Source organism: Lampris incognitus, chromosome 2 (genome assembly GCF_029633865.1).
Source record: "Lampris incognitus isolate fLamInc1 chromosome 2, fLamInc1.hap2, whole genome shotgun sequence".
NCBI lineage: Eukaryota > Metazoa > Chordata > Actinopteri > Lampriformes > Lampridae > Lampris > Lampris incognitus.
In genome coordinates this window covers 10,331,672-10,620,029 of record NC_079212.1, presented here as the reverse complement: position 1 = coordinate 10,620,029, position 288,358 = coordinate 10,331,672, and the positions used below count along the sequence as shown (strand labels likewise).

The following is a 288,358-nucleotide window of genomic DNA, read 5'->3' as shown; positions in this document are numbered from 1 at the left end:
TACTGTAGCCTGGGTGTTGTTCAATTTCTCCTTGAGAGCGACAAAGGCCGCTTTAAAATCGACAGAGAGATTATCTCTGTGCTCTTCTAGCAGGCTAGCTATGCTAGCCATTACTTGGGCTATCAAATAGTGTTGTCGAAACTTCGTCTTCCCTCTTAGATGACTTTGCTGATTTTGACATTATGTTGGTATGTACTTTATATAACAGTTTCTGTTCACAGATATACTTTTTGATGGTCAGGGGTTATGAAAAAGCACTGTTTTAAAGTAAACTCACGGGAGAGCGAGACCAACACGTCTTCTACATTCCGATGTCATCAGAGGTCCAATCCAGTGTATTATTATCCCTGGTGGGACAATTAATATCTACTCCTGTATTTTCACAATGTGTGTCTGGTGTGTGGTGTGTGTCTGTGTGAGAGTCTATAAACGGCCAAACTAAAGCACTTGGGGCCTTGATTCTTTTTGGAGGTTATTGGGGATGATAAGGGGCACCTATAAAAAATAGCAGAACATTAAATTAAAATGATGCATAATTGTGCATAAATATGCAAAATATGCATTTTTCTAAAAATGGATAAAAACCACTTTTCTCGGCATTTCAGATGATTCTGAGCATCTTTGATTTTTTTCACCTATATAAAAAAAATTCTGGGATTTAGAAATGTTTTGGCATTATGCATTTTTGCAAAAATGCACTTATGATCCTAATTTTTTGGGAGGTGGTAGGTATTGTTCCAGAGAAATTAAAATAATTATAATAATTATGCATAATTATGCAAAATATGCATTTTCTACAAATGGCTAAAAACCACTTTTCTCAGCATTTCAGATGATTCTGAGCATTTGGGGGGAGGGAGTTGGAGTGGGGGGGGTTTAGGGGCAGGGGGAAGGCGGTTAGCTGGCAGGATGAAGAGGAGGGAGATTTACACGGGTGGATAATCAAACCGCTACATTGTAGCGGGGTTCTTCTAGTGCTGTCTGTATTTTGGTAGTTCATGGTTTAATTTTTCTGTGAAAAGTCCCCAAGGATTATGAAAATTGAGTCTGTATGTTTTAGTTCCAAGCTGGTAATCTGGTCGGCCAGGGTTTCCAGTGTGCCATTCACGCTGGCCTGGGGTGGGATGTAAACACCAACCAGGATGATGGATGAAAACTACCACAGTGAATAAAATGGCTTGCAATGTATGAACAATAATCCAAGTTTGGGCTGCAGTAGTTACTTAACACTGTGACATCCATACACCAACCTTAATTAATACAGACACAAATTCCTCTGCCCTTCGCTTTCCCACCGAAGCCTGCCAGATGTAATCTGCTGCCAGGGGTGGATTTCCTGAGCCAGGTTTCGGTGAAACAAAGGGCAGCAGAACGTGCCAAGTCCTTTTTCGTCCCATTGGAGAAAAGCAGCTTGTCCATTTTGTTGGGCATGGAGCGGAGATTCACCAGGTAAATCACTGGGAGTGCAGATCAAAATCCCCGCTGTCAGGGTCTCACCAGCATGCCAGCCCGATTCCCCTGTCTGCATCGCCTCCATGTCCCACAGAGAGCTGCTGTTCCTCCTCCTCCTACTACTACTACTTTCGACTGCTCCCGTTAGGGGTTGCCACAGCGGATCAGCTGTTTCAATTTCTTCCTGTCTTCTGCATCTTCCTCTGTCACACCAGCCACCTGCATGTCTTCCCTCACCACATCCATAAACCTCCTCATTGGCCTTCCTCTTTTCCTCTTCCCTGGCAACTCCATATTCAGCATCCTTTCCCAATATACCCAGCATCTCTCCTCAAAACATGTCCAAGCCATCTCAATCTTGTCTGTCTTGCTTTGTCTCCAAACCGTCCAACCTGAGCTGTCCCTCCAATATAATCGCTCCGAATCCTGTCCTTCGTCACTCCCAATGAAAATCTTAGCATCTTCAACTCTGCCACCTCCAGCTCCACCTCCTGTCTTTTCGTCAGTGCCACTGTCTCCAAACCATATAACATAGCTGGTCTCACAACCATCTTGTAAACCTTCCCTTTAACTCTTGCTGGTACCCTTCTGTCACAAATCACTCCTGACACTCTTCTCCACCCACTCCACCCTGCCTGCACTCTCTTCTTCACCTCTCTTCTGCACTGCCCGTTACTTTGGATAGTTGACCCCAAGTATTTAAACTCATATGCCTTCGTCATCTCTACTCCTTGCATCCTCACCATTCCACTGTCCTCCCTCTCATTCATGCATAGATATTCCATCTTGCTCCTACCAACTTTCATTCCTTTTCTCTCCAGTGCATACCTCCACCCCTCCAGGCTCTCCTCAACCTGCACCCTACTCTCACTACAGATCACAATCTCATCCGCAAACATCATAGTCCACGGAGACTCCTGCCTGATCTCATCCATCAACCTGTCCATCACCATTGCGAACAAGAAAGGGCTCAGAGCCGATCCTTGATGTAATCCCACCTCCACCTTGAACCCGTCTGTCATTCCAACCACACACCTCACCATCGTCACACTTCCCTCATACATATCCTGCAGCACTCCTACATACTTCTCTGCAACTCCTGACTTCCTCATACAATACCACACCTCCTCTCTCGGCACCCTGTCGTATGTTTTCTCTAAATCTACAAAGACACAATGTAACTCCTTCTGACCTTCTCTATACTTCTCAATCAACATTCTCAAAGCAAACATCGCAAGATCTCCAAAAAAACTTTCCGGGTTTGTGAAAACTGGTGGAGAACTATCTGAAGTTAACTGCCTAATGTTAAGCAGCTCTTCACTAGTGAAAGTAATCGGGTTTGGATAACCGGGCACATAGAGAATAAACAAAAACAAGAAGTCCTAAAGAGCGCTGTACCGAGCCTGCCAGCCTCGGCGCCATCTTGATAACGTTGTTATACACCCTATGCATAACAACAATAAAAGTAGGAGGAAAACGATAACAGGCTACAGAAAAGCACGATACAGACTAAGAAGAATAATAATGATAATGTCATAACAACAATAAAGAGAGCCAACATTTAAAAAGTTAAATCAAATCAAATCAAAGACTTATCTTTAGTAAGTGCTCAACCAAAACCAAATGAGATCAAGTTCAAGTACTTTATTTGTCACATGCGCAGACATACAAAGTAAAACATGCAGTGAAATGAAGAGGGGTACTCTGTCTATTATTATGTGAAAAAAGACATAGGCCTAGATAAAAGACAAAAGATCAGTGCATTTTTCCTTTTTTTAAGTCAAAATAAACAATAAATAAAAAACAATAAATAATACTTTAAAAAAAAACCTAGCTGTCTCAAGTATGTGAAAGGTCGTATATGTTGAGAATTCTTACGGCCTGTGGGTAGACGTTTTTCTTTAGTCTCTCTGTTTCGGCCCTAAGACTACAGAGGCGTCTACCAGACCCCAATAGCCTGAACAGTCCGTTGTTAGGGTGAGAAGTGTCGCTCAAGAGTCCTACTAGTGAAACTTCGAAGTGACTGATAGGAATATTCAACCTTGACATCACTCTATCCTCATTTAAATGCACCAAACTTCAGATTTAAAGTGACGTGACTTGGGTTGTGACTGACTGAGCAGTATCTATGTGTCAAAGAATTTCAAACCTTTCAGCTTCAAAGGCCTCCATTAGAAGTTGGCTTCAAATATTTATAAATGCAGTCAGCCAGCTCCTACTTTAATCAATACCTCTGACTCACACACATCAGGATAACTCACCCTACCGCATAGCAATAACAACCACACACATCACTCTAAAGCAGCGGCGGCTAACCATGTGCCATGGAGAGCCATGTGTATGCAGGTTTTCATTCCAACCCGACGCCACACCTGGGGCCTCATGTATCAACCGTTACTATGGGCAAATTTGTGCGTACACACCCATGGAACTTTTTAGCCCTCAAGTTTGTCTGATAGACAGCTACAAAGCATGATGGTTAGTTGTTATTCCTTCCTCCTAACATCTATTGTCTACCTCTCGCAACGAGCAACCACCCAGGCCTGCAAAGACATCAGTGTTAGCCAATCGGTGCTTAAATTCAGGGATAACCCAGGTTCTACACTGGTCTCTGAGACAAAGAGCTAAAAAATCCCACAGGTGTGTATGCACAAATTTGCCCATAGTAACGATTGATACACGAGGTCCCAGGTGATTTCACTGATACATTCTTCCTCTTTGGTTGAAGGGTTGCTAATTAGTGAAATCACCTAGTGTGGAGTCCGGCTGGAATGAAAACCTGCATACACATGGCTCTCCATGGCACATGGTTAGCCACCCCTGCTCTAAAGCATCACCTACAGCGCACACACCTTTACATAGCACCACAGACAACCAATACAGCTACACAACTAAGCAAAACACACATCCACAAAGCGACACACAATGACAGCACAACACGCATCAACGTATAACACACATCACCATATCGCAACACACAACATCAGTGCTGCACACACCAATACAGAATATACCCTGACCTAGCTACACACACGAATACAACACACAGCTAGAGCAAAATACACCAAAGTTGCTATTATTACCCACTAGAACCGGTTTACTGTTGTTGACATCAGTGAATTAACCAGTTACAGCAAAAATCTTCTTGGGCATTATGTTAGGGGTGGCATGGCTCAGGAGGTAGAGTGGGTCGTCTAGTAATCGGAAGGTCACTGGTTCAATCCCCGGCTCCTCCAGAGAGCGTGTTGAAGTGTCGTTGAGCAAGACTCTGAACCCCTAACTGCTCCTGATGAGCAGGTTGGCACCTTGCATGGTCGCCTCCGCCATCAGTATATGAACGTGTGTGTGTATGGGTGAACGTGAGACGTACACTGTAAAGTGCTTTGAGTGGTCGGTAGACTAGAAAAGTGCTTTAAAAATGCAATCCAAATGTGTTTTCATAAAATAGAAAGCAACGTATCTATTGAAACACTTACTATAACATAGAGAAGTTAAGGACAATAAAACAGAAAACAAAAGAAGAAAAACTACTTGGCTCATGAATTACTAAAACAGCTGTAGCTGATTGAGTCAAGCCTTATCTGACCATTTTAGTTCTAGCAACTTGAAGTAATGGTAAGCACAACTGGGAGGTGTGGTTTGGCTAGTTAGACTGCCATTAAACTGCTACATTAACATACACCATTACATTGCTATAAACACCACTCAACAGCAATACAAACTGTTGTCCCGCTTGCTTTTAACTTTTTAACTTTCACTTTAAACTTTTAACTTGAATAACAAACAACTTAACAACCCCTTGGTGGATTTTATTCAATCATCGGCTCCTGCACTTGTTGCAGATAAGAACTTAAAAATAATTTAATTTTTCAGAAAACATAATTCCATTCCTTTCAGAGTTATGCAATTGCACTCCTCGTATTCCATTTTCATAACTCTCTGGACATGCCTTCGCCCATCTCCTTCTCCTTTAACCAACAGTAGCATAGTTTCCACTGGCACCCTGCTGGCCAACAGTACCGGTGGTGGTCATTCGTAATCCGGGCCTCAACCGAGCCAGTATGGAAATCTAATTTATGATTAGAGGTGCACATAACTGGTGTGCAGGTGCACATGCGTGGTCAAAATAAATGATGTGCAGCAGATAATATGAAAAGAGGCGTTTCTTGTGCAGCAACATTTTGGGACACAATTACTGAAACAACAGTATTTCCCCATATAGCACTGGTAAGAAAGTCATTATAACAAATGTGTCAATTTTAATAATCAGTTGTTAATCGTGCAACTTTTAGCCTTCGTTTTTGATTAAGTGCATGCAGTCCCCCCCCCCCCCAAGTTAGCAAGGTTAACTGTTAAACCTTGAGCTCCAGCAAATAGTTAGCGTACGTTACAACTAGCTTAATGTTACATTTTTTTTCTCTGGTTTTAGGTTTTCATCCATTCATCAAAATGATAGAAACACGCTATATTAAGTAATTACTTCGGTGTTGAACCACCCCAAAAGAAATACCAGACTGAAACTGTACATAAAAAACGTGTATTCGTGGAAAAGTGGCTACAGGAAGTAGCCTGGCTCCAAACAGATGACTGCACAGAGATGTGGTGCAAAATATGCCGTGAAAATCCCAATCTCGCAGATAAAAGCAGCGCTTTTTATACAGGGACAAAAAATTTTGGTCATCCAGGTTGAGAAAAGCACGAGAAGAGTAAAGAGCACATGAACATAGTGCAAACTATTGATAACAGGTGCAGCCGGAATCAGAAATCCACCTGCCCTCTTGACACGTGGCAGGACAAACTGAATGAAGAACAGCATCAAGCTCTGTGTAATATTTTTCTGTTGGTCTTTCACAAAGTGAAACATGCACGCCTGGTGCGTTCATATGGGGAGGATTTTGCACTTTTCAAGAGGCTTGGAATTAATGTCAGGAGTGCATATTGTAACGATCACGGACCCTTTAGTCGACTGGTTAACGTTCTTGTCCGCGGTGTGGACTACACGAGTTCGCGTCCCGGCTGTGACGGTCCGGCCGGGCTGCCCCCCGAATTCGCTAGCTACAGAGCCTATTCATCCGTGATTGTTACAATATCATTCACAAGAAGGGGGACCCACATCATGCAGAGCATCACATAGACAATCAGTTTAGAAATGAGTGAAAAATTGAAGGCAACTGAATTTTGAGGCGTGCTCTTTGATGGATCAGAAGCTATAACACAAGTGGAGTAGGAAATTGTGTATACTGTGTCTATCTACGAAGAGTTTACCTCAGATTTCCTTGGATTAATTAACTTGGATGTGAACCGGGTGGCACAGGACATAATGAATGGACTGGAGCAGCAGTGTGTACAGACGGAGCAGCAGTCAACGTTGGAGTTTACAATGGGGTTGTTCCCAAATTGCGTCAGATGGTGGCGACCGGGGATTCCCTTGTGCATATTCTGCGTACTGCCCAGTTCCCACACCCCTGAAGACTGCACAAAGTCAACTGATCGCATGGTACCATACTGTGAGACATTTAATCGCTCCATTGTCAATTTGCTGAGCTTTTATTTACAGAGAGGGGGCGCAAAAAGAACAGAACAACTAAAGAAGATATGTGATGAGAATGGCATTACCTTTGTGAAAACTAGGAAAGTTTCACAGCATCAGATGGTCTGCGTGGAGGCAAGATGGAAGCTATTACCTGCCATTCAAATTCAAGTGGCTACAGACAGTCACCTAAAACATATCTGCACAGATTGTTCTCAGTGTTTCCTAGCCAACATGCTTGACCCTGGAAACATTTTACAGTTCACCTCCCTCTGGTTCCAGCAAGATCTATTGAGCATTGGTGAATGCAAAGATGAGCTCATGGTCGCTGCTGGAAAGCTGACACTATTGCGCTACAGTGAAGACAAGTACAAGAAAGAGACTGTTTCACATGCTGATGCTGACAGGGACAAGGCTGGTGTATTGAGAGGTCTAATTCATGAGTCTGAAATCACATAAGAATCCCTTAATTCATGTGATCAATTTTTTATTTTTTACCCTTCAACTTGGCCTCAAGAAACGCAAGACCTCCACAGTTTGGGCAACACAACACTTACTAACATCCTCCAGAAATATGAGGCTAGCTGGTCTGTTGACAGTCACTCCACTGTAAGAGAATGGATGCATTTAAAGCAAGCAGGAAAACGTTTGGCAGACTCCTCCATGTATGACTTGGTCAACAAAGTGAAAATAAGTAATCCAGATAGTTACTCCAACATTCATAGTCCTTCTGTTGTCCCTTACACTGCCTTTGAGCAGTGATGCACATGAGAGGGAATTTTAACATCTCAATATAATAAAAAGCAAGTACAGATCCCACCTGTCAGATGCTCACTTCTCATCCCTGATGCACAGCCACTTGTCTAAGATGACAACAGAGACTTTTGACCTGAAGCTAGCTGTTGACTTATGGACACAAACAGCTAATTGCAGACTTCAACCAGGGAGAAAGGAATAGGCCTACATCTTCATCTGCGATGTTTGAAAAAGAGGAAGACAGTGAGGAGAGCAGTCAGGAGGGTAGTGAGGACAACAGCTTGTAGGATAACCGTGCTGCGTAACGACTGAGTACCAAGCAACATCTCCAGGTGCTCCCTTGAGAACCAGACCAAAAAAGATATCTGCACCCCTGTTTATGAGCCACATATTTGATGTGGCAAAGGTTTTACGCTGGATGCCCTTCCTGATGCAACCCTACCCACTTATCCAGGTTTGAGACCGGCACTAAGAATGCACTGGCTTGTGCATCCTCAGTGGCTGAGTTACATGTCAATATCTATTGTACTGTTATAAAGCCATCTGGTTGTTTGGATAACTACAAGTTAACTACATGCTTCACCTCTCGGAGAAGGTGAAAAAACACAACGCATTGAAGACACATATGGACAGTTACCTTAAACTTGCAGCTTTCGGGAGGGTAAACATTACCACACAGTTGGATGAGAATTACAGGATAGCTACACATCATCACAATGATGAGGTGAGCAAGAACCGCCACATTCTAGCCCATCTTATTGACTGTGTGAAGTTTTGTGGAGCGTTATCTAATGACGACTGAATCAGATTATTTTGCAAGTGAAGACCTTACTCAATTTTATTTGATTAATGGTAGTCTCTCTCTCTTTTCACATCAAAAGTATTTGTGAGGGCAAACTGATAGATGACAATTTATCTGTTGATGACCACAGTGGATTATTCAGTCATTGAACAGTAAAAATAATGTTATTCAAGACATTTACAATGAACTCCTGGATGTAGCTGTCCAAAAATACTGTACATTATGTAGCCTAAGGAACAATCCTTGTCTTATGTTGCTATCTAGTGGTTATTGGTGGTATTGCTATGTGAGGTGACCAGAAAAAACAAACTGTTCAATGCAATGTCAAGTTAGCTAGCTGACTTAATTTGCCAGTTGAATGGATCACCTTAGCTATCATCACAACAACGATCGGGTCCTCAAGCACAAACAGTAATATAGTGTATGCTGTTGAGTGCCGGGAGGATTGCCAGGAATTTTACATCGCGGTAACCAGACTGGCAAAGTGGATGGCACAACACAAAAGAGCTATCTCGTCAGGCCAGGACTCTGCGAGCGGTCTACACCCATCTACAGGCCAGTGGCCACTCTTTCAAGGATGAGGATGTGCACATCCTTGATTTGGAGGAACACTGGTTTGAACGGGGAGTCAAAGAGGCCCTTTCTGTGAAGAGAGGAGGGGGGGCTAAGAGTACATCTGTTGCCATCTTACAATGCTGTGATTGCAACTATTCCCCAATCCTATGTGAATAGCAGAGGTGGCCATTTTAACTCTAATGGTCATGGCAATTCGCATATGAAACCGATTCCTGGTTTCGGTTGTGATGCAACTGTGCCGGTTTCGATCATTATGCAACTGTACTGCTCATAAGGTTGAGGATACCTGCAGTCAGCTGAGACTGACAAAGTCATTTAGCTGAGTGATGACAAGAAGCATGTGGCAGTTGTTGTATAACGGGTTAACCAAAGTTAAGTGCGGTACCCAATTATATATAAGGTCAAGGGTTACACAGAAGTGTGTGGTTTTGTTGGGAAGTAAACATGTTAACGGCTACCTCAGTCTCTGCCTCGTTACTATCGAGAATAACATAACATGGTGTCAGAATGAAGCTGGAAAGTTATTTGAAGTCACACGAGGGGAGGAGATAGATGCTCCTCCATAAGAGTTGGGGGAAAAAAAACAAAACGCCACCCTGCACATCCTCCCGTGTGAAGAGTTTCTAAACGAGCCGAACCAGTTAGCGGTGTCACCGAGGCAAGGCAGAAAAGATGAGCCAGCCGGGACAAGCAGCAGCAGCTCCAACGAGCAGCGTGCAGTTGACTCCACCAGATAAGTTTGATTGTAATAATGCAAGCGTATGGCCAAAGTGGATATGACGTTTCGAGTGCTTCAGAACAGCATCATCAAGTAAATACATTGATGTACACTCTATGCGACGAAGCTGAGGACATACTGAATGCCTTGCCCAGAAGTCATGATCAGAAAAACATCTTATGGAGATGACACAAACGCAGGTCGTGTCGACAAAACGGCAGGCGATCCAGACACCACATATGGTACAACATCAAGCAGTTCTGGAGTCCCTGGAGACACGAGGCAAGAAAAAAACCAGAGCAACTCTATAACAAACGTCACAGAGCAGCCTACTTACCTGACTTGCACCCGGGCCAGAGTGTATGGATCACCACAGCGAACACTCACGGGACTGAAATGTAAAGCACTTTGAGTGGCTGTTGCAGCTAGAAAAGTGCTATATATAAAATGCAACTTGATTGATTGATTGACTGTTATACAACAGACAGCAGTCCCGGGGTCCTACCTTGTCAGAACAGAGAGAATGGACTGTTGAGGAGAAACCGCACACATCTGCGTGTAACTCATCATGCAACACCTGATGTAAAGGTGCATGTTAGTGAGAAACACACGTGTTACATGTGCTGCTGTTCAGTTAAAGCAGTTTTAGTTCAAAAGGAATGAATGGGATTATTGAGGTGAAAAAAAATAAGGCTGAGCATTTCTGTTATTGTTCAATGCTAGAGAGAGAGAAAACATGTTTCTTATTAAAAGGGGGAGATGTTGTGTAACGGGTTAACCACAGTTAAATGCAGTAGCCAAGGTCAAGGTTATACGGAAGCGTGTGGTTTTGTTGGGAAGTAAACGTGTTAACAGCAACCTCAGTCTCTGCCTCATCATTATCGAGAATAGCATAACAGTAGTCTGCAGCCCTCCCCGGATCGGCAGAGGAGGTGGAGCAGAAACCAGGACGGCTTGGAAGAGTGAGGTAACTAGCCACGTACAATTGGGGAGGAAAAAAAAAGGGAGGGGGGGGAATCCAAAAAAATAAAAATTGCAAGTGTATATGACAGGCATATTGTTTTTCTCAAAGTCAATCGAATTGGTGTCAGTATGCCAGGCTACGATTGGCTTGTGAAAGCTGGGGGCAGAAGGCAGGGGAGGGGGGTGGCTGCAGGTGCAGCATGATTGACATATTCCTCAGCATTTTTTTTTTTTGGTTACAGAATGCATAGCCTAGCGAGCTTGCAGTTACTACTATAGTCAGGGGCGTTTCCAGGATTTGAGAACATTCAGGGCTTAGCCCAGACTTCTGTAGGGGGTCCAGGATCCTCCCTCGGGATTTATTTTTTTTTGATAAACAAACTCTATTTTTTTATGCACTTTGGCACCTTATTTACATTCAAAGTACATGCCTTAATTATTGAAAATTTGAAATGTGTACCTCAAAAGTGTTGTTCACTCTGGTAGGAATTTTCATGTACCTTGTGATACACATTACAATGAAGTCACCACAAACGAGTTATAGTTTTCATTTTTCAGTAAGTCAAAATAATGCGATTTCAATAATTTTTTTTACTTTTTTGACATAAATTGTCAAAATGGTGTATGGCATAATAAAATAAGCTAAAATGAAAACATTTTGTTATTTCAGTGTAACACACCATGACACTGACCCGTCTATACTGACATTTGCAATTGACAAAATTCATCCCAACGTACAGGCATGACTGGCATTAGCATTGTAGCTAACCAAAATTGCTTCACTCTTTGACTCCCTCTGACACACAATCACACAACGTAACACCAAACTGTTGTTACCAGTTTCCACGCCTGATTCTGACTCAGCTGCTGCTGCTGCTCTTCAGTCTGGAGCTCGTCTTTGCTACCCTCTGCAAAACCATGAAATCAACTTAAATGAAACTCATAATTGGATTCATAATTGGATTGGATTGCATTCTAATTACATTACACGATCTAACTGTCGTAGTTTCTAAACAATACCCCCAAACATAATGGCGTTAAGTTAATTATTTAGTTACTTGAAGTTCACCCATCCAGCCATCCATTATCCAAGCTGCTTTTCCCTATAGGGGTCGCGGGAAGCAGGAGCCTATCCCAGCAGTCATTGAGCGGCAGGCGGGGACACACCCTGTACAGGCTGCCGGTCCATCACAGGGCCAACACACACAGAAACACAAACAGAATCGGCTTCAACAGTTCACATACAAGCCTACCAAACAGATAAAGCACCCCCAATAATCGATTTGCCTAAATGTAGGGAATAAAAACGATATCTCTACAGACTTCTTAGATGTTTAGCGAAGGGGGTGACTTGAAAAATTGGACTCAATCAGGGTTAACACATGAGTGCTACTGCAAGCTATATTGGCTAAGTGCTACTTCTAAACTTTGTGAAGGGAACCAAGGACCTCTGGGAATTTGTGGGACGTGTGCACTACAAACTAGTGAACTGTATAATTTTTCAAAAACGCTCTTCAACGTTTCATTAATTCCTCGAGGGTCAACAATAGTCTGTCCATTGCTATTTTCAACTGAGGCGCCAGGCCAGTAATTTCCCAGACTTTCCCCCCGATCATAAAGTGTCTGCTTAAGACGCATAAGATTTAAATCAATATGATGGTTAACAATTGTTTGAGCCTATAGTAAAATGAATGAGTCATTACCGCTTTAGTTCGTTTTGTGGAAATTTGATTTATTTGCGAGAAAAACCCTGCTAAAGGACTATTAAAAGTATGCTGTGGGATCAGACGAGTATGGCCCGCGCAAATATCCCCACTCCAAATTTTTTTGTACGGGTGCCCAAAGCTGCCCCTGGCAAGATCCCCACCCTGGGCGGCTGCCCATGTCGCCCATACCTAAATCTGCTTCTGTTTGTATAGCCCGAAATCACAGGGTAGTTCCGAAGGGCTTAACAATCAGTACAATATACAACAATATACGGCAATATTCAATTTATTGTCACACATGTTAAAAATGAAATGAGGGCTGTGGCTTCACCAAACAGTACAAGACAGACACAGACAAACACAGTATAAGATATACAGACATGAAGACCAAAAGCTAAAATAAGTTAAAAAAAGAGCAAGAGTACAAAATATTTAAAAGTATCTACATACATTCAGTGGGTGGCCAGGTTCAGGTGGGCAACAGCTTGTGGAAAGAAGCTGTTTTTGAGCCTGGTAGTGAGGGCTCTGAGGCTCCTGTAGCGCCTCCCAGAGTGCAGGGAGGAGAACAGTCCATGTTGGGGTGGGTGGGCTCTCTGCTGATGCTGAGACCCCTTCGAAGGCAGCATTTGTGATAAATGTGTTTTATGGCTGGGAGCTGGGTACCGGTGATATGCTGGGCCGCCTTGACGACCCGCTGCAGAGCTTTCTGGTCTACTGAGGTGCAGTTGCCGTACCACACTGAGATGCAGCTGGTCAGGATGCTCTCTATGGTGCAATGGTAGAAGTTGGTGAGAATTTTGGGGGATAGACGGGTGCTCCTCAGCCTCCTCAGGAAACGCAGGCGTTGTTGGGCCTTTTTCACAAGGGCCTGGGTGTTTAATGTCCTGGAAAGTTCCTCGCTGATGTGGACTCCAAGGAATTTAAAGCTGGAAACACGCTCCACTTCTACCCCATTGATGTCTATGGGGGAGTGGCTGCAGCTTCTAGACCTTCTGAAGTCCACAATCAGCTCCTTCGTCTTCTGCACATTGAGGACAAGATGTTGGTAGTACACCATGATGTGAGGTGCTGAATCTCGTCCCTGTAGGCCGTCTCGTCATTGTTGGTGACACGGCCAATGACTGTGGTGTCATCTGCAAACTTAACTATAACATTTGAAGGGTGAGTTGGCAGGCAGTCGTGGGTAAAGAGGGAGAACAGTATATGACAATATATGATGTCCTGTCCTCTAACCTAGGCACCTTGCTTAAGCTGACAGATAAACTCCTCCTCAATAACTGCACTGATAAGGTGTTCCAAGCTAACCTTTCTTTAATGCGTGAGCTGGCAGTAGGGTAAAACTGGCAAAAGACAGAAACACAATTCTAAATAATACAATGAGCAACTGGAAGAGTGCACTCAGCACAGTGCTGATCCCCATCAGGCATATTGCCCCTTCTCTGGTGCTTGTGTAACCCGCTATCGTATTACAATAGTTAATTTACATTTATGGGTCTCTTGTGCCTACTTCGGTACTGCATTTGTAAGAGACCGTGATTCTACAGGTCAGGCTTGCTGGGCGGTACTTTTCTGCATTACATTCTATGCAAGCTGGCAGATCGCCAGTCGTTACCCTGATCGCAAGCAAGTGCCTGAACATTTTTATTTCTTATATTAGGTAAGCATGTATAAACCTATCAGTACCATTAAATATTGTTGTATTTGCAACATTGATGTGACTAGCCTACGGTTACTAGCCTTCACCGCACTATGTGTAGCTAGCATTAGCCACGAAACGTGAATGTAATTCTTTGCTATACTGTGGTTTTAACATTGTAGCGAATTCGGGGAGCAACCACAGGGACTGCCGCAGCCGGGACGCGAACTTGTATCTCCCGGACCGCGGGAGACATCGCTAACCGCTCGACTAAAGGGTCCGACCCATTAGGCAAGGGCTAACATGTCTACTTATCCATGCTCGTTACACTACCCCCACCCTTCGGGAAGCGTGTCCGCGCGCATCCCAATTCTGACACCAATGTAGCGAATTCGGGGGGGGGGGCAGCTCGGGAGCCATCGCCACTGCTGGGACGCCAACCCGTATCTCCCGCACCGTGGGCGACAACGTTAACCAGTCAACTAAAGGGTCCGACCCGTTAGCCAAGGGCTACCGAGCCTATTCATCCGTGATCGTTACAATATCTTCTAGAGGTTGACGCATTTCAGAAATTTTTACAAATGTTCACATTAGGTTTGTGAGTAGACAATATTGTATGTGGTAATTTTCTTAATTAATGTTAATTTCAGTCGTAGTATGTATTTTGCAATAGCAGTTAAACTCGTACTTTTCGGCATTACATTCTATGCAAGCTGGCAGATCGCCGATCGTTACCCTGATTGCAAGCAAATGCCTGAACGTTTTTATTTCTTATATTAGCGAACTGGTGTTTTGGACACGGCCCACAACCTAGCCATTAAGGTTGCGTCTTCCTGCCACTCCACTTTGGGGTCGGATGTGGTCAAGCAGATTCATCCTTCCTAAATCGTCCATCATTGACTGCGTAGCGCCTCCTGTTGGCAAACTCGATGAACTGTGAGCCAGGAAACACCACGGATTTATTCAAGTAAGACTGTTCCAGTAGCCTGTCACTTCCTGGATTTATTCCAAGTAAAACTTCCAGTCAAGGGCCCCAACGAGATATCTCCTTTTGTTTATTATTTTGTTTATTTGGGTGTTGTCTACAACAGGGGTATTGCAGCGCTGCAACATATCAGTGTATAATTCATACTTGTATTTTGCATATATATATTTTCGTATTTGCGAACCATCATATGAATATTGGTACATACTGTTATTCACTATCTACAACTATCTACAATATAATTCCATGCAACTCTACTGACCTTGTGCCTCGTCTAGATTATTCACACACAGTCAACTCATACTATACCTGACCTTGAGGTAAAATTCTATCCTTATTAAAGAAAGGTTACACTTGGACTTGATGACAAACCACCCCTTTTTTCACCTACTGAGAGAAGGAAAACTACTGAGGCACTGCCTGTGTATCGCCCCTTCTTGACTTTTAATAAAGTCTTTAGTCTTTAACTCCTTTGTCCTCTGAGAGAAGAAGCAGCACTACTTCGGTGACAAGCCTAAGAAACAGCTTAGCTCCATCTGGCTTGCTGATCTTTACCTGCGCCTTCCAGATTCTTCCATTTCTACTTGGGAACACTTCAGTGATGACACCTAGAGGCCATTGTTCCTTTTAGACTGAGTCCTTTATAGGAATCGCACATCATGGAGGGAGGTTTGGTTTATCAGATTGCCACTTCCTACGTGAGTGCAAAGTACAGAGATACTGCTTACGCCACCTATCCCAGAATTTAGTGGCAAGGTTCTGTACTTAACGCCATTGCTGCTTGTTGAGGTCATTGTCTCCAAAATTTCCTGCTGGAGGAAGTCAAGGGCCAGCTTTCTGAGTCAACAGTGTCGCAGGAGTTAGAATGAATGGTTCTGCAGTCGGCTGTTTACTATTGCTGAGACCTCAGCCATGAAGGTGGTGAGGACCTCATGTGTGAGTCTGGATGGTCTGATCTGGAGAAGCATGGAATCAAGAATTCTACATGTGATGCCACCCCCCACCCCCACCCCCATATGGGAGGAATGTGGTGGATTAAATAGCCAAACACAACTGTGGTTCACCAGGAACCTGTGCACAGCATTCTCATTTAGGTTGGAGGGAATTCCCAGGTCCTTGTAGGCTCCAATGGGATTGGGTCCGCTGTCAAAATAGATGTGCTTGACTGGTCCACGGGTTACCAGAAAACACTTCAGGGAATTTATAAAACTGGAAGAGTCCATGGCCTCATTGACTTTGGTGTGGGATTGCTCTCACACTGAAGCATGTAAACAAGACAGCACATCTTTTAGTCTCAGCATGACCACCTCTTGTACGTCGAGCAGGCTCTGCCCAAGGCTCGAATACATCCAGAGCAACATGCGTGAAAGGAGGTTCTTGGCTTAGTCTGCCTACAGGCAGGTCTTCCATCTTCTGAACTTCACAAATTCCCTGGAGTTTTCAACAGTTGAACGCTTGAAGATGAGATTACTCACACATCTAACGTCAATGAGCCAAAAGCCAGAGGAGCGAACTGCACCCTGTGTAAAATGGCATCAGACAGCCTGTATTGATTGTAACTCTCTGTTAGAAATGTCCGTTTCCTTTCTCTGAACATCATTGTTCTTGGCCCAGCTGTCATTTCAGCTGTGACATGATAGACCTTCATTTGTCCATTGAAAGATAACGTATAACAGAAAGGAGTTCATTTAAAGAATTACGGGGAGTATGTATGGCAAATAGGAAAGAGTTAGGGTTTTGTAAACCTAAAATGTTGGTATTTCCCATGAATCCTTTACATAAGTAGAAGTCCAGGCTGTGTCTGACTGAAAAAGGACACCTAATTACATCAGGTTATTCTCCAATTAACTCACCTTACATTTAGCTGCTTTCCTCTCTTTTTGGTTTTAAGTCTCCAAATCACATTAAACTCCAGAAAAATATCTTCAGAGTATCATCAGAATGGGCTGGTTAACTCTCCAGTCTGTTGTTTTCCCCAATGCCACTGGCAGCCATACCAACATGTACCCTGGCTCTGCTTAATGACAGAAACTAGGCAGGTATGGGCTTGGCTAGTACTTGGATGGGAGACCTCCCGGGAAGACTGAGGTGCTGCTGGAAGTGGTGTTAGTGGGTCAGTTGGGGACAGTCTTCCTTCTAGTCCTAATCAAAACAACAAATCTCAAATCCCAATGCCTCAGTACAGGGACACTGTGCTGTAGGAGATGCCATCCTTCAGATGAGACGTTAAACTGAGGTCATGACTCATTGAGGTCATTAAAGATCCCATGGCACTTATCGCAGAGAGTAGGGGGTCCCCCGGTGTCCTGGCAAAATTCCCAACCTGGCTCTCTCCATCTGGCCACCGAATCATCCTCCCATGTAATTGGTTCAATGACTCCTCCCTCTCCACCTCAAGCTGATGTGTGGGGAGCGTTCTGGTGCAAAATGGCTGCCGTGCATCACCCAGGTGGTGCTACACATTGGTGGTGGTTGAAGTGAGTTACCCCCTTCACTGCGAAGTGCTGTGGGTGTCTAGAAAAGCGCTTTAAAAATGTAATGATTATCATTAATATAATCCAAACGTCTAATGGACTCAACTGTCCACTCAGACAAACAGGTTAATTAACTGCACACACACACACACACACACACACACACACACACACACAGAGCGTATCACGAGCCAATTTAATTTATATTGAACATGCCAGGAGGTGTTTTTACGCACCATCAGTTCAGGAGAAAAATCAATATTTTTCCAGATCCATCTGTTCTCTGTTGGTATCTCAGAGGGTGTGAGATCTTCATGCTGACTGAATAATGATTTATCCACTGGAGCTGCACGCTTTAGTTGCATATAAATTGTAATCAATACCACAACAAAATCAATTTGGATAAAAGTCGACTTTTAACAAAGGACATTGTGGCTATGTGGACATTGTAAAAAAGGACAATGTCTCAAAATCAGGTATTTATTTTATGAGAGAATTGCCTGTGTACAATCATGCTCTTTAGAACATATGTCTACCTTCTGGCAAATGAATTCACCCATAGTAGCCCAAAAATACAACAGGATGTATGTATTTAAAGGCAGATGGACTCAGAGGAAATGGAATCTCAATCCCTGGCATTAATATGTGTGTGTGTGTGTGCAAACTTGGATTTAACACAGATACTCACATTTATAGTAATATCAAATCCTGAGTTGTTTTATAAATGACTACATTTCCTCCAGTGGTTGTCTTGTTCATCAAGACCTTTAAAAAACACACAAGCCTAGACTAAATACAGCCAGATATGTCCCTCTGCAGTTTGCGTATCTTTTACGGTGAATATTTTTTTCATTTTAATTTTAATCCAGTAGAGTGTGTAAAAAGAATTAACAACAGCTGTTAAATGCATCTCATGTACAAACCATCTTGTTAGTTAACCAGCCATTATTAAGAGATGTTTTAATCTTAGAGAGCATGTGTACTGCTGTGTCCCAGCATGCACAAGCCAGTGCATTCTTAGTGCCGGTCCCAAGCCCGGATAAATGGGGACGGTTGCGTCAGGAAGGGCATCGATGTAAAATCTTTGCCAAATCAAATATGTGGATCATAAATCAGATTTCTATATCGGATCGATCGAGGCCCGGGTTATCAACGACCACCACCGGTACTGTTGGCCAGCAGGGTAATGGTGGAAACTATGCTACTGTTGGGTGAAGGAGAAGGAGAGGGGTAAGGCATGTCCAGAGGCAGTGGAAGAGGAGGAAGGGTAAGAGTATTGAGGTACTAGGAAGGTAGGGAGCTAGGAAGGTACTTGGTGTGTCATCAGGACAGAGGAAGGAGGACAAGGAGACTTAGTAGTGGAATGAGCGAGGAAGAGATCGGCGTAAAGTGAAGAGAGGTGGTGAAGGCAAAGGAAAAGGCGTACAGTGAGTTGTATGAGAGGTTAGACACCAAGAAATGAGAAAAGGACTTGTACCGATTGGCTAGACAGAGGGACCGAGCTGGGAAGGATGTGCAGCAGGTTAGGGCGATGAAAGATAGGATGGAATTGCGCTGACAAGCGAGGAGAGTGTGCTGAGAAGGTCGAAGGAGTACTTTGAGGGGCTGATGAATGAAGAAAATGAGAAAGAGAGAAGGTTGGATGATGTGGGGATAGTGAATCATGAAGTGTGGTGGATTAGCAAGGAGGAAGTAAGGGCAGCTATGAAGAGGATGAAGAGTGGAAAGGCGGCTGGTCCAGATGACATACCTGTGGAGGCATGGAGGTGTTTAGGAGAGATGGCAGTGGGGTTTTTAACTAGATTGTTTAACACAATCTTGGAAAGTGAGAGGATGCCTGAGGAGTGGAGAAGAAGCATACTGGTACCGATTTACATGAATAAGGGTGATGTGCAGAGCTGTAGCAACTACAGAGGTATAAAGTTGATCAGCCACAGCATGAAGACATGAGAAAGAGTAATAGAAGCTAGGTTAAGAGGAGAGGTGATGATCAGTGAGCAGCAGTATGGTTTCATGCGAGGAAAGAGCACCACAGATGTGATGTTTGCTTTGAGAATGTTGACTGAGAAGTATAGAGAAGGCCAGAAGGAGTTACATTGTGTCTTTGTGGATTTAGAGAAAGCATATGACAGGGTGCCGAGAGAGGAGGGCTGGAACTGCATGAGGAAGTCAGGAGTTGCAGAGAAGTATGTAGGAGTGGTGCTGGATATGTATGAGGGAGGTGTGACAGTGGTGAGGTGTGCGGTAGGAATGACAGATGGGTTCAAGGTGGAGGTGGGATTACATCAAGGATCGGCTCTGAGCTCTTTCTTGTTCGCAATGTTGATGGACAGGTTGACGGATGAGATCAGGCAGGAGTCTCCGTGGACTATGATGTTTGCAGATGACACTGTGATCTGTAGTGAGAGTAGGGTGCAGGTTGAGCGTGGAGAGGTGGAGGTATGCACTGAAGAGAAGAGGAATGAAAGTCAGTAGGAACAAGATGGAATACATATGTGTGAACAAGAGGGAGGACAGAGGAATGATGAAGATGCAAGGAGTAGAGGTGAAGAAGGCGTATGAGTTCAAATACTTGGGGTCAACTGTTCAAAGCAGCGGGGAGTGTGGAAGAGAGCTGAAGAAGAGAGTGCAGGCAGGGTGGAGCGGCTGGAGAAGAGTGTCAGGAGTGATTTGCAACAGAAGGGTACCAGCAAGAATTAAAGGGAAGATTTAAAGATGGTAGTGAGACCAGCAATATTGTATGGTTTGGAGATGGTGGCAATGATGAAAAGACAGGATGTGGAGCTGGAGGTGGCAGAGTTGAAGATGTTAAGAGTTTCATTGGGAGTGTTAATAACAATAATCGATTAGGAATGAGTATATTAGAGGGACAGCTCAGGCTGTGGTGACCCCTAATGGGAGCAGCCAAAAGTGGTAGTAGTAGTAGTAGTAGTAGTAGCAGTTGTTGTTGTAGTAGTAGTTGTTGTAATAGCAGTGTACTGCTGTATCCTGTGACTGACACACCACTGCGATGTGTGAATTGTTTAAATGCCCTCCTGTATGGCTGGCCATTTTATCATTTATTCATTTTTAGGCACTAGTCACTAAAAATTAAGACACTAGTACTTGTTATTTAAACACCAATTGCTATTCTGACTGTCAATAGTCACATTTGTCAAGTCACTAGCTGCTAAGAATTAGACATCAGGATAAGCACTAGTTTGCTTATAATTTGATTATGACCAATCCCTTTTCTCTATTACAACTAACCATTCAATAGACACTAGCTCTCTTATTTTAGTTATTAGCACTTTATTCAAAGGCAGTGGTCACCATTATATTCCTACTAGGAAAATACCAAGCTGCTTATCCCCTGAACCTTATGAGGCATCACATAGTAGATAGCAACTTTTCATTCACTACGTCACTATTTAAATAGCACTCGTTGTTAATCCAGTTCTACTAGTCTTTATATATTAGTTACTAGTAACTATTTATCAATGACTAGTTGCTATTCTGATTTTCACTTGTCACAATTATATTTTTACAAGATCCAGTATTGACAAGCAGCTTTTTAATGAGACCTAGTTTCTATTTCTATTCTATTTCTAACTAGATGCTGATATCAAAATGTCTGGCTTGAGTAGTCAAAATTAAAAAGTTGATGGTGTCAAACTGAATAGCAACTAATCACTTTTGAAAAGTTACTAGGTTTTATTCAAAAGCAACTAGTAACTTGTATCTTTTTAGCAACTAGTGACTTTTCAGTAGCATCTCATGGCAGTCAGAATAGTAACTAGTGTCTAAAGAATAAGTACTAGTGTTGAATTGTTAGTGACTAGTGCCTTACAACAAATAAACAACAAAATGGACACTCCAGTCCTAGTGACAAGTCAAATGGCCAAAACCTGTCAATCTTCAGACCACCCCCACCTCCAAACCTTCCTACACCATCACACCCTATTGCCACGGTTACCATTCCTTACTGTCAATCACCGAAACAAAAGAGTGATTGGTGAGTTGACAGACAGGTTACCGTGACAACACAAAGAGCCGCTGATCACTCAATAGAGGGGAGCGAGAGACGGAGGCGGAGGAAGGGGAAGAGAAAGAACATGGTGTAATGGGAGTTTGATATCTGCTGCCGACATACGTCTGTGTCTGCTTTAGTCCACTGTCCCGTTTTAAGAGGATTTTACTCCTTTTCAGCAGCTGCTAATAGGACTAATTAGTCCGAGTGTAAAACCTTACTAAGTTTTTACAGCCTGGTCTTGGCAGGCAATGTGTTGGGTATGGGGGAGGAGGAAAAAAAGAGAGGGGGAGAAAGACTGAAGACCCACCTAATTTAAGATGGCGTTTTCTTCCTTTTAGCCCCCCCACCACCCCAACTCTGAACTAAACCACCCCCCTGTACTTTACACTGTCTGCTACGCCTGTCTTTTCACAGGGTGGTCAGCTGTATATCCACATTTTACTTCCTTGTCTAACTTTTATTCTTTTGTTGTCACTATATATATATTATATATCTATATGGATATGTCTGTTGTATGTTTTTCTTTCTTGTCTAATTTAAAATGCAACAGAGTTTTTCCTTTTAATGGAAAATGTGTTATAAATTAAATACATCATTATGTTTGAAGGGAAACAGCAAATGAGTGACGGAGAAGCAATGGAAGTTGGGGGGGGGGGCATCCACCATGCTGAAGTGTACTTGAACAAGAAAGCGAATCCCTGTTAGCTCCAGTGGAATTGATCTAGGGTTAACCCTTGACCTCTGACCCCCTGTGGAGGGGCAGCAGGAAAAGAGAATTTCTTCATGTGGATCAAACGTAAATGTAGCTTTTGCTCAGATGTGTCAGGAAAATAAAATAATTTATTTGATGAAATGTCTTTCTTTCTTTTTTTGTGTCACCTGCTGCAAACTGTACCAAACAACAACGCTTGAAATCAGTGTCATTTCCCATAAACATGAGTTGCTGCAAGGGAAATTCAGTTTATGTGGTTTGACATTGTGGTTCGGCCTACAGTCAACCTGTTATATCAATACTCGATGCCAAAAGCCTTCAGGCTTATACATAAGGTGTGACTATCGTATATACTCATAATTTGCTCTTCATTTTGTAATTTTGTCTTTGTTTGGACACAACACTTCTCTAAGACACACTTGAGAACCACGTGTAAGTGCTCTATTTAATGGACTCATTAATAAGATGTAAGTGAATCTAGACATTTTGCTGGTATGTTATGAGAGAGAGAGAGAGAGAGAGAGAGAGAGAGAGAGAGAGAGAGAGAGAGAGAGAGAGAGAGAGAGAGAGAGAGAGAGAGAGAGAGAGAGAGAGAGAGCATTACAGAAGTTGAATCAGTTCATCTGGACACAAGGTTTTATTGAGAGAAATGTTTCCTCACTCACCTAAGGGACCTCGTCAGTCTCAACTTAGTGCAGGTACCTCCACCCTTATAAACAATACAGTTGCATAACGACCCAAACCAATGATCAGTTTCATATGCAAATTACCATGCACATTAACTGGAGTTACAATGGCCATGTGTACTATTCACAGAGGATTGGGGAATAGTTGCAATCACAGCATTGTAAGCTGGTGACAGATGTACTGTTAGGCCCGCCCTTGGTTCTGGGATGGTCGTTCCCTCTTCACATAGATGGCCTCTTTGAATCCCCGTTCAAGTCAGCGTTCCTCCCTATCAAGGATGTGCACATCCTCATCCTTGAAAGAGTGTAGAAGGTGTAGACTGTGGAGTCCTGGTCTGACATGTTAGCTCTCCTGTGTTAGACCATCCTCTTGGCCAGCGTCTGTTTGGTTTCCCCAATGTACATGTCACGGCAAGCCTCCTGGCACTTAACAGCGTACACTATATTGTTCTGTTTGTGTCGGGGGACCTGATCCTTGCGGTGGACCAATTTCTGGCACAGCGTGTTTTGGGGTTTGAAAGCAACTGAGGTGCAGTGTTTGGAAAATACGCGTCTCAACTGTACCAACACTCCCGCCACATACAAAATCAACACTGGTTTACGATTAGACAGCTGTTGTTCTTCTCCTCTCTTCGATCGGCTGGTGCACTGTTTGGGGTCTTCCTGGCTTTGACAAACAACCAGTTAGGATAACCACACTTAACCAGGGCCTGTGTAATTTGGGATTTCTCCCCTTCCCCGGGCACTGTGTCAGTGGGGACGTTGTCAGCTCGGTGGTGCAGCGTCCCGATGACTCCTAGTTTGTGCTCCAGTGGATGATAGAGAGTCAAACCTTAAGTACTGATCAGTATGTGTTGGTTTACGGTCTACTACTACAACTACTACTACTTTTGACTGCTCCCGTTAGCGGTCGCTACAGCGGATCATCCGTTTCCATTTCTTCCTGTCTCCTGCATCTTCCTCTGTCACACCAGCCACCTCCATGTCCTCCCTCATCACATCCATAAACCTCCTTTGGCCTTCCTCTTCTCCTCTTCACTGGCAGCCCCATATTCAGCATCCTTCTCCCAATATACCCAGCATCTCTCCTCCACACATGTCCAAGCCATCTCAATCTTGCCTCCCTTGCTTTGTCTCCAAACCGTCCAACTTGAGCGGTCCCTCTAATATAATCATTCCTAATCCTGTCCTTCTTCGTCACTCCCAGTGAAAATCTTAGCATCTTCAACTCTGCCACCTCCAGCTCTGCCTCCTGTCTTTTCGTCATTGCCACTGTCTCCAAACCATATGACATAGCTGGTCTCACAACCGTCTTGTAAACCTTCCCTTTAACTCTTGCTGGTACCCTTCTGTCGCAAATCACTCCTGTGTTGGTTTACAGTAAACATCAACAATCAAATGTCTCCCATCACCAACTGCAATTTCACAGTCTAAGAAGGCTAACCTGTCATTTTTCACATCCTCCCTGGTGAAGTTGATGTGGTTGTCCACAGAGTTAATGTGGCCATTGAAATGAGGTACGTCCTGAGATTTAATTTTAACCCAGGTGTCGTTCAATATGAACCAATAGCTAGGTGGTGTCCCTGGATAGGACACCAGAGCCATCTTGTCCACTTCCTCCATATACAAGCTGGCAACTACAGGTGAGACTGGGGATCCCATACCACACCCAAGGCTCTGCCTATAGTACTGCCTCCTGTATGTGAAGTACGTGGACTGAAGACACAGCTTCAGGAGCAGACACACTTGGTCAGTGTTAAGGGCAGTCCTATTGCTAAGGGTGGGGTCGTTTTGTAATTTCATACGGACTACCTCCACTGCTTCATCAACAGGAACACACCTGAAGAGAGACGTAACATCATAAGAGACCATTGTTTCACCCCCCTCCATAATGATGTCCCTCGCCTTATCCACAAAATCCATGGTGTTCTGAATGTGAATGCACCTGTATAATCTGTGGTACGAAATTCTGTCAATAGCATTGTCCTCTTCTAACAGCTTCAGACAATCTATAATTTTCTTCTTGTAACCACTGCCTGGACCTCATTTCAGAGGATCATATCTCACTAAATAACATCTTAACTTTCTCATGATCATCTAACTGGTTTAATACAACAGTGGATCTGCCTTTGTCCACTGGAAGGATGATGATGTTATTTTCCTTACTGAGATTTGTCAGACCATTCCTCTCATCTCTACTGACGTTGAACGGCGGTGGCTTCGCATTGCTGAGGCAGGCTGAAACATTCCATCTGTAGTTGCTCCGCTTCTGGGTCCGGGACGTTGTTGTTATGGATTGCTGATTCCGTGGCTGTGATCAGTTCTTTGTGTTTCCTTGTGGAGTGTCTAGGCCCCTCCACAAGGAAACACAAAGACTGGTTTGATGAAAACTGCACCAAGATAAACCAGCTGTTAGAAGAGAAACGCTGTGCCTACAAACTTCATATTGAAGACCCCCAGTCAACGGCAAAGACAGATGCACTTAGGAACATCCGCAGCTCTATCCAAAGAAAACTACGCCAAATGCAGGATTCATGGCTGAGCAACAAAGCTGACGAGATACAAGGCTTTGCAGACAGAAATTACACTAAAAACTTCTACAATGGCCTGAAAGAAGTCTACAGTCCTACCATCGCTGGCTCATCCTCGCTCCTTAGCGCAGATGGGACAACACTAATCACAGACAAAGGGGAGGTTCTTGAAAGATGGGCTGAACACTTCAGCAATGTTGTTACGGCCACGGGTGTGTCCGTATAGTTTTGTGTTGCCTCCTGTATCACTCTGACCCTACATTCAGGTATCCGCCAGTGCTCCTCATCACCTAATCAACCAGTCAACGAATCATCCAATTTTCATCAGCTGTGTAGTTTCCCATTTAAACCTCCACATGTCTTCAGTTCACCAGCCAGCTAGTTTAGTTTGTGTTATGTAGCTACTTTGTGTTTGTAACGTCTGGCCCGTTTTTGGTTTAGTTTGCATTTTGACTATTTTGAGTTATGTTTAGTTGTTTAGCTCTTTTGGGCAAGGGGATCAAGGTAAGATGCCCATGGGCAAACACCCCATCACGTAGCTTACCTCTGTTAGACACACTAGGTTAGCAGCTGTTGCCACTTTTTGTCTTTAGGTTTGGTGCTTTTCAGCACTTTAAAGGGTGGGTTACTTTTGTTAATAGTTTGTTTTGGCAACCGTTCGGTTCCCTTGTCCTGTCATTGTTAATAAATATATTTATTTTATTATATTTATACGTTTATGTCTCACTGTGTTGCACCCTCACCTCACTGTTACTCAGTACACTAATAGTTGCACCCTCTCCAGACCGAGGGTCGTAACAAACGTATTGAATCGCCCTGCTACCATCAACTCTGAAGCCATCGATCGACTACCCCAAATTCCATCTGATGAGACACTGAGCAGCACCCTTCCAACCATGGAAGAGACGCTTAAGGCAATCGGACAGTTGTCAAGCGGAAAAGCGCCTGGCTCAGACTCCATCCCAGCTGAAATTTATAAAGAAGGAGGGCCTGCGATTGCTAAGAAACTTCAGCAGTTGTTTCATCTCATATGGCAAACTGAAACAGTACCTCAGGACTTTAAAGATGCCTCAATTATCCGCCTCTATAAGCGCAAGGGAAATCACCAATCATGTGATAACCACCGTGGAATTTCCCTGCTGTCCATTGCAGGCAAGCTGCTTGCAAGAGTTTTATTAAATCGCCTCAGCATACACCTCGAGAGAGGACTTGAACCTGAGAGTCAATGTGGATTCCGGAAAGAACGCGGGACCATAGACATGGTGTTTGCTGCCTGCCAGCTTCAAGAAAAATGCCAACAACAAAATGTTGACGTGTACTCCGCTTTTTTTTGTCAGTCTGACCAAGGCCCTTTGATACTGTCTGCAAAATACGGATGTCCAAAAAAGTTCATCACCATCGTACAACAGCTACACGATGGCATGCTAGCCAGAGTCCAAGACAACGGAGTTGCATCTGAGTCATTCCCTGTCTCTAATGGAGTAAAGCAAGGCTGTGTCCTTGCCCCAACCCTGTTCAGCCTTATGTTCTCAGCCATGCTGTCAGATGCCTTCAGACAGGGGGACGCTTGGGGTCCGCGTTGGTGTAGCGGTCTAAGCATCGGCTTTGTGTCGATGTAGTTGCCCATTGGGGACCGGGGTTCATGCCCCGGTCTCGTCAGATCCAACTATGGCTGGACTCAAGGAAGCAGCAATAATTGGCAACGTTGTCTTCGGGAGGGTGGCGGAGTCGGCTTGTGCTCGTCGCATGAATGCGTCTGTGTGTCGGAAAAACAGTGGTTTGGCCTGAATTCGCCTTGTCACGAAAGAGGGGAGGAGTCTCCTTTGAGACTGCTGGCTGGAGAGATGCAGTTGGCGAACGCATGTAGTACGAGGGGGTGTTTGAGCTAAAATAGGGATTGCTTGGCCACTAAATTGGGAGAAAAAAGGGAAAAATCAGAAATAAATTTAGAAAAAAGAAGAGAGGGGGGACGCTGGCATTATCAGTTACCGTTTTGATGGCTCTCTATTCAACCTTCAGCGGCTTAAAGCAAAAATCTTAGTTAAAACAGCAACCATCAACAATCTTCTGTTTGTCGATGACTGCGCCCTCAACGTTACATCCGAAGCCAACCTGCAACAAAGTATCAATAAGTTCTCAGAGGCTTGCAACAACTTCGGCCTCACGATCAACATAAAAAAGACTGAAGTACTTCATCAGCCAGATCCAGGCAAGCCATACAATGTACCAAACATCACCATAAATGGGCATCGATTAAATGCAGCTGATAAATTCACTTACCTGGACAGCTCTCTCTCCAGATATGTCACCACTGATGAAGAGATGACCGCACGACTTTCTAAAGCAAGTACTGTTTTGGCAGACTCCACAAGAATGTGTGGAACAGGAGAGGCATCACCCAGGAGACAAAAATTAAAGTGTATCGGGCCATAGTTCTCACCACAATGCTTTACGGCTGCGAAACACGGACAGTTTACAAACGCCATGCAAAAACACTTAACCACTTTCACACCATATGCCTCAGAAAACTTCTTGGCATAAAGTGGTATGACAAGATCCCTGACACAGAAGTCCTCACTCGCTCAAGACTGCTGAGTATACACACCATCCTCGTGCAATCACAGCTTCGTTGGGTGGGCCACGTAGTTCACATGCCAGACCACCGGCTCCCAATGAAACTGTTATATGGCGAACTCAAGCCAGGCAAGCGCTCCCATGATGGTCAAAACAAGCGTTTCAAAGACACCTTGAAGGTTTCGTTAAAGGCCTTCACCATCAACTACGACACATGGGAACAGAAAGCTTTGAACAGAGGGGAGTGGCGTGCAGTTGTCCGAAATGGTGCAAACACATATGAGGCTGCCAGGATTACTGCAGCAGAGAACCGCAGGCAGGACAGGAAAGACCATGCCAGCAACCCTCCAGCTACCCCCACTATCCCATGCCCACACTGCCAAAGAACATTCAGGGTGCAGATTGGACTAACCAGCCATCTTCGCACCCACAGAATTCGGCCCCTACAGGATGACTAGATGGTCCTCATCGCTGCGACGAATGAACAACACGGATGTTGGATGGCAGTGCCTTCGCATTGCTGAGGCAGGCTGAAACATTCGTCTGCAGTTGCTCTGCTTCCGGGTCCCAAATGTTGTTGTTACGGATCGCTGGTTCTGTGGCTGTGATCAGTTCCACTAGCGGGATTTGCCCCGGCATGACAACAAAAAAATCATTCATCCCTTAGCAAGGATGTCTTTCTCCACCTGGGTGAGTTGTCTGTCGGGCAGATTCCCTTCCCACTTGTCCACATTGCCGGCGTGTGTCTGGCATCCGTCTCTCTGTCTGCCGTTGAGGTCGCTGTCCGTTGTCTGCCGATGTCTCTGTCGTGCAGCAAGAAGGTCAAACTTCTTTTGCTACCTGGTTTTTGACTTTCCATGTTGTGGTAGACGAGTCTTCTCCGTGAACTCAATCCCATGTTGGAAAGTGGTCTCATCTAGACATGACGTGTCTCTGTTGGATCTGGTCCTCTTTGGCTTTCAAAGCGTCGATGGTCAAATTAGTTTGTCTAACCCATTCGTTCAACAGCTGGCTCTGTGCCTTCTGGAGGATCTGGTTAGCTTGGTGGCCCTCCACCGAAGATTCCATTTGCAGGCTCTTAGGTGTTAACCTGCTCTGTCTGCACCTGAGGTTGAATCTCAGGGGGTTCCTGTAGTCTGCCATCTTACACGCGCCGTTCGCTCATACTCACGTACCAGGTTTAAGGCAATCCTCGCCGAAATTAGTCAAAATGTTTTGATGCAAGCTCAATAATCCAGGTACGAAAATCAAAGAAAGTTGAATCAGTTTGTCTGGACACGTGTATTGAGAGAGAAACGTTGCATCACTCATTTCATCACTCATCCATCCTTGGATGAGTGATGAAATGCGTAAAGACATAGCAGTGTGTGTGTGTGTGTGTGTTTGTGTGTGTGTGTGTGTGTGTGTGTGGGGGAGTGAAAGAGAGAGAGAAAGTGAGAGAGGTTAAGGGGTAAATGAGTTGGTTTTGAATAATGAATGAGTTGTTTGCTCTCTAAAGCTCTAGACCACCTCCATGCCACACATACTATCTCTCTCTCTCACACACACACACACACACACACAAACACACAAGATCTCACTTTCCCCTCTTTCCACCGTCTCCCACACTCTCTCTCTGCTCACAGTGGGTTGTGTTTACCCTGACACCGATGGTCATTGAGGCGCTGCAGGATTATTCAAAGTTGTCGAGCTTGTGTTTCCTAATGGGTGAGAGAACACGGTCCCTGTGTGTGTGTGTGTGTGTGTGTGTGTGTGTGTGTGTGTGTGTGTGTGTGTGTGTGTGTGCTTAGCATGGATGTATTTAGGCAGTGTTTGTACCTGGGGTTGGTCAGTGCAGTAACGGAGTGCACGTGTGTAAATGTATCGGAGTCAAATTTCTCGTTAGTTTCCATCCAATTAGCCTCACGGAGCGGTTACAGATTACCAAAACTGGGCGCCCCGGTAGCCAAACGGTTACGGTGCAGGCCATTTAACTGCAATGACCCTGGTTTGATGCCAGCCGTTGACCTTTGTTGAGTGACGTTCCCATCCCCCCCCCCTCCGTGTTTCCTGTCTGCCACTTCACTATCCTCTATCCAATAAGGCCAAAGTTAGAGCCCCATCCACCTACTGCATGTCAAGCGGAATAAGGGAAGGCCTGATCCACAGGACAGAATGTAATAAAAACCTCAAAGCATTTCTTTTTTCCATCTTTTGGACTATACTGGTACAGATCCGTGATGGCCTGGCAGCCTGTCCAGGGTGTCTCCCCACCTGTCGCCCAATGACTGCTGGGATAGGCTCCAGCATCCCCGTGACCCTGAGTAAGGATCAGCAGTTTAGATAATGGATGGATGGATGGATGGATGGATAGAGTTAGCATTTCTCTCTCATATCAGTGAAGTACTACTAAATCCTCTACAGCTAATACTTGTAGTACTACTTGCAAGTACAATGTCCACGGTTTCTACCACCATGAAAACTTCTACTACAGCTAATTCTGTCAATTACCGCTAAATGCATGTTTGCCTGTTGTGCGTCGCAAACATGCCGGTGTGTCTCACTGCAGGAGGCTTTCAGTGAACAGGGTGGAGAATAATGAACTAAATAACCACCACCTACAACCCTCAACCGGTTTCAGCACATCAGATCTGATCCACAATGAACAGCCATGGAACGATGCGCTACACCCCGGCTACAGCACATGGAACTGCAGCTGTTGTGCCACTGAGCAAGGGGCCGTGTGACCAACTTGGTAGAGTTGTGGGTTAATGGTGTCAATAGGTAAGTGTGCATGAAAAAAAACAAAACAAAAAAAAAACATGGCGTCCGGGGAGAAAAGGAGGGAAAATTTTCCAAAACCAAAAAAAAACCAAAAAAAAAAAAACAACATATAAGCTTCTTAAAATGGATGAGTTTCAATCAAACTGAGAAAAAGCCGCTGCTCTTCTTTTAAAACAGGTCAACGCCGGTTCTTTTTGAAGGACGGCAGGAAACACGTGGCGGGCTGAAGCGGAGAGCGGTCTGCAGGTTCCCTAGATAAAGACGGATGAAACCCTTCCTGCTGCGAACCTACGTTTTGCAGATCAGCTCCTCGAACATTCAGCGGTCAACAGATTGAGTCTTCAGCATTTAAGCTGCTTCACTCATTTGCATGTAAAAAAAAAAAAGCCTGAACACACAGAGACACACACACGAAATGTCCACACAACATCATCTGTTTAACTCATTACCATGTTAACTAAGCGCTAGAACATGCACACACATGCACACAACGTGCACACACATGCACACAACGTGCACGTGGACACACAACCAGTTCTGTAGTCATAGCACGCTTCACAACAGGAGGCTTCGGAGTGTTTTTGTGTACATATGTGTGTGTGTGTGTGTGTGTGTGTGTGTGTGTGTGTGTGTGTCGGGGGGGTGAGGGTGAGAGAGAGAGAGAGAGAGAGAGAGAGAGAGAGAGAGAGAGAGAGAGAGAGAGAGAGAGAGAGAGAGAGAGAGAGAGAGGGAGAGAGAGAGGGAGGTTTGATTAAATGGTTCTTTTGTGGTTTTCAGATGCTAATCTTTCCATTATCAGCAGCAGAAAAGGGAGTTTAGCTGCTTAAAGACAAACAAATGACTTCTGGCACACACAAACACCCTACATAGCTAATGACCGCTCTGTCTGCTAAAGCCAGAACATGTGAAACCGTGTGTGTATGTGTGTGTGTGTGTGTGTGTGTGTGTGTGTGTGTGTGTGTCTGGCAGTGAAACATCTAAATCTGTGTCATTATCCTGACACATGACAGGAGCGAGTCTGTTTGGATTTGAAGACATTTATAATGGCTGGACGACATAAGAGCAGCAGAACAGCGACAGGACACGCAGACAGAGGAGATGAATAAAGACACCGCGAGGCAGAGACGAGAAGAGGAGAGGAGAGAAAAGAGATGAGATATGTTTCCTTCCGCTGGGTATCTGGGCTCTCCATTTGCACAACACAAGGGGAAAAGAGAGAGAAATCACTCCATATGTCTGGCATGGCACTTTCTCCCCGTCTGCTGGTGACCCCCCCCCCCACACACACACAAACACACACACGCACACTTTGTGAGCTGTTAGAGAAGATGTGTACATCCCGAGGCTGGTCCGGTGTTTGACTGGTTACTTCTCCTTTGACTCCGTTGTGTCTTCATGTGTGGTGGACGGGACCATCTACTCTTCCTGTTCGGGAGAGCAGACAAGTTTCTTTTTGAGGGTTCGGCAGTCAAAGCCTCGGATTCCGGAGGCTCCACTCTCATTGGCTGTGTGCGGTGTCAATCACGAGACTGTCCACGCGTCTCGCGATGACGCTGTGCTTTGGTTCTTAATCAGCTCATCAGGAAACAAACGTCCTTCAACAAAACCAGAGCACAAAACAACCAGCTTGTTCCAACAGTAAGGACGACGAGCGTCTGGGACCCAGAGTTAATCGCTGGTATGAGACAGTTTGTGAGGTTCCCGTCACCACCTCCCTTTGAGCCCGCTGAGCCGTCTGGCGAAGACTAGTTTCACTGCGACTGTTTTCCTGCCGCGCCATTTCAGAACTGACCGCCCCGAAACATCTGTAATTGGTCGTTTGGAATGTCAGTCAAAAGACCTTTAATCCAGTCAAAGTGGGCGGGCCTTGAACTGGTTAAAGAAAAAAGTGTGACCAGACTTTAAGCCCACAGTCAAAGTTTAAGCTGCTGAGGGGCATCCTGGTAGTGTAGCGGTCTATCCCGTTGCCTACCAACACGGGGATCGCTGGTTCGAATCCCCGTGTTACCTCCGGCTTGGTCGGGCGTCCCTACAGACACAACTGGCCGTGTCTGCGGGTGGGAAGCCGGATGTTGGTAGGTGTCCTGGTTGCTGTACTAGCGCCTCCTCTGGTCAGTCGGGGCGCCTGTTTGGGGGAGAGGGGGAACTGGGGGCAATAGCGTGATCCTCCCATGCGCTACGTCCCCCCGGTGAAACTCCTCACTGTCAGGCGACTCCACATGTATCAGAGGAGTCATGTGGTCCCCGCGAGGATTGGCAGAGGGGGTGGAGCAGTTCCCGGGACGGTCTCGGAAGAGTGGGGTAATTGGCCGAGTACAATTGGGGAGAAAAGGGGGGGGGGTCCAAAAAAAAAAAGGTTAAGCTACTGAGAAAGAAAGTCACTCGACAGCATCACAGAAGACTTTACCCGCCTGCCAAAACAGAGCGGGTGTGAAATTTAAACAGGCAGATGTGTGATATTGGGCTCTACACATAAAACGGACTTGACTTAGTACAAAACACAATATGTCAGAGCCTCCGCGCTCTGCAACACTCCACATCACAAACTACCAACACATGGATTCCTTTCACATTACTATTACTTTGAACCTCTGAGTCAAAGTGAAACCATTTGGCTATAAAGACATTATCTACAGGACGTTTTTCATTTTGCAGGTCCAAAAGCCCGAAGAGAAGCAGCCCAGCCTTGTCCGCCTGTACAGAAACTAACGGCCATAGAACCACTGCAAGACAGAAGACACCGCTTCTGCTTAAAACGCAGATAGAGCAAACTCAAATCAAACGGTGCAAGTTTAAGTTGGCTTTCATACCAACGTCATGTGTACCTGGGGATCTTTCTGTGGAGATCAAGTCCGTCTGAGTCTGGCCCACCTTTCGGTTTATTGAAATGGAGGTCAGCGTTCGTCCCCAAGCGGGGTCAACATGGAGCAGTTTGAATACAGCGAGGAGGGAACGCTGAGCGGGGCTTCGCAGCTAGACGTTTCGATCTTTCTTTTAAACGATGAAGAGTCACTTCTCCTCTTCCTCGCTCCATGCTCACAAGTCATACGAGCAGGCAGACCTGCTGTCTACCTGACAAGGCTTCGTCCTCTGCGGTTAGAAGGAGCTGAAACGTCCCGCTGTCCATCCACCATGCGTTGAGCTCGTTTCAGTTCTTCATTCTAAATCCATTTTTACACCACCCCCCCCCCATCTTTTTCTCCGCAATTGTACATGGCCAACCACCCCGCTCTCTGAGCCATCCCGGTCTCTGCTCCACCCCCTCTGCCGATCCGGGGAGGGCTGCAGACTACCACATGCCTCCTCCAATACATGTGGAGTCGCCAACCAAGCTATTTTCGGTTGATTCTGTGTATAACCAACGCTATGTTTCTAGTCACTAGGAGTTACAGCAAAATACAACGATGGGCACCATATCAAAGTAAGACTATGGTGGGTTATTTGACTGATAGTTTATTGAATATTCAATGTAAACATGTAAGAGGTGATAAGGGGTCATTTAACTCAAGACAGAAGTGTGTTTGCAGTGTATTTACAGGGTACTTACAGTAAGCATCGTTTCGTTTGTTTGCTTTTCAATCTGTTCTCAGTTTCACCCTTTTGCTAATCAATAAACCTGCGGACAACGGGGGAAAACAAAACATGCGGAGTCGCCAGCCGCTTCTTTTCACCTGACAGTGAAGAGTTTCGCCAGTGGGACGTAGCGCGTGGGAGGATCACGCTATTCCCCCCCAGCCGCCCCCCCCCAAACAGGCGCCCCGACCAACCTCATCAACTCTTCCTCTCTGTCGTGTCTTCTTCATGTTGTGTTTCCTCCACCAGGCAGACAGAACGTCTCCAAACACACACACCTGAGCTACACCACGAGAGTCCTGCCTCATCTCTGACCCACGCAGGCAAACGCTGAAGACCACTTCCTTTCTGTTTTGAAAGCTAAAGGTCATGAATGGTGTTTTGATTTCGTATCATATAAATTATTCCTGTCGAAACCACTGAATGACACCCAGTCCCAGTCTGTAACAACAGCTGTCATAGGTTTTTTTTGTTTTTCTCCCGTCATATTTTCTCTGTTGAACTCGGTCATGACAGAACTAAACTATGACCCGAGTGTACATGAGAGTTCATCTGGAGGTCTTCCGTGTATTTTAATAATCTGTCATCCATCCATTGACATGACGCTGTCTGATAAGGACGGCCAGAACAGCTACACTAACTCAAACTTTTGCTTACAATCCTGAAAATGTACATGCAAACAAACTTGCTGTCTCCGGTGTGTTTAAGACAACATCTAACCCGTGAACATCAGATCCTGCAGACTGTAGCAGTATTTGATGTGAATGGTCGGTGTCTGGTAGGACTTTACCAGGGAACAAATGACAGGGTGCATAGTGTTCTCCATCTTCATCATAGCAGCCAGATGAGGAAGAGGGAGGAAGGTTGAATTTGAAGAAGTAAGTTGTGGCGTCTAATAAGCAGATATAACAAAACAAGCTGGTAGAAGACCTTTACCAACAGAATAGAATACAATAGAATAGGATAGAGTATGTAAGCCATGACATCCTTCATTCACCCAGGATTTACATTTCTCTCCACAAGAGGGCGCTGTTTAGAATCTGCAGCTACGGCAACTTTTATATATTTATATGTGAAGCCTTTGCAACTTTAACCAGTTAAACTTTGATTTTTGGGGCATAATTCTCTTTGAAAATTTTGTTTCTTTCTTCTTTACAATGGTGATGGATAGGTTGACAGATAAGATCAGGCAGGAGTCTACGAGGATTATGATGTTTGCAGATGACATTGTGATCTGTAGTGAGAGTAGGGTGCAGGTTGAGGAGAGCCTGGAGAGGTGGAGGTATGCACTGGAGAGAAGAGGAATGAAAGTCAGTAGGAGCAAGACGGAATACATATGCATGAATGAGAGGGAGGACAGTGTAATGGTGAGGATACAAGGAGCAGAGGTAGGGAAGGTGGATGAGTTTAAATACCTGGGATAAGCTGTTCAAAGTAATGCGGAGTGCGAAAGAGAGGTGAAGAAGAAAGTGCAGACAAGGTGGAGTGGGTGGAGAAGAGTGTCAGGAGTGGAGGTGACGAAGGCATATGAGTTGAAATATTTGGGGTCAACTGTCCAAAGTAACGGGGAGTGCAGTGGAAAGGTGAAGAAGAGAGTGCAGGCAGGGTGGAGTGGGTGGAGAAGAGTGTCAGGAGTGATTTGCGACAGAAGGGTACCAGCAAGAGTTAAAGGGAAGGTTTACAAGATGGTTGTGAGACCAGCTATGTTATATGGTTTGGAGACAGTGGCACTGATGAAAAGACAGGAGGTGGAGCTGGAGGTGACAGAGTTGAAGATGCTAAGATTTTCACTGGGAGTGACGAAGAAGGACAGGATTAGGAACGAGTATATTAGAGGGACAGCTCAGGTTGGACGGCTCGGAGACAAAGCAAGAGAGGCAAGATTGAGATGGCTTGGACATGTGTGGAGGAGAGATGCTGGGTATATTGGGAGAAGGATACTGAATATGGAGCTGCCAGGGAAGAGGAAAAGATGAAAGGCCAAAGAGGAGGTTTATGGATGTGGTGAGGGAGGACATGCAGGTGGCTGGTGTGACAGAGGAAGATGCAGAGGACAGGAAGAGATGGAAACAGATGATCCACTGTGGCGGCCGCTAACGGGAGCAGCCAAAAGCAGTAGTAGTAATTCTCTTGTATGATATTCTGACTGATTAAAAAATGTGTGTTGTTGTTAACTGTATCAAACTGATGTAAGTTGAATAAATACACTTGTCTTTTCACAATAAAAAGCTTAAATTAGTGTTCTACGACCGAATTTAATACACCATAGTTTTTTGCATCATGTTGATAACTGCTTTTTCACATTTTTATTTCAGTCCATCTCAGAGGAGAGAGGGATCAGAGGAGGAGAGAAACAGAACGGATGGATGCAGAGGCGTTGTTAGGATCTTGAAGCGTGGGGGGCTTAGCCCAGCCCAGAAATCTTTTTTTTCTTCACCTGGTAATTGTACCATTTTCAAGTTATTCCAGAGTAAAGTGAATATAAGATGTGAGATGCTGTTCTACCAAAAGGGTCTGGTCAGGTGTGAAGGCTGGCTTTCACAACACAAAATCCAAATAAACAAAATGAGTGCAGTCTGAGTTCTCACTCGACTTTGTTATCATTTCTATTTTCAGCAGCAGGAGTAAAACCTCGAGGAAAAATAAGAGCCCTGACGTTGATGAAGCAGTCATGCTATGTTGCCAATACTTTGTTCTGTGTTGACAGTTGACCAACACTGGTCTCTTAGGTCTCAACAAGGTCAAGGTCTCCTTCTGAACTGTGACCAACTTTGTTACCTGTGTCTTATCTGTCTGTCTGAAACTCCTCTTCTTCACCTCTCTAGTAGCTCTTTCTCTGTCTCATCCATCTGTCACACTCCTCATCTCTCTCCTCCTGTTCTCACCTCTTCTGCTCATAATAAGGATGTAATCGGCATATGCCAACCAAATCATTTCAATCTATAATAAATAGTCACCAGTGCTCATTGTTCTATATGGGCTGACAGTCACACAACAAAGCTACCCTGTTGGATGCAGCTACAGGCCAATACCCAATGCAGCAGCAGATGAACATCAGTCAGCATTCTATTGTTATTTATTATGTACTGCAGTGTAATCAGTGGATTCTGTGCTCTCTCCAGAACATCTATCTTCACGACAGCCTCATCCCTTTCTCCGCTGTGCTCTTGTTGCTCTTTCAAGTTCCTCTCTCTTTCTCTCTCTCTAAGCAGAAGCAGCAGTGAGTGGACGGTGTATCAGTGTGTTGCTTCAGTGTGAGTTTCTAAACGCGTTTCTAATGTTGATTATGTTTTATTATTTATGTAACATAACTTTAACTCTCATCTAATTGATTGCTTAAACTGCACAAGTGAAGAAACCAAAACAATGTTTTAACCGTACCTTAGCATCAGTCCCATCACCGAAGAAAGGGCAGACGTGAAGAAAAAACGTCTATTCCATGGCTCCCATCACTCTGAGGCGGCTTCACTTGTTGAATAATGTTCATTGTGGTCTCATTAATGGTTACATCAGTGTCTGGAATTATAACGTTATCATTGGGTTGAAGCTCAGGTAATGGCCCTTCATCAATGCCATAATTGTTATCAACCTCAAAAATGTCATTTATGAATGGATGGATTCCCGGGCAGTTAATGACACCTGTGTGCCACAGCTGAAGAGGTGACTGGCCCCCTTGCGTGCAGAGACCATGGCTGTGCCACATGCTGATGAATTCTCTTACTGCCCTTTCCATTCTTGGTAAATAAACATAATGCAAACAACAGAGACGTAGTTCATTCAATGAATCCAGTACACCCTGTTCCTCCATGAAGTAACTTTAGACCCATCTTCCCGGTGCTCTGTCTCTCTCTGTCTGTCTGTCTGTCTGTCTGTCTGTCTGTCTGTCTGTCTGTCTGTCTGTCTCTCTCTCTCTCTCTCTCTCTCTCTCTCTCTCTCTGTCTGTCTGTCTGTCTGTCTGTCTGTCTGTCTGTCTCTCTCTCTGTCTGTCTCTCTCTCTCTGTCTGTCTGTCTGTCTCTGTCTCTCTCTCTGTCTGTCTGTCTCTGTCTGTCTCTGTCTCTCTGTCTCTCTGTCTCTCTCTCTCTCTGGACGAGGGTAAATAAAAAGGCGGAGTACTCTCTGGTAACGACTCCTCTCTGTCTACGCTTACATAAATGAAGTTTACAGCGAAATGAACAGAAGCTTTCTATTAATGACGTCATTATCAACGGAAAGGCGATGCTGCTGGGCGGCAGTATGATAGTTCATGTTAATTTGAAACTCGGGACTATCAATAATTACCTGTTTCTCCTCGTGCCTGGTGTCCATGTGCCGAAGCACTTCCGCCCTTGATAGCGCGGTGCAGGCCCCTCCCGACAGGGGCAGCAGCAAGCTGGCAAGCTGCGGTGGCGGGGTGGGACTAGCGATGCTAGGTGACCGTCCAGCGTGTCCACACTTGGGATTTGCAACGGTCGGTTGCTGCCCTGTTGTTGTCGCGTTTGACAAGAGGGCTCTGGCGGTCTCCGGCGAGGCCATTAGGAGGGTTTCCGTGCAGGAACAACAGGAAACCCGCCTGTATAGTGTTTAGTGAAGCTGCCGCTTCGGTAGGATCGCTTGCAGGCTGTTGAGCAGACATCCGCGTAGCGAACGAACCAACGCCGCTCAATAGCCCCGATTATGTTCCGCGCTCTTTTCTCAAGCGCCTTCCGGCTCACCTGAAATGCCTTCCGTTTCAACTAAAACGTCTTCCGGTTCACCTGACATGCCTTCCGTTTCAACTGAAACGCCTTCCGGTTCACCTGAAATGCCTTCCGTTTTAACTGAAACGTCTTCCGGTTCACCTGAAATGCCTTCCTTTCCACTGAAACGCCTTCCGGCTTAACTGAAATGACGCTCACCTGAAACGTCTTCCGGTTCACCTGAAATGCCTTCTGGTTTAACTGAGATCCTCTCACACACAATACTAAAATGCATTAATACAAAATATTATCTCCCCCCCCCCAAAGTAGCTGTGAAAGCTTTTCCAGTAGTTTATGTAGGTTTCCACAATAGTGTAACGTGCATGGATAAGTAGACACGCTGGCCGTTGACTGGCGGGTTTAACTTTTTAGTCGAGCGGTTAGCGATGTCTCCTGCGGTGCGGGCGATACGGGTTCGCTTCCCGGCAGCGGCACTTCCTGTGGTTGCGTTGTCCCCCGAATTCGCTACATTACTATATGAACACATTTTACTAGCATGTGTGAAAGCTTTCAGTAGTTTCCATGAGAGCTTTTCAGTTGTGTATGTGAATGTATAATGTTTGAGTTGTTTATGTGAGAGTGTTTCAGTTGTGTATGTAAAAGCGTTCACTTGTGTGTGTGTGTGTGTCTGTGTGTGGTTTTCAGTATAGTATATGAACGAGTTAATTCTGAATAATGTCCCTCACGGCCCCTCATAGCATATTAGTTCGGTAGCGGTGCTACCAGCCCAGCAAGGCAGTATGCCCGCTGTGGGAGGTGGGGGAATGGGGTTCGATGCAGTTCAACTGGCCCCAGTGGTCACGTGCTCGGTGGGGGGGGCTGCTGGGTGGGTAGGTGAACATGTGGGCTATGGAAGCATACAATCTGATCCAGAATGAACAGCGCTGTTGTTATTTTTCTTAATAGTGTTGATAAAGTCAAGCATGTTATGGAAATTGATGTGGTGATTAAAGACAAGCCAAGAGAATCACCATTTCTAATGTTCCCCCGTTCATGAGCAATGCGGCTTTGGAGACGGAGCTTGCAAGACACAGCCAGCTAGTGTTCCTGATAAAAATGGTCTCTTCGGGTTGTAAGTCTCCTCTCTTGAAGCAAGTACTATCTCATAGGAGTCAAGTTTTTACGCTTCTGAAAAATTAATGCGGAGGATTTGGGTCTAGCGCTTAAATTCAGAATCGACGAGTTTGATTATACTGTTGTAACATCCGTTATGATGAACATCCGGTGTGATGGCCATGGCGGCCTGTCCAGGGTATGTCTCTGCCTGCCGCCCAATGACTGCTGGGATAGGCTCCAGCATCCCCGTGACCCTGAGAGCAGGATAAGCGGTTTGGATAATGGATGGATGGATGGGTATGATGAAATGTTTTGGATGTGGCTCAGGGGGGCATTTAATAAGGTCTTGTCCTGAAAGGAGTGAGGGAAGGTCTGATTCTCAAGGGCCACCGCCTTCCCCCGATGCCACCATGAGTAGCCCATCTCCGGCCGGAGACGGCACTGCTGAGCCGGCACAAAGCAGACAGGAGGCGAGGAAGCGAGGGACAGGAGAAAGTGATCAGGCTGTGAAACAGAAAGACACTGAGGCTGGAAAAGATAAGGAACATGGACAAACTGAGTAGGTAGGAGAGGGCGGTGAGCAGGATGAGTAGGTCAAAAAAGGTGATCAAAATGAGAAGGTAACAGAATTTGAACAGGTAGGAGAAGCTGGTGGCCAGGATGAGCACGTAGGGGAGGATGAACAGTAAAAAAAAAAAAAAAGAAAGAAAAATTGAGAAAAAGTATAGCAAATTAGCTGGGCGGGATATGAATAGTGGTCTAAAAGAACAAATAGAGCAGACTGCTACTAGAGTGGCAGAGTCTGTATTGGAGGAAGGGGGAGATATGCTGTTGGACGAAATGATGAAAATGTCCATTAAAAAGAAGCCCACGGAGGGTAGACGGAACAATTCAAACGCAAAGAGGGTTTCAAAAGGAAAAAAGCTTCCCTCCTCTTTAATTGAGGAGAACACAGAGGGAGGCGACTGTGAATCAAGTTCCACACCGCACAGTAAAATGCAGGTGGACACAGAAGGAGGCTACGCTGCCCTGAAGTTTTTACAGGCTACCAAGGGTTTGAGGGCAGCCAAAGTGGAACATTTCTTTCCAGATTTGCAGCTTTTTATTGACTCAGTTAATGTTTTATGAAAACACGGAAGATTTGGAAGAAAACACATTTACTGAACAGGAAATCTCCAGACTGAAAAAACTTGGGCAGAAAGTAAAAATGCAACTCCTTGATGATGATTAAGGCAAGTTTTGATATTCTACTCTTTTTGGTTAGCGTAGGTCTGGTCTTGGCACAGCTCAGCTCCATTCTCCTCACGTGTAATATGAAATTAGGCACTTTAAATCTAAATGGAGCAAGCGATGGCATGAAAAGAAAGAGCTGCTGTGTCTAAACTGGTTGATTTTAAGAAAATAGATGTTTTGCTTTTGCAAGAAACACATTGCACCTTAGATAATGACATTGAATGGAGGAGGGAATGGACTGGAGAAATGATTCTCAGTCATAAATCAAATATTAGCGGTGGGGTTGGGGTTCTTTTTTCAAAAGATTTTATGCCATGTTCCCTTGAAGTAGAGGAAGTAGTCAAAGGTCAATTACTGAGAGTAAGAGCACAATATGAAAATATAAAAACATCTATAAATGTTTATGTTCCAACTCAAAACAAAAGACTAGGTTTTATGGATGCATTACTTGATGTAATCAGTAAATGTGACAGCGAGGAGTATTTATTTCTGGGCGGGGATTTCAACTGTACGAAAAATTTCAAGCTAGACAGAAATCATCAGGAACCACATCCTGCATCTCTTAGTCGGCTCACATGTTTAAATAAATCATGTGTACTAAAAGATGGAAACCAGAGGCTGTATACATGGACATATTCAAAACAATGTGCTATCAATGGCAAGGCTTGATCGTTTTTATTGTTTTAAACATAATTTTAATGTGTTTAAACAATGTAACATAATTCCAGTTGGTTTCTCTGATCATTCCCTTGTACAAGTGTTCGATTTGTATAAGGAGAGTTAAAACAAATAATGCGCTCTGGCATTTTAATACAGCCCTTTTACAGGATAACAATTTTAGAGATGCTTTTTAGCTTTTCTGGGGTCAATACAGAAACAGAAGGTCTGATTTTAGCTCTTTACAGCAATGGTGGGACATTTGCAAGTGCCAGATAAAGCAGTTTTGTTAGCAGTACACTCACCAGAGGCATAGCCAGATCTATGAGAGATCTAGAGATTGAAATGGGGGAACTACAGAAATTAGCAGATTCCACAGGAGATCAAGGCCATATAGGGGCTCTCAAATCCAAAAAGTCTGCTTTGGCTACCCTGCTGGGTATTACAGCACAGGGGGCACTGGTCCGCTCATGGTTTCTGAACGTCACACATATGCTCATTCTCACTTTTTCTTTAGAGCACAAGAATGGGCAGAGAAAGATCATCCGCTCTCTACGCGCTAACACTGGTGTACAGCTTTCAGAGTCTTCAGAGATTCGGAAATATGCAGGAGGGTTTTATGGTGATCTCTGTGAGAGTGGTTTCAAACAGGATGCGCTGAGGTTGAATCATACTATGATGGCCTAAAAATGATTGAGGAGAGACTCAATACAGAGGTCAAGACACAACTGTCCCCTGAAGAACTCCATGATGCCCTGCAAAGTCTGGAGAGTGGCAAGGCCTCCAGCATAGATGGTTTAACTGTTGGCATGGTAAGATATGTCAAGACATGTCAATCCTCTCCAAGCACCGGCCAAAAAGACGTGTCTTTTGGCCGGTGCCGGTGATTTGTTGACTGTTCTGTGGGACAGTGCAACCGAGGGGCGGTTGCCTCAGAGTTGCTGGAGGGCCATCGTTACTCTTGCCACAACAAAAAAAAGGGGGGGGATTTGCAAGACATAAAGAAATGGTGGCCGGTGTCCTTGCTCTGCACTGATTACAATATCTTTTCTAAGGTGCTAGCAAACAGATTGAGAAAATTGATGAAGGAGGTTATCCATGTTGACCCGACCTACTGTGTGCCCGGCAGGCTAATCACTGAAAACTTTACTTTGCTCCACCAATATGTCCTGATCAACAATGGACATGACTTGTGACATAGGACCTACTGTGTCAAAACTGTTCTGTCAGACAAAGTTCATCACATTGGGTCAGCTGGTGGAGCTGGCTGGGCCCAATCTTGACAATGCTGCTGCACTAGCATCTCACCTGGGAGTGAGATCTACACGCGTCATTAGTCGGCTGCTGTGTAATTAGAATGGTCAGCTCACAGAAAAAGAATGTGAACTTTTATCATCATACTGCAGTGGTTTTATTCATCCTGATATTGATGATCCATTTCCTGTTTTAAAATGTTTTCCTGATCTGAAAAATTGCACGGGTCCATTTTTAGATTTGGGAAATGCTTTTAACTTGGGTCTAAATGAACTTACAGGTAAGGCCATGTATAATATGATGGTTAAAATACTGAATAAAGGGGCGCCCGGATGGCATGGCAGTCTATTCTGTTGCCTACCAACATGGGGATCGCTGGTTCGAACCCCCGTGTTACCTCCGGCTTTATCGGGCGTCCCTACAGACACAATTGGCCGTGTCTGCGGGTGGGAAGCCAGATGTGGGTATGTGTCCTGGTCGCTACACTAGTGCCTCCTCTGGTTGGTCAAGGCGCCTATTCAGGGGGGAGGGGGAACTGGGGGGAATAGCGTGACCCTCCCACATGCTACGTCCCCCTGGTGAGACTCCTCACTGTCAGGTGAAAAGAAGTGGCTGGCGACTCCACAGGTATCAGAGGAGGCATGTGGTAGTCTGCAGGCCTCGGCTCGGAAGAGTGGGGTTATTGGCCGGATACAATTGGGGAGAAAAGGGGCAACAACAAAAAAACTGAATAAAGAAAAACTGAGTGGTCGGACTGATTTAACATGGAGAACCCAGCTGGGCTTTGGGAGAGAATGTGAAGCCAGTGTGGAGGGTTTTATGCAAACCACCATTAATGCAAAAAAAAAAAAGGCTGGTGAGCTGTAGTGGGGGGTCTTCCATGGCATAGTGGCTTTCAATACATTTATTTCTGTGTCAAACCCTAACGTGAACGAAAACGGCCCCTAGTGTGCCCAGAGAGAAACAGTCTTCCATTGTTTTTCAGAACATGTTAGACTTCCACCCCTGTTTCTGCTTCTAGGGAAATTATTACGGTCATCTGGAGAAAGTTTTTACAAACAGACTTTTATTCTTGGTTTTAAATTTAGCCAACATTCAAAATATAAACGCCAATGCATTTCAATGCAGGACAAGCAAAAATGGCTATTTATGTTAGCTGGAAAAAAAGGAATTGAAGAATATTTAGACTATGATGTTGAACTCTTGTTTACCAGGCTGGTCAAGGTCAGGATAAGGGCAGAGTTTAATCATACAGAGCAATGAAGGATCTAGAGAAATTCACAACCATCTGGTGTTATAGAGGGGTGCTATGTTCAACCATGGAGGATGAGCTGATTTTTGCTGCAGTGCTCGGTTAAAATGGGTCTTATCCGCTTTCTGTTCGTTGCTTTATTTTTTGATGCTATTCGTGGACCTTAGCTCCGCATTTAACACCGTCATCCCCCACGAACTGGTCAGCAAACTGAAAAACCTGGGCCTTGGTTCCTAACGCCACTCGTGAGACATGGACTTCCTCACAGACCAACCACAGCAAGTCAGGATTGGTAAACACACCTCCTCCACCCTCATCCTAAACACAGGAACCCCACAGGGCTGTGTGCTGAACCTGGTGCTCTTCACACTCTTCACCCACGACTGCACCCCCGTCCACACCTCCAACGCCATAATCAAATTTATGGATGACACCACCATAGTTGGGCGGATCTCAGTAACGAGGAGATGGCCTACAGGCTTTAGGTGGGACATATGCTAAGTGGTGTAAGGACGACAACCTGGTCCTTAACACCTCAAAGACGAAGCAGATGATCATTTACTTCAGAAGAACAAATGAGAGATTCCACCTCCCCCTCCACATACAAGGAGAAGCAGTGGAAAGCACGGGAAACCTAACGTTCCTCGGAATCGCCGCATCAAAACAGCGGACATGAAACTCCCAACACTTCACACAAGATCAAAAAAGGCCCAACAAAGACTCTTCTTCCTCAGGAAGCTGAAGCAGGCCAAGCTCCCACAGAAACTGCTGCGACATTCCTACAGGAGCACCACTGACAGCGTCCTGACTGTGGGGTACGCCAGCCGCACAGCCGCTGAGCGAAAGGATCTGCATCGCGTGAAAGTGGCCCAGCGCATTGTCGGGACGGGGCGCCAAAAACAGGACACCGTCTATATCAGTCGACTGAGGACGAAGAAAGCGAGCAGCAAAATCAGGGACGCCACACGCCGGCCACCCCCTGCTTGAACCGCTGCCGTCTGGTAAACGGTTAAGGATAATAAGGTCTGGCACCAACCGACCGAGGAACAGCTTCTTTCCCGGGGCGGTGACCTCCATCACACCCCTCCCTGCCTAACCACAGAACAGACTACAGGTACTGTGAGCACACAGATATACACATGAAGGACTGTGTTACAGACACACACAAACATATCAAGGACTGTGTTACAGACACACACATTAAGAACTGCGATAGACACACACACACAACCCCACCTCTACTCCCAGATACTGCGACCACACACTTTGTAAACGTCCATCCATCCATCCATCCATTATCTGCACCGCTTATCCTGCTCTCAGGGTCGCGGGGATGCTGGAGCCTATCCCAGCAGTCATTGGTCGGCAGGCGGGGAGACACCCTGGACAGGCCGCCAGGACATCACAGGGCCGACACACACACACACACACACACACACACATTCATACCTAGGGACAATTTAGTATGGCCGATCCACCTGACCTCCATGTCTTTGGACTGTGGGAGGAAACCGGAGCCCCCGGAGGAAACCCACACAGACACAGGGAGAACACACAAACTCCACACAGAGGACGACCCGGGACGACCCACCAAGGTTGGACTACCCCGGGGCTCGAACCCAGGACCTTCTTGCTGTGAGGCGACCGCGCTAACCAGTGCGCCACTGTGTCGCCTTTGTAATGTGTAAATCTAACTAGTGCCACTTTTGTAATGCTCTCATTTATTCATGTATTCGTGTAACTTGGGTGATGTCGTTGGTCACCGCTAGCTGGAACCGTCGTTGGTCACCTGATCCAATGGCCCAGTCGAGTCAGAGTGACCACTCAGTCAGTCAGTCACTCCATGATCAGCCAGCCAGTCAGTCAGTCTTTCAGTGACATTTGCATTTGCAGGGCTGTCCCCGCTGGCTGGTCCAGCGGGGGAAAGAAAAAAAAAAGATCCGGGGTTATTCGTAAAACATTCGGGGCAGTAGCCTCGGCCGGCCAGGCCTCACACCGCCACTGGACGGAGGTGACTGTCAAGTGGCCAGTACATCCTGCATGGAAAATGATGATCCGAGTCTATTAGCGTCCCACAGGAAACCTCTGAAGGGGAATAATTTATGACTTTAGATACTGTATCACACCACAGTTCCTCCCTCGCTGTGTGAGACATCACCCTTCCCTTCATCTCCACCACTCTTTCATCTTCCTCCCTGTCTTCTCCTCCCCCTCGCTCTCTCGCTTTGGTGCTGGAGAGCTCCAGGTCCACTTCAAAGACCGAAACACCATCAATATTCTGACAGACAGGGAAGGTGGTGCTGTTCAGACAAAGAGAGGGAATCAGACGGAAAAGTGGAGGACAAATAGATCGCTGCAAAGAGAAATAAAGTGAAGGGGAGGAAGAAAGGACAGAAGGGGGATGACAGTCAAACATATCACCACAGCTTCTGCCCTGTCTATCTATCTGACCGCCTGTCTATCTGTCTATCTATCTATCTATCTATCTATCTATCTATCTATCTATCTATCTATCTATCTATCTATCTATCTATCTATCTGACCGCCTGTCTATCTGTCTATCTATCTATCTATCTATCTATCTATCTATCTATCTATCTATCTATCTATCTATCTATCTATCTATCTATCTATCTATCTATCTATCTATCTGTCTGTCTATCTATCTATCTATCTATCTGTCTATCTATCTGACCGCCTGTCTATCTATCTATCTATCTATCTATCTATCTATCTATCTATCTATCTATCTATCTATCTATCTATCTATCTATCTATCTATCTGTCTGTCTGTCTGTCTGTCTGTCTATCTATCTATCTATCTATCTATCTATCTATCTATCTGACTGTCTATCTATCTATCTATCTATCTATCTATCTATCTATCTATCTATCTATCTATCTATCTATCTATCTATCTATCTATCTATCTATCTGTCTGTCTGTCTGTCTGTCTGTCTATCTATCTATCTATCTATCTATCTATCTATCTATCTATCTATCTATCTATCTGACTGTCTATCTATCTATCTATCTATCTATCTATCTATCTATCTATCTATCTATCTATCTATCTATCTATCTATCTATCTATCTATCTATCTATGTCTGTCTGTCTGTCTGTCTGTCTGTCTGCCTCATGTTATAGTTGGCCATCAGTGACTTTACTTTCAGTTCAGTTTTAATGAGACCTGTCCAACACACACACACACACACACACACACACACACCACAAGAGCCCTGCTGGTCAACAGTTACACACGATACTCTGTGTGTGTGTGTGTGTGTGTGTGTGTGTGAATACGCCTACTTACTCTTTTACATAATCCGCCATGAATATACATGAGATAATTTATGAATAAACATAGACTAGCCGGCACTGACACACGCACACACGCACACACACACACACCGTTCTGGCAACACATACCATTCAGAGGTCCATGAATATTCATCTACACAACAACTCTGTCTTTCTTTCTCACACTCTGTTTCTGTCTTTCTTTTTCAGTCTCTCCATCTCAGTCACCGTGACAGCTCTATAGAGTGCTGAGGATAGACGCCTGCTCTCCTTCATCGCTCCTCTTCACTCCGACCCCCCCCCACCCCCCCCCCATCTCTCATTATCTGCAGTACACTCTGCCTGCTAAACACCTTAGCATCTCGACCGTAACGCAGTACAGCCCGACATGTTCTACATTGTCCACGGAACTCGCAAATGAACAGCAGACCGGTTCACTCTCCAAGTCACTTTTATTCACATTGTTTCCTCAACACATCCCGGCGCGCCTGCCCAAGTGGAACTCTGCCCCCGTGTGGCCGACATGAGCATTACAGCTTTACATGGCTTCATTTTTACACTTTTCGCTTGTTCAGCTTCCACAACAATATTTTCGTTTTTGCCGGTTTCCGCCCGAGTTGTGAGCGGGTGTACACCCGTGTGTTTGGCTTTGTTTAAGTTGTGTGACCGTGAACAGTCTACGAATCTCTTTGTAACAGTCTTGGAACATGATCAGCAAAGTAAATGTTATTCTGATCTGTCTGGATGAGTAAAGGACAATAAGAGAACAGAGCCGATTTGAGGTCATGTTTAATGAGGCGCGCGCGCGCGCGCGCGCACGCACGCACACACGCACGCACACACACACAGCCTGACAAAAGCTTAACAATAAATTAACATGATGTTGCTAAAAAATAAGAGTAAAAATCAAAGTTATTTGTAGGAACTAAGAGACGACGCATCTCGACGCGTGTCTCGCTACGACTTCCAGCCAAACACAAACCGTCTGCGGGCAACAGTCAACATTTCACACTTAAAAGAATAAGAGATAATCTGAAACACCACATGAACCCTAAAAACGACATATCTCCCTTCCATAAAGAAACCCTTCTGCTCGGTCCGTCTGAACTTCTCTAAACTCTTTTTCTCTCTCTAGATGTCAGAGTGATTCCCACATATTCTTCCTCCTTCCGTCAGGTTTTTTTTTTTTCTCGGAGTGCATCTCGCTCCCTCTCCGGGACTCGGAGAGGGAGCGGTCGAAATGAAGCACAAGGTTTGTGGAAATAATCTTTGAAACAAATGATCTGCTGGGCAGAAGAATCTGAGAGTAAAGACGAACGCAGGGTTCGGATTACAACCACTGACAGATTCACCTTCCTCTCCTCCATCTCCTTCCATCTCCCGACCTCTCTCCCTGTCTCACTGTAGTCTTCATGGCTATGGACTCCGTGGTGCCCCCTGGCAGTATTCAGGTGCGTCTCCTCTTGGCTCCTCCGGGACTTGCGGGGTTTGAGGAGGACAGGAGTTTCTCTGTTGTGCGACTCCTCTTCCTCTTCTCCGCCTCCTTTCCGCCGCCTCCCTCGCTCCCTCCCTTCTCCCTCTCTCTATCCTTGTCCCGGTTCATCCCTCTCTCGGACAGCTTCACTGAAGAGTTACTGCCTGAGAGACAGAATATAGACAGTGAGAGAAATACAGACCAAGAGAAAGCGATAGAGGGCAAATAAAAGTGAGAGGCACAGAGGAAGAGAGAATGAGGAGTTCAGAGAAGACAAGAGGCGATGCATAGAGAAGGAAAGATTGATGGAAAAAGGGCTAAGTTCCATCACTCATCTAAGTGACCTCTTCAGTCTCGACTGACAGCAGGTGTCTCCACCCTTATAAACAACAGTGGCATAACGACCGACACCAATGACCAGTTTCATATGCAAATTACCATGAGCATTAACTAGACTTACAATGGCCATGTGTGCTATTCACAGAGGATTGGGGGATATTTGCAATCACAGCATTGTAAGATGGTGACAGATGTACTCTTAGCCCCCCCCCCCCCTCTGGTTATGGGATGGTCATTCCTTTTCACATAGATGGCCTCTTTGACTCCCTGTTCAAACCAGCGTTCCTCCCTATCAAGGATGTGCACATCCTCATCCTTGAAAGAGTGGCCACTGGCCTGTAGATGGGTGTAGACTGTGGAGTCCTGGCCTGATGTGTTAGCTCTCCTGTGTTGTACCATCCTCTTGGCCAGGGTCTGTTTGGTTTCCCCGATGTACAAGTCACAGCAATCCTCCTGGCACTTAACAGCGTCACTATGTCTTGATGCATGCTCAATAATCCAGGTAAGAAAATCAAAGAGGGTTGAACCAGTTCATCTGGATACAATGTTTGTTGACAGATACATTTCATCACTCATCTAAGTGACCTCTTCAGTCTAAACTGACTGCAGGTATTCGCATAATGATCAAAACCAACGACCAGTTTCATATGCAAATAATGGGTGTGACCATTAAATAGAGTTACAATGACCATGTGTACTATTCACAGAGGATTTGAGAATAGTTGCAATCACAGCATTGTAAGATGGTGACAGATGTTCTCTTAGTCCCCCTCAGTTCAGGGATGGTCACTCCCTCTTAACATAGATGGCTTCTTTGACTCCCCCGTTCAAACCATCCTTCCTCCCTATCAAGCATGTGCACATCCTCATCCCTGAAAGAGTGGCCACTGGCCTGTAGATGGGTATCCAGATGAACTGATTCACCCTTCTTTGAGCGTACACTATATTCAGAGGTGCACATAACTGGTGCGCATGTGTGGTCAAAATAAATAATGCAGAGCAGGTAATACGAAAAGAGGCGCTTTTGCGTACCAACAATTTTGGGACACAATTACTGAAACAACAGGATTTTCTCCATATATCACTGGTAAGAAAGTCATTATGACAAATGTGTTAATGTTTATAATCAGTTGTTAATCTTGCAACTTTTAGCCTTAGTTCTTCATTAAGTGGATGCGGGGTTTTTTTCCAAGTTAGCAAGGTTAACTGTTAAACCTTGAGCTCCAGCAAATAGCTAGCTTATGCTACAACTAGCTTAACATTTTTTCTCTGGTTTTAGGATTTTCGTCCATTCATCAAAATGTCCATTAAGTAATTACTTTGGTGTTGCACCACTTCCAAAGAAGTGCCAGACTGAACCTGTGCATAAAAAACGTGTATTAGTGGAAAAATGGCTGCAGGAAGTAGCCTGGCTCCAAACAGATGCCGACCGCACAGAGATGTGGTGCAAAATATGCCGTGAAAATCCCAACCTCACGGATAAAAGCAGCGCTTTTTATATAGGGACAAAAAAAGTCAGTCATCCAGCTTGTGAAAAGCACGAGAAGAGTAAAGAGCACATGAACATAGTGCAAACTACTGATAACAGGTGCAGCCGGGATCAGAAATCCACTCGCCCTCTTGACACGTGGCAGGACAAACTGAATGAAGAACAGCGTCAAGCACTGAGTGATATTTTTCTGTTGGCCTTTCACAAGGCGAAACATGCACGCCCGGTGCGTTCATATGGGGAGGATATTGCACTTTTCAAGAGGCTTGGAGTTAATGTCGGGAGTGCATACCATTCACGAGAAGGGGGACCCGCATCATGCAGAGCATCGCACAGACAATCAGTTTAGAACTGAGTGAAAAATTGAAGGCAGCTGAATTTCGGGGCGTGCTCTTTGATGGATCAGAAGACACAACACAAGTGGAGCAGGAAATTGTGTACACTGTGCTTGTGTCTAGCTACGGAGAGTTTACCTCAGATGTCCTTGGATTAACTAATTCGGGTGTGAACTGAGCGGCACAGGACATAGTGAACGGACTGGAGCAGCTCTTCCTTACTTGTGGTTTAGGGGATCAGTGGAAGATGAAGTTGGTCTCGGTGTGTACAGACGGAGCAGCAGTCAACGCATGAGTTTACCATGGAGTTGTTCCCAAATTGCATCAGATGGTGGCAATAGGGGATTCCCTTGTGCATATTTTGTGCACTGCCCACACCCTTGAGAACTGTAAAAAGTCAGCTGATCTCATGGTACCATACTGTGAGACATTTAATTGCTCCGTTGTCAAGATGCTGAGCTTTTATTTACAGAGAGGGGGCGCATAAAGAACAGAACAACGAAAGAAGATATGTGATGAGAATGGCGTTGCCTTTGTGAAACTAGGAAAGTTTCACAGCATCAGATGGTCTGCATGGAGGCAAGAGACTGTTGAAAATATGGAGGCTGTTACCTGCCATTCAAATTCAAGTGGCTACAAGTGATGACAGTCACCTAAAACATATCTGCACAGAACGTTCTCAGTGTTTCCTAGCCGACATGCTTGACACTGGAGACATTTTACAGTTCACCTCCCTCAGGTTCCAGCAGCATCAATTGACTATTGGTGAATGCAAAGATGAGCTCATGGTAGCTGCCGGACAGCTGACACTATTGCGTGACAGTGAAGGCAAGTACAGGAAAAAGACTGTTTCACATGCTGATGCCGACAGGGACAAGGCTGGTGTATTGAGAGGTCTAATTCATGAGTCTGAAAGCTGATATGAACCCCTTAAAGTCATGCGATCCATTTCTTATTTTCGATCCTTCAACTTGGCCTCAAGAAACGCAAGACCTCCACAGTTTGGGCAACACAACACTTACTAACATCCTCCAGAAATGTGAGGCCAGTTTGTCTGTTGACAAGACACTCCACTGTAAGAGAATGGATGCGTTTAAAGTAAGCAGGAAAACGTTTGGCAGACTCCTCCATGAATGACTTGGTCAACACAGTGAAGATAAGTGATCCAGATAGTTACTCCAACATTCATAAAGTCCTTCTGTTGTCCCTTACACTGCCCTTGAGCAGTGTTGCATGTGAGAGGGAATTTTAACATCTCAATATATAAAGCAAGTACAGATCCCGCCTATCAGACTCTCGCCTCTCATCCCTGATGCACATCCATTTGTCTAAGATGACAACAGAGACTTTTGACCTGAAGCCAGCTGTTGACTTATGGATGCAAACAGCTAATCGCAGACTCAACCAGGGAGAAAGAAGTACGCCTCCATCTTCATCTGCCATGTTTGAAAGAGAGGAAGACAATGAGGAGAGCAGTCAGGAGGGTAGTGAGGACAACAGCTTGTAGGATAACCATGCAGCGTAAATACTGAGTACCAAGCAACATCTCCAGGTGCTCCCTTGAGAACCAGACCAAACAAGTTATGTGCACCCCTGACTATGTGTGCTGGGGGACCTGATCCATGGGGTGGACCAATTTCTGGCGCAGCGTGTTTTGGGGTTTGAAAGCAACTGAGAAGCGATGTTTGGAAAATACGCGTCTCAGCTCTTCTGACACTCCCGCCACATACGGAATCACCACTGGTTTATGCTTGGACAGCTGTTGTCCTTCTCCTCTCTTCGATTGGCTGGCGCACTGTTTGGGGTCTTCCTGGCTTTGACAAACGCCCAGTTAGGATAACCACACTTAACCAGGGCCTGTTTAATGTGTGATTCCTCTCCTTCCCTGGCCGCTGTGTCGGCGGGGACGTTGTCAGCTCGGTGGTACAGCGTCCTGATGACTCCTAGTTTGTGCTCCAGTGGATGATGAGAGTCAAACCTTAAGTACTGATCATTATGTGTTGGTTTACGGTAAACAACAACAATCAAATGTCCCCCATCACCAACTGCAATTTGACAGTGTAAGAAGGCTAACCTGTCATTTTTCACATCCTCCCTGGTGAACTTGACGTGGTTGTCCACAGAGTTAATGTGGTCAGTGAAATGTGGTACGTCCTGAGATTTAATTTTAACCCAGGGGTCGTCCACAAATCTGAACCAATAGCTAGGGGATGTCCCTGGATAGGACATCAGCGCCCTCTTTTCCACTTCCTCCATATACAAGTTGGCCACTACAGGTGAGACTGGGGAACCCATAGCACACCCATGCCTCTGCTTATAGTAATACACAGTACCACAGGCAGACATCTTACCTGGATTATTGAGCATGCATAAAGACACTGTGAATTCATGTACATGTACACACACACACACACACACACGCAGATAGACACACATGCAGAGAGACACAGCAGAGACAGAGGGATGACGAGAGGAGAATTACTGTGGTACCTTCTTCATGTGTGGCAGGAGGTTCTCTCTCCATCCTGAACTCCTCCTTCAGCTCCTCCTCTGAGCCAAGCTTTCCTACACACACACACACACACACACACACACACACACACCACAGACACACACACACACACACACACACACACACCACAGACACACACACCACACACACGCACGCATCATCATGCTATGCCTTTAATTGTTAGTTCTCTGTATATTCAGTGTTTACAGTGTGTGTATGTGTGTGTGTGTGTGTGTGTGTCCTTGCGTGTGTGTGTGTGTGTGTGTGTGTGTGTGTGCGCTGCCACAAGTCACGCACTAAGAGACTGAGGACTTTTCTTCCCACAGGCTATCAGAGCCTTGAACAATAAACAATAAACTCTGCAGGGATGAAGGACAATATACAAATACTGTTGTCACTTTATTGACTCTGTTCTTTTAACCATGTTTACATTTTTGCATATTCTTGTATATTTTTGCTTACTTTTGTATATTTTTAGCTGGCATATTTTGCTTGTAGCTCAGCTTTTATAATTTCTTGTACTTGCATTGTGCACTTCCTCGGTGTTTGATCCAATAGTATTTCACAATATGTACTTGTAAGTATATTAAATGAAAAATAAAAATCTCTTGAGTCGATTTTGTCCTGGGTAGGGTTGGGTACCGAACGCGGTACTTTTAGAGTACCGACCAAATTATGTCGGTGCTACCGAGTACTGATTCACATTAAATCAATCTGTGCCAAATTTCGTTACCTTGAGAATGAGCTGTGAATAAAAATAAATACAGGTACCGGTATCGGTTCAAATGTGAACGTTACCCAACCCTAGTGCTTGACTATATGGAAGATAATATCATCATGATAACCACTGGGAATTTTACCTAATATTGGTATACATCATGAAATCTGCTTCCATATGTTTAAGAATCCAGCTGAGGTTCGTCACATTGAACTGCTTGGTCATGTAAAGTATAATATCAAACGGAAACTGGCATTCAAATAATACTCCCTCAAATATTACACACTTCATTCTGTGAGAAATTTTAGATCATAGATTCTCATTATCATTAATTCAGACATCAGAATTGTGTACCACTGAAAGATGATAAATGATGATAATATTGATATTATTGTTCTGATCTAACTCAACATGAATCAGAGGTCAGTTAGCATCTGATCTCTCACCTTCTTTAACATCTTGAATGATGTCGTCCGGCAGAGAGAAGCTCTTCTCTGCATTTGGGAATGGCAGGATCTCTGACTCATGCTGTACCAAACACACACACACACGCACAAACCAAATGAGTCAGTGTTGAATTTAAAGGAATCCATACAGTGGTGCACATACAACAATAACAAGCCATGGTTCACAGCCAAACTAAGACAACTTCGGCAGGCCAAGCAGGATTCCTACAGTAGTGGGGATAGAGCCCTGTAGAAGCAGGCCAGAAATTCACCAACAAAGGAGATCAGAGTGGCTAAAAGAAGCTACACTGAAAAGCTAAAAAACAGTTTTCAGCCAACAACCCTGCGTCAGTGTGGAGCGGTCTGCAAGACATCACAAACTACAGAAGACCATCCCTACATGATGAGGCAAACAAAGACTGGGCCAACGTCCTGAATTTCTTCTATCAAAGGTTTTAGAGGGACAAATTCACACCCCTCACCTACCCCAGCCTAATGACAATGGCCCCCATCACACCTCTGGCAACCCCCCTACTCTCCCCCTGATACTCAGGCTGCACTCAAGATATGCCTAAAAGATGCGAGCTGTCTTTTCCAGAGACACAAGACAAGGAAAGCACCGGGTCCAGACAGTGTCTCCCCCTCCTGACTTAAAAGCCTGTGCTGACCAACTGGTTCCAATCTTCACGCAGACCTTCAGATCCCTGGAGCTGTGTGAAGTACCCTCCAGCTTCAAATGCTCCACCATCAACCCGGTACCCAAGAAACCCTCCATCACAGGACTGAATGACTACAGGCCTGTCGCTCTGATGTCTGTGGTCATGAAGTCTTTTGAACAACTGGTATTGGGCCACCTGATGGATATCACAGGACACCTGGTGGACCTCCTTCAGTTTGCCTACTGGGCAAACAGGTCAGTGGATGATGCTGTCAACATGAGACTGCCAAGCGGCAAATGCAAGGATCCTATTTGTGGACTTCAGCTTGGCGTTCAACACCATCATTCCCGAAATCCTCGCCTCCAAACTCTCCCACCTCACCATATCCCATGCTATCTGTCAGTGGATCACCAGCTTCCTGACAGGCAGGAAACAGCAGGTGAGGCTGGGGGAAGTCACTTCTGGTAGATAAACAGTCAGCAGTGGTGCTGCCCAGGGATGTGTCCTCTCCCTACTGCTCTTCTCTCTCTACACCAATGACCGCACCTCCAAGGACCCAGCTGTTAAACTCCTGAAGTTTGCAGATGACAATATGGTCATCGGACTCAACCAGGATGGCGAGGAGTCTGCATATCAGTGGGATGTTGAGTGATTGGTGCTCTGGTGGAATCAGAAGAACTTTGAACTGAACATGCTCAAGACTGTGGCGATGACAGTGGACTTTAGGAGACACCCATCAGCACTGCTCCCCTCACAATATCCAACAGCCTTGTGTCAACTGTGGAGACCTTCAAGTTTCCGGGAACTACCATTTCGAAAGACCTGAAGTGGGAGCCCAACATCAACTCCATCCTCAAAAAGGCCCAGCAGAGGATGTTCTTTCTGCGGCGACTGAGGAAACTTGGTCTGCCACAGGAGCTGTTGTGCCAGTTCTACACCACAGTCATTGAATCTGTCCTGTGCACATCCATCATGGTCTGGTTCGGAGCAGCAACAAAACAGGATAGGAACAGACTGCAGTGAACAGTAAGGACAGCAGAAAAAAATCATTGGTGCTCCCCTGCTATCCTACAGGACTTGTACACCTCTAGAGCTCAGAAACGGGCAGGCAAAATCAGCACAGACCCCCACCCCCCCAAACCCAGGACACAGTCTGTTTGAACTCCTACTTTCTGGCAAACACTACAGTGCACCAAAACCACCAGACACAGGAACAGTTTTTTTTCCCACAGGCCATCTCTCTCATGAACACTTAACAGCATGGTGCAATAATGGACATTTATTATGTAAATATGACCTTTTGTAAAAAGCCCCCTCTGGTCAAGATGTCTCATCTACATATCTACGATGTGCACTACCTCTTTTTAAACGGGATTAGACACACAAATACACAATTGTAGATACACATACAACTCCTGTATTCTGGTTATAAATTATAAATATATAATGTCGTATAGAATTATAAAAGATAAATGTATAGTATATATTTTAGTATATAATACAATATTAGTAAATATATAAGCACAATAAAATAGTTATATTAGTATATATTGTGATATAATATATAAGCATTATGATATATAAACAAGTTATTAATTATTCAACCACAACGAAACTCTTTATATAGTTGTGACATACCTGTTTTGCATACATACTTACCTCCAGTATTTTATTTATTATTCTATTTATTTATTTAGCTTTTCTTTCTTTTTTTTGTATGAGTGATATATCCAAGTACTAGAAGCTGCTGTAAACTACAGATGCAATGGTACACTGTACGTTGTCAACCCTTTTGGTACACCCTCCTACCGTTCAATACTCTGGAGCCTATCAGAACTTCTCTGGAGCCTATCAGAACATCTCTGGAGCCTATCAGAACTTCTCTGGAGCCTATCAGCACTTCTCTGGAGCCTATCAGAACATCTCTGGAGCCTATCAGCGCTTTGTATGCAAATACGGGCTGGAGAAGAGAGGGGAAACTACAGCTCCAACGTGACAATGGTGAGCACTATCGAGACAAAGAAGAAAATTTGAAGAGGCACAGTCGTCTTTCAAATCTGCTGTGTGGGAACATTTTGGATTCAGTGTTCAATACGATGACAAGGGTAAGAAGACCATAAACAGACAAAGTAGTCTGCAAGCATTGCTTTGCCACTGTTGGTTACACTTCTAACATGATGTCTCATCTACATCGCTGTCACCCGGCCGTATCCCTTGCAGGTGGAGCAAGGAGAGTCCACTCATTAGCGAGAACACAACAACCTCTCGCTGCTGCCCTCCAACAACAGTTTGCGACAAATTCAGAAAAAACAAAGAAATAACGACAGGAGTGGGTGTGTTCACAGCCAACGATTTGCAGCTGTATACAATGGTTACTGACTCTGGATTTTGTCACCTGATGAAAAAAAATTGAACCGTGTTACAACGTCCCCCCCGCACACATTTCAGCAGCAAAGTAATTCCCGAACTATATGAAACATCACGGAGAGAAAGTGAAAATTAATTGACACAGACACACTATCTATAACCTCAACATAAAGGAATAGATATCTCATATAGGGTACCAACTTGATGTTGCGTTTTTATATTTAATATTTCCTATACATGTATATACCCTGTTTATTTAGAATATAGAAGGCAAAGCACCTAGGGGTTAAAAGCACTTTTAATTTTAATGTTTTTCTCCCCTTGATTTCACAGAGTATGGACAGAAACTTAGACAGTCATGCTGCCATTTTTCTGTATGGAAAGTTTTATATTTTATATGGCTACAGGGAAAAGAGCTCATTGTTTAAAAGTAATGTGTTTTCATTTTTTTTCTTGAATATAAAGTTACTAAAACTGCACCGTTACCGTGGCCCAAAAACCGTGATACATACCAAACCGTGGGCCCACTATACCATTCCCCATACTGTAAACTGGAGTCAAATTCCTCATATACATAAGCACACTTGGCCAATAAAGATGATTCTGATAGTCTGCTGCACACACACAAACTGTGGTCCTTACCAGAGCCTGCATGTCGTACATGGTTCCCAGGTGGTCCCATATAACAGAGGAGGAGACCTGTCTGCCAATGTTCTGACTGAACTTGTCCCTGATACAAATCATATGAAAATGACGGTTCACTCCTGCAGAGGGACAGAAACACACACATATATATATATATATATATATATACATACATATATGAATGAGAGAGAGAGAGAATGAGTGAGGATACAGAACTATAAGTCATGTGATTGTCCTGCTGCTGTCAGCATGCTTTTGTTTACATTGATCTGGCAAACTAACAGGCTACCCAAGCTGGCATCTAACTGACACCAAGCTGACTGAAAGGTCAAGTTCAGCTAATACATTATTCCCCAGTTATGATACAGTCTCATCTGCTAGCATTCATGTTTCCACTCATCATTTACATTAGGCTTATTGTCTATCCCTGAGTAGTCGCACATCTCCTTTGTAAGTGAATGTGTGTATTTGTGTGTGTGCTAATCGGTTCAGGGTGAGGGTGTCTCAATGCCTTCTGCCCAATATATGCAGGGAAAGTCTCCGACCTTGCGACAGCGAATTGAATTAAGCGGATGTGGATGATGGATGAATGAATCGTGTTCACCAGAGTTTCATTTTATTATTCTGTTATTAACTATAAACATCCATCCGTCCGTCCATCCATCCGTCCATCACCTGAACTGCTTATCCTGCTCTCAGGGTCGCGGGGATGCTGCAAAATCCTTGTTTTGTGTCTGAGAAGGCTGTGTTTTATTTGACTGAGGTCACGGATGAAGGGTTTCACTTTTCCTGTGTGCCTGACAGATGAACTTTGCTCTGACCTGGATGTGAGCTGAGAGACCGACCATCCGGCTAAAGCTAACATGCTAACGCACTGACGAGCGCTCGCGTTAATTTCTTACCGACGGGTTTGTGACCGAGCATGGCGTGGAAAAGACAAACTTCCACTTCATGACTCCAGACTACCGAGTCCTCTCCGGGAACCAAGCCCGAGTCCGGCGGCTTTTCGTCGGTCTGAGTCAACACTACCTCCGCCTCCCCCATGTTTGCCTCGCCGGAATAGATACGCTGCCAAAGGACCGGAAGTTTTAGTGGCGGGTTTCAAAAGAAAAGCTGACGGTGCGAGGCTTCAAAATAAGAGTTTTCCTGTACTACATAAGCCAGTGGTTCTCAACCGGGGGTCCGAGGACCCCTAGTGGTCCGTGGTCTTATTGCAAGGGGTCCGTGAAAATAAAATATCTTTTAAAAAAAAGATCCTATGACATTTATAGAAATAGGATTCTTTTACTCAAATGTGACTGAGACCTTTATCTACCTAAACTATAAAGGGTAACAGGACTTTTTTCTCTAATTACATCTGTTTCACAAGTGTAATTTATTGTATTTTAATAAGAGATCTCGCTCCCGTTTGCATTGTTAAAAGTTACTGCATAAAAATTCTGTTGTTACATATATCTGAAAGTTACTGAATACATATTCTGTTTTGTTACATATATCTGAAAGTTACTGAATACATATTCTGTTGTGTTACATATATCTGAAAGTTACTGAATACATATTCTGTTTTGTTACATATATCTGAAAGTTACTGCATAAGAATTCTGTTGTTACATATATCTGAAAGTTACTGCATAAGAATTCTGTTGTTACATATATCTGAAAGTTACTGCATCAGAATTCTGTTTTGTTAACCATATCTAAGTTACAACTGAAAGCTCTTATTTTTGCCCCAAAGAGTGAATAAATGCTATAATGCAATTTAAAATGCAGTTTCTACTGTTTCTATCAAATTGCAACCCCCCTCCCCCAAGATCAGGTGGCGGGGTCCTCAGGGTAGATCAAAAATACGCAGGGGGTCCAGGACCCCAAAAAGGTTGAGAACCACTGACATAAGCCATCGTGAAAATACGGAATATCGTTCAAGATGAATCTGTCATCTGAGTCGTGCAGAGAGAAGTTCTCAGATGACTCTGCTATTATTGAGTGTATGTGTGTGTGTGTGTGTGTGTGTGTGTGTGTGTGTGTGTGTGTGTGTGTGTGTGTGTGTGTGTGTGTGTGTCTGTGTGTGTGTGTGTGTGTTTGGGGGGGGGGCAGGCAGGGTACAGGGGCCTGGTGGAAAAATTTGTGGACTGGTGCAAGTTGAACCACCTGCAGCTGAACGCCCAACCCCGTCTCCTAAAATTACGCTCCCACACATTTTCAATTTCAGTTTTGGGGGAAACGTGTTTTCTCCCGGATTAGGCTACCGTCACACAATGCGCGAGCGCAGGCGTTTGTCGTGACGTCACAATTTACATCTTGACGCATGCTCAATAAGCCAGGTTAAAAAAAATAAATAAACCAGTTCATCTGGACGCAACGTTTATTGACAGTGTAAACTACTAATAAGACACGTTAGCCCCTAGCTAACGGGTCTGACCCTTCAGCCGAGCGGTTAGTGGCGTCGCCTTGTGGTGCAGTACACCCGGTATCCAATCCCGCACCGGGCAAGAAAATAACCGGTTATAACAGTAAACGTTGCGTCCAGATGAACTGAACCTTCTTTGTATCCCAAGTACGTTTCTAATCAACACATCTCTGCCTTATTGTCCTACTTTTCTACAATACGTTCAATCACGCGCGGGGCTGTTATTAATTCCAACCATCTTGCGCTATTCTTTATTATGTTTCTGTGGATATTTTTTTTTCTTTCTGAGATGTGAGGTAATGCAGAGCAGTAATGTTGGTCACGTTTGCCTAATGTGACCGGTTATTTTCTTGCCCGGTGCGGGATTCGATACGGAGTGTACTGCACCACAAGGCGACATCACTAACCGCTCGGCTAAAGGGTCAGACCCGTTGGTTGGGGGCTAACGCGTCTTATTAGTAGTTTACAGTCGTCACCCTGACCGGAAGCGCGCCCTCGCGCTTTGTTATTCCCGCGCTTCGAAGAGATTTCTGAGGATCTGCACACTTCCGGATCCCACCGCTGCCACCGATGTAACCGGTTATTTTCTTGCCCGGTGCGGGATTCGATACGGGGTGTACTGCACCACAAGGCGACGTCACTAACCGCTCGGCTAAAGGGTCGGACCCGTTAGCTGGGGACTAACGTGTCTTATTAGTAGCTTACACTAGTAACTTCGCTAACAAACCTGGATGTCTTTTTTTCCACATTAATTATTTTAATTAATGTATTAATCTATAGTTCCCGTGTATCTTGTATCTCCACTGACATCTGTTGTTTTGTGCATAATGGCCGCTTTTTGAATAGCCTTCTGCCATTGCTGCAAGGAACTGTTCGTTTATAATCAGAATCAGAAAGGATACTTTATTCGTCCCCCAGGGGAAATAAATCAAAAACAGCCCCGGAAGTTGTCAAGCATTTTGAAGTTTACAGATTTGTACAAGCCATCTCAGTTTGTTTTCCATTTCTACAAATCAGTGCAATTGCTCATAAATAATATGTACTGTTCTCTTTCGCTACACCATGTTTGTGATTATGTTGAGTCACTTTTTAAAATGTTTACAAGTTGTTATATGATGTAGTTGAACTGGACTGGGCTCTAACTGCACACGAGAAGCATTAATGATGGGATACATGTTATTAAATGTTTACCTTCTCACCATTTGTTACCTAATATGCTGATGTCACTTTGTGTCTTATAAGTCTGCTTCTAAACCGTTTTGGGGTAAAAGCATACCCCAAGTGACAAACTGCTATTTTCACATGTATTGCCCAAAAATTAGTGTTTTTAATTGATCTCTAGGTGACCTCAATACATATGAGCTCAACGTTCTGTCACCTCAGCACCCAGTTTATTTGCATGAATTCACTCTCAGTTCTTCTATCAGTCATTTTATTATACATCATAATACACTTTAACGCTCACGTGGGCAGTGATGGAGAAACCTGGAGGGGCTTGATTGTGAGGAACGGCCTCCCCGATCTGAACCCGAGTAGTGTCTTGTTAGCTGACTTCTGTGCTAGTCACGGATTGGCAATAACAAACACCATGTTCGAACATAAGGTAGTTCATAAGTGTACATGGTACCAGAACACCTTAGGCCGAAGATCGATGATAGACTTTGTGATTGTATCATCAGATCTGCAGCCATATGTTTTGGACACTCTGGTGAAGAGAGGAGCAGAGCTGTTAACTGATCACCACCTGGTGGTGAGTTGGATCAGATGACGGGGAAGGCTGCCGGACAGACCTGGCAAACCCAAACGTGTAGTGAGGGTAAACTGGGAACGTCTGGCTGGAGGCTCCTGTTCATGAGGTCTTCAACTCCCACCTCCGGAAGAAGAAGTTCTCGTATATCCCGAGGGAAGCTGAAGACATGGAGTTTGAGTGGGCCATGTTCAAAGTCTCTATTGTAGATATCCAAAGGGGTTGAATCAAGTGCAACTGGACTTGGTATATATCCGTGTCGGAGCAATTGATATGCATGCGTGCATATCAATAGCTCCGAGAGAAGGGATTCAAATAACTACAGACAAATATCCAAATTGTCCCATTTTGCTAAAATTCTAGAGTCACCGATGAACTGTCAACTTGAGGAATTTCTCACTGCTGACTCTGTTCTGAGCCCACATCAGTCTGGATTCAGGCCTTTCCACGGCACAATTTTTGCCATCACTTTGGTTGCGAATGACATTGTCAGTACCTTGTATGAGAAGGACATACTTGATCTGACTGCAGCCATTGATACCATCTCACACAACAACCTCCTTAAGAGATTAGCTTCCATTGGAATACATTGACTGGTTTAGATTATATCTCTCTGGCTGCACTCAGTTTGTCCAACTTAAAAATTTGAGACCAGTCCTTTCCTTTTACTACCGGTGTTCCCCATGGCTCTGTATTGGGACCCCTCCTATTTATTATTTACCTATTACCCCTTGGCCACATTTTCAGCAAATTTGGCATTCAATTTCACTACTACGTGGACACCCAGCTTTACCTATCCACCAAGCGTACCCTTTTGTCCATTTCCCTGCTTGCTAGATATTACATCCTGGTTTTCATACCACTTCCTCAAACTGAATAGTAATAAACCGAGGTCCTCCTAGTAGGTACTAAATCTACTTTGGCTATTGACAATTCTATAGTTCCTCCACTGCCTCAGGTTGAGTCTGGGTGTCATCTTGGACAACACTCTATCTTTTGAAGCTCACATCAACAATGTTACTCGGTCTGCCCACTTCCACCTACGCATTATTAATCGTCTTTTACATGTAACAAACCAAATTTCATGAAAATCGGTTCAGAATTAGTGTAGTCTGCATTGTATTTGCTTACGTGCAGATCTTGACTGCTCCAATTTGGCGGACGCACTGCGGCAACATACACCAGTGGTCAATGAGGTATGGCTGGCTGCCCCGGTTACGTTTGACGAAAACACGAGAGTGCAAGCCCTCCTGGAACCCATCATAGAGATTGCATTGCAGTGCCTGCAGTTAGAAAAAAAATTGACTAAAGATGGAAGTCTATTAGGGCGATCTGGGTGATTTTCAACCAGACTGAAATCGCCCCAAAGGGGCAGTACTCCACGGAACACGACTTGACGCTGACTGGATATATTCAGAGGCCGGACAAACTGTCTAGACCAGTCACAGGCTAGCGTAACATTGGCAGAAGGTGATGGAAAAATTATCTTTTTCTTTGGTGGTGCGTTGCCCAACTGCCCTAAGGAACAAACCACCAATGAGTCCTCCATCTCTCATCAAGAATACCCTCAACCCCTCTTTATCATCCCTGTAGTCAGATGTTGAAACAAAATTAAATCTCCAACAGTTTCATTGTCATAATAGTGATCAATTTATTCATATCAAAAGATTGACAGTACAATAAAATATTTCATCTTATTTGACAAGGAAAAGCAAAAAAATAGCTCATCCAAGAATCCCCTGCATCTCTCAGCCAGATGACCCAGAGAGTGAAAATATTTATTACAATACAAAAATACTGTACAGAGAGCCAATTTAAAAACCAAAAAGAGCTTGCTCTAACCAGAAAGAAAGCACTTAACCTGTGTTCATCTCGTTACCAAGAGTCAAACAAAAACCAAAAGGAATTGGTTGTAGCTCACCTGTAGTTCAGTATCAGTTTCCTTCCAGAATAAAGCGAATATCTCTAAATCTGAAAAATACAGGACAATGTCCTGCACCAATCAATTATGGAAATAAATTTGAAATGGAGCATAGATAGTAACAATGCATGGAAGAACTGAACAAGGAAACGGAGGCCTTTGTTTGTGTGGTTTAACGATATGACACCTCAAATTATTTAACAAAAAAATAAATACAAGTGACAATAACAACCAAAATATACAAAGCGATATCTATTTCCCAGAACTGGCTGCTTTGTTCAATATTATACTCTGTTTTCCACAGTGCTTCGCTGCTCTCTTATCTACATTTTACCCACAATCCCCCTTTCAGTGTGGCCTGGTGGTTAACTTCCTGTTTGACCCTGATGTGTCGGCTGCATGTGAAGATATTGGTTGGTGTTTAACACTGGACTCTGAAGATTAATCTTCATCAACCCAATACCAAATATTACAAATCCCTTTTAGATAAAAGTAAATGCAATTCCTTGTTCATTGGTTATATTAAAAAGAAAAACATCTTATATTTATAGGACATTTATAAATATGCTTAAATTGGCAGAGACCTCCATCTGGAATGTTTTTCCATGTATGACCACATGTGAACCGAGTTGTACAAACACCTTCAAATAAGTTGTCATGTCATCAGGACTGAACACCAGCATTTATCAATACTTCAGCTTTTTCAGTAATTTCCAAACATTTTAAGATAAAGAAATTCCAAATTCCATCCAAATTCAGCTTCCATCCGTTCTCGTGTTTACCCGCAGAGGAAACCTGGACTCTCTAAATCAACGGAATTTGAATTAGCAAAAAATATTATCGTAATTCCAGGAATTTAAATTATTGAAAAGTAAATGAAATGCCCCTTTAACCCCTTAACCCACAAGCCCCGCTCTTGAGGTCCATCACACATTTAGAACAGTGCAGAGACTAACGGACAGCCCTGCTGTCTGCACAAAAACATGGAATTTGTATCCATTGTGTTGCTTTACTTCGGAGACCAGTTTTTCTCTCTCCCACTTTTAACGGTCATTAATATTTCAAGTTTTCCTTATGGCAACAAAATAAAATTTCAGAACATAACAGGATCATTAATTAATGGGTGGCTAAACTGGACACTCAAATGGCCGGCAGAGTGGACAGACATTTAACAGCATTACTAAGGGTCTGTGGAGGTAGACCATACTGGATCGGTCAAGGCCCGGGTTAACAACGACCGCCATCGGTGCTGTGCCCTCACAGGGTACCGATGGAAACTATCAAATCCGCTAAGGTGAAACCCTGGGAAACAGGGAACCAGCCGAAAGAAGAAGAACTACGGGTGTGTGGCGGTCATGTCACACTCACACACACACACACACACACACACACACACACACACACACACACACACACACACACACACACACACACACACGTGCACTCTGATCATCTGTTCTGGCCCCGTGCTCTGTCTGTGGTCAGGTCTCTTATATAGCATGTGGTGGTTCTCAGTGCAACCGGACCCAAACAAGTCCTGATAAAATGACTCTACCGGACGCAACCTGCCCAACGGCTCTGAATGCACTAAACACTGCCATCATCATCCTCAGTCAACCCAAACCACAAAAGAAACCAGAAACTGAGACGCTGATGGTTCATAAGCTTGTTGGCGTCAAATAAATCCAGTCCACACCTTTAAGATTCACTAAACCAAGCAGCAACTTATGGAGGAAACAGAAATGAACAGTGAATTAAACAACAGTCATGCAGCATGTTTCCAAATGATCCCTTTTTTTCTCCCCAATTGTACCTGGCCCATCATCCCGCTCTCTGATCCGTCCCGGTCGCTGCTCCGCCCTCTCTGCCGATCCGGGGAGGGCCGCGGACTACCACATGCCTCCTCCGATACATGTGGAGTCGCCAGCTGCTTCTTTTCACCTGACCGTGAAGAGTTTCGCCAGGGGGATGTAGTGTGTGGGAGGATCATGCTATCCCCCCCGCCCCCCGAATAGGCATCTCAACTGATCACAGGAGGCGCCAGTGCAGCGACCAGGACACACATCCACATCCGGCTTCCCACCCGCAGACACAGCCAATTGTGTCTGTAGGGACGCCCGACCAAGCCGGAGGTGACACGGGGATTCGACCCGGCGATCCCTGTCTTGGTAGGCAACAGAATAGATTGCCACCCTACCCAGATACCCCCAAAATCCTTTCTGAAACACGGCAGTTATTCTAGGAAGCATGCGTGGCGTTCAGATAAACTGAGATTTCCATGTTCCCCTCTCAACGAAAGACGGAAAACGCAGGATGAAGCTGCAGACAGGAATCCTAACCAAAGTTTCAGACTCGTGCACTTGCTCTGCACACACTACCTTCAACAAGGCAGCGACTTATAATTATAAGTGACTTATAACTTTGTAAGATGTGCTTCAGGGAACAGTGTCATGCAAAATCACTAATAGACTAAAATATTATAACACTCGTGTTATAATATTTCTAATCTCCACATTTTTATGCTGTGGACCACCTTAACCCTGCTACGTTCACAACCGTAGTGAGCTGCTCCTGAAACCAGCAATGACAGACTGAGGCTGTCTCAATCTGATTGGCTGCTGGCAGACTATGTTGACCAATCGCTTCGCCGCAGCAAAACCTTCCACACAAACAAACAAATGAAGCCATTTATTCAGAATCTAGACTTCTGGGGAAAAGCGTTTCCAGGAGCTTGTGGTGTAAAGTCATAGTCGGGATTGTTGATGTGAAAGTGGAGGCTGTTAGTGAAGACCTCAGTTGGGAAAAATCAGCATAAGAGTATTGAGTTTTTCTCCTTCCCAGGAGTCTTTGGTCCACCTGACACAGGCTGGTTCATCCCAAACCACAGCTACCATCTTACAGCCAATTAGATGATCAGATTAGAGCCTCCAAACCCATGATGGAGGTGTCAAACAGACTGAGAGAACTGACCTACCAACTACAACTGGTGCTTGGCTGGCTGGCTGGCTAGCTCTAGCTCTCTCTCTCCCTCTCTCTCTCTCTCTCTCTCTCTCTCTCTTTAAGGAGGTGTTTCGGGAGGAGTTGAGGACAGAGTTGTGAGGTTGAGCTCTGCTCTCTCGTTCCTGTCCAACTGACAGAAGTTTCAAGGTTTCCTGGAATAGATAAGTAATGTAAAACAAAATCAAACAGAAATTTGACAAAAAAAAAACAAAAACAAAAAAACAAACAGAAATCCCAAAGGCCTGTTCTTCCTAATGAAGAAAAAGAAAACCAAAAAAAAAAAAAAAAAAAAAAAAAAGAAAAAGTAATTAAGTGTTGAGAAAAAAACCCATTTATTCTGCTCATTCCGTTTCCATGGTGACACAGGAAGCGGCTCCCAGCTCCATGTTGTCGTTTTTGCAGGAAGTGATGTCGTTTGCAGCCTGGACCAGTGAGGCGGAGCTTGTGGAGGGGGGTGGGAGAGTGGGCTTCCTGATCTTGTCTTGCCGGTGGTAGAACAACAGATAAGCAGCGTTGGTCTGAAGGAGAGATAAAGGTTAGCTACGTCATTACACCAGGAGGGAAGGGGAGAGAAAGAGTTGAGCGGTACAGGAAGGGTCAGACGAACAGATCTGGTACTGTGGTTGCAATTAACAATATCCATCACTCGTGTGTGTGTGTGTGTGTGTGTGTGTGTGTGTGTGTGTGTGTGTGTGTGTGTGTGTGTGTGTGTGTGTGTGTGTGTGTGTGTGTGTGTGTGTGTTGGACTAACCACAATCTGTTCCTCTCTGGCGTAGGTCACCTTGCTGTCATCAAAGTAATACCACTGACCATTGTCTTTATTCCGCGCATAACTGGTGTCTGCAGGGACACACACACAGAGTAACAAACGGTCACACATTGAGAACATCAGCCAGTTTTCATTCAGTTTCTGAGCCCCCCCCCAAAAGCAGCTCTGGAACCGAACGCAGTGCAGAGTCTTCACATGTCAAACCAGTGACCTCATAGATGGAGATGGAATAAACTGAGGAAAAGCCTTCTTCCACTGGAAACTGTGTTATTACAGATTTTGATCACAGCCATTTGGTTCACGCCAACCAACATGACAATAACTTTTAATTCCAGTCAACCAACAGACAGGAGGTCAAAGGTCAAAGCCCCAGCAAGCTGACATTATTCCTGTATACACGAATCCTGGGGCGTAACAGAAGTAAACAAGTCGCCATTACTGCGGTGGCACCTCTCCACAATGCGTGCGTCTGAGTGCAAGCTCTCATACAAAGTGTACAATTTTCTATTTTTACTTTTATTTGTTATGTAACGTTACTTGTTGTTATACTTCTCCTGGATCGCCACCTTGCTGTGGTGGAGAAGCTTGCATGTACCAGTGATCACAAGAGCTATGCCGTCCGCAGCTTGGCTCCTGGTAGGGTCACCCAAGGTGGATAGGTCAAGCGGGAGGTTCCAGACGAAGCGCGATCCAACAAAGACCTCAGCAGTGGAACTGGTGGAAGATGTCTCCAGGTCACAACGGCAGTGAAGGCGGATGAAGGATGCAACAGAAGGTGGTCTCCAATTGTCTTGGTTCTCCATGCCGTTAGACTCTGTTCACCCCCTGCCAAGGACCATGTGGTGGCTGCAGGCGCATCAGCCTCCATTTAAAAATCTGTCACGCGCATCCAAAGGAGTTGAATCAAGTGCAACTGGACTTGGTATATACCCGTGAAGACGTTTCACCTCTCATCCAAGGGGCTTCCTCAGTTCGTGCCTTTCTGACTAGACCAAGCTAGTCTGACTGGCTGGTGATGAGTCTCAGCATTTATCCTCTAGGAGTCGTTGTCAGAGCTATAGATGTCCCTGCTTCTTTGTGTGCCGATGTTTACCAACGCCCGTCGCTAACAGAGCCACAGATATGCGTGGCTTGATCACTAACGGCTCCAACGACTCTCATGACCACTGAACAATGAAGTCGAAACTAACACCCCCAACGACCGTCGCTGCTAAACAAATGCAAATCAATAGCACGGATGGCGACGGGCGCGGCTGGACATCGGAGCACAGGAGAACCACGCAAATCAATAGCTCCGATAACGACTCTTAGAGGATAAATTCTGAGTCTCATCACCAGCCAGTCAGACTAGCTTGGTCTAGTCAGAAAGGCACGAGCTGAGGAAGCCTCTTGGATGAGAGGTGAAACGTCTTCACGGATATATACCAAGTCCAGTTGCACTTGATTCAACTCCTTTGGATAACCATGACCTGGACGAATGAGAACATTCACAGACTGTCACGCGCAGGCCTCCTCCCATTATGCAGCTCCAGGATCGACCTCTGTGCAACGGAAGAAGGTGGTCTGGTCTGATGAATCACGTTTTCTTTTCTATTATGAGGACAGCCGGGTGTGTGTCGTTCACCTGAGGAAGAGATGGCACCAGGATGCACTATGGTAAGAAGGCAAGCCAGCGGAGGCAGGGTGATGCTCTGGGCAACGTTCTGCTGGGAGACCTCGCATCCTGGCATTCACGTGGATGTGACTTTGACACGTACCACCTACCTAAACGTTGCTGCAGACCAAGTACAACCCTTTATGGAAACGGTATTTCCTGATGGCAGTGGGCTCTTTCGGCAGGATAATACCTCTTACCACACTGCAGAAATTCTTCAGGAATGTCTTTATGCATACTCAATAACCCAGGTAAGAAAATCAAATAAAGTTGAATTAGTTCATCTAGACACGATGTTTACTGAGAGAAATGTGTCATCACTCATCTAATGACCTCTTCAGTCTCAACTGACTGCAGGTACCCCCACCCTTTATTGTTTATAAGTGGCCAGATGAACTGATCCAACTTCCTTTGAGTGTTCAGAAATGGTTTGAGGAACATGACAAAGAGTTCAAGGTTTTGCCCTGGCCTCCAAATTCTCCAGATCTCAATCCGATCGAGCATCTGTGGGATGTGCTGGAAAAAAAAGGATGATCCATGGAGGCCCCACCTCGCAACTTACAGGACTTAAAGGATCAGCTGCTAACGGTTTGGTGCCAGACGCCAGAGGACACCTTCAGAGGTCTTGTGGAGTCCATGCCTCGATGGGTCGGAGCTTTTTTGGTGGCACGAGGGGGGCCTACACAGTATTACGCAGTTGGTTTAAATATTTTGGCTGATGGGTGTAGAGAGAATAACTGTAGATGTGCATGGAGATGATGTGTGGTAATGACTGTTGTACGCGAGCAGCGGTGTGGAGTTTAGGCATGAAGGTGTTTGAATCATTGATGATATCTGTGGCAGCAGTAACAGTAGAAACAGACAAATGGATGGTCGATAGAAAATAAAGAAAGAAACGAGTGGATTAACGAGTAAATAAATAATTAATAAGGGGAGAAAACTATTTCAATACATCATTAAGCAACAGTAATAATTAAAGCAATAAAAATGATGATGGCGGAAGCAAAAAAAAGTTTCGGTGTTGTGTATGTGTCTGTGTGAGTGTGAGTGTGTTTCCACTTGTACGTTTGCCTCTAAAGTGTTTGCAAGACTGCGCGTGTGTATGATCCTATTTGTGTTTGTCTATGTACATACATGAATGTACAAGAATGTTGTTTGTTTGTGTTTGTTGTGGCACTAGCTCACCGGCAACTTAAGAAGTTTTGAATACTGTTCACCGAATTGTTCAGATTGTGTTTTTGTAAGGCTGAGTTGTGTTGTTCCAGTGTTACCTGTCTGTTAAACAATTTAACCACAGTGAGATGGTGAGTTGTTTTCTGTTTTTCTAATTTAGTAATATAGTTTTCTTGGGGATAGTTAGGGCCACCAACAGAGGGGTTGTGATTTGTTTTGTGGCGTGTCAGTTACACCCAGGTCCCCCGGTACACACAATGACGGGGATAGGGGGATGCTGCACCCAAAGAACAGTGATGATTTAGTGGTTATATCTTTCCAGAAGTATTGTCCTGGTGGACAGAGCCAGAGTGCATGGAAGTAGCGGTCAGCTGTGTTAAGGGTACAATGAGTGCACATGTCTGAGTCCCTTACATGTGCTGCTCCAGTCAGTCCATGATAACTTGTTAAATAATCTAATCGCCTCATTGTGTAGGACAAAACCCACGTTAAGGCATACAAGTCAAACAATGCATTCCTGGGTTTATTTTATTTAAACCTTTCTGGCTTTGCTACACACATGGTATAATTACTTTAACTGCTGGACTACAGTAGGCAAAACATCTTGATTTATAGCTGATTTTCATTGCAGCCATCCAAAATTCTTCTTTACCCAGGGGCTAAAGGGTGAACACTGGCGAAACTAGCCGCCACTGCCCTCTGGATCTCTGTTACTCGATGGGTCCCACTCCCACCAGGCCATCGTGGCTGTGTAGGCTGGCACATGTGCAAACAAAGCAGTGCATGTCATCCTAAAGTGTGTGCAGCATGACAGCTACTGAGAAGAGCTGAAAGGTATTACGTCAAACTGTGGCCTTCCCAAAACCAGCCCTCTTCATAAACTTCAGCCAGTCATTGATAGTGAAGGCATGCTGAGAATAGGTGGATGCATCGACCAGGCACAACTTGAAAGGTGCGATCCCATCCTCTTATTATCCCCATGCCATCACCACATAGTGATTCTGCTTGTCTGCCACCATCATGAATGTGTGAAACAGCCATGCCAGTGGTCTGTGGATAGTGGGAGGAAAACGTCTCATCAGCAGCTGCATTCACAGTTGTGTCACATGCAAAAAGCTGAGAAGAAGAATGGCGCAGCAACAAATGTCTCATCTACCTGTTGAATGCCTGCAAGTAGACTGTCCATTTTCCTTATGAGGGACTTGACGTCTTTGTGCTGTGGGAAATCATCACGCATCATACCAGGGGTGGTCAAGTCAGAGAGAAAAGGTGGGCAGTTTTATTTACACGTATGTCCATGCGTGCCATTCACACTGAGGTAATCCAAACGATGACTCCTCAAGCTTCATAAATGCGCTCAGGAGGTTTATCTCCATCAGAGGCTATGCCAAAAAGCTTCGGTCAGACTGGGACACATTTTATTGGAGAATGTAAAAAGCCACATATGGATTCAAAATGTCCTTTTGATTCGAGCACAGAAGACTACCTCCTTCAACAAATATGCACCCGAGTTTCCAACCCTCCACACTAATCTCATATGGGTGGCGCTTGGGAGCACATGATTGGGGTCACACAATGAAGTCTAGATTCCATGCTCTTCCAGGTTGGTCCTTTGAAACTCACTCATGAATTCCTAATCACCTTGATGGCAGAGGTCAGTGCCATTGCGAACGCCAGGCTGTTAATCCCTGTATTCACCGACCCAGAGGCTCCCCTCATTCTAACCCTTCCATGCAGCTGACACAGAAAAAAGACATCTTTTTCTCCAGCGAGGGAGTTCTTAAAAGGAGATTTGCTCAAGAACCAGTGGAAGAGAGCTCAAGTCTTGGCAGAGACCTTCTGGGCTAGGTGGTGGCAAGAATATGTGAGCACACTACAGGGTCAGCAGAAGTGGCAAGCCCAGAAATCCAATTTCAAAGAAGACATAGTTCTGATGAAGGACAGTCAGACAAAAAGAAATCAGTGGCCAATGGGACTTATTGTGAAGGCCATTCCCAGTAAAGACAGACTGGTAAGAAAGGTGGAAGTCACAGTGACAAGAAATCAAATGGCCAAGATATTCTCCAGACCCATTTCTGAGGTGGTCTTGCTTTTCTCCCAGGATGACAAGGAAACCCCAACAGTCTCTCCTTCAACTCACCAGCCTCTTCAGCATCAAGGTCAATAACAGAGCAGCTGAGTCACGTAACATCATGGCAATGACGTGACACACAGTCCAGTTTACTAAAGGCAAAGCCAGAGATGGGAAACAGTCATTGAGCGACAGCCTGGTCAACTCACTGTAAGACTGAAGTCATAAACCCATGTCAAAATTCAGTGAAGTAGCAGCTATTCTCCTGTACAGACTGGAATGTGGGTTAATATAGTGGCATATTTCTTAATATGCCAGGCGGGGAGTGTATTGGAATCAGTGTCTTGGTTTCTTTTGTATGGTCTTTAGTGCCACCTAGTTGTGATTGCAAATAGCTGCACTGATAAGGAAGTGAGCTAAGAGTAAATATTCAGAATAACAGGAAGTAGCTTTCAGGAAATTCCTTTTTCCCCAAGGGCTCATAGACTGAACATTACAGTGGACCTCTTTTGGCTGCTCCCGTTAGGGGTCGCCACAGCGGATCATCTGTTTCCATCTCTTTCTGTCCTCTGCATCTTCCTCTGTCATGCCAACCACATGCATGTCCTCCCTCACCACATCCATAAACCTCCTCTTTGGCCTTCCTCTTCTCCGCTTGCCTGGCAGCTCCACATTCAGCATCCTTCTCCTAATATATCCAGCATCTCTCCTCCACACATGTCCAAACCATCTCAATCTTGGCTCTCTTGCTTTGTCTCCAAACCGTCCAACCTGAGCTGTCCCTCTAAGATACTCATTCCTAATCCTGTCCTCCTTCGTCACGCCCAAAGAAAATCTTAGCATCTTCACCTCTGTCACCTCCAACTCTACCTCCTGTCTTTTTGTCAGTGCCACCATCTCCAAACCATACACCATCACAATCATCTTATAAACCTTCCCTTTAACTCTCTCTGGTACCCTTCCGTCGCAAATCACTCCTGACACTCTTCTCCACCCACTCCACCTTGTCTGCACTTTCTTCTTCACCTCTCTTTCGCACTCCGCATTACTTTGTACAGCTGATCCCAGGTATTTAAACTCATCCACCTTCTCTACTTCTGCTCCTTGTATCCTCACCATTACACTGTCCTCCCTCTTGTTCATGCATACGTATTCTGTCTTGCTCCTACTGACTTTCATTCCTCTTCTCTCCAGTCCATACCTCCACCTCTCCAGGCTCTCCACAGCCTGCTCCCTACTCTCACTACAGATCACAATATCATCCAGGAACATCATAGTCCATGGAGACTCCTACCTGATCTTGTCCATCAACGTGTCTATAACCATTGCAGTGAACATTATTAGAGTGAACACTACAGTGTAAAATCCTCTTAATCCTTTGCCTTCAAGTCCACAAAAACAGCTACATCTGCAAGTCATCTACTGTTTACAGTTATATTAACATGTTTATATTACTATTTCTTAGGTTTGAGTACAGTATTTCTGAGGGTGGTTAGTTTATTGTCAGCTGCATACAGATGTATTAGTGCGTGGTAGTTACAGCATCGGTGCTTGTGTAAATGATAGTTACTGTCATATTTTCATCTTTTACTACTTACATTGACATACTTACCTGTTCACATTGGTTTATGTCAGTAATTGTTTCTCTACCGATGTACTAGAGATACTATTTAGTACTTACAAAGGTACTTACCTGTTTGTATTCTGTGTTCTTTTTCACATTTTTACAAATGACAAATTTTCCTCCATTAAATCCTGCCAAACACAACAACCTGTCTGTTCCTTGGAGGATGCAATGCTGGAGAATATCATGTTAAGCTAGGTGTACAGCTGAAAATACACTGCCTGCAACAGCAGTTGAGAACAGCATAACTCCTGTTATGACAGAAGAGGTGAAATCTGAGAACAGAGGAACGGTGAAGGGGATATTTTTTGTATGTGTGGCACTCTGCTGTGTTTCTGTTGCCTGTAGTTTGTACTTTGTTATAAATGTCAGGCTGACGTACCTACAGCGAAATGAAGTCAAATGGCCAGGTTGTGTGCTAATATAACAAGAAATGTAAGAGAATGAAAGCCTTGTGACCTTCAAACCTTCACGGTCGTCTCTGAGTTACATAACAGAATGGAAGTATAAAGCAGAGAAGCTCACAGTGTCCATCTCTAAGTCCTCCGTAGTGATTGGACACCGCGATGAGGTCATAGCAACTCGGAGGTTCTCCGCTGTCTAGCTTCTTCTTCAGTAGGCAGCCTGAGAAGTCCAGATCTCTGCAACAACACACATGAACACTGGTTTGGAAACGCACCACTGCTGACAGCTAGTTCACACGTGAACACACTTGTTATGAGTGCTCGTGTTTCTCTGTTTGAACACAGAGAAACAATCGGACATTCAGAACGCAACCCTGGATTAACTATATCAAAAATTAATTCTGAATGCTATTAAACTGTGAGCCAACCAGTGCAAGAAAGACAACACTTTGTTTAAGACAGGAGGCTGTGTGTGTGTGTTTGTATGTGTGTGGTCTACCTGAGAGGAAAGTCCACTATGCTGTCCAGTTTCTCTCTAGAGAACTTGGTGTAGGAAAACCTCTTCAGGTGAATGACCAGGATCTCAGGAAGAGACCACAGATCCAACTTCTTAGTGGCCAGCTGGTGTTTCTTACACACAGGACAGTACCTGGAAGAAAGACAGACAGACTGTTAGTCCCATTTTAAGGAATCGAGGACAGACAGACACAGACATATAGACTTAAGACAGACAGACAGTTATGAGTGTGAACCTTAGGGTGAAGACATGCAGGTACAATCTTTCATGCACTCACACACACAGTAGACAGGATGGATGGTTGGACATACAAACAAACACTGCCATGATCTCATCTCCTAACAACACTCACTCACACACACACACACACACACACACACACACGTCTACCTCTGTATTTAGTGTGTGTCTTACCATGGGTTCTGTGTGTGTGTGTGTGTGTGTGTGTGTGTGTGTGTGTGTTTCACTACCATGGATTCTCCTCCTCCAGTGTTTCCATGGTGGTAAACAGCTCGATACACTCCTGGAGCTGGACTGTGGTCTGCTGCTGGGGAACCTCCATACTGGCATGCTTCACATATTTCTATATGATAAGAACATTATCATTTATTTATTTAAATCAATGTAGACAACACTTAGATCCATAAAAGTATATTTCACAATCTTGTAAAGGAGGTGAAATGTGAAAACAAATGCACACCACGATCAGACCTGTGATCTCACACACACGCACACACACACAAGTTACCTCTGCCTCATTCTCGTTGTAGTATCTCTTCTTCATGTCAGGGTCCCAGTCTATGGCTACATAAGGCTGGGCTGGAGAGAGAGAGACAGATCAGACCTTATCAGATCAGACCCTATCAGATCCCAACACAGACTATCCGTCCACAGAGGAGAATCTCCACACAGAGACCAGACAGAAGGACCAAAGGCAGAGAGACTCTGCTCCCAACATACCAAACCCATTTACACCTCCTCGTGTCCACATTCCTACCACTGGTGGTGATGAAATGTGCAATGAAGCACCTAATAATCTACAGAACCAAACATATAATGTTATTAAAAGTGTGACCCCCATACCGACCAGGGTGTAGGTCTTCAAAATTGCCAACTAATAATACAAGGTGTATAATTCCAACTAATATTTCATCTTGTGGTAGTTCTAAAGTTCTGCCTACTACTGATCACTTCCACAAGATGCTTAAATTTGGTTTCATAAATATCAGTTCACTGTCTACCAAAGCCTTACTAAAAAATGATCTGATTCTTTTTTGGATCCCCCCCCCCCCCCGTTTGTTTCCCCAATTGTATCCAGACAATTACCCCACTCTTCCGAGCCGTCGCGGTCACTGCTCCACCCCCTCTGCCGATCCGGGGAGGCCTGCAGACTACACCACGTCTCCTCCGGTACATGTGGAGTCACCAGCCGCTTCTTTTCACCTGACAGTGAGGAGTTTCACCAGGGGGACGTAGCATGTGGGAGGGTCACGTTATTCCCCCCAGTTCCCCCTCTCCCTGAACAGGTGCCCCGACTGACCAGAGGAGGCGCTGGTGCAACGACCAGGACACATACCCACATCCGGCTTCCCACCCGCAGACATGGCCAATTGTGTCTGTAGGGATGCCCGACCAAGCCGGAGGCAACACGGGGATTTGAACCAGCGACCCCTGTGTTGGTAGTGCTATAAATGTCTTCTCCATGTGAACTAATAAAGGCCTATTGTTAACTGTCAGCTGATAGCAGAGGAATGTGTGGGAAACTCACTCAGTTCTGTTTCCGTCTCCATGAATTTACCAAGCACTGTTCTGCTGAGGAGACGATAGCGTATAGATTATTGACTATTGCAAACTGTTCTCTTCTCTCACATCTTTTCTCTCTCTCTGAATGATGTCTCCTCCTTTCTCTTCTGTGTGTGTGAATGGTGCGATGTGAGTCTCCCTTATGTGCACATGCAGTCTGCGTCCCCCTCATCACATTTTCTTTTTACATGTCTTACAAATCCAGATAATTTCATGATCCTGTTTCAACGTTATATCCTTCTCTCACCCAGACGTGTGACTGTTTTTTTTTTCGGTTTTTGTTTTTGTCTACACGGTAATGGTGGTCGTGTGGCTCGGTTCCTGGGCTGCTCCGGTGGCATCTGGACACTGCCTGGCATCCTCCTCATCAAATTCTTCATAAATGTTATAATTCCATTATAATATCCTCTTTCAGTGTTGTATTGTGTAAATTGTGTAAACACAACATTCATTGCACGTTGTCCGTCTTGGGAGAGAGATCCCCCCTCTGTTGCTCTCCCTGAGGTTTCTTCCTATTTTTTTCTCCCTGTTAAAGGTTTTTTTTAGGGAGCTGTTCCTTATCCAATGAGAGGGTCTAAGGACAGGATGTTGTGTTGCTGTAAAGGCAAATTTGTAATTTGTGACATTGGGCGATACAAGTAAAATTGACTTGACACTCAGCACCGGAGCTCCACAGGGCTGTGTGATGAGTCCTCTTCTCTATTCACTTCACACACATGACTGCATACCAACCCACAGTACAAATACCATAATAACATTTGCAGATGACATTACTGTGGTGGGGCAAATACAGAATGGCAGTAAGTCTGCCTACGGGGATGAGGTCAACAAACTGTCAGTATGGTGTCAAGTAACAACTTGGCACTCAACACCTCCAAAACAAAGGAGATCATCATCAACTTTAGGAAACAGGGAGAGGAACCTGCTCCCTTATACACACTGTGCGAACTATACCATGGCTTTTGGGGAAGCTCACTTTTTTATCATTGGGGGCGCTCGCGTGTGCCTCAAAGAAAGGACTGACTGTGACTCTTGTTGCAAAAACATTTATAGCTGCAAGCATGTAGGCCTACTTGCTTTTAAGTCAGCACATCTGATATATAAGGAATGTGAAGGTACGTCACCCGCGTTGTATGTTGCAATGGGGGCGCCATCTTGTTAGGAATGCGCTCTGTTAGGCATGTAAAAAAATGTAAACAAGAGCCTTCACAAAGCAATCTATGAGCGATCTGTTCACTAAAAACACTCAAAATAAATTTATTTTCACTCGTGTAATGTCGCCTGGCTTTATTGTCTTGTAGTTCCATACTGTCTGCATAAGGTAAACCATGAATTCAACAACAGCAACATAATATAACAGTCAGTTAATGACCCCATCAAACCTCCACACGCGTATCAAAACCAAGCATCACAGTATGCTACAATCCGGCCAACTAAAGCAGGGTACAGTATACTCTGCATAGTTTCTCGGCACAAATAAGACACGGACAGGTCAAATACAAAAACAGCCTATAAACACACCAATGTATGAGCATTAAATCAAAAGCAGCATGCCAGCCTGCCTACAAGGGATTGAGTCCTCATCAACAACAGTTAAAGTTACCAGTCACATACAGTTGAGCACAATAATTTCTCAGTACAATTAAGACATCACATGCGAGGGTCACGTATCAACAAACCAGGCTACAACAACACACACATGCATGGGCATTGTAAATACCAACAGAAATAGGCCAAGCTGCCTACAAATGATCCAGTCCTCATCAACACCCATCACATACAATACAGTGCTAACAGTGAATAATACAGTTAATTGGGAATAGCCCTTACCTTAAAACAGAAAAGACCACAGAGGCCTGGGATCAGCTGCCTTTACTGTTTGTCCAGAAACCCGTGATGTGGACTGGCAAGGACCTGATTTAATCCAAGATGTGATAAAGGGCATTGGGTTGAATCTCTCCAAAGGGAGGTTCATTAAGATCCACAAAAAGGAGCAATGAGAGGCTGTTTTCATGCAACCTACTGTGGATCTTGCTACCAGTATTATCAACTACAGAAAAACCCCTCTCATACTCAGATGAGGTGGGAAGGTATGTCCTGCTCGCTGTGCAAAGCTTTTCCAGTGTTTTGCCTGGTGCTTTAGCTTGTAACTTCCAGTCATGGAACTCCTCAACCACCTCTTTGGCTGGTTTGCCAAGTGTTTCAGCAAGTGCTCGTACCTAATTTTCTCCATACAGGATCAATGCATTGCGGTCCTGTGGCCAAAAGTGCTTATCCAGAGGTTTCAGCATCTGGACAAGGTCGGATTCTGGCGTTCACTTTGTGAGACTGTCAATCACAGATTGAGAAAACTGACTCTGGTTAATCTTGCCCCTGTCCTCAAGGAGTTCAACATCTTTAAACAGGCCCAGGGACATGCGCTGTTTGGCCTTCAGTGTGGCTTTACCTTCATTCGCTTTCATGGCTGTCAGTATATCAACAGTCTGCTGAATGTGGCAACTGGCATCCACTAGAGACATGTCTCTTTGCTGAAGTTTCAGAGAGGCCCTGCAGCTCATGGAGTATGTCTTGCATGCAAGCCAGATCCAGTAAAAACCCAGTTTGTGTAGCCCAAGGAATTTCTTCCTCGTGGTGTCACTGCGAGATGCGTCCTCGCTTGCTGTTTTGAAGCGGTGCGCTAAAGCAGGGTAGTTATTCCAGACTGCTTTTACATTATTGAAACTACTCGCCACCCCCCCTGATGTTGAATATCTGTCCAATTCTCAAAATGTGCACTTTTAGATCTGCAGCTGCTTCCTTGAACAATCTCACGTTCTTTGCGAAACGGTGGTACATGGCGTATAGATTGGAGATAAACTCGAAGTGGATACATCAAGCAACCTCTTTGAGAGAGTCAAGGACTGCAAGTTCAAGGCGGTGGGCCAGGCAATGTATGGACTGAATGTTTGGGAAATCACGTTTAAGCCTTGTAATCACTCCAGTGGTTTTGCCAGTGAGAACTGAAGCCCCATACGTGGTGATGCTGATGAGGTGTTTCCCCCAAAACTCATCATTTAACCCCGTGTAGTAAAAGCTCTGTCTCAAGCTGTTGTAAATTGATTCTCCATCTGTGCCCTGTGTCAGTTCTGCGAGGTCTAAAAATACATTGTCCACATCTCCTTTCCCACTCACATCACATCTCACGTATATAATGAGATAAGCACGTCCGTGTACTGGGCTTTCATTGACGGTGATGCTGATTTTTGAATTGAACTCTTTAATATTTGAAACAAACTTCCTCCGCATTTGCTGTGCAATATGGCCTACAATTTCAGCAGTAGGCCAGTGATCTGACTTGTGTACAGTGCCTACTTTTGTGCCATTGAGCTCCTGAAGCTTCATCAGAAGGAGCGTTTTATAAGCCAGCCTTTCCTTGGCCACCATATGGGCGGATCTGAACGAAGTTGCTGTTTCTTCCATTAACTTGGAATTAATCTCGACCAACTTGTTTGGCAGTATCTCCTTTTGCTTGGTTGCTGCGACTTCAACGGCCATTTTGTGTGCTATGCTATCACGATGTTTGTAGATTTTTTTTTTGTGCATGGCTGCTTACATCCCCGTTAATCCACTCTTCCGATAAGTGCGTGCCAATTACCTTTTCAGAAAGCAGAAGGGTTATTGCATCTCTGCATACTGTTCATCCCAAGCTTCCACCCTTAATGAATAGCCATGTGTTACGAGTCTTCCATTCCCTCCACCGCTGACTGGTCCAGTTAGGTGGGAGAGAGGGGCAGGTGGGGTCAGCATCATCATCGACCTCTCCCTCTTTCGAGCTGTTACCCCCATCTCCAGCTTCGTCTGTCGGCTTGGCCTGCGTTGTCACACCGGGCGTTGTCAGGTTTGTGCTGACAGCAATCTCAGCAGGTGTAGCATCAGCGTCGGTTGTAGAAGACGTCTCTTGCTCTGGTAGCTCTTCGATTGGCTTAGATTTTTTAGTAAATCCAAAATTTGCGACTAAGCGCCCTTGTTTTCTTTTTGACATAGCTATCTGTATGCTGACTACAAAATAGAAATGAATAATGGCGATTCAGCACACAGACTGAGTGGGACTAAGAGGTTTTTTTTTCAGAAAGTTTTTTTTTTTCCTGATTGCGCCGCCATGCTTCGATGGTGATGTCAAGAATTGCATGCATGCTGGTATCTTTATTAAAAGTGAATTAGTGATCCTCATGTACGAGTCATCCATCAATAATAGCCAAATTTTACGCAAGAGCAGTGATGATGAGGACACAGAAAAATAGAAATGCATAGCATATTGTCAATATTTTAGAGACACCCCCCCCCAACCTTCACAAATCATGTTTTCAGGGGAGCTCATGTCTTATTAGGGTGCGAACTACAGCTCCCCCGTAGCTCGCATCCTGCTTATACATCGGAGGAGACATGGTGGAGAGGGTGACCAGCTTCCAATTCCTTTGCACACACATCTCTGTGCTTCTATTACTGTACCCCAGTACAGCCTTTGACACAATTGATCACTGTATACCATTACACAGAATAAATTGTAATTTTTTTTGTCTCTTAACTTAGCTCTCTCTTGGCTTGAGTCCTATTTACCCTACTCTTAGGATGTGGTATGAGTCTGTGGTGGGCAGTGCTCTCCTGTTTGCTGTTGTGTGTTGGGGCAGCAGACTGAGGGTAGGGGATGCAAACAGGCTCAATACAATGATCTGCAAGGCCAGTGACGTTGTGGGGGTGGAGCTGGACTCTCTGGCGGTGGTTTCTGAGAGGAGGATGCAGTTGAAATTTGTGCCACCATGAACAATGTCTCCCACCCACTCCATGATGGGCTGGTCGGGCAAAGGAGTACTTTTAGGGATAGACTCATTCTGCCGATATACACTACAGAGCGCAACAGGTCATTCCTGCCTGTGGCCATCATTTTACCCTGTCGGTAGGGCGATCATAATTATTACATAATTGCCTGGTCGCGATTATTTGACATGACCGCGATCATTTTGCATAATCGTTAGAATCGTTTCCATTCATTTGTATAAAAACCAAGATAGACCAAGCTAGACTAGCTTGGTCTAGTCAGAAAGGCACGAACTGAGGAAGCCTCTCGGATGAGAGGCGAAACGTCTTCACGGATATGTACCAAGTCCAGTTGCATTTGATTCAACTCCTTTGGATAATCATGAACGTAGTTGCAAAGCCAAACACCACAGTGCCGCTGTGGGCACATTTTGGTAGTAAGCCAAATGAAAAAGGAGAGCCCAATAATTTGGAGGAGGCGATTTGTGGGATTTGCAGCAAAAAGGTGGCAGTCAAAAGTGCTAATACCACAAACAAAACAAAAAAACCATCTACAGATCCCCACCCACCCACCCAATTCGCTGAACTTGGAAAGACAGCCGCAGTTCCATCCCGACAATTGGCTGTTCCTGAAGCTTTCAGAACAGCCAAAATATAAACGTGACAGTATTTAACATAGCACCGAAAGTAAGGAAATTTGTGTTTGGTAGATTATTTCTTTGTTGTAACAATGCTTCTTGGCAATAAATCTTACATCAGGCACCTGATTGTCAGCACCCGGGGTACCAGAAGCTCAAAACAAGAGTCAATAGCAACAGCAAAATAAGCTGTTTGGCACTGACAGAGAAGATTTGGTAAATTTTTCATGGGTGCAACCCACATACTCAGCTCTGCTGCTCATCCCACAAATGCATGTTCCTTACAAATGTGGCCTCATTTAAAAGGGAAATAATCAGGCTTTCCATGGGTATAAGATTTATTGCCAAGAAGCATTGTTACAACAACGAAATAGTGTACCAAACACAAATTTCCTTACTTTTTGTGCTAAGTATAGATAGCGCATGTTAACAGACAGTGTAACATGGTTTAAAGCCAAAGAAATGCAACCGTTCAATACGGTTGACAAACCGGCATCTAAAGAAATGCTGCTAGTCTGATAAGCAGTATGACTTACCAGGAAAAACATATATCTCCAAAACTGCAATTCCCAATTTATACAACCAAGTGAAGGATGACATTCTCAAGCATTTAAAAAAAATTGACTTTTACTCAGCCACTACAGACACATGGTCAACCTCAAATATGACCCCATACATGAGCTTGATGGCCAAGTTAGCAAGAAAGTACATGTGCATTTGTGCAACAAGTACTGCCTCTAAGATACTGTTCAGTACGGCTCGCAACACTGTGACCCTGGTGAAATGTTGCCTTAAGCCAGATAAGGTCAACATGTTGGTGTTCCTTGCCCGGACTCTAGCTAATCAGTGAGGAGCATGACTGGCTGGGGTTGTGGTTGACAAGGATATGGCCTGTTTTGGCCATAGTACATTGTTTATTTTGATTATTGGTACCTTCCATTTTCAGTTATTTCTTTGTACATTTCAGTAAAAGGCTTTCTATATTTAAGCTGTTATTTATGTCACTTCTGCCCTGTAAAATTTTTGTTTACAAAGTCTAAAAGGCAAACAGAAATTAAATTTTAATTTATACGTTCCAATGTTCAGTGTCAATAAATGGCTCTTCAGGCATCCGGGTAGCGTAGCAGTCTATACCGTTGCCTTCCAACACAGGGATCTCTGGTTCAAATCCTCATGTTATCTCCGGCTTGGTCGGGCATCCCTACAGACACAATTGGCCTTGCCTGCGGTTAGGAAGCTGGATGTGGGTAGCTGCACTAGCACCTCCTCTGGTCGGTCGGGGCGCCTGTTCAGGGGGAGGGGGAACTGGGGAGAATAGCGTGATCCTCCCACGCGTTATGTCCCCCTGGCGAAACTCCTCACTATCAAGTGAAAAGAAGCAGCTGGCGACTCCACATGTTATCGGAAGAGGCATGTGGTAGTCTGCAGCCCTCCCCGGATAAGCAGAGGCGGTGGAGCAGTGACTGGGATGGCTCGGAAGAATGGGGTAATGGGCTGGATACAATTGGGGAGAATAAGGGGGAAAATACAAAGTAAATAAATAAATGGCTCTTCTTCTTCATAAAGTATATGTGTATTATTAAACTATGATTAGGCTTATACTATAATAGTGCCATAAAATGATCAGAAAAAGACAATTAAAACGTTAATCGCAATTATCTGTATGACAATTAAACATCAACTACAATTTCATGATGGTGACAGCCCTACCTGTCGGGTGTTTGTTTGTGCTGTTTGTTTCATGCTGCAGTAATACAGTATAGTATAGATAGGGTGTTATGTGCTTGATCATGGTGCACATATGTTTACATATTTTATTCTTATTTCCATTTCTTATTTTATCTTCTATTTCTATTTATTTCTGCTACTACTACTTTCGGCTGCTCCCGTTAAGGGTCGCCACAGCGGATCATCCATTTCCATTTCTTCCTGTCTTCTGCGCCTTCCTCTGTCACACCAGCCACCTCCATGTCCTCTCTCACCACATCCATAAACCTCCTCTTTGTCCCTTCCTCTTTTCCTCTTCCCTGGCAGCTCCATATTCAGCATCCTTCCCCCAATATACCCAGCATCTCTCCTCCACACATATCCAAGCCATCTCAATCTTGCCTCTCTTGCTTTGTCTCCAAACCATCCAACTTGAGCGGTCCCTCTAATATAATCATTCCTAATCCTGCGTCAGGAAGGGCATCCGGCATAAAATCTTTGCCAAATCAAATATGCGGATCATAAATAAGATTTCTATTTTTCTTATTTCTATTTATTTCTATTTTCTTTTTATTTTGTTAGTTTTTCTTTACTAGCGCGTGAGTGTCTGTAATAGGACCCAATCTCGGGGATGAATAAAGTATTTCTGATTCTGGTTTATCTGAAAAAAATACAGTGTCTACTATAACAATATTACTTTGAAATTCTCTGATGTTAATATACCTCAGGGCTCTGTTCTTGGCCCACTAATTTTCTCTCTTTATGTTTCACCTCGGCCAAATTATACACAGTCATGAAATAAATTTCTATTGTTATGCAGATGATACTCAGCTGTATGTGCCCATCAGGGCTGATGATCATACTCAAATTACTAATTTAGAGGCCTGCCTGGCTGCTGGGAAAAATTGGACGTCACTAAATTTCCTGCTTTCAAACTCGGATAAAACTGAGATGCTGGTCGTTTGCGCTGCTAAACATGGTCACCAATGTGATCAAGTTGTGGAAGTTGGGAGAAAACATAGACGAACAACTTCTCTCTGACTACATGAACGCGTGTGTTGAATCCCAACCCCATGTTGTTGAGTGGAGTTGGGATTCAACACACACGTTCGTGTAGTCAAAGAAGTTGTTTGTCTGTGTTAGTGAAGAGCTGTCTCTGGAGATGTCCAGCAGACAAACATCAGGGTCACTAGCCTTGTAGAGAGAAGAGCCAGCTGGCCCGCTCAGCATCAGACAGTTCAAAGTTTTCAACAGGTGAGCCTTGAGTGTCTCATATTTATCCTGCTGCGGAAGATTTTTGAGGAGGCTCACCACTCTGGTTGCCGTTGAACCCCCGAGGGCCGACACCACATAATAGTATTTTGTGGCATCCACAGTGATTTTCCGCAACGCGAACTGCGCTTCTGTCTGGGCGAACCAAGCCGAGGCTGACGACTCCCAAAACTCCAGCAGTTTGAGAGAAACTGCATTAGTCGTTGGAGTGTGGAAGTTGGGAGAAAACATAGACAAACAACTTCTCTGTTTGACTACACGAATGCGTGTGTCATTTATTTCCTCATATTCCCAACCCCACCCAAAAAACATAGCACTGCATAACCATGGCTACATCCTGAGCCCTTAAAGTGAGCACCTCAACTTCATACAAACAACAAGCTATGGTGAATTATGTCCACAAGTCCACTACAAAGTAACAATAACGCTCAACAACTCTGATTTCACAAAGTGTGGCAGCCAAAGATCCTGGTGTTATGTTTGGGTCCAGCCTTTCCTTTGATAAGCACTTTAAAGAAATCACCAAGACTGCCTTTCTTCACTGACATAACACCTAAAATTGGGTCTTTCCTATCCATGGCTGATACAGAGACTCTAATACATGCATTTGTTTCATCCGGACTTGATCACTGTAATGTTCTGTTTTCAGGTCTGCCACATTCTAGTACTAAAAGTCTTCAGACGGTTCAGAATGCTGCAGCTAGAATCCTAACTAAATCTAGAACATTTGACCATATTACACCAATTCTTGCCTCCCTTCATTGGCTTCCTATCCATGTTAGATCAGACTTCACAAGGTGCTTCTGCTGACTCATAAAATCCTAAATGGGCTTGCCCCATCTTACCTGCCTGATCTCCTTAAACCGTACAGTCCACCTTGAGCTCTCCACTCTCAAAATACAGGGTTCCTGTGTGTACCCATAGTTAAAAAGAAGTCAGCAGGCATCAGGGCCTTTTCCTATCGGGTCCCGTTCTTGTGGAATAACCTGCCTGCTGCCGTCAGACAGAGTCTGTTGAGTCTTTTAAATCGAAACTTAAAACTCACCTTTTTGCATTAACCGACGATTAGTTGCCTTCAATTTGAATACTTCACGACCTGTACTGCATGGTGGGTTGGTTTCTGTCTCAACGGATTTACCAAGCACGGTCCTGCCCACGAGATTATAGAGTATAGATTATTGCAACTTTTCTCTTCTCTCTCACGTCTTTCTCTCTGAATGATGTCTTTATCGTTTTCTCTCTCCTGTGTGTATAATGATTTTTTTCCTGTCTCTTCTCCTGTGTATGTGAATGGTGTGATGTGTCTCCCCTTTAATGCATGTGTAGTCTATCCTCCTGCCAGGTCTACATGGTGATGGTGGTCACGTGGCTCAGGTCCTAGGCTGTTCCAGTGGCATCTGGATGCTGCTTGGCATCCTCCTCATCACATTCTTTATACATCTTATAAATCCATTATAATTCTGTTATCCTCTTTCAGTGTTGTATTCTGTAAATTGTGTTCTATTCTGTATACACAACATCCATTGCATGTGTGTCCATCCTGGGGGAGGGATCCCTCCTCTGCTGCTCTCCCTGTTAAAGGTTGTTTATTTTTAGGGAATTGTTCCTTATCCAATGTGAGGGTCTAAGGACAGGATGTTGTGTTGCTATAAAGCCCTTGAGGCAAATTTGTAACTTGTGATACTGGGCTATACTAATAAAACTGACTTGACCCCAAAATCCAATTCAAGATTCCGCTTGCCTCAACACACTTCATTACACCATGAATCTGAAAACAAAACAGACCTCCAAAAAATATCCCCATATACCCAGAGAAATGCAAAAATATCAAATTTACCGCAGCTAAATTTATGACAAAATAGACTGTTGACAACCTTCATACTGTCAATCAGCTGATCAGACTACTTTACATTAATATATGTAGGTTACTAATGATAGTGTTTCATTTCCTTTGTCGATACTGTTCATGACTTTCAAGCCAATGAAATGTCGCCGAATTTAAACCGACATGGCTGACAGCACTACAGACAGTTGAACATACACGTGTCTGTGTATGTAGAAGTGTCTCTGTACGTATATGTGTGTGTTGCATGTGTTTTTGTGTGCACGTGTGTTTAGACTTACAGCTAAACGAGAAGGTGCTACTGGCTCCACCCATCCCTTTCTCCGTCGTTCCATTGGAGTTGACGGCCTGGATCGTAAACAGACACTTCCTCCTCTTACGGAAGAACCTCCTCTTCGCTGGCTGCTCATTGGCTGACAGGCTAGGTGTGCATGCTTCTTCCTCTTCTGTTGTCTCACAGGGCTGCTGGTGATGTTCTGCCCCTTGGGGCTCTGCTGGTGGTGCTGCACTGGTATTGGCATTTGCATTCCCAAATGTACTCCCAGAGGCGATCGCATCACTGGTGATACTGCTGGCATTAGTAATAGCGTTGGTTTCCCCACTGGCGCCTGCGTTGTGGTTAGCATTAGTGCTGGTGCTGCATAACGAAGGAGGGTTCATCTCATTCCTGAGAAGCTTACTGGTCGCCCCTTCGCCATGCTGCAGTGAGGGCTGGCTATGATTGAGTTCCGGGTTGGGTTTGATGACAGCGGTTCCATCTGGCTGGCTGTCACTCTTTCCGTCACCACAGCACTCTCGTCTCTGGGAGGGGCCGGCTCTCTCTCCATCCTCCTGCTCTTCATCTGGAAGAGAAGAAGGCAGGAATCATCAGAAGAGGGAAGATAAATGGCCGCTTTTGTGTGTTTGCTGTTCCTACTTTATCAGATGGCTTGGATGTGAGGTGCTGTCCACTGTTCTGTATGTCCGGTTTTTAATTCTAACTTCAGTCAGTGCCTCTGTACAAACGAATAACTAAATTTCAAGAAAAACAAATTTAACAAAACTACCATCACTGATCCCATTGATCTGAGACTTGTACACCTCCTCTTCATCATCCTCTTCCTCCTCCTCCACATCCTCAGAGGGGTCAGGAGGTCGTACATAGCGGCTGGACACACACACGCACACATTTCAGTATCCGGGTAGAGTGTCAGGCAGCTTATTAGTGAGTTACAAAGTCATTCTCAAGCTGACGATGGAAACATTATTTCAGATTTGTTTATGTGTGTGTATGTATGTATGAGTCTGTATGTGCGTTGATCCTCACGCCAGTCTCTGGAGGAAGATGCTGTAGAGCGCCTCCCTGTGGCAGTCTCGCCGTGGGACAGCCAGCAGCAGCGGGTGGCCGAACAGGGAGGTGCCGTAGGAGTTACTCCCAGAGCCGTAGTCCTGATAGTGGGAGCGCTCTCGCAAGTAAAGCGCCAACACAACCTCCTCCCCATCCTCCTCCACACAGCTGCTGTTTAACTCATACCTAGACAGAGACCGAGAGAACGAACGGGAGGGACAGAGGGTGAAAAAAAGCAAGACAGAAGACAGGGACAGACCAACAACCAAGAAAAGTATTAACACAACACAGTAAGACAGACACACACACACACAAAATAAGCCAGTTACAAAGACAGGTACGCCAGACAAGCATGCAGACACACAGAAAGGTAGGTAACACACACAGATAGAGGCTAAGTGCTGAGGCAACAACAACACACACACACACACACACACACACACACACACACACACACACACACACACACACACACACACAGTGTGCTTGAGTGCACCTGCATTTCTACTGTTTGCATCTGATGTGTCTTTGTACATGCTCAATAATCCAGGTAAGAAAATCAAAGAAAGTTGAATAGTTCATCTGGATACAACATCTGGATACAATGTTTACTGACAGAAACAGAGAGGAAGCAGGAGGAGTCAAAGAGATAAAAGCCGTTATGTTTTTGTTACGTACACAAAGATGTCGTCTCTGTCCAATATACAGCTCAAAGACTCGTCAGCGTGGTAGATCTTATAGAAACGATGATTAAATACATCAGCCACGACCATCTGAAACACACACACACACACACACACACACACACACACACACACACACACACACACACACACACACAGGATTAGTGTGGTAGATCTTAACAAGCGCTTTGGGTTTCGAAACAGTGATTAAGTACATTAGCTGAAGCCCAACTGAAACATAGACACACACACACACCTGGATGGCTGGTATGCTGGTCATCTCTGACAGAGCGGCGCAGAGGTCTGACACCTTCCCTACTTTAGGCACCACCACTCTATGCTGGAGGCAGAGAACAGAGATATTAAAACTTCATCCGACCCAAATCATTTTATTCTCCCCCCCCCTTTTCTCCCCAACTGTACCTGGCCAATTACTCCACTATCCCGAGCTGTCCCGGTCGCTGCTCCACCCCCTCTGTCGATCTGGGGAGGGCTGCAGACTACCACATGCCTCCTCCGATACATGTAGAGTCGCCTGCCGCTTCTTTTCACCTGACAGTGAGGAGTTTCACCAGGGGGACGTAGCGCGTGGGAGGATCACGCTATTCCCCCCAGTTCCCCCTCCCCCCTGAACAGCCGCCCCCGACTGACCAGAGGAGGCGCTAGTGCAGCGACCAGGTCACAATTGTGTCTGTAGGGACGCCTGACCAAGCCGGGGGCAACAAGGGGATTCGAACTGGCGATCCCTGTGTTGGTAGGCAACGGAATAGACCGCTACGCTACCCGGATGCCCCCAGAACAACCCAAATTTTACTAAAATATCACACTGAAAATAAAAATATACGTACAGGAAATACCTCTAAACCTTATGAAGAGCCTCAAACAACTTTATACACCATCTGGCTCCAGAAACCCCGACAAGCCTCGTCTCCACGGCGACGCAATATCACTCTGTTGTATGTTTAATGTAATTGATATCACATCACGGTGTCACCTGTACAGGCTTTTCGTTGGGATCCAGGGAGACAAAGAAGACCTCCATGACTCTGTCCTTGCTGACAGGAAGAGGAACGCTCAGGTAGCAGAAAGGGTCGAAGGTGACAGAGACTTTGTGGCACTCGGGGCAGACGAGGGTGGACTTGAAGAGACCGTGGAAGATGTCCACAATCACAGAGTCGTTACGACGACGGTGGTTACGCCAGGCCTCCTCAGCCACTTCCTGTTGGGACAGGATGGCGAATGGTAGAAACAAAAGCAACTACACATGATTAGTTAAGCTGTTTTGAACCGGGGTAGGTGTGTGGTGTGTGTTGTCTGTCTGACCTGGTCGGGTCGTCCGTCTCCGTCCCGCAGCTCGACATATTCTTTGTTTTTGATACGGTTCAGATCCTCGTGGAGCCCGTCCAGCAGAAAGGACAGGAGCTCCTGGCTGTCGTGCTGTTGGTAGCCCAGGAACTGGGACGCAAAGTGACCCACCTTTGTCTGGACACACACACGTTTATACAAAAACATCCAGACACACACACACACACACACACACACACACACACACACACACACACACACACACACACACCTATGAATGTGGGCAGGTGGAGGAGGACCTGACACACACATCTGTTTTTTATAGCATGTCATCATTCTGCTGCCATATGCGGGATTTCAGATCCATCAATGTTTCAGCTGAATAGAAAAATGCACACAAGTGTAAAAAGATCACCACTAACTGCATCTAGCTTTATTATTTAAACAGTCCATCCAGCCACACACACACACACACACACATGCACTCACACACAAACCTTGAAGATGCGTGGGACCACCGAGTAGTGTCTCCCGGACCACATTTGTTTGACAACATCAGCGTAAGCCTCGGCGATCTCTCCCTTCATGCCCAGAGGATTGGTGAAGTTCAGCTCATCCAGATAGGCACTCCTCAAGATATACTCGGTGAGCGGCGGGGTGTTACTCAGACACTGAGGACACACACACACACACACACAAACACACACATACATACACAGAGGAAGTTAATGTGAAATATAAACAGGACTATATAAAGGCTTTCTTTCCTTGTTTCTGACAAGCTTGAATTTTGCAGATACAGTATTTTGTGTACAGCGGCGTGTGTGTGTGTGTGTGTGTGTGTGTGTGTGTATAGAAACATACCTGTAGAGCAGAGTTCATGAAGCAGGTATTTCCCAGGTTGGTGAGACCACAGACTCCTGGCTGACCTCGATAAGAGTCCTGATCGTGCTCCGAGTTCCTCCTGACCACAACACACAGATTTACTGAGTACCTTCTGCTGCTCTGGACCGGGCCAGTCTTCTGCTGCTCTGGACCGGGCCAGTCTTCTGCTGCTCTGGACCGGACCAGTCCAGCCTCGTGCTGCAGACTACAGTCTGGTGTAATGTTGCCTAGAGTAGTCTGTTATATCTTTTTTGGACCCCCCCCCCACTTTTTCTCCCCAATTGTATCTGCCCAATTACCCCACTCTTCTGAGCCGTCCCAGTCGCTGCTCCACCCCCTCTGCCGATCCGGGGAGGGCTGCAGACTACCATGTCTCCTCCAATACATGTGGAGTCACCAGCTGCTTCTTTTCACCTGACAGTGAAGAGTTTCGCCAGGGGGACGTAGCGCGTGGGAGGATCATGCTACCCCCCCCCCCCCCGGAACAGGTGCCTCGAACGACCAGAGGAGGCGCTACTGCAGCGACCAGGACACATACCTACATCCAGCTTCCTACCCGCAGACACGGCCAATTGCGTCTGTAGGGACGCCCGGCCAAGCCGGGGGTAACATGGGGATTCGAACCGGCGGTCCCTGTGTTGGTAGGCAACAGAATAGACCTATACGCCACCGAGACGCCCTAGTCTATTGTATCGTTATGTATCAAGAAGAAGAAATATTTACCAGAGAAACACCCAGAAAACACGTGATGACCAGTCAAATGAAACAGTGCTGATATGTTTGGACATGTGTGGAGGAGAGATGCTGGGTATACTGGGAGAAGGATGCTGAATATGGAGCTGCCAGGGAAGAGGAAAAGAGGAAGGCCAAAGAGGAGGTTTATGGGTGTGGTGAGGGAGGACATGCAGGTGGCTGGTGTGACAGAGGAAGATGCAGTGGACAGGAAGAGATGGAAACAGATGATCCGCTCTGGCGACCCCTAACGGGAGCAGCCGAAAGTATTAGCAGTATTAGTAGTAGTAGTAGTGGTGGTAGTAGAATGGTCTTATGTTTCTGTTCAAGTCTAGTCTAGTTTCACTTAATGTTTTGTTTCGTCTCTCATTGTTTAACCAGCTTTGGTTGTATGCCAACCAATTTCTCCAGATCTTGTTCAATTTCCAAATTTGGCCATAGATCAATGACAGTTTGTCCAAACATCACCAAACTTGGTGGGTGTTTTTAATTAAGCTGTTGAAGCTTTTATTTTTTTGCCCTGTGATGGCCCGGCGGCCTGTCCCGGGTCTCTCCCCGCCTGCCAGCCAGTGACTGCTGGGATACCCTCCAGCATCCCCGTGACCCCGATAGCAGGGTAAGCGGTTCGGATAATGGATGGATGGATGTTGAAGCTTTCAGTGTCGGATGGCCTGTGTTGGCTTGAACCTTGGAATCGCTGCTCGTGGCTTTATTTCTAACTGAACTGCTGCTTCATTTATTGTCAAGTTATTTAAATTCTGACAGGCTCAGAATGCAGACAGGTCTACATTTAATTTTATTTTTTTAAATGTAATTTAATATCCAGTAGCAAGGCTGCTTGTTTTGTTTGATAGTATATCCTTCATAGTCCACCGTAGAATTTCCATGCCAGTTTGCCAGTGTCTTCGCTGGACGCGACTGACAACCATTGAGCCGAAAAGGTGTGCGAGGTGTGTGAGGTTTCCTTTCTGCTGACTTTGTTGTAAATGAAATGCAATTGTTGGGTCATTGCGTGTTGTTTTTTATTGTTATTTGAATGTGTTACAGGTCTATTTAACACATCCAGTTTTCTAATTGGCCGGAATTCTGGAGTTTTCCAGACATACTGGTGGTCAAAAAAAAAAAAGTCTAGCGTAAATCCTGTTTGTAGGTAAACACCTTTATGCCACCAGCGTCAGAACGAAAAGTGAAGGAAAGCAGAACCACACACACACACACACACACACACACACACACACACACACACACACACACATTCAGAAACAGAGACAGAGAGAGCGAGACAGGAAGGAAGAGATGAAGCGAGATTTCTTACATGATCTGTGGTTTGGAGCTGGGCCAGGTGCCATCTGCATTCCTCATCTCCATGATCACCGTCTGACAAACACACACACACACACACACACACACACACACACACACACACACACACACACACACACACACACACACACACACACACACACCCACGTCAGAACCGATCTCAGTTTGGTGGGCAGTCATTTAAAGAAGGCGTTTAAGAAACTCTGACAGGAAGTTCTAAGAGGCCACGAGGGGAGAGGGGCGGGGCAAAGGTTCTCACCATGCCGGTGCTGAGGCAGGCATCCAGCAAGCTCATGTGCACATTTCGGAGACGCTCACAGCTGATGTCGGAGCTCTTCATCCACAGACGACACTCTGACCCCGCAGGCACCGAAAAATCAACACGCATCACCTTCTCGATGGTGTCTGAGACACACACACACACACACACACACACACAGAGTGTCAAAAAATGTACACACATCACCTTCTAAACCGTGTTTGTCTGTCTCACACACTCTCTCTTACGTATTTGGTCAGTGCGGCTGAACAGTGCGGAGAGGACGTTGTCCATGTTGCTATGGAGACAGAGGAAGAGTTCCACAGGGTAAACCTCCACCTTCAGAGTGCTGGGTAGGTCTACCACCTTACATGCACGCAGACACACACACACACACACACACACACACACACACACACACACACACACGTGGGTTTTGATAGTGCGGTGGTTTGAGACCTGGTTTGTCTGTATTGGTGTGTGTTTCAGCACACACACACACGGACAAGATGGACAGTACGCATGCTTATCTACCACACTTGGTTTCAACTCTTAACTTCGGCCTTTGTAAAGGGCATTATAAGACATTATTATTAACATCAGCACTGCTATTGCTTCTCCCCATTAATCCTTGTACCAGGAAACGGAACACAGTCACAACAGGAAGTACAGGAAGCGCTTCCGGTGAAGAAATAAATGAAAGCTTCAGTCCCGAATCTCCTGGTTTTAGTGTACCAGTGTGTGTCCTGTGTAGGTGGTGGTGGGGTGAGTGTTGTCTGAGCTCCACTCAGAGTGAAGGAGAGTCAGCAGGGCTGTTGTGTCAGAAACACACAATAAAACCCGGTAGAACCTGAGTTTTACTTATTGATGCAGAACTATCTGTGGGTAAAGGTCTTCTACCAGCTTGTTCTGTCAAATCTGCTGGTTAGACACAACAACTTCACTTCTTCTACAAACCCGACACTACCTGCCTTCTTCTTCCTCATCTGGCTGCTATGATGAAGATGGAAAACCCGATGCACCCTGTCGTTTTTCCTGGTAAAGTCCTACCAGACACCAACCATCCACATCACATCCTGCTCCAGTCTGCAGGATGTGGTGCTCATGGGTTAGATGTCGTCTTAAACACACCAGAGACAGAAAGTGCCAGAAAGGACACGCTTTACCTGCAGATCTGCCTTAAGACTTTAAATAGAAAATTCTTCAGTTCGTTGTAGTTTTTTTTTAAATCTTTTTCTGCAATCTTCTCTCCAGCTATTTCCTTTGTATTTTCTATTCTTGGGACAGAATAAACTATCTCAGAGGTGTACTCTGCGTGTATGCATTTATCCGTGAGTGCGAGTGTGAGTGTGAGTGTGCAGTGTTTACCTTGCGCTCCATGGCAGGTTGACCCTCTACCATGCCATACCAGGTCAGGAGTTTATGCCAGGCCTCTGCAGGCACCAACACATAGTCCTCATTCTCCACCAGACGCTCCTTCAGGTGGAACGAGTCCAGGTCTGAAAACACAGATAACACATTTTCCTCACCACCATCATCATCGCCGTCGTCATACACCACATTAACTCTGGAGGTACTGAACTGTGTTGTTTCTGCAACCAGTGTTAAAACCAGCGGGCAGGAAACTATAACAGCATCGTTTTGTCAGACATCCCTCTAAAACAAAATGTAAGGAAGGCCTACTATTCATTCAGAGACTTGTTTTTGTTTGTTTGATCAAAATGTCTAAAGAAAATGTGTTTACAGCAACAACACCACCGCTGCTCTAGAGGAAATCTAAGACAGCAGAATCGCTTCTCTCCCTCGAAAACACAAAGAAGCAACAGCACTAGTTTTAAATGTATTGCTGTCCAAAGTGCGTAGAATTTCATTAACACACAACTTGTATCACACCTGGAAGTAACGCAGACATATAAGGAACCAAAACCACCCAAGTACCAACCACAACATGACATGACAGAGACCAGCAGAGGCTAGGGTCCACCAGAGATGCTGCCTGAGTTGGTCTGACTGCAGAAACCCACAACATCCATCATTACTTTCATCTCAGCCACTGCACGCACGCACGCACGCACGCACGCACGCACGCACACACACACGCACACACGCACACACACGCACACACACACACACACACACACGCACACAGTGTGGAACCAGAGACCTGTCAGTGTGCAGAGGACTGAATGGGGACAACCTGAGAACAGAGCCAGGACCATTTCTCCTGCATTAACTAGTACTTGGGCAAAACACCACTGTGGCCCCAGGACAGGCTAGGCTAGAATTAGTAATAATAATATTAATAATGGATTACATTTATATAGTGCTTTATCTAGACACCCAAACTGCTTCATGGAGAAAGGGGGAAACTCACCCCAACCACCACCTCTACTACCACCACTACTACTACTACTACTACTACTACTACTACTACTACTACTAGTACTATTTTTGGCTGTTCCCGTTAGGGGTCACCACAGCGGATCATCCGTTTCCATCTCTTCCTGTCCTCCGCATCTTCCTGTCACACCAGCCACCTGCATGTCCTCTCTCACCACATCCATAAACCTCCTCTTTGGCCTTCCTCTTTTCCTCTTTCCTGGCAGCTCCATATCCAGCTTCCTTCTCCCAATATACCCAGCATGTCTCCTCCACACATGTCCAAGCCATCTCCATCTTGCCTCTCTTGCTTTTTCTCCAAACCGTATAACCTGAACGGTCCCTCTGATATACTCGTTCCTAATCCTGTCCTTCTTTGTCACTCCCAGTGTAAATCTTAGCATCTTAAATTCTGCCACCTCCAGCTCCACCTCCTGTCTTTTCATCAGTGCCACTGTCTCCAAACCATATAACATAGCAGCTGGTCTCACAACCATCTTGTAAACCTTCCCTTTAACTCCTGCTGGTACCCTTCTGTCGCATATCACTCTGATACTCTTTCTCCACCCACTCTACCCTGCCTGCACTCTCTTCCACACTCCCCGTTACTTTGGACAGTTGACTCCAAGTATTTAAACTCATATGCCTTCGTCACCTCCACTCCTTGCATCCTCACCATTTCACTGTCCTCCCTCTCATTCATGCATAGGTATTCCGTCTTGCTCCTACTGACTTTCATTCCTCTTCTCTCCAGTGCATACCTCCACCCCTCCACTCTCCTCAACCTGCACCCAACTCTCACTACAGATCAAAATGTCATCCACAGCCTCAACCACCATCAATAACTGATTTCACTACTTTAATGCTTTTAAATACTTTCCAAAATCTCTTGACTTCAAATCCATAGATACCAATAAAGGCGCTACAATTGACTGTCCACCTTAATTAGCTTAACTGATGAGCTAAAAGGGTTTTTTAGGCAGTGATGGATTGAGAGTAGTAGTCGGCAGAAGGCAGCCCATGGGCCATTCTGGCCCCTCAACACAATGATTTTGTCCACCAAAGTAATTTGAAAATTTTCTTCTTATCGGCTACATAAAAACTTTTCTTTTTCATAAATCTACTGTAGATGCAATATATTAAAACAAATATACATCCCATATAAATCCCAATGAACATGACCTCATATTACTGGTTTTTAATCAATACTGTCCGTGTGGAGTGTGGCAAGCAAACTGATATTGTGCCTTGTTTTGTGATATATCTGCATTATCCAAACCGCTTATCCTGCTCCCAGGGTCGCAGGGATGCTGGAGCCTATCCCAGCAGTCATTGGGCGGCAGGCAGGGAGACACCCTGGACAGGCCGCCAGGCCATATCTACTCATATATTTTCGTAATGTGTGTGTGTGTGTGTGGTGTTAAGTGTGTGTGTGTGTGTGTTAGTTAGTGTAGATAGCGGGACCGAAAACTAACGCACTTATGATCCTAATTCTTTTGGAGGTGGTAGGTATTGTCTCAGAGAGTAAGGGAAAAATCCCAGAAAATTATAATTATGCATAATTATGCAAAATATGCATTTTCTAAAAATGGCTAAAAACCACTTTTCTCGGCATTTCAGATGATTCTGAGCATCTTTGATTTTTTCACCTATGTATAAAAAAAATTTTCTGGGACTTAGAAATGTTTTGGCATTATGCAAAATAAATGCATTTTTGCAAAAATGCACTTATGATCCTCATTTTTTTTGGAGGTGGTAGGTATTGTTCCAGAGAGGACCAGAAAAATAGCAGAAAATTAAAATAATTATGCATAATTATGCAAAATATGCATTTTCTAAAAATGGCTAAAAACCACTTTTCTCGGCATTTCAGGTGATTCCGAGCATTTGGGGGGAGGGAGTTGGAGTGGGGGGGGGGTTTAGAGGCAGGGGGAAGGCGGTTAGCTGGCAGGATGAAGAGGAGGGAGATTTAGACGGGTGGATAACCAAACCGCTACATTGTAGCGGGGTTCTTCTAGTTTATATATATACTATGAACTATGCATACACACGGAGCTGAGATGGGGGGGGGGGGGGTTTCTCCCTACAGGCTTCAGTCTCGGTTGGGAAAGCAGCATTCAAATCACTTTTCCTGTCTCCCAAATCACAAAAGAGATGACATTATTTGCTAAAAGCTAGTTTCCTTGCATAAAAGACACACTGGCTAATGAGAGTACGATAGCAGTTACTTCTCTTTCCATGCCCCCTTAAAATTCAAAATTTCGAGGGAGTTCCAGTGTCATGGCGGCGTAAAGAACTCAAGCGCTCCTCGCGTATTGCTAATTAATAACAAATTATTTTACCGGAACGCTCGCGCTTTGCTTAGAAGAGTTTGGTGTATTGTCTAACACTTAATGCCGCATGACCCGTGTAAACAAGCGGCCTCGGCTAACGACAACCACAGAGCAGGATACTGGACTTTTGAGTGTTAGAAAAGCGCTATATAGGTTTAATTTATTATTATTATTATTATACTACACGGCCAGCCACAGACAACGCTACAGAAGCTAATGTAACCGAGGGTTTGTAGATGTCGCCTATACGGTATGAAACTATAAAATAACAAATACGGAGGTTCCACTTTCACACGAGGACCACTTTATTTGGATTCTTCCCCCAACAGAACTCCAGAGCAACAACACAGCGTACAGCACTTCCGCTCTCTCTTCAGCCTTCAAAATAAGAGCTCAAGGCATATACTGTGGCAACAGCTTATAACAGGAACTTAAAATCACTTAACAAGCTAAGTACAGAAAAATAGGTTACATACCTCCCCTCCTACAAAAAGAAACGTCCTCGTTTCAAAACAGTAACACTATAAGTGCAAAAAAACACAGGCTTGTCCAAAACATTATCAACCTGTCCTCCTAAATATACATATATAAAGCAGAAAACACACCCTGAAACCAAAAAAAGTGCATATCAATCTGCGAACCCCAGAAGGAACCCAACACCATAAAACAAAATCTTAACAATAACATTATGCAAGTTATCCCACCGCTGCCACCAATGTGACCGAGGGTTTGTAGATGTCGCCTATACTGTATGAAACTATAAAATAACAAATACGGAGGTTCCACTTTCACACTAGGACCACTTTATTTGGATTCTTCCCCCAACAGAACTCCACAGCAACAACACAGCGTACAGCACTTCCGCTCTCTTCAGCCTTCAAAATAGGAGCTCAAGGCATATACTGTGGCAACAGCTTATAACAGAAACTTAAAATCACTAACAGGCTAAGTCCAGAAAAATAGGTTACACTAATGCTAGCCTGAAAGCTACCGAAGTAATGCTAGCCCTGAAGCCGCAGCGGCTTGTCGTGTGTTATATTAACACAGATTGGCCACGGCAGTAGGGACGCCATTAACGGCTGCTCTATTTGAAAGACGCATACGACTCCCGTGAAGCTCTTCTTCGAGGGTTGACGCTAGATGCGACTGGGTGTTGGCGCGGAAGTAGCCGTGATTGGCTGTTGCGTGAAGCGCGCCGACTTGAAACAAACGATGCGCGCTGAAACGTGTAGCTAGCTAGCTTACAACTGACCGTAACATTGCCAGACCGTACCGTAACGACAGCTAACGTTAACGCTTGCTAACAATGGAAACTGAAAAAGAGTCTAAACCCTGCTCCTAACCATAACCAACACGTCTACTTCCGTGCCTACACCACGTTGGATCCAGCGTCGGAAAGGGCTTCTTCTTCCCCAGTATATCTATTAACCACGCCTCTGTAACTGAGCCTACAGTGCCATCTACTGGCGTACTGTCACAATCCACGCTACGCAGCCAAACGCCACCCCCCCCCCCCAGCCATGATCGTATGCCTGCATCACTACCGAGCTAAGGAACAATTGACCTGTTGGCAAAGTACCGCCGCAGAACGGTGCTTGTCCAATCCTACCTTAGCAACGGTTTCTATGTGAGGGATGTCCGTCAAGCTTTCAAACAGCGAAATGCTGAAACGGTGTGACTATGGGATCTGCAAATCGGATACCAGATATCTGAGAAGTTTGGAGGGAGGTGTCATTTTTTTTCCCTTCCCGAAACCCAGAACGCAAGAAGCGCAATGCCGGCAATAGATTTGGCAGTATAGCAGACCCCATGGCCAGCTTAACCCATCCAACATCAACAACAATACCGGTCTGCTCCAAGCTAAGCTTGCTACTAGCTATTATTGATAGCTAATACAGCTAACGTATTATTACTGTTACTTTACCCACACAATGATTATTACCATTATCAACATATCGACAACGTATTTCTAACAAAATAACATTATTAATGTACCTGATGAACGTAACCAGCTTAGTCTGAGGCCAGAGATACCTAATTTAATGATAGCTAATGATAGCTAGCCCACTAACATAAGTTTGTTATGCTTTGTTAGCATAACTTTGTTATGCTAGTCACAGGTTAGCCAGGTTCCACCTTTCATTTCAGAGCATAAAGACCCGCAGGGAGGGTCTGGGACGGTCTCTGGCCAGTCTGACCTCCCCATATCCGGCCTATTTTAAACGTTTCTCCCCCTCTGTGAGCTCCAGGTGGCGACCGGCCGTTCGGAAGTCATCACGCCCAGTGGAGGCATCTCGTTTGCCTTATTTTCTTGAAAATACCGGTTCTGGTCCGAAGGTTAAAATGTTTTTTTTAAATCATGGGGCGGTTCCCCCAGCCCCGGGGCATGTCCCTGGCTGCCCTGCGACCCCCGGGAGCCCACACAGAACCCCCGAAAAAGCCTGGATAAAAGAACGCCATGGGAAACCTTGGCCAAAATCAACACTATAATACGGTGATGTTTGTAATGTTTCTTATTATAAATGAAGACACTTGGGTTCAACAATTACAACTATTTATTATAGTACTGTGACAACTCAGCTAACGTGTGTCAAGCATCGAGTGGCGTCTTCTTCTGCCGGAATCCTACAGACTACTAAGTTTGTGGCTACTGCCCTCAGGTGGTAAGTATTGGTATAAACATTAGCATTAACTCCTATCAACACATCCCTTCCTTTAGATGTAGCTATACACAAACAAAATATTCATCTAGCCTTAGCAGCAATTTCAAACTCTAATAAAAACATCCTTGTCACCCACAAGCATGAACAAAATTTTTTTCAACAGCATAAACAAACATTTATTTTTTCAACAGTATAAGCAAGCATATATATATATTCATTTATTTATTTTTAACAGCATAACCACGTTTCTTTTACTAAGTGTTCATGTTTGATTTCAGTCTTTCTTTCAACACAACTCACAAGGATACAGCTCAGTTTTTCTATTCTTTTTACATTAGAGATTCAACCGGTCAAGTGCTTTGACCTTGCGTGTGGATCTTCTCAGCACAGGTGAGTGTGCAGGTGATGTGTGTCTCTGCTCAGCTGCTGGTTCAGCGGATGCGGTGCAGGTTGGATCTTCTTCATTTGTTTGTTCTTGCAGTGTCTCTTGTGTTTTCAGCAAGCTCCTTCGATTCCTCCACAGGATTTGACCATCCTCTGTTCTGGCTGTGTAGGATCTTGGACTTACTTCCTCCAGAACAGTGGCTTTCTTATTCCAGCTGTTGGAATCTTCAAGTCTCACTGTTTCATGTCTTGCAAGTGGCAATAAGCTTCTCGATGACTTGTCATAGTTTGCTTTTTGTCTCTTTTGCAGATGCTTTTGTTTCCGTTTCACCTCTTTGTGCTTCTTTTGCTCTTCAGTGCAGGGAAGCGTGGTGCATAGCCTACATCCCATCAGAATCTCAGCAGGAGACTTGCCATGTTCAAGTGGCGAAGCTCGGTAACTCACCAGAGCTAGATATGGATCTGAGCAGCCGTCTTTTGTGCTTTCTTGAGCAGATGTTTGACTACGTGAACTCCTTTTTCTACTTTACCATTTGACTGGGCATACAGGGGGCTTGAGGTAACCCAGCCACTGAGGATGCACAAGCCAGTGCATCCTTAGTGCCGGTCCCAAGCCCGGACAAATGGGGAGGGTTGCGTCAGGAAGGGCATCCGGCGTAAAATCTTTGCCAAATCAAATATGCGGATCATAAATAAGGTTACATACCGGATCGGTCGAGGCCCGGGTTACCAACGACCGCCACCGGTACTGTTAACCAGCAGGGTGTCGGTGGAAACTATGCTACTGTTGGGCGAAGGAGAAGGAGAGGAGGAAAGCATGTCCAGAGGCAGCTAGAGAGGAGGATGGGTAGGCATGTGGAGGTGAGAGTTGGAACTTTGAATGTTGGCACTATGACTGGTAAAGGGAGAGAGCTGGCTGACATGATGGAAAGAAGAAAGGTAGGCATACTGTGTGTGCAAGAGACCAGGTGGAAGGGGAGTAAGGCCAGGAGTATCGGAGGTGGGTTCAAACTCTTCTACCATGGTGTGAATGGGAGGAGAAATGGGGTAGGGGTAATTCTGAAGGAAGAGTATGTCAAGAGCGTGCTGGAGGTGAAGAGAGTGTCAGACAGAGTGATGAGTATGAAGCTGGAAATTGAAGGTTTATTGCTGAATGTTATCAGCGCATATGCCCCGCAAGTTGGGTGTGAGATGGATGAAAAAGAAGAATTCTGGAATGAGTTGGACGACATGGTGGAGAGGGTACCCAAGGAGGAGAGAGTGGTGATTGGAGCGGACTTCAATGGACATGTTGGTGAAGGGAACAGAGGTGATGAGGAGGTGATGGGAAAGTATGGAGTCAAGAAGAGAAATGTGGAAGGACAGATGGTGGTCGATTTTGCGAAAAGGATGGAAATGGCTGTGGTGAATACATATTTCAAGAAGAGGGAGGAACACAGGGTGACGTACAAGAGCGGAGGGAAGTGCACACAGGTGGACTATATCTTATGTAGAAGGCACCATCTAAAAGGGATTGGAGACTGCAAGGTGGTGACAGGGGAGAGCGTAGCCAGGCAGCATCGGATGGTGGTCTGTAGGATGACTTTGGAGACCAAGAAGAGGAAGCGAGTGAAGACACAGCCGAAGATCAAATGGTGGAAGTTGAAGAAGGAAGACTGTTGTGTGGAGTTCAGGCAGGAGTTAAGACAGGCACTGGGTGGTAATGAAGAGTTGCCAGATGGCTGGACAACCACTGCGGAAATAGTGAGGGAGACAGCTAGGAAGGTACTTGGTGTGTCATCAGGACAGAGGAAGGAAGACAAGGAGACTTGGTGGTGGAATGAGGAAGTACAGCAAATTATACAGAGGAAAAGGTTGGCAAAGAAGAAGTGGGATAGTCAGAGAGATGAAGAAAGTAGACAAGAGTACAAGGAGATGCAGCGTAAAGCAAAGAGAGAGGTGGCAAAGGCAAAGGAAAAGGCGTATGGTGAGTTGTATGACAGATTAGACACTAAGGAAGGAGAAAAGGACTTGTACCGATTGGCTAGACAGAGGGACCAAGCTGCAAAGGATGTGCAGCAAGTTAGGGCGATCAAGGATAGAGATGGAAATGTGCTGACAAGCGAGGAGAGTGTGCTAAGAAGGTGGAAGGAATACTTTGAGGGGCTGATGAATGAAGAAAATGAGAGAGAGAGAAGGTTGGATGATGTAGGGATAGTGAATCAGGAAGTTCAGCGGATTAGCAAGCAGGAAGTGAGGGCAGCTATGAAGAGGATGAAGAATGGAAAGGCAGTTGGTCCTGATGACATACCTGTGGAGGCATGGAGATGTTTAGGAGAGATGGCAGTGGAGTTTCTAACTAGATTGTTTAACACAATCCTGGAAAGTGAGAGGATGCCTGAGGAGTGGAGAAGAAGCATACTGGTACCGATTTTCAAGAACAAGGGCGATGTGCAGAACTGTAACAACTACAGAGGTATAAAGTTGATCAGCCACAGCATGAAGATTTGGGAAAGAGTAATAGAAGCTAGGTTAAGAGGAGAGGTGACGATCAGCGAGCAGCAGCATGGTTTCATGCCACGAAAGAGCACCACAGATGCGATGTTTGCTTTGAGAATGTTGATTGAGAAGTATAGAGAAGGCCAGAAAGAGTTGCATTGTGTCTTTGTAGATTTAGAGAAAGCTTATGACAGAGTACCGAGAGAGGAGGTGTGGTATTGTATGAGGAAGTCAGGAGTTGCAGAGAAGTATGTAGGAGTGGTGCAGGATACGTATGAGGGAAGTGTGACAATGGTGAGGTGTGCGGTTGGAATGACGGATGGGTTCAATGTGGAGGTGGGATTACATCAAGGATCGGCTCTTAGCCCTTTCTTGTTTGCAATGGTGATGGACAGGTTGACGGACAAGATCAGGCAGGAGTCTCCATGGACGATGATGTTCGCGGATGACATTGTGATCTGTAGTGAGAGTAGGGTGCAGGTTGAGGAGAGCCTGGAGAGGTGGAGGTATGCACTAGAGAGAAGAGGAATGAAAGTCAGTAGGAGCAAGACGGAATACCTATGCGTGAATGAGAGAGAGGACAGTGGAATGGTCAGGATGCAAGGAGTGGAGGTGACAAAGACATCTGAGTTTAAATACTTGGGGTCAACTGTCCAAAGTAACGGGGAGTGCAGTAGAGAGGTGAAAAAGAGAGTGCAGGCAGGTTGGAGTGGGTGGAGAAGTGTGTCAGGTGTGATTTGCGACAGAAGGGTACCAGCAAGAGTTAAAGGGAAAGTTTACAAGATGGTTGTGAGACCAGCTATGTTATATGGTTTGGAGACAGTGGCACTGACGAAAAGACAGGAGGCGGAGCTGGAGGTGGCAGAGTTGAAGATGCTAAGATTTTCACTGGGAGTAACGAAGAAGGACAGGATTAGGAACGATTATATTAGAGGGACCGCTCAGGTTGGACGGTTTGGAGACAAAGCAAGAGAGGCAAGATTGAGATGGCTTGGACATGTGTGGAGGAGAGATGCTGAGTATATTGGGGGAAGGATGCTGAATATGGAGCTGCCAGGGAAGAGGAGAAGAGGAAGACCAAAGAGGAGGTTTATGGATGTGGTGAGGGAAGACATGCAGGTGGCTGGTGTGACAGAGGAAGACGCAGAAGACAGGAGGAAATGGAAACGGATGATCCGCTGTGGCGACCCCTAACGGGAGCAGCCGAAAGTAGTAGTAGTAGTAGACAGGGGGCTTGAGGTCACATGTCGAAAGTCATACTCTTTGGCAAAGTCCTGGAACTCTTTGCTGCTATAGCATGGTGCATTGTCACTGTAGACGATCTGTGGGATTCCATGTCTTGCAAATATTGACTTCATGTGTCTAACCACACAAGTAGCAGATATGCTGGGAAGCAGTGCCATCTCTGGATAATTTGACAGGTAGTCAATCACCAGCAGGTAAATCTTTCCATCCAGGTGAAACAGGTCAGTCCCAACTTTCTGCCATGGCTCTTCTGGTAGGTCTGTGATTGCCATTGGCTCTTTTGGCTGTTTTGCATACTTCAGACAGGTCTCACAGCTTGAGACCAGCCTACTGATGTCTACATTGATTCCTGGCCAATAAATGGCTGTTCTGGCCCTTCTCTTGCATTTTTCCATAGCGAGGTGCCTCTTGTGCAGCCTTTTCAGCATCCTCGGTCTCAGTGACTGAGGAATGACAATTCTGTTTTTTCTGAGTAGAAGCCCATTGACGATGCTCAGCTCAGCTCTGATGTTGCAATACTGTTGACATTCACCTCTAGGCCAACCCTCATTCAGATTCTTGATGACTTTCTGTAGGCCTGTGTCCTTTTCTGTTTCAACTGCAATCTGCTTGGATTTCATGTCAGACATGGGTAGTGATTCAGTAATCAGGTTCACGTGGAGAGTCATATCTGTTTCTGTGGAGCGCCTGCTGCATGCTTCACTCTGTGTCGTCGCCCTGGACAGAGCATCAGCGAGCACAATGTGCTTACCCGGTGTGTAGATCAGTTCAAAATATAGCGTTGTAGCTTCATCATCAGTCTTTGAATTTGCGATGACATCTCGCTGAGGTTTTTCTTGATGATGGCTATTAACGGCTTGTGGTCTGTCTCTGCCATGAACATTGGTAAGCCATAGACATAACTGTGGAATTTTTCAAAGCCATATACCAGTCCCAAACACTTCTTTCCAATTTGTGCATAGTGACATTCAGCCATGGACATTGTTCTTGATGCGTAGGCGACTAGCCTCCATTGTTCTCCATCAGCCTGTAGTAACACCGCTCCAATCCCATTTTTCGATGCATCAGTGGATATCTATCTTTTTGGACGGGTCGAAGAACATCAGCACTGGTTCTGTTGTGAGAATGGTTTTCAGTCGTGTCCATTCCTTTTCATGATCTTCAGTCCAATTGAACTCAGTTCTGTCGTGCAACAGCTCTCTCAGGTGCACAGTTTTTAAAGACAGGTTTGGTATGAATTTGCCGATGAAATTGAACATTCCCAGCACTCTCAACACACCTTTTTTATCCTCGGGCCTGGACATCTCCAGTATTGCTGTCACCTTGCTCTTGTCTGGCTCCACACCTGTTTCTGACACCTTGTCTCCCAGAAAGGTGATTTTGTTCACACCAAACTGACATTTAGCTCTGTTCAGCTTTAGTCCATACTTCTTGATGCTTTGGAGCACTTTGATGAGCCTCCCATTGTGCTGCTCCAGTGTGGATCCCCACAGCACGATGTCATCCACATACACACGTACCCCGTCAATACTTTCTATGATGTGCTCCACGGTCCTGTGGAACACTTAGGGAGTAGAGGAGATTCCAAAAGGCAGCATTTGGAAAGAGTAGCGGCCAAACGGTGTATTGAATCTACAGTACTTTGTGCTATCCACGTGTAGTTTTATCTGCTAAAAGCCCTAGGATGCATCCAGCTTGCTGAAGAACTTTGCACCAGCCATCTCACTTGTTATTTCCTCTCTTGTTGGAATTTGGTAATGTTCCCTCTTTATGTTGGCATTCAGGTCTTTTGGATCCATGCACACACATAGGTCACCGTTCTGTTTCTTGACACACACCATCGAATTCACCCACTCTGTGGGCTCCCCCACCTTTTTTATGACTCCCAGTGACGTCATTTGGTCGAGTTCTTGTTTCAGCTTGTCTTGTAGAGGCGCTGGAACCCGCCTGGGAGCATGGACGACTGGCTATGCCTCTTTTAGCTGTATCTTGTAGGTGAATGGTAAGACACCAAACCCTTTTAAGCTGTCTGGATACTGATCCACTATTGCCTCTACGCTGTTCTGTGCACTGACATTGATGTGGTACACCCTCTTGACTAAGCCCAGATTTTCACATGCCTGGTCACCTAGCAGTCATTCGTGTCCCTCTGGAACTACTACAAACATGAAGTTGTGTTTTTTTTCCTTTAACTCTCACCTTGAGTCTGCATGTGCCTTTGGTGTTGATGAGCTGTCCATTGTAGGCTTTGAGTGGAATAGAATTTGGACGAATGCGTGGCTTTACCTTCATGGCTTTGATGTCGAGAATGGCTTTGATGTCGAGAGGAATGACAGCTCCGTTTATATGCAATGGAACAGTCCACTTGTCCTGCTCAACTCTGTTCACACTTGACTGTTCAGTCCCTTTAGGCGTGACATCTTCCTGCGCTACCATTCCCACGAAGAATGAATCACAGAGATCTGTTCCTTCCACTGCGTGCACATGTTCACCTAGGCTTGTTTCCCCTTGGAAAAGCATTGTCTCGCGTAGTGATTCTGTGCTTTACATTTATTACAGACTTTGCCATAAGCTGGGCATTGTTTTTGGTGCTTGTCGAGTGCCACATCTTTTATAATTAAAAGTCTCTGAGCCCTTTTGCTGTTTCAACTTCCATGATGTTCTCTGTTTCTGTGCCAGTGCAGGCACAGTGGCCATCGCTGCGATGTCTTTTTCACTTTCCTTCGCGCCACCACCGAACGTTCTAGCATGTTGCAGGGCTACCTCACTAGCATGGCATATCCTCACTGCTCCAGCTAAGGTAAGGTCCCTTTCTCGTAGTAATCTCTCTCTCACTTTCTTGTCATTAACGCCAAACTCTAATTGATCCTGGATCATTGAATCATGCAGCTCTCCAAAACTGCACATCTTAGCTTTCAATTTCAAGTCCGTCAAAAAAGGTCAATGCTCTCATCATTTTGCTGCGTGCGCATGCGAACAAGTACCGTTCCAATGTCTTGTTTTTCTTTGGCGAACAATGTTCATCAAACTTCTTGACAACTCCGACGAACGTGTCCTTATCAGCTGCGTCGGTGTAAACAAACGTGTTGTGTACCTCCAATGCTTGAGGTCCTGTGACGGTAAGTAGCAGTGCAACCTCCCGTGCGTCTGGTTTGTCATCCAGTCCGAGGGCTTGCAGGTACAGCATGAATCGCTGTTTGAACATCCGCCATTCGTAGTCCACATTTCCAGTCCAATTCAGTGTCAGACGGCTTCAAACTTTCCATGACGGCTGTCTCTGGACCACTCCGGGTACCATGTAATGTTTCTTATTATAAATGAAGAAACTTGGGTTCAACAATTACAACTATTTATTAAAGTACTGTGACAACTCAGCTAACATGTGCATCAAGTATCGTGTGGCGTCTTCTGCTGGAATCCTACAGACTACTAAATTTGTGGCTACTGCCCCCAGGTGGCAAGTATTGGTATAAATATTAGTATTAACTCCTATCACCACAATGTTGACAACGGATTAATTAAAATATACCAATAATAGCTGAAATATTTAACTTACCCTACAGTGCAAGAGCACAATTGGTCCACAATGTGTTTCAGAATTAGTTGGTGAGGTTTCTCATTCTTTGATTTTGACCGGTAAGCTTTACCCTCAATTACAGTCGCACCCGGCAGCCCAGAGTCCACGCAAGTCAGTTTTACTGTTAATATTCTGAATGGATCCCTCCTGCATACTGTAACCTCTTCTGCATTTCACGGGATGATATTAAGGATGAATTACTCCAAAATACATCACTTATTTTCTCTGGGAATGCGCTGATTTCTTCCTTCATGTTTTGAGGTTTTCCAGCTACTGAATGGTTCTGAAATGCTTGATGGGCATAGCAACAGTAACTAAAGGGAAGGGGGACTTTGCTGTCCTGGGAGAGCTCGGGGCAGCTGACATATTGTGGGACAAAGATTAGCTTCTACCCGGACCTCAGCACTGACCTAGTGCGGAAGACAGCTGCGTTCAATCCGGTAAAGAAAATGCTTTGCCAGGCGGCCAGGCTGGCCTGAACTACTCCCTCCCATATCCTGCAACGCTCCGGTTCACATTTGAAGGGTCCAAACAAGAGTTCAAGTCACCGTTGGATGCGTCTACCTAATATCAGCAAGACTCTGGAAGCGCCAAGTGGCACAGGGAGCGAAGATATGCCCCCGATTGAGGAAGAGCCGACTACCTGTCCTCTGAAGTGCAGACGGTCAGTCACAATATGAGCACAGGTTAAAAAAAAAAACTAAAAAAAAACGTTTCCTCATGGTCATCTAAACAATAATTTATAAACTGTGCCTATTCTCTATGTCAGACTGTTGCCAATAATAGATCTGTTTATTTTCACTCGTTTCTAAGGTTGAAAACATAAGCTACAACTAAAGGTAAATGCTGTTTGTGTGGTTTGTTGTATCATACTGATATTTGATTGATTGATTGATTGATTGATTGATTGATTTTATTTTCAACATGTTAAAATGAAAAAATAAACTATATAGGCAGGAATACAAAACAAACGGAAATAACAGTGAACATAGTGAACATATTCGTATTGAGGGTTATGAGTTACATCACATCAATAGAGTCAACAAGAGGGGATGGGGTGTAGCCCTGTATGTGAACAGTGACTTGAAATGCAGACCAGTTGAATACATGACAACTGTAATCGATGATTTAATGGAATGCATAACTGTGTAAATTGAAATGGAAAGGATGAGAATTATCGTTGTCACTTGTGTGTACAGAACACCAGGATCAAATGTAGAAACGTTTAAAGATAGTCTGGAAGAATTAATGAATAGGCTAAATGAAAGTAAAACATTTATAATCTGTGGGGATTCCAATATTGACCTTCTAAATGTATCGAAACATAAAACAACGTCAGATTTTTTAGATGCATTATATAGCAGAGGGCTATACCCTTTGATTACCAAGCCAAGTAGAATAACCTCGAGTTGTGCAACATTGACAATATTTATGTAAATATTATGGAGAATAATGTTAAAAGTGACCTAATAATAAATGACATAAGCGACCATTTACCTGTATTTCAAACATATGATTGTCAAATAAAGAGAAATAAGGAGGAAAATTTCTATAGATATGCAAGAACCAATGAAGCAATAGACAAATTCAGGAAAGATCTCTTAAAAGAAGAATGGAAAGGGGTGTATGTAGAAGAGATAAATGCTTCATATGAGACATTTCTAAAGAGCTACTTAGCACTGCATGATTCACGTTGTCCAATAATGCCATGCAAACATAAACATAGCTATGATAAAAAACCTTGGATAACAAAGGGCTTACAAAATGCATGCAAAAAGAAAAATACATTTTACAGAGAATTCATAAAATTTAGAACAAAAACAGCAGAAAAGCAATATAAAGTTTACAAAAATAAGTTGACAATGATACTGAGACAAGTCAAGAAAGAATATTACAATAAAATGTTAAAAGAAAATCAAAAGAACATTAAAAGGTACTTGCAAAATATTAAACAGTGTAATCGGAAATAACTCTGTGTCTACAGATCGGCCCAATTATTTAATCAATGACAGTAATAAGGTTATAAAAAACATGAATGAAGTGGGAAAATAATTTAATTCCTTTTTTGTTAATGTTGGGCCTAATCTTGCAAATTCAATTAAAAAAAACATAATGATGGACAAGTAGAAGTTGGCCAGAATGGGGGAAGTAAAGTGGTACAGTCTATGTTTCTAGGAGAGGTGAGTGAAAATGAAAAAAGATCTATTGTAGCAAAATCCAAAAACAAGACATCAACTGACAGTGATGGGATCGACACGATTATAGTGAAAAAGAATACTGACTGCATAATCAAACCTCTAAGTTATACTTTTAATCTTTCTTTTCTCACAGGTGTTTTTCCAGACAGAATTAAAACAGCAAAGGTTATTCCACTTTTTAAAAAAGGAGATAAACACAGTTTTACTAACTATAGACCAGTGTCTTTGCTTTCACAATTCTCCAAGGTGCTTGAAAAACTGTTTGTACAAAAAAATTGGACCCTTTTCTTGAAAAGAACAAATTGCTGAGTGAGAGTCAGCATGGCTTTCGGACAAATCTATCAACATCTTTACCATTAATGAAAATAATGGAAGAGATTACAACAGCAATAGAATGTAAGAAATACACAATAGGTGTATTTATTGATTTAAAATAAGCATTCGACACAACAAATCACAACATATAACAGATAATAACAAAGAATAGATCATAACACAACAGATCATAACAAAGGGAAGGTTTACAAGATGGTTGTGAGACCAGTGATGTTATATGGTTTGGAGACAGTGGCACTGACAAAAAGACAGGAGGCAGAGCTGGAGGTGGCAGAGTTGAAGATGCTAAGATTTTCACTGGGAGTGACGAAGAAGGACAGGATTAGGAATGATTAAATTAGAGGGACCGCTCAAGTTGGACGGTTTGGAGACAAAGCAAGAGAGGCAAGATGGAGATGGCTTGGACATGTGTGGAGGAGAGATGCTGGGTATATTGGGAGAAGGATGCTGAATATGGAGCTGCCAGGGAAGAGGAAAAGAGGAAAGCCAAAGAGGAGGTTTATGGATGTGTTGAGGGAAGACATACAGGTGGCTGGTGTGACAAAGGAAGATGCAGAGGACAAGAAGAAATGGAAACAGATGATCCGCTGTGGTGACCCCTAAGGGGAGCAGCTGAAAGTAGTAGTAGTAGATTCAACACAATAGATCATAACATATTAATTGCTAAATTACATACATAGCGTGAGAGGAGTAGTTTTAAATTGGTTAAGCAGTTATTTAAATAACAGAAAGCAATTTGTACAGTTTGCTGGCAATACATCCAAGTGCATGAAGATTGAATATGGAGTCCCACAAGGCTCCGTCCGTGTTGGGGCCGAAACTTTTCATTTTATATATCAATTACATATGTAAAGTGTCAAAGATAATGCAGTTTGTTTTGTTTGCAGATGACTCTAATTTTTTTAGTTGAGGAGATGATCTAAAAAGTTTAGCAGAAAGCATTGTAAATGAAATGGTCAAACTGAAAAGATGGTTTGATGAAAATAAGTTATCATTAAATTTGAACAAAACTAAGTTTATGATTTTTGCTAAACAGAAAAAGGATGAAAATATTTTACTGTCTATAGATGGAGTTGATATTGAAAGAGTATCTGAGTTTAGATTTTTGGGTGTTATAATGATGACAAACTGACATGGAAATCTCATATAGCATATGTAAAAACAAAGGTGTCTAAGAATATTTCTGTTTTGAACAAAGCAAAGTACGTGTTAGATTACAAGGTAATGCGAATTCTGTACTGTTCACTTACTTTGCCATATTTCAGTTACTGTGTGGAAGTGTGGGGCAACACGTATATAAGCAACATAAAGCCATTGTTTATATTACAGAAAAGAGCAGTAAGAATTATTCATAAAGTGGATCCAAGAGAACACACCAACGGACTGTTTATTAAGTCAGGATTAATGAAACTTAAAGATTTAGTTGAGTTACAGACATTGTTAGTTATGTACAGGGCAAAAAGCAGAGTATTACCAGAAGATTTACAAAAATTATTTGTTTTTAGTTCAGAGGATGAGGACCATAGAAGGAAATTTAATTTAAACATCAGTATGCACATACTACTTTAAAGCAGATGTGTATTTCGGTATGTGGCATCAAACTGTGGAATTCCTTAGAGAACGATCTAAAGGGTTGTATAAATACCTTTCAGTTTAAGAAAATGTATAAGGAAAGAATAATTAGACAATATGGAGTTGTCAGGTAATGGGTTTTCAGTTGATGGTCAATTATTGTGTACGGCTTTTTGATTCTTTTTCATTTCTCGTGTTGCTGTAAGTATTAGTTGTTGAGTAACTGACTGACAGACCATCTATTCTGTTGTTTATTTAGGTTTGAGTAAGGGGCAGGTAAAATAAGATTTTCTTCTCCCTGCTCCTTTTCAACCATGGAATGTGTAAATTGATTTGTGTTTGATTAGGAATTGCTTGTTTCTGTCTGGAGCTGTGCATTACCATGAGTGGAATAAATAATAATGAAATGAAATATTACGCAAAATCTCTGTAACAACACAAGTAATAACTAGGATGATGTAAAGGACTTTTCTGGTCCTACCCCTTTTTTTTATACATTATCAATCAAATCAAACCAAACCAAAACTTTCAAAACAAAACAAAAGTGGAAAAAAAGGAAAAGAAAGACCAATGCATAGAAATCAAAATAAACAAAACAGCACAAGTCAAACAAGGCACCTTACACGTCATGTATCATGTCATGTTATTCCAGTCCACCTCTTTGTTCATCCATCCTATATCTGTTCAATATGTTATTTTTAAAGAGTTGTTTAATCTTACTTAATGATTTACATATCTTCATTTCTTTTCTACAGTTGTTCCATAGATTGACTCCATTCTTTTCTAAAGTATTAGAGAGATTTGTGTATCAACAACTTTCAACCCATATAGAAGAAAACTACAGGTATATATGAAACTTTTCAATCGGCTTTCAGGGCCTGTCACTCCACTGAAACTGCTCTGACCAGAGTGGTGAACGATCTTTTACTAGCTATGGACTCTGACTCTTCTACTACTGGACCTCAGTGCAGCCTTTGACACCATTGATCACTGTATACTATTAGACAGATTAAATTTGTAATTTTGGTGTCCCTGGCTTAGCTCTCTCTTGGCTCAAGTCCTACTTATCTGGAAGAACACATTGTGTCTGCTATAATCATATTACTTCAAAATTATCTGATGTTAAATATGATGTACCTCGGGGCTCCGTTCCTGGCCCTCTACTTTTTTCTCTTTATATTTCACCTCTTGGCCAAATTTTTCACAGTTATGGAATAAATTTCCATTGCTATGCTGATGATACTCAGCTGTATGTGCCTATAAGAGCTGATGATCATACTCAAATGACTTATTTAGAGGTCTGCTTGGCTACTGTGAAAAATTGGACGTCACTTAACTTTCTTCTTTTAAATTTGGATAAACCGAGATGCTGGTCATTGGCCCTGCTAGCATGTAACGATAACAATCGACAACTCTTTGGTTTCACAAAGTGTGGCAGCCAAAAATCTTGGTGTTACATTTGATCTCAGCCTTTCCTTTGATAAGCACATTAAAGAAATCACCAAGACTGCCTTTTTCACTTACGTAACAGCTAAAATTTGGTCTTTTCTGTCCATGGCTGATGCAGAGACTCTAATACATGCATTTGTTTCATCCAGACTTGATTGCTGTAATGTTCTGTTTTTAGGTCTGCCACATTCTAGTACTAAAAGTATTCAGATGGTTCAGAATGCTGCTGCTAGAATCCTAACTAAAACTAGGAAATCTGAACATATTACACCAATTCTTGCCTCCCTTCATTGGCTTCCTATCCATGTTAGATCAGACTTCACAAGGTGCTTCTCATGACTTATAAAATCCTAAATGGGCTTGCCCCATCTTACCTGTCTGATCTCCTTAAACTGTACATTCCATCTCAAGCGCTTCGCTTTCAAAATACAGGGCTCCTGTGTATACCAAAAGTTAAAAAGAAGTCAGCTGGTGGCAGAGCCTTTTCCTATAGCGCCCCATTCTTGTGGAATAACCTGCCTGCTGCCATCAACAATCAGTCTGTTGAGTCCTTTAAATCGAAACTTAAAATTCATCTTTTTGCCTTATCCTACAATGAGTTGCCTTTAAGTTGAGTGCTTAACAACCTGTACTGCATGGCGGGTCAGTTTCTGTCTCAATGAATTTACAAATCACTGTTTTGGCAACAAGATTTTAGCATTTAGATTTTTGACTATTCCAAACTGTTCTCTTCTCTCACATGTATTTTCTCTCTCTCTGAATGATGTCTTCTCCTTTCTCTTTTTCTGTGTGTGAATGGTGTGATGTGAGTCTCCTTTGTGTGCACGTGCAGTCTGTCCTCCTCCCAGGTCTCCATTGTGATGTTGGTTGCCATGTGGACACTGCTTGGCATCCCCCTCATCACATTTTCTTTTTATATATATCTTATAAATCCATATAATTTTGTTATCCTGTTTTTAATGTTTATATCCTTCTCTCACTAAGATATGTGACTTTTTTTTTTAACATGGTGATGCTGGTCATGTGGCTCTGGTCCTAGGCTGTTCCGTTGGCATCTCGACACTGTTTGGCACCCTCATCATATTCTTCATTTATTTTATAATTCCATTTTAATTCTGTTATCCTCTTTCAATGTTGTATTCTGTGAACTGTAAACACAACATTCACTGCATGCTGTCCATCTTGGGCGAGAGATCCCTCCTCTGTTGCTCTCCCTGAGGTTTGTTCCTATTTTTTCTCCCTGTTAAAGGTTTTTTTTTTTTAGGGAGTTGTTCCTTACCCGACACAAGGGTCTAAGGACAGGATGTTGTATTGCTGTAAAGCCCCTTCAGGCAAATTTGTAATTTGGGACATTGGGCTATACAAATAAAATTGACATGACTTAAACTGGAACAATTTGGGAATCTTTCTGGATACAAGTTGAACAAATTTGTAATTTGTGATATTGGGCTATACAGATAAAATTGATTTGACTTGACCCTGCAAAAAAGCGAAGGTTTCCCATTGAACCCTGCGGCCCTTGGTATCCCAGCCTCTATGTTTTCCCTCAAGAGAGTGACTTCAAACTATTTGGGGATTACAGTTCCTCACTCCTTTCATCTTTTACACAACCTAAATTTCTCCCCTTTAATTGACAAATGCAAACAAGATATGGAGCGCTGGCGCACACTACCATTATCAATGGCTGGGCACATTAGCTTGCTTAAAATGAATATTGCCCCTAAGTTCCTGTATCTTTTTCAGAACATTCCCATATTCATTTTGAAAAAACGGTTTAGTTTTCTTGACAGGATGTTCTCTAACTTTATCTGGGATGGCAGACAGCCCCAGATACATAAGGATTTCCTAAAATGTCCCAAAGCACTGGGAGAGATGGCTATGCCAAATCTTCTTTGCTACTATTGGGCTAGTAATATCCAGAAGGTGGTCGTGCACGTTCAAAGCAGCTCAGTTAAGCACACAGCTGAATGGGTGAAGACAGAATCACATGATCTTCCTATTAATTCCTTATTCATTTCCCCACTACCAATGGTAATTGGCACACCACACAAAAATCCAGTTACAGCTCATACAATCAGAATATGGACTCAAGTTAGGAAAAAAAATGTGGTCTGCAAAAAGCCTCCTTAATGACACCCATTATTTCAAACCACCTCTTTACCCCTGCCAAGTTGGATATGGCTTTTCACACGTGGCATGAGAATGAAATTCGATTTATAAAGGATTTACACTTTGATGGGGTATTCGCTTCCTACAATCAATTGGTAGAAAATTTTAACCTACCCCACTCTGACTTCTAGTGCTATTTACAGATTAGGCATTTTGTTCAGAAGGGTTTCCACCCTTTCCCCGAGGTACCTCTGACAACATCAATAGATACACTTTTAGCCACAGAGGCTAGTCTCAAGGGTGCCATGCAAGGATCTATAATAAACTAGCCACTATAAATCCTCAGCCATTGGCTAGCCTTAGAAACCTCTGGCAGCAGGATCTTGGTACTCTTCTCCCTGCTGATCTGCGGGATGCAGTTTTGGATCAGGTACACTCTTCCTCTTCATGTAGTAGATTTGGGCTTATTCAGTTAAAATTGTTCACGGTGTCCACCTTACCAAAGCTCATTTGGCCAAAATTTACTCCAACATCGATCCCACTTGTGACAGATGTAAACATGCACCAGCAGCCTTGTTGCATACGTTCTAGACATTCCCTGATCTACATACATTTTGGTCAGCAATATTTAAATCCATCCATCCATTATCCAAACCGCATTATCCTGCTCTCAGGGTCGCAGGGATGCAGGAGCCTATCCCAGCAATCATTGGGCAGCAGGCAGGGAGACACCCTGGACAGGCCACCAGTCCATCACAGGGCATATTTAAATCCTTAAGCAAAATGTTCAGTATAACTATTGATCTGCATCCTTTAATTGCCATACTTGGCGTGAGACCAGAAGACTGTGACTGGCCATCTAACATGCATAAATTGGTGGCCTTTACTACATTACGAGCTTGGCGCCTAATACTCTTAAACTGGAAGAGCTCAAGACCTCCATCCCATGTCAGATGAATCAGGGATATTATGTTTTATCTTAAGTTGGAAAAGATCAAATTTACCTTAAGGGGTAAACAGGGACAAGTTCAAGAAAGTCTCGATGCCTTTTCTGACTTACTTTGACACTTTGACCAGTATAACAGACTGGGATGCCTTTTGACTCGTGTCAGGAATGGCCCAATTAGTATTGACTGTAAACCGAGAGATTCTTTGTGTATAGGTGAACCATGATGATTATTTATTTTTCTTGAACTTTTTTTTTTCTTCGATTTAGTTGTGTAATTTCATTATTTCTCTAAGCTGTATTTCTCCTTGAGGATCTGGGAATGTCGGGAGGGGGAGGGGGGGAGGTGAGGGGTTTATTGTGTTAAATTATTCGATATGCAACTTGTATATACCAAAATTGTAGAAACAAGTTTACTGTGACATAAACTGTGTGAGCTTATGTTCTATGCATCCTTATTATTCTGTGTATATGTTTATATATTTAACTTTTCTCATGCAAAGCACAATGAAATTTTATGCAATAAATGAAGTTTGATTAATTGACTGACTGACTGATAGACTGATATTATGAAGCAGAGACTGACCATCAAACAGCTCTGTGTTGTCGATCTGTCCGGGGAAGGAAGATGAGTTCTGGTCTCCTGTCTCCACAAACTCCTTCCACTGCTCATACCAATGGTGTTCCACCACATACCTACAGAAAACACAAACATGCACGCATGCAGATTACAAATACTGCTACACAGTGATCAAAAATGTCTTTGACATCATGATTATGTTGACTATATAAATTTCTGTATTTTGCATATTTATGATCTAAGTGACATACGGCTGCTGCCAGACCAACATCCACATTAACGCGAGAAATCCAAATGGTTTAACCAAAATATAATAATGATAATAATAATAATGATACATTTTATTTGTGGGTGCCTTTCAGAGCACTCAAGGACACCTTACAGAAAACAGTAAAAAACAAGCAGCACTGTATCAGACAGCATAAATCAAATCAAAGCAGGGTAGACAATAAAAAGTTAATATAACAGATGAGTATAAAATCATCATCATCCGCACAAAACTCAATGAAGCATGTATCAGACTGAATATGAGAGTTTGAAAAGGTACGTTTTGAGGTGGGATTTGAAGGTTGAAAGAGCCAATCTAATCTTGCGAATTTCTCGTGGGAGAGAGTTCCATAGGCGGGGGGCAGAATGACTGAAGGCTCTAGACCCAATGGTAGTCAAGCGGGCCAATGGTGTATGTAGTGAGCTGGAGAGCAGAAGAGGACCTGGGAGGGCGTGTGGATGTGAAGGAGTTCGGAAAGATACAAAGGAGTTTGGTTATTAAGGGCCTTAAAGGTGAGGAGTAGGATCTTGAAGTCAATACGGTATTTAACAGGGAGCCAACGGAGTTGCTGAAGGCAGGAGTGATATGATCTTGGAAGGAGTTCTGATAATGATACAGGCAGCTGAATTCTGGACCAACTGAAGTTTACGAAGACACTAGGAAGACCAAAGAGGATAAAATTACAGTAGTCAATACAGGATGTAACCCGGGTGTGAGTGAGTATGGCTGTCCTTTTAGGTGTAAGTGACGAGCAAAGACGATTAATACTGCGTAGTTGGAAGTATGCAGACCGAGTAACATTGTTGATATGAGCTTCAAAAGATAATGTGCTCTCCAGGATGACACCCAGACTCTTAACCTGAGGCGATGGAGGAACTATAGAATTGTCAATAGTCAGAGAAAACTATCAGGTTTGGCCAAAGTAGATTTAGTGCCTACTAGCAAGATCTCACTTTTATCACTATTAAGTTTCAGGAAGTGGTATGAAAACCAGGATTTAATTTCTAGTAAGCAGTCAGAAAGGGAAGTGGGCGGAAGAGTGGAGGTAGGCTTGGTGGCTAGATAAAGCTGGGTGTCATCCGCATAGCAGTGAAATTGAATGCCAAATTTCCTGAAAATGTGGCCAAGAGGTAGTAGGTAAATAATAAATAGGAGGGGTCCCAATACAGAGACCTGGGGAACACCGGTAGTAACAGGAAAGGACTACTGTGATCTTAAACTTTTACGTTGGACAAACTGAGTGCGGCCAGAGATATGATTTAAACCAGTCAAGGGGGGGTGACAGTTATTCCAATGGCAGCTAATCTTTCTAGGAGGATTTTATGTGAGATGGTATCAAAGGCTGCACTCAGATCAAGGAGGACAAATATGGTTAAGAGCCCAGAGTCGGTTGCCATCAACAGATCATTAGTGATTTTCACCAAGGCTGTCTCCGTACTGTGCATGGAGCAAAACCAGACTGGAATTGTTCAAACAGATTATTGTTAGTCAAGTGAGCGTGTACATGAGATGCGACTGTTCTTTCAAGTGTTTTAGAAAGAAATGGTAAATTTGAGATTGGGCAAAAATTATTCAAATTTTTGGGGTCTGCACCAGGTTTCTTGAGTATTGGAGTTATTGCAGCTGTTTTGAGAGATGAAGGAATAAGACCAGAGGTAAGGGAGGAATGTGTGATACTCTTGTGCAAGCTAGACAGCCAGTTAACATCAAAAAGTCCTCCAATAAACACACAAGGCTTGACTTTTCTTGTATTTTACTGAAGTCTTGTTTCTGCTTTTGTTTTTTTTTGCTTTTGTTTTTGTAAAACTGAAACATTACAGAAGTAAGAAAACAAATCAGTATACAAACATCAACATAGTCATTTGGTCATAATATATGTTTAGACACACAATAATACAGAGGTTTCTTCATTCAGATTAGTTTTGCAGAATAAACATGGTGGCACAACAGCATGGCGTTTATCCAGCTAGTTTAGAATTAAAGCAAAATGGCTAAACCTTGTAACCTTTTACTGTTAAATAATGACCTCATCACTTTTCTCACACAGCTGGTTGAGGAGGTTGTAGTCAGGGATACTTATGTTCTGAAATGAGATGTTCAGCGGTTCCAGGTGTACTAGAGAAGCTGGATTTTCTCCTCGATTACACTTATAGAGGTGGAGATGGTTGTGCGTACAAATGATCCCAAGAGCTATGTCATCTGGAGCTTGGCTCCTGGGTCACCCAAGGCAGATAGGTCAAGGGGGAGGCTCCAGACGAAGCATGAGCCAACGAAGACCTCGATAGCGTAACTGCCGGAAGATGTCTTCAGGTCACAATGCCAGGGAAGGTAGATGAAAGCTGCAACAGAGGGTGGACCCCAATCGACTTGGTTCTCCGTGCCATTGGACCATAGCCACCCCCTGCCAAGGAACATGTGGTGGCTGCAGGTACATCAGCCGCTCCATGGAAAAAGCTGTCACGCACAGGCATCCTCCTGCAAGGGCCAACCCATAAACATCCTGGGTCAAAGCCCTGTGGCGATCAAGAAGAGGTGATGGGGGCAGGACAGTGAATTCTGGTAGCCCCTAGCCACAACCTGGCACACAGGCGGTGGGTGTATGATCAGCGCTAATCCTTGGGACTGAGGCAGAGGGGCTTCTCAGCTGCTGCACCCATGACTGAGCAGTCCTATTTAGGATCCTCTCTGCTCACCCCAGTTGGGGAAGGGGCTAGAAAAGGTGCCCTAAAAATAGTCTGCCTCATATCTCCTGTCTGGACCACCGCATCCAGAGGGATCACCACCATGTGGTCAGAAACAGAAACTCGTATATTTTGGAGCCAGGAACATACAAACCCTAATGGGCAATAAATCCAGCATACTGCCATCATCGCCTGAGAGCTGAGAAGATTCCGGATTGATATTGCTGCACTCTCTGAAACCCGATTGGCTGACCAAGGGCAACTGAAAGAGGAGAAGGGTGGTTACACATTTTTCTTGAAAGAAAAAGCAGCTAATGAGCTGAGGATCCACGGTGTGGGTTTTGCCATTAAAAACAACCTCATTTGCCATCTTGCTGAGCTTCCTCTGGGCATCAATGACGCGTGATGACAATATGACTGGCGCTTGTAAATAACCAAAGCATCACTGTCATCAGTCCATACACTCCAACACTTGACTCACAAGACGAAGTAAAGGAGACCTTCTATGCCAACCTCGACAATGTTCTCACCAAAGTCCCCAAGGAGGATAAGTGAATTCTGCTTAGAGATTTCAATGCCAGAGTGGGACAAAATTACAACTTGTGGAGAGGCATAAATGGCAAGGAAGGAGTTGGAAACACAAACACCAATTGCATCCTGCTGTTAACAACATGGTCAAAACACAGCCTCATCATCACCAACACACTCTTCCGCCAGAAGAACAAATTTAAAACAACCTTGAGGCACCCTCGCTCTAACATTTGGCACCTCATTGATTACATTATCGTCCGTCAAAGTGACCGACGCGAGGTACTAGCCACCAGAATGATGATCAGTACAGATGACTGCAGGACTGACCACCGTCTTATCCACTCCACCCTGTCCATCCAACTTCACCGGAAAAGGAGGGTGCAGAAAAAGCAGAGCTGTCCAAAGCTCAACCCCGAAAGACTTACTGATATATCCTCTCATCAACACTTCCTAGCCATGTTCGGTACATCAATGACCAAACAGTATCCAGATGAGATTAAAAGCCACTGGGATATGCTCAGGACTGCAAGCACTGGCACCTGTAAAAGCACTCTTGGACACAAGACGAAGAACCACCAAGACCGGTTTGATGAGAATGACCTGGAAATCCAATGGTTAATCAACACCAAGAGGCAAGCCTTTAACATCTGGCAGAATGACATCAACTGCCAAAGTAACCGAGCTGCCCATGCAAGAGTAAAGTAAGCCATCCAAAGCCAGGTCAGGGAACTGAAGAACCAGTGGTGGACGAAGACAGCCCTTGAGATCAAGCACCCTGCAGATGCTGGGGATACCAGAGGTTTCTTTGATGCTACTAAAGCAATATATGATCCCAGTCACCGCCATATAACCCCACTTCACTCCAAAGATGGGCACACACTGCTAACAGACAACGAGTCAATCAAAGAGAAGTAGAAAGAGCACTACCAGGACCTTGTAAACTGGGACTCTAGCCCTGAGATGGATACCCTCCAGCAACTCCCTCAACAACCCAAAGAGGAGGACATGGCAGCACCACCTAGTCGAAGAGAAGTGCAGGATGCTATCAAGAAGATGAAAATAAACAAGGCTGCTGGTCCTGATGGAATACCAGCAGAAGTAGTGAGGGCAGGTGGACCTACACTCCTCAGACATATCCATGCCCTGCTACTTAAAATATGGGAAAAAGAGGAGATGCCTGTGCAATGTAGAGATGCACTCATTGTCTCTATCTTTAAGAAAGGGGATGGGGCATCCGGGTGGCGTGGCAGTCTATTCCGTTGCCTACCAACACAAGGATTGCCAGTTCGAATCCCTGTGTTATCTCCGGCTACAGACACAATTTGCCATGTCTGCGGGTGGGAAGTCGGATGTGGGTATGTGTCCTGGTCGCTGCACTAGCACCTCTTCTGGTCGATCGGGGCGCCTGTTTGGAAGGGAGGGGGAACTGGGGGTAACAGCGTGAGCCTCCCGCATGCTACATCTCCCTGGCAAAACTCCTCACTGTCAGGTGAAAAGAAGGGGCTGGGGACTCCACGTGTATCAGAGGGAACATGTGATAGTCTGCAGCCCTCCCCAGCTTGGCAGAGGGGGTGGAGCTGCATCCGGGATGGCTCGGAAGAGTGGCGTAATTGGCCAAGTAGAATTGGGGAGAAAAAAAGGGGAGTAAACCCCTCCCCCCCAAAATTGGGGGACAAAGCTGAGTGTGGAAATTACCATGGCATTTCCTTGCCTTCCACCACAGGGAAAGCCCTGGCTAGGGTCTTGGCCAACAGACTCCTCCCAATATCAGAGGAAATTCTGCCAGAATCCCAGAGCGGTTTTCGTCCTAACAGAGGAACCTGGACATGACTTTCACTGCTCGTCAACTCCAAGAAAAAGCCCAGGAACAGATTCAATGATTGTACATGGCCTTCATAGACTTAACCAAAGCTGGCTAGTTCTGTCAAGAATAGGCTGCCCTGACAAATATATCAGAGTACTACGACTACTACATAACATGTCAGCTAGAGTACTCAGCAGTTATAGAGATGAGACAGACTCCTTCATGGTCCACACAGGAGTTAAACAAGGCTGTGTCATTGCCCCAACCCTGTTCTCTGTCTTCATTGCCACCATCCTCCACCTCACGGGTCCCAATCTGCCTCAAGGAGTCAAAATCATGGACAGAACTGGTGGGAATCTTCTGAATATTAACAGATTCAGGGCTAAAGGTAAAACCACCACCACATCCATCACAGAGCTGCAGTACGCCGATGACAATGCCTTACAGTGACAATGCCTCATAGAAGAGGAACCACAGCGCATACTGGACGCTTTTGGAAAGGCATACAAGCAGCTTGGTCTGGCCATCCATCCATTATCTGAACCGCTTATCCTGCTCTCAGGGGGTCGCGGGGATGCTGGGGTCTATCCCAGCAGTCATTGGGCGGCAGGGTGGGGAGACACCCTGGACAGGCCGCCAGGCCATCACACAGGGCCCACACACACACACACACACACATACACACACACACACACACATTCATACCTAGGGGGAATTTAGTATGGCTGATTCACCTGACCTACATGTCTTGGGACTGTGGGAGGAAACCGGGGCATCTGGAGGAAACCCATGCAGACACGGAGAGAACATGCAAACTTCAGACAGAGGATGACCCGGGACGACCCTCCAAGGTGGGACTACCCCGGGGCTCAAACCCAGAATTTTCTTGCGGTGAGGTGACTGCGCTAACCACCGTGCCGCCCACTATTGTGATGTCATGTCAGCATTGTGTTGTCTGTAGACAACCCCAGACTCGAAAATGTGGATCAGTTCCCGTATCTTGGCAGCCTTCTCTCCTCCAAAGCCAACAATAACATTGAAATACACCATCATCTCAGTTGTGCTAGCCGAGCTTATGAGTAAAAGGGTTTTTCAAAATCATGACCTTCAGGCCAGAACAAAAACTCTGGTGTAAAAAGTGGCAGGGTTGCCCACCCTACTTTCTGGGTCAGAAACCTGGACCAGATATAGCAAGCACCTGAAAGCACTCGAGGCATACCAACAGCGATGCCTCAGGAAGATCCTTAAGATCAGATTGGAGGATAAAGTGCACCAATGTCAGTATCCTCAAGGAGGCCAACATGTCTACTACAATAAATAAATAATAACTAATAACTAATAAACTTATAATAAACTTCAATTGGTCCAGAATTTAGCTGCCCGTATCATTACCAGAACTCCTTCCATAGATCATGTCACTCCTGTTCTTCAGCAACTCCATTGGCTCCCTGTTAAATACCGTACTGATTTCAAGATCCTGCTCCTCACCTTTAAGGCCCTTAATAACCTAGCTCCTTCGTATCTTTCCAAACTCTTTCATATCCACACGCCCTCCCACACTCTCAGATCCTCTTCTGCTCTCCAATTCACTACATCATCAACCCACTTTGACTACTATGGGGACTAGAGCCTTCAGTCATTCTGCCCCCGGCCTATGGAAATCTCTCCCAGAAGACATTCAAAACATTGACTTTTTTTCAACCTTCAAAATATCCCATCTCAAAACGTACCTTTTCAAACTGGCATATTCAGTCTGATACACAAGTCATTGAGTTTTGAGCAGATGATGATTTTATACTTATCTGTTGTATTAACTTTTTATTGTCTACCCTGCTTGTTTTGATTTTATGCTGTCTGATACAGTGCTGCTTGTATTAGTTTTTTTTACTGTGTTCTGTAAGGTATCTTTGAGTGCTCTGAAAGGCACCCACAAATAAAATGTATTATTATTATAAGTGCCACCATCACACGCCATCAGCTGAAATGGACTGGCCATGTTCTCTGCATGTCTAACTCTTGTCTCCCAAAACAAGTCCTTTACTCTGTTCGTGACAGGACGCTGTGCCCCAGGAGGACAAAAGAAGCGATATAAAGATAATATCAAGGCCCACATCAAAAGTTTTGGCATCGACCTTAACACCTGGAACAAGGAGCAAAAAACAGGGAGGCCTGGAGACTGGTTGTCCGTGAGGGTGCTGGGTGCTACAACCATGACCTCCTCTGTGCTGCTGAAAACAAGCGCAGACTCAGAAAGGAGCGAGTTACCAGAAAGGCCAAACCACATCCTCAAACATTTCTTGACACCCTTGCCCACACTGCCCAAAAATATGTGGCTCTAGGATCAGCCTCTACGCCTACCTGAAGACCCACAAGGACCTAGAAGGAGACAGTCACACTTGAACCTGTGTGACTGCCAATGATGATGAGAGAATCTGGGTAGATATGCCCTGGAATGTAACCTGGATGTGTTGCTGGAAAGAGCTGTAATGACAATTTATTTAGGGCTTTGATTTTGTCTGTGATATGCTGAAATGTAGTATGGTTTAAAATAATGTGTTCCACATGCAAAATTCTGACTCCAGTTCAATGTGCACTGCAATGTGTATCCAGTGAGCTGTTTGTAATCTGTGTGAAATTTAATGATGGTGTTGTTTTTGTACTGGAATTGAGGCTGTGCTCTATCCAAACCTAAATCCATCAGCCATGGTTGAGTGGACATTATGGGTTTCGGATTGAAATTATTGTCATTAAACTCAAATATATGATTGCAACAGTTCTATAAAACAGCTGTTCAGATTAATAAATTCACTTTTGAAACAGTCATCAGCTCAATAAACCATATAACAATCCTGAAATGCCGCTAATGGTTTCCAGTGTACAGGGTAAGAACGAAGCGCTTTAGAATCAGAATGAGAAATTATTTTTTTCCCTTTTTTTTGGAATTTTGTCCCTTGTTCTCCCCAACTGTATCTGGCCAATTACCCCACTCTTCCGAGCCATCCTGGTCGCTGTTCCACCCCTTCTGCTGATCTGAGGAGGGCTGCAGACTACCACATGCCTCCTCTGATACATGTGGAGTCGCCAGCCGCTTCTTTTTACCTGACAGTGAGGAGTTTCACCAGAGGGACATAGCGTATGGGAGGATCACACTATTCCCCCCAGTTCCCCCTCCTTCCGAACAGGCATCCCGACCGACCAGGGGTGGCGCTAGTGCAGTGATCTGGACACATATCCACATCTGGCTTCCCACCCACTGACATGGTCAATTGTGCCTGTAGAAATACCAGACCAAGCCGGAGGCAATACGGGGAATTGAACTGGCAATCCCCGTGTTGGTTGGCAATGGAATACACTGGTACACTACTGGGACACCCCCAGAATGAGAACTTCCTTAATTGTCATGTGCATTACATGCATTAGGAATTTAGCTTGGTAAAATTTAGTGAGCTGATCTGATCTAATGTAATCTTTTGCAGAATCACTCTGTCCTGAGAGAAACTGAGTGACACACTGGTAGTAATAATAAAAAAAAAAGCTATTTTTTTTCTGTCATCATAGATAAGCCCCTTTCTTTCATATTATCAGTCACACTGGTCACACCTCACAGTCCTAACCTGGCAGATAATACCTGTAATCATCCTGCTGGAACATGAAATGAAAGTGAAACAGTGTAACGAGTCAGCCACTAGTTTCCTCTGTTAGATGTTATACTATGTCAGGGCTGGGGAGCTATTTCAGTTTCACTTCCAAGTGTGGTTCTTATGGAATTTTTGTTCTTTTTTAGATAAGTCACCATTATTAAAAAAAAATTACAATGGGTCTACACTTCCTTGTGTTTTACAGAGTGACTTGGCTTGGGTACAATTACTTTATAATGAGTTTGATTTCTTGATTTGCACCATGACTGGTGGCAGTTGTGAGCTTGTGGTTGTAACATTGCATTCCGTATGTCTCTGTTCTAACTCACGATGGATTAACTAATACACTTTAACCTGGGGTCACAGTTCTCTGTCACTTATGCTTCATTTTCTTCTAGTCCTGTAATCTCTGCTCTCCCATTGCTACTTGGGCCATCAATTTGAAAACAAAATATGTGAACTCTAAAAAGTCCTTTAAAATGCGTTGAAGCATTGTTCTCCTTACAATCTGTCAAGTGTGTCATCACTGGACATGTATCACATCCCTGTAAAGTTACTTGGGAGTGCCATTTCCCAAAGGCTTGTCATATTGTTAGCATCAATGATGTTCATATTTCACAATTTAGGCAACTTTGAAAAAAAAACTAGATGTCTTTACTCATATTATACTATCAGTTTATACCTGCAAGTTGAACAGTAAACAGATTGTATTTTACCTTATTGTTGCTTAGGAGCGCTACAGAAATAAGACTCTCGTGCAGCGGCCATGTGTTAAAATAAAATAATTTCTTTAGCTTATTGGAAATAAATGACCGCCAAGCCTCAGCCGTTATGTTATCAGGAGAAATATGCTGGTACAATTCATTGAGAACAGCAATTCTCACTATGTCCACAGAACTAATAGGGTTTACTCGGTGGTTTAGTTCATTATAGTGAACTTGCATCAAAACGTAAGAACAAAATATACTGTCCTTGTCATTTCACTTAAAGATACAATTTATGACATCAATGATGGATGACTTGTGTCTTTTCTAGTACTGTTAACTTAAACTGCTGTTAAACTCCACAGCTAACCATCAGATTCACTTGTATTCATAACACTCATACTACTCTTAGCTGAGCAGTAGGCAAATTCCAATAAAACGTCAATCATTGACACTCCCCGGATACAACGTTACAAAATGCTCAATAGATCGATAAGACCGACAGTTTATTGGTTCGTTTGGAACTCATCACTGGGCACGCCTTTCACTTTTGGTTATGATCCGACTTCTTTGACTAAACCAGTACCATCAGACAGGCATGAAGCTAGACGTCTTTCTCTGGTCACCTGTTGCAAAAGTAACGCAACTATGGAATCGAAACATTCCTTCAGTCTTTCAGTTTATCGGTCAGTGAAAAACGCCAGGCTTGGAGAAACTCCAACACAACCCAGGTGCACAACACCGTTAGCGTCCGATTAGCCTAGCCTGTAGCCACCCGGCTAACAGTGGCTGGTTCAGCGAGCTGGCTCGGAGAGAAGCTCCGCCTTGCCCCTTCGCGTTCAGCCAATGACGGTCGTTTCAATTCCGCGACGGATGGTTGGAGTAAACCTCCGTTTAATCCCAACCCCAAATTTGAATCGAAACCTGACCTCTCCCCTTGATGACCATTCCAAGGACGCGATTGTATACGTATTGAACACTTAATAGATTTAAGAGTTGATCGTGAACTTCTGTAGAAAAACTACTAACGTTGTCTTCAGACGCTCTTAACGGCGCCGACAGTGTGACAGATCTGATTGGTTGAGGGGAAGGAGGCGGGGCTACTGTCCCCTTTAGGTTGGTGAACTTCCAACTCCCCTAGCTAACAACATTTCAAGGATGACGTTGGTCCAGGCAGGGCTATGGCCGCTGCTAGCTGCTAGCACTGTCACTTATCCCGCGTCCGCATGTTAGTGAGTTGATCTGTGTGCGTGTGTGTTTGGTGTCTGTCTGTGTGTGTGTGGGCGGCGAGATTCTCACCAACTGTCGCCCTCTCGGAGCTCACACTCCCGGAGCAGAGATTGGATCTCCCGCCGCTGGGTCTCCAGGCCGGGCGGCTCGGTGCCGGAGGAGGCGTTGGAAGGGTTGGTGGTAGTCATGCTGACTCATAAATGACGGAATATAAAGAATAAAACAGCGAGAAAGACGCTTGTGTTCAACCCGCCGCATTGACGGATCATTCAGATCAACTGTGTTTGCGGAAGTAGGAAGTCTTTCGGGTGATGACGTTTATCCCCCGCTGCACGCGGCGGCTTCCGCCAGAGGGCTGGTCCAATCATCACCCATGTTGGGAGTTGCATAATTAATGTTACTAATCAAAATAACAAATACGATTTTGTACCGTGCGTTGTTATAATTCAGCTTCTTCTGAGATGATATGGAACCGTGTAACGGCATTGTGAACATACAGTTTGACCTGAAATGATAAATGAAAAGTAGTAGAGCTCAGTCTCTCACTTCTGCTTTCAAAAAAGTGTAAAGTAATTCATGAGAAATTTCCACGAAAACAGTTGTCACAATTATTCATCTACTTAACAAATGAATGACTTAAAAAATTATTTTGGCATTATGACACCACATGCATTTTTTTACTTGGATCATAATTTCAATCATATTTTTTGCACACCTCTCTGTTGTCATATTTCAAATTGTTTTATAGTTTTCATTTTTAATTTTATTTTTGCTCGCGCTTGTTTTAACGCGTTTGAGCGCTTGCATTTCGTGTATGGAAAACGATATATAAATAACGTTTTTAATTATCATTATCTGAATTCGCTACATTGTGTACATGGTGCAATGATGAATCGAGGTGAGTGACTAAGATATTTTCACTAAATGAAATTAAAAATTTGCCTTTAATTATTCCCGGGCGGGGGGGTGGGTGGGTGGCTCTAAATATCGCGCGGTTTCAGTGCACGATTCTTGGCCAATCGTTTGACGCGATCTTGACGCGATCAACCAATGAAAATATAATTTACTGACGCGTCAGTGACGTCGGGACACTTCCGGGCGGGTTGGCGCGCTTGAGCAGAAGCGCTCCATCATGGATGCTGAGAAGGAGTCGGATTGTGAACGCACACAAACGGAAGAACAGATGGAAAAAGAGAAGTCAGAAGATAAAGCTCCGGTGAAAGGTTCCAGCAGCGGTTATGAACTACCGTGGGTGGAAAAATACCGACCGCTCCAACTGAGCGATATCGTGGGGAACGAGGATACGGTCAGCCGGTTACAGGTGTTCGCCAGAGAGGGAAATGTCCCCAATATCATCATCGCAGGTGAGATACAGTAGAGACAGACCGTTTCCCTGCCGATGAGGTAGTCTGCTGCACAACAAATCGTGGTATCTGCTCAAATAAACCCTGAAGAGTTTTGAATGTTGAACCACAAAGAGACAAGTAACTGTGTTAAGACGCACATCTGCACGTTTCCATAGAAAAAAACGAGTAAACGAGATTATAAGAAGAAGAAAAAAACCATGCAGGTGCTTATGGAGGGAGGGAAACGCCGATAAGAGAGAAACACGAAAAGACCGAAACACTAATGCTTTGATTACTTTGTCTTTATGCATGTTCAATAATCCAGGTAAGAAAATCCCAAAGTTGAATCAGTTCAACTGGACACGAGGGCGGCACGGTTGCCCAGTGGTTGGCACTGCTGCCTCACAGCAGGAAGGTCCTGGGTTCGAATCCAGGCCGTCTCAGTTCAAGTCAGTTTTATTTGTGTAGCCCAAATATCACAAATTTGTCCCCGATCCTTTCTGTGTGGAGTTTGCATGTTCTCCCCATGTCTGCGTGGGTTTCCTCCAGTGCTCCGGTTTCCTCCCACCCTCAAAAAGACACGCATGTTAGGGTTAATACGCCTGTCTGTGCCCCTGACCAAGGCAACGGAAAGGAGAACTGGAGTTGGTCCCCGGGCACTGCAGCTGCCCAGTGCGACAATACAATAGGATGGGTTAAATGCGGAGAACACATTCGTTGTTAGAATGCAATGACAAAATAGTGGTTTTCTTCTTATTGACCCTGAGAACCTGAGAGCAGGACAAGCGGTTAAGATAATGATTGAATGAATTAATCTTCTTATTGAGAGAAACGTTTCATCACTGTTACCTCACAGCAGGAAGATGTCTGTGAATGTTCTCATTCATCCAGGTCATGGTTATCCAAAGGAGTTGAATCAAGTGCAACTGGACTTGATATATATCCGTGATGACGTTTCGCCTCTCACCCAAGAGGCTTCCTCAGTTCGTGCCTTTATTACTGGACCAAGCTAGTCCGACTGGCTGGTGATGAGACTCAGAATTTATCCTCTAGGGGTCGTTGTCAGAGCTATTGATCTGCGTGGCTCTTTGTGTCCCGATGTTTACCAACGCCCGTCGGTAACAGCCATAGATATGCGTGGCTCTCCTGTGCCCCGATGTCCAGTAGCTCCCGTCGCCATCGGAGCTATTGATTTGCATTTGTTTAGCAGGAAGATCTTGGGTTCGAACCCCTGGCCGTCCCAGGTGCGTGGGTTTCCTCCGGATGCTCCGGTTTCCTTCCACTAACAAAAGGACATGCATGTTAGGGTTATTCTCTTGCCTGACCAAGGCATAGGAAAAAGAACTGGGGTTGGTCCCCGGACGCTGCACCACAGCTGCCCACTGCTGCTATACAATAGTGTAAACTACTAATAAGACACGTTAGCCCCCTAGCTAACGGGTCTGACCCTTTAGCCGAGCGGGGAGTGATGTCGCCTTGTGGTGCAGACACACGTATCGAATCCCGCCTCGGGCAAGAAAATAACCGGTTACAACAGGATGGGTTAAATGCAGAAGACAAGCTTCATTGTAACGAAAACAACTGTACAATGACAAAAATAAAGTGGCTTGCTATCTAAAACCCCTTTCACACTGGCCAAGAAAACTCGCTAATATCCGCCTTTGGTGGTCAATATAAAGGTACAATCGGCATTCACTCCCGGGTCAAACGGCTCTGCAGTAGACACGGGTATTTACCGGCTCCACCTCCGATCGGCATTGACGTAAACGCGACACCCGGGTGGACACGCTAATTTGCGAGATGACGCGGCGCCATTGTCCGTGCGTCATAAAATCGCGCCGGCAACTTGGCGTCGGTAACTTGTGCGACTCTTTGCCATCTCGGCCACAAATTCCATCCGTCTCCGTTCAAGCAGCGCTCGAACATCGTTCAGTCCGCGTTGAGTTAGTATGGTTTGAAAGAGAGACTGAAGTACAAGATATAAAAAGTAACGTTTAACCACCGCCTGTCTCTCTGGCTGCCACGCTGCTTTCTACTGTCTACCTCCCCGTTTCCGGGAGCGCGGGTAGCGTAGCGGTCTGTTCCGTCGCCTACCAACACGGGATCGCCGGGTCGAATCCCCGTTGTTACCCCCGGCTTGGTCGGGCGTCCCTACAGACACAATTGGGCCGTGTCGGCGGGTGGAGTCGGGTTTGGGTGTGTGTCCTGGTCGCTGCACTAGCGCCTCTTCTGGTCGGTTGGAGCAGCGAACGGGACGGCTCAAAAAGAGCGGGGTAATTGGCCAGATAAAAATTGGGGAGAAAATTAAGAAATGGTGGGGTGGGGGACTTTCGTTTTCCGGCGCGAACGTCATGACGTCAAACATGACGCTACAGGGGGGGAAAGGCAAACTCGTCTGCTGAAAAAACAAAAACTCGTCTGCTTGCCGCCCGGGTCTGCTGGCACTGAAAGGAGTCAATTGCCTATTTCTAGCGGGTTTACCCGCGTTTAAAAACCCCGCTTATACACGCTAATTTTGGTGTAAAAAGGGTATAAAGCGACCTCTTCGGTCTCAACTGACTGCTGGTATCCCTAACGTTACAATGGCAATATGTACTATTCACAGAGGATTGGGAAACGGTTGCAATCACAGCCATGTAAGATGGCGATAGATGTACTCTTAGGCTCCCCCCCTCGGTTCAGTGATGGACGTTCCCTCTTCACATAGATGACCTCTATGACTCCCCGTTCTACCCAGCCTTCCTCCCTATCAAGGATGTGAACATCTCATACTTGAAGGAGTGGACACTGGCCTGTAGATGGGTTCAGACTGTGGAGTCCTGGTCTGACACGTTAGCTCTTCTGTGTTGTGCCATCCTCTTCACCAGCATCTGTTTGGTTTCCCTAATGTACAAGTTACGGCAATGCTCCCGGCACTTAACAGCATACACTATATTGCTCTGTTTGTGCCAGGGGACCTGATCCTTGGGGTGGACCAATTTCTGGTGCAGCGTGTTTTGGGGTTTGAAAGCAACTGAGACACGGTGGTTGGAAAATACGTGTCTCGAATGTTCCAAAACGTCCGCCACATACGGAATCACCACTGCTTTACAGTTTAGCAGCTGTTGTCCTTCTCCTCTGATCACCTGGTGCACTGTTTGGGCAAATCCCCGGCTTTGACTAACGCCCAGGTAGGATAACCACACTTAACCAGGGCCTGTTTGATATGAGATGACACTGTACCACCGAGCTGACAACTTCCCCGACACAGCAACCGGGGAAGGGGAGAAATCCCATATTAAACAAGCCCTGGTTAAGTGTGGTTATCCTAACTGGGCATTTGTCAAAGCCAGGAAGACGGCCAAAACAGTGCATCAGCCGATCGAAGAGAAGCAAAGAACAATAGCTGCCTCAGCTAAACCAGTGGTGATTCCGTATATGGTGGGAGTTTCGGAACAGTTGAGACACATATTTTCCAAACACCATGTCTCAGTTGCTTTCAAACCCAAAAACACACTGCACCAGAAACTGGCCCACCCCAAGGATTGCGTCCCCCGGCACAAACAGAACAATATAGTGTGCACTGTTAACTGCCGGGAGGATTGCCATGACTTGTACATCGGGGAAACTAAACAGACGCTGGCCAAGAGGATGACACAACACAGAAGAGCTAACACATCAGACCAGGACTCCACAGTCTATACCCATCTACAGGCCAGTGGCCATTCTTTGAAGGATGAGGATGTGCAAATCCTTGATAGGGAGGAATGCTGGTTTGAACGGAGAGTGAAAGAGGCATTCACAAGGCTATGTGAAAAGAAAAAAACCATCCCTGAACCGGGGGGGGGGGGGGGGCTAAGAGTACATCTGTTGCCAACTTACAATGCTGTGATTGTAACTATTCCTCAAACCTCTGTGACTAGTATACATTGCTATTCTAACTAGTTACTGGTCACGGCAATTTGCAGAAGAAACTGATCATTGGTTTTGGTTGTTCTGCCACAGTATTGTTTATAAGGGTGGGGATACCTGCAGTCAATTGAGACTGAAGAGGTCACTTAGATGAGTGATGAAACGTTTCTCTCAAACGTTGTGTCCAGAAGAACTGATTCAGCTTTCTGTGGCTTTGATTACATTGGTTCTTTTCCCCCCTTAATTTTCTTTTTTTCTTCTTCTTTTTTTTTTTCTTTTTTAACAGGAATAATTTTATTAAATGAATAACAGTCGGTTTGTGTCTTCTCCAGTCTTACTAATTTTATTTCTCAAAACAAGACTGAAGTTGTGCTGCCTTATGTGTGTGTTTTCTAGATTAAATCCTAATGTGTGTGATGATGGTTGCAGGTCCTCCAGGCACAGGAAAAACCACCAGTATCCTCTGTTTAGCCAGAGCGCTGCTGGGCCCTGCCATGAAAGACGCTGTGCTGGAGCTGAACGCCTCCAACGATAGGTGAGACCACCTATCGTTTCATTTCCACACTGGAAATGAAAAGCCTGCTGGTAAAGCTATAGAGAAATCTGAAAGTTGTTTTGCATTTCATGTCTCCAAATTCCATTGACCATACACCATTAGGACAGAATGACAATACAGGAGCACAACAGGACGTCTATTACACAAACAGCAGTGCTCGAAGTGGTACTCACCGGTACTGTCACTCATACATTTTACTTTTTGGTGTACCGTGACATTTTCTTGCCTACCGGCAGCTCTTTTCTGCCCTCTCTATATCAGGTTCTCTGGGCAATTCATTATGGCCCTAAATAAATTGCATTACCCAGGGGGCACTACGTGGGGGGGCAGGTTGAAAGGAACATGGGATGAAAGAAGTAACACAGTGATTTTCTCTGAGCCCGTACAAGTCTGATGTGCCTATATGTGATGATTCAGGTGTGTACCATGGAGTGGTATGGTCAAATGAGACAGAACACAGAATAAGATGTCCAAATCTCTTCAGCTTGTGTTGACCACAGACCACTTGTTTCAGATGTTTGAATAAAATTCAGGCCATTTTTCCTAGACAGACTTGATTTACAGCTACTGAGACTGAAGTGCTGTGTTTATAGGCACCTCAGCAGTGTTTTGTTGACGGCATTCTTCCACTTGGTTCCGTTAGATGTGAGTAAAAGTGTAATGAACTGTTGGTACTCATGTTCACTGACTGCAGGGGCATCGATGTGGTGAGAAACAAGATCAAGATGTTTGCCCAGCAGAAGGTCACTCTGCCCAAAGGAAGACACAAGGTCATCATTCTGGATGAGGCAGACAGGTGAAACAACACCCGATTGTCTACCTACCTACCTCTGTCTGTCCAACACAAAGATGTCATTCATCAATCTAGACATCATTTTGTCTGTCATCTGTCTTTCTGCCTACTTCTCCTTTCCGATCCAGATCAAAGAAAGTTGAATTTGCATATGAAACCAATCGTTGGTTTCAGTCGTTATGCCACTGTATCGTTTATAAGGCTGGGATACCTGCAGTCAGTTCAGACTGAAGAGGTCACTTAGATGAGTGATGAAACATTTCTTTCAACGTTGTGTCCAGATGAACTGATTCAACTTTCTTTGATTTTCTTACCTGGATTATTGAGCATGCATAAAGACTTTCTGATTCAGAGTTTTCAATGTTATCCAGGAGGTGTTCAGATGCGTTTTGGACATGTGTTGTTTCTCTCTCTGTACAGTATGACAGATGGGGCTCAGCAGGCCCTGAGGAGAATAATGGAGATCTACTCTAAGACCACACGCTTCGCTCTAGCCTGTAACGCCTCAGATAAGATCATTGAGCCCATCCAGTCTCGCTGTGCCGTGCTGCGCTACACCAAACTGAGTGATGCGCAGATCCTGGCCAGGCTGCAGGAGGTGGTCGCGGCGGAGAGGTTGGAGGTGTCTAATGATGGGCTGGAAGCCGTCATCTTCACCGCCCAGGGAGACATGAGGCAGGTCAGACAGTCTTCGCCTCTAACCTCTACACGATAAAACGCATACTACATTTTCACACACAACTCTTTGAATGGGAAAACCACAGTATCGTAATTGGATTCCACAGTTTAATAATAATGGTTGGCTTTATTTCACTTTGCCAACTACCATGCGCACCTTTTTGTTTAAATCTGACCCAAACTGAGAGAACATCAGCATAATGCATCATGGGTTTATAGCAAGTTGTTTTGGTTGCTATTAGCTTGTGTACCAGCTACAGAGGGGGAAGTTTGGGAGTGAGAGGGTGCACGTGGTTACTGATATTATTCGTGTATCATGCATCGCAAAGATGCGCAATTCAGATCAACGCTTGGCTCAAGAGCACTTGCATTCTTCTTGTTTCGTACCAACAGGCACTGAACAACCTCCAGTCCACCAACTCTGGCTTTGGCTTCATCAGCAGCGAAAACGTGTTTAAGGTGTGTGACGAGCCACACCCTCTGCTGGTAAAAAGCATGCTGGGACATTGCGTGGAGGCCAACATTGATGCGGCATATAAAGTGGTGGAGCAGCTGTGGTCTCTGGGCTACTCTCCAGAAGACATCATCGGTAACATCTTCAGGGTCTGTAAGACCTACCAGATGCCAGAGTACCTCAAGCTGGAGTTTATAAAGGTGAGGACCTGATGGAGAGCTGCTCCCTCTCTGTTAAAATGTTAGAAATAATGCTGTTTAAACTGAGGTTAGCTGTGGATTTTGATAATATAGATAATTGAGCAATTTCTAAAGTGGAAATTTAATTAAATGTATTCAGAAATGAATAGGGAGCTGGATCAGCAGCTCCAGAGCACCTGGCTGTTAACTGTCAATAAAGCTGATTTTATTTTTAGATCAGTACCTGACCAAAAAACTTTAAGAAGTTTGAAAATTATTTGTGTGTGTGTGTGTGTGTTCGTTCATCAGGAAATTGGTTACACCCACATGCGTGTGGTGGAGGGTGTGAACTCTCTGTTGCAGATGGCCGGTCTGCTGGGTCGACTCTGCAGTAAGACAGCTCCTTCTGCTGTCTCCTGATCCACCAGGAGCCCTCCGATTTCCCTCCACAGCGCCCGTCTTTCCTGTCACCTGTCTCTTAGTGTAAAATAAACACGCCTGCATGTTAGTGCTCAAGTGTTGAGTACTGCTGTGAGCTTAGTGTGTGTCAGATAAATCCTTTTCTCTTTCAGTGAAAGAGTTCCTGTGTAAAAACTTGGTGGAATATTGAAGAGACCATTCATCTTCCAAAATGTCCATAAGAACATGTAAATATAACTGCATGAAACAACTTTTCAGTTACTCACAGATTACATTAGCTTTCCACTTCCTCGCTGCATCTGCTGAGTCTTACAGGGTCTTTCGGTCGTAAGCCAATGTTCAGGAGGCTAAATGACACGACCGGTTCATCTGTTGATCCAGACTCAGGCTGTTATGTATGTATGGTTAATCTGTGATACTAGCTAGCTAACTCAGGCTGTTACGTATGTATGGTTAATCTGTCATGCTAGCTAGTGTTTATATGGCTAATCTGTGATACTAGCTAGCTAACGGTTCCCTGTATGAGCCAGGATTGATCACATCCATGTATGCTGGTGTGACTTGCTGTGTCGTGTTGGAAAAACACACCGAAGTTCTACACGTCTGGAAACTGATCAAAGTTTATAAAGTTGAGATCTGATCAACACAAGGCGCTGCCATGTAGCCTTTACAGTGAACTGTACTCTAAAGTTGGCTTACTGAACCTTCTCATTGTCTCAGCTGGTTTTGACCTGATGTTTTTAATAACTGGTCGTCTTAAAATACACGTTAACAAGTGTCCCCATCTTCATATTTGAAATAAATTTACTCTTCATAAAGAAAATTTAAGGAATTTTTTCCAGTTGGTCTTAATGGAGATAAAATGTGTGTTGCGTTTGCTTTTTCTTCCTGAAATAGCTGAAAATAACTTGGATGCTAAAACTTGCATCTCACTATTTTAACAGAGAAACTAGTATTTATTTTATTTTTAGTCACTAAAAAGTAAGTCCTAGCGCTGAATTTTAATGAGTTCTGTAGTAATGCGCAGGTCAGGGTTTTTTAATACCTGTACCCACCCAACCTTTTTTGAGAGGCGATCCGCCCCGCCCGACCCGCTAAACTGCGTTAATTAACCATACGGACCCGACCCGCAAGCCTCACATTTAACCCAGGCTAGAGCAAAGTGAGCAGTGTTGCACTATTTTGTTTTAGGGCTGTTTGCCCAGCGTCATACACTGCATGTAAAGCATAGCAAGTCCGCCATATCGTCAGTGGCAGCCTCTTCTTTCTGACCAAAACAAAAGTTCTGGCACTGTAAACAAAAGCTGTGGATACCACTTAGGGAAAAATCTCATACGGAAGCCTCAGTAGTCTAAAAAACATGCATTGACCAAAACCACAATCACAAACCGAGGATAAAGCTGTGTTTGAGAGGGTGACAGAGTAAGAGAAGGTGGACTGGTAATGCACAGCCTAGCTTATTGCGCACAATATTTCTGTTATGTATAACGTACTCGGAATGCTGTCTTGTCACCTTTTGACCCGACCTGCCCGAACCGGTGATATTTTCTAGTAAGCCCAACCCCGCAGGTTGTGGGTAAACCCATGCGTCACTCGAGTTCTGTGTTTTAAATGTTGAAGTGTTGATCTAGATGAACTAGAAACTGATTTTGGGTGTTGCCATCCTGGTTAAAATGTCTCCGACCAGATTGTTCGGTTGAAAAACCTGTTCAACCTCACCCAAATGATAAAACAAGATGTCTGATTCTTGTTAGGTTCTACACAACAATGTCTTTATTTCAATACAAATGTCAAGTAAGAGTCAGTCATAATAAATAGGAAGAACAATAGTCGTGAGTAATAGTAACAACAGTAATGTGATACAGAATATTGTATATGTATGTGGAATAATTCACTTTCGAGAGAAAATCTCATCTGGTGATTTTCGCCAGTGTTTAGAGTCCTTAACTAATCTCCATTGGTCTTAAGTGGAGGAGTTAAAACCAATTGTGTGATCGGAAAAACGCAGGGATGAGCCTCTATTTAGAACTAGCTTATTTCAATTTCTTGAAAACTTTTGATAACAGATGGTTTTCATCCAACAACTGAATTTAAAAAGCAAAACATCAATAAAAACCAACTGCTCTACATTCCTCCAGGCAACAGGGGGCACCAGTACATTGACTATAGTAATGGCAACATTAAACCCAGAGCAAGTCAACACATCAGGATTCCAAGTTGAAACAATTACTGGAAGAATGATTGTTAGTTATTACCACTGCCAAGAAACACGGATACCAAATGACAACTAAGCAGTAAATTAGCGACACAACACACATGGTTGCGGGCACCAAACCTAACATGGCTTCAAACGCTTCATTTAACCTTCAGCTTCTCTGAATCTCAGCTGGGTTCAAAGAGCCAACCGCGAGGAGCTGTTTCACAAGGAAGAACAGTTAAGTGATTGTAAATCAACATTCATGCCGTCACCTCTATCAAGCCCTGCAAGGACAGAATAACGCCCAAAGTGCAGTCCTTGCAGTAACAGTCTTTTTCAAAACCAAATATCAGCACTGCACAGCCCAACAGTCAAACACTACCTACTAAGTGTGTACGTTCACAACCAGCACGTGGTGTTTAACACCTGTATTTGTATACTACAAGCCTGAGAGACAGGCTCCACAGCTGACCCAAAATGATCATATCAGGTTAAGAAGCACTATGGGCGGTACCCTCATATCATGTGTCCTTGGTGACCAAACTATATATGAGCTGTACAATAAACTTAAACCAGCACTCCATACACATTGTCATGCTATCTATAGGTCCATGTAACAAAGAAGATCTGAAAAGTACTTTAAAACTCAGCAGGGAAACGGTAAGTTTAAGTGTAAATGAACAGGAGTAGTCCATCAAAAGCAAAACAAAAAAAACATTAAAAGATAATATTCACATTGAGAAGGGGTTGCATGCTAACATCAGTACTTCCACCTGAGCTAACTAGGTCTTATTCTAGCCACAAGGTCAGAGGTCATGCATTCACCAGTCAGAATCTGGTTCAGTGTCACCGACAGGTGTAAGTCAAAGGTTAGCATTGAGTTTCGGTCAGAAAACGGCTCACTTAAACCACAGTGGCTTAACAGCAAACACCACAACAGATACTAATAAGAAAAATAGCAATAATAATATAAGTTGCCATAGCAAACCATTTGACTAAACATGTAGAGCAGTCTCAAAGTTGGACTGGAGCATCACCATGGTAACCACATGGAGTAGAAACATGGTGACAGACCGTGTTTGTTTTATGTCCTGATCAGAGAAATATTGAGTGTGAATATGTTCCAATGTACTCGGCAGCATCACCATGGTGACACAGCCTACACTCAGTAGATCAGCTGGCAAAGAGGTTTGTAGTGGGATGCCCTGCATTACCATGGCAACCAGCGAAACCTGGGATGGACAGACTGTGTACGGCTCCAATACAATCTAGTCTAAAGGTACAGGGTACCACAACACATCAGGTGTGGTTTGTCGCCTTGGAAAGTGTAACAGTCTGACCAACATCTATAAACCACCCGAGGATTCCCAACAACCAGTTTGAAATGAATAAACTACAAACCTCTAAGCCCTATCACCAACTTGTCCTTGTTATGGTAAAACACAGAACAAACAGGATCTCTGGTGGAGAACGGGTCACCATGCAGCCCCAAGGCTGTGTCGGGTCTGACATGATTCATCTGTCAACAGAAATGAAAAGAACCAACTCTGCTTTAAACGTGAGTCTGATGCTATGTTCCTCTTACAGTCTGGAGAGCTAGAGATTAGCTAGACTACTGAAACAAGAGTACAGTAGACCCAACCACTGGAAGGGGCGGGGGGTATACAAACCACAAGTGAGAGAGGGAAGACATGGAGGACAAAAGAATGGTGATAGGGAGAGAAAAGGAGAAGCAGAGAGAACAGGAGAAAGGAAGAGAAGGGTGAGAGCTTAAACGACCAGAGTCATCTACGCTGTCACTTCCAAGGTGTGTGTTGCTGTGTGTTTGGTGCTGGCTGGGTCGGCGTCCTCTGTCAGGTGGTTGGTGGTACTGCGGCTCCGAGTGCCCTCTGCTGACCCCATGCTGGAGGCTGAGTGAGTCCTGGCGCGCACCAGACGAGTCATACTTGCTGTGGGCACTGAGGGAGAGACAGAGATATTATTACTACAGGATTATTATTACTACTACAGGATTACGTTGCTATGGAGATAGAACTGTATGTACAAATATTTTAGACTCCATCTAAAATATTTAAAGCTATCTCAGAGGGGCTTTGTCAGAGTGTTGTGGCATGTTAACATGCCAGTACGAGCATGCATTTGTGTGTGCTGTGCTGTGTGTGTGTGTATTCGAGGGACACTGAGGGTTATTTCAATTGCCGTCATACAATGCATCATCCTTATTCGTAGATCTGAATGATCCATATTGTGACCAAGCAGCAGGATTCAAATCTGACGGTGGTGGGGCTACGTGAGTGCATGCAGCACAACCTGCCATTCACGTCCACTGCAGAAAAATAACCACTCAGACTGTCAGAAAGACAGCATGCAGAAAGACAATACAGAGAGACAGACAGGCTAACACACACACACACACACACACACACACACACACACACACACACACACACACACACACACACACACACACAGACACACACACACACACACAGGACAAATAAAAGAGACTTGAAGAGATTAACATCTGCATTAATGGAGGTGATGAACCAGCGAGGGAGGGGAAAGAGAGAGAGACAGGGAGGAACCTGTTGGTTGAATTCCTGATACCTGATTGGCTGCTTAGGTGGTTTAACACAACATGTGGGACTGGAGGAACACATGAAGCAGTACAGGGGAGGAGAAAAGAGGAGGGACAGGAGAGAAAGAGAATTGATAGCTGTAGTCAAAGCAAGACACGGCACTCAAATCAACCACAGACACACACACACACACACACACACAGACACACACACCACTGTTACTGATGTGTGCTGCCTGCGTAGAGAGATGTGTATGTGTGTGTGTAGGAGCGTGTGTGAGGTCTTGAAACGTGCATGCAGACCATGCTGTGTGATGAGTATAGAAAAGCTACTTACAATAACAGTTAGTGTAGCAGCACTGTACACAACACACATACACACACACACACACACACACACACACACACACACACACATATATGTATTGGACAGAGACACACTGGGTTGATATGTGTTTTTTTTTTTTGTGAAGCACTTTGTAACACTGTTTTGAAAAGTGCTATATAAATAAAATTATATTATTATTATTATTACAGCCGGAGTCTGCTGGAATTAAGGTCTGGTTCTGTTTGAACGGCATTGGGTTTTTCTCTTCACCGGGACTCAGGTTCCTGATACCTGAGCTCTATCAAGGACTCTTTGTGTCATGTCTTCTTCAAGCTCGCTGTGTTAATCTGCAGCCCTCACCTCACATCCAACATATCCACAATTAAATTCAATTTACGTGAGGCATCAGTGTTTGAAGTTAGATTATGAATTAAAATAAACTCCGATATTCGCGGCACTGTGAATACACGTCTTTATGCATGCTCAGTAATCCAGGTAAGAACATCACAGAGAGGTGAATCTGCATCTGGACACGTTTAATGGGATGCAAACATACATATTTCTGTTTTGAGGACCCATTCAGAGGAGGTTGGAGGTCATGTTCTACCGGGTGTGTGTGTGTGTTTTCTATGTGATCTTCTCTCACACACTAAGAATGAGTAGGAGGTAAACATTAAAAACAGTTTGGCAGAAGAGTTGCAATGCCAGCAGTGCAGGAACAATGTGTATATATTTAGAATCTATGACACAAACACACCAACCAGTATTTCCACTACATCCATTTAAGAGCACTGGCAGAGGACATCAAAATAACATCCATCTACACTACATTTATCCCTTGTTTCATTTTTAACATGTGCCTGCACATTATTTTTAATGACAGTAAATTGAATTGAATTGATCCTTACAAACACATTCAGGTTCTACCTGTCTGTCTGCAGCCACACGTCACCTTTAAGATTAGGATTTTAGGATTATTTAGTTATTGCTATCCTTTGGTACCTGAAAATAAAGCTGACTGGTTGTGCTGTTGTTTGTCCCGGAAAACTATACAGCCATCACAGTTAACTGGTTTCTACTGAAGGAGGCTGAACATGACACACCGCCTACCCACTGCTTTTCTATTTGAATTAGATCGTTGTTGATTGGATTTGTCGTTGTCCTTGTTGTTGTTGTTATTCACATCTCTGAACACTAGAGGGAAGCACTCATGTAGAAATGACACATTGCGCCACACCTAATGCCAAAACCTAGTAAAACCAGCACAGTTGGGAACCAGGCTGAGACAGACATGGATCCACAGCCAAAGTACCCCCTCCTACCACCACCACCCGACACACAGCTCCACAGTAACACGAGGACAGTAAAGGTGAGAGGCAATTAGAACATGTTTCCACGATGAAGACGCTGCAGCTTCCTTCAACAATGTGTTTGATTTCATGGATCTTAATAAGTCATTCTGAAATGCCATGTAAGCTTCCACTGAGCTCAATGGAAAAGCCCTTTGTGGCTAACTTGTGATTTTGGGCTATACAAATAAACGTGATTTATTATCAATTCTGTAAGGTCAAAAGGGGGCGATGTAAAGCGTCCGAGTATTTAGAAAAGGCTGATGTATTATCTATTATTATTATTAATATTATTATACTCACTGTATCCCATCCCCTGGACAAAATACTTGAAGGCTTCTGCAAGTTTCCCAGGCTGGGGGAGCGGCGCACACACACACACACACACACACACACACACACACACACACACACACACACACACACACACACACACACACACACACACAGAGTCTAAATGACATGATAAAAAACACCTGATCTACAGTGGGGAGCAAGATGAAGGTACGTTTGATAAATGGATTGTATCTATGGAGAATGAGGAAGAGGAGTTATGGGCTAGAGACAACCCTTGAGGTCAGAGTAAGAAATGTTAATCTAACAGGTAAGTCATTTAGCCAACACTCTTGTTGAGCACAGGGTTACTGCCATACTGAACTTTTGAACCTCCATACAAAACTTCTAAACATTTTGATATTCAACACCATTTTCCAGAAAAAATAATATTTCACAAAATTCAAGAAAAACTTTTATTTAAACAGTTTCCAATATGAGCATGATTGCATAGAATTTTAACCCCCTACATCATCAACAGTGAAAGTAACTAAAAGTAAGGGGGTCAAAGGTAACAACATCCTTGATGATCACTGATGACAAAAGAAATGCAAAGAAGAGAGAAGAAATAAGAGCCGAGGAGAGGCGGAAAGGATTCCATTTGAGAGGAGGAAGATGAGAGTAGGGGGCGGGGCTTGGAGAGTGACTGACTTACCTGTACCACCTGGGGAAGACCGCCGCAGTCTGCCATCTAATGGAAAGACATAGAAGAAGGGTGAGAGCTTACACAACCAGGGTCCTCGATGCTGTCACTTCCAAGGTGTGTGTTTGGGGCTGGCTGGGTCGGCGTAACTTAACTGGGCGGGGCACATGCGTGAGTGTGTATGTGCGTATGTTTGTTTGTCTACTTTATCAAAGTCGGTATCAAGTTTTTGATGTCTTTGCAAGCCTGAGTGATGGCTTGTTGCAAGAGGTAGACAATAGATATTAGGGGGAAGTAATGACAGATAACCATCAGGCTTTGCTGCTACCTGTCAGACTACCGGGAGGGATAAATAATTCCGTGGGTGTGCAAGAACAAATTTGTACGTCCGAACGATTGATGAATGAGGCCCCTGGACTCTTGACGATCATCTGTGACATTGTAAGCATGTTTGGAATACTGACCATGCCTACATTTCCTGCTTACACCCACGAGGATTTGCTGAGTCTCTGACATACAAGTAAGACTTCTCCAAAACTCCTATTCAGTTCTCCTCAAATTATCTGCCCCACTCATCGATCAGCCCGTCCTAAAACCCAAAGGGCAAAGAAAATAAGAGGAGCCAGAGGGGGGATTCAGAACTGACTCAAACGGAGGGGAAGTCGATTCCCTCTCCCCAAAAAAACCCCCATCCAACGCTCGCTCACTACAGAATAAAATACATGAACTTGCTGTTCTTGTCAAACAGGGGTTTCAGTAGGTTCAACCTGAGTTGCTTCACTGAAACGTGGTTGACTGAGGATGTAAAAAACATCGCTCTAGAGGGATGCTCTCTCATCCGATTTGACCAGGATATTACACAGACGGCGAAAAGTGTCGGAGGTGGATTATGCTAGTTTATGAACACCAGCTGGGCAACAAACATCGCGGTACGTGTCACTGATATAGTCACTGCTTCATTCAGACCACATTACCTGCTCCGTGAATTCACACAGATCACAATAATTCTGGTGTATGTGCCTGGGCCAGACTATGCACTTGCAGCTGATCGCATAGCTTCCTCTTATAACAAGGTGCTGTGTAATTCTGGCGGTGACCTGGCCTTCTTACTTGGAGATTTCAACAGGTGAAGCATTGCCAAATCTTGAAAAATATGTAACATGCCCAATGAGGCTGAACAAAACTCCAGATCAATGGTTTGGTAATGTGGATGGCACCTAGGTGTCAAGGTCATCCCCTCTTCTTGGATGGTCAGATCATAATGTTATCCACCTCCAATCAAAGTACCTTCAGCTGCTAAAGAGGGCTAAACCCGCTGTCCAGCATATTCAAGACAAACGACTCTGGAAGAGTTGAGGGGCTGCTTTGAAGCTAATGAGTGGGACTTATTTCTTAATAACCGGGATTGCCTAAACAATTATGAACTACTAAATGATGCCATTACCAGATATGTAAGCTTCTGTGAAGACTCTGTTAATAAAACAAAGGAAGTCAGAATCTACCTTACCATGGAACTGAATCACCTAAATCTGAAGAAAAAAAACTTTCTGCAGGGTGACTCCCCAAAAATGAAAAGAGTTAAACAAGGGGGGTAGGACACATGATCAAAAAAGCACAGACTATAAGGACAAGGTTGAGGAGAAACTGAGAACTGGCAATGTAAGAGATGCCTTGAGGCGATTAACAAAATGATGGGCAGGCAGCTGAAACCTGCCCATTAGTGTGATGATGCCCTAAATCTCTCACATTATCTGGAACTCCTTTTATTCCAGACTTGATAAACAGGACTTCAGTGATGAGTGTGAGGCTGTCTGCACTGGGATGGCCCCTCGCCCTATGATTCTGCAGTAGAGTGAGGTCATCTCCGTGTTTCAAAGGGTGAACCCCAGCAAGGCTCCTGGCCCAGATGGACTCAAGGGAAGGTTCTAAAGGAATTTGTGGCCCAGCTGGGATTTATATTGATGTACTGCTGCCATTCTTGGCCAGGTCTCTCTTGTAAAAGAGATTTTAATATCAGTGGGACTAACCTGGTTAAATAAAGGTAAATAAAATAAAAAATATTCACCCAGCTGTTCCAAATATTCCTCAACACAAGCTTTGTCCCCCAGGCTTGGAAGACGGCGACCATCACCTCTGTACCAAAAACACCTCATGCCAAATCCCTTCAGGACTTCAGACCCATCGCTCTCACACCTCAATGCATGGAACGTCTATTATGTCTAATATTTAAATCACTCCCAACTCAAACGGCTGAGTTTATGAACACCATGCAATTTGCCTACCAGGATAACTGAGGTGTTGAGGATGCTACACTCAGTCTCTTGGATAAAGTCCACTGTCATCTAGACAAAGCCAACACTCATGTCCATATTCTTTTATGGATTTTTCCTCTGCTTTTAATGCAGTCCAGCCCCACCTCTTCTTAAAGCGCCTGTGTGACCTGATGTCAGCAGCAATCTAGTCCTCTGAGTCAGCAAATTCCTGAGAGAACGGCCCCAGCCTGTCTGTATTAACAACACCCTTTCTGACTGTCTTGTTCTGAATATTGGTGTGGGATGTGTACTATCTCCCCGGCTGTTCTCTATATACACAAATGAAACACAGTGTAACAGCAGTGGCCTTTCCCTTTTAAGTATGTGGATGATATGGCCCTGGTCACTTGCCAGCAGTATATGAACAGCACCTCCTACTGCCAGCACATCAACAGCCTTGCCTCCTGGTTTGATGATACTAGCTTCTTAGACCTTAATGTCACCAAGTCCAAGGAGCTGTGCCTTGGGGGCAATTGGAGAGCAGGCAGTCCTACCTAAAAACCAATCATTATAAAGGCCCAGGAAGTGGAGCAGGTCACCCACTTCAAATATCTGGGAACAGTGATAGACAATAAACTCACCTTTCAGGACAATGCGGACTACACCTACAAGAAAGTATGACAGCGCCTCGCTCTTCTCAGGAAACTAAGCAGCTTTAACACCAGGCAGCACACACTTCATGGTCTACATTTCACTAACTCAGAGTGTCCTCACATTTAACATTGTCTCATGGTACGGAAATGTCTCAGTAAAACAAAAGAACAAACTGACACGTTTTCAACCAGGCCAGCAACAACTCCAACTCCAGGACTTATTTTCTCAATCCACAACCAAAAAGGCAATTCAGCTCTACAATGACCCCACCCATCCTCTCCACTCAGCATTTCAGTTGCTGCCATCAGGCCACAGACTGAAAGTCCCAATGGCCAGAAAGGACAGTTGATCTGCCGATGAGATTATAGAGTATAGATTATTGCAACTGTTCTCTTCTCTCTCGTTAAATTATGTATTTTCCTGTCTCTTCCCCCGTGTATGTGAATGGTGTGATGTGAGTCTCCTGTGTACAAGTGTAGTCCGTCCTCCTGCCAGGTCTCCATGGTGATGGTGGTCGCCACCTGGATGCTGCTTGGCAGCCTCCTCATCACATTTGTTATACATCTTATAAACCCATATAGTTTTGCTATTCTGTTTCAATGTTACATCCTTCTGTCTCTCTGATATGTAACTGTCTTTTCTTGTCTCTTCTCCCATGTATGTGAATGGTGTGATTTAAGTCTCCCCTGTGTGCATGTGTAGTCTGTCCCCCTGTCAGGTCTACAGGGTGATGGTGGTCGCATCGCTCAGGTTCTAGGCTGTCTCGGTGGCATCTGGATGCTGCTTGGCATCCTCATCACATTCTTCATATAGCTTATAATTCTATTATAATTCTGTTGTCCTCTTTCAATGTTGTATTCTGTAAATTGTGTTCTATTCTGTACACACAACATCCATTGTCCGTCTGTCCATCTTGGGAGAGACATCCTTCCTCTGTTGTTTTCCCTGAGGTTTTCTCCCTGTTAAATGTTTTGGTTTTTTTTTTTAGGGAAAAGTTCCTTATCTCATGTGAAGGTCAAAGGACAAGATGTTGTATTACTGCATTACTGCAAAGCCCCCTGGGGCAAATTTGTAATTTGTGATAGTGGACGATACAAATAAAATTGACTTGACAAGAAACCCCTTATTTCACCAGCTGTGACCATCCTCAATAAGAGCCTGTTTAAATAGGCCCCTCGGAATTCGCCTGGCCCCGCCCACCCACCCACACTCTCTTTTAACCCCTTTCTTCTAAGCCCCCTCCTTTTGTCCTAAGCCCCCTCATTTTTTTAGGCTGCTCTGCAATCAACACCATCACCTATGTCAGCGGTGGCTAACCATGTGCCATGGAGAGCCATGTGTATGCAGGTTTTCATTCTAGCCGGACTCCACACCAGGTGATTTCACTGATACATTCTTCCTCTTTGGTCGAAGGGTTGCTAATCAGTGAAATCACCTGGTTTGGAGTCCGGTTGGTCAGCCACCCCTGACCTATGTTAATGTACATTCATTTATTTACCATGTTTAGGTACAGCTGTGTATTATGTATTGTTGTGATGGTTATGACGGCTTTACATGTCAGTGGAGGAACAGTCCACTCTTCACTTTTATTACTTCCACATGCCGTTCAGTCAGTTTAAAATTTCATTTAACCATAATGTATAACTATTGGGTGATGTTGTGTATTGATGTATGGTGTGCATTGTCCCATATGCCAGTGTCAATGACACATTTCCATTTAATGTAAATCTAATGGACAATAAAGTAATCTGAATCTGAAAAACACACCAGCAACCTCAGTTTAGAAACCCTATTCGTATCCACTTCAGATACCCTATTTCATATCTTTTAATTTCTATGACAATGTTTGAAAACACTTATCACACTTCAAGATTAAATGAACAGAATTCACATCATTTTTACTTAAATAGTTGATTCTACACTCTACCCTTTCATAAAGGTCTTTTCTTTAACCAATGATTTTTGAGTTCAGCACATTCTGCCACCTATAGGACAGCAATGGAATAACAATCGGATGATAGTGGTTCTACTATGACGACACAAAGGAGAATAGCCAACTTAGTCATTTCATTGTAACTGTAACTTTCAGCTAGACGGGCAGGTAGACATGTAAAGTGACAGTCTGGCTGACAGAGAGACGGGATGAGTGAGAGAAAGACAAGCTAAAGGAACAGCTAGCCTGAAAAGCAGACGGATGGGCTGAAAGAAAGACAGGTTGAGAGTGCCAGACAGACAGGGTAAAGGACAGGCAAGTAGGCAGATAGACAGATGGACAGTGGGGTCGACAGTCAAGCAATCAATCAAACAGACAGAAAGGTACCTTCAGCAGGGTAGTCTTGGTTGGGTTCAGTCTGGAGTTACACTCTACCTACAGACCAGAAGAAGTTTGTCAGCATGGAGATCACATGACCAACTCAAACTCAACCCTCTCCATTCTAATCCACCAGACCATAATATCACAGCCAAGCTGTTTTAATGGAAACAAGGTAATTACTCACCACAGCGTCAACAGCAGGGGATGCATCTCCAACTACCAGCAGGGCAGAACACCTGTTGCGCGCGCACGTGCACACACACACACACACACACACACACACAAAATAAACAATGCTTTGGACATAGTGAAATAAAAAAATTGTATGTCTTAGAGAAAAAGAGAGAGAGAGAGCGAGGGAGAGAGAGAGACTAAGTGTGTGCGTACCCGAGTGTGTTAACTGAGTCTTCATTCAGACCAGGAATCGGACGCTCCATCTGTAGCTCAGAACGACTAAAAAACAAACACCGAATAAAGAAATTATTCTTGCAAGTGACATATTTTTAAGAACAGACGACCCATTTAAACAAGCTCCACGTAGCTACAGCATCACAATAATGACTGAATGATGGTAGCAAAGTGGCTCAGAGAGTCTCCTGGTTTCTGTTGGAGCCACCATAGTGAAATCACAACACTAAGCACAAACCCAACCAGCTGACCAGACCGCCAGGCAGAATCACTTTATTGAACATAATGGGTCTGAAGAACAGGGGTGTGGTCCGCATGTCTGGTGTGGTGTGAACACTCTTTAAAATGTCAAGAGTAATGGCATTTAAATTTATGTCTGTTCATGCATGTATTATTAGTAATGACATAAATAACATCCGTGACTCTCGTGGACACTGAAACCTTTCAGGTGCATTTGGCACAAGATGTCTCCTGTTATACTTTAGGTCCAGTTAAAATCAGTGGACTCCATCCAGCAAACCAGAACGGAATACTCTCACAGGTGAGAGTTGAATCATTTCAGCTTGCTCCTCAGACAGCACTTCTATTAAGAAGTACTTTACCTTTACAGATACTTTCAAACACAGCCAAGTTATTCTGGGAACTGAGACAAATATTCTAGTTGAAATAGCACTGGTATTACTGGTCACACCTGGTATAGAATGGCCAGGTTGTCCTCCATAGGCTAGTGGTACTACTAGTAGTATTAGGGTTAGTGGTGGTGGTGGTATTTGTAATACTAATGTTATTACCTGTCATAGCTGGTATAAAACATGGCCAGGTTATCCTGTGGAATATCCTGAGAGATGTGGAGTCGATACGTCTGGATAATTTCCTGGTTCTCAGTCAACTCATCCTACACACACACACACACACACACACACACACACACACACACGATTTTAGTGGAGGACAAACCAAGATTGATTTATTGTGTCTCAAATAAAAAATCAAATTTAAATATATATCATACTCAAATATGTCTGTCTCTTTTTACAAGCGTCTCTCTCACTGTCTGTGTCTCTGTCTGTACTTACTGCACTGAAGTGATGACTCATGATCATATCCACCAGATTGCTGGTCCAGCCACTCAACTGATAATAGCAAAATAGTTCAATTTTGATATTAAATCTGTTTAAAAAATGATACAATAATCCAACAAGCATCAATTAAAACGAATATGTTCTAGTACCAGACCCTTAAAATAATGGTTCTTTTTTTGGGAGGGGGACATTTCCCCCCTTTTTCTCCCCAATTGTATTTGGCCAATTACCATATTTTTCAAGCCATCCCGGTTGCTGCTCCACCCCCTCTGCTGAGCTGGGGAGGGCTGCAGACTACCACACGCCTCCTCCGATGAAAAGAGGCCAGGTGCTTCTTTTCACCTGACAGTGAGGAGTTTCACCAGGGGGACGTAGCACGTGGGAGGATCACGCTATTCCCCCCAGTTCCCCCTCCCCCTTGAACAGGAGCCCCGACCGACCAGAGGAGGTGCTAGTGCAGCAACCAGGACACATACCCAAATCCAGCTTCCCACCCGCAGACACGGCCAATTGTGACTGTAGGGACACCCAACCAAGCCAGAGGTAACACAGGGATTCGAACCGGCGATCTCCGTGTTGGTAGGCAACGGAATAGACCGCTATGCTACCCGGACGCCCCTTATAATAATACTTAGTACTTATTAATACTTAGTAATAACACTTAAAACTTATTAAAGCAATACTTAGTGCTTATAATAGTTGTGTAATGATATAGTACTGTGTGTGTGTGTGTGTGTGTGTGTGTGTGTGTGTGTGTGTGTGTGTGTGTGTGAGAGACCTTGGAAGCAGCCCAGTCTATCCAGCCCTTGGCACAGGGGTCGATGTTGATCAGAACTAACCCCTCCACCAAACTGGGCTCATTCAGCTGAAAAACAACAACTTTCATCACCATCATATATATCCTGCAATGAGTGTTTTTGAATTTTGCATGTCGCACCTCTCCCTTCCCCACTGGACGTTGTGCATGTGATGTGCATGACGAGGCAGTTAATGATATATTCTGTCCCGTGTAACTTTATTGACAGCTGATGATTGCTTATTGCATGAAACAGGCTTGTGCTGTCTCATAAAGAATTTACTTGAATCACTGGATTTTATATATATATATATATATATATATATATATATATATATATATATATATACACACTACCGTTCAAAAGTTTGGGATCACATTGAAATGTCCATATTTTTGAAGGAAAAGCACTGTACTTTTCAATGAAGATAACTTTAAACTAGTCTTAACTTTAAAGAAATACACTCTATACATTGCTAATGTGGTAAATGACTATTCTAGCTGCAAATGTCTGGTTTTTGGTGCAATATCTACATAGGTGTATAGAGGCCCATTTCAAGCAACTATCACTCCAGTGTTCTAATGGTACAATGTGTTTGCTCATTGGCTCAGAAGGCTAATTGATGATTAGAAAACCCTTGTGCAATCATGTTCACACATCTGAAAACAGTTTAGCTCGTTACAGAAGCTACAAAACTGACCTTCCTTTGAGCAGATTGAGTTTCTGGAGCATCACATTTGTGGGGTCAATTAAACGCTCAAAATGGCCAGAAAAAGAGAACTTTCATCTGAAACTCGACAGTCTATTCTTGTTCTTAGAAATGAAGGCTATTCCATGCGAGAAATTGCTAAGAAATTGAAGATTTCCTACACCGGTGTGTACTACTCCCTTCAGAGGACAGCACAAACAGGCTCTAACCAGAGTAGAAAAAGAAGTGGGAGGCCGCGTTGCACAACTGAGCAAGAAGATAAGTACATTAGAGTCTCTAGTTTGAGAAACAGACGCCTCACAGGTCCCCAACTGGCATCTTCATTAAATAGTACCCGCAAAACACCAGTGTCAACATCTACAGTGAAGAGGCGGCTGCGGGATTCTGGGCTTCAGGGCAGAGTGGCAAAGAAAAAGCCATATCTGAGACTGACCAATAAAAGAAAAAGATTAAGATGGGCAAAAGAACACAGACATTGGACAGAGGAAGACTGGAAAAAAGTGTTGTGGACGGATGAATCCAAGTTTGAGGTGTTTGGATCACAAAGAAGAACGTTTGTGAGACGCAGAACAAATGAAAAGATGCTGGAAGAATGCCTGACGCCATCTGTTAAGCATGGTGGAGGTAATGTGATGGTCTGGGGTTGCTTTGGTGCTGGTAAGGTGGGAGATTTGTACAGGGTAAAAGGGATTCTGAATAAGGAAGGCTATCACTCCATTTTGCAACGCCATGCCATACCCAGTGGACAGCGCTTGATTGGAGCCAATTTCATCCTACAACAGGACAATGACCCTAAACACACCTCCAAATTGTGCAAGAACTATTTAGAGCAGAAGCAGGCAGCTGGTATTCTATCGGTAATGGAGTGGCCAGCGCAGTCACCAGATCTGAACCCCATTGAGCTGTTGTGGGAGCAGCTTGACCGTAGGGTACGCAAGAAGTGCCCATCCAACCAATCCAACTTGTGGGAGCTGCTTCTGGAAGCGTGGGGTGCAATTTCTCCAGATTACCTCAACAAATTAACAGCTAGAATGCCAAAGGTCTGCAATGCTGTACTTGCTGCAAATGGAGGATTCTTTGACGAAAGCAAAGTTTGATGTAAAAAAAATCTTATTTCAAATACAAATCATTATTTCTAACCTTGTCAATGTCTTGACTCTATTTTCTATTCATTTCACAACATATGGTGGTGAATAAGTGTGACTTTTCATGGAAAACACAAAATTGTTTGGGTGATCCCAAACTTTTGAACGGTAGTGTATATATATATGTGTGTGTGTGTGTGTGTGTGTGTGTCTATATCAATAGTCAGAGAGATGAAGAAAGTAGACAGGAGTACAAGGAGATGCGGTGTAAAGTGAAGAGAGACGTGGTGAAGGCAAAGGAAAAGACATGGCAAGTTGCATGAGAGGGTCAGGGTTACCTGTGCAGCAGGTAAAGGACGATTAAGGATAAAGATGGAAAATTGCTGACAAGCGAGGAGTGTGTTGAGAAGGTGGAAGGAGTACTTTGAGGGGCTGATGAATGAAGAAAATGAGAGAGAGAGAGAAGGTTGGATGATGTGGGGATAGTGAATCAGGAAGTGCAGTGGATTAGCAAGGAGGAAGTGAAGGCAATTGTGACAGAAAGGTACCAGCAAGCGTAAAAGGGAAGGTTTACAAGATGGTAGTGAGACCAGCTACATTGTGTGGCTTGGAGACAGTGGCACTGATGAAAAGACAGCAGGCGGAGCTGGAGGTGGCAGAGTTGAAGATTCCAAGATCTTCATTGGGAGTGACGAAGAAGGACAGGATTGGGAACGAGTATATTAGAGGGACAGCTCAGGTTGGACGGTTTGGAGACAAAGCAAGAGAGGCAAGATTGAGATGGCTTGGACATGTGTGGAGGAGAGATGCTGGGTATATTGGGAGAAGGATGCTGAATATGGAGCTGCAAGGGAAGAGGAAAAGAGGAAGGCCAAAGAGGAGGTTTATGGATGTGGTGAGGGAGGACATGCAGGTGGCTGGTGTGACAGAGGACGATGCAGTAAGAGAAACGGATGATCCACGGTGGCAGCCCTTAACGGGAGCAGCCTAAAGTAGTAGTAGATATATACACACCCATTTTTTTAAGCACATTGCATATTTACAACTAGGACCAACCCAGTACAACCACAGTTCTCTACTGTTAGTCACCGCAAGCTGTTGCATCAAACCAGTCTTCTACTGTTGGATACTGGGAGCTGTAAAGTAAAACTACACCCTTCTCCTGCTGGTCATGGTAGCATCTGGCCTTGAATACCTTGTTCTAAGAAACCACACTGGTATAAACTGAAAAACTGGAGGGTTTATCACTGATGTGCCCAAGCCAATCAGGGATTAAAAAAAAAAAGAGTCAGTTTATCATGTCACATCTTCTAATCTTGAGGTTACCTCTGTCCACACCAGCCACACAGCGACACCTGTTTATGTTAAGCTGGAAAATTATTCAACCAGCCTCTTGACAAATAACGCATCATTTGTGCAGAGGGCCTGTTCTATTGTGAACATTTTCTGTGGTGGTCCAGTAGGGACTGTCTGGTGCATTTTAGGATGCTGCTGACCCGTTGTTGGTTGATGAAGAGGGTTTAGCATCTCTGTTGTTACTTACAGCCAGTTTAGTGAGGATGTAGGATCCAGCGCCAACTCCAATCCCAATCACACTCTTCACCCTGAGGACAAAGACAACAAAGTAAACAACAGTCTGCTCTGTCAGCTGTCCGTCCATCTACCTATCCATCTGTCATCCTGCATCCTGCCTGTATATGTGTCTCCTGGATGTTTTGCCTGTCTGTCTGCCACTCTGTCTGTCCAACAGGACCAATCTCAATCTGTATCTTGAGTTAGGGACAGGACGACATTTTATGTATTTTTTTACTGATTTTATCGTGGCTCATAATAAAAAACACTCACGAAAAGTTCTTAGGGGTGAACTTCCATTATTGGGGTAACTGTAAATGGGGATTATCATGAATATCCTCACATGAGTGACTTGAAAAAGTTGTCTAGCTCGCTAATGTACAATCCTATATTGATTTCCTGCTTTACTTTGAACTAGTGCAGTGCCCATTCAAAACGTGCCTATTGGGAACAAGCCGAGTGCTTGGCCTCTGGTATTGCTGCAATACAATGCAATACAAACAACTTTAATAATCCCACTACAGGCAATTTGTTTGGAGCAGCTTCTTGTACACAAAACATAGCTATATGCAAACAAACAAACACAAGCAAATAATAAATACAAACAATAAATAATAACACTCCAGGGGCTAAATGTGGAAAAAAATCTATAAGTAATTAACAATTAATAATTTCTTGAGAACCGCTCATCCAAACAACTTCATTCTCGACACTCAAAGGACTACGGGTGTGATCCTCCCTCCAACTACAATGTGGGTTGCAATGGCAGAGTGGCGCTTTTTGTGTTTCAGCTCGTTGACTCCACGGAAGCGAAGAAGCAGAAGCAGCAAGTCAAAGTTCTATGACTAACTTCGCTGAAAGCTTAACTGCTTTCAGCTTTCTCGAGAATTGCTCATCCAAACAACTTCACACGCCACACTGCATTTCCTTGGGTCCTCGGCAATACACCCTTCAAGGGTGAAGTCAGTTGGATGAACGGTTGTCGAGAAAATCGAGAGACAGACACAAAGCCATACATACAGATACAGATTCCTTCCATTTTAGTTAGATTAGATCGCCACAAAAGACAGCCCACATCTTTCCAGTCATCCCAAAATCCTAAGCCTGTCACCATGGCTGAAGGATGTTCACTAAAACTCTCTGTTGATGCAATACTTTTTTTTTTTAATATATTTTTATTCAGATTTTGTGATGTGTAGCGCATTTGTGTAGTGCATTCGAGGGCAAAATAGTTTGAGCGAATATCATTAGGGCAGATGCTAGCTTGGGGGGATGTATATAGAAGGTGAATCCAAGAACAAAATGTATTCCCAAAGCCGAACATTTTACGGACGGAAAATAGGTACTTCCATTCGACACGATCGAACGCCTTCTCGGCGTCGAGGGAGATAACTACTTCTGGGGGGAGTGAAGGATTTCTTAGAATAGATTATGTTAAAAAGTGTATGTATGTTAAAGAATGAGTGTCTATCTTTATAAAACCAGTTTGTTCCTCTGATATGATATCTGGTAAGATTACTTCCAACCGCCGTGCAAGGACCTTAGCCAGTATCTTCACATCCACGTTAAGGAGGCTGAGGGGCCTATACAAGTTACACATAGTATCCTCCCCCTTTTTGAGGAGTAGGGATATAGATGCCTGCGTCAAAGTGGATGGAAGTGTACTACTCTCAAGAGATTCGCTGTACATAGTATGTAGATAAGAAGAGCAGGGGGGCCACCTGGGCATGGAATTTTTTGAAAAATTCAAAAGGAAAGCCGTGAGGGCCTGGGGCCTTACTGCTCTGAATTGCTCTGATAAGACTGGATAACCTCATCAATGGTGAGAGGAGAGAGAGGTCATCTGCAGGCTCAGGCACAACTGCAGGAATCACCAGTTCATCCAAGAACTGGGTCGTGTTAGCAGAGTCTGACGGGAACGCCGACTTACACAAAGTAGAGTAAAAAGATCTGAGGGTATCATTAATCCCTGCTGGGTCAGAAATCAAACTATTGGAGGAATCTACAATTTGTGGAATTAATGGTGAGGCCGCACTGCATTTTAATTGGTATGCCAGCAGGCGGCTTGTCTTTTCGCCGTGTTCATAGTACGTACCACGTTGTTTCTTAACAAAACGTAGGGCAAAGTAATTCCACTAAGTTTTAGTGTCATTTTAAGAGTTTTAAGCATATTGAGAGAATATCATGAATGGCAGTTATTAAGACCAGGATCATCATATCATGACATTATCATATCATCCCACCCCTACCCTCTGAGTGTCAGACTGACATCATTGTTAAATGTCTGTTTGTCAGAGCACATGCACTTACTGTAGCTGGGTCAGGACTAACGGAAGCATCTCCGCCAGCTCATCCATGGTGGGGTACTGGTACCTAAACAACCACACACACAACCACCCATAAACACACACACACACAGTTTCCAGCTGATTTTAGAAAAGAGCCTCTTTCATTGGTGCGTGCGTGCGTGCGTGTGTGTGTGATTGTGTGTGTGAGTGTTTGTGTAGTTTGTGTACCCAGAGGGGAACTGAGGAGCATTCTCTTGTTGTCCTGGAGCATCAACATGAAGAACAGAGAAGTGCTGAGTCACTTCCTGCATGTCCTCATAGTTAAACAGGCTGTTAAAACAAGATTTATCTACACAACACACACACAAACACACACAGTTAATATTCATAGAATATTCTTATACAGCATACTGACTGTATGTACAGGCATGTTTGTATGTGTGTGTGTGTGTACTCACGGTTGAGTCCGACGTCGTGGTAGGTGAGGATTGTGGGTCGGCTGCCCTTAGCAACCCCTCTCACAGTGACGTGCAGTACTCCGTGGGGGGTCTCTACATCATGTTCCTAAAGAGCAGCGTACAAACAATAAACACACAATCTAGCATACAATAAACACACAGATATTAATAAAATAATAAAATTTATTTATGTCGCACCTTTCTAAACAACATGACAAGGTGCCTTACGCAACAGGATAAAATAATGCACATAGTCAAGATAAGACAAGAAAATACAATACAAATATAGGACATCATGTCAGATCCGCTCCACAGAACCCGGTAAAACGCGGTTAGGATAAAGTCACAAGAGCATAATTAAAACGAAGAGAATTAGAGCCAATAAAACAAGGATTATAATGAAAACAATTAAAATAAGATGAAAGAAAAATATAAAAATATAAAGAATTGAAATTTTAAGATTATAAAAGTACAAGATATAAAAATAAATACATACATACATACATACATACATACATACATACATACATACATACATACATACATACATACATACATACATACAAACAAACAAACAAATTGGGCCACAATGGATTAACTATAAAAAGCCTTCCTGTAAAAGTAAGTTTTAAGAAGTGATTTAAAAAAAGGCAGTGATTTTGCTAGCCTAATTTCCTCAGGTAGGGAGTTCCAGAGCTGTGGGGCTCTTATAGGAAATGCCCAGTCAATCAATTAATCAATCAATCAATCAACCAACCAATCAACCAAGTTGCATTTTTTTAGTGCTTTTCTAGCTGCAACAGCCACTCAAAGCGCTTTACAATTAATAAACACACACGCATGCACGCACGCACGCACACGCACACACACACACGCACACACACACACACACACACACCCCGATGGCATGGAAATGCTGGTTCTGTGACTGAAAGAGGCATGCCATGCTATCACCAGGTTTGTTAGAATGGCATTTGTTATCGCCTTCTGTTAGGACACCGGCCTGGAGGCGGTCTGAGTAAGGCTCGGCTTTAGGACAGTCAATCATCGGCTGGCACCTGTGTTTATACATGCCAGTAATGAGCAGTCCAATTTGAGTCCTGGCTAGGGCACAGGTGCATTCTGGTCCAGCCATGAGCGAGAAGGAGTCTCTTTAGTCGCCTTCAGTAAAGAGTCTGGCTGAGGGAACAGTTAAAAAGGACCTGCCTGGGGAGTGCAGACAGCGACCAGGCCCATGGGTGTGAGTAAATCAGTGATACATGTAGGAACAAGGCCATGTAGGGCTTTAAAAGTAATTAGTAAAGGTTTAAAATCAACCCTATACCTACCAGGTAGCCAGTGAAGCACTGCAAGAATGGGAGTGATGAGTTCATGTCTCTTGGAATTTGTTAACAGTCTGTCTGGCAGCTGAGTTTTGGATGAGCTGGAGGCGGGAGATGGACTTTTGACTGAGCCCTGAATACAGGGAGTTACAATAATCCAGATGTGATGAGATGAATGTATGATGACTTTTTCAAGGTCTGTTTGACATAGAAAATTTTTAACTTTTGCAATGTTGAACCTCATTTCGTTTCTAGGGCAGGTTGGACTGCTAAAAATGCTCTCGCTACACTTAAAAGTCATAAAATGAACCCAGTGTTTGGCCACAATACCCGGAAGCTCTTTCCCCAGAGAAGAGCTTATGGACACCAGGGACAAAATTTCTGTGCTTTCTCATCCCATCTGTGGAATTACTGGACATTTTGGTCAGTAGTGAAACGCCAGAGGAGAGGGAAATGACCCGGCGCTCATGTGTCTCCGTAGACACAGACTACGTACTTCATTGCTGGGAATATTTCTTTCTAACGTGCGATCACTGTGCAACAAACTAGACGAACTTCATCTACTGGTAGGGAAGAATAGAGACTTTTCTTCATCTTGCATTTTGTGCTTCACGGAAACTTGGCTGTGTGGATCAACACTGGTCTCTGAGCTGACCGGTCTCTGAGCTGCAGCTGGAAGGCTGTTCAGAGCGGATGGCGACACTAAGCTCTCCAGCAAAATGAAAGGTGGAGGTATTTGTTTTTATACCAACAGTGGCTGGTGTAAAGCTGTGATAGTGATTGTGCAGCACTGTTCTGGAAACTTTTTCTCATCAACCGTAAACCCTTCTACTCCCCCCATGAGTTCGCCTCATTCATTCTGGCCAGTGTTTACATTCCACCACAGGCCGACGTGCAGGAGGCACAGCACATGCTCACCGACCAGATACTGTGTGGGCCGCGGACAAACCCGGACTCTTTCATTATTGTCTTCGGTGACTTTAACAAAGGGAATCTCAGCCATGAACTAGCTAAATACCAGGGCTGTCAATGAATATCCTAAATTCGAATATTTAACCAAATTGTAAAAAAAAAAAACAGACATTCAAGTGTGAAAATTAATATTCATTTGTGGAACAAAAAAAAAAGCAGCAATACCATGGTTGACTGCCTCGGAAATTCTCGCAATGGCTGCTGCACTGAATATGCTGCATGACGGACAGGAGTTACACAACATCACTTTCACTGGTTGAAAATTAAATTTAGGTCAAGCTGAAATGAGCGAGTAATTCAACAACAACCGTGTGGTAAAGATGGCAGACAGTTCAAAACCCAACTTGACTGCACAATCTAAAAAGCCCAGTTTGGGAATATGGTCAGAAAACGAGAAGAAATAGTGGAACCTCGAGATAAAGTCATATGCAAGCTATATGTAAGCTACAGTTAGCTTACCACTCCACCACTAGTAACCTGAGGGCACATCTTGAAAATATGCAGCTAAATCAGCATGGCCTGATGTCTGGAACTCTAACCAAACAGCCACATCTCCACTCATATTTTACACCGCCCGCCACAAGCTCGCAATCTGCAGCACGACAAGAGGCTTGCATGAAGAAAACGTACTTCGTTCATATGCAAGGACATGAGGCCGATCATCAGTGTTTCTCAAACCAGTCCTCAAGGACCCCCTATCCTGCAGATTTTCATTGTAACCCTGCATAGGCAGCCCTGCTTGTGCTTACTCAACGAATCATCTCATAGCATTTAATTATGCAAGGTGTGCAAACTCTTGACATTCATTGCTGATTGGTTGAATAACTACAAACAGGTACCTATTCAGGGTTGCAAAGAAAATCTGTAGGATAGGGGGTCCTTGAGGACTGGGTTGAGAAACACTGGACGGGCTGGGCTTTAGAGTCCTGTCAGGAATTGGAACCAAGGTACTGTATTCCTAGACATGGAACAATCACCAATAGAATCTTAGAAATCTATAACAGCCCCTCAGACAAAATAAAGGAATTACTCAATGACAAAGATGTGGCTCTTACCATAGATGGATGGACCTCCCTAGCAACAGCATCTTATGTCACAGCAATGGACCACTAGATTTCAGACAATTGGGAAATGCATGACTACGTCCTCAAAACAGAAGAGCTTAGGGAAAGCCACACTGCAGAGAATGTAGGCGAATGTATTCAAGACATCTTGAATGTCTATGGCATAAAAAGGGAATCTGTGACTGCCATTACAACAGACAATACTACCAATGATGTCAATGCAGTGGAGAGACATCTTGAAACAGTGAATATCACATGAGTGGCACACACCATCAACTTGGCTGTGCGTAAAGGGCTTGGGGTGGGAGCCACTGAAACCCCCGTGAGCAGGCTGAAAGAGGTGGCATCCCATTTCAACAAACTTACCACTGACACTGATCACTGACTTCCTATCTGACAGGAAGCAACATGTGAAGTTGGGGAAACATGTCTCTGACTCCTGGTTCATCAGCACCGGTTCCCCTCAAGGCTGTGTCCTTTCCCCTCTACTCTTCTCCCTGTATACAAACAGCTGCACCTCCAGTCAACAGGCAGTCAGGGTCCTCAAGTTTACTGATGACACCGCCCTCATTGGGCTCATCTCTAGTGGGGATGAGTCTGCCTACAGGTGGGAGATTGACCATCTGGTGTCCTGGTGCGACAGATACAACTTGTAGCTCAACACTCTAAAGACAGTGAAGATGGTTGTGGACTTGAGAAAGAACACACCCTCCATGCCCCCATCACCGTGTGGCTCCCCAGTCAACACTGTGGAATCCTTTTGTTTCCTAGCACCATCATCACCCAAGACCTCAAGTGGGAGCTGATCAAGAAGGCACAACAGAGGTTGTACTTCCTGTGGCCGCTGAAGAAGTTCAACCTGCCAAAGCCAATAATAGTGCACTTTTACACCCTAATCATTGAGTCCACCCTCTCCTCCTCCATCACTATCTGGTACCTTGCTGCCACTGCCAAGGATAAGGGCATATTGCAGCTTATCATTCGCTCTGCTGAGAGGGTGACTGGCTACAACCTGCCAGCCCTACAGGACCTGTATGCTTCAAGGACACTGAGGCGCGCAGGAAAGATCGACCCTTCCCACCCAGGCCATGGTCTCTTCAAAACACTCCCCTCTGGCAAGAAGTTAAGGTCTCTAAAAACCAGAACCTCACACCACAAGAACAGTTTCTTCCCCACAGCAGTAGGCATTTCCAACAAGCCCCCAGACACCAACAAATATTGCCCCCCACCCCCCTTTGACCCTCTTTCCACACCACAACATGACACACACCTACACACATGCTCACGCACTCACATGCACAAACACAGTACAATATGTCTAGCAGCCCTACTGTGCCCCCTGTACATGAACACTTAGCATAAGCCTGCACTACCCTGTAAATAACTCTTATCCTGCAACAGTTTTTCATTCTACAAATAACTTATTTAAAAATTCTCAGTTAACATTTTGTAGTGTACGTACTATATTCCCAGTGTTTACACATTATTGCACATTATTTCACCGGTTTTTATTTAGTCTTGTCAATATACTTTATTATATTTTATTATTCTTTTAACTTTTACATTACTGTTGCTGTTAATTTTTCCCTCATGCACCAACATACCAAGTCAAGTCAATTTCCTTGTATGTTCTTGAACTAATTAGCAATAAATATGATTCTGATTATTTTCAGAATCAGAACGCGATTTTATTGGCCATGTAAGTTTGCACACAGAATTTGACTCCAGTTTCATGGCTCTCATGGCGTACTTAACATAGAATAACAACACATCAATCGTCAGATATATACGCAAGGAAAGACTATATACAGGCAAAATAAGAGGCAATAAAGTGCAATGGTGCAGAGACTATATCAGAGATGCTGAAACAAATGTTAGCAGGTTACTTACATACATGCCTGAGGTAGATGGACATGACAGAGTGTACCAGTACAACAATTTTAATTTATACTGTCATTTTAAGTCAAGATTAAACATCCCTCATCTACCAGTTGGTACAATTCTTTTGTTATGATGCAGAAAACAGAGATTTATTAAGATTTAAACTACAGCTGGAGACTCCTGGGTAATCTTATGAGGGTAATAAGTATGTCATTTTCGGTATAAATGCACTAAATGATTATTCCAAACAAACAGAGTGGAGGCTCTCCTGCCTGATCTTCACCTTGACTTTTAAAGCTAAACCCATCTTGAAAGTGCAGATAAAGGTCCTTTACTATGACACATGGTCACAGCGGGTTAATGAACACCAGCCATGAATTAAACAGGCCTTCTGGAGTGTCTCGGTGTTCTGAAAACTACATCAATCAACAGGTCTTTCCCTTGAAAGGCTGATAAATATTAATGTGATGGGAAGTGGAAGTGAGATTTGATGAGCCTATAGGCTGTTGCACAGTCCCATAATCTCATTAGCAACCTGACCATAAAAAGATCTGATTTATCAGACTGACCTTAATCTTTCTCACAGACACACATGCATTGACACACAGATATTATTTTAGTAAATCCATAAAAATTTTAAAGATTCTTCTCTGAGCAGTTCACAGGGACTGATAAAGCTCACTCGATCAACTTTATTCTAAGAAACTAACAGATAAAATAAGAAATGAATAGGTGAACAAGTTCATTAGTTAACTGGCAAGCAGCCAATAGCTAGAAGCCTGACAGCTAATGGCTATGCAGGAATGCATGTGAGCAGGCTACAGCTAGCTGGCTGAAAGCTAACTACTGACTGTCTAACACTCACCACCCCAACCCCCAAGGAACAGGAGATTTGGTTCAAGTCCAACGCAAAAGACATTGCTGACAACATAGGAGAAGGCAGGAAAGGAGGAAGTAAAAAGAAGTGAATGAGAGAGAAGTGAATTTAAGAGGCAGGCTAAGGGTGTGTATCTTAACAGGACAAAGAACGAGAGGGAAAGAAAGAACAAGTTTAAGACAAACAGCCAGAGAGAGAGAGAGCGACAGGGAAGCAGAAAGTGTGGCTGTTGTCCACCAGTCTCACACTAACTGAAGGAATTAAAGAGAGAGAGAGAACAGAAGAGAGGGAGGGAGCAGTGATAACTCAGTCCGTGATGGGATTAAATCAAAAAGCTGTGTACTGACTGGCTAAGAGCCTTGACGACCAGTTAAATAACCAACCACTTGTTAGTCTATGTCTTTCTTTTGGGATGTTTCATCACCCTTCATCTTTCTCCTCTCATCCTTCACCCCTCTAACTCTCATGCTCTCACATCTCATCTTCTCATACATTGTCATTGCTGTTTTTATTACTTAGGAAAACAGAATCATTTAAAAAAAAAAAAAAACAAACGAAAAAAACTGTGTTATCAATCAAATGAAATTAAAGATACTGTTTACACCTGGCATTCACTTGCGTCTTGGGTGATCCAACTACAAGTGGACAGGTCTGCCAGTTCACACCTGGCATTAGAATGCATCTCCAGCCACCCAGCCACTGAGATGCACAATCCGGTGCATTTTTAGTGCCGGTTCCGAGCACAGATAAATAGGGAGGGTTGCATCAGGAAGGGCATCTGGCCTAAAATCTTTGCCTAATCAAATATGCGGATCCTTAATCAGATTTCCATACCAGGGTGCCGGTGGAAACTATGCTACTACTGAGCAAAGGCGATAGAGAAGGAGAGGGGGAAGGCATGACCAGAGGCAGTGGGAGAGGAGGAATATTTATTTTTATTTTGATATTTAGTGCTGCACTGCTGTGGGCTGGGGGAAACTGAATTTTGTTTCTTTTGTGTACGTAGTATATAATATGAAATGACAAATAAATTGTTCCTGATTCCTCTGGCATGTATGTAAATAACCTGCTAAATCTATTTCAGCATCTCTGATATATTCTCTGCACCATTGCACTTTATCACCTCTTTTTTACCAGTATAAGCACCAATAATGACTTCTGGACTCAAATATGCAAAAAACCAAAAAAAAGATTTTTTTTCAACATGTCCAACAACACTAACACAAGACTAATTCAATACAAAGTACATACAGATACAGATAAACCATTGCCAATAATCTGAAGTGATCAACAAATCCACACATCAAACTCAGCGAACAAATATCTGTATGCATCAGATTATTTGTTTCACATTCGAAAAGGAGTAGGAGGAAGTATACTTATTTTCATACTTATTTTTTCCTACCTCTTCTCACCTACTCTTAAGTTAATTCAGCTACTATACATATTTCAAACTCAATTCCCACTGTACTGTATATTCAAATTCAATGCAAGTTGTGCTGTACAATACAAACTCAACTACTGTGAACAACAATAGGAGAAAAAAAGAGGAAAAAACCCCATCAAAACACAAGAGAAAGAGAAGGAGAAAAAAAGAAAAGAAAAACGCATCCTACTGTCCGAATAATAAATAGATCTCAATGCTACGTACAACTCAAATATCCACTTAGTGTCATAGAAAGAAAAATGAAAAAAATTTCAAAAATGTTTAGAGATAAATAAATCCTACTTCCATATTGCTGTTCTTTGGGTGCAGCATCCCCCTATACTCGTCACTGTGTATACTACGAGACCCGAGTATACTTGACATCACAAAAAAAAATCACAACACCTCAACTGGTAGCCCTAACTATCACTAAGAAAACTATTTTACGGTTTTATTCAGTAAAGGGAGACACAAGACAACATCTGCCAAACACAACATGTAATTAAACATATAGCTAAAAATAAACTCCAGTCTGTGACGGACTGGTAGCCTGTCCAGGGTGTCTCCCCGCCTGCCTCCCAATGACGGCTAGGACAGGCTCCAGCATCCCGCGACCCTAAGTTGAATAAGCGGCTTGGATAATGGATGAATGGATGGAAACTCCAGGCAGTACTATTGCGCCTTCACGCAGAAAAAGCTTTTGATTGGGTCAATTGGGAGTTTTTTTAGAGTACTACAGAATTTTGGATTTCACCAGACTTTTATTAAAACAATTCAAGTGTTGTATAACAGCCCAAGGGTGAGAATAAAAATAAATGGAGCCATATCAAATTCATTCAGCATCGGAAAGAGGGACAAGATATGGCTGCCCGACAAGTCCAGTACTGTTTGCAATATTTATTGAAGCGCTAAGCCAGGGGATCATCCGGGACAAAAATATTACAGGTATAAAAATGCTAGGTCAAGAACATAAAATATCTTTATTTGCAGACGACATTTTAATTTACTCATCAAACCCAGAGAGCTCAATTTTGAAATTATTGTCACTCTCAGACAACTTTGGTTCCATCTCAGGTTATACATTGAATATTCCAGAGACTCAAATATTAAGTTTCTATTACAGGCCTAGCCAGATCATAAGCGCTAAAATCCAACTAAATTAGGAGTTGGATCACATGAGATATCTAGGAGTAAACATCCCAAAATAATTAACAAAGTTGTATGCCTTAAACTTTAATCTGTTAAGTCATAAAATAAAGGAGGACATAAAAATATGAAATCTAATTCCAATATTAAGTTTTGAGTCACGAAGAGAGTCAGTATAATGAATATCTTGCCTAGGGTATTATATTTGTTTCAAACTCTTCCAGTTGAAATAACTGATAAACAATTCAACGAATGGGATAAATTAATATCATGGTACATTTGCCAAGGGAAAAAACCAAGGATAAGATTTAAAACGTCAGCTGGCAAAGAACAAGGGAGGACTTGCACTACCCTGCCTAAAGGACTATTTATTATATATCGGCTCAACTGAGGATCTTGTTTTGTTGGTGAAATTCTGATTACCAAGCAAGATGGAAAGAAATTGAAGAAAACATGTCCGGGGCAGTTCCAATTCAGGTACGGATAGGGGATAAAAGACTAATTAAAAACTTAATGGAAATAGGTAATAAGTGGATTAACTTATCTCTGAAAACATGGCTAAATATTATCACTAAGAATGGCTGGTTTGAAAAATACGAATTCTGAGATGGTGCTCTCACGACCTTGACTTTACCCCAAACAAACTAGATGCGAGTTATAAAGGATGGGCTAATCGGGGCCCCTCCTCATACTGTACCTTTTTTAATCAGGGGACGCTGAGCAACTTTCAAATGTTGAAAAGACAACACAGGTTAAATAAAAGGGACTTTTATAAATTTCTTCAGGTACGCCATCACATAAACAGTTTTATGTTAGAGAGTCAAAAAGCATTTGAAAATAATTTATTGAAAGTTGTTAGTGCCTATAGGACGGATTCAGGGCTTAAAATAATTTCTAGGCTATATAGGGGACTTCAGGAGATAAAGAGAGCAAGTACCACCTACATAAAACAAAAACAGGAAACTAACAGTTTCATTTCAGAGGAAGTTTGGACAAAGTATTGCGAATCTCAATGGAGGATAACAAGCTAAACCTCATGGAGTGTGTTTGGCTGGAAGACTCTTAGTAGACATTTTATCACACCTATTCAGACAAATAAAATCTGATTGATTGATTGATTGATCTCACCACTGAGACTCTTCCAGCTGCTGGAGAAATTGTAGCTCCCAGGAAGCCAATCACAACCACTTGTTTTGGGCCTGCCCAAAAGTAAATACCTTTTGGTGTAAGATTTATATAGAATTTGTGACTATATTTGTGACAAAAATTACTTTTAGTTGGGATGAACTCCTCTTTGGTCTCTTACAAGCAACACCCACAAATGTTAAAACAAGTTACTTATTTGGAATATTGAGCGTAGCTGCTAGAAAACCAATTACAACAAAATGGCTTAAGCCAGACACCCCATCTATAAAGGACTGGTATGATATAATTTATGAAATTATTGTGATGGAAAGAATCACCTTCTCCATAAGGCTTCAGGAAACTAAATTCAAGGAAATTGGGGAGAAGTGGAAATTGTATATTTCCCCATAACGTTCTTCTTTTGTTTAAATGTGTTTATGTATGGTTTTTGTACTTTTTCTTTACTTTTTTCTTCTTATCTCAAATAGAAAAACACCCCATGTTCTATTTTTGTGTTCGATAATTACTCTGTAAAAAGCAGAAAAGATGGATCACTTTGTAAAAGTATCTAACTAAAGATGATTATGTAAAATGCTGTTAATTTGTGATTCCAAATAAAGGAAAAAAAGGAAAAAACAAAAAAGTGGGAAACATTTATTTTGCTAAATTGGAAAAACAGAAAACAACTCATCGTCTCACAGTGGTTAAATCTTTTAACAGAACAGGTAACACTGGAACAAAACTCAGCCTTGCAACAAAAAAAATAATCTGAGCAATTCAATGAGAAGTATTCAAAACTTGCCAGTGAGCCAGTGCCACAACAAACACAAACAAACAACATTCATGTACACATACATACACAAACAGGATCATACACACGAGCAGTCTTGCAAACACTCTTTAGAGGCAAACATACAAGTGGAAACACACTCACACAGACACAAACACACAACATTGAAACTGCTTTTTTTGCTTTTGCCATTGTCATTGTCATTATTACTTCTGTCACATAATGATTTATTTGAAATTTATCTCTCCCCTTATTCATGCTCATTTATTTACTCATTCTTTCACTCATTTTTCCCCCTTTATTTTCTACCGGCCGTCCTTTTTTTTTGTTTCTACTATTACTACTGCCACAAATAGCAATGATTCAAATACTTTTATGCCTAAACTCACTCCACACAGCTGCTTCCCTACAGCAATCATTTACCACACATCATCTCCATGCACATCTACAGTTAATCTTTCTATTTCTGTATTCTACATGTGAACCCCTACTGTGGGTACATAGTTTCACATTATTACAAGGCATGGATGCAGCAAATGCATGTCGCACCAGACAGAGACAAATAATCTGATGAGGAAAATTTACTGAGTGAATTAGGAGCATCAGGCTCTGACTGTTTGCCATCTTTCATTGTGTGCTCAAAATACACTGCAAAAGATGCAACTCATCCTGTAAGCTAGTTATGTGGGAAAATGTAAATGTCTGAACATAGAGTTTGTAATTCTTAACCTGAACCCTGTCAGGCTCGACCTGATCACATCAGTTCAGGGTCAGTTTAATTGCAGTGGGTTTGAGAGGGTCAGGCTCTGTGCTGTGGTGGATAAATTAACTTGAACCTGAAGTTGAACTTGAATGTGCAAGCAGGCAGGGGTTCTTCCACAGTTGTGGGTCTGATGTGTGTCAGAAATTACAGACCAGGTAACCAAAAAAAAACCTAAACCCAGTGAAAGCTTTGGTGAAACACAGGGTCAGGTAGACAGCCTGTGTTTTCATTCACTTAACAGCTGCTTTATAGCCTGCCCACAATTTGGTTTGTATTTGGTCCGTCACCTCTGACAGTTCACTTGCACTCGGCAGAATCACACAGGATATTTTTCTATTGGATATTATTGCTATTGCTTATGCAGAGGACGTTGGTTGAGTAGGCAGTCCCTCCAAGTGGCCCAGGACACATTCATGTACACACTGCAAAAAGAATGTGGCCATATGCAGCCCACACCACCTCCGAATGTGGTCTGAGGGATCAGATCTCAATGGGTTCTCAATTCATCTTGGGTGCATTCACACCTGTACTAATAGCAATCCACTTGTGATCACATCACCCAAGACACAGTTTAATGCCAGGTGTGAAGAGGGCCAAAAAGCATTTTAAACTGCCAGTCTTTTAATGACTATTTTGCCATTATTTCTTACTGAGCAACTGTATATCACTGTATGCCATGGCAATGTCAAAAACTGTCCAGCCAGCTTAATTTCTTTGCTGTACTTATTCAGTCTATCCTTGTAAATTTCATGGTGAGCCTGAAGTTTAGTCTTTCTCCACTGCCGTTCTGCCTGGCAACACTCACTCTTAAGCTGCCTAACCACCACTCCATCTCTCCAGGGGGCATTTTGATTTTTTATGTTTTTAGTTTTAACAAGTGCAATGTTGTCAAAGATATTTCATATTTTTGAGTTGAAGTTGCTCACAAGAGCCTTAGTTTGTGATGCCATGAACGGCGACAACTCATTTAGTTTTCTTAAAGGTTTCCATCATATTACTGTCAGTGAAACGTTTTTTGATTATTCAAGTGCTCTTCTGTTGTACAGGAAAAGCAGACACATCAAAAAATATACAACAGTGATCGGAAATAGCAACATCCATGACACAGGGTACAGTAATATTAAGTCCTTTTGATATGACTAAGTCCAGAGTATGCCCCTTATTGTGGGTGGGTCCAGAAACATGCTGAGTGAGAGCAAATGCCTCCAGTAAGCTAATCAGGTTTCTAGCTTTGGGGTCTGTATGACTGTCAACATGAACATTAAATCATGGCCCTGTGATGGACTGGCAGCCTGTCCAGGGTGTCTCCCCGCCTGCTGCCCAGTGACTGCTGGGATAGGCTCCAGCGTCCCCACGACCCTGAGAGCAGGATAAGTGGTTTGGATAATGGTTGGATGGATGTATGCCATGACAATGTCAAAAACATAACAATGCTGGGCATCAACTCAATACAGAAGGAAAGTGTTTCTTACTGCTCTGTATTGCTGATGTTCACTGATACACACACTAGACAACCAGGACAACAGACAGACAACCACACAGAGAGAAAGGCATACAAGCAGACAGACGGACATCTCTGTGTCGATCTCACCTGACAATCAAAGTCCTGCAGATTTCTCCCATTCTAGTTAAAATAGTGAGAGAAGGGGAAAAGAAGAGGTGAGTGAAGCGAGAAAGAGAGAGAGACTTCTTTATCTTATTATTCTAAAACTATGAATCTATATACCTATACAAAACAAGAAGTAGAATGATTCTGTGATTCTAACAGTGATTCTTCATCTTCTGTCAGCTTGTTCCCTGTTTCTCAGGGATTGCCACAGCGGATTGCACAGTTTTCCAACAGTGGTTGAAATTCTAAAAATGGAAGACATCTCTCTGTTATATAGGATCTACATCGTGAGCCTAACTAGGCTCCTCCTCCTCACCTGTCCTGTCAGCAGTGGTTTGATCTCAGTCAGCTGGACATCATGAAGTTCCTCCATTATACAACCAATCAGCTGCTAATCAACCTGTGAAGCAGCCATCAGTCAGACCCACGGGCAGACATTTAACTAGGCAGAGATTCAGATGACCATACACACTCAGCCAACAAGGACGTAGGATGATGTAACAGTGACATTAAAGCTTTGTATCTAAGTACCTGTGTGAGTTGTTCTCCTTTTATGTCCACCTGTCTGCAAATTTCTGTCTGTTACCAAATCACCTGAAACTAATGTCAACAGTCAGTAATCTTGGAATGGCAGTTCTCTGCCTGGTTTCTGTGTATGTGGGTGTAGGGAGGTGAAATCGTTGAACCATTACCCCTGCTAGTCTCTGACTTACTGGCTCTCACCTCTGAAGCTAACTCCCCTCATAATGGCTTCCATGCATAACTGCAGCCCACTGACTTCCCGTTTCTACTGCAGTGGTCATACCAATTTCCTGTTTGTTGGCAAATACATGAACGTAACTTGATATGTACAACTTGAAACTTTTCATCCGTTTGCTGGTAGGTGCAGGTGAAAGTTTGTCGACAATTCTGTGCATGTCGTTGACATTTATCCATGGTAAATCTTGCAGGCATCGCGAAAAATATGCCATTGTCAATAGCGCATGCCAACAAACAGGAAATTGGTATGACCACTGCAGTAGAAACCGGAAATAAGTGGTCTACAGTTATGCACAGAGTCCATTACCAGTGCTGACCACAGCCACAGATAGATGCAGTCTGGCTAGTGCAGTTTTCAGAGAAAGCCATGTTAGCTCCAGTTCTGCTTCATGGCCGTCGCTCGGTAACTGGTGATTCTATTGAAATAGATTTGTGGCATGTTGAACATGTCACCATGGTGATGTTATAGAAGACAATGGTACATATTTACACCAAACACTTCTTACTGCATTTAGAAAAATGGGTGAGATAGAAAGATAGTGAAAATCCACCTATTTATCAATCTACAGCATTTACTGCTGATTTTTTTTTTTTAGAGATGTAAAGGACATGCGTTATAACGGTTCTGAGGCACAAATTCTTTTTTTGCCCATTCCAGGTTGCAGTTGAAGCACTGCGGTTATTTCTGAATTAGGAACTGGAAAAATGTTTTGCCTTAATTGCAACCGTTAACATTTTTGGTCTCCGAGACCCATAAAACTACATGATGAACTCTCAATGCAATGTATTTTTTATCCTTTCTTAACTGGCCGGACAATTAACTAGTGCAATAAGAGAGTACTTACATTAATCCTTCATTAAACTGGGTTAACGGCAAATCACTTTCCGTCTATCCGCAGCGTGAACCACCACGAAAAGTAAAGGCCTGGCAACCGTTGGGACACTGAATGTTCAGTTAAACAAGAAAACACCTCCTGAATCGCTGATATCCGAGCCCATTTCCGACCGGACTCACGTCCTGAGCGGGCTGACAGGTTACTGTGCTCTGCTCCCGGTGCTGCTGGATCACTGGAAGCCGTCCGCCCACGCAACCAAAACAACGTTACCTAATAAACCAGCCATCTTATAACGCACCGTCACTAACCTTAACGAGACGCCCAACGGACGATGTGCCCCCTAATTAACGACACACGACCCACTGATGTAGCCTTAATTAGCTGGCTTCATTCTCTCTGAAACGCACCTGACGCCAAAATATGCCACATGGTCACGGAAGCGCGACGACGCAGACTGAAGTACACTTGACCGGCTGGGCAGAAACGCTTAACCACACGAAGCGGGCAGCGGTGTAACGGAGCTAAATGCTGGGAGTTAGCCGCGCTTGCTAATTAGCTAACTAGCGTTAGCGCAACAGTCTCGTTAGAGCGCGCGATGTAAAACTTATAACGAACGGCGGACTCGGTCCCGGCGCGTGCCACTTACCGTCGTCCTGTATCGGGAGAAGCGGACGAAGGACGAGTCGAGAGCCGGGCTGGATTAACGCACCTTGGGTTAACGGGAGGACCTCGGTCGGTGACGCGGCGGCGGCGCGTCCCGTGCGTAAACAAAGCCCGGGTGGTCCACTGACCCACTGGTCGCGCGGAGGCGGCGAGGCGTACGGACGCGTTCCGCCAAGGGACCGATGACGTAACCGCGCCGCACCGCCACTAACGACGTCAGACAACGCGCAAGCACTGTGACTGGTAAAGGGAGAGAACTGGCGGACATCCATCCCACCATCCATGATCCAAACCGCTTAGCCTGCTCTCAGGGTCGCGGGGATGCTGGAGCCTATCCCAGCAGTCACTGGGCGGCAGGCGGGGAGACATCCTGGACAGGCCGCCAGGCCACCACATGATGGAGGGATATTGGGAGAAGGATGCTGAATATGGAGCTGCCAGGCAAGAGGGAAAGAGGAAGGCCAAACAGGAGGTTTATGGATGTGGTGAGGGAGGAGGACATGCAGGTGGCTGGTGTGACAGAGGAAGATGCAGAGGACAAGAAGCAATGGAAACAGATGATCCGCTGTGGCAATCTAACGGAAGCAGCCGAAAGTAGTAGTAGTAGTAGTAGTAGTAGTAGAGATGTCAGCAGTACACTGTTTCCGTGTATTTCAGTTTCATTTACTAATTTAGCAGATGCTTTTATCCACGGTTAACAAGAGTCAGCAATTAGCAAGTAACTTCAAGTGTTACCAATTGGGATCATACAGCACTATATAGTAATAATTTATTAGTCATTACACATTAAGTAGTTATGATACGTTTGCTTTATAGTAATCATTAGTAGTTAAGTATGAAGTAGTAATAGTACATTTACTACACAGTAATCATAGAGAATGTATTAAATAGTAGTTGTAGTATATTTGCTATACAGTAATTATATCATAGTGTGGCGACAGGCATGGGTGCAAGTCCATGAATACTTGGATGGCACCCAGCGCTTTACCTGTGCCCCCCATCCATAGGGTTAGTGGTTGTTTCAGGAAGGGCATCCGACACAAAATTTTGCCAAATCAGTATGTGGATTGACAAGACCACACCAGATCAGTCAAGGTCTGGGTTAACAGCAGCCGCCATTGGTGCTGTGCCCTCACAGGGTACCAATGGAAACTATAAAATCCACTGTGGTGACTCCTGAGAAACAGGGAATAAGCTGAAGAAGTAATTACATCATAGTACTACTATATGAAGTGGTAGTAGTGGTACATTTACTACATAGAGTAGTAATCATCATAGTTGATTGCAAAAAATTTTGATGAAATTTTTTTTCTGAGGCTTTTCCAGTTTCCACATTGTGTTTTGGCCAGAGGTGGACTTGAACACAGTCCCGACATACTGTCGTTTCAGGTCCTCTGGACAGGAACCAGTCCATACAATTAGAATATGAAGAAAAAGACGAGGCAGTGACAACCAGAGATGTAAGAGACATATTAGAGTAGGTTGGGTGGGCTAAAGGACGTTCTATCTCTCTCTTTTCCACACTATAATTCACACACATATGCCCAACCATAAGGAAGTGGCCTGGTGGTCTGTGTACAAACAGCAGGACCATCTGCCCTGCCTGACCCACCTCAAGCCCACATGCATGAACGCGCGCGCGCACACGCACACACACACACACACACACAAAACTGCATAGTCAGCACACTGGAATACACACTATCACGCACTAACATAGACAAGCTAATCTTACCCAAACAGAAATTAATATGAAGATTTACAAAACCAGAACCATGAGTATTATAAAGTACATTCTTCTGAGATGGTCTGTTCTTCAGTCTATATTACACTTTGACAGGATTTCTTTTTGTTCCATGTTCAGTCAAAATGGTAAAATTCATCAATTTACAGTCTATGACAGAAGTCACACCTCTACCAAAGGTGAAAATTTTCCCTTAAACCCAAGTCCAGCCTAAAAGAAAATGTCCTCACTCTGATATTTAAAAACTCAAACTGGTCCTGACAAAGATAGATGTACAAGAATATACACACACATGCGCACTAGTACATACAACACAAACATACACACACACACACACACACACACACACACATACACACCATCATCATCGGCGGTCACCCAGGGTTGAGTATGACTGTCCTACCCCTAGGTCCTTGTGAGTCTTCAGGTGGGCATAGAGGCCGATCCTGGAGCCATATATTTTGGGACAATGTGTGCAAGGGTGTGAAGAAGTGGTTAAGGTTGTGGTTTGGGCCTTTCAGGTGACTTGCTCCTTTCTGAGTCTGCACTTGTTTTCAGCAGCACAGTGGAGCTCATGGTTGTAGAGCCAAGCACCCTCGCGGCCAGCCAATGTCCAGGCCTCCCTGTTTTTTGCTGCTTGTTCCCAGGTGTTAAGGTTGATGCCAAACCTTTTGATGTGGGCCTTGATGTTATCTTTATGTTGCTTCTTTTGTCCTCCTGAGGCATGGCGTCCTCTCATGAGCTGAGAGTAAAGGACTTCTTTCGGGAGGCATGAGTTAGACATGCGGAGGACATGGCCAGTCCATCCCAGCTGGTGTTGTGCGATGGTGGCAGTTATAGTAGGCATGTTGGCCTCCTCAAAGACACTGAAGTTGGTGTGCTTATCCTCCAAGCTGATCTTAAGGATCTCCCTGAGCCATCGCTGTTGGTATGCCTTCAGTGCCTGCTATATGTGGTCCAGTTTTCTGACCCATACAGTAGTGTGGGCAGCACTACCACTTTGTACACCAGAATTTTTCTTCTGGCTTGAAGGTTGTGGTTTTCAAAAACCCTTTTACTCAATCTTGAGAAGGCCCGGCTGGCACAACTGAGACGATGGTGTATTTTGATGTCAATATTGGCTGTGAAGGAGAGAAGGAGAAGGCTGCCAAGATATGGGAACCGCTTCACGTTTTCAAGTCTGGTGTTGTCTGCCGAGATGGATGAGGACAGAGCAGGCATATTTCTGTTGGGTGAGCGTTGGTAGATGATACGAGTATTTTTTATGTTAATGGCCAGGCCAAGCTGCTTGTATGCCTTTGTAAAGGTGTCCAGTATGCTCTGTAGTTCCTCTTCTATGAAGGGACACTAAGATGTTGTCATCAGCGTACTGCAGCTATATGATGGATGTGGTGGTAGTTTTACCTTTAGCCCTGAATCTGTTAATGTTCAGAAGATTCCCATCAGTCCTGTACATGATTTTGACTCCCTGAAGCAGATTGGGACCCGTGAGGTAGAGGATGGTGGCATGAAGACAGAGAACAGGGTTGGAGCAATGACACAGCCTTGTTTAACTCCTGTGTAGACCTTGAAGGACTCTGTCTCATCTCCATAACCGCTGAGTACTTTAGCTGACATATCATGTAGTAGTCATAGTACTCTGATATACTTGTCAGGGAAGCCTATTTTTGACAGAACTAGCCAGAGGGCCTGGCAGTTTGTGGATTCTAAAGCTTTGGCCAAGTCTATGAAGGCTATGTACAATGGTTGATTCTGTTCCTGGGCTTTTTCTTGGAGTTGGCAAACAGTAAAAATCATGTTCATGACGCTGCTGTTAGGACAAAAACCGCACTGGGATTCTGGCAGAATTTCCTGTGATATTGGGAGAAGTCTGTTAGCCAAGACCCTAGCCAGGGGTTTCCCTGTGATGGAAAGCAAGGAAATTACATGGTAGTTTCCACACTCAGCGTTGTCCCCTTTCTTAAATATAGAGACAATGAGTGCATCCCTAAGTTAAACAGGGATTTCCTCTTTTTCTCATATTTTAAGTAGCAGGGCATGGATATGTCTGAGGAGTGTAGGTCCAACTGCCCTCAGTACTTCTGCCGGTATTCTATCAGTACCAGCATCCTTGTTGAGTTTCATCTTCCTGATGGCATCCTGGATTTCTCTTAGACTAGGTGGTGCTGCCATGTCCTCCTCTTTGGGTTGCTGAGGGATTTGTTGGAGGGCATCCATCTCAGGGTTAGAGTCACGGTTTAAAAGGGCCTGGTAGTGCTCTTTCCACCTCTCTTTGTTTGACTCGTCTGTTAGCAGTGTTTAGCCATCTTTGGAGTGAAGGGGGGTTAGACAGTGGTGGTTGGGACTGTATATTGCTTTAGTGGCATCAAAGAAGCCTCTGGTATCTCCAGCATCTGCAAGGTGCTGGATCTCAAGGGCCTTCTTAGTCCACCGCTGTTTCTGCAGTTCCCTGACCTGGCTTTGGATGGCTGACTTTGCTCTTGCATTCAATTCAATTCAATTTAATGTCATTAAAAACAATGTTTAGGCACATGTTAAAAATGAAATGAGAGCTGTGGCTTCACCAAACAGTGCAAGACAGACACAGACAAACACAGCAAACACAATATAAGATATACACACATGAAGACCAAAAGCTAAAAATAAGTTAAAAGAGAGCTGGAGTACAAAATATTTAAAAATATCTACAGACATTCACTGGGTAGCCAGGTTCAGGTGGGCAACAGCTTGTGGAAAGAAACTGTTTTTGAGCCTGGTAGTGAGGGCTCTGAGGCTCCTGTAGTGCCTCCCAGAGCGCAGGGGAGAGAACAGTCCATGGTTGGGGTGGGTGGATCTCTGCTGATGCTCAGACCCCTTCGAAGGCAGCGTTTGTGATAAATGTCTTTTATGGCTGGGAGCTGGGTACCGGTGATATGCTGAGCCGCCTTGACGATCCGCTGCAGAGCTTTCTGGTCTACTGAGGTGCAGTTGCCGTACCACACTGAGATGCAGATGGTCAGGATGCTCTCTATGGTGCAGCGTTGGTGAAAAAAAAAAAAGAAGTTGGTGAGAATTTTGGGGGGTAGACGGGCGCTCCTCAGCCTCCTCGAGAAATGCAGGCGTTGTTGGGCCTTTTTCACAAGGGCCTGGGTGTTTAATGTCCACGAAAGGTCCTCGCTGATGTGGACTCCAAGGAATTTAAAGCTGGAAACACGCTCCACTTCCACCCCATTGATGTGAACGGGGGAGTGGCTGCAGCTTCTAGACCTCCTGAAGTCCACAATCAGCTCCTTTGTCTTCTGCACATTAAGGACAAGATTGTTGGTAGTACACCATGATGTGAGGTGCTCAATCTCGTCTCTGTAGGCATGGGCAGCTCGTTTATTTTGGCAGTTGATGTCATTCTGCCAGACGGTAAAGGCTTGCCTCTTGATGTTGATTAACCATTAGATTTCCAGATCATTCTCATGAAACCCAGTCTTGGTGGTTCTTCATCTTATGTCTAAGAGGGGTTTTACAGATGCCAGTGATTGCATTCCTGAGCATATCCCAGTGGCTTTCAATATCATCTGGATACTGCTTGGGCATTGATGTACTGAGCATGGCCTGGAACTGTTGACAAGAGGAGGTATCAGTAAGCCTTTCGAGGTTAAGCTTTGGGTGGCTCTGCTTTTTCTGCACCCTTCTTTTCCAGTGAAGTTGGATGGACAGGGTGGAGTGGATTAAGTGGTGGTCAGTCCAGCAGTCATCTGCACTGATCATCACTCTGGTGGCTAGTACCTCGCATTGGTCTCTTTGACAGATGATAATGTAGTCAATGAGGTGCCAAATATTAGAACGAGGGTGCCTCCAGGTTGTTTTAAATTTGTTCTTCTGGCAGAAGTGTGTTGGTGATGATTAGGCTGTGTTCTGAGCATGTCGTTAACAGCAGGACGTGGAGTTTATGTTTCCAATTCCTTCCTCGACAATTATGCCTCTCCACAAGTTGTAATTTCGTCCCACTCTGGCATTGAAATCTCCAAGCAGGATTAGCTTATCCTCCTTGGGGACTTTGGTGAGAACATTGTCCAGGTCAGCATAGAAGGTCTCCTTTACTTCATCCTGTGAGTCAAGTGTTGAAGCTTATGCACTGATGACAGTGATGCTTTGATAGTGACACTTCTCCTGGTTTGCCACTTTGCCGTGGTGGAGAAGCTTGCATGTACCAATGACCCGTAGAGCTATGCCATCCAGAGCTTAGCTCCTGGTAGGGTCACCCAAAGTGGATTGATCAAGGGGGAGGCTCCAGATAAAGCACGATCCAACAATGACCTCAAGCATCATCATAACATATATATATCATACCATATACTGTACTGTACATTGTACATATACTGGTACGCTCTGTCATGTCCATCTACCTCAGGCATGAATATAGTAACCTGCTAACATCTATTTCAGCATCTCCGATATATTCGCTGCACCATTGCACCGTATCACCTCTTATTTCGCTTGTACAGGTCAATTCTTGTGTATATATCTGAAGATTATTGTGTTGTAGTGTTGTTAAGTACACTGAGACAGCCACGAAACCAGAGTCAAATTCCATGTACATGTAAAAACCTACATGGCAAATAAACATGATTCTGATGCTGATATTGATGAATAAGCTCTAAAAACCATAAAACAATAAATTAAACAGTGAGCTGGTCATTTCTCCAAACTTATAAGTGAACCAAACTAAATCCCATTCGGACCCATCAGGAATAACAGCCACTACAGGTTGCTGGCAAAATACAGGCAACATAGCTCAAACCAGATGATGCAAACCAATTTATTATGGTTTCATAAACCTTGTCAGTATAACTCTTTCCTTTAAAACTGGTAAAAACACAGACCCTGGCCTATACAAACCATTTCAATAAACTCCCTTCACCAAATACTTCCTCCTGAATAGATTCCAGTGAGGCTGTGAAGAGCTCTTTACAGGGAAAATGAGACAAGATCCACCCAGCTGCGTTAGCGTTAAGTCAGTGGATAAGCTTACTTCATAAATGTGGATATGAGAGGAGGCACAGCGACATGTTTCCTGTTCCAAACAGCGCCCCAACGTAATGTCACCACACAGAGCTGTAGAAAATGTAGTGAACAGGACGCGTGAACGCTCATAGGAATTTAGCCTGTTAGGACGGTTTTTACATCATGGCCAAACTGGAAAGTCAGATACAATCATTTCTACTTTGACAGTTTGTTGTAAACCTAAAACCAACATGGTAACAACCTTCATCTGACCAGAGAATTATTAAACAGAGAAGAAAAAAGTGACACAGCTGTGATAGACATTATGGAGCTTTGCCAAAAAGTAAAAGCTGTGGCGTTTGGAGTTGGGGTGTGTGCGTGTTGAGAGATTCAAACGAAAACCAATAATCTTTCCTATCATCCATGACATTCTACCAGACATTGTATGATCTTAAAACACATCATAGTTAGTCAAGTACATTCAGAATCAACCTCCTTATAGAAATAACACAAAACTTTACGTAGCTTTTCTCTGATAGTAAATGTATAAAATGTTAAAGGTATACACTGACATACAGAAATAAAGTTGTTTTCTGATTTAGCACTTGTCAAAGTGTGTTTGCATGGGGGGGGGGTAGCGGCATCTCATTCAAATAGAAAACAGTTTATCACTATAGTTAGCATGCCCTACTTAAAGAGGCAATGTCATGCTCAATCTAGCTGCATATTTTCACTCTAGAGCTCCATTGGAGTAGCTTTGCATGATTCACAGTTTAAAATAAAATCCTTATTTATCTTCTAGTAGCCCTTTATGCAGCCCCTCAGTTCAGTCTGTCTGAAACAAGCCGCTTTAGCCTTTTTTTTCCAGCTGTCTCTTTAAGGCCCCCTCCCTAAAAGCCCACTACTTTCTTCTGATTGGCCAACTTCCAGAAGCCTGCTGAGGGGTAGCCATAAAAATTGAATGAAAGAACATTGAACTGGAAGTCACATGAAACGTCTTTTTTGCCACAACTATATGCGTCGTTTTCTGTCTTTTTAATTTTTAGTAAAGCAAGAAAAGGCTGGCATTAGGTGGTCATCAACGCTACAAATGGATGAGGACGGGTTACCGATCCTGGGATATGGAGTGGATCTTACCAAGGTTCCAGCTATACAGCAGAGAAGAATGGTGGCCCATCTCAATCAGTTTGTTGTCAAACCGTCTGGTTCCTAAACCGCTTTTCCACAGTTTGTGAAGAGCAACTTGCAACGTATCTCTCCGGATACAACAGACTGAAACTACCCTAAGTATTTTGGAGGCGAAGCTGTCCTCCATCCCAGGGTTGGAAGATGTCACAATAGAGGGTCTCAGTCAGCCACAGCCTACAGAGTCCAATGGACCAATTAACAATCAAAGCAAAACAGATGGTCCAGCTGCTGTGTCAGTTCCACCAGTGGCGGCATCTCAGAATGTACCAGAAGCTGTTCCAGAACAAAAAGCAGAGGCTGTTGCAGAAAATGTCATGACAGTGGCCAAGGACCTACGCTACGCCTGGTACCTAAAAATGGTTCAAGTGGGGGTCCCAGTTATGGCGATAAAGAATAAAATGATCATGGAGGGCTTGGATCCGAACTTGCTCGATACACCAGATGTACCTGTGCCTGACGGTGGAAAGAGAAGCGCTGGTGAGCAACATAACGATGATGACAGCTCTGGCAGCGAATCATCTTTCAGTGACTGATCCGTCACTGTCTGCAAGGTCCAAAAATTACCAGCTGCGCTTCTTTAGGCCTGCACTGGGGCAGGAGGAATAAGCCGCAGTGCGTCCGACAATAATTACTCGTCAGATGTCTATGGCTGTAGAGGCCTAATAAAGGAAAATGGCTGCCCTGCATTGTAGAGGGAATGAAATTTCATTGAGAAAGGCGTAAAAATAAAGTAATTCATAAAACAGACTTGTATAAAATAGTTTTTACATAAAGACTAACAGTATGTTGTTAAGTCTTTTTGCATTCCTCTGTGTGTGTGCGCGTGCATGCTCGTGTATGTGTGTATATTATCAACCACACTATACTAGTTTTACATTGTAACTACACTGTACTTTTACAGTGCCTTTAAAATAGCTTCTTATTGCCAAATTCCCTTCTTAGTATTGGCACTTCAATCTGCATCGCTGTGGATTACAGAAAAATATGCGTTTTGGGGGGGGGGCTTTGTGGCAAATGTGCCCTGTAATGCTTCAAGAGGACAGATAGAAAGTTTTAGCTGCCATAAGTACTGCATGACACTTCCCTTTCACTTCAAACTGGACCTGCAGATGTCTCATATTTATAATCAAGAATAACACCTCAGGGTGGCATTTTAATGCATTCTTAAAACGCCACCTCTGCTGGAAGAAATTACCACTTGCAATCTTTCACAAGAACGTGGCTCACAGGCGTCCATGAGAGAGCGCTGCTCTAACTGTACTGTGAAACAAGTGTGTTAGGCTTGTTGATGAGACTGGAAGGCACTTTCTTTATGCGAGCGAGCATATTTTGATCTCTGAGCTTTGCCTACAATAAACATTCACAAATTGCTTAAGAAAAAAAAAACATTGAACTGTTTGCCGCGCTCATTTGAGTAGCAAAAGCAAATGGCGATTGTTAGTTCACATGTGGCCATAAATGTTCGTTCTTCTCTACTGCGCTTTTGGTTGTTACTGCAAAACCTTACGTCAGCGAGTCTGCGACTTAAAAAAAGGCTGCGACTTGCCGTAAGTCGGGTTATACGGAAGTTTATACGGAAGTTAGCCTGCTGCAACGGTCACTGTTCCCTGCAATGGCAGCGGCTCAAATAAAAATGGCCGCTGCTCTGATCCATCCCATGTTGATTTGAATGGGAATCTTCGTTCTACTCATTCAGTTTCTATGGGGGTAGCGGAGAGCTGCCTCATCCTCTCGCCAGTGTTGAGGTATTGAGGGCGTCCCAAACTAGCCACTAGGCAGGTATTAAGAAAACGTGTTACACAGTGAAGTATATAAGTAACGCAGGAAAACGCTGAACGACAAACGGGCGTTTCAGGCAGCGTTTTCTGTCGGAGAGAACAACTCCAATTGGTGTGGACTTCGGACTTTGTATCTGCAGACTTTTTACGTGCACCTCCCAGCTATATAACACGCCAAAGGAAAGGGGAAAACCCCAAAAGCATGATATGGCCTCTTTAAAACAATGGTTACTGCAGATGATAAAAAAAAAAGCAGAGAAAACGTTTTCACATAAGACAATAAGGCTTAGTTTCATTGTGATAAATTCCTTAAAGCACAATGTGGAACAGCAGGATCACATGTGATCCACAATACATTTGTATCTGATGTTAACTGTGTGCTGAACTCTGGCTCAAATATTTTCCGGAGTGAGACTAAATAAACCTGGTGGAGTGATCGTACTAAAACTTTACATTTTGATCCACTAATGAAACGTTTTCTTCATATGAACGTTATAGAGAACTGGTTAACAGGAAGGTTAGAAAACAAGAAATTGACAAGTGATGCGATGGAACTGGACTCTGTAATTTGAAATGAATGGACCTCCTTCAACACAATATCCACCACAGGTAACAAAGCAGAGAACTATTTCCTGACACACAGCACAGGAGTCGCGTAATGACCCTGACTGCCTCCACTGTGGTTTGACCTATGGAGGCCCCTGTACTGCTTAGAAAACATAGTAAGGGGCGTCCGGGTAGCGTAGCAGTCTATTCTGTTGCCTACCAACACGGGGATGGCCGGTTCGAATCCCCGTGTTACCTCCGGCTTGGTCGGGCTTCCCTACAGACACAATTGGCTGTGCCTGTGGGTGGGAAGCCGGATGTGGGTATTTGTCCTGGTCGCTGCACTAGCGCCTCCTCTGGTCGGTCGGGGCGCCTGTTCAGGGGGGAGGGGGAACTGGGGGGAATAGCATGATCCTCTCACGCGCTAGGTCCCCCTGGTGAAACTCCTCACTGTCAGGTGAAAAGAAGTGGCTGGTGACTCCACATGTATCGGAGGAGGCATGTGGTATAGTCTGCAGCCCTTCCGGATCGGCAGAGGGTGGTGGCGCAGCGACCGGGACAGCCCGGAAGAGTGGGGTAATTGGTCAAGTACAATTGGGGAGAAAAAGGGAAGAGAAAAAAAAACAAAAAAAAAAAACATAGTAAACCACTGGACTGAGTGCGAATTTTAATGTGCTACTAGATCAGTTGAAAGGTAAAAATATGCTACCAAACAAAAATAAAATCCAAACAAATATTTTCAAAATGTGTCCCTACATCCAAAAGAGTGGTGAATACTTTAAGAAGCTATTTTTTTTGCTAATTGAATATCCTTTCAAAACATATTTCTAGAAGTTTTCCACACTGCTTTGACAGAAAAGAGAACTACGCTTTAAGCTAACCCCCTAAAAAGAAAATGTAGGGGTGGAATTTGTTATTAAAGCCACTGCAACCTCCACTCTGTCTGTACCGTCGCTTCTCACAGCCTGAAAAAGCAGAAATATCCGAAAAATACTATTTTACAAAAGCTGTACAGTAATTTTTTTGTTAATACAGTGACAACAATGTACATCATAAGAAAAAGTTAGAAGCAGAGGTCATAATCTGGAAAAGTAGAAAACTAGCAATATTCTATTTAAAGACCTGGTACTATTCAAATCCCCAAGGAACAGAAGAAACGAGAAATACGAAACAAGAAATACTACTGATGATTTTAACTTGGTGTCAACAAGCCACTCACAGCTCGTGAAACTAAGCAAGTCAAATCAAGTCAAGTCCATTTTATTTGTGTAGCCCAATATCACAAAGCAAGTCTGGTGGTTCCCCCAAAACCAGCTAAAATCCTTTCATAGTCACAAGCTCTGTCTGTATGTCCTCTTGATTTGATCCTTATTGAAGGATAAAGGGCAGATTGTTGTTGGAAAGTTTCCTTTTCACCAGCAGGGGGGCGATCCAAAAGGAGTTTTCCAAAAGAAGAAGGACTTTGTTGGTGAAATGGGAAAACTGGGTTGCAGGTCAAAGTCCCGTTGGTCTACATGCCCTTAGCCATTGGTCTACATGCCCTTAGCCACTGGAAAGACATTGGCTCACTATTTTCTCGCTATGGACCAACAGCATTTGTGCTCTAAGTGTGCGTTCTAGGACGCTGGTCTCATCAGCTCACTGAGGGGTCCAGCAGTTATAAGGTGAAAGAGCACAGGTCAAAGTTCAAGGAGTGGATTTACCAGCAGACTGACAAGCGCCTTACAATGCCCAGGTCACACAGCAGCTGTCTGATTCGCTGCTTGAGCTGCGGGAGGCGGGACAAAGGATCAGGAGGCTCCAGCTCCCCGGAGTGGTCCAACCACGACTCCAAAACTAGAGAGAGGGGGATGGGGATTTTGAGGTGAGAGTGGACCGTTAGGTAAATAACATGCATTATCAAGCATATTTCAAGATATTTCTCTAACTCAACACTCAGCAATCTGACACAACATGAGCATCTTTCATGCAAAACTACAAGATTGTTTTAGTTGAATTGTATCTCCTATGTAGGTGTTAGTAAGGTGAGTGTTTGAGCTCCATTACTAATGACTGAGAGTCAGCAGGGCTGTTGTGTCAGAAACAAACCAAAAAACCTGGTTGAACCTGAATTTTACTAATTGATGTTGTACTATCTGTTGGTAAAGGTCTTCTACCACCTTGTTCTGTCATATCTGCTTGTTAGACACGACAACTTCACTTCTTCAAACTCAACACTACCTGTCTTCCACTCCCTCATTTGGCTGCTATGATGAAGATGTTGAACATTATATTATGCACCCTATCATTTTTTCAGGCAAAGTTCCACCAGACACCAACCATTTACATCAAATACTACTACAGGGTTTGGAGATTTGTGGACTAGCTGGATTTGTTTTCACATAAAACTTTGGGCTTGTATTTGGGTATAATCTGGTTGTGAATTGTGTGTTTGTATATGTGTGTGCGTGTTTCTCACCATCTAGTTCTCTCTCTACTAGATCCATCCTGGTTGTAATCTGGTTGTGAAGTGTCTCTATGTGTGCTAGTAGGTTCAGCTGACACTCCACCACCGAGGCTCGGGCTGGACTACAGAGTGAGTGAGTAGATTTTTCAGTGTATGTGTCAGTGTGTTGGTCAGTGTCTGTCAAGGTTTCTGTTTTTATGTGCACAGGAATGACTGTGTCTGTGACTTTGTCAGTATGTGTATCTGTGTTTGTTTCAGTGTCTGTGTTGGTGTGACTGAGTGTGCCTGTGTTGTGTTTAACTGTGTCTGTCTGAATGTGGTATGTCTTGTCAAGGCCTCCTGGTGTTTCTACCTGCAGGAAATGGCAGAATCAGATGTGGCAGAAAGGTAAGGACACTTCCTACTGTGTTGTGATATCTTCATTACACCTGAGATGCCAACAAGCGTATTCTTCTTTATCAAAAGGAAATGGTTGTTTTGCTTTGCATTACATAAGACATTGAAGAGGAACAAGAGACTGAAGTTATGGTACCAGAGGACCAGTGTTGCTGTATAACAGATATCTTACCTTCCTGTCTGGGTTCTGGTCAGGTCCAGTTGTCTGTGATTCATTATCGTTCTCTTCTTCTTTTACCCATGATGCTCCAGTCCTCTGGTAGCAATGCTCACTGCTGACATAACAGACTGGAGGCGTGCCATTGGTCCTCCCAGCAGCTTCTCGTCCCTGATTGGCTGGGGCTGCTGGCTCCACCTCATGTCTCCATGGCAACCGCCACATTTGCAGGTCAGGGTGGGAGATAGCGCTAGTGGACAGAGGAGTGAGTAGATAATTTATGAGTGTGTATTAGTTCGTTTGAGTGTGTGTCTCCAGGACATACTGTGTCTCCATGTAGGAATCTGCTCTTTATCTGCTGTTTGTTCCCATCTGTATTTACCACTGTAGGGAAACTCCATGCAGAGGTCACGGTGAGTTATGAAACAGAACCCCTGCAGCTGGTGCAGAGATTTTCTCAAGGGCTCTTCGGCGAGGCAGATGCTTGCTGATTTGAATGCTATGCGTGTATTTTTCAAATCAGTTTTACAACTCTAATGGATGTCTGTGCTTCATAAATCCACTCACCTCTGTGCACCTCCCTCTCTTCTCTTCCTTTCTCTATCTCTATCTATCCCCCTCCTTCCTCACAAGCCATGTTTCCATCCAAGCACTTTTATGCACATTGTGAAGCATCAAATTAGAAAAGCTGGATAGAAACGGCAAAATTCGATAAAATGTCCTAAATATCGCAAAGTACTTTTTACACTTGCTTGAGGTGGTTTTTGCTGATAAAAGAGTTGATGTGCGAAATGGGGGATGGAAACATATTTGTTGAATAACAGATGAAACGCAAAGAGAAATTGATCATGTGATCAACTGTTTCTTCATCAGGACACATTTAACTATGTTCAAGGTTTTATTAGCTTATAGAGATCGGATAGAAATACCTAATTTGCATTCTATTTTTTGCAACTTTAGAAAAGATTGAATAAAATTTGCTTGACAACCGGATGGAAACAGCTACAGTGTCTCTATTACTGGATTAAACTCTGCTATCCAAATGCTGCGAATAGACTCTACTCACTGTAAGATGCTGATTTTCAGCTGGAGTCCTCTGAGGACCTGGTTGAGGCCCTCGGTGTGTGCCAGGAGGTGTCTGGTGTGTGAGATCTTGGAGGCGTTGACCTCAGAGTAGTTCTCTCTTACACACGACAGGCCAAACATATGACCTGACGTCAACCAATCAGGATCTGTCAGAGAATACTGGGCCCGCCTCCAGCCTGGCAAGGACAGAGGGCACAGGATTTTACACACACACAAACACACGTACGCAGGCAAGGACATACCAACCAGTGTGTGAGGGAGAGAGGAAGGGAGGGAGAGACAGACAGATAGATAGACAGAGAGACAGAAAGACGAAGACAATGCAGTATTTTGTACCTGTAGTGTTTCTGCAGCAGTAGCAGATGTAGCTGTGTGGAACATTGTCCTCATACAGACCCATGCAGGTCCCATGCTGCCAGAACTGACACAACTCACACTGAGACAGACAGAGATTCATGAGCATACATTTCATAAACCACATTATCATTATCATATTGGGGTCTGTGTGTGTGTGTTTGCGCTACCTGAATCATGAAGTCATTTTCCTCGTCCACCTCACACACACATCTCACCACCTCACAATCCTCCGTCTCTGTGGAAAGCGGCCAATAGGCCATGTCCTCCTCACTCTCCGCTGTCACTGTTGACCAATCACTGCCCTCATCTGCTGGAGGGGGAAGAGTTGAGGTTCGAGGGGAAACAGTCAGACTCACTGGATGTGGACTCCTAAAAGAGGCTTCCCTTTGGTGCCAACTATTTCAGTCAGTACTTTACTTCATTTCATTCGCTATGTTTTGCCATTTTTAAGTCTTTTTCTCTATGAGCAACAACAAAGGCAAGCGCTCAAGCTAGCAAGCTACACTGTCTTTAGGGAAAACATTAGCGGGGATTTGGATTGTGGCAATAAGGCAAACCTGCTTGGTTCATTCAGTAGATTATTTTAAAGATACCCAAGAATATGTTGAAAAAAATTCTCTAGGGCAGTGTTTCTCAACCCAGTCCTCAAGGAACCCCTATCCTGCAGATTTTCATTGTAACCCTGCATAGGTAGCCCTGCTTGTACTTACTTGACCAATCATCTCCCAGCACTTAATTATGCAAGGTGTGCAACATCTGACAAAATTCATTGCTGATTGGTTGAATAACTACAAACAGGTACCTATTCAGGGTTGCAAATAAAATATGCAGGATAGGGGTTCCTTGAGGACAGGGTTGAGAAACACTGCTCTAGGGGGCATTCAGATAGCATAGCGGTCTATTCTGTTGCCTACCAACACGGGGATCCCTGTTCGAATCCCCGTGTTGTCTCTGGCTTGGTCGGGCTTCCCTACAGACACAACTGACTGTGTCTGTGGGTGGGAAGCCGGATGTGGGTATGTGTCCTGGTCGCTGCACCACTGCCTCCTCTGGTCGGTTGGGGCGCCTGTTTGGGAAGGAGCGGGAACTGGGGAGAATAGCATGATCCTTTCACATACTACGTCCCCCTGGGGAAACTCCTCACTGTCAGGTGAAAAGAAGTGGCTGGGGACTCTGCATGTATAAGAGGAGGCATGTGGTACTCTGCAGCCCTCCCTGGATCGGCAGATGGGGTGGCGCAGCGACCAGGACGGCTCGGAAGAGTGGGGTAATTGGCTGGATACAATTGGGGAGAAAAAAAAGGGGGGGATTCTCTAAAAGAGATGTTTTCATTTGTTTGCCAACTGGTAACAGTTAATAAATCTGTTCTTTTAACCAGTCCAGTAAGTGTCACTAGTTAAAACGTGTATTCAGGCTTTAATTCTTGGACCTCAAATATCAAATTGTTTGCAGTTATTATACACAACCCAAAAAAATGTTTTCACCTATTCTAAAATAATAATGGGTTCTGCCAGACTGCTCTGGTATCTAGAGGACCATTTCAGAGCTACAGGAGGTGTGTGGATGTGAGTGTGTGAGTGTGTGTGTGTGTGTGTGTGTGTTACCCACCCTGTGTGTGTGTGTTGTATCTAGCTGACAGTTTCAGAGTTATGGGAGGTCTGTGTGTGGGGCTCTCATCATCACTGCTACAATGACCTGTGAACAGAAACACAACAGTAATGACACTGGATAAAGATAATTGTGTCACGGTAACAGATCCACCAGCTACAGGGTTTTAAGACGTCTGGGTGAGGGTTAGCAGTGGTTCGTTACCTGCTCAAGTGGTTGACAGAGTAACGCCCAGATCAGACTACACGATATTTTTTGTCTTTCACAATGGCTCCATGTCAGACTACTGCTATAAATGCATGTCCTGTCTTGGTCACCAGACTGACCACACTACAAGTATGATCCCGACTCATCATCATATGCTGCTGTCATCACATCATCTGCTGTCATCACGACCGTACGCGAGTTCATAGGGCGTCGGGTCAAGAAGCGTGATGTGTGATGCTAGCGGTCTTGTGCCCAGAAAAGAAAACGAAAACAAAGAAAAAGCAGTTGTGGACCCGTCCCCGGGTGTCACGAAAAGGAGAATATGGGCTGTCTATCCATCAGCTCAACAAACTTTTCCCCTGTTTTGTTGTTCCATCTCTCTGATCTCATGGCCACAGCCTTTCTCTTCGCCATCTTTGTTCACCTATGCACACCAGAGAGCATTCTGTTATCCTATTGGTCAGCGTAAGGAACATGTCTTTGAGCGTCGGTCAGGGGTGACAAACTACACAGAAAATGCAAAAAAGTTCTGACATGCTAGACTTGTCGAGTTGGGGCCATGGTGTGTCTGACGCCGGTCTTGGATTACGTCAAACTACAAGAGCATTTGTTGTTCCCGATGTTCATATTCAGGCCCGACACTGAACGACGGTCGGCAGCGGTGCAATGAGGTCAAAATCGGCCTGAATTCGTGTAGTTTGAGCTGGCCATTAGACTTACTTTGACCACTTTTGAAATATTTGGCGATATTTTGAACCAAAATGTCAGAGCTGGTGGAAAAGCCTAAGTCTGCGTTCACACCACATCCTCATGTTATTTTTCGACTGCCCATTTGAGCTAGCCACTCGCTAGCTATTCTCCAATAGTAGTGTAACGAGCACGGATAAATAGACTTGCTAGCCCTTGGCTAACGGGTCGGACCCTTTAGTCGACTGGTTAACGTAGTTGCCCGTGGTGCGGGAGATCCGGGTTCGCGTCCCAGCTGCGGTGGTTCCCGGCTGCCCCCTGAATTCGCTACAGTAGTACAGCAAATAGGTGGGGCAGATATAAAGTTTCACACGAGAGTGGCTGCTGATGGGTAAATTTATCTGTTCTATCTTTTCAAGTGATCAAACAAGAATTAGTTTGAAAATACACGAGAATTATAAGCTGAATAAACCTTGACAAACTCGAGACAACTGCTTGCTGAGATAAAATCTTTTTTAAATTATTGTAGGCTGCCCGCTTTTTCTTTGTTGGTAAACGGACTTCTACCTGAGATACTTCTCTTCTTCTTCTTCTTCTTTTTCTTCTTCAGTTTGATTCTTAGGAAGTTCCTCCTCTCCTTCCCTCCTTCCTTCTTCACTCCTTCAGAAAGACAGACAGACAAACGGACCGACACACAGAGACATGGACAGGCGGACAGAAAAGGTCATTCAAGTGACAGGTGATGAGGTCATTATTTAGTCAAGCAGTAGAGTCAAAATTCCTCAAAACTTTCACCTCAAATTGTAATTTTAAACCATTTATCCTGATCATAATCTGTCTTGACCTCATCCCGACCAAAGACTTGGTCCCGAATCCCCATTTTAAAAAGTAATAAAGTAACAATAATAATTTGTGATCATCAGATTTAGTCATTTGAATTTTGCAGAGAAGCCAGAGGAGGAAAACTGAGACACATTGAGTGGTGTACATAGTCACTCGGGGCTGTGGGGGTAAATATGTGTGCATACGTGTCTGTTTCTGGATATGCGAGTAATTTTAAATTGTGTGTAGCTAATGTCAGTGCGATGCTGCTTTCCGACCTGTTTTCATAGCAATGTTATTCTGGTTCTCCTTCCTCCTCTCCAAAGGGAGGTCCTGCCCCTCTAACAAGGACTGCCTCCTGGAACAGCCAATTGCAGATGAGGAAAGCAGGTTAAAAAACAAACATTAAACCATAAACACATTTCGGTGTAATCATGCTTCCCATTTTGAGTTATTTCAGCCTGCAGAAAACCATGATAGCTTCTTACATCCATCACTACAGGGTCTGAAACAGCAACCAACTTCCAAAGGGGCTTTGCATAGTTTCCACCTGAACCTTATCGTTCAGGAATGCGAATAAAAACAACAAATAGAATTCAAACAGTAGGCAGCATTCTTTCAGAATCTCCAGTAGAAGCCCAGTTCTCTGAGGACAGTGACTAGTTGTCAAGTCTTTGAGGGTGGGGCATCATAAAACTTCAGACAACAAAACCACTCAGCAGGACTGGTTCCTGTGCTTTAAACACACAAGTCTATAATGAGGAGTGGAGGCACTGAGTCAACGACTTTGATTTAGTCAATTCCACTCAGCAAACCTCTTATTTATTTCATTATATCTACCATTCCACTCAGCAAACCTCTTATTTATTTCACTATATCTACCAGTCATATTACGATATCTACTAGTCATCATTTATTTACTTGTTACATTATATTTACAATCATATTTACTATGCATCCATCCATTATCCAAATGTCACAGGGATGCTGGAGCCTATCCCAGCAGTCATTGGGCGGCAGGCGGTGAGACACCCTGGACAGGCCACCAGGCCATCACAGCCCCCCCCCTACACACACACACACAGTCACACCAAGGGACAATTTAGTATGGCCGATTCACCTGACCTACATGTCTTTGGACTGTGGGAGGAAACCAGAGCCCCTGGAGGAAACGCACGCAGACACGGGGAGAACATGCAAACTCCACACAGAGGATGACCTGGGACGACCCCCCCAAGGCTGGACCACCCTGAAGCTTGAACCCAGGACCTTCTTGCTGTGAGGCAACTGCGCTAACCACTGTGCCACCATGCACTGATCATATTTACTAGTCGTATTATATTTGCTAGTTGTATTATATTTGCTAATTGTATTAGGCATCACGTCAGCAAAAATATCCCACATAGCCCCTTTAACGTACCAGTTTGACTTAATGGAATGGCCCTTGATCGAAGGGATTTAAAGCTGCTCTTACTTTGACGTCTCTTGCTCGCTGCATTGCTCCTCCAGCTGCTGGTCAGAGTGGTAGTACTTGATGTGGTAGTGCAGCAGACTCCCCTTTCTGTAAGACTTGGTACAGCCCGGCGCAGGACATTTAAATGGATTGTGGTCCAACTCAATGGAGAGGATAGGGGGAGGCTGGTTCTTTATCACCCTGTACACTGAAGGATAAAACACACATAGCTTAGAGAGGGAGAGAGATAATATTCGAGAGGACAAACAAGTGTGTGTGTGTGTGTTTGTATGGGAGGTGTGTACATATGTGTTTATAAGGATGGTTCAGTGTGCAAGTGTCTGGACTTACATGGTTCTCTACTGTATTTGTGCGTTGTGGGCAGGTGAGCCTGTCGCTCCAATAGAACATCTGAGAAAGAGAGAGAGTGTCACTCATGGTATAATATCCAGGAGAAATGTCATACCATGCAGATTAACCTGTTTTAATTAAATGTCAATGTGTTCATCAGTCATCAATTACTTACCTCTGTCTGGTAAGGCGGAGCTTGGTAGATCAGGCTGGACAGTGGTTGGCTGATTTTGGGTATCGTTAATGTTGCCTGGAGGGAGAAGGACACCAATAAGCTTTCAGCATGTTTAACTCTCCCAGAATGCAACTGAAAAAGTTTTCATGATATTCCATTACACATAAAGGCGAGAGCTCAGCCTTTCGTCACCCTAGTTACCGTAACTTACCAAAAATAATGCAAATTGCTTAACCATCATAAGCCATCAGAACGATGGATCTATCAAAATCCATCAAATTGTCCATTCATTTTAGTATGGACCGTTCTTTTTTTTTAATTCTGCTATTTTTCATGTTTGAAACCCAGTCACTGAGGATGCACAAGCCAGTGCATTCTTAGTGCCGGTTCCAAGCCCGGATAAATGGGGGGGGGGGTTGCGTCAGGCAGAGCATCCGGCGTAAAACCTTTGCCAAATCAAATATGCAGATTATAAATCAGATTTCCATACTGGATCGGTCGACACCCAGGTTACCAACGACTGGCACCAGTACTGTGGGCCAGCAGGGTGCCGATGGAAACTGTGCTAATGTTGGGCGAAGGAGAAGGAGAGGGGGAAGGCATGTCCAGAGGCAGCCGGAGAGAAGGAAGGGCAGGAGTGTGGAGGCGAGAGTCAGAACTTTGAATTTTGGCGCTATGACTGGTAAAGGGAGAGAGCTGGCAGATGAAGAGAAGAAAGGTAGGTATACTGTGGGTGCAAGAGACCAGGTGGAAGGGGAGTAAGGCCAGGAGCATCAGAGCTAGGTTCAAACTCTCCTACCATGGTGTGGCTAGGAGGAGAAATGGGGTAGGGGTAATTCTGAAGGAAGAGTACGTCAAGAGTTTGTGGAGGTGAAGAAGAGTGTCGGACAGAGTGATGAGTATGAAGCTGGAAATCGAAGATGTGATGATGATTGTTATCAGTGCATATGCCCCGCAAGTTGGGTGTGAGATGGAAGAGAAAGAAGAATTCTGGAGTGAGTTGGATGAAGTGGTGGAGAGTGTACCCAAGGAGGAGAGAGAGGTGATTGGAGTAGACTTCAATAGGCATGTTGATGAAGGGAACAGAGGTGATGAGGAGGTGATGGGTAGGTATGGTGTCAAGGAGAGGAATGTGGAAGGACAGACGGTGGTAGATTTTGCAAAAAGGATGGAATGGCTGTGGTGAATACGTATTTCAAGAAGAGGGAGGACAGGGGCACTGATAAAAAGACAGGAGGCGGAGCTGGCAGTGGCAGAGTTGAAGATGCTAAGCTTTTCATTGGGAGTGATGAAGAAGGACAGGATTAGGAACGAGTACATTAGAGGGACTGCTAAGAAATGGAAACGGATGATCCGCTGTGGCGACCCCGAACGGGAGCAGCCGAAAGTAGTAGTAGTAGACATTAGAGGGCCCGCTCAGGTTGGGACGGTTTGGAGACAAAGCAAGAGAGGCAAGATTGAGATGGCTTGGACATGTGTGGAGGAGAGATGCTGGGTATATTGGGAGAAGGATGCTGAATATGGAGCTGCCAGGGAAGAGGAAAAGAGGAAGGCCAAAGAGGAGGTTTATGGATGTGATGAGAGGACATGCAGGTGGCTGGTGTGACAGAGGAAGATGCATAGGACAGGAAGAAATGGAAACGGATGATCCACTTCGGCGACCCTAACAGGAGAAGCCGAAAGTAGCAGTAGTAGTAGTAGTAGCAGTAGCAGTAGCAGTAGTGGTAGCAGAGGTGTAAAAACCAGGTCCAGAAAGTAGAAGTCCAAACCATGTATTTGTTCCACTCATGCACTACACCAGCAGATTCTAGTCAACACCACTCCTCAACTAGGTAGGGGAAACTAGTTAATGAAATCAGCTGATTTAGTAACATGGTTGGAGCAAATACACAGTTTGGACATTTAACTTTCTGGACCTGGTTTTTACACCTCTGAGTAGTAGTAGTAGTAGATTTTTTTAGTTTGAATATTTTTGCCAGATATGTTCACCCATAACGGGACAGCTGAATGCACACACATACACATGACTGCATGTGCAAACTGGCTTAAACATGCTTGACTTTCGTTACGAGCAAACACCGGTCATGTCTGTCGCTCTTTCAGGGCTTCATCTTCGCAAAAATTACCAAAGGTGTTTTATTTAATGACGTTTACATACGCAAACACACAAACATATCTCACAGACAAAAGGATAATGTCATCCCATCGACACTGTGAAGTGATGTTTAAATGTGCCGTTTGTCTTATCAAGAGAAATAAACCCAACTTCAAAAACATTTCCTCCTGTTTCCAAAGTTCTTGGCAAAACCTACTGTTTACTGTGAACAGACATCTCTGCTGTCAGTCTGAGCGTTTTGTTTAAATCACAGCTCTAAATTTACTTTTTAAACCCAGCTTTCATATCTTTCAATGATTTCTGTAAAACAATAAATGTTGAGGCCCTACCGACACGTTACACTGTACTGCTCGAGCTACCCTACCTTACTCAGGGTATCTGCAGGTTTCAGTAAGTTAAATTTAAGACTTTTTAAGACCTTTTTAATGCCACTTGTAATGGAATTTAAGACCAAGATCTACAACAAAATATATACATATGGTTGGTAAGACCTAACGCCCAACAGCTGAATATTTAAACATTTGATTCGCGCGAGTGCAGTTTTATCGAAATTGTTAAACAAATGTAGGTTTTGTGACACGTTGATGTTGTAACCGCATTTCTTGACGTTCGGACCGAACATTTAAACATTTGAATCGCGGAATTTCGCGCGATTGCAACCAGATAAGCCTAAGTCCTCCTCCATGTTGAAAGAGCTGCCGGAAACTATAGGCTGCCGTGATTGGTTGATTCGCTGTGAGCGTTTGATGACCAAACAATGACTCACAGCAGAGCGCGCAGCGGAGGTCCCGCCCCCTCCCTCCGGACGATCAATTCTAGCGTCAACCTTTCTTCTTCTCTCGGCGGCCATTTTGTCATGACTTAGTTAGCATTTGTCCGCCAAAGTATAGGCTATACCGTTTAGCAATTAACCGCTCAGTAAAACCAACATCGGTATTCTTTTCGATAACTAGTTACATTAATATTACCTACAACCGTGAGTTGCAGGTAATATTGCCATGGTATCGCATCATCCAGGTCATTTATTTGTCTACGGGGATACACATTTGTTTTACAGGGAATAGCATGCTATAGCTAACAGGTGCGCCTGATACGAACCTGTAATTCATGAAGAGCACGTGGTGGAATGAATATGTACCGTGTAAGTGTCAAGTGTCAGTTTAGGTGTTCAATAGATTTTTCGTTCATTTTAAAAGGCGTTATTTTATTATTTTTGCGGGGCTACCGGAACGTGACTTAGCACTGCTCCGAATTTCCATCTCTGCTGTGGATTTCCGGTTTCCAGAGGCTTCTATAAGCGATTCTATCTGACCAATAGACGTCGCTGGCTGAGCACGTTTATGCATTTCACCATAGAACGGTCTATTTACAACCCCACATTAGCTGCAGCGGAAAAAGCAGCCAACTCCGGTCACGACTGCAAGTAGTCACCAGAATGATTCGCGCTCTGCACGCAAGCCAAGCTACATTAATCTTTGCACAACACAAACGAAGAAGAAGAAATAGCCCTCTCCCGGACAGTTCTTTTTTTAAGACCTTTGAGTAATGAATTTAATACAATTTTCCGACATTTTTAATTAATTTAAGACATTTTAAGGCCTTTAATTTAGATACATGAATTTAAGACTTTTTAAGGATCCGCGGACACCCTGCTTACTAACTACCCTCCCGTTTACCTCACTATCTACTTCATTAACTACCTTATCAACAACCTTTCTAACTACTTTACTAACTTGACATGAGCGGTGGGTCAGAGGTCACAGAACTTCTTTCGTCTGTCTTCTTCTTGGCCGGAGGATCGGACGGTGAAGGCTCTGCCTTCCTCTTCCGCTCCTCCTCCTCCTCCTCCGCTGACATGTTCTCGCTCTTCTCCTCCTCTCTCTCTGCACCCTCCTCTTCTTCGCTCTCTCCCTCCTCCCATCCCTCGCTCCCCGCTACACTCTTTTCAGGCCTGGTCTTCCGCTTCTACGCACGCACGCACACACACACAAACACACACAGTCTTAACACCGCAATGGTGATTGATGAATGTGATTAATTTGAACCAATAAGAGGAGTACTCCTTACTTCCTTGAAGGGTTTGATCTTAGTAGGCTTCACAGTCATAACAACGCCATCATAGAATCGCACTGTGTAGGAGTCTGATGGAAGTGCACGCGCGCGCACACACACACACACACACACAAACACACACATATAAATAAACAGGAAATTTTGAGACAGGCCCCCACAGTGACCTTTGGACTATTTGGGGAAACAAAGAATTGAGGAGATGTCCATCATTAATACGATGACAAAATCAGAGACACCAGAAAAGCAAAGCACCTCATAGATTATTATTAAAACTAGGAGCTTTAAGCAAAGTACTTACACTGTTCTTGAATAACACTTTTAAAAGAGAAAATTCCTCCAAAATACACAGGTATCATTTATGTACTCACTAAGACTTGCATATACAAAGTTTATGAATATTTTGTGATATTACTGAACACTGCAAAACGATCACCAGCAGCATCCTATTACAACACAAACGGTCCCTGTGGAAACACGGTGGAAAACAATGAGGAGAGTCAAGCAGTTCAATGTTCGATGATCATGCTTTCAGAAAGTCAGCAGGGCTCAAGTCTGATCAAGTCAGCGTCCAACCTGGACTGTCACCGAGTCTTTAAAGACGACGGCTCCATACCGATTAACTAGCTGCTGGTTGCTCTGGAGAGTGTCACCTCAATGAAAAGAAGATGACTGATTAAATAGGACGTTATAGGACAAAGGTTTAAGTTAATACTCACCGTCCTTGTTTACTCTGATGACTTTTGCTGGGTAGAAACGACAGTCTGTCCAACAGGCCAGAACCTTGGTACCAGACCCAAACATCTAAAGAGAAAGAGAGAAAGATGGTTAGAGAGAGAAAAAGAGAGACAACGAAAAATAGCAATTTCACATTCAGTGCTACCTATGGGGGAGAGAGAGAGAGAGAGAGAGAGAGAGAGAGAGAGAGAGAGAGAGAGAGAGAGAGAGAGAGGACGACAGACATAGGAAGAAATAGATACACAAATACAAAGAAATTCACACACACGCATTAGGGCTGCATGATTAAAGACAGAATTACAATCCCGATTATTTTGCTAAACATTGCAGTCACGATTGTTAATCACAATTATTAGGCTCAGTTTCAAGAACAAAAATTATTTTATTACACATTTGTCATACAATGGTAGGATAAATGTTGGTCTCCACCCCCCTTTTCTCTCCAATTGCATCCAGCCAACTACCCCACTCTTCTGAGCTGTCCTGGTCGCTGCTCCATCCCCTCTGCCGATCCGGGGAGGGCTGCAGACTACCACATGCCCCCTCCGATACATGTGGAGTCACCAGCCGCTTCTTTTCACCTGACAGTGAGGAGTTCCACCAGGGGGACGTAGCGCGTGGGAGGATCACGCTATTCCCCCCCTCCCCTCAAACAGGTGCCCCGACCAACCAGAGGAGGCGCTAGTGCAGTGACCAGGACACATACCCACATCTAGCTTCCCACCCGCAGACACAGCCAATTGTGTCTGTAGGGACATCCGACCAAGCTGGAGGCAACACGGGGATTCGAACCAGGATCCCCGTGTTGGTAGGCAACGGAATAGACTGCTACGCTACCCCTAACCAGCTCAAGTTGGGTGGTTTGGAGACAATGCAAGAGAGGCAAGATTGAGATGGTCTGGACATGTGTGGAGGAGCGATGCTGGATATACTGAGAGAAGGATGCTGAATATGGAGCTGTCAGGAAAGAGGAAAAGAGGAAGGCCGAAGAGGAGGTTTATGGATGTGGTGAGAGAGGACTTGCAGGTGGCTGGCCTGACAGAAGAAGATGCAGTGGACAGGAAGAGATGGAAATGGATGATCTGCTGTGGCAACCCCTAACGGGAGCAGCCAAAAGTAGTAGTAGTAGTAGTAGTAGACCTTGACTATGTATGATGGAATTGACACACAGGAATTTTATTTTAGAAGCATGTTTGGTCAAGAACAGTCATAAAAAAAAAATATATATATATATATATATATATATATATAAAAGAAAAGACACAGACAAGCTCATGTAAAGAAGCACAAGAAGGTGGGTCATTTCTTGTTCTGTCCCACCCTCTGTCTGTTTGTCCGTCCATCTGTCTGTATTTCTTACCGGCTGTGGTCGTGACTGCTTCAGTCCCTGCTTCCTCAAGCTAATTCGTTCCAGTGGACGCAAGTAGGGTGAGTTCCATGGAAACCACTCGTCATGGCGACGGCTCCACTGGCGATAATGAATCAGAACCTGTTCTTTCTCATAGTCAATTTTCTCTATAGAGGCTGTGTACCTGATGGGTGAGTAATACCAGGGTATAAAATACGTCTGAATTTATTGTGACACAGTTTGATACATAATGCAATAAAGGGTCATGTGCCTGATGTGTACCTAATCAGATTTATTTCAATAACCCCTTCCTCTATATGTTTTGTTCTTAGTAAAAGCATAACATGAGAACACATTACATACATTATATAAATAGTGTGTGTGGCACTATGTGTGTGTGTGTGTGTGTGTGTGTGTGTGTGCATGTACTTATTATACACGTGTGCTTGTTGGTATGAAGGTAGTCTGCTAATTTGCTTGCTCCTGTGCAATAAATAATGGGTATATAATTGTGTTACTTACGTGTCTTTTTAGTCTGCATTTGTGTGTGTGTGTGTGTGTGTGTGTGTGTGTGTGTGTGTGTGTGTGTGTGTGTGGTCCACACCAGTTTTTGTGGCGGTCTCGGGCCTCAAGCTGAGCTCCAACCTCAAAAGTGATTCCAGACCTTTCTGGTGGAGGCTTCATCTGACAGATGACAAGAGTGAGAAAGAGAAATGGGGAGATAGGTGGTGGTGGAGGTGTGGGTAGAGGGGACAGGGACAGAAATAATCTTTGACAATTTTTTACATATATTACCAGTAAATGAAACAATAATAGTAAACACAACTGACATTTTTTTTACCATATTGTAGTAGACCTGTAGATATGTTTTCAGACACATAAAACCTCCACGTTCATAGAACAATTAGAATGGATAGGGTAACATTACAGAACATTGGATAAAAGTTTAAATCAGAGTAGAGGAATTGGGCTGTTGCAGAAGAAAATGATAAATTAATAAAGGAAGTTAAAGAGCATACAAAGTAGAGAAGATCCATCCATTCCATTCATTATCCAAACCGCTTAGCCTGCCTTCAGGGTCGCGGGGATGCTGGAGCCTATCCCAGCAGTCATTGGGCGGCAGGCGGGGAGACACCCTGGACAGGCCGCCAGACCATCACAGGGCAGGCATACATATATATATATATATATATATATATATATATAGCTGCCTTCTTATAACACACTGACTTGTTCAATTTATGTTATTGTATTGTGTTTTCTCTGTGTATTGTCTAGGGTTTGTCTTTTACCTATTTGTCTTTGTCTGTTATGGACCCCGAGTCTGCAATAAAGTTTTGAATTGAATATATATATATGTGTGTGTGTGTGTGTGTGTGTGTGTGTGTGTGTGTGTGTGTGTGTATGTATGTATGTATGTATATGTATGTATATATTCAATTCAAAACTACATAACAAAATATATAGCGAAGTTAACATCATGAATCAAGCTATAATAGACAAAATTATCTCCCCGAGTTCCCTATTTGTTGAATCTGAGCAAAATCAAAGAATTAGTTAAGTGTGATCAGGTTCTGGCAGAGGCAAGCAGGCAGAGGGCCACAAAAAACTTTTATATTTTTCACTTCAATTCCATATATATAAATTATATCAGCGTAATTTCTCATTTAAACTTTAAAATAGAATTGGTGAGCTAGAATATAAATTATAAACTTTCTTGGGATTATTTATGTTATTGACGATGATCAACGATTACAAATCATAATTTTCGAATTATTATCATCATGCGTTAATATGTAACCATATCAGACCTGTGGCGTTTTATTCGAAAAGCGCGCCCCGTGGACCTTCCGACGGAATGTCGAAACCAGACCGGCACCGGTACCGTTTACATGTAGAAAAGGCAATTATTTTTACAAGACTCTTCTGAATGATCTCGAAATTTTAGCAGAAATGCTTATCGAAAAAATGCGAAACATGCATTCAGCACATATAAAACGAATTAACCATTGCAACTCAGTTTATTGGCCTGGGAAATAAGATAAAACTATTTGGCCACAAACCACCTAAAAAAATAAACCAACACTCGTTCATGCTTCCAATTGGATAGATCTGCTGTCAGTCATAACAGACAGGTCCGCCCCCCTGCCCGACCGTCCGCTAACCATACGATTGAGGCTAAAGTGCTAATGCTGTTACCCTAAAACGACAGCGCAGACCGAGACAGCGTAACACAGATAACATCTCCAACTTCGAAACGTGTATTGTGCACTCGAATTATGGCAAACATGATCGAGTGCATAGCTTTTTTGACAGCAATTAGCGTAGCTGCCAGTAGGCTAAGCTAACACCTTCACTGCCAATGGCTGTCAATAGATAAGCTAACACGGCTAGACTGTTAGCGATGACATGTCACAGTGACAGCTGCACAAAAGTTGACATCAGCAAAATGGGAGTCGCAAATTTCCGCGCCGTTACACCTTCTAAGGATCCGGTCTCCTTCTCTTACCTATTCTCGATATCAAACGACAACGAATGGAAATGTCTCTGCAGGATCAAAATAACGGGTTGTTTACCTTGCGCGCTCCTTAAGGGTGACGTTCCAGGAGCGTGTAACTGTGATGGTTACTCTGCGCGTGCGCGTAACGACGAACCAAAATGGAAAAAAAGAAAACCTCCGTGCTGGTCTCTGGTGTCTTGTTTGGGAATTCATTTTTATCCGTTTATATTTCTTCTGCAAAAAAAAAAAACAACAATTCAAAACAGGACGTTGCACCGTTTAACTAATGATACAATAAAAGGTGGTGAAGTGCCCCTTGCAAGCCACGAAATGTTGTTTGCAGTCTCCATCTTACTCGTGGACTTTGTTTCAGTAGGCTATCTTATAAAGAATGACACACACACGAGTTGCTCAGTGCAGCCAAGTATAATCAAAAGTGTTGTAACATGTTCCTGAGCGCGGGTCATGTGTATCTAAGGTAAACTAGTGGATAGCCGATGGCATCGATCTATCTAGACCCGTAACAGACTTGTTGAACAGCGACGATAAACACACACTTTGCACGAACACATGTTTTAAAATATGCAAATTAAGAACATTGTAATGTATAACTTTATCTCAAGAGCCAAAATGAAAAATGTATTGTTAAAAAGCACAACAGAGAATAACGTCAATACTGAGCATTTTTCAGATGACAAAAGTTTTTGCAGGTGGACTGTCCCCAGGTTCTTGAAGACTGAGTGCGGGGAAAGAGTCCGTGTCTAGTCCGGACTGTCTTCAATGGGCGGTTTGCTTAAACGTCACAGATGCTTTAAATAGACGGTGAACGTTTCGTGAATACTTCTGGTTTGTGCATGTTATTCAGGTCCTCTGACAGCTCTCCTCTCATATCATTCAACCCTCCTGATGTGTCACAGTCTCCTCTTGGTACTGTCTGCTTCTCATCATGTAAACTTCTGAGCTCCAGAATAAGAGCCATGTTTCAGGATAGCCTAGTTTCCGTCCCACCAGCAACATTTTTTTGGAACAACTTTGTGAATGATGTTGAATGGAAGAAAGTTTGGTCGTTACCACAAAGATTTTTTTTAACAAACAAAGTCAAAGAGATTTCATTTAAATTGCTACACAAATTCTACCCTGCAAAACAATATTTATCAAAGTTTAAAATGGTATAGATGTTGAATGTTCTTTTTGCCAAATGCATCCTGAAACATGTGTCCACTTATTCTGGTCATGTCAGTTCACTTATAAATTCTGGAGAGACTTCCACAAGTTTATCGCTGATTTTGTCTTTTCTGATTTTCACCTTTACTATAAGAATGTTATTTTTGGTTTTCATAATTCTAATCACAAAGATGGCGATGCATTCTTTTTTATAAATATGCTTTTATTTTTAGCCAAGTTTCATATACATAAATGTAAATTCTCCAACAGAAAGCCTCAACTCTTTGCACTTAGAAAAGAAGTTGAACAATATATAAGGACAATCTCTACTTCAAAAAACACAAAGGCTTTAAAAACTATCAACATTTGCAAATCTCTGAATCTGTTTACATAAAATATGATCTCACCTTTATTTACTTATTTTTTTCTGTTATTTATTTTTTAGAATTTACTTTCTCTTTTGTGTCTTTATTGTTTTTTTTATCTTCTATCTATTGTTTTTGTGGTGTCTCGTGTGTCTATTTTGCTCTGTTTGAATGTATTTGAAGTATCAATAAAGTAAGAAGAAAAAAAACGTTTCGTGAATACAAAAAAAAAGTTCAGGGAATACTGTGTAAGCAGCTGGTATTTTAATGGCGTTTCTGTGCAATACAACTGTAAAAAAGAAAAGTGCAAACATTTACGTGATTTATAGGAGAGCTACATGTCATGCGGATGTGTGCAGCTCTTTGAAGGTAAACGTCAGGCGGTGGGGAAACGGCTCGCTTTAACGTTGTAGTGTCGCTTGAAACGCAGCTCCAATCGGAAACTCGGCAATCCGCACGACGCATGCGCGAATCCATCACTTCCTGTTTCCTGACAGTTTCAAAACAGCAGAAAGCCACCTGCGTTGCCGTATTGTCTGTCACATCTGAGTTCTTTTCATATTTATATATATTTTTTACTGGGTGTCTGATTTTCTTCAGCTGTCTTTATGCGCCTGCTACTGTGCGCCGTGCTGTCGGCGCGTCTCTTGGCCTCAGTACGGTGCGATGCGGCGGCACACCAGTTTACCGAGGAAGAGATGGCCGGTATCAGGTAACACAGAGGAGAGACACACAAACACACACGCACACACACGCACACACACAGAGGGAGAGAGACGGAGCCACACACACACACACACACAGAGGGAGAGAGACGGAGCCACACACACACACACGCACACACAGAGGGAGAGAGACGGAGCCACACACACACAGAGGGAGAGAGACGGAGCCACACACACACACACACACACACGCACACACAGAGGGAGAGAGACGGAGCCACACACAGACACACACACGCACACACACGCACGCACACACAGACGGAGAGAGACGGACACACACACGCACACACAGAGGGAGAGAGACGGAGCCACACACACACACACGCACACACAGAGGGAGAGAAATGGAGCCACACACACACACAGACACATACACACACACGCACGCACACACAGAGGGAGAGAGACAGACGGACACACACACACACAGAGGGAGAGAGACGGAGCCACACACATACACACACACGCACACACAGAGGGAGAGAGACGGACACACACACACACACACACACACACACACACACACAGAGCGAGAGTGCCAGAGACATAGATTCTAATGACCACAAATGTGAAGTTATTTCTGCTCAAGTAATTCGGCGGTATTATATTAAAGGACCACTTCGCCGATTTTCAACCTTTTCTCTTGTCTATCCAATATCTATGCGATATACCTGGAGGTCAAAAAGTGTCCTCCAATATTAAAACCCCATGATCACTTGTTTTCAGTCTCTAGGGACTTTTTTCAAGTTTACTCACTGGCTGTTTCTGTTGTCTACCTACATTTTCCATCTGTTTTGTTAGCCGATTCTCTAATCCAGAGGCTGGCTGTTGGCAGGCTGCTTGGCTCCTTCCAACATTCCAGAACTGACATACAGTATAATGGTTTTACAAATGTATTATGGACACGGCTTGAGTGGAACTCACGTGGGGCCTAAACCTAAGGTCAAAACCTGAAGCTCATCTTGGACTTTAACCCTTAACAGCACATGTCAATTCTTTACTCTTACCCCAACATTAATCCAACCTGAACTCTATTCCAAATTAATTTTTCAGACAACGCATCAAATCCATGTTCTACCATGCCTACAACAGTTACCTTGACAACGCCTTCCCCTATGATGAGCTCCGCCCACTCACCTGTGACGGACAGGACACCTGGGGCAGGTAGGGGAACATCACTATCAATGAGGTGGCACATCACCTTCCTTGCAACTCAGCGAATAACCCCTCTCTCTCGTCATCTCTTTCTGTTTGCAGCTTTTCTCTCACCTTGATTGATGCTCTCGACACTCTGTTGGTAAGATCTGAGCATGGGGCCACCAGATGTCTCATTTATGAGCTTCGGTTTTGACATTTAACACTGGAAGTTGAATTTCTGACTGTCTTGTCAATGAGTTTACACGAACTGTTATGAATCTGATGTACCACATAAACGTAAAAGCTGGTCAGATAGAAACAGATTAGCATGCAGTCAAATAAGTAAATCCAAACTGAATGAATGATAATGAAAACTGTATGCTAAATAAACCTCTTCATTGTTATCAGAGCAGCATTCTGACTGGCTAACAATGGTTTAACCTGTTCTTATTCTTGCCATTTGTTTGCTGGTGTGTGTGTGTGTGTGTGTGTGTGTGTGTGTGTGTGTGTGTGTGTGTGTGTGTGTGTGTGTGTGATTGTGATCATGATGATGATGATGATGATTTTGATGAAGGTGTTGGGGAACCACACAGAGTTTGAGCGTGTGGCCTCGCTACTCCAGGACACCGTGGACTTTGACATCGATGTCAATGCTTCTGTATTTGAGACCAACATCAGAGGTGGGCTTGAGGAAGAGAGGGAGGGAGGGTTGGGACCAATTAGTAGATAGAAAGAGGAGAGAAGTATGGAGGTGGTGAGGCAGTGATGGAGGGTCAAGGGATTAGTGAATGGAGAATAGAAGGAAGGAGGAGGAGGCAAGAAGATGGAAAGTGCTAGAAAAGGAAAGAAGGAAACTGGAGAGGAGAGCTAAAGATGAAGAGGGGGAAAGGGAGGAGAAGATGATAGATGGATGATAAATGGATTCCACAAGTAATTTATTCCTCAAACTAACTGTGTATGTGTGTGTGTGTGTGTCTATATATATATATATATATATATATATATATATATATATATATATGTAGTGGTAGGGGGGCTGCTGTCGGCTCACCTGTTGTCAAGCAGGGCAGGGTTGAAGGTGGAGCCAGGCTGGCCCTGTTCTGGACCTCTGCTGAGGATGGCTGAAGATGCTGCACGCAAACTACTACCAGGTACATACATATGTATACACAGACACTCACATACTCAGTCAATATGTCTTTATGATTGCTGTATGTCAACAATAGACCTGAAATGGGCAGTTATATTTAATCTCACTGGATTTTACCAAAATATAGGTTATGGAAAAAAAATTTCCCACTCTCACTCTTCATCTTGTCACACATGGCTTTGAAAAAACGAAACCAAACTAAATATCCACATTTGTTGACTTCTCGTGATTATAAAGATGTCTAAAAGTCACTTTAGTGGAGGCTGCAGGGGGGCAGCTCAGACATCCAGAAAAGACAGAAAATGACCTGGTGTCTGACATGTTGGTACCAGTTTGTTTGAAGTGTGCTGAGTGTTTCATATGTTGTAATCCAGCGTTCCAGACTCCCACCGGTATGCCTTACGGTACTGTGAACCTGCTGCGTGGTGTCAGTCCTACAGAGACGCCAGTGACTTGCACGGCTGGCGTGGGAACCTTCATCCTCGAGTTCGCCACGCTGAGTCGGCTGACTGGGGAGCCGCTGTTTGAGGACACAGCCCGCCGCGCACTCCAAGCTCTCTGGAGCACCCGATCTGAAATAGGACTGGTAACTCTCTCTCTCTCTCTGTCTCTCTGTCTCTCTCTCTATATATGTATACATATATATATATATATCTATATACGTATATGGTTATCTTTCTCATCCGTTTGTCTATCAACTATCAAGCTCTCTTCTGTGTGTCACTATGCAGGGAGACAAGAGAAGACCAGTCTTAATCTACCTGTCTGTCTTTCTGACCTGTCTTATCTCCTTCTCTTTACATCTACCTGTCGTTCTTTCTCCAAGCAGCTCTCTGTGTCTGTGTCTGATCTAACCTGTCTCTCTACCTGTCTGTCTGTCTTCCTGTTTGTCTCCAGGTAGGGAATCATATAGACATCCTGTCTAAGAAGTGGGTTGCTCAGGATGCTGGTATTGGAGCCGGAGTCGACTCTTACTTTGAGTATCTGGTGAAAGGCGCCGTCATGCTGCAGGATGAGGAGCTGCTCCAGATGTTTCTTGGTATTTATACAGCTTCACTTTTCTACTTAATGAAATAACGTGGATGCAGGACCCGGGTGGGCTGAGTTGTTCTGGTAGTGGTGGTTTGAAGGCTGTCTAGAGGAGAGGCCATGCTGTGTCCATTTTGATAAGTAGTTGTTATTCATCTCTGAATGAGAGAGCAGCATTCTGGTAGAAATGACACATTTTCTCTTTAACAAAGCTTTCATTACATGTTCCAATTCATAGTCAGAAATAAACGTAGAAACAAAATCACTTCCTTCTAGAGAATTGGCAAAATATCAGCTTAAGAATAGACACTATACCATCAGTCATCAGATCCAACGATGGTCAAAGGCACATGCAATAGGAATCCACTGATTAGACCAATATCTAACATAATATTTAACTCTGTCCGTGTGTTCAGAGTATGACCGGGCCATCCAGAACTACACACGGTTTGATGATTGGTACCTCTGGGTTCAGATGCACAAGGGAACTGTCTCAATGCCCGTGTTTCAGTCTTTGGAGTCATTCTGGCCAGGGCTACAGGTGGGGCAGCACACACACACACACACACACACACACAGTGCAAGGGCTGGCCAATAATTCAGTGTCATCTTTCAATATTATTGGCATGAAATTCAGATTTTTCTCTCGAAATGAGGCGTTAAATATCTGAGGGAGTATTATTTGACAACTAGTTTTGGTTTCTCTTTATGCATGCTCAATAATCCAGGTAATGAAATCACAGAAGGCTGAATCAGTCCGACTATGGCCGAACTCGATGAAGCAGCAATTATTGGCAGTGCTGTCTTCGGGAGGGGGGCAGAGTCGGCTTGTGTTCGTCACATGAATGCGTCTCTGTATGTATCGGAAATAGCAGTGGTTCGGCCTGGATTCGCCTTGTCACGGAAGTGGGGAGGCGTCTCCTTCGAGACTGCCGGCCGGAGAGATGCAGTTGGCGAACGCATGCAGTACGAGGGTGGGTGTTTGAACTAAAATAGGGATCGATTGGCCACTAAATTGGGAGAAAAAAGGGAAAAATCAGAAATAAATTTTAAAAAAAGAAAAAAAGCTGAATCAGTTCATCTGGACACAACGTTTATTGACCGATACGTTTCATCACTCATCTAAGTGACCTCTTCAGTCTCAACTGCAGGTATCCCCACCTTTATAAACAATACAGTGGTACAACGACCGAAGCCAACACCCAGTTTCATATGCAAATTACCATGACCATTAACTAGAGTTACAATGGCCATGTGTACTATTCACAGAGGATTGGGGAATAGTTGTGACCTATAACATCTCTAAATGTCTTGCATCTATTCTTAACCCGTTGGTAGGCAGTAATGAATATCACATTCAGAACACTGGATTTTGTGGATAAGGTGAGGGACATCATTATGGAGGGGGATGAAACAGTGGTCTCTTATGATAAGTCTCTCTTCACTTGTGTCCCTGTTGAAGCAGTGGAGGTAGTCCGTATGAAATTACAAAACAACCCCACCCTTAGCAATAGGGCCACCGTTGATGCTGACCAAGTGTGTCTGCTCCTGAAGCTGCATCTTCAGTACTTCACATACAGGGGGCAGTACTATAGGCAGAGTCATAGGTGTGCTATGGGTTCCCCAGTCACTTGTATATGGAGGAAGTGGAAAAGAGGGCTCTGATGTCCTGTCCAGGGACACCACCTAGCCATTGGTTCAGATTTGTGGACGACACCTGGGTTAAAATTAAATCTCAGGATGTAGCACATTTCACCAACCACATTAACTCTGTGGACAACCACATCAAGTTCACCAGGGAGGATGTGAAAAATGACAGGTTAGTCTTCTTAGACTGTGAAATTGCAATTGGTGATGGGGGACACTTGATTGTTGATGTTTACCATAAACCAACACATACTGATCAGTACTGATCATCCACTGGAGCAGAAACTAGGAGTCATCAGGACACTGTACCACCGAGCTGACAATGTCCCCACTGACACAGTGGCCAGGGAAGGAAAGGAATCACACATTAAACAGGCCCTGGTTAAGTGTGGTTATCCTAACTGTGCGTTTGTCAAAGCCAGGAAGACACCCCAATAGTGCTCCAGCCAATCGAAGACAGAAGGACAACAGCTGTCTAAGTGTAAACCAGTGGTGATTCTGTATGTGGCGGGAGTGTTGGTACAGTTGAGACAAGTATTTTCCAAACACCGCATCTCAGTTGCTTTCAAACTCCAAAACACGCTCCGCCAGAAATGGGTCCACCACAAGGATCAGGTCCCCCGGCACAAACGGAGAAATATAGGTTACGCTGTTAAGTGCCAGGAGGATTGCCGTGACTTGTACATTGGGGAAACCAAACAGACCCTGGCCAAGAGGATGACACAACACAGGAGAGCTAACACATCAGGCCAGGACCTCACAGTCTACACCATCTACAGACCATTGCCCACTCTTTCAAGGATGAGGATGTGCACATCCTTGATAGGGAGGAACACTGGTTTGAACAGGGAGTCAAAGAGGCCATCTATGTGAAGCGGGAATAACCATCCCTGAACCGAGGGGGAGCCTAAGACTACATCTGTCACCATTTTACAATGCTGTGATTGCAACTATTCCCCAATCCTCTGTGAATAGTACACATGGCCATCGTAACTCTAGTTAATGGTCACGGTAATTTGCATATGAAACTCATCGTTGGTTTGGGTCGTTATGCTACTGTATTGTTTATAAGGGTGAGGATACCTGCAGTCAGTTGAGACTTAAGAGGTCACTTAGATGAGTGATGAAACATTTCTCCCAATAAACCTTGTGTCCAGGTGAAGTGATTCAACGTTCTGTGATAGTTTTGGTTTGATATGATCTGTTACATTACCAAACAGTTCAACGTGTTGAACCTCAGTTGGATTGTTACACATGGGATTTTGACATATGTTATACATTTGTGTAAAATGTAATGTGATTGTAATAATTATAATTTCCTTGTTGGCAGATCCCTCAGTGCACAATTGTAAACATCAGTAATAAAACATGATGTATGTGTGTTCATCCTAGTCCCTGCTGGGTAACCTGGACAGCGCAGTGAGAACCTTCCAGAATTATTACTCTGTGTGGCGACAGTTTGGAGGCCTGCCGGAGTTTTACAGCATTCCTCAGGGATTCACTGTGGACAAGAGAGAGGGATATCCACTCAGACCAGGTCGGTTAACCAACTAACTAACTGACTCACTAGATGGCAGGTATTTGTGACTGACTAATGCGTTCCTTCTGTGGAAAAGAGAAAAGATAATCTACCATGACAAACTAGCCAGCTAACCAATTTATTAACTAGTCGATTGGCTGAGTGTCCTTAATTTCCAAATTAAGTAAAGTATATTATCTAATCTGGTCCCTACCAGTCAGCTCTCAGGCCTGACTGTGTGTTCCCATGTTTTTCTATTTCAATGGAGACCAAATGTCCCCATTAGGATAGAAAAACGTGAAACCACCTACCTTGTGGGGACATTTTATGGGTCCCCAAGAGGAAGAGGGTCCATTTTAGGGTTAGGACTTGGGTTTAGTGTTAACGTTGGAATTATTATTGGGTTAAGGTTAGGCATGTAGTTATGATGGTTAAAGGGACCGTTCACACCAAGATCAAAAATACAAATTTTCCCTCTTACCTGTAGTGCTTGTGAGCTACCGAGGTTTGGAAATATCGGCCGTAGAGATATCTGCCCTCTCTCGAATACCATGGAACTGGATGGCACTCGGCTTGTGTTGCTCAAAGCGCCTAAAAAGTACATTTGAAAAACTCAACAGCAATGTCTTCCCAGAAGTCATGACCCAGCTACTCAAGATAATCCACAGACCTTGAAACTGCTCACAACACAAGCCGAGTGCCATCCAGTTCATTTTTGGGGTGAACTGTCCCTTTAAGGTGAGGGTTAAGGGCTAGGGAATGAATGTAGTCAGTGAGGCGTCCCTACATGTATAGAGAAAGTGTGTGTGTGCGTGTGTGTGTTTAACAGAACTGATAGAGAGTGCGATGTACCTGTTCAAGGCGACAGGTGACCACACCTACCTCCAGTTTGGTCTCGATGCTCTGGAGTCAATTGAGAAGATCACCAAGACTTCCTGTGGATACGCCAGTGTAAGTCCTGTCTGTCTACCTGTCTGTCTCAAGTCAGAGTCCATCTGTGGAAATGAGAATGTCCGTCCTTTTATCCATTTCTAACAATAATTTAAGATCTTATGATTCCAATTTATTCAATCTCCCTCAGTGTTTATAGTTAATAGTTCATATTTGATTTAAGTTGTTATTGTCTTATTATTGTCTTATTGTTGACCCCAGATCAAAGACCTGAGAGACCACCAGCTGGATAACCGCATGGAGTCCTTCTTCCTGGCTGAAACTGTCAAATATCTCTTCCTGCTCTTTGACCCCTCTCACTTTCTGCACGGAGGAGCGGCGGGCTGGGAGGAGGGGGGGGAGGATGGGCAGTGTATTCTGGGAGCGGGGGGCTTTATCTTCAACACAGAGGCCCACCCACTTGATCCTTCCGCACTCTACTGCTGCAGCCGCCACGCCCAGGACAGGAAGGAGCTGAGGGACATTCTGCTCAGCCTATCACAGCCCTCCAAGGGAGCACACCACCCTCCCCGGCCCTCCAAACAGACAGGGGGGCCTCCCCCTGTCCACCCAGAAAGCATTGGTCTGAAACCTGGCGAGCGGAAAGGGGCCCCCGTGCTGTCCTGCCCCGTTCAGCCATTCAGCGCTCGATTCGCCATCCTGGGACAAGTTTTCACCGACAACACCTGACGTCTGACCATGAGCTCAAACTGAGAAAGTAGATGGAGATTTAATGAACCGACTGGGGATGGAACTAGTCTCCTGTCCTGCTTTGGACATATGAAGAGTTCTGTCTTAAAACCAGATACATCCGTTTTGAAAATTAGATACTTACCTTGAAAAGTACCATCTTTTAAGGGTACTCTGTGACTTTGTTATGAGGAAATGTTTTTAATGTGTCTTTTTTAAATCATTCCTCCTCCTATGGTGGTTGTTTGAAACAGGATTCAGTGACGTCATGAAACGTAGGGGGACCAGGACATTATCAAAACCTCGGTCAGGATTTTCGTTTTTGTAATCAGTCTAGCACAAGATAACAGCGGCGATGGCGGTAATGCTGCATATTTGAAACTTGAATAAGAACTGCCTGTACAGCATTTTAGCTCTGCCAGTTTAACAGCAAACTGGATGTGAGAACAGTCCCAACTTTTCTCCGTCCAGACAGAATGAGAAGCTCGCAGATGGACGGCTGAAATGAAGGAAAAGAAAGGTGAACAGTTGAGCCGCCATGGCTGACAGTCTGCCGGCTTCATGCTAACAAGGCCAGCTTAACATCCGGTTCCATTGTGGGAGACTCGGCAGTAAACCGATGGCGTGATGCTGAAACAAAGCATCCATCGGGGTCTCTGAGGTCACACGTGTTGTGAATGTTCAACTGATGAGGGAATTTCGAGTTTGAAGTGAACAGTTGAGCGTTTGGGACAAACGGGTGAATATGAAGTTGAGTTTGTGTCCGACGTTTGACTTTGACGTCAGACTGAGGTGAACCTGGAGAGTTGGCCAGACGCTGGACAAACAGGAGCCGTGCAGGTAAAGCTTGTGTGTGGGAAACACTGATGAGGGAGACAAATACGTCAATTTCTGGAAAATCATCTGATGGGAGCAGCTTTTATCTTTGAAAATTACAAATGTATATGAAATAGAAATAAAATTTTAAAGAACTAAATCAAGACAAACAATCGAACAAACTGTGACCCCCTCAGATCCACCAGAACAGCCTTGTAAACACTTGCACTTCATTTGCAAGCCACAGTTTCAACCACAGAAAATACACAGAATAAAAGACGAGTTGTTCAACGGGTTTCTTTAGTGTTTACAGTTTTAATAATTTCCTTTGACGCTCAACAAGACAACAAACTGGGACAGTCACTGCATGCAGGCGGACATATGATCTACCCTGAAGTCTTCAGGTGTCTACAGGAACTTTACACCTTTGCATTTGGGGGGGAAAAATACTTATTGGCTTAAAAAAATATACATAACACAAACAAAAGCAGCAAAATCATAAAGTGCATGTTTTAGCCAACGTTCCTACTCACTTGGCACAATCACAACCCAATATCTTGACTTTACAGCCCAGTTGAAGAAGTAGCTCAAGTTTTACTTTTTTAACTGCAGCATGGAACGATATGAAATTATATCCAATGCCGGACAGCTGAACCAGTTCATCTGGACACGTTTAGTGGGAGAAACATTTCTTCACTCATTTATATATCCGATACACACATATCCCAAGAGATAACTACTTTGGATTTGAGGAACCACAGAAATGGTCCACAAATTCCATCTTAATGAAATGTAAAATAAAATCAATGCTTAGAGTGTTTCTGACTGCAGAGACATTGACATCATTAAGACGAGGCATTTGCATTGGATAAACAGGCCTCTAGTTTGGTAGGCCTTGTGTTTCTTTCACCATTAAAGGTTTACCACACTCTTGACACATTATCTCGATAAGGGTTGAAGGCTTCAGGGATGTGAAACTATTAAATTAGATACAACGTTGCAGTTAAAAGAACCTTAAAGGGACAGTTCACCCCGAAATCAAAAATACACATTAGCCATCTAGGATTGTTTTGGTGTGAGCTGCTGAGTTTTGGAGATATCAGCTGTAGAGATGTTCGCCTTTTCCTCCAATACAGTGGAAGTGGACGGCACTCGGCTCGCGTTGCTCAAAGGGCCAAAAGCAACACAAGCCAAACGTTATCCATCCATCCATCCATTTTCCGAACCGCTTATCCTGCTCTCAGGGTCGCTGGAGCCTATCCCAGCAGGTATTGGGCGGCAGGCGGGGAGACACCCTGGACAGTCCGCCAGATTATCGCACAGGGCCGACATACACACACACAACCACACACATTCACACCTAGGGACAATTTAGTGTGGCTGATTCACCTGACCTACATGTCTTTGGACTGTGGGAGGAAACCGGAGCCCCCAGAGGAAACCCACACCGACACGGGGCAAACATGCAAACTCCACACAGGATAGACCCGGGACGACCCCCAAGGTTGGACTACCCCGGGGCTTGAACCCAGGACCTTCTTGCTGTGAGGCGACCGCGTTAACCACTGTGCCACTGTGCCACCCGCGTGTCATCCGGTCCCGTTGTATTGGAGAGAAGGCCGCATCTCTACGGCCGATATCTCCAAAACTCGGCAGCTCCCACCAAAACGATCCAGATGGATAAATAGCACTGCGGGTAGGAGGAAAAACATGTATTTTTGATTTTGGGGTGAACTGTCCCTTTAACAGCTTAAAACCTGGAGGTTTAACTAACTGGCCTGTGGTTTCAACACAACATCCTCCATCAGTGCACAACTGACCTCGTGTGTCCGCTTAGTTCATAAGCTAGGAAAAAGAGGAGGTCTAACTAGTGTGCATACACTAGAAAGGTAAGAAGTCTTTATTGATCATGGTCGAGCCAATAAGTTAAATACAGACAGTGACTGATATTCCCTTTCTAGCCTACCTGATTATTTTGCTGACGGGAAGAAAAAAACATGAGCGTGAAAGTATGACAGCCAACCCCCAAATGCAAGTGCATTCAAAATGGCGTTGTGTGCACATCCCGTTCAAGTCCGGGGTCTGGGTTCAGTCCTTATGAGTCGGTTCAGACGAGCCAGTGGAAAACGACTAGGAATAAATTATTCTGAGTCCCTCCTATTGGAGATCCTTCTCTACTCACACAATAAGAAGGGCTGTTTTCCCTTCTAGTCTCTTACGGACACCTGCTTTAGGGTGGCAGCCATTACTCTGTGTTCAAAAGGCAAAAGATCGAATGAAATAAAAACAACTCATCTGACGTGTTTCACAAATCAAATGTGGCGGTAAGATATTTGGTGTCAAATTAATTTCACCCTTCTTATACGGGCGAGAGGCCCTGAAGCTGAACTAAATACAGGCAAAACAATGTCACTACATTGGCCACAGGAAAGAGTACCGGAGGAGGAAAAAAGAGATCTCTCTGTACACCGAACAACGTAGACCTGCCTTCCTTCCATCCTCCTCTTTTCTTCTCCCTCTTTCGGTTCTTGGCGTCAGACTCGGGGCTCTGGTTTTATCTGCCCTGCTGGAGGTACTGCTGGGTGAACATGTTCAGCTCGCTGTCCAGCCAGCCGGCCTTATTCCTGCCATCACAACAGTTATTTTTACAGCTATATTTCTCATATGGAACCAAACATGATCGACTTTTTTATGTCAAAAGCCTATGGATTATTTTATTTACAAGGTGTATTTGTAAATATTAAATATCAAAATTTACAAATGTATTTGCAAGCGATTTTTCCCCCCTTATTGTCACCAACACATGGCTGAATCCTTTGCACGCAGCCCAGGGCAAAACGTGAACACGTGTTTTGCATCCTAAATGCGGCCATAAACCTCTTTGACTTACCGTAGCAGTTTGGCTTTGCTCTGCAGCGAGTCCAACAGCTCAATCTTGTTGTTCATGTCCGAAATCTCATCTTCCAAGTTCTGGCGAGTCACATCCACCTGCTGGCAGAGCTGAGCAAAGGTACCGGCCAGCTCCCTAAGAAAAGACACACGACCTTATTCAAACCTACAGCATTTAGCCCAAGGTTAAGACCTGATCAACAGGACAGGAATAGCACTTGCCAAAAGGCAAAAAGAAACATGCTAACTACACACTTTGGCAAGTTCATCTGATTCAGACCATTTTGTGCACTGAACAATACAGAGAAAAATCACTTTCTAGTTCTACATAAAAGCTCTTGCATTAGGTTATATAACACACAGACTGGCTGGTATCGTTACTGACCAGCTTTGGCAAAAACTGACAAAGATGGTAAACCAGCTGACAGGAAGAGCCAGATGCCAGGAAAGTCATCAGTGTCTGATTTTATAATACACAACTGTATATAGTATTAGCCTAGAGGAGGGTGGACCACAAAAAAAAAGGGGGGGAAAAAAGGGGGAACTAGAGACACTGGATGAAGCCATCCTGAAATGGTTGACGGATGAATGAAAAGACAAACATGGAGTTGGTTTGGTTTGGGTGTACGGATCCACTCACTGCTGGACTTGATGGCTGCAGTTGGAACCGGTGTAGCTGACGATGAGCTGCAGCTTCTCGCTGGCGTAGTCCACAAACTGTCTCTTGAAGGCCCTCTCTTTGGCCTTGGTGGTCCAGGTCAGACGTTCGTAGACATAAAGAAGCCCGTACAGACCCACCGACAGCGCGATCAGCCGCCAGCCCACTGCCTTCCAGATCTTGGGGGAGGACCAGTGAGGGACAAGGTTTGGTTTAGAAGATGGGGAGAAAAGGAATGTGACTAGCTGTCACTCAAGCGCCTGTTCTCTGTTATTCAGGAACAGCAGTTTATTTTTACAGCATGTTTACAGTAAAAAGGCTGTTTGTTGATCTGTTGCTGTGTTCAGAGTCATCAGTCTTATCCAGCAATGACATCCGCATCCTTTATACATCCTTACACATCCTTTATACAGCTTTATACACCAAAAGTAGTCAAATTTTACATTGTAAATTCAAACACAAAACTTCAGCAAGAGTAAACATGCACACTCTCCCCATGTCTGCAGGGGTTTTCTCTGGGTGGATGGATGGATGGATGGATGGATGGATGGGTGGATGGATTCTCCCACCATCAAAGGTATGCATGTTGGGTTAATACTACTGTCTGTGCCCCTGACCAAGAAGGCATGGCAAGAAGAGCTGGAGTTGGTCCCCGGGCGCTGCACGGTGGCTGCCCACTGCTCCTAGCTACAGTGTGTGTTGGGATGGGTTAAATGCAGAAGATGAATTTCCCCATGGGGATTCATAAAAGTACATCTTATCTTAAAAAAACACTTCATTTTTGTTGTTTTATTCAATAAGAACTCAACTCCAGTAAAACCACCAGCAAATGCCTGCAATGCAATTATGTGCATGCACTTGCAGCACATCGGGTTGCCTGAAGTGAGTTTCTGAAGTGGATCTCACAATGACCTGCGACCTGACTTCTTGTCTATCGACCTGACTGTCTTCTCCTTATGGAGTGATGCACTTCGACTGTTTCCAGGTTAAAAAAAACAAAACCGATTATGTTCTTTTCATGTCACAAATGAGACCTGCTGTGTCTACGACAGATGTTCTTCCCTGTTCATTCATAATGTATTCCTACTTCCCCTTCACGTCAAATTCTGCACCATCTTTCCTAAAGGTCTGTTCAAAGGTGATGTGAGAATGAGAACACTGAATATCAATATTTTGGATAGCACTGACTTTCTCAGTGGATAATTGCCGGGCTATCTAATGTGTTAACAGCCACCTAGTGAGAAGGACAGGCATTACAATACATCTGTTAGCTACTGTTGTGGCGCTTTAAGGGAGTATTTTATGTGAAGGCAGGATGGCGATAAGGAAATGGCATTTATAATGTCAGAATTTAGCGTTCAGATCTCGGTGCCAAGTTGAATGGGTTTTGGGTCTTTCAGTGAACAGCTGAGGTTCACATGTGTTGACCTCATATGATGGTTTATACTGGTTTAACATATTTAGTGGGACACAGTATGTGTTCAGCTCACATCAACGCTATCTACTGCACCACCACAACAATCAACACAGACATCAACAGTGACGGCATGGCTACAAATCTGTTAGTGTGCATGCGCATGCATGCGTAGTAGGCGTGTATACATATGAGCATTCACTACTTACCACACCACCGACAACAATGATGCCCATGGACGTGCGGGAGGTGAGGGAGGCCAGGCCTGTCACCATGGAGACCATCAGCTCCTCTTGGGTCATGGAGCCCTGAGGGAACGGCGGCATGCTGGTGCTAACAGGCGTCAATGCCATCGGCCGCGGCACCTGAACAGCGAAGACAGGAGGGAAATAGGGGGGGAGTTACAGTGTCACAACAAAAGTGGTTAGTGTAACAAGACTGTAACAAGATCCAGTCAAAAGATTTTAATTCAGACAGACAGGTTTATATTTGGAGTCATTTTTTTCAGCTTCAGAGGTACCACTTGATTTGTTATAACTGTTTTAGCGCCCCCTCTCTGAACACAGACAATTCTCAGCAGGTTCAGCTCACAAGACTCTTTATTGATAGCTAGCTAGTTTGCTAACTAGCATGATGGTGACAATCAGGAGGAGTTTCTCAAGGGGCTATTTTCAGATTTTCACTACAACAGTACAAACTTTAAAAAAAAAAAAACCCTCTGTTGAAAAAATACAAGATTGGCAAACATGATTTTCATTGGACTGAGCTGTAAAAGCTCTACATATCAATCTGATATGCTCTCAGTTTGATAAGTGTGGAGGGATTTGCTTTTTGAAGGAAGTAAACCATTTTCTTGAGTTCTTGCTGCGAGCGTCACCTGATCGTTGTAGCCCATGAGGGCGCGGCGGGTGTTCTTGGGCCCCAGGAAGCGGTTGACCAGCATGGTCCAACCCAGTGAGAAGTGGAAGTTGATGTCTTCCTGGAAATCACTGCACAACTTGTCACAGGCGAGGTCGTAGCTGAGGCTGAAACAGTTTCGTGGGATCAGTTTGTCCACCTGCTCTCTGACTGGTGCCGGTAGCAGAGGCTTCAGACCGTCTGGATAGAGAGAAGCCAGGAACAGGACAAGAGGGAGGGAAAGTGGGGTAAAATTAAAACAATAATATCCTAATAAATCCTGTAGTCGATAACTGAATTTGGGTTTTTTTCATTATCTGAATAACACACAGGGATTCTGGCCCTACATCGGAAAATGAAGTCCAAGACAGTAGACATGAAGGCCCTGTTTCTTTCTAATGACATTAGCATTGTTTTTATGGATCTGAATAATGCCACAGTCTAAACTTCCTCCCTATAATAAAACTAAGCCAAATCCGGCCATATTGACGTCTGTATTCTGAGTTGAAGGTCATGACGGGTTTCTGATGGCAGTGAGGAACAACATTGTAAATTCTGATGGGCGGAAAACAAAGAGACAGCACAGAAGAAGCTGTGTGGTACCGATCATGTCGGTGTGGGTGTCCTGTAGAGCCGAGGTGATGGCAGTTGAACACCTCTCAGACATGTTTCTGCCCAGGCCTTCTTCAATGTGTTTGTGGAGCTCCTGGAACAACAAAAAAACACAACACATCAGTCGGGGAACACGTCAAAAGCTGCTGGAGAAGTCAGTGTAAAGGAATAAATGTACTTAATATCAAACAGCAGTATTTTGGGCACCTCTTGAAGATGAACATCTTTGTATCTTTAATAGGATAGACATATCTTATCTCCTCATCCGTACCATTTATCTTTCATTATCTTGTTATCATCTTAACGACTAAACAGACAGCGTGAAAGACTGATTAAGGGCTTAAAGCTACAATGCCGGAGATTTACTGACTTTTTGATACTCGCTAATCCCTGACATATTTAGGACAACAGCACAAATAACCAATTCATGAAGACTTTGTCTGTAGCTCATTTGAATGGTTGAAATGAAATAATGTCGCTAATTGATGTTGGTCCTCTCTGACAGTCAACATAACACTATTGCCATAAAGACATTATTCTCCTGGTAACAAATGGGAATTTTACATGGTATGGTATATGTCCTGATATCTGCTTCCATGTTTAAAATAGTAATGTAAAGTATAATATCAAACCAAAACTAGTTTTCAAGTAATACTCCCTCAGAGCTTTCACACCTGACTGTGAGAAATTTTAGATCACAGATTCTCTTTATTGGTAACTTAGACACAAATCTGTGTATCACAGTATGACAATATCTGAATTTCATCCCGATACACAATAGCATTGAAAGCTAATAAATCATAATACTGAGTACTGCCCAGCCCTAGTAACAGCTGACATTCATCCTGTCCACACAGTAACTTCTTCAGCCTGAAGAGAGATCAGGTGAGGACAGACGTGAAAGACATGAGTTCAGAAGATGAGAAGAACAAGAAAGAGGGGTGTCATCAGACGGAATGATGGCAGATCAGTCTATCTCCTGTTCAGTCTGCTGTTCCCTGTTAGCCACATTCTCATAAAAACCATCTATGTAAACATCCATTTGCACCAGATTTATGTTTTGCTGTTTAACCCTCAAACTACCGAGCTTTGCTGACGTGGTTACCTCTGAATGCTCTAGATATTCTAGCTCTGCCGCTCGTCAATGTTACTGGACCCAGTGGGTCCAGTTTGGATGTCTATGTCTGGCCCGGGTTTTAGGTTCAAAATTGTTACTGAAAAAAATCATATGGGGTGTCCGGGTGGCGTAGCAGTCTATTCCATTGCCTACCAACATGGGCATCTCTAGTTCGAATCCCCGTGTTACCTCCAGCTTGGTCGGGCATCCCTACAGACACAACTGGCCATGTCTGCGGATGGGAAGCCGGATGTGGGTGTCTGTTCTGGTTGCTGCACTAGCACCTTCTCTGGTCAGTCAGGGCGCCTGTTCAGGGGGGAATAGCGTGATCCTCCCACGCGCTACGTCCCCCTGGTGAAACTCCTCACTGTCAGGTGAAAAGAAGCGGCTGGCAATTCCACATGTATTGGAGGAGACATGTGGTAGTCTGCAGCCCTCCCCGGATTGACAGAGGGGGTGGAGCAGTGACCAGGACGGCTCGTAAGAATGGGGTAATTGGCCGGGTACAAATAGGGGAAAAAAGGGGGTAAAATAAAAAATGTTAAAAAAAAATCATATGGAATGAGGCCTCTATTTGTGTCCCTGACAGGAGATTGAGGAATCGAGCGAGAGCACAAACGGACTCCTGAATCAGTCTGGATATCTCTTACATAAAACCCTCCAACCAGTGGAGCAGCAGGCTTCATGTGGACAGCACGTGGATGGACAAACAGTTTTACAGCACAGAAGCCAGCGGTGATGTAAGAGAGAGAGAGAGAGACAGAGAGAGAGAGAGAGAGAGAGAGAGAGAGAGAGAGAGAGAGAGAGAGAGAGAAGAGAGAGAGAGAGAGAGAGAGAGAGAGAGAGTGGTGCAGACATCACCTTGTGGCTTGGCAACGGGACAGGGACTCTGTGGCACACACACGTCTGTGTCACTTCCTTCACAGTAGGCGGTAACATGTGTCAGTCACTCAGAATTAACTGGAATGTGACCTTGATTCCATCACCGACATGCTGTGATGGTCATAGTCAATAATCCAGGAAAGGAAATCACAGAAAATTGAATCAGTTCTCCCAATAAACGCTGTGTCCAGATGAACTGATTCAACTTTCTGTGTTTCCAGTTTACATGTACCGGATATTTAAATGGAAATAAAAGATCACGTATTGTGTAGTGTGCAGTTTTGTGCACTCTGCAGTAACGCCTGTTCTATATCTTTCTCTTTGTAAGGATTGCATAATATTGCTACAATGTATTGATAAAAGCAGAATGACATACAGTGACAATTTTTCTAAGTATATTTTATGGCATTATGAAAGTAGACACTTTATTTCAGAATGGAGGGGGTAATAACTGCTGGAGATGTGGTTAGTATGAACATGATAAGGATTATTTCTTCTCTGATCTGCAAATCTAATGAGCTGAGTTTCAGCAAAGTCCTACAATCTGTTAATGGGGAGGCAGTCTAAGACACCAATTAATGTTATATCAAAAATAAAATTTCGTCAATTGGGAAAGTTTCTTTCTTCACTTGAAGAACTGGGAAACTTTAAACCAATTTGGTTTGACTTGACATGACTGCTCTCTGATTTGCTAAAGGCTGCAGGGTCCTGCAGAGGCTGTTGGACTACAGCTCTCCTTCATCTTTCTAAGTTTCTATGAGAATGTGGTAGTAGGGTGTGGTTTTGCCTCGGCTCAAGCGGAGAGAGGGGGGGGCGTGGGTCACGGGAGAGCAGACATGGTAGTGGTTGATTAGTGATCAGCCTCAGGTGTGCTCAAATGACATGCTACGCTTTCTATTCTGCAGTGAGGCTGGACAGACACCGATGGACGCAAACACAGGCAAACGGAAAAGACTTAAAATTGAAAAGAGCAGCCAAATGCCACTCGAAATAGAGAGAAAGAGCAAGGCAGCTGGGGCTCCAGCACTGCCGACTACCCACCCGTACATGGTGCAGAATAAAGAGACTAAGACGTGTAAATACAAAACTGTAAATAAAACCCTGTGTTTGCTGAAACCGTGTCCATCCTCCATCTGAACCCCTCCGTGGCACAAGTTTTGCCACACAGAAAAACACACAGACTGTCCCACCATGCATGTCTCTGCTCAGCACATATACTCTCCAACTTCCAGGATTTAGGAAGTTGGAGAGTATATGTGATGAGCAGAGACATGCATGCTGGGACAGTCTGTGTTTTTTTGACTGTGTGTTGTTTATTTGAATGCCATAGTTGTGTACAATTCCTTTGCTGCACTCCAAATTTTCCAAGTGGCATAATAGTGTCTTGCAGTTGGACATGTTTGTTTAAACTCACATTCTTGTAGACCTTGAGCACCACCTGAGAGGGGTGGAAGTCAACATGGAAGTCATCCACCAGCACACTGAGCCTCCTGATCTCCTCAGCCATGGCGTTTGACACCTGCAGAAAAAGACCAAGGTCGGTGTGAAACATATGCACTCATTTTAAACCAGACTTTGTGATTTCCCACCTCAACTCAATGTCCCCAACCCACTATTATCAGAGCATCGCTTGACTGAGGCCAGTGAGTGTCCACATCTGCAGTATTTTCTTGTTCTGTCCATGTCCTCCACCATTCAAATTACAACTTAGACTGATGAGCCCACTAACATTCAGGTTAGTGAGGACACTCCATTTTATTTTGACATTATTAGTGATTGTGGCTTGAGAACAGCCAAGCATTGGATGATGTGTGATGTTGGGAGATTGTCACCTGTCTCTCCACCTCCTCTGTGATCTTCTTGATCTTGGCCTTACAGTCCATAGTCAGTAGATCCAACTGTTTGTCTATGAACTCCAAGCGGTCTTGACGGTCCTCCCTTGTCTCCACACAGTGTATCCTGGTGCATGCACAGAAACACATATTCAAGACATATTCATACTCTTCCGAGCCGTCCCGGTCGCTGCTCCACCCCCTCTGCCGATCCGGGGAGGGCTGCAGACTACCACATGCGTCCTCTGATACATGTGGAGTCGCCAGCCGCTTCTTTTCACCTGACAGTGAGGAGTTTCACCAGGGGAATGTAGCGCATGGGAGGATCACACTATTCCCCCCAGTTACCCCTCGCCCCTGAACAGGTGCCCTGACCGACCAGAGGAGGCGCTAGTACAGCGACCAGGACACATACCCACATCCTGCTTCCCACCCCGCAGACACGGCTAATTGTGTCTACAGTGACACCTGACCAAGCTGGAGGTAACACGGGGATTTGACCCGTGATCCCCACATTGGTAGGCAACGGAATAGACCGCCATGCTACCTGGACGCCCAATAAGTACTCTATGAAGCACGGATGTGTTTTTATGAATGCAAACACAGGGGAAAATATCTCTTACATTAGAAAGAGTACATACAACACTTCATTTTATGTACACTAATGCAGCTGCCAGAATGCACATATATAACATGCATACAACACAAGGTACCTTGGGAAGTGACTGCATGCAAAAAGATGCACATACTTTGAAAAGTGACAATGGTTTTCCATAAAGGGCAGTGTTGAGTTGTTAGCATTGCCACTGACTACAGAACAATCACAAAACGCGAGGTATGAGCTATTGCACAGCACATAGCAAATGGCATTCTGCAGAAGCTTGAAGTTTGAATGAATGAATCTGATGATTAAAAAACCATACAACACTGCACTGCACTGCAGTCATTTCATATGTCATTACATAAAATCACCCAGGATGAAAACACAATAAAGCCCGGAGGCTTATTTCCATTCCAGTCCTCTATAGGTCTGGCGATATGTCAAAATTTTCCTTCTAGCTACCATCAGCCCAACAGTTGGTGAAGGCCGATACACTCTGAAAGGGTCCAGTTAACATCGACCATTTGAGTACAATTTGATGGGTATGACCGGATCCAATTCAGGGTCAGCCCACTGAAACCCACGGCTCTTGATTTCATTAACAAAATGCTGTGATCTATTGTATGCATCAAATGCTTTCTGCAAATCCAGCATGATCATACCACAAAACTTCCCTCCATTGATCATGTTAATTCCTGCCTAAAATTGCTGATTTTTTGTCTCGTGTAATATTTTGAATGTACACACCCAAGACTCACCATATGCCTTTGTACTCCATTTTCTGATCAGGTTGCTTTGAATGAGTTTTCTTCATATTTTCATGATAGGGATGTACACCAAAGATGTTCAACTGTTTCTACAAAATGCTTATATATAAATCTATAGATGATGGAGTGATCACACAACTGCTGAACTACACCATACAGTCACGGCATATTTAGCCGCTTCGAAAATATCATTTAAGAAGTGACCAGCACCAGTGAGCCCAGCTGCTTGAAGCGCCTACTGAGTTTGTTTTAACAGCCATAGACGAGTTACAATTTAACGCTTCACTCACTTCTGCTCCTGTGCCGCCACGTGAACGGAGTCCATGATCAGGCGCAGCGTCTCAGAGATCTGCTTCGCCCTCACCGTGTGCTGCTCGAACTTAGTCTTCACTGCAGACTGCGAGATACACTCCTGTAACAACACAGGACATTTAGGGCATTGTCAGGAGGGAAAAAAAAACAGTCTACTGATCCAAGCCAGACAAATGAACTGTTTCTGCTTCCCTCATGAGCGTCTTACCTCAAAGCGCCTTTCAAAGTTCTGGAACTCAAACATTCTGGCCTGGAATCCCTCTGCAAGAGCACCACCTGGAACAACAGCACTATTTAACTGTCTGTGGTGTGTGTGTGTGTGTGTGTGTGTGTGTCTGCCCTTACCTGCTTCAGGCATGCCCTGGGCCTTCTGCACCCTAGCCTGAAGGACCTCCTTGGCAGAAACAAAGAAGATGCGGTCGCTGGCTTGGGCTCTGTCCACCACGCCCAGCTCATCTACCAGGAAGCTGCTGCAGCGGTCCATGTGCTGCCTGCGGACCTGAGAGAAGACAGAGGTGGTGAGACCTCATCCTGCTTTGCTATTGGATGAAAACAGCTGCACAAGAGAGCATACCATATGAGAAGCTCTCGTGTACTGCATCTACAAAACAGACAAGACAGGTCAAACAAATTTATGGAAATTACACCAGAAAGTATACAATTGTGCTATCTTCATCAGAACATATATGTTCTTGTGACAGACAACAGTGGTGGATGTACTGTAAATCTTCATGTTTCCACTAACTTACACGTTGAAGTAGCAACATAACTGACTACTTTAGTGTCTGACATTCTTGTGTAAGAAGTGGGGTTGTTGTGAAGTGTCTCATGTGTTGGTGTAGTGTTCTGTGCTTGTCATGTCTCACTCCTAACCTTCACCTGCCGGCTAACAGAAATGCGAACAGGAGTTAAGTCTCTCCCTGCCAGTACCCAGCCTCTCCAACAGCAAGCCCTATGTAGCGCCTCCTCGTGGCAACACACGGTAACTGGGTACACCTTGGACCCTGGCTGAACTACAAGGGACTCGGAGGAGGTCTGGCCTCTAGACGTGCGGTACGCAGGTCCACCGGTGTGTGGCTATTCCCTGATGCCCACGAACCAGCCCCCAGCTATGGGTTAAATAGTGCCACTGCCTAGCGGATACCTCGGGGGATAGGCTATGGGAGGAAACCCCTACACAACGTCAACGTCTACAATGCTGTTGTTTTTTGTTTTTCTTGTATGTGTTTAAGTGGGAGAGTACTGCTGGCATCATGTGTGGTTGCCTCCTCTCCCTCTCGTAGCCCCCCTTCCTATCCACCCCTGTGTTATGTTTATCTGGTGTCTTGTTTCACCGCCGTTTACTGTAAAGCGACTTTAAGTGTTAGAAAAGCGCTATATAAGACTGATTTATTATTATTATTATTATTATTATTATTACTTTATGCTTAGACTGAGATTAGCCTGGTTCAAGTTCAGCTCCCCAGACAGTCTGAGGATAAAGACACAACCACTGCTCCCTCACAGCAGCTAGCTAAACTGCTAATCTGCTCTGGTCGGCTAATCTACAACTACTGCTGTGTCATGAAGATGCTAGTCTCTCATAGCACTGTGTGGGAAGAGAGAGGGAGAGGGCTGCATGTGGAAGAAGGGATGAAAGAGGGACGGAAGAAAATGAGAGGGACACGTGTAGAGCAATGCATGCAAGAGAAAAGACAGAAACACAACAGAAAGCATGTATGAGAAAATATATATCCTGACTACAGGCAGTGATCTCAATATAGCAGACCCGGCTATAAGATGGATATGCCAACATGATAATATATCACCTGGCATGCTGCCAACACAGACCCTGCCTCAAGAAAAAACACTACTGTTCAACACCCAATTCAACCCTGCTGCTAGGAGGCACCAGAAATAAAACCCTGTCTCACAACACAAAGACTACTGACCCAGCCTCAGCATCTTGATTGGCTGCTACCGCCACGTCAGACCCAGGTTGGACTGGGTGATATTGACAAAACCAGTCACCATGTTTCTGACCGAATACCTCGATAATGATAATGTGGTGGTGATATTTAGTGGATGACTATTGGTGCTTTCATATCATTTATCATCTTTTTCTGCTGTCTAAGTATCCTTAAACAGCACAAAATTATGATAAATGATCAGTAATGTGGATATGATGACCAAGCAGGTAGAGACATTCATTGTTCATTTCACTAAAACAGTGAAATAAGTTCATAAAATGGTCTCACTTTACTGTAATGCAGCCTGTAGACCAGGAAATGACAACATATAAGTTATATCACCATATTACCACAACCACAATCCCACAACACATCTAGTCTCACATCACCACATCCACATTATAGCCACAATGACCAGATCCAGACCTCGGCTCTACTGGCTCCTTTTACCTCTGGCAAGAAATGTCTTGTTCGGGTAACGCTCACATACACTTCACCACAAACCCAGAGCATCCAGGTCCGACAGGGAAAGGTCTACGTTTAGTCTCGGGGTTCAATCTCTGCTCTGAGAATTTCCCCTTCATGGGAAGATCACCAGCTCCGACCGACAAACATATTGTGAGCCAAACAAAGCAAACAGTCCCTCCTTCAACGGGCGATCACCGAATCAACAGGATCCATCAACCGCTATGTCAAATTACCATGGTGTTCCAATCCCTGCCCATCTCTTGCCTTACAAACTTTGAAATCCTAATCTTTTCCCCCTTACAGATGAATCTAATTTTAACTTCTTTCCATCAGATAATGAGTAAATTTCTCAGCATTTTTCTAATCACGGTTATTTTCTACGGTGTCAGACCAGTTACAGTCAAATTCAATTAGCACTGAGCTGGTGGCCCGTTTCCTTGTCTTCTGGAAAGTAAAGTAGCATTCACTACAGTTCTGCTTCTCATATTCTCAGCAGGGATCAAATTCCAGTTTTATCAAACTAAAGTTTTTCGGCACAAGTGACCATGAAGCATGTATTAGGTCTACAAATAGTAAATAAGTTTCACATCCGGGTACCATGGCGGTCTATTCCGTTGCCTACCAACACGGGTATCGCCCGTTCGAATCCCCGTGTCACCTCCGGCTTGGTCGGTTGTCCCTACAGACACAAGTGGCCGTGTGTTCAGGTGGGAAGCCGACTGTGGGTATGTGTCCTGGTCACCGCATTAGCGCCTCCTCTGGTTGGTCAGGGCGCCTGATTGGGGGGGGGGGGCTGGGAGGAATAGCGTGATCCTCCCACGTGCTACGTCTCCCTGGTGAAACTTCTCACTGTCAGGTGAAAAGAAGCGGCTGGCGACTCCACATGTATCAGAGGAGGCATGTGGTAGTCTGCAGCCCTCTCCGGATCGACAGAGGGGGTGGAGCGGTGACCAGGACAGCTCGGAAGAGTGGGGTAATGGGCCAAATACAATTGGGGAGAAAAAAAGGGAAAATTAAACAAAAAGAAAAAAAAGAAAGTAAGTTTCACTGCTATCTCAAAAAAGAATGATAAAGTGATATGAGAGCTAAAAGTAGGGCTGTCCCCGAATACCCTTTTTTTTCGGGCTTCGAATATTCGGCAGGAAGTATTCGAAGGTATTAGAAGCTTCACTGCAAGGGGAGTGACTGTGCAATAATCAAATAAAATAAATTACAGCCTTAGACTATAATAAAAACTAAATTGCTCATATGTTTGCTGTTATTATTAATGAAGTATTTCTTTACCCCATGGTATCATCAGGCTGTTATTGTAATAATTATTATGCTATTCAGAGGCAAAGGAAACATTGGACTTCAAGGAATTTCCTTTTCATTGAAACTAGTTGTTTTCTAATCTAAAGAGTTTTGACGGTGCTTCAGCAAACCCACCTCGTCCATGTATTCGGGTTCTGAGGCTGAGGCGTCCCATCGGTTGTTTAAGATGAAGATGTTTGGACTGGAGAGGCGCTCGTTCACCTTGTGAAAGAATGACTTTTCCTGCAGGAAGACAGTTCCCCATCCCCACGTGAAATGAATCAGTACAGTGTCAAACAACATAGGCTTGTTCTTGCTGGCAAACTTTGTTAGGGAATTCAGTTAGAGCCGAGTGAAGAGCCACTCGGTCTGGTGGCCTGCTATTTATAGGACTATTTCTTTTAAATAAGTTGGCCTCCTTTTGTCATGAGCAAAAAATACTGCAAACTAAACTGAACAATTTCCACAACAGTACACAGTGTACTGTAGCTGTGCTTCTTTGTACTGATTTCTTTCAAGATGTTCACGGTCTGACAGCAGAAACACGTTTCTCACCGTCTGCATGAGGGTGGACTCAGAGTTCGCTACCAGAACAAACACATCTGCATCCAGACAGAACTTGTCGATCCAGCTGTCCAGCTCTGTGGTGACGTCAATACCCGGGCTGGATTGAAACAGGAAATACAAGTCGAATGTAAGTATGGATAAGACTAGTGCAGGGACACCAAACGGAAGGATGTTTGTTTGCAGAAAACCAAAACCAAAAATGATAATCCTCCTTACCACCAGCATTTTCATGAAACTTTGGGGCTTTCCACCACTGTTTCCAATTTACATGTGTTGTGAGTGTTAAGAGGTAGGAGTATAAACATTTCGATATGAAATGAACTGTAATTTTGAGCCTGTCCATCTCACCTGTCCACAAGGACCAGGTCATCCCTGAGCAGGGCACACTTGGCTTTGGGCCACATGACACACACCAGGCTGCCTGCATCCAGGTCCTCATCCTGGTGAAGAGCATGGGCTAGCTGATTGACTGTCTGCAGGGAGAAAGAAAGGGACTCAATGAGCAAGTGACCAGGAACTGCTGATAACACCAAGGTGTTGGTTTTGTTTGATGATGGTCTCCATTAATCAGAACAGATGGTTTTGTGTTAATGACTGTTCCATAAAACCATCCATTATCCAAACCACTTATCCTGGTCTCAGGGTCGTGGAGATGCTGCAGCCTATCCCAGCAGTCACTGGGTGGCAGGCAGGGAGACACCCTGGACAGGTCGCCAGGCCATCACAGGGCTTCAAAACCAATTAACTCCACATTAAGAGTAGCCATCTTATCAATTGTACCTCTTAAACCACACAGTTGACTGAAAGAATGGTACTACAAGTCAACTTCACATATTTTGCTAATCCTGTACAGTATTGAGAAAAAAGACAGCGCTGCGTTGTGTATGCTTACCTTGATGCTCTTCCTCTCCTCAGAGCCCTCGGTGAGCAGGAAGGCCTCATTGCCATCTGTACCCTCCACCCTCAGGAAGCAGTTGGTGGTGTGTCCAATACCGGAGGGAAGAACCTTGTCACACAGCATGGCGTTTATCACCGAGCTCTTTCCATTACTTGTTCTGGAAGGCAGAAAACATTTCCCCCAATGTGGTTGTTAATGGTGGCAGTCACTTTTTAAGCTCCTATGTGCATCAATTTAGAAAATTTGAAAACTTTCATAGTGGCCAGTTTTGGGACATTTAACTAATTCAGTCCAATGCATGGGTCATTATTCACTAACCACGGGATTATTAAAGTTAATGAACTGACCGTAGAAATCTGGGTCATCTTTTTCCTGGCTATACATTTTGTGACTGGGAAAATTGTGTTCAGATCAGCACTCATAGAAAACAGGTAGGAGCATACCTCCCGAAGAAGACCACCTTCATGTGCCTACGGGCCAGCACCTCTCCGATCCCGGCCACTTTGCAGAGGTAACCCTGTACCGCCTGGACCTGCTCCTCTGTGGTGACCGGGTCCAGATCATCACTCTTATAGGTGTCTGAAAGGGGAAGGTGAACAGGACAGCACAGAGTCAAATGGATTAAAGTTGTCAAACTAGACAAGGTAAGGCCAAACACATCAATATTGCTTAAAGAGAAATCTCTGATTTAGGATGTGAAAAATTCTCATGGGAAAATTATGGGTTGTTGCAGCAGCAGGTTATAAAATATAGCAATAAAAAAAAAAACATGTCATTAACAATAGAGGACAAGAGGGTAACAAGTCAACATCTGATACATAACCTCAAATATGTAACACTAAAATCACGAATGAGGAAATATAAAACATGAATTTACACAATAGATGTAGATTGTCTGTTAAAGTATACTAACTTAAGAGTACATGAACTTTATTGATAAACTCATTAGGAGAGAGAGAGAGAGAGAGAGAGAGAGAGAGAGAGAGAGAGAGAGAGAGAGACAGAGAACGAACCTTCTAGGAAGGATGAGCTCTCCTTAATGTAGGCTCCCAGCTGCTCGAAGATCCCGTTGATCTTCTTCTTTGCTGTGACAAAATGTTTGAGCGGCGATGCATTCACCTCAGCCATCAGTCTTTTATCCTTCTTGCCGTGGACTGCGTTGGTGTTGGGTCGTGAGAAAACCAGGGACATGGCACTGGAGAGAACAGTATGTCAGAAGAGAACAAACAAAGAATCAAACTAAGGGACGAAGGATCAAATTCAGCTAACTGGAACTAGGGCTGTGTGATATGACCACAATCTCATATGCTGATCCAGATCATTTCATATCTAGATAACCATACATATCGCAATATAGCACATTTTCTGCAGATTCAATGGATAAATAGTTTCTAATCCGTGTCCTCCCCTTGATGTGTGTGTGTGTCCGCCCCCACTGAACCAGAGAGCAGAGAAGTAGCGTGACCATAAATGACAGCAAAATGCAGTAGAGACTCTCACACTGAGCTGAAATGAAACAAGTGCATATAGATTAAGAAAATAACAAACAGTCTCTATTGCATTTTGCCATCATTTATGGTCACCTTAGTTTCTCGTCAAACTCCACACAGAGGACGACCCAGGACGACCCCAACCTTGGGGGTCGTCCCGGGTCGTCCTCTGTGTGGAGTTTGCATGTTCTCCCTGTGTCTGCGTGGGTTTCCTCCGGGTGCTCCGGTTTCCGCCCACAGTCCAAAGACATGTAGCTCAGGTGAATCGGCCATAATAAATTGTCCCTAGGTGTGAACGTATGTTTGTGTCGGCCCTGTGATGGCCTGGCGGCTTGTCTAGGGTGTCTCCCCGCCTGCCGTGCAGTGACTGCTGGGATAGGTCCCAGCATCCCGTGACCCTGAGAGCAGGATAAGCGGTTTGGATAATGGCTGGATGGACAGTTCTTCTTTCCTCTGCTCTCTGTGTCATGGCGGGCGGGGCTCGGCAGAGCAGAGGAGAGACAGACAGCAGTGGAGAGTTGGAATTGATGACAATTACACTAGTTATGTTACTATAAGTGCAATAAAAACTTTGCAAGTAAAAAGCCAATGAGAGTAATTTACTAATGTAATCCATGCAAAAGCTGGACAGAGTCCAAATGATGAAATATATTGCCATAAAGAGTGATTAGTAATAAGCAATAGAGCATAATATGAAACAATAGACATTTTTCTATCATAACACAATATATATTGTTATATCACACAGCCCTAACGAACATCAGGTGACATTTGAAAGAGTTGCAGCAACAAGTTTTTAAAGGAGTGGCTTAAAGTTTACAGTAGGAGTGTCACTTTTCATAATGAGCCAAATACCTTCACGCTTTTGCTCACGATAAAAGTAGATATAAATCACCTAAACTCATGGTACATACTAACATTACTAAGAGGCATCAAGACCAGCAAAGACAGAAAAAGTTGAAGAGAAAAGAAAGCTGTAAAGGCAGAAAGTCTATACTGCCACCCACCGGTTCACCCTGCTGGACTTCTTACCCTGCTCAAAATACTATATACTACCAAAGGCCATGAGACTGTATTGCATCGAATGCACAGAAATCTGACTCGAGTAAAGAAGCTGTCGATGCTGTTGAGAATGGGGAGAGTCCTTCTCTTACAGAAGCTTCATCCCTCTCCATCTCTCGCCGCAACACCTGTTGCCATTTCTGAGAAGTGTGTAAAATGTGTAGTAAGCAAGCAAACTGTAATTTATATAGCACTTTTAAAAACATACAGTTACAAAGTGCTTTACACTCAATACACAAAATACGAATAAATACATAAAATAAAATGAATGAATATAAGACATGGCATAGGGAGTAACAGACCAAGCTAAAAATGAAACAAAACAGAAGGCAGGGGTTGGGGGTCCATGAAAAGGCTTGCCTGAAAAGACGGGTTTTTAGAAGCCATTTAAAACAATCCAAAGATTCAGCGAATCTAATGGATTGGGGAAGATTATTTCAGAGGCTTGGGGCTAAAATTGCAAAGGTGCGGTCACCATTTGTTTTGCAGTTGGAGTGAGGGATGGATAAAAGACCGAGGTGTGAGGATCAAAGTGGTCAGGAACTCAAATGAGGAATGAGAAGATCAGAAATGTAACTGGGGGCAAGATCATGCAGATTATTCTGAAATTTACGGGGCGCCAATAGATGGATACAAGAATAGGGGTAATATGGGACCTACAGCTAGTTCTAGTTAGTAGTCTAGCAGCTGCATTCTGAAACAACTGTAGACAATTGAAAGCAGCTTGGTTGAGCCCAGAGTAGAGGGAGTTACAGTAATCTAGACGGGAGAAAATGAAAGTTAAAAAGACAAAATATTTCTGATTTTTGCAATATTTCGTAGCTGAAAAAAACAGGATAGGACAAGCTTGGACATGGTGATCGAAAGACATATTCTGGTCAAAGACAATATCAAGATTTTTAGCGGTAGGTTTAATGTTTGAAGAAGAGGACCAATAAACTGATCAACTGTAGTGCCAAAGTTCTCAGGACCAATTAACTTCAGTTTTATCGGGGTTTAGATGGAGGAAATTAAGGAACATCCAGTCTTTGGTGACAGCTAAGCAATCATGGAGGGAGGACAGTTGATTCAGTTATTGGGTTTGGCAGAGAAATAGATCAGAGTATCATCGGCATAACAGTGGTATGACATGTCTTGAAAGTGACTAAACAAATGACCCAGAGAAAGCACATATAAAAAGAAGAGGATTGGCCCAAGGACAGACCCCTGAGGGACTCCACGCAGTAGGGGAGCTGATGGTGATACAAGCTTGTTAATACAAACATTAAAATATCTATTAGTCAGATAAGAGCGAAACCAATTTAACGCTGTACCATAAATGCCAACCCAGTTCTCAAACCTATCAAGTAAGATGGTATGATCTATGGTATCAAAGGCAGCAGTTAAATCTAAGAGAATAAGAACAGAGTATTCACCTTTATCAGCAAGCATAATGTCATTGGACACTCTTAGTAATGCAGTCTCAGTACTACGCTTGTGACGAAAGCCGGATTGAAATTTATCGAAAATATTAAAACTCTCAGTCTGCTGCAGGATTTGGTCCGCAACAATTTTTCCGGATCAAGAGAGAGTTTTTTGAGGAGGGGCTGAACACAGGCAATTATAAAGCAGGCAGGTACAGACCCAGATGTGAGTGAGCAGTTGATGATGGATTTTAAAAATTTTGTTGGAACCATATCACAGGGACTGGAGGAGGGACACCTAAGGTCTACAGTATTAACAAGGAACTGAAGAGATGCAGGAGTAAATTCCGACATTAAAATTGGACGGCTGAAAGGGGCAGGGGGTAAAATTGGACCTTAGACCATCGGTCTGGTCAACAAGGAAAGACAAGAAATTTTCAGTCGTTAGCAGAACAGGCGGACCATCTCCTTCCTGTTGTTATCGGGGACACGGTGACACTCAAGTGTAATTTCCATACGGATGGCAATCTCCGAGAGATAGTCTGGTTTCGGGTAAGAACACATGGACCGAAGTGTATTTTACTGTTGACTTGCCAGCTGACCCCATCGTAAGACTGTTAATGTCAATACTACCTTAAAAATGTCACAGTACGGGGACCTGGGTAGTGTAGTGGTCTGTTCCGTTGCCTACCAACACGGGGATCACCGGTTTGAATCCCCGTGTTACCTCCAGCATGGTCGGGCATCCCTACAGACACAATTAGCTGTGTCTGTGGGTGGGAATCCGGATGTGGGTATGTGTCCTGGTCGCTGCCCTATCACCTCCTCTGGTTGATCGGGGCACCTGTTCAGGGGGAAGGGGAACTGGGGGGATTAGTGTGATCCTCCCACGTGCTACGTCCCCCTGGAGAAACTCCTCGCTGTCAGGTGAAAAGAAGCGGCTGGCGACTCCACATGTATTGGAGGAGGCATGTGGTAGTATGCAGCCCTCCCCGGACCAGCAGAGGGGGTGGAGCAGCGACTGGGAGGGCTCAGAGAGCAGGGTGATTGGCCAGGGGACAACTGAGGGGAAAAAAAAAGGGGGAATCCAAAAAAACAAACAAAAAAAATGGCACCATCAATAAAACAGTAAATTCAATAAAGCAATAAAGCATAAAACACTAATAAAACTTAATAAAAATTTCAAAAACAAACAAATGCCGTGGGGTGATAAGATAAAAAGGTTCACAGGAAGGCTAGACTACAAAAGTGCGTTTTAAGAACAGATTTAAAAGAGGAGATGGACTTCCTAATCTATCCTAATCCTAATCCCCCCTGGAAGGTTGTTCCAAAGCTTGGGGACCCTGATGGCCAATCCCCTGTCACCTTTGTTTTTTAGCCTGGATTTAGGAACCACAAGGAGAGCAGGATAGGTGGCATGGTGGTGCAGTGGTTAGCTCGGTCGCCTCACAGCAAGAAGGTCCTGGGTTCAAGCCCCGAGGTAGTCCGACCTTGGGGGTCATCCCAGGTTGTCCTCTGTGTGGTGGTCAGGTGAATCGGCCATACTAAATTGTCCCTAGGTGTGAATGTGTGTGAGTCAGCCCTGTGATGGCCTAGCGGCCTGTCCAGGATGTCTCCCTGCCTGCTGCCCAATGACTGCTGGGATAGGCTCCAGCATCCCTATGATCCTGAGAGCAGGATAAGCGGTTTGGATAATGGATGGATGGATGGATGGATGGAAGGAGAGCAAGATTTGAGGACCTCAGGGCCCATGACAGCACATGGGAAGATAAAAAGGTCAGAAATATAGCTAATGGATGACTCTGAAGATTGGAGTAGTTGGCCTAAAAAATAGAGGAGAAAAATCCCCCCCCCTCAAAAAAAAAGATATTCACTAAAGCTAGGCTAAAACCTAGACTGGACCATGACTACATTTGGTAAGTGGCTGATTTTGCACAACTAGGTTTAACGTGGTTTTTTTGACATGGGTTCTGTGAACAGCGGCAGTACGGGACAGCAGTTTTCAAACCCTGATTATCTGTACAGTTAAATAGCGCTATTTTTTTCCTCAAAGATATTTTTATTGGATTTTAAAGAAAAGGCAATATTCATACAAAGATTTTAAAACAAGTGCATGATTAGTCAGATTTACACGATATAAAAATGATAGAGGAACATGACATAAAATCTTATCCCCAATCACCCCCCCCCCCCACACACACTCACACACACGACCCACTAGCCCCATCTACAAGCCTGGATGCGCTATGTAAGAGGGTATTTCGTCCCTGGAGTGAAACAGTGAAGTGCTGGAAGTCGGGTTTCGGATTTAGAAAAGAAAGAAGGCTAGGTAAGTCAGTAAATAGAAGACGGGTGGTGGTGGTGGGGGGGGGTAGAATCTGGTAGACCTTCACAGGTTATATTAATGACGTAAATCAACAAAAACAAAAAGCAGAAGAGAATGGGGCAATAGTTCTTCAGTTTAGCTGGGGAGGTTTAAAGTATTCCAGGAAAGGTCCCCACACCTTTTGAAACTTGTCCTTGGAGTTACAGACGGAGGAGTGGATCTTTTCGAGGTTTAGACAGGACATAATATCGTTCAGCCACTGAGCGTGGGTGGGTGGGGCAGCATCTCAGCAATATTGCACGCCAACAGAGAAGCGAAGGACAATATGCGGCGTTTGGATGGGGTCAGGGGTACATCATCCTTGCCAGTGGTGCCGAACAGGGCGGCCAGAGGGTTAGGTTCTAGTTTAAAATTGAGGGTTAGGGATAAGGTTTGGAAGACATCTTTTCAGTATTTTTCAAGTCTAGGACAGGCCCAGAACATATGGATAAGGGAAGCCTCATCCTCCTTACATTTGTCACAGATGGGACTCACTTCCGGGTACATACAGGATAGTTCTACTTTGGACACATAGGCTTTGCGCACCAACTTAAATTGTAACACAATGACGGGCAGAGAGGGATGTTGAATTAACCAGCCCGAAGATCGAATTCCATATATCGTCCGACAGTGAAAGGCTTGGCCTGGAAAGTGGTGTGAAAGTGCTGCCCTGCCCACCGTGACATGAGGTGAGAGTTATCAGAGCCACGAATGTGTGTTTCCTGTAAAAAAGGCAATTGCTGTTTTGTGTCATGTGTGCAAACACTTTCGTTCTTTTAACAGGACGATTTAAACCCTTGATGTTCCAGCTCAAGAAATTTAGAACACTATCCATTTTCCTTAGCTGAGCACATAGGTTGGAAAGTACAAATGATATTGACACTCCAGGTATGTCTTAGAATGACCAGGGCTACAGACTCCTAAAACAACACCGGCATTGAAAGATCCACCCCCACCCTCCCATCCCGCAACAACAAATACACAGAGAACCCTAAACCCCATTGCCAGCCTCTCCCCAAACGAGAGGCTGCACCCACCCTCAACCACTCTCCTTTCGAAATCTCGAGCTGGTCTCTCCCCAATTGAGAGACTGCATCCCACCCCCAAAAATACCTCCCATGCACTACGTCCCCCTGGCGAAACCTCTCACTGTCAGGTGAAAAGAAGCAGCTGGCGACTCCACATGTATCAGAGGTGGCACGTGGTAGTCTGCAGCCCTCCCGGCTTGGCAGAGGGGGTGGGGCAACGACCGGGATGGCTTGGAAGAATGGGGTAGTTGGCCAAGTACAGTTGGGGGAAAAAAAAGCCTAATAACTTGTCCATAGGTGCATCTCCAGGCACTGCAACTATCGACATCCTCAGCCACACCCAAAACTACACAGCAGACCCTACAGTTCCAAAAACCAAGAACGAAGAAAAGAAAGAGACATAACAGATGTCAGGGTAGAATTCATTGCTATGGATATGAGACCCATTAATGTAGTCGAAGGTGAAGGCTTAGAAAAATTAATGAAGAAGATGGAGCCCGAATACACTGTACCCAAATGCTCCAGTATTTCACACGCCCTGTCTCTGAAATACAGCAATGTGCAAGACCAAATGTGAACGCTCATTGAAAACTCAACTGCCTTAAGTTACACAACGGACATTTGGACCTCGCTGAGTATGTAGGTGTACATGGCTGTCACGTGTCACTTTACAACTCAGGAGTGGGAGCTCTGTGCCTTCGTACTGGAAACCAAAGTAATAGAGGTGGGGCATATGGGAGTCAACATTGCACAACAGCTTGGAGAAGCAGCGGACGCCTTTGCCATTCCAAATTACAAGTGAGCAGCCATTGCTCACGACAATGCCAGCAATATGAAGCTGTGTGTGGAGACACTAAAGACAGAACCAGAGAAATCGGGCAACGTTCAAGGGGTCTACTGTTCAGGACACACGCTACAGCTGTGCATAAATACAGCTCTAAAACATGACAGAATACATTGCGCAGTTTCGACTGCCAGAAATCTCGTGGGACACTTAAAGTGCAAAAGCCACAGCTGCTTTGTAAGAGAAGCAAAAACAGCAGAATGTTGTACAGCACAAAGTCATACAAGACGTTGTTACTCGTTGGAACTCGCCATGTGAAATGCTTGACCGACTGGTAGAGCAACGATGGCCAGTGACAGCTGTTTTGTCAGATCCCAGCATCACGAAGAAAAAAGAATGCACCCTGGACCTGACAGGGGACCAGCGGAAACTAGCACAGGAGACAACAGAAATGCTGGGGCCCCTAATCACGCTTACATAACTGCTATCACAGGAGGAGAACTTGTCGCTGTCTGCAACAGTGCCAATGCTCTTCAACCTGAAGAAACACCACCTGTCACCAGAACAGGATGACAGTCCTGCCATCAGAGAAATGAAGAAGACCTTCACCACAGATATTGACAGCAGATGGCAACTGTTAAGTTTGGAGCACAGAAGCATCTATCTCCTTTCCTCAGCACTGGACCAGCAATTCAAGCAACTGAAATTCCTTGAGAAAGAGAAGAGGGACCTTGCCAACATTGAGGTTAGACTAATATTTGGGTGGCATGGTGGCCCAGTGGCTAGCGCTGTTGCCTCAAAGCAAGAAGGTCCCTGGGTTCGAACCCTGGGGTTGTCCAACCTTGGGGGTCATCTCAGGTTGTCCTCTGTGTGGAGTTTTCATGTTCTCCCCGTGTCTGCGGTGGGGTTTCTCTGGGTGCTCTGGCTTCCACCACCATAAAAAAGACATGCATGTTAGGGTTAATACTCCTTCCTGTCTGTGCCCTTGACCGAGGCATGGCAAGACGAACTGGAGTTGGTCCCCAGGTGCTGCACTGCGGCTGCCCACTGCTCCTAGCTACACAGCTAGGATGGGTTAAATGCAGAGCATAATTTCCCTACAGGGATCAATATAGTATCTCAAAATAAAAAAAATTAAAAAAACTTTATATTTAAATCCATCCATCCATCCAACCATTATCCAAACCGCTTATCCTGCTCTCAGGGTCACGGCAATGCTGGAGCCAATCCCAGCAGTCATTGGGCAGCGGGCGGAGAGAACCCTGGACGGGCCGCCAGGCCATCACACAGGGCCCACACACACACACTTACACACACACACACATTAATACCTATGGGCAATTTAGTATGGCCGATCCACCTGACCTACATGTCTTTGGACTGTGGGAAGAAACCAGAGCACTCTGAAGAAACCCACACAGACACGGGGAGGCATGCAAACTCCACACAGAAGACAACCCGGGATGACCCCCAAGGTTGGACTACCTCAGGGCTTGAACCCAGGACCTTCTTGCTGTGAGGCGACCGCGCTGCCAACATCTATTTCAGCATCTCTGATATATTCTCTGCACCACTGCACCTTACCACGTCTTATTTTGCCTGTATATACGTCAATCCCTGTGTATATATCTGAAGACTGTTGTGTTGTCGTGTTGTTATTCTATGTTAAGTACACAGAGAGTCACAAAACCGGGGCCAAATTCCATGTATTTACAAACCTACATGGCCAATAAACATGATTCTGATGGGGACAATATCGTGAATCTTAACTATTTTGGGCCAGGATAACCGTGACATGAAAATCATATCGTCCTACCCCTATTTGACAGCATTCATTCTTCACCACAACTCCTCTCACTAAACAAAATGTCATGCTCCAACATATATTTACAGCCAAAGAGTACCGTACAACCTTAAGTCAACAGTTCCGCTGTTTCACACAAAACAATTGAGGTCTCCAGCAAACGGCCAAAACTGTGTTTTGACCAAAATAATCCCACCATGAAGACCTGTCGAGTCCACGGTTAAAGGTCCTGTAAGATTATCTGTTCCCAAGTCCTGTTGGTTTACAATGAATGTCAGTAAGCCACAGAGATTTCCCAGTCCCGGGAGACTACAGACAACGTGAAAGCAGACTAGTATGGCCCCACACAACAAATGGCACTATCTTGTTTGGAACTGGGTCTTACCTTGACGTCTATGGTCCGTTATAAGAGGAAAATGTGGTTTCTCTGAGACAGGGGCTTTGGGTGGCTAGAACCAGGCAGCCATTCTCAACATCGCCGTTCCACTTCAATGACCTTTCACACAGTTTCCACAGTTTGCAGCGCAGTGCAGGACAAATGACACACGAATTCTTGCGTTATGCAAAAATTAAAGGCATGTCAGAGGAGCCAGGCATTCCCAACACGAACCCGAGACAAGACGGAGGACACAAAGTCAACGCGTTGGTTTTTAAAAAAAACAACCTGATATTTCTATATTTTATAGAGCTAAACGGCGGACGTGCAGTCAGTCACGCTATCAGTTCCGCCTGATTTACAGCTCTGGCGTACCGAAACCTCTGAGCTCGTATCTGGCCAAGATGTAATTCAAACGGGATCCAACACCATTATGTAACGGGACGGGTCAGATCCTGAGCCGGACATTAAGTAGCCACAGAGCCGACACTAGCCGTCACAACGCCTTTTCCGGGAAGCCTACTCACCACTTCCGGTTAGCATACTGGCTAAACAACTGACAGCACAACCTCGCCTTTTGGGCCGGGGACTTACCGTGGATGTGGGGACCGGTTTAGAAGCGGCGTTCCTGCATATCGGCCCGTACGATTCCGGGTTTATCCTGAACTCTTGATATGTCGCCCAGCGTTCGCGAAATTTACGAGGTGGTGGCTAAGTCACAACCGAGGGGGCGTTTTCTGCGTATCGAAAACTTAACGCAACGTTAGACGTTAGCACAACCCTAAGCTGTTTCTTTACGTTAGCTATGACACGTGGACAGAGAGTTTGTTCGGAAATAAAGTCGTTCATACAATGAACTGTTATAACGCAAGATTAGCTTTAACGCTAACTCTAGACAAGCAAGCGCTGCCGCGTCCTCGGTCTCCTTCGTTTTTTTAATGGCGGTTGACAAACAGAGAAATGGCGCTTTACTGCCACCAACTGGTGATGTGTGCGAATTGGGATTTTTTTTTTCTAAACTCGTAAAAATTAACTAAAATGGAAGGAGTCTCTGGATGTCTTTCTCGCCGACCATTAATCCAATCGCCTTCGAGATCGGCTCTGTGGAGAAGTCTGACACACATTTCCCACAATCTTCGCCTAAACTATATTCTTTCTTTTAGCCCTGTGGCATCAAAAGACCTCAGGGGAACAAAACTCACCAACTGCAATACAGAAGAGAGTCCAAGGATTCAGAAAATGTATAATATACCCATACTTTTTCTTTGTGAGAGGTGATTTTGAATCTTAAATTAGAAGTCACCAGCTCAGGCCCATTCACCTCCATTATTTGGACCAACATATTTCAATAGGATAATTCTTCCCAAGGAGTAACTTAGTCATAGCTATCACCTTTCAATGACATCATTCGTGATTCAAAGAAGGAAATAAGAACTATACATTTAATACACCTCATCTTCATCATCATCATAGTCGACCAGTTTCACATCAACCTCTACGTCCTCCTCCTCCTCTCTCTGATTGGTGCAGGTTTGTAGCTTGCACATTTCTGTGCACTTCAGTCTGTGGGCAAGGCAGGAGCAGTCAGGAAGCTTGCAGGTCCATACACACTTGCAGGCCATAAGTTCCAGGAGAGCCAGTGGTGCTGGGGGTCCTCGCATCCATTCTAACATCAGCATACCTGTAAGAATAAGTGGAACATATTTCTAATCAATTTCAGCGAGGAAGTTGAATGTTGAGAAATTACCTATACATATTATTTTAGCATTATAGCATGATGAACATGTATGTAGTGAATTATTATAAGTAGACCTTGGTCATCAGTTGTCCATCCATGTCCTTTTGGCTCTGGTATGTCTGGTTGTCCTTCCAGGCAGTGCCTCCACACTGCTGCATGGTAATTGGCATGCTGGATATGCATCTTTAAACAGTCCTTGCAAGGAGGAAGTACACTGGACTCCACGTCACCCCTTTTGCTGCAGAATAGCAAGTAACACAGATCATTGACATCACATATGCTAGATGATGGTGCATATAACCTGCAGAGAAATGATTCCATATTGCTGTACAATTCGTCTGATACTTCCCAGGATGTTCTCAGGGTTTTGAAGGACTCTTGCAATGTCCTGTTTCCTTTGATCAGTTTGAAAGCACAACGTTTACTACGTCCTGCAAATGCACTTACACTATCACAACTGTGAAGGCATGTACACCTACAAGAGCATCACATAGGTCATCCCCAAGGAGCTGAGCAAGGTTGCTGATGTTGATGTACCTTGTCCGATTCTGAGTGCCACACTTCAGATACAGGGGGCAGTTTATCTTCTTACAGTATCCAAGACAAAGGATCATGACATCTGTATCCTCGCTCACAATAACTGTGGTTTGATGGCCATTCTAACTGGCATGATTTGCATGTAAGAGCATGCGGGTATCCGCCTCCTCATGGGAAGATTTCAGGTCTTCAACGACATTCCAGTCTGTTTTGCCGAGACAATAGCATGTCTCTCCACAGGTTGCAAGTAGCTGCTTGTCCTCCTTAAGCCTTTGAAGGTTCTCTGGTTGCTTCCACTGGTCCACGACGAACCTTATCAGTGCTGTTTTGCTGTCTGGATTACTTAAGAGTTTTCTCCACTGCACAACCTTGTGTCCCAGGGCAATGTTTTTCCATTGAATGCTACTTGCTGAACCACGATTGCATCTCTCTGAATTCTTGATCGATGTTTTCCTGTATACATCAAACACCACATCTATCCGCTTACTGTGTCCTCCTTCATGCAGCACTAGGTTCAGCACAGATCCAGCAATCTCTCTCTCCATCTCCATCACCTTTCATTTTCTGAACAAGGCTCATTCCATCAATGATGCATGCAGAATGTTCTCCAATTTCTTCTACTGCTAATCCTGATTTCTCCAACTCTCTTGCAAGAGCAGCCTTGTTAGTTTTCCGCAATGAGCCATCTGGATTTGAAAGTGCCCATGGTAGTGGACCAAGAGGATGAGCCAGGACATCTTTAATGTGAAGATCTCTACTTTGTGAAACAATGATCATATGTCCAAAGAGATTTCTATCTGCTTTCAAGACCACCTCCTTGTTTTTTGCCAGCTTTCCTCTACTTTTAGTGATGCTTGCAAATGTCTTCTGGTTCTGTTTTTCCATTGTGTCACGGAACTTGGCTGTTGGTGAACCTTTTTCCAAACGCTCACTTCTGAACTTTTGATATGCTTCCTCTCCAGTCTGGTGAGCTTGCAGCAGATCACGGGCTATGTCGGATGACACAGTGATTCCTGTGGAAAGACTGATTATATCAGATTGATCTACACCTAGAGGGTTTACCCAGCTTTTCTCCATAAGTTCTACAAAGGCATTAACATCTGCCCGGTCCTTCTCTATCCTTGTCTTCTGTAGATCGTGATGATTTACACTTTCTGTAGGATCATTGCCTGTCATGTTCCTGAGTTGCCTTAGATACTGACTTCTGTTTTCTGAAGTGAGATAGTATCTGGTCACTGCTCCAGCTTTTAAGCTGAAACCTTTGGTCCCTCCCTGGTATTTGAAAGGGCAAAAGACAAAAGATGTTCTGACTAAATGCAGAGAGCTAAGAGCTGATGACCCACTCAGGAGAGCGGCTGACAGGAAAGGTGATGCTAGGATGCTAGCCATAGTGAGTCGTGAGCTAGTTGCTGCTGAAGGTCATTGTCACAGATCCTGCTACAGGCTGTACACAAAAGACCTGTACAAAGACAAAGACACTGTGGACCAAGAATCAGCTTCTCAATTAGTGGAAAGAATGGCACTCCAAAAGGTTTTCACATACATCCGGGAAGACCTGATGGAACATCCCAGAGTGATACCATTTAAAGACCTGATCACTATGCTAGTGACAGAAATGACCCCTATGGTGACAGATACAAATGAATGTGGTGTAACACGAGTCATACTCAATACAAAGCGATACCTACGTCGCAAGGTTGAAGCAGAATTTGGGGAATCTGTACATATCATAGCCCATGGCCCCAAAAACCTGTTGTTATACCCTAACACATTAAAGGTTTACCAAGACCACAAAGATGAACTGAAGTTATACAAATTGCGCGATGACAAAGACATCGTATCTGACGCAGCATTGAAGATCAGGCATGATATTCGTAACCAAAACATCACTCAAACATGGCCACCACACGTGTCAGATCTGGAGAAGATGAACAGTGCTCCAACATCTATTGTAATGTTTCTCCAGACACTCCTAACAGGTACATATATTGTAGGAAACAGTCCATCTAAGAGGGTGCAAAGGCTCACGGCTTCATTCAGCCAAGACCTGGTTTATGCAGTCACCTGTGGCAAAGTCAAGCCTACTAAACACATTGTGTTGCCCTTTGCTGTCAAGTCACTCACTGGAAATGTGGAACTAATAAATATACTGAATAGACTTGGCCATGGTGTTTCATATTCCCAGGTAGAGGAAATTGACACAGCTCTTTGTCTTCAGAAGCAAGCAGCAAGTGGAGATACTGTTCCACTACCACAAAACATCAAGCCTGGTTTGTTCACAACATTGACGTGGGACAATATTGACAGACTGGAGGAAACTCTCGGCAGTGAAGGGACATCACACCGAGTGAATGGAATTGGTGTGCAAGCAAATTCTATTTGCTGATCATCCTGCTGAAGCCAGACCTTTGCCTTGCATCCCAAAAACCAAGAAGAGAAGCATTCGAGCAGTAGAGATGCGGCTTCCCATTTACAGTGCAGGAAAGCGTGCCAATCCTCCAGCTGTACATACAGTTGATGCTGATCATGCCGCTATCCTACAGGATGCAGCGGACAGAAATCACATGTGGCTGATGGCTCGTCAAGCCAACAAAGATGTTTGTAGCTGGACTGGGTTCAACATCCTCACCCACAGCAAGACAAGTGTACAAGAAGATAGCATCGGCTATTTGCCCACAATCAACGCTCCTGCCACACAGCTATCAACAGTTCATGAGGTTCTTCACCAGTCGATAAGCATCATGAAGTCTCTGCAGCTCAACAACATTGTTGTTGTTTTTGACCAGGCATTGTGTGCCAAAGCGGCTGAAATCACCTGGAAACACCCGGAACAGTTCAAGAACATCATCCTTAGAATGGGGGTCTTTCATACCACCTGCATTTTCATGGCAACGATTGGCAAACGTTTTGCAGATGCTGGTCTAAGAGACCTTTGCATAGAGGCAGGAGTGATAACTGATGGTTCAATCACAGGGGTTATTGATGGTCACAGGTATAACCGAGCTGTACGGCTCCACAAACTGCTCTACGAGGCTCTGTTGAGACTAGCATGGAAAGGTTTTCATCCTTGGTTAGAAGAGAATCATCCTGAAGATCTCATTTGTAATATTTGCTAGTAATATTTGATTTGCTAATGTCCCTTACGGCTTTCCGTAGCGCCACAACAAAGTCACGTGATGTACGTAACAACGTCAGTCGGAATCCGGTCGGTGAATAAAACACCCAGCACGAGAGAAGTCGTCCTTGCTTTATTAATGTTATAAGTTAACATAGCCAGAGGGCACAGATCATTACATGGTGTCAGAGTAGCGGAGTTTAAATACCCAATATGGATTCGTACGGCGTTCCAGCTCCACGGATGGACTGGGAATCGGCGAACTTACCTGAAGCATGGAGACGATTTCGGCAAACAACGGAGCTAATGTTCAAGGGCCCCCTGCGCGGGAAGATCGAAGAGGAGAAATGCAGCTACCTCCTGCTCTGGATAGGGGAAAAAGGGCGCGATGTGCACAACACTTGGACACTCAGCGGAGAACAAGCCAAGAAGCTAGAAACGTACTACGATAAGTACACTGAGTACATCACCCCCAAAGCAAACCCGATTTATGCCAGATATAAATTTCATGAAAAGATGCAGGGAGAGAGTGAATCCTTCGAACGATTTGTAACTGAGCTAAAGCTCCTAGTCAAAGACTGTGGCTACCCAAATGCCGACGAGATGGTCAGGGACCGCATCGTGTTTGCCACCAACTCACCCAGAGTGAGAGAAAAGCTACTTAGCCAGGGAGCTGAGCTAACGCTAGAAAAGGCCATAGATGTAGCCCGCTCACACGAGCTAGCAAAGCAACAGCTAAAGTCTATGGGCCAGGGCAGCACACATGAAACGGTGCACGCAATAGGCAGAAAGACTTACAAACCGAACGCACCCAAAGCAGCTAACGCTAACTTCAGACAAAGGGAGGGTAACGTTAGCACCGCCGCTAGGGCGTGTAGCTATTGTGGAGGGCTACACGGCGCTAAAGCCACTTGCCCAGCTAAGGGTAAACAATGCATTAAATGCAAGAAGCTCAATCATTTTGCTAAAGTATGCAAGTCTAGCTCCCAGGGACAGACAAAGTACTACCGCGGCACAGTACATGCCGTCGGAGAGAACCCAGAAGAGTACACCACTGACAGAGAGCAGGAAGAACTGTACTTCGACAACATTACAGTGGAGAGCACCGCTGTGGGAGAACAGACAGAGCTGTACATAGACTGCATCTCAATAGAGAACAACGGAAAAAGCAACGAGCAGGCTTACGTAGAGGTTGGAATTGGCACACCTCCACAGAAGGTAAAGTTTAAACTAGACACTGGGGCACAGGCCAATACTATTCCCACCAACCTGTTCCAGGCGCTGTTCAAAAATGTGACACTGAAACCAGCAATACACAGACTCACTGAATATGGAGGAGGCGCGCTGAGCGTGAAAGGCACATGCAAACTCAAATGTAAGTACAGAGACAATGCAATTATGCTGGACTTTTACGTCATTGACACAAACGCCCGACCAGTCATGGCAATGAAAACATGCCGTGACCTAAACTTGGTAAAAATAGTGATGGCTGTGAGCAAGGAAAACAATGTCACATCACAGAGCATAATGGATGAGTATGCAGATGTTTTCCAAGGAATAGGAGAGTTCCCAGGCGAGTACACCTTCCGCGTCACACCAGATGCAACGCCGGTCGTCTGCCCGCCACGCAGAATCCCCATCGCCCTACGCAGCAAACTGAGGGACGAGCTTGACAGCATGGAGAAAGGCGGCATAATCTGTAAGGTAACAGAACCCACAGAATGGGTGAACGCACTCGTCATTGTTGAGAAGCCAAAGACAGGCAAACTTAGAGTGTGTTTAGACCCCAGAGCTCTTAACAAAGTGATACAACGACCTCACTACCCCCTCCCCACGCTGGAGGACGCCACCACAAAGCTTGCTGGAGCTGAGTACTTTAGCGTGTTAGACGCGCGGTCAGGCTATTGGGCCATCAAACTGAGCACTGAATCCTCAATGTTGACGACATTTAACACAGTGTTTGGCAGGTATCGTTTCCTCAGACTGCCATTCGGAATCGTGTCCGCTCAAGACGAGTTCCAGAGACGCGTGGATGAAACATATGAAGGATTGGACGGTGTGACGGCCATAGTGGACGACATACTAGTGTTCGGCAAGACTAAAGAGGAACATGACCAGCGTCTCAGAGCGATGCTGAAGCGCACAAGGGAGCAAGGGGTGCGGCTCAACCCCGACAAGTGTCACATATGCGTGTCCGAGGTAAGCTACTTCGGCCACACGCTCTCACACGAAGGCATCAAACCAGACCCACACAAGGTGAAGGCGGTCAAGGACATGCAACCCCCACAGAACAAAGCAGAGCTGGAGACAGTCCTCGGCATGATCAACTACCTCGCCAGATTTGCTCCACACCTCTCACAGATAAACTCACCCCTCAGACAGCTTCTGAAACAGGACAGTGAGTTTGTGTGGGATGCAGTCCACGACAAGGCGTTCCAAGAGATGAAGAATCTCATTACACAGCACCCAGGTCCAGTACTCTCATATTTCGACCCGCAGAAAGAGCTGCGACTCCAAGTGGATGCATCCAAAAGTGGCCTTGGGGCTGTCATGCTCCAAGATGGCAAACCAATTGCCTATGCGTCCAAGTCACTCAACAGCACTGAAGAAAACTACGCACAGATAGAGAAGGAGCTCTACGCTGTGGTCTTCGGCTGCAAGAGGTTCCACGAGTACATGTATGGACGAAAAGTGATTGTGGAGTCAGACCACAAGCCTCTGGAGGCAATACTAAAAAAGCCACTGGCAGCAGCACCACCCCGGCTGCAACGGATGATCCTGGCGCTCCAAAAATACGACATCCAAATCATCCACCGCCCCGGTAAGGACATACCGGTGGCCGACACACTGTCACGCAAGTCAATAGAACACCACGACAGTGACCTACAGGAAGGGATGGAGGCCCAAGTGCACACAGTCCTCAGCAACATCCCTGTGAGCGACACAAGACTCACAGAAATCAAGCAGGAAACAGCGCAAGATCCACAGCTCACCGCACTCAGACGAGCCACACTCACTGGCTGGCCAGACACAAAGAAAAAGTGCCCGCCCAGCATCCAGGAATACTGGAACCACAGAGCAGAAATCTCAGAAATGGACGGTATCCTGTTCAAAGGTGAGAGAATCATTGTCCCCCAAAAGCTTCGCAAGGACATGATACAGCGCATCCATGCCAGCCACCTTGGCGTGGAAAAAAGCAAATGCCGAGCAAGAGACTTACTGTTCTGGCCTGGCATGGGGAAACAGATCGAGGATGCGGTAGCAGACTGCAGCATATGCCAAGAACGGCGCAGCGCAAATGCAAAGGAACCAATGATGTCACACGCCATACCCGAGCGGCCGTGGCAAGTGATAGGCACAGACCTATTCACATGGAACTCACAGGACTTCATAGTCACTGTGGACTACTACTCCAGATTCTTCGAGCTAGAAAGACTTTACAGCTGCACCTCATCTGCCGTCATCATGAAGCTGAAAGCAGCAATGGCTCGACACGGAATCCCCGAGACTATCATCAGCGACAACGGTCCGTGCTACAGCTCTGGTGAGTTCCGCAACTTCTCACAGACATGGGGTTTCTCACACACCACCACAAGCCCCCACTACCCACAGAGCAACGGCCTCTCCGAGAAGACTGTCCAGACGGCCAAACGCATCCTGGACAAAGCCAAAGCTGAGAACAAAGACCCCTACATGAGCTTACTGGAGTATCGCAACACACCGGTGGACAACCTGAAATCACCGGCACAGCTACTGATGAGTCGGAGGCTGCGGTCCATTCTCCCATCAACAGCAAAACACCTGCAGCCACAGATCGCCAGTCAGGAGGATGTTCACAAAAGGAGAGAGGTATGTCAACAGCGCCAGCAGGCATACTACAACCGAACAGCCAAACCTCTGCCCCACCTGCCCGCAGGCACACCAATCCGCTTCCGGCAGGAGGATGGATCCTGGAGACCTGCAACTGTGGAAAGACCAGCGAACACAGACAGGAGCTACCACATCCAAACCAAAGAAGGTCAGATCTACCAACGCAACCGTCAACACCTGCGACAAAGCAGAGTGAACACTCACACTACACACACACACACTTCACAGCAGACTGTTACCAGCGCTAACAACAACACACAAGCCCATCAGCAAGAGCATGCTGAACCTCCAGACACGAACAATCAGCGACAACCAGACACACAGCCTGGTTACACCACGAGGTCAGGTCGCACGGTCAAACCAAGACAAATCCTTGACTTATGAATGTAAAAAAAAAAAAAAAAAAAAAGATGAAATGTTATTACGGTGTCACATTTAGACAGGGAAGGAAATGTTTTACACTACTTTGTTGCAGTCCAGTTATATAAGAGTTCCATTTTCATATTCTTTCTTATTAAGATTGTATTCGTTTATAAACGTGCTCAACGTGGTCTGTATCTCTGCAGAGAAAGCAGCACTTTTCAGAAAAAGGGAGATGTAATATTTGCTAGTAATATTTGATTTGCTAATGTCCCTTACGGCTTTCCGTAGCGCCACAACAAAGTCACGTGATGTACGTAACAACGTCAGTCGGAATCCGGTCGGTGAATAAAACACCCAGCACGAGAGAAGTCGTCCTTGCTTTATTAATGTTATAAGTTAACATAGCCAGAGGGCACAGATCATTACATCATTCACTTGGCAGAAACTCTGCAAGCAATCGAGAACATGTGTGATGAAGTATCACAGTCCAGATTTGAGAACACCCTTGAGCAAGATTCATGTCAGCTTATTCTGACACGTTTCAATGAGTTCCTCAACTACCTTCGAGAAGACATATTATACATTCCCTGAATCCTTAGAGCCCCTTGAGTATTCCAGTTGTTGAGTTTTGTGCCGCTGATGTCCCTTGATGTCACAGGGTTAAAAGAAAGTATATCGTTTAGGCGAAAATTGTGGGAAAATGTGTGTCATTTATGGTTTAAAGAGGTCACATGACCTCTTATTTGATATATTAATTATATCAAACACTGTATTATTAAACATTGGCAAATGTCCTTACATGAGCTTTAACCAGATATACACCAGTGTCAAAAAACGGAATTTATGATTAGGGGTTATTAACTTCATGAGCCGATGAGCTGATTCACAAAGAAATAGTATGGGTATATTATACATTTTCTGAATCCTTGGAATCTCTTCTGTATTGCAGTTGTTGAGTTTTGTGCCCCTGAGGTCTCTTGATGCCACAGGGCTAAAAGAAATAATATAGTTTAGGCGAAGAATGTGGGAAAATGTATGTCATTTATGGTTTAAAGAGGTCACATGACCTCTGTGGTTGTCAGACAAATACAGCCTTGGGCGTAATGAAAGCCTAAAAGGTCCCCTTTAAAATGATACCAAACACTATATTATTAAACATTGGCAAATGTCCTTACATGAGCTTTAACCAGATATACACTAGTGTTGAAAAACTGAATTTATGATTAGGGGTTATTAACTTCATGAGCTGATAACTGTGACTCAGCTACCACTTAGGAAGGGCTATCGTACCAAAATATCATCTACAGACATGTACCTTTTCAAAAATCACAATAAAGTTTTGCCACCTTGAGACGCACCAAAAAATGGTCTGGCCCATGGACTATATAGCCCTTGGCTAATGGGTCGGACCCTTTAGTCAAGTGGTTAACGTAGTCGCCCGATGTGCAGGAGATCCGGGTTCGCGTCCTGGCTGTGGCGGCGCTCGGCTGCCCCCCTCCCCCCGAATTCGCTACAATATTGTAACGATCACACGAATGAGTAGGCACGGTAGCCCTCGGCTAACGGATTGGATCCTGTAGTCGAGCGGTCAGCGATCTCTCCCGCGCGGGAGAGATCGCGTCCCGGTCTGCGGCAGTTACTGTGGGTGCCCCCCCCCCCAAACTCGCCACAATATCTAGTAGCGAATTCCTTTACAGTACACCTGTCATGACAGGTTTCAGCGTGAAAAAATTCACCAACTCTGACATAATAATGTAAACTACTAAGTTTAAGGCACGTTAGCCCCTAGCTGACGGGTCTGACCCTTTAGCCGAGCGGTTAGTGACGTCGCCTTGTGGTGCAGTACACCTCGTATCGAATCCCGCACCGGGCAAGAAAATAACCGGTTACATTGGTGGCAGCGGTGGAATCCGGAAGTGTGCAGATCCTCAGAAGTCTTGTCGGAGCGCGGAATGACAAAGCGCGAGGGCGCGCTTCCGGGGAGCGATATTATGAACCTGTGGTGGACACGTATTGGGGACAGAATTCAACCCAGGAACTAAGGGTTAAGTCATGGTTGCCCTGGCAGGTTAACGCAGGGTTAAGTTATGGTTGTCCAGCCAGTTTTCTGGTTATTCTTGCCACCTCCGCTCAGTCGAGCTGTGGGTTTTGTTTGTCTCGCTGATTTACCGTGGATTAAAGAAAGTTGCCTACACGGCTAAAGTGTGAACCTACGGTCTTCTCCGTTACTTCGGCTCTACACTGGTGACCCTGACGTCGGTTTTCGGATAAGTTTTCTGAAACCACACACATTATGGCTACGAACGCCGTTGCAATTAAACTGCCGGAGTTTTGGGAGTCTTCCGCGGCTACATGGTTCGCGCAGGCTGAGGCGCAGTTCGCGCTCAGAGACATAACAGCAGACGAGACCAGGTACTACTACGTAGTGGCAGCGCTGGGGGGCGCTACGGCTTCCAGGATAAGCGGTTTCATAACCAACCCACCGGCCGATGGTAAATACGCCGCACTTAAACATCTCCTCCTTGAAACTTTTGAACTGTCAGCAACGGAGAGAGCACGTCGCCTCTTCGCAATTCAGGGCTTGGGAGATGGCAAACCATCGGAGCTAATGAGCAGGATGTTAAACCTACTGGGTCAAGAAAAGCCATGTTTCCTGTTTATGGAGCTGTTTCTGCGCAACATGCCGCCCCACGTCCAGACTGTGCTCGCTAACTCCACCATCACTGATCCCCGTGAGCTGGCAAAGGAGGCTGACCGATTCTTCGTCGCTACACAACGTTCCTCCCATGCAGTGTAGAGCCGAAGTAACGGAGAAGACCGTAGGTTCACACTTTAGCCGTGTAGGCAACTTTCTTTAATCCACGGTAAATCAGCGAGACAAACAAAACCCACAGCTCGACTGAGCGGAGGTGGCAAGAATAACCAGAAAACTGGCTGGACAACCATAACTTAACCCTGCGTTAACCTGCCAGGGCAACCATGACTTAACCCTTAGTTCCTGGGTTGAATTCTGTCCCCAATACGTGTCCACCACAAACCCTACATAGCCCTCGCCAAAATGTACAGCGTTTCCTTGATGAGCGCTAACCCCATAACAACATATTTTCGCGTTGCTACGGTGGCGCACACGTGACAAAGCCAGAAATGGGATTTTGGCGAGGCCTATGTAGGGTTCATAATATCGCTTCCGGGGAGGTTGACCACTGTAAACTACTAATAAGACACGTTAGCCCCTAGCTAACGGGTCTGACCCTTTAGCCGAGCGGTATACCTCGTATCGAATCCCGCACAGGGCAAGAAAATAACCGGTTACACTAATAATGGAGCTGTAAAAAAAAAAAAAAGCTAACTTAGCAGATCAGAAGAGAAGAAAGAAACACGACTTCAAAAAATGAAAATAGAAAACCACAGGAATGCGGAGCGAATTTTGTCATTTATTTTATTTCATTTTGTAAAAAAAAAACAAAAAAAAAGAAAAGAAAAAATCCGGAGGTCCACTCCAGAGCAGTTGGTGGCGGTAATGCGTTAATTCTATTAGTTAATCGCCAATCGCCATTTAAACAAGAGGAAGAAGAACGAAGACGCCGGACGAAACAAGAAGTAGTAGAAGAAGAAGAAGCCGAAGAAGCAGCTGGCGAGACGTTGCTGTCCAGCAGCGGTAACGTGGCTTTATTTAACGGGGATCAAACTTTCAGGACAGGTAGCCTTTTAAATGATGTCAGATTAGCAATTAAGCCGTTGTTAACGTCGTTACCTAGCTAAATACAAGGCTTGCTGAGTGTTTTAAGTTAACCATAGAAGCTAACCAAGTTAGCGTGCTGTTTATTTATTTTGATCTTGTGCTTCATTTATGGCCAGGACAAGTTATTTTTTATCAAAGATGTCTGTGAGGTTATGTGTAAGTAACTGCATTTATATCCATTCATTTAACAAACGCTTTTATCAAAAGCGACTTAGAAGAAAGTCAACAATTAGCAGACACATTCAAGTGTAACCAACGGGGACCATAGAGTGTTACATAGTAATCATAGATGAAGTAGTAGTTCATTTGCTACATAGTAACCATATAGTAATACCATACGAAGTAGTAGAAAAGTAAAGTCACGATGAAGATTATTATTAGTAGTAGTAGTTTTGTGATATTAGGAATGTTATGAGGGTGCGTATCAGGTTAAATATTCCCTCAAAACAATTTGCCAACTAGATGTCTCCCTTAGGAAAACCTAGGGCAGTAATGCTGTTAGAAATGTTTAGGTACTTGTGGCCAGTGGGCGAACTTTTTCAAAAGTTCATGCTTTATCAACGAATGAAGATTGTTAACGTCTTGATGCATGCTCAGTGGTCCAGGTAAGGAAATCCCAGAAAGTTTAATCAGTTCATCTGGACACAATGTTTAGTGGGAGAAACGTTTCATCGATCATCTAAGTGACTTCATCAGTCTAGGCTGACTGCAGGTATCCCACCCTTACAAACAGCACAGTTACATAATGACTGAAACCATTACAGTTGTGTCACACCCGAAATCAACGATCGGTTTCATATGCAGATTGCTGTAACCATTAATAAGAGTTAAAATGGCGATGTGTACTAACGTTTTTTTTTTAGTTTTTTTTTTAGGGAGTTGTTCCTTATCCGATGAAAGGGTCTAAGGACAGGATGTTGTGTTGCTGTAAAGCCCACTGAGGCAAATTTGTGATATTGGACTATATAAATAAAATTGACTTGACTTGAAGGCGACACGGTGGCGCAGTGGTTAGTGCGGTCGCCTCACAGCAAGAGGGTCCTGGGTTTGAGCCCCGGGGTAGTCCAACCTTGGTGGGTCATCGCGGGTCATCCTCTGTGTGGAGTTTGCATGTTCTCCCCGTGTCTGGGTGGGTTACCTCTGGGGGCTCCAGTTTCCTCCCACAGTCCAAAGACATGGAAGTCAGATGAACTGGCCACACTAAATTGTCGCTAGGTATGAATGGGTATGTGTGTGTGTGTGTGTGTGTGTGTGTGTGTGTGTGTGTGTGTGTGTGTGTGTGTGTGTGTGTGTGTGTGTGTGTGTGTGTTGGCCCTGTGATGGCCTGGCGGCATGTCCAGGGTGTCTCCTAGCCTGCTGCCCAATGACTGCTGGGATAGGCTCCAGCATCCCCCGCGATCCTGAGAGCAGGATAAGCGGTTCAGATAATGGATGGATGGATGACTTGACTTGATTGTGGAATAGTTGCAGTCACAGCATTGTAAGATGGTGACAGATGTACTCTTAGCCCCCCCCCCCCCCCGGTTCAGTTCAGGGATGGTCGTTCCGTCTTCACATAGATGCCCTCTTTGACTCCCTGTTCAAACCAGCATTCCTCCCTATCAAGGATGTGTAAATCCTCATGTCATTATGCAACTGGGCTATTTATAAGGTTGGGGATACCTGCAGTCAGCTGAGACTGAGGAAGTCACTTAGATGAGTGATGAAATGTTTTTCCCACTAAATGTTGTGTTGAGATGGTCTGATTTCACTTTCTGGGAAGATTATTAACATAAAATTATTTTTGGGTTTGCCTCTTTCTACAGTTATGCAGGAGAGTGGACCAGCACTTCAGTCACAATCAGCGTCCTGCTAGCTTGAGAAACGGCTACAGAGAGAAGATGGACTGATCTTCAAAACCTTTATCTATCTTCTGACCCTTCTTTGTTTGCACCTGTCGGATCCTTTTGGATCCTCAGGCAGCAAACATCATGGCAGCGAAAGGTCAGCCCGCCCGACACCCGCTATGGCGCCTCCTTTCACCATTTGGCGGCCAGCAGGAGCGAGTGGTGCTGGCTCGCAGCGAGAGCCTACCCGGAGAACATGTGCTGAAAATCACTGTCACAGAGACCACTGTGATTGAGGCGGATTCGGGCGTGTGGAACTTTCGCTCCTTGACCTACCTGGGGCTTTGGTATTTCCTCAGCTTCTGCACGCTGTTTCTTAACAAGTACATCTTGTCACTGCTGGAGGGAGAGCCAAGCATGCTGGGTAAGGAGGAGAACACACAACTTGTCTGGCTTGCGACCACCACACCTCCTTTTACATGTATGGCTGTGGAAAAGTGGAATGAACTGTAATCTGCAAGCACAATGCCGATGTTTCCAAAACCTCCATGATGGATTGTTCTGGCGTGGTTTATTTCCAGGTGCTGTTCAGATGCTCTCCACCACCATCATTGGCTGCCTGAAGATGTTTGTGCCCTGCTGCCTGTACCAACACAAGGCCCGGAGTGAATATCCCCCCAACTTTGCCCTGATCATGTTGTTTGTTGGGCTCATGAGGTGAGTGCTGCTCACAATAATTGAAAAAAGAGAGCAGTCATTTATCAGGGTGGATGTCTCTCTTTTACTGTATGTTTTACAGCTATACTTAAATCTACAACATGGAATGATTGCCCTTTTTCTTTTATGCAAACATGAGAAATTATTGACCTTTTTTATTTTAAACTCAAAATCTCCTTCCTTTCTGTCTCATTCTGGCTATATCTGTGTGACTGGTTTGACAGTCACGCCCCACAGACCAGTGAACAATGCGTTTGGGGTATTAAACTGCAGCAAGTCACAGTGTAGGTTGACATGTATGTCAGTGTTTCCTCTACTGTTGTCCTGACAGGGTGGGTCACCCTGCTAAACTAACCTACCAACAGTCATCAGAAATGAGAGCCTTTAGGAAGGCCTCAAAGCCAGAGACACAGGGAGAGGTGTGATCTGACATATAAAACAGACATGATGAGCTAGTACCTATGAGGCGCTAGATTTCACTTATAGGTAAAGGAACAGCACAAATGTCGCTGCCTGGGGGAAAAAATGGGTTTTGTTTGTTGTGAGAACGGGTGTGGGTGCTTGTTTTCATCTGTCTATCCTGTTGCTCAGGTTCACCACTGTTGTTCTGGGCCTGGTCAGCTTGAAGAATGTTGCCGTGTCGTTTTCCGAGACGGTGAAGAGCTCAGCGCCCATCTTCACCGTAATCATGTCCCGACTGATCCTGGGAGAATACACAGGTAGAGGAGCTAAAAACAAGTTTGGCCCTGTGTTTGTTTTTCTGCATTACATGCCTATTTGTCCATCTGTGTGTCTTCTGGATAGTGTTGTGATTCCCTTACTGGAAGGACTGGTTTTGATTCCCACCTCGTAGTCAAGTGTGGAAGAATACTTGAACAGAGTATTCACCAAGGAGTGACTGCCACATTCACTGGCTGACTGCCAAACCCTAACCTAAAGTTAAACCTAACCTTAAGCCTAATAAAACCACTTTTATTGTAAGGTAAATTGGTTTTACATGCACTTTTAATACATCGTCTCTGGCCCAGTAGTTAGCAGTTTGCTGTTTTAATTATTGTATTGTTCAAACCACTTCTGGCTCAGACGTCTGGTGACCTTTACCCTGCAGTTTTTAAAAACTGAAAGAAACCCGACTGAGACGCTTACATGACCTAATAAACCGAAAGCCCGAGCAAAAATCTAGGTTTATTAATCATGTTGATAGCCCTGATTCGGACTTTACCCCACTAAATTCCATCAGATAAAGGCATTTATATGACAGTTATCTATGTCAAAGTAAATACTTTTATCGGTTTATGATCGTATATCATCAGTCTGCTGATTGACAAGCAGCTATTGGAGCCTTTTGGAACTGGATCAAGGCTGTCGTGGCGAGGTGGACTCACCCATGTGAGTGTTTTCTCCTTCGTAGGACTGTGGGTTAACCTCTCGCTGTTCCCTGTCATGGTCGGGCTGGCTCTCTGCACTGCCACCGAGATAACATTCAACCTGCTTGGCTTCTCCGCGGCGCTTTCCACCAACATCATGGACTGGTACGGACACAACACAACACGACAGCACAACACAACCCATCCACCAATTCAGCCACAGTGTGACGCACTACCCCACTCTCTGTCTTCTCTCAGTTTACAGAACGTCTTTTCCAAAAAACTGCTAAGTGGAGACACCTACAAATTCAGGTACTTTCTGGCTGAGTTGGGTTTATCAGTTGAGGTGTGAACAGTCCCATTCATCACTCCGCCTAATATTTCACTCTAGTGTATGGATGACACTACTTCCTTTTAAATCCAAATGAAATGTAACACGTCTTTCAATCCCTAACAGTTATACTGAGATTTTTAATTTATTAAATAATTATTATTATAATTTCTATACATTTTTGGAGTGTTTTCTGTGCCTAGCCCTCCAGAGCTGCAGTTTTACACCAGTGCGGCGGCGGTCATCATGCTCATCCCAGCGTGGCTCTTCCTGTTGGTACGTCTCAATGTGAATGACTGTTACAGTTCAATAAGTCATCACAGTCATAACACCTGCACTTATAGTATAAGGAATTGAATTTTTGGAGAGAAAAAAGTTCAGATTATTGAAATGAACAATATTATAATAGTTCTGCAGACAATTCATTAACTGGAATAACAAATCTGTGCGTAAAGGACCAAATATGAGCTTGGAGGTCCAGTCTGCAGGAGTGTTCCTGATGTTGTCGAGCTGTTTTTTTTTTTATCCCGCCAGGATGTTCCGGTGGTCGGGAAGAGCGGTCAGACCTTCGTCTTCAGTCAGGACATCGTCCTCTTGCTGCTCTTCGATGGCGGCTTGTTCCACTTGCAGAGTGTCACCGCCTACGCGCTCATGGGCCGCATATCTCCCGTCACATTCAGGTGGGACTGCTGGCTGTCGGGAGCCACCGAGCGTCTGCTTACCCGCTCACCGGGACCTTGGGACCGTATCGTGGTTGTGGGCAGATGGGGATCCGGGTTGTTTCTCGGAGGGGGATATTTTCTGTTTTCCATAGCTTTTGTCTGTCAGTTGTGCTTGTGTGGTCTCATTGCCTGTGTAGCAGGTCTACATCGTATGCAATCCAAGTCATGTTTTCAGATGGTTTTGCTGATAATTTTCAAATGATTGCTTGTGGTAAAATTTCAGTTTACTCTCTTTTTGGTGGATTTGGCATGAATTGACTATTGACCACGTCACCGTCTCCTTTGCCGGTAGTGTTGCCAGTACCGTGAAGCATGCGCTGTCCGTGTGGCTGAGCGTCATCGTGTTCAGTAACCACGTGACGCTCATCAGCGCCGTCGGCACCGTGCTGGTCTTCCTGGGAGTTTTCCTGTACAACAAGGCCCGGCAGCTGCAGAGGCAGACCCTGCAGGCCACGGCTGCCGAAGAGGACCACAAACCACAGCTTCACTGCAACCAGGACTTCCAGGCCTCGCAGTCGTAGCGTAGAAGATAAAAACGACGTCTACAATGGAAGAGGAACGTGTCTTAATGGATAACCCGAGACTGTCCAAACCCAATGATCAGGATCTTTATCTTCCAATGAACACACCTCAAACACTTGAAAAGGACCCAGCAGACAATTTTCTCTCCCAGACCCTTCAATTTGACCATTTATGAGACTGGTTTCCATTTTTAAGCCCCAGTATGAACTTTCCTTTGTAATTGGTGAAAGGTCAGTTTTGGATTAGTGTCAGTATGGAATTGAACATACATTAACCCATCTACTGGATCTCAGTATGTCACTATCCAATGGCTGCTTTTCTGTAATTCCTTTACATAAAAGTGGTTGAAACAGGAAGTTCAGGGTTTCTTCACTTTAGAGGCGATCACATCTATTGGACTTTCCCCTTTGCCTGTGGTTTACAAACTGGGGAATGTATGTCATGGTAAATGGCCTTGAATCACGTAAGCTCTAATATTTCTACTTCCCGTTTGGTTTCTCTCATTCACACGGTGTGTCTGGAGAATGAGTCAGATGACGGCTGTGACAGGGAGTGAAGCAAGTGTTGCTGTGTTGAACGGAAGACGTTTTTGAAGCTTTCAGTCAGTGCGACCCTGACGTCTGAACCATCTACAAAACAAGTTACTTCATTTTTTTTGGCCACTGCATTGTGGGAACACTCATCCTCTTCCATCGACATTGATATATTGAGTTTTTTAACTGCCTTCTGTTACCGCTGTTTATTTGCTTCCTTGAAATTTTTTTTCCAAATTTCGTATAGTTGCATGAAATACTGACTTGGATGTGACATAACAGAATGTCATTTAAGACAAATCAGTTCAAATTGAATGTCTTAGCAGTTTCATATTCAACTGAAGGAGAGATGGAGGGAGGCCAAAGCATGTTATAAACCGGAGAAAACGTCAAGTAATCCAGCAGTATCTCTTAATTTAGATCCAAAGACGGGATGGACGGTTTCCTAAACTGGTTTACTGCATTTTTGCAGACCTGACTGCCATTAATCCAACATGTGTGTATGTTCCATACCGAGCAAACTGTGTGCCAGTCGCTCCTCGTATGACTTACGGTTTTTAATCTGAGCTCATCTAGAATCTTTTCCACAGAATTCAAGCTATTTTTTGAGACTCAGGCATTCTGTGGTTGTGTAAAATGCTGCGTTGTGGTATCTTGTATGTTGTGCATATGAGCTAACTTCCCCTGGACCATGCCAGCTCATCTCATGTGGTCGTTTCATGTGGTTGCATCTGCGCAGTCGGATTACTTCACGTCTGAGTCCATCAGACTTTTTAGATTTTAAAGACATGGTAAACTTTCCTTGTTCCATTTGATTAGGATCTCAACTTTGTGCCAAAATATTTTGCTTCATCTTGTAGTGGAATAGAGACTTTTGAGATCGTTTTGTTTCAATTGTTGTTTTCCCAAAGTAAGTTCTTCTTGAATGGTGACTACCTCTAACTAGAAAATAATGAGTAACGTCTTAAAGTAACTTCTTAAACCTCACAGCGTTGATTTAACCACTGATATAGGTGTTAACCTGTTCCTTGAACAGTCCCGTCACCCATGTGGGCCTATCACACGAGCTTCTGCAAGGAAGACTCGTCTGACGTTTAATTCTGTCTCTTCTCTGCCACATAAAAAGGACTGAAATGGGAAGTTTCGGCTTTTTTGTATATATTTGCCAATGTCGGTGAAAACGACCATGTAAATGTTGAATGAACCCGATACACAGATGTAAGATATTTGGTGGATCTTGTACAGTTGTTTTGATGGCTGAATAAAATATTTTCTGTCCTCTTTAGTAAGACGCATTTTTTATTTTCCTCTTTTTCTTCCAATTGTACCCAGCCAATTACCCCACCCCTCCAAGCCGTCCCGGTCGCTGCCCCCCCCCCCCCCTCTGCCGATCCAGGGAGGGCTGCAGACTACCACATGCCTCCTCCAATACATGTGGGGTCACCAGCCGCTTCTTTTCACCTGACAGTGAGGAGTTTCGCCAGGGGGATGTAGCGCATGGGAGTATCACGCTATCCCCCCCCCAGTTCCCCCTCCCCCCCGAACAGGTGCCCCAACGGACCAGAGGAGGCGCTAGTGCAGCGACCAGGACACATACCCACATCCAGCTTCCCACCCGCAGACATGGTCAGTTGTGTCTGTAGGGACACCTGACCAAGCCGGAGGTAACACGGGGATTCGAACCGGCGATCCCCGTGTTGTTAGGTAACAGAATAGACCGCTACGCCATCTAAGACGCATTCTTAGTGAAATAATCAGACATCAGTGACGGTGCACACATGTAAAAAGCACGGTTTTACTGGGAAAGTCAATATATTTGACAAAGTGCCTGGAAACAGTAAAACATCTTTGTTATAATCTCAGTGTGGTGTCTGAACACTCAAGGAAAATTAACACGGGGTTTGATTCGTGTTTGATTTGACCTGTTCCCCTCATCTGAACAAACGTGTCCATGAACATTAGAGATGTGTGTGATGAGTCTCTTGACATCTGAGCAAACTGTAGTCCCTAACAGGAACTAAATCGGGTCAGCATGTTGAGATGCTGTATATTTTAATGGTGAGAGTCACATGAAGATTACACGCAGCGTTTCTAAGCCATCAAGCCGAGTGCCAAGACTTGAGACTTGGATAATAATGACTTGGTCCACATCTATCTATCTATCTACCACCCAGTACTCTGGACATCACAAGACACAAAGCCCATGAAAAATGAGCGTTTAATTCTGTGCCGATTAAGTCAAACACCATAATAGTGCAAAACAGTATTGCTTCCATCAGTGACACACAAGCCATGTCAAACCCCAACAAACTCACACCTGCACGTAACACACACACACACACTATGTACACCAGAGTGAAGCGGAGTCTGCAAAACTAGTGGCCCCGAGGTGTGTCGGCATGTTGCAGCTGCATCGACAACACGCCGACTCCTCTGCCGTGAACGGTTTCACACAGACGCTGGTCCGATACTGTCAAAGAGCTGCTTTTCATCAACAGGAAGAGGAAGAGCTGACGTGTCTGAGCAGCGGTGAAGTTTTCCTACTGGTCAACATGACATTTAAAATAAACGAGCTTTGGTTCTTAACCCGTACGGCTTGTGCAGGTAGTACTCTCAGTACTACACATACACCATGAGACACACAGGACAAAGCATGTTGAGTAAATGGAAGTGTACAGTCATCTTATTCAAATGAAAATATGAAAATACAAATGTGACAGTATGGAAATTGAAACTGCAGAGTGGGCTTAACATTTGAATTTTGTACAGGACAAGCTGGAAATTCAAAGTACAAGTCACCGCTCTTCAGTTTTGCGGTTGCAGAGCGATGACGGGTTGCGACCGTGTGACTGCATTTGTTACTTGATTCAAATGATGCTTCAAAACAAAACGCAGTCGCCGCGTCTCTGTTACATCTGTATTTCCATATTCACAACCAGCATGTGAATTAACAAGTCCAAACACTTGGATAATAAAAGAAATCCACCCATTGTGAAGCCACAGACAGGATGACACTCGGTGCGGAAGTGTTTTAACCACGAGCGTCTGAAAAAAAGACGGTTCCAGGTCAGCTCATTGGTCTAAATGATTGACAGCCTCGCGGCACCCAAGTCGTGAAGTGCAGTTTTTCAATATCAAACAGCAGAGAACAAAACGCCGAGACTCCTCACACACAAACACACACACACACACACACACACACACACACACACACACCTTAAGAAAGCAGTGAGTAAATAATGTACAGGACCTTTTCCTCTCCACGTTCATGGCCTGTCCTGGACTGTGCTTCCCACAAGAGTGGCGGCACAGGAAGAGGTGCACGGCATACAGACACACTGAGCCAAAACTGGTATAAAACCCACCCGACTTTTCAGCTAGTGCGACATGATGTCCGTCAAACTATTCAACTCTAAATCTTTACTCAGCATCACATACACACACACACACACACACACACACACACACACACACACTGCATAAATTGAAAACGGTTGTTCCGGGTGATCTTCGTCCATTCATCTGCCTCACGCTTGGCAATGTTGTCCCAACATCGGGCAGTTCATCTGAAAGGACGACAACTTAAAACAGCTTCCTTCCTCACATCTACTGCTCCCTAAAACACAAGTGTATGAGAATTTCAGCAAGGTCTATAAACTACCTGAATGCAATGTAATGTACAGAGGTGGCGCTAGAGAGAAGCCGAAGCGTGCGGCGTCGTCCTCACGTCAGACAGGAAATGCCTCCTGCTTGGCGGCTACATTCACACAGCAGCTGAACTGTCACGAAGAGCCGTGATGGACAGACCTTCATCTACATTCATTTCCGATGACAGCATTTGGGATATTCTGTGTTTGTTGTAAGAGCTGCGGTTATATAGATTAGGTGTCGCGCATCGCCTCTCAAAAAGACATTTCAGACATAAGCTTGAGGTGACGGTTTAGAAAAATGGCAGGTTAAAGGTTTCCTCAAGCTGCTAGTAGGTAAAAAACACACAAAGCAACATGAAGAGCCGTTCTGGTCTTCATCGGGATTCATACATCCAGTAGCATCGCTAGCATGCATAGTATTACCAAGCTTTCACGGCTCTATCTATGAACAAAAAAAAAACAAAAACACAAAACGGTTAAATTAATAACGAACTGGTTAAATAAATGTTCTTATCTGCCTATATACTTGTTTGTTTTTTTTCTATGTTCACCAGCTATTTCTGCCTCCGGTTATCCAATTTAAACTTGCAAAGGTTCATAATGTGCATCGGCGGAAAGGGACCTGAACTTGTAGTTAGTGTCAGCAGTTTTAACAGAAAAATACTGATGGTTATATATTGGTTGGTCAGGACGACACACATGCTGCTAAAGGTTGGACTAAAACAAAAGGAAGCAATCAAACGTTGAGCCTGAATATTTCTCCAAACTGGGAACCAATTCATTACAAATATTTCCTTCTAAAACTGTTGTCCCGATGCCATGGACCACCACTTGCATCACTTGATGCAACTGAATTACACGACCAATTTATAAATCTATTCAGCTGTAAAGTCATTTTAAAGTGACATCACGTAGATGAGCATAAAGCGCAGACATCGTTTGAGTAAAGATTCATTCATCCCTCATCGTCTTTGGTTAGAGCAACAATCAGGCCAATCCTGCAGCACTTACAAGATGTCTAGGAAGAGCTTTCATAAGAAATCGTTAAAAAACCTTTGCCCAAGCTCCCTGAAAAGTAATTGAATTTCATTTCATGACACTCCAATGTCCCGTTTGAATTAAAAACTCAACTCCAACATCACAGATCACGAAGAGAAGAACACTCCTTTAGTCCCAAGGCTGAAGGAAAAAGCCCTCGAGTAAAACAGAAAGCAGATAGGACCCTAGTAACCCGCTAGTCCAACAGTCAAAATGTTAAGACTTGATTCAGGTTCAGAGAGAGATGGTGAACGCTGGTGGTTTTTAGAGTCCATCTGGAGAATCAGACTGGTCCACTGGTAAGGAAATGGGCAGTAGGTCCCTTGCAGGTGGTAAGAATCAGAATCTCTTTGGACACGGTGGTCCTTTAATCCTGGAGAGTCAAACAGTGAAGACTTGCATCAAATAAAGGCAGCAACTCCTCTTTGGTGGCTGATCGTACACTTGATTTACGTGAACTAAAAATAGGTTGTGATTGACTGAAAAAGGAAATGTACTCTCCAGAGTACGTGAATAGTGTAGCCTGTCAGTGGCGAGAATGCATCATATAGATTTAGCAAGCTGAAGCTGGCTAACAACTCCTTTAACAAAGATCCTCAGAGAAGCGGTGTTTAGATGATGACTTGTTTGGATTCAACAGTAAAGATCCTTAAACATCAGTCCTGAAGATGAATTAAGGACAGTCATTCTTGATGGGAAGGGAATGAAAGAGCTGTGTTGTGACTGATCTCTACATAAGACAAAACTATTGCTCAGTTGCACTGTCATGACGGGGAAATGGAGTCGTGTCATTAGATGAATCATGTGACCTCAGGAGCGAGCTGGATTCTGCAGCATTTTGGGGTCCAGTTCTAAAGAGAACATGGGTCTGGAGGAGTTGGTATTCAGATTTTAATGCTGGTATTCCTTTAAAAGCCATTGAGAGATCAGGTGAGCTGTGGTGTTCATCTTCTCCCTGACTTCATGTAGGAGGGGATAGCCCCCCGTGCTGTCAGGCCCTCAAAGCGTTTGTAGGTGTAGTTGATGAAGACCCAGTCCTTACTTTTGAGGTCTGCCTCAGACTGGTTAGACGCTACCGGACCTGCCAAGAAAGAGGAACGTTTTACAATGAGACAAGCTCATGGTCTAGTCTAAGGACAGGATGTTGTGTTGCTGTAAAGCCCCTAGAGGCAAATTTTTAATTTGTGATATTGGGCTATACAAATAAAACGGACTTGACTTAACACGCTAATGGAAAAACACAGAGTGATAGAAACTACTGGGTATGTGGAAAAAGGATACAGACCTGTGGGCTGGAGGATATCTGAGTCAGGGAATTCATCAAAGTTGGATGTGTCGTCAATGCTTTTGATCTCGATGGGAATGGCAGCAGGCCTCTCTCTGTCAGATCATTTACACCTTAGTTACTGACGAATGAATGCTACGACATTTTCAAGAAACATTAACTTCACAACACTGGTATCAGTTGACTTGGAAACAGGGATGATTCAATCAGGATTTTTAGAGGCTGATACCAATCACCAGCCCCCCACCCACCCCACCCCCATGATTGGCCAGTTCCATTTATTATAATTTATCATTATCATTATTTATCATTAGTTATTCATTATAATTATCATCATTAAATCCAAGTACAGGATTTGCAGGGATCAAGCAAGTAAGACTGTTTTACAGTCTACTTAACAAATCCTCAAAGTGGAAGTTGTCCAGTTAAAAATCAAGAAAAATATCACCATAAAACCCCTGTGTCATGCCCTATGATGTGTCTGTATTACAAAGCTTGAATTTTAATAATTTATCCTAAATTTAGGGAAGTCCTCCATCAGCCCACCTGATATGGTCGTAGTCCACTCCCTCGAAGAATGTGTTGCTTTTGATCTCATCCACGCCACTGGCCCCGATCCGGTGCTCCTCCTCACAGCAGAACCTACACAGGAGAAGACATGGGATATCTGATCAGCTGACCTACTAGAGAGGACAAGAGCACAAAGAGTTCATGTATGGAAGATGTCCATCAGAGACATGGGTGGTAATCAGGTCCCACCTGAGGATGAGGTCCTTGGCCTTCTCTGAGATGGGCACCTCTGGAGGAAAGGTCAGTGTTTCCCTCCAGTTCATGACCTTCCTGTAGGTCTCCTGCGGGGTCTCGGAGCAGAACGGTGGATAGCCTGGAACAAAACAGACATTCCAACACATTTTGAAAACCAAACACTGAATCCAAAATACATATAGCAACGAAGTAGGTTTAACCCTACAGAGCTAATTTTTTTGGGGTTTTGGGGACATAAATGATCACATTCAAAACAAAACCACAAATGGTACACAGTGTCCCCAAAACAGAGGGAAAAAAAATATAGTGTGGCAGTAGCCATACTATGATTATTTGATCAAATACATTTAAATCCTTTTTTAAATTGCTACTCCCTTTGGAAAATACTTTAAAAATGGCTTTAAAATTCTACATTCTGTTGGCATTTTAAAAAATGTTAGGTTCAAGTTAGGAAAGAGAACCACATTATTTCATCATGCTTTGGGGGTTATTACCTATCAGCATTTCATACATGATGACACCAAGACTCCACCAGTCACACAGCTTGTTGTATCCATTTTGCATGAAGACCTCAGGGGCGATGTAATCTGGTGTTCCCACTGTAGAGAAGGCCTGATGAGAAGGACGGAGTAAAAAGATGACCAGTGGAAGAAGAACCAAAGAGGAAACAGAAGAACATGTACCTTTAGAACCTTCCAACCTTTCAGGTCACAGCAGAACCACAAAAATGCACTGACACCATTTCATATGAACAACACAACACAACACTTTTTGCACACAAAGTCGAGAAATGTTTTAGACCGAAAACCTACCAGCTGTCTCCTGTTCCTCTTCCACGTCTCCGCTTTCCTCTTGGAGTTCATGTTCTGGAATGCTGTATTTATAGGCAGTCACGTATTGGGATATAATAACAAAACAAAGCCAAAGTGTTACATAAATCTATTTCTTCATCACAGATACAACACTGTCATGCAGCTCTAATTTGAAATATTGATGCTTTTACTCATAACATGATAAAAATTGTATTAAGGCCTGCATCAAAATTAGGGGTCAAGCACTGCAATGTAAATGTCATTAATGTGAAAAAAAAGATAAGAATAGGTTGCCTGACTTTGCTTACTGAGGTCACTGGGGAGACTATGGTTGAGGTTCTTGTAGAAATCAGTTCGGTGAGCCCTCTTCAGCCCGGTGCACAGGCCAAAGTCAGAAAGCTTCACATGACCCTTGAACCACAACAAAAAGATCCAGACCCACTTCAGTCACTAGTCTATTCTGGGGATGCTCACTAATAATTTAACTCACAAATGTTCACATAATACAAATTAACAAATTAAACAAGCTACAACAGTTTTGTTCCTTTCAGCTATGATACCAACAGTGAACCTACGGTGACCAAGTTTTACAACCTAAATATGTGGACATGCAGATATTTTAATTAAAAAAAAAAAACAACCTTATCATACAGTTTGGCCTGCTTGTCCTAGCTTTTCTTTTTTTTGGATTTCCCCACTTTTTCTCCCCAATTATATCCAGCCAATTACCCCACTCTTCTGAGCCATGCCGGTCACTGCTCCACCCCCTCTGCCGATCCGGGGAGGGCTGCAGACTACCACATGTCTCCTCTGATACATGTGGAGTCACCAGCCACTTCTTTTCACCTGACAGTGAGGAGATTCACCAGGGGGACGTAGCGCGTGGGAGGATCATGCTATTTCCCCCAGTTCCCCCTCCCGCCTGAACAGGTGCCCCGACCGACCCGAGTAAGTGCTAGTGCAGCGATCAGGACACATACCTACATCCGGCTTCCCACCCGCAAACATGGCCAATTGTGTCTGTAGGGAAGCCCGACCAAGCCAGAGGTAACACAGGGATTTGAACCGGTGATCCCCGTGTTGGTAGGCAATGGAATAGACTGCCACGCCACCCGGATGCCCCCGTCCTAGATTTTTAATGCTGTGTGAGTTTTATTTGGACTTAAGACTTGTTTACTCATGCCTGTATAGGACAGTCATACCAACAATGACATAACTTAATTTAAGTTAACATGAGGTAAGTAATTAAATTTGTGCCTTATCTTTGCATGTCAAAACTCATTAACTGATATGGTTGCAAAATTAGTTGAGCTGAGCAAAGAGAAACACACACCGTGAGAGAGTGAGAGAGAGATTTTATAGTATTAAGAAATGATCACATGTTCTCACCCTAGAATCTAGGAGAAGGTTGTCTGGCTTGATGTCTCTGTGAATGAAGCCAAGTTGGTGGATGGAGTCGATGGCCAGCACCGTCTCTGCAATGTAGAACTGAGTGGCTTCTTCTGTCAGAGTGTCTTTCTTCATCAACAGGGTCATCATATCTCCTGCAGGAGGTGCATGACAACTTTTGGCAAAGTCCAATACACACCCAGACCGTTGTCTCTGCATTGCTATTTATCTGACAGAGCCACATAAATATTCCTATGTTCAATGGTGTATATCAAAAACCAAACAATTATTTTATCCAATATCACTAATGCAAACAATTGTTTTATCTTGGGCCATTTCAGTGGGTATACTGCTCTTGCATTGAGCAGACAACTGTTGTGCTGAGATATAAATCTAATAAAACAGCCCGTCATCTCAAACCTACTGCTATTATTCTGTGACTAACTAGGCTGACTGTTCAACGGTCTCATATCAAAATCCTATTACAAGAGAATTTAAACTAAAATCCGAATTTGTCTTAACAGACATGCTGGTCTTTGGAACAGACCTGACCTTTCTTAGGCTGACAGATAACCCCAACAGACCTGTCATCCATCTTCTTGCCTTAAACGTAGTTACTGCTCGCGCTGCTGTCCAACACCACATGAGTCTGAACCATTTTCATGGTTAGTATTTCACCTCTCTTCCCCAGATCTACTAAACACAATCCTAATACAATATACAGGAACTCCAACAACCTTGTAATGGTTTGCATCCACAAGGAAGTTAGATTTACTAACGGACCTTCCTGCTCCCCTTAACCAGTCAATAAAGTTTGGTCTTGAATGTAGGGTTTACATTCAAGGTTTTTCTACTTTCCAACACTCAGCTGGTTGTGGCTAGATGGGGTACAGCCACGGACAGAAGCGACGCAAAATCTCGCCAGGCGTATTTTGTTGTTATGGCGCTAGTGTAACCGGTTATTTTCTTGCCCGGTGCGGGATTCGATACGGGGTGTACTGCACCACAAGGCGACATCACTAACCGCTCGGCTAAAGGGTCAGACCCGTTAGCTAGGAACTAACGTGTCTTATTAGTAGTTTACACTAGCTAGCCTAGCTTCCCTTCGCGTAGATCTTTTGAGGGGGTTTTAAAAAAAAATATGAGGACACACTGACGAAATTAGTTGTTTTGACAAAAGACAAAGCTTTTGGTCAGGAGGGTGAGTTTTCATAGCTAGCTAACGTTAATTATCTAGCTAGTTAGCATAGCTATTGATAGTTTAACTAACGTTACAAATGTGACATTATGTTAGCTAACGTTAGCTAACCGTTTGAAATGGATCTGTAAGATATGTTAGCTAGCTACATCGCATGGTTCAAGATTTCATTTCATTTTACTAAGGTATGCTACGTAGCTATCTATCTATCTATTTGAACCTATGTAGATAACTGTTAATGCTAACTATACAGACGGGCCATGCATGTTGAGGAAAATAGGGATGATGGTATGTTATGTAATGTTAGCTAATGTTAGCTAGCTAATGTAATGACAACATTAAGCCACTGATTTACTCTAGTTAACTCACAATTATCAGTTTTTATTAAGTGAAATTGTGGTTATTTTACGTAAAACTCATTCATCCGACTCGCGGTAGCTCAGGAGGTTAGCTAGGCTAGCTATCGCCATAGCAACGAAATACAGCCGGCGAAATTTTGTGTCACTTCCGTCCATGGCTGTATTCCATCTAGCTGCAATCCACTCAGCTGGGGCAGGATGAATCTGAACCATTAAATGAAGATACTCCCCCAAGTCACACGTTTTCACCAACCAAAATAAAATGGATGCGGTGAAATGAGAATATTGTACCACAATGGGACATTGACAAAATATTCAGAGCAGAGTACAGACTGCTCAAAGGATCAGATGTAAATGGAATACCTCCTGGTAGGAACTCCATGATGAGGTAAAGGTTCATCTTGTCCTGGAAGCTGTAAAACATTTTGACCACCCACAAACTATCAGCTTCGACCAGGATATCTCTCTCAGCACGGATGTGGCCCACCTGACACAATTAGACAATAAAGCACACAAATACACAATTTTACATCAGCGGTCAAAACATTATTTGGCAATTAGCAGTCAATAGTTTTCTCTTATAAAATGAACACATTTAAGTAAGTATATACTGTTGCTGCTGCATTCATTTGTATGTCTAATTCTGTATGTGTTTCCACCATATAAAAAGCAAAATCCACTCAATATACAGCGTTTGCCCTGAGTCTAAAGTTTTGGATTTGGGCTTCTATTCTGCTTTGCTCTTCTCCCAACCTGTTCTTTCTCAAGCATGTCAGCCTTGCGGAGGATCTTCATGGCGTACACGTGACCTGTGTCCTTCTTCTGCACCAGACGGACCTGTGAGAAAGCACAAAGCTTCACACATCAATTCAACGCACTTTCTGCTCTCTCAAGAGCAACGCCGGAACCTCCAGTCTCTACGGAGAGGTTGGGAGGAAGCTTCAGTAAGACCTACTGCGTAATATTTCCAGAGTCAAAAACTGTATTCTGTATTCCCGTTTATGTATTTTGACAAATACATAAACGGGAAAAGAAAAGTCCTCAAGGATGGAGGACTTTTTTTTTTTAAATCAAAGCTATCCTGGAAAAAACAAAACAAACAAGTGACTTCATAAGTTGGATAAAAAAAAAAAAAAAAAAAAAAAAAGAGTACTCGCCTCTCCAAATGCACCTCGACCAATAACTTTGAGAGACTCAAAGTCCTCCAGGCCCAGTCGAGTGCGTTTCAGACGAAGAAACTCTGTCTCTTTCCTGGCATGTTGGGAGCGGCGGATGCGTTTCTGTAACAGTAGAGAAAGCAATAGATGAGACCATTTGTCTGAGGTTTTAGTGAAGTATGCATTAACTTTGGATTCAGAATCATACAGATGCAGAGAGTTGAGTATGGACAACTTCAATATAAGAGCTCTTTCACAAATAAATGAGTCCTCACATCTACCAATTCCCTCGATTTAAGCATGCTTAAAGAATTTGGAGATATTAAGGCTCAGTATTTTTTTACATTACAATTTGGGCATTTGGATGACACGCTTACCTGAGGCGAATTTACAAAAAGCCTCACTTCTCATATTATTAAAATTTAAAGCAAGCAAATATCAGACATAAAGAAACGAAAACCTTGCCCATTTTAGTAAGTTCACTGATATCTACAGGTCAAAAACCATGCAAAGGTTAAAAACATGGCAAGCTGGTGTTGGTACTGTGATGTTAGGATAGCAGGATAAACACAACTGCAGATAACAGACAGAGCCAGCACTAACAACTGTCAATAGCACTGTCAATGCTGTACCTACATTCAATAAAGCCATTATTGTTATTATCTGCAGCTATGTTTATCCTGCTATGCTAACATAACAGAGTACCAAGACCAGCCTGCCATGCTTTTAACTTTTTTTAGATTTTTTTTTTTTTGCCTTTACTGGATAGCCGATAGTGACATAGTGGACATTTTCGTTGGGAGTGACAAAAGAAGGACAGGATTATGAATGAGTATGTTGGAGGGACAGCTCAGGTTGGATGGTTTGGAAACAAAAGCAAGAGAGGCAAGATTGAGATGGTTTGGGCATGTGTGGAGGAGAGATGCTGGGTATATTGGGAGAAGGATGCTGAAGATGGAGCTGCCAGGGAAGAGGAAAAGATGAAAGCCAAAGAGGAGGTTTATGGATGTAGTGAGAGAGGACATGCAGGTGGCTGGTGTGACAGAGGAAGATGCAGAGGACAGGAAGAGATGGAAACGGATGATCCGCTGTGATGACCCCTAATGGGAGCAGCCGAGATAGCTGACAGTGAAATGGAGAACAGGAAACAAGGGGAGAGAAAGGTGGGTGCGAGATGCAACAAAGGTCCCTGGCTAGAATCGAAACAGGGACATTGCGGTTATGTGGCATGCGCCGTAAACATTCGGCCACCAGGGCACCACGCTTTTAACCTTTACATAGTTTTTAACCTGTAGATGTCAACAAACCCACTAAAACAGGCTAGGGTTTAGTTACTCTTTAAAGGCATCAAAGAGGATAGAGGAGTGTTTTTGGTAAACTACAGTTTGCCTGGTCTGATGCAGCAAGCTTTACTTAAGTGGACTGGGTTTGGGTTTAATGGTTGGAGGTTGCTATGAATGAACTAAGTTCACATGAATACCAGCTAGACTCCAGGCATCACAAAAACTCCCATGACTACGAATGGGGGAATGTTTCATATGACCTCATAGCTACGGTTGCAGTATTGGGTAGTCATGCAGTGTTCTCAGGTTCAAGTGATTAAATTTACCATTACTAGAATCCAACCTCTGATCTGCTGTTTAGAGCAAAAGGGTCAGCCATCCCATTACCCTTCTGTTGCTTTGGCCAGTGACAAGATTAGAAATGAATGGACATCAAGCAATTTTCCTGCAGTATGATGATTAGGGTATAGCTCAGTATACCTAACCACCTCATTTTTGAGCCTTGCAGAGTTGTAGCTGTTTTGTATGTAAAGACGTTAGGTGGATTTTAGAGCATTTAGGTTAAGACAACTTGACAGTGTCACAGATATGTCATATGCTTAGAGCAGAAAAATAGACATTCAAGAGTACATTATCCACAGTTATCCATAGTACAGCTCGGTGGATCGTGACAACATCTGTTGGGTTTATTCAGACAAATTGGTAAATCCCTCATCTTCTTCTTCTCCTTCCGGCTGTTCCCTATTTTTCAGGGGCCACCACAGTGGATTTCATTGTTTCCATCAGTACCCTGTGAGGGCACAGCACCAATGGCGGCCGTTGTTAACCTGGGCCTTGACTGAACTAATATGGTCTTGTCAATCCGCATACTGATTTGGCAAAATTGGCCCTTCCTGATACAACCACAAATCCTATGGACGGGGGCACAGGTAAAACGCCGCTGTTAACCCGGGCCTTGACCGAACCAATATGGTCTTGTCAATCCGCATACTGATTTGGCAAAATTGGCCCTTCCTGACACAACCACAAACCCTATGGATGGGGACACAGGTAAACCGCTAGATGCCGTCCCAGTATTCATGGACTTGCGCCGCTGTGTCTGTTGCCATGGTAAATCCCTCATCTATCCACTTATTAATCTAATTGGGTTATTTTTTGGGTTGGTTCAACCATGGACAGCTCTAACATATACACAAAAGGGAAAATTAAGGGCTCAAGGGCAAAAGTCAATGGGTTACTGCTCACCCAAAGAAAATATACATGCAATGGCTATAGTTTATAAGCTGAGAAGCTAGAAGAGTGTACTTTTCATATTGTTGGTTTTAACTTTGATCATACTGGGAATTAACCTGATTTCTGATACTGAATACCCTACATCCACTGCTATAAAATCTCCTGTGTAAAACATTGAGGACATGTGTGAGTTTTGAAATAGGAACATTTTTAGGTGTAGTTATGGTGGGTGATTTGCTCACCTCTTCATCAGCCAAGCCCTCCTGATCCATCACCTTCTCCAACTTCTGCTGCCTGAAATAAGCAAGTAGTGCATTGGTGAAAAACAGGAGTTAACAGTCATGCTGAAAAAGCACAAAATGTTCTTCAAAAGTCACAAAGAAGCTTTTGATGATGATTTTAGGGCAGGGGCAGAAGGATCTGAATAGACTTGTGTATAAGCTTTTTGGTTGGACTGCCTGGCGGGGCCAGCCCTACAAATGCCAATGTCCCTGACTGAGCGACCACATTAGCGTGTCTGAGTGCTCATGTTTGACCCGATTGGACTGCTGGATCAGGTGACCAACAATGTCACTGAAGCTACACAATTGATCGGTCAAGCGTCGAGATGCATGAGGGAGAGTGCACAGTTAAAGCACCCCACATAATAATCACTTTGACAAAACACTCACTGGCGAATTCACAAAAGAGTTGCACACCTTTTACAGCCGCTAAACCTGCACAAATAAGACAAAAAGAAACTGAAATTCTCGAATTACTTGCAAAGGGTGAAATGCACCCCTAACTGTGCTGCCAAGCAAATAGTGTCTTGGTGCTCTGGTGCTATTTGCACATATTTACATTGGGTAATATGCATACATTTGGTGCAAAATTGGCCCCTTTTGATACAAATGAGCCTCACTGCCACAAAGTCCAACTCAAACACCAGCGCTAATAGCCACACACAGCTAGAGTGAAAAATTATTAGTGCCTTCAGAGATTTGGTGGTAACTGACGTGCATTTATAAGGGTTTCACCCCGGACTTTCCAGCGATTATGGCAGCAGTGATTGTAGCCAGGTGAAGGCGTCGTCATGCCAGGTGTGCTCTAGAGCGGATATTTAGCAGGAGAATATCATGTTTGGATTTAAATGAGACTGAAATCATTCACAGATACGGGTTGCCAGGTCTAAAGATTCTTGTTATACTTGATGACATCAGGGATGACATTGAACCTGCTTACTGTGTTCTTGGCGCAAAGCCACCATCTATACTTTGCCACATGGGTAATTGCAATCAGAGGCAAAAAAAAGGGCAAATTGCCCTCAGCTGCAACACTTTATGGGCGTGTCTGCGCTATAATTTCAGCGCTGTAATATCTTTTGTGAACTGGACTTTGAGATGGGGCAGATGGCGGTTGCAAGTGATGTGCAATTCACGGTGCTATCAGCAGCCGCAATCCACTCTTTTTGAATTCCCCTGTCAATACAGAGTGAGTCTTGGAAAAAAATGAGACATCCGCAGATAGAAACAGATGAAAGAGCAGGAGGACTTAACAGATACCTACAATTAAATTAAGTTCTCCTTGAAATTAAACATCCCAAGGTATGAGTGAAAAGTACTGTTCTTGCAACTGCATTAATAACCTTTTTTTACGCTAACTTAGCTTAACCATGCCATATGACATGTTATTTCAGTACACTTTAACAACAAATATTACTGGGACCAATACACAAAATTGCAGATAAACATTTAACATGCAGGAATTCACATTACCACTACCACTACCACTGACTATCCCTGTAACAAATTGGCCACAATTTCTAAAACTGACGGTACACAGTCCAGCCATACACCAGGTTTTGGCCTAGTCTTGTTATTACAACACTTGTCTAGGACTAAACCTAACAATGAGCTTCCTCTTGGTCCAGACCAGCTGCTGAGAAGAAACCCTGGGCGTCTCCAGTGGTACTGGAGGAGTCAGTGGTCGGGTGTTTGCAGCATGTTGTAATAAGTGTCCCAGTTTATACTTCCTCTTACAGCCAGAAGTACACAAGCATCACTCTCATCTCTCTGACTTGAAGTAAATTTGGATTGTTCAACTTTAAGATATTTACTGCCCACGGTTTCTTCTCAGGGAATGAAATACACATGAGCAATGAAGTACTGGAAATTTATCTGGTCGTCCCAGAACAGAGCCAGTTCTATATATACTGCGGACATAAACGAGAATCCCACCAGTAAAACAAAATGCTTCCGCTCAAAAACAGAAGCAACGCAACATTTTATGTTTAGCCTACACACTTACTTTTATGCAACGAATATGGACAAGTCAAAATCTAATCCCTAAACATACTTCTGTGATAAGTAAATACCTAAACACTCCAGATCTGGGACGCTAACAACCCCAACACAAAACCATGACAACCCAGACCAGAGCCAAAAACAGAGCCAGGGAAGAAAACTGAAGTGTGGGATGTTTTATCAGCGGATTCAACTAAGCTTCTAAATGATGCAGAAAACATTTTCTTTTTAATATTTATTGATGTGAAAATATGTTGGTGTGGTTCTAGGGTGGTAGGACTGTTTGCTCTCCTGATGAACAAAAACTAAGTCGCATCACATGGTGGCTTTAAAAGGAGAAAAAAAAAAATCGATGTTTTTTCCTCCGTCGCATTTCCATCCACCGTCTCTGAATTGTTATACATCATACCGGGGCATCAAAAACAGTGAGAGCCACATGACGCAGGTGACATGCTGTCCAGCACGTTACGCCAATAAAATATGAGGCGAGCAGAAAGACGACATGTTGGCAAGTTAAAAATGAGTGTTTTCTCACTTTCCAAAAGACCAATAACTGACTACAAATTTTACCATATTTGAGCGACAGTGACATCCATATCAAATAGATAAAACCTGATTTGCAAATCATCTCTAGCAGCTGTTAATCCGTTTAAGCCAAACATTTCCCCAGCATGAAGTCACCTTTTTGTGATACTTGTGTAACTATATATTTATCATATGCAGGATTATTTAACAACAATTTGGTCCTCGACAAAAATTATACAAAAATCAAGCGTCCGGGTAGTGGAGTGTTCTATTCCATTGCCTACCAACACGGGGATCGCCGGTTCGAATCCCCGTGTTACCTCCGGCTTGGTCATGCGTCCCTACAGACACAACTGGCTGTGTCTGTGGGTGGGAAGCCAGATGTGGGTATGTGTCCTGGTTGCTGCACTAGTGCCTCTTCTGGTCAGTTGGGGGCGCCTGTTCAGGGGGGAGGGGGAACTGGGGGGAACAGCGTGATCCTCCCACGTGCTATGTCCTCCTGGTGAAACTCCTCACTGTCAGGTGAAAAGAAGCGGCTGGTGACTCCACATGTATCGGAGGTGGCATGTGGTAGTCTGCAGCCCTCCCACGGATCGGCAGAGGGGGTGGAGCAGCGACCGGGACGGCTTGGAAGAGTGGGGTGATTGGCCAAGTACAATTGGGGAGAAAAAGAGGGGGAAAAAAGCTGCAGTGTGCCAGTTAATGAGACTTGCTGCTGTGAAGTCAGGCACAATCCAAGCAATATAAAGTCAACAAATGACCGTCCTTAAAGTCTTTAGATGCACTGGAGTTAAAGGCAGTTGATGGCTAAACTTAAACCATCCATCCATTATCTGAACTGCTTATCGTGCTCTCAGGGTCGCGGGTATGCTGGAGTCTATTCTAGCAGGCATTGGGTGGCAGGCGGGGAAACACCCTGGACAGGCCACCAGGCCATCACAGGCCCCCCCCCCCCCCCCCACCCAGGGACAATTTAGTACGGCTGATTCACCTGACCTACATGTCTTTGGACTGTGGGAGGAAACCGGAGCCCCCAGAGGAAACCCACACAGACACGGGGAGAACATGCAAACTCCACACAGAGGACGACCCGGGATGACCCACCAAGGTTGGACTACCCTGGGGCTCGAACTCATTAACTTCTTGCTGTGAGGCGACTGCGCTAACCACTGCGCCACCGTGCCGCCTAAACTTAAATTAGAAATTACAATTAAAAACTAAAACAGTGAACTTTGCATGTTGAATGGGTTAAAGAAAAAAAAAAAAAGCAACAGCGGGCAGGAGGCTTTTCTCAATGTCTAACTTCTCTTTGTTAGACCTCGGTGAGCTGAAAGACTGACATAAATATACCTACATGACAGCTTGTTTTTTTGGTTTGTTCGCACTTCCACTTTCTTTAACTGCCACTGCCTTGAGGAAGAAGGGACACGATGATGAAAAATGACAAATTCGGTTGTGAAACAGAAATGTTTTTGCCACAGTTCCTCCCGAGGCTGAGCTCAGTGTTTACATGGCTATAACAACCACGACAATAATTCCATTTTTCGTGAGACTAAAAATAAAACAGGCGAGTATTCACACTACACGGGCAGCTGACCATTTGTCTCACTCCTCTTCAGTCAGCCCTGTCTTAGGCTGGTTAAATAAAATCTAAAATAAACAAACTAGTGTTACACGTCTCATGCAACTTAAATATCATTCTAGCATCAAACAGAAGTTGTACATGGTGTCCTGCCCTGAGGGAGCCTCTGACACTATTACGCAAACAAGTAGCACACCAGTTTTACATGTGGTTGAGGCTTATTTCTCTGATAACTTTTTCCTCAGCCTATTTTTCCAAGGATTACCAAGGTCCTTACCTCATCTCCCGCTCCTCATGCTGAGCAATCAAGTTGCTGTAGAAGGTTTCCAGGGTCACTTTGGCCATGGTCACTCGTTCCTTGGTGTGGCTGCTCATCGAATAACAGGAGGTCTGTCCGGTCATTGCCATGGTTATCTGGAGGGAGCCCATAAACACAGAGAGGCTGACAAACCCTCCATCATCCAATACCCGGCAGCACGGGTTACTGTTGAGGTAGAAAAACAGAACGCCACACGGCCGGAGCGGAGCTATTTCTGTACAGTCAGGGTTATCATCAGGCAGTTTGGCCGGCTTACACAGGGCTATCAAATCAAATGTGGCATTCTGTAAAACGGTCTGAGGAGGTTTCTTGGTTTGCCGAGCCCTGACAGTCTGTTGGTACAATGGGCGTTCGGGGCAAGCTAATCTACTGGAGGTGGTTTAAAAATGTCGACAAAAATACTTCTGAACTAGTTTTTTATTGTTTTGTCATTTCTTATTTTATTCCTTATCCACAGTTCACATAGTGTGGCAGTGTGCTTTGTCCTTCCTTCCTGCAAAGACCCTGTCAGAGTTTCATGATATCACACGTTTATACAAATTCTTAAGATGTGACTCACAAAAGGAAAAAAACAAAAAAAAACCTTAATTCTGAAAGAAAAAAAAATGCTTAAAAGATTTCATGTTTCTAGATGTGGCATGTCGATGTGGTGGAGTGATGCAGCACCTGTCTAACCGTCTGAGACAGGTTAAATCATGTCCGTAAACACCAAGATATATGAGACAGACAGACATACATACACACACACACACACACACACACACACACACACACACACACACACACACACACACAGAGCAAGAGAGACAGAGATACAGACAGACAGACAGACAGACAGACAGACAGACAGACAGACAGACAGACAGAGAGAGCAAAAGAAAGTTCATTGTATGAAAACCAACAGGGCTGGCATAGAGAAGTCTCATGGTAAGCAGCACAATGCAAGCCTCTTTAGATGCTTCATTAAACTCAGCAGCTGGACCAATGTGAGCAAACAATGATTCCTTTAAAAAAATATAAATAGATAATTAAAAAAAAAAATATATAGGGGGCATCTGGATAGTGTAGCGGTGTATTCCATTGCCTACCAACATGGGGATCGCCGGTTCGAATCCCCATGTTACCTCCATCCCTACAGACACAATTAGCCGTCTCTGTGGGTGGGAAGCTGGATGTGGGTGTGTGTCCTGGTCGCTGCACTAGCGCCTCCTCTGATCGGTCGGGGTGCCTGCGTATTGGAGGAGGCATGTAGTAGACTGCAGTCCTCCCCGGATCGGCAGAGGGGGTGGAGCAACAACCAGGACAACTCGGAAGAGTGGGGTAATTGGCCAGGTACAATTGGGGAGAAAAAGGGGGGAAAATGCACACACAAAAAAAGCGTCCATCCATTATCTCAACCAATTATCCTGCACTCAGGGTCACGGGGATGCTGGAGCCTATTCCAGCAGTCATATATATATATATATATATATATATATATATATATATATATATATATATGAGTCTGGTCTTCCACCTGCCCACTGATGCAGGAAATATTGATTTATTAAACTGAAACGTTATTTTTGACATGTACCATGTTCTAGTTCGAGGAAATATTATTGAAATGATTTTTGCCATGGGCGGCATGGTGGCGCAGTGGTTAGCGCGGTCACCTCACAGCAAGAAGGTCCTGGGTTTGAACCCCGGGGTTGTCCAACCTTGGGGGTCATCCCAGGTCGTCCTCTGTGTGGAGTTTACATGTTCTCCCCGTGTCTGTGTGGGTTTCCTCCACGTGCTCCAGTTTCTTCCTCCCACAGTCCAAAGACATGTAGGTCAGGTGAATCGGCCGTACTAAATTGTCCCTAGGTGTGAATGTGTATGTGTGTGTGTGTGTGTGTGTGTGTGTGTGTGTGTATGTCGGCCCTGTCATGGACTGGCAGCCTGTCCAGGGTGTCTCCCCACCTGCCGCCCAATGACTGCTGGGATAGGCTCCAGCATCCCCGCGACCCTGAGAGCAGGATAAGCAGTTTGGATAATGGATGGATATATAAAACATGTACAGATGGTCTACTACACCACTCATAGCGATCCCTAAACACTAGGGGTGTAAGAAAATATCAATACACTCGAGTATCACGATATTATCTTTTTTTGATACTGTATCGATTCTCAAAATCACTATATCGGTTTTTAATTGTTTACATGTAAAGGTTCGGGACAAACATTTTGTGCTGTGTGTAACCCCACGACTGCTAGATAACAGTGTTGTAATCTATCTTCAGCCATTTGACTCTTACACTCCAACGCAACAATGTAAACCGAGACAGGAAGTAGCATAAGCACAAAGAACACAGGCCTATGAAATCGCAATATATCGCCTTTCTTACAGTATCTCAATACATCACGATATATTGAATCGTGACCCCCTGTATCGTGATACGTATCGTATCGCCAGCTTCTCGCCAATACACAGCCCTACTAAACACTCGCCAAACAACACTCCTAAATAAATAAACACTCCTTAATACACCAGGACACCTGAGGCAGACAGTCAGACTGAAAGGTATTGTTTCTTTACAACCAGAAATTTCCCTGTTTAACTCAGTTAAGCTATCGCCTGTCAAAGTACCTGGCTTTATATACAGTCTTGGTGTTGTTTGGCACACATGGACGCAAACAGCCAACATGCATGTGGAAGGAAGTGTTGCCCAAGTCGGTGAGCTGTGGTGGGCAGCCTAACAGGGAAGAATGGATTTTCATGAAAACGTTGCGTCGTTTCTTTTTCTTATTGAAACTCAACATGGATAATAAGGAAATATCTTTGTGGAAATCAAACTAGCACTGTGATGTTGCTCTAAAACACAGACAACAATGGCGTGCTTTGTAGTCGACATACCTAGGATGTTAGCAAATCTGCTGAAACCAATTTGGTTGCTCAATTTGTTCTTTTCTCCCTGTAGGTTTTGCCTTACTGGTGCAGTTGACCAGACTACATAATGCATATGAAATCAAAACTAAAGTGACAAAGCTAATGAACACACATTGGCTAATTTTTAATGTGGGGGGAAAAATGGTTTGGTGTAAAGATTCAGCCACATTATTTTGGTTGTATAAGAGTTGTATGAAATGCAGGAGTTACTGATATTCTCTACTGGGATGGATTTCAGTGGGTTATTGACGTCTGGACATCAGTACCCAGGAATGTCTGGACATCCAAAGAAGAAGAAAGAAGAAGAAGAAGACTGACGTCTGGACATCAGTACCCAGGAATATCTGGACATCCAAAGAAGAAGAAAGAAGAAGAAGACTGACGTCTGGACATCAGTACCCAGGAATGTCTGGACATCCAAAGAAGAAGAAGAAGACTGATGTCTGGACATCAGTACCCAGGAATGTCTGGACATCCAAAGAAGAAGAAAGAAGAAGAAGAAGACGTCTGGACATCAGTACCCAGGAATGTCTGGACATCCAAAGAAGAAGAAAGAAGAAGAAGAAGACGTCTGGACATCAGTACCCAGGAATGTCTGGACATCCAAAGAAGAAGAAAGAAGAAGAAGAAGAAGACTGACGTCTGGACATCAGTACCCAGGAATGTCTGGACATCCAAAGAAGAAGAAGAAGACTGACGTCTGGACATCAGTACCCAGGAATGTCTGGACATCCAAAGAAGAAAAGAAGAAGAAGAAGACTGATGTCTGGACATCAGTACCCAGGAATGTCTGGACATCCAAAGAAGAAAGAAGAAGAAGACTGATGTCTGGACAAATGTGACTCAGCCAGCTGGGAAGGTGCTGAGCCCTCAGACTGTGGCTCTGTAGGCATTCGTCACTTTTACTCGTTTTTACCTTCCTACAAGCATCCACTTACCTGTGTTTTACTCGTGCACGGTTCTTATATTAGTAATATTTTATAATGTTACCTGATGGCTCTTTAGCACAACAGTACTTCCTTATTCCAGCCTGCCATCATGAGGCAAAGTGCCAGTTGACTAGACCACCACTGTGCGCCATGTGAGGGTTTTTCAGTATTTTCTACACTTGCAAGAATGTGTAGTTGCTCCTGTGTTGCGCATTGTCCAACCGTGGTGTAAAACGACCCCCCCCGGGTCAACAAAACGTCCATGTCTGTACACCTGGCTGCCAAAAACGGGCATCTAAACGAGTCAATTCACAACAGACGAGCTAAACGGCGGTTACAAGAAGCGGGCAAAAAACGTCCCACCACAGACGATTGAAGTGGCCCGGGCAGAAAGTGACCATGTTGTTTTCGCTGCGTTTGGAAACGGGAAGGAAAGCCTTTAAGAGGGGAGCTTTGGCCGTTTTCTCCATTCGAGACGGTCGACTACAGCTTAGGTAGCCGGCGGCACAGAGAGACAAGAGACTGTAATATACACTGGCGACAGTCACCCGAGCCGAGACTCATAGGCACCATTACCAACTAGCTAGTTAACTTGGGAAGTGGCTCGGGGCTAAACGGCTGAGGTCACGCTCCTTACCCAGCCCAAATCCACCCACCTAAACCGAATGATCTACCCCCCCCTCCGATACGTTAAAGCACCGCAGAGTCACCCGTTGTAGACGAGAACAGTAAATCTGAAGAGTTACGGCGTGTTTCCCAAGAGGAGAGCCGCTTACGGTTTCTTTGTTCTTACCTTCGACGTCTCTCCAGTCCGCTGGGCTGATGCTGCCTTCCGTTCACACCCGGAAGTCGGGGGGATCCGCCTCCTTCCAGGAACGACCGAACGAATGACGAGATGAATTAATAACGACACGAACAACGGCACGAATACACACGTGACCTGTTTTTCTGGACTTAGCCTGTTAGTGATTTTAAGTTCCTGTTATAAGCTGTTGCCAGAGTATATGCCCTGAGCTCTTATTTTGAAAGCTGAAGAGAGAGCGGAAGTGCTGTACGCTGTGGAGTTCTGTTGGTTGGGGAAGAATCCAAATAAAGTGGTCCTCGTGTGAAAGTGGAACCTCCGTATTTGTTATTTTATAGTTTCATACAGTATAGGCGACATCTACAAACCCTCAGTTACATTGGTGGCAGCGGTGGGATGCTTGTGCCAACGTCCCGCAAAAGAAAGATGTTTAAATTACCGAAAAGAAAGGTTCGGAGAGTCAGTTAGCTTCTTAGTTAGCCTCAGCTAGCAACCGCGGAGCTTCGTCGTGTCGGAAACCCGGCGCGGTGTGTGCACGAAGACTTCACTCATCTTGCTGCTGTCTTTGAGATAATTGAGGAGCAACATGTGGAAATACGAGGACCACTTTATCTGAATTCTTCCCCAACAGAACTCCACAGCGTACAGCACTTCCGCTCTCTTCAGCCTTCAAAATAAGAGCTCAAGGCATATACTCTGGCAACAGCTTATAACAGGAACTTAAAATCACTAACAGGCAAGTACAGAAAAATAGGTTACACACACATTAAATCGTTGGAATGGGAATTACGACTAAAAAAAAGAGTAAAATATCTCTCAACCCAGATGATTTATTTTCAGGTTACGACGTCCCATTACGTCCCATCGGTCGATGCCGAGGAACAGATACTACAAAACACATGGCGAAACGTTCAGTTTTCGTTAAGCATAATTAAACCATTTAGCTCTTTGTCTAGTAATTCATGATGCCATAAATATAATTTTATGTATTAAAAATTGACCTGGCACGTGGTAGATTATGATTCAAAGTGGGTTGTATGATGCCATAAATATCATTTTATGTATTAAAAATGGACCTGGCACGTGGTAGATTATGATTCAACGTGGGTTTGTTTACGCATTCAGTTTTCTTGCAATTGCGGTGAGTAAGCGCGGGTCAAGCTGTATAAATGTCCCTGCGCCGCTGCAGCGCGACTGCTGTATCCCGGAGTTCGGCACTAAACGCCTTGGAAATCCCGGCGTCCAAACCCGAACAGAACGCAGCACCCCTGCCCGTCCGTTTCCCATGAGAGTTGGTTTCATGCCTGGTGGCCAAGAGGCGCAACTACAAGCCAGTTTCAGTTTGACGCGAGAAGACCGAAGCGGAAGAAACCCCTTCACGTGTGAAGACGCGCCGCTCTACAGTCACACGTGCCCCGTATGTTCATAGTCACGTTTCCCCAAACTCGGCCTTTGCTTTTCTTTACGCTGATTCTCCTGTGATTATATGAACTCAAAGATTGTGTTATTTCTAATATTTTTTTACACGCGGAGAAAGAAGTGAAATCTGTATTATTTTACATTATTATACAATTTATTGTAACGTGCATGGATAAGAAGACACGCTGGCCGCTGGCTCGCGAATCTGACCCTTTAGTCGAGCGGTTAGCGATGCCTCCTGCGGTGCGGGCGATACGGGTTCGCTTCCCGGCCGCGGCAGTTCCTGTGGCTGCGTTGTCCCCCGGATTCGCTACATTATATTCGATTGTAATATCATTACAGGATGGAATACAATTTCTAAGGAAAAACACAATTCATTGTCATCATGTGTCCTGACAGAGATAAAAGTACAAATTTGGATGAAAATATTTCAACACTGACACGATTCCAACCTGAATTTTGGTGACTTTTTTGGGGGGGGGGGAGGAGAGCACAATATGCATTGTTTTACATAAGCTGTGCAGGTTGTTAGCTTTTTTGTAGGTTAAAGAGAAATGTTGAGAATGCAGGGCTCTATGCCAACTCCCCCCCCAAAAGATTACGTGCTCCTAAATGGGGAGAGAAAAAAAAGTTAGGAAAACACAAAGAAATTTAGGAGCACGGCGAGAAATTGCCAGTAGAAGTGTCTGTGGAGGGCAGCAGCATCAACAGACAGAGGGCCACTGACGGGAGTCACAGGTAAGGTTTTACAGTTCTATGAGAGGCCCTGTCATTTTGAATAAACTGCCGAGTGAACGGTGCCGCATTCGTGGATGTGTGGCTCTGTAAAAAATGGGTAAATGTATAGTGATGGCCCACCTAAACGTGACTCATTCATGTATATCTTTAGAGTCGGAATCCGAAACACTTGGTCGTTACATTTAAGGCACTTGTGCACATGAAATGAAACTAAACAGTTTCCGCCAGCCCACACCAGTGCAACACAAAAACACACATCCAAATATCCAAACACACACACACACACACATATATATATAATATAAAAACCACGGTCCAGGAGAACGAACGTCAGCCAGGACCCAGGATGCCTGTCGGAACTGCCGGTCTGCATGGGCTAGCAGTTAGCTTAGCCTGCCCCGCTTCCGCGTCCTGGCAGACCGCCCTCGGTGTTTCCTCTTCAGGCGCAGCTCCAGTCAGGCAGGGCCGTGGTCCCTGGGCCCACAGGACGCAACAGACCAGGCTCCCTCAGCCGATCCAACGCCAGCTCTCCCAGCCAGACACCTTCGACACGCCTCCCCGCACTACACTAAAACACAGTCGAGGCTAGGCGAGGCCGCCGCCAGACTGCCCTCAGTGTTATCGGGACTGCCAGTCTGCATGGGCTAGCAGTTTTTTTTCATGCTTTTGCAATGCTAATCTTTTTTTTTTATTGACAAGTTTAAGTTCTACATACAAAACGTAAGACATAAGAAAGGGGGGATAAAAGTAAAGAAAATGAAGAAAATTAAATAAATTAAATTAAATGGTGCGGAGGCCAGGGTGCCTACAGCAGGGCCCTTATAAGGACCCGTGTGGGGGTATGGTGGGGGGTGGAGGAACCTTAGGGGCCTTGTTGGGGGTGGGGCCAGGGTAGGAGGGCACCCCCGCCATGGGGGCTGGGCAACTCCAACAGGTCGGTCCAAGTCCAGGTGAGCTGGTTTGAGGCGATCCGCCGAAATGTGCTGTGGCTTGTTGCCGACTTCCACGACAAAGTGCTTGTTCCCGGTCTCCAGGACGCAGAACGGCCCGTCGTAGGGAGGCTGCAGGGGTCCACGGTGGGCGTTGTGGCGGATGAATACGTATTCTGCCGACTGCAGACTTGCGGGGATGTGAGACTGTGGGAGGCCATGTCGCGAAGTGGGGACAGGTGTGAAAGCTCTGGCGTTATCCAAGAGCATGGCCCGTTGATGGGCTGCAGACCAGGGAGCTGTGGTGTTGGGGACGAAATCCCCTGGGACCCGCAGCGGCTGTCCATAAACCAGTTGAGCGGACGAGGGCTGGAGGTCCTCCTTAGGGCGGCCCCGAGGCCCAGCATGACCCACGGGAGCCGGTCGACCCACGGGAGCCGGTCGACCCAGCTACTATCCTTGAGACGCAGATGCAAACTGTGAGCCCCGCTGGAGTCACCAGCTGCTTCTTTTCA

General features: G+C 44.3%; 10 protein-coding genes across 13 annotated transcripts; 4 read left to right on the top strand and 6 right to left on the bottom strand.

Moving 5' to 3' along the window:
- Positions 1-48,358: 48,358 nt before the first annotated feature.
- On the bottom strand, positions 48,359-59,961 carry mrgbp (MRG/MORF4L binding protein). Its single transcript, XM_056274450.1, has 5 exons — positions 59,805-59,961; positions 58,900-59,021; positions 55,232-55,313; positions 54,046-54,120; positions 48,359-49,556 (listed from the first exon to the last, which is right to left on the bottom strand). Exons 1-5 carry the CDS (start codon positions 59,944-59,946, stop codon positions 49,366-49,368), a joined length of 612 nt encoding a protein of 203 aa, XP_056130425.1. The 5' UTR covers positions 59,947-59,961; the 3' UTR covers positions 48,359-49,365.
- An 8,357-nt stretch (positions 59,962-68,318) lies between these two features.
- usp11 (ubiquitin specific peptidase 11) lies at positions 68,319-130,053 on the bottom strand. The gene is made up of 21 exons (XM_056275191.1): positions 129,935-130,053; positions 119,016-119,125; positions 96,129-96,259; positions 95,009-95,126; positions 94,761-94,906; positions 94,494-94,555; positions 92,426-92,525; positions 92,059-92,232; positions 91,580-91,738; positions 91,251-91,475; positions 90,513-90,596; positions 90,252-90,346; positions 89,553-89,759; positions 89,293-89,393; positions 88,528-89,088; positions 76,938-77,008; positions 76,660-76,772; positions 76,172-76,321; positions 75,794-75,909; positions 68,729-68,817; positions 68,319-68,495 (listed from the first exon to the last, which is right to left on the bottom strand). Exons 1-21 carry the CDS (start codon positions 130,051-130,053, stop codon positions 68,319-68,321), a joined length of 3,108 nt encoding a protein of 1,035 aa, XP_056131166.1.
- Positions 130,054-130,968: 915 nt separating this feature from the next.
- rfc2 (replication factor C (activator 1) 2) lies at positions 130,969-138,992 on the top strand. Its single transcript, XM_056274519.1, has 6 exons — positions 130,969-131,229; positions 135,532-135,637; positions 136,353-136,454; positions 136,872-137,130; positions 137,523-137,783; positions 138,072-138,992. The coding sequence occupies exons 1-6, from the start codon at positions 130,998-131,000 to the stop codon at positions 138,180-138,182; spliced, it is 1,071 nt and encodes a 356-aa protein (XP_056130494.1). The 5' UTR covers positions 130,969-130,997; the 3' UTR covers positions 138,183-138,992.
- Positions 138,993-139,938: 946 nt separating this feature from the next.
- On the bottom strand, positions 139,939-174,596 carry LOC130106614 (protein NDRG3-like). The gene is made up of 16 exons (XM_056272792.1): positions 174,446-174,596; positions 172,521-172,604; positions 172,187-172,219; positions 159,230-159,335; positions 159,000-159,120; positions 158,794-158,856; positions 156,455-156,515; positions 153,099-153,185; positions 152,315-152,371; positions 152,030-152,133; positions 151,218-151,283; positions 151,015-151,066; positions 150,837-150,884; positions 145,623-145,658; positions 144,938-144,989; positions 139,939-142,337 (listed from the first exon to the last, which is right to left on the bottom strand). The coding sequence occupies exons 2-16, from the start codon at positions 172,575-172,577 to the stop codon at positions 142,168-142,170; spliced, it is 1,113 nt and encodes a 370-aa protein (XP_056128767.1). The 5' UTR covers positions 172,578-172,604; positions 174,446-174,596; the 3' UTR covers positions 139,939-142,167.
- A 6,389-nt stretch (positions 174,597-180,985) lies between these two features.
- Positions 180,986-183,201, top strand: LOC130108098 (WASH complex subunit 3-like). Its single transcript, XM_056274943.1, is given in 3 exon segments — positions 180,986-182,376; positions 182,379-182,429; positions 182,432-183,201. Coding segments are annotated over 3 exon segments (627 nt in total). The 5' UTR covers positions 180,986-182,273; the 3' UTR covers positions 182,905-183,201.
- Positions 183,202-184,440: 1,239 nt separating this feature from the next.
- LOC130107838 (PHD finger protein 20-like) lies at positions 184,441-203,325 on the bottom strand. Its single transcript, XM_056274614.1, has 18 exons — positions 203,289-203,325; positions 201,317-201,396; positions 200,725-200,896; positions 199,346-199,430; positions 198,624-198,697; positions 198,290-198,521; positions 194,441-194,515; positions 194,266-194,325; positions 193,936-194,122; positions 192,740-192,819; positions 192,207-192,299; positions 190,746-190,832; positions 189,305-189,444; positions 189,117-189,216; positions 188,761-188,956; positions 187,710-187,944; positions 187,154-187,493; positions 184,441-186,531 (listed from the first exon to the last, which is right to left on the bottom strand). The coding sequence occupies exons 2-18, from the start codon at positions 201,394-201,396 to the stop codon at positions 186,395-186,397; spliced, it is 2,373 nt and encodes a 790-aa protein (XP_056130589.1). The 5' UTR covers positions 203,289-203,325; the 3' UTR covers positions 184,441-186,394.
- Positions 203,326-205,255: 1,930 nt separating this feature from the next.
- Positions 205,256-213,901, top strand: edem2 (ER degradation enhancer, mannosidase alpha-like 2). The gene is made up of 11 exons (XM_056273627.1): positions 205,256-205,453; positions 206,523-206,633; positions 206,727-206,766; positions 207,181-207,286; positions 207,632-207,757; positions 208,131-208,342; positions 208,654-208,795; positions 209,202-209,326; positions 211,825-211,969; positions 212,781-212,902; positions 213,104-213,901. The coding sequence occupies exons 1-11, from the start codon at positions 205,350-205,352 to the stop codon at positions 213,569-213,571; spliced, it is 1,701 nt and encodes a 566-aa protein (XP_056129602.1). The 5' UTR covers positions 205,256-205,349; the 3' UTR covers positions 213,572-213,901.
- A 782-nt stretch (positions 213,902-214,683) lies between these two features.
- Positions 214,684-242,761, bottom strand: mfn2 (mitofusin 2). Of its 3 annotated transcripts, XM_056273625.1 has the most exons (19): positions 242,450-242,761; positions 241,865-242,031; positions 232,557-232,738; positions 231,987-232,122; positions 231,538-231,700; positions 230,994-231,118; positions 230,634-230,742; positions 230,214-230,321; positions 226,714-226,867; positions 226,577-226,644; positions 226,347-226,468; positions 224,689-224,815; positions 224,271-224,375; positions 220,849-220,951; positions 220,226-220,446; positions 219,558-219,713; positions 217,917-218,113; positions 217,278-217,412; positions 214,684-217,011 (listed from the first exon to the last, which is right to left on the bottom strand). In XM_056273625.1, exons 3-19 carry the CDS (start codon positions 232,732-232,734, stop codon positions 216,942-216,944), a joined length of 2,277 nt encoding a protein of 758 aa, XP_056129600.1. In that variant the 5' UTR covers positions 232,735-232,738; positions 241,865-242,031; positions 242,450-242,761; the 3' UTR covers positions 214,684-216,941. The 3 variants fall into 3 exon arrangements, with proteins under 3 accessions (XP_056129600.1, XP_056129601.1, XP_056129599.1); XM_056273626.1 differs by lacking the exon at positions 241,865-242,031; XM_056273624.1 differs by lacking the exon at positions 242,450-242,761 and having other exon boundaries at positions 241,865-242,327.
- A 12,311-nt stretch (positions 242,762-255,072) lies between these two features.
- Positions 255,073-262,513, top strand: LOC130107626 (solute carrier family 35 member E2A-like). Of its 2 annotated transcripts, XM_056274313.1 has the most exons (9): positions 255,073-255,178; positions 257,026-257,470; positions 257,628-257,763; positions 258,355-258,482; positions 259,175-259,295; positions 259,389-259,442; positions 259,665-259,737; positions 259,996-260,141; positions 260,476-262,513. In XM_056274313.1, the coding sequence occupies exons 2-9, from the start codon at positions 257,191-257,193 to the stop codon at positions 260,702-260,704; spliced, it is 1,167 nt and encodes a 388-aa protein (XP_056130288.1). In that variant the 5' UTR covers positions 255,073-255,178; positions 257,026-257,190; the 3' UTR covers positions 260,705-262,513. The 2 variants fall into 2 exon arrangements, with proteins under 2 accessions (XP_056130288.1, XP_056130287.1); XM_056274312.1 differs by having other exon boundaries at positions 259,996-260,585.
- Positions 262,514-263,273: 760 nt separating this feature from the next.
- LOC130106576 (serine/threonine-protein kinase 38) lies at positions 263,274-284,850 on the bottom strand. The gene is made up of 14 exons (XM_056272731.1): positions 284,749-284,850; positions 280,074-280,210; positions 275,650-275,701; positions 272,892-273,014; positions 272,488-272,571; positions 272,098-272,221; positions 270,178-270,332; positions 269,088-269,199; positions 268,789-268,850; positions 268,471-268,588; positions 267,971-268,094; positions 267,758-267,853; positions 267,212-267,306; positions 263,274-267,007 (listed from the first exon to the last, which is right to left on the bottom strand). The coding sequence occupies exons 2-14, from the start codon at positions 280,202-280,204 to the stop codon at positions 266,871-266,873; spliced, it is 1,413 nt and encodes a 470-aa protein (XP_056128706.1). The 5' UTR covers positions 280,205-280,210; positions 284,749-284,850; the 3' UTR covers positions 263,274-266,870.
- Between the last annotated feature and the right edge of the window lie 3,508 nt (positions 284,851-288,358).

Excerpts from the sequence above, each read along its gene's own strand:
- LOC130106576 (XM_056272731.1), bottom strand. The coding sequence starts at position 280,204 with ATGGCAATGACCGGACAGACCTCCTGTTATTCGATGAGCAGCCACACC. Across the intron at positions 272,222-272,487 it reads ACATGCTTGAGAAAGAACAG|GTGGGCCACATCCGTGCTGA; the intron begins GTTGGGAGAAGA and ends TAATTGTGTCAG. Across the intron at positions 267,854-267,970 it reads GCCAAGGACCTCATCCTCAG|GTTCTGCTGTGAGGAGGAGC; the intron begins GTGGGACCTGAT and ends TCTCCTGTGTAG.
- LOC130107626 (XM_056274312.1), top strand. The coding sequence starts at position 257,191 with ATGGCAGCGAAAGGTCAGCCCGCCCGACACCCGCTATGGCGCCTCCTT. Across the intron at positions 258,483-259,174 it reads GATCCTGGGAGAATACACAG|GACTGTGGGTTAACCTCTCG; the intron begins GTAGAGGAGCTA and ends TCTCCTTCGTAG. Across the intron at positions 259,443-259,664 it reads GGAGACACCTACAAATTCAG|CCCTCCAGAGCTGCAGTTTT; the intron begins GTACTTTCTGGC and ends TTCTGTGCCTAG.
- edem2 (XM_056273627.1), top strand. The coding sequence starts at position 205,350 with ATGCGCCTGCTACTGTGCGCCGTGCTGTCGGCGCGTCTCTTGGCCTCA. Across the intron at positions 206,634-206,726 it reads GGACAGGACACCTGGGGCAG|CTTTTCTCTCACCTTGATTG; the intron begins GTAGGGGAACAT and ends TTCTGTTTGCAG. Across the intron at positions 211,970-212,780 it reads GGGATATCCACTCAGACCAG|AACTGATAGAGAGTGCGATG; the intron begins GTCGGTTAACCA and ends TGTGTTTAACAG.
- rfc2 (XM_056274519.1), top strand. The coding sequence starts at position 130,998 with ATGGATGCTGAGAAGGAGTCGGATTGTGAACGCACACAAACGGAAGAA. Across the intron at positions 137,131-137,522 it reads CCCAGGGAGACATGAGGCAG|GCACTGAACAACCTCCAGTC; the intron begins GTCAGACAGTCT and ends TCGTACCAACAG. Across the intron at positions 137,784-138,071 it reads TCAAGCTGGAGTTTATAAAG|GAAATTGGTTACACCCACAT; the intron begins GTGAGGACCTGA and ends TTCGTTCATCAG.
- mfn2 (XM_056273625.1), bottom strand. The coding sequence starts at position 232,734 with ATGTCCCTGGTTTTCTCACGACCCAACACCAACGCAGTCCACGGCAAG. Across the intron at positions 232,123-232,556 it reads GAGCTCATCCTTCCTAGAAG|ACACCTATAAGAGTGATGAT; the intron begins GTTCGTTCTCTG and ends TTCCCCTTTCAG. Across the intron at positions 230,322-230,633 it reads AGTCCACCCTCATGCAGACG|GAAAAGTCATTCTTTCACAA; the intron begins GTGAGAAACGTG and ends GTCTTCCTGCAG.
- mrgbp (XM_056274450.1), bottom strand. The coding sequence starts at position 59,946 with ATGGGGGAGGCGGAGGTAGTGTTGACTCAGACCGACGAAAAGCCGCCG. Across the intron at positions 55,314-58,899 it reads TGTACGACATGCAGGCTCTG|CATGAGTCAGAGATCCTGCC; the intron begins GTAAGGACCACA and ends TGTTTGGTACAG. Across the intron at positions 54,121-55,231 it reads CATTCAAGATGTTAAAGAAG|GAAAGCTTGGCTCAGAGGAG; the intron begins GTGAGAGATCAG and ends GTGTGTGTGTAG.
- LOC130107838 (XM_056274614.1), bottom strand. The coding sequence starts at position 201,396 with ATGAAGCCTCCACCAGAAAGGTCTGGAATCACTTTTGAGGTTGGAGCT. Across the intron at positions 198,522-198,623 it reads AGATCAAACCCTTCAAGGAA|AAGCGGAAGACCAGGCCTGA; the intron begins GTAAGGAGTACT and ends GTGCGTGCGTAG. Across the intron at positions 194,123-194,265 it reads CAAATACAGTAGAGAACCAT|TGTACAGGGTGATAAAGAAC; the intron begins GTAAGTCCAGAC and ends TTTATCCTTCAG.
- usp11 (XM_056275191.1), bottom strand. The coding sequence starts at position 130,053 with ATGACTACCACCAACCCTTCCAACGCCTCCTCCGGCACCGAGCCGCCC. Across the intron at positions 76,773-76,937 it reads ACAACGAGAATGAGGCAGAG|AAATATGTGAAGCATGCCAG; the intron begins GTAACTTGTGTG and ends CTTATCATATAG. Across the intron at positions 76,322-76,659 it reads CTGGAGGAGGAGAATCCATG|GTACTGTCCTGTGTGTAAGA; the intron begins GTAGTGAAACAC and ends TCTTTCTTCCAG.
- LOC130106614 (XM_056272792.1), bottom strand. The coding sequence starts at position 172,577 with ATGGAGGAACTTCATGATGTCCAGCTGACTGAGATCAAACCACTGCTG. Across the intron at positions 159,336-172,186 it reads TGCAGGACTTTGATTGTCAG|GAACATGATGTAGAGACCCC; the intron begins GTGAGATCGACA and ends GCTGCTCTTTAG. Across the intron at positions 158,857-158,999 it reads GCTCCTCAGTTCCCCTCTGG|GTACCAGTACCCCACCATGG; the intron begins GTACACAAACTA and ends GTGGTTGTTTAG.